The sequence below is a fragment of the Miniopterus schreibersii genome, assembly GCF_964146895.1.
Source record: "Miniopterus schreibersii genome assembly, chromosome: 3".
Taxonomy (NCBI): Eukaryota; Metazoa; Chordata; class Mammalia; order Chiroptera; family Miniopteridae; genus Miniopterus; species Miniopterus schreibersii.
The window spans coordinates 74,842,768-75,131,125 of NC_138103.1; the positions used below are offsets into that span (position 1 = coordinate 74,842,768).

At 40.6% G+C, this 288,358-nt stretch overlaps 1 protein-coding gene and 1 pseudogene across 2 annotated transcripts; one reads left to right on the plus strand and one right to left on the minus strand.

Annotated features, from left to right (window-relative positions):
- Positions 1–38,086: 38,086 nt before the first annotated feature.
- Positions 38,087–213,560, minus strand: ZSWIM6 (zinc finger SWIM-type containing 6). Its single transcript, XM_081131842.1, has 14 exons — positions 212,906–213,560; positions 99,811–100,167; positions 85,207–85,355; positions 82,031–82,181; positions 60,516–60,695; positions 56,033–56,209; positions 55,610–55,756; positions 53,065–53,211; positions 51,826–52,086; positions 48,023–48,158; positions 44,989–45,146; positions 44,207–44,370; positions 42,422–42,503; positions 38,087–40,790 (listed from the first exon to the last, which is right to left on the minus strand). The coding sequence occupies exons 1-14, from the start codon at positions 213,543–213,545 to the stop codon at positions 39,928–39,930; spliced, it is 3,612 nt and encodes a 1,203-aa protein (XP_080987968.1). The 5' UTR covers positions 213,546–213,560; the 3' UTR covers positions 38,087–39,927.
- Positions 213,561–253,601: 40,041 nt separating this feature from the next.
- LOC308555257 (large ribosomal subunit protein uL18 pseudogene) lies at positions 253,602–254,451 on the plus strand (annotated as a pseudogene). Its single transcript has one exon. The product of its transcript is annotated as a large ribosomal subunit protein uL18 pseudogene (transcript).
- Positions 254,452–288,358: the final 33,907 nt, after the last annotated feature.

A 288,358-nucleotide genomic window follows, 5' to 3' on the forward strand; every position in this document is an offset into this window, starting at 1 on the left:
TCATTCCCATGAAATAAAAGTGTCTTGAGAAATGCAGGGGTGTGCTTGTTGAAGCAGGTCCAGGGGTGACGTCCAGGGGTGGCACTCACAAGTCCTGTCCCACACACGTGGGAGCTCCCAGTGGCCAGGGGAAGCCAGCCTGGATGGACTTGAGTCTTAGCTGGAGAGGGAAGGGCAGGCTCGGCTGTGCTCAACAGCTGGAACCAGGCAGGTAGATGCGGGGGGCCACGCAGCCAGGGACTCAGTGGTTTTCCATGTCTAGCAAGCATCTGGAGAGCTAGTCAAAAACAGATGCCTGGACCCCATCCCCAGAGATTCTGACTCAGCAGGTCTGGAGCACGGCCCATGAGTTTGCATTTCTAGCAAGTTCTCAGGGCTGCTGCCGCCTCTGCAGGTGTGAGCTGCACAGTTTGAAGAGCGCCGCTTAATGCTACACTCCGTGTCTCGCCCAGAACTACGGGAGCCTGAGGGGATTAAGACCTGCTAAAGGCCCACCTCGTGCGGGCACACAGTGTGTGCACTGCCCAAAGGCGCCTGGATGAGGGGTGAGGGGCATGTTAATTGAGTTCATGCTCCACTAGCCCAGCCATGTGCTCTGCCAAGGGGCTCATGTGTCCAGAGAGGGCAACTTTTTCTAATTCACCTACTCAAAGGAAGTACCTTTTCCTAATTTGCACAAAAGCACACATAGGCAGCAATGGCCCTAAAAAAAAAATGCCCTTGCCTAGCCAGGCGTGTCTCAGCAGTTGAGCATCAACCTAGGATCCAGGAGATCATGGTTTGATTCCTGCTGGGGGCACATGCCCGGGTTGCGAGCTCAATCCCCAGTCAGGGGTGTGCAGGAGGCAGCCGATCAATGACTCTCATCATTGATGTTTCTCTCTCTCTCTCTCCCTCTCCCTTCTTCTCTCCGAAATCAATAAAGATATATTTTTTTTAAAAAATGCACTTTACCCATCAGAACACATAACAGGACATCAAATGAGTACCCACTATGAGACTCCTGAGAGGGTCACAGTTCTCAGGTGATCCTGGAGTTTGGTGCGAGGGAGGGGTTGGTTTCCCCACCCTGAGTTCTTGCCTCACTTTGAAGGTATCCAATCACATTTAAGACAAGTCATCTCCACCACCTTAAGGATGATCAAAGCACGTGGTTCTGTCACTTCCTGCACAAGCTCAGGCCACTGGGCAGGAGCTGCTGCCACAGGAGCATTCTGCAGCTAATCCCGTCCCGCCCAGCGCGCAAACACCTTCCACAGCCCTCTAGGCGCCTACAGAGACCTGCTCTCAAGCAGCCTCCCCTCAGCCCCCAGCTGGTCAGCGCTCCCCTCCTCTCTGTGAACCTTCCTCCGCTACCCACAGCAGGCTGACCACCCCTCTGGAACGCCGAACCATCTCTGCCAGCTGAGCTGCGTGCCAACCGAGAGTCTGCCACGTGTGTCCCCAACCCTACGGACGCCAGCTGCGTGTGGCACCGTGATCAAGTCATCTAATTAACTATCCTGTAAACGTGAAACGTAAAACGAAAGAGAACCTTTGTTTCCATGAAAATTAAGTTGATTGCTTTGCAAAAACTCAATGAAGGCAAGTTTCCAGAAAAGATTACTGTCAAATAAGCCACGGAGGAGACAAATCTAAAAGAATACTGTTGTTAGATTGCTTACCAAGCGGTTTGAGCTCTCAGCCTCTCTGCCTGAAGACACTGAAGTTAGAGCCAGAGACAAGGCATTGTGGGAATGGTCTCCGGGAGAAAGATGAGGGGTTCTGGAATCAGCAGGGCCCACACCTGAAAACAAGGGTTGGCCCTAAATCAAAATAGTGGGGAATGAATGTAAGTCCATACATTTTAGGTAAAAATACATTTAAGTCAGTATCAGTAAATAGTGTTAAAAACAACTAAATCAGGGTGCCCAGGTCACACTGTCCCTTTCCAGCTGAGTGACCTTGGATGAATAATTGTTCTGAGCCTCAAGATCTTCCCTATAAGTGGGAAGAGAACCTTGTGTGAGGAAACATGCAATAAATGAATATTGGTGGCTCCTGTTGTGATGGCAACCAGCGTCCATTCACCATCCCCACTCAGTGATGGGCCTCCCATGTCTATGTGAGGAACCTGTCCCATTCTCACTCTCAGCCTGAGAGCTTTGGGGCAGAACCCCTTACTCAGGATGGGGATCCCCACACACCACCTACCTGGCCATCAACATTGCTTCAAGGACAGCATATGGCTCAAGTGTGGGGAATTGGGACTAGTATGACTCAATTATCTCCAGGACTTTAAGTTGCCAGGGAATTGACCTCTCTCCTCCCCTGGCTGGGGTACTGTGATGACGTGAGCCTGAGGGGCAGTTAGAAAAACTAGAGGCCAGAGACAAAGCAGAGGAGACAGATCCAAGAGCAGGGTTGGCGGCTGGACATCATTTGAACCCTGAATCAAACCAATCCTGAAGCCAGACTTTCAACCACATGAGCTAATACATTTCTCTTCCCCCTTTGTTGATTTTCACCAGAAGCAGATGCTAAGACAAAGACTCACCTGCAAGTCGTTTATGTGGAAGATGATTGTAAGAAACACTGGAAGGGGAGTTGGGAGAGAAGCAGAGAAGGGAAGAAAGCCAGTAAAGGGGACGTAATCTAGCAAGTTTCACTGTGGGCAGCTGGAGCATAATCCCATGGAGAAGCTCTGGGAAACAGTGCAAAACACACCTCCTCAGAGTTATCCCAGCGAGTGGCAGGGGGACAGGGTAAATTTACCCACTGGCTCCCATCTGTCACTGGTTGAAGCCTGCTCTGGGACAGCAATAATGGGCATTACATCCCGAGACGGCTGACCTGATCTGGGCACAGGCAGAGTGAACCGCTGCTTCCAGAAAAGGCTCTCAGCAGAGTTACAGGAGCTGGCAGCCGGCTTGGTGCTAATGAGAATGATGGGGCTGGGGTATGCTCAGGTGTCGGCGGTGTCGGCAATAGCCGGGCCCTCTGTCACTTGCTGAAGGAAGACCTCACTGATACTTCGAAGTGCTTCACACCATGCTTGCAACGTAGTAAGCGCTCCAAAATTACAGTGGTCACCAATATTATTATTATACGGGTGGAGAAGGCATATACAAAGAGACCTTTTGGGGTTTTTTTTCCAATCTTGGTTGTAGTTCCTGCTCTTCTTCTTAAAGCCTGGATGAAGAAACTGATAAAATGTTGAAGATTATGGTTCATTAATAATTAATTAATTGATTGGGAAAAAGTTCTTAAATGTTCCAAGGGTTTGGCCCAAAAGGTTTCCCTAACAGTCCAAACACCTGTCAGGAAGAAAGATTTGGCCTTATTGAGGCCACCCCCCATTAATCTATTTGTGTCATGAGTAGGTTTGGGGCCTGGAGCCAGAGGAGGGTTTGGGCAGCTCCCACCGGTCCCCAAGCTGGCCAGAGAGGCTGCCCTCTTCCTGCATTCCAGCGACTCCCGAGTCCCAGGGTCAGGTGGGCCAGGCACTCTGGGAAGCACTTTATGCCCTGGGAGGCTGGAGCTTTTATTATCCCCATTTTACAGATGAAGCAACTGAGGTACTAAAAGGGCACACAGTAAACAGTGAAGCTGAAGTTTTACTGAGCATTCTGAAACTGAGCATTCTGGTCCCAGAGGCCACTGAGCAATATCGTTTAGAATATCATGCTTTGAACACGCAGCTTTAGGCACAAGCCTTCTCCACCCACCCGGGAGACTGGGGATGCCTTCTCACAGTCTTCCTCTGCCTGCTCACACACTGTCACATGCAACCTGAATCAGGTCAGGGGCGAACCTTGGCTTACCGGTTGTGTCCTTTTTAGTGTCCTTTCCGTGTGGGATGTCTTCAGGGAGCCGCCGCCTGTCTCCACCAGCCCCGCATGAGTGGGGGCGGGCTATTCCGTAAGCCTCGAGCACTGTGCTTGCTGCAGGCGGCTGTGCGTCTCAGTTTTGAAGAATCACGAGGAAACTGTTGATAGGAGGTGAGGGAGGAAGGGCACTAGCAGGGACTCCAGAGTAACAGAGGCGCTTGTGGCGTTGAACGTATGTAGGATCAGCCTGACATGATTTCAAATGGCAGCTCTGCTTGGTGACATGGGAAACTTGACTGTATTTCCAGAGTCTCGTTTTCCCCCCCCTGTAAATGCAGACAACAGTGCCCATTGGACAGGGTTGTTCCAAGATTTAAATGAGAGTCCAGGCAAGACTGTGCAAGCACAGGTATACAGTAGGCTTCCAATAAATGCTCGTTGCCCTCCTTGCCTCTTGGAGGAGGAAGGAAACAAGGCATGTGGAAGGTTAATCACCCTCCAGTTCCAGGAATCATAGGAACGGTTTTGCTGATGTCATGGGAAGGAGAGCCCACTGGGAAGGGTGCTGTCTGGGGAAGAAAACCCAGCTCAGCGACTGTACATTGTGTGTGGGTGACTTACCTCAGGTTTCCTGCAAGTCATGGCTGTGACATTATGGCAGCTGTTTATTTGGCCAGAGAGAGGGGAGAGGAGAGGATTCTTTGCTCGGGTCCCCATGTCCTCAGCCCCCACGTGCACCTCCTGGGACTGTATTTGGACTGACCGTGAACCCTGCAGTTTGTGAGTTTGTTTGCTTTGGGCAAATAATGACTTCCTGTTTCTTAGAAGACAGAGCAAAGCTTCCCAAGGCTTCTCTGCTAGGCAGCAGTTCTTACCAAATGACAGGAATGCTTGTGGGGTAAACAGAACCGAGTCAGGAGAATGGGGCCCGCCCACTAAGCAGCCCCAAGAAGTAGAACTGGGGTTTGAGAATAGGCAGGATGTTTCAGCTTCCCCAAGCTCCCATGTTTTAATGGAATCTCAGGAGCAGTTTCTAAGACTCAAGGCCCTTGCCCCCACACACTGCATCTGTACTGTGACATTCTCAATGGACCCCTGGAGTTGGCACAATTCCCCTGCCCCCTGTCCCACTTGGCAGCTCTTCCTACCCACTGCGCAGTTTGAATTCCTCTCTCTCTAAAAAGCATACATATTTCATTCTCCAAACCCCAATAAATTGTCCCATTTACCTTTCTCTCCTCAAATGCTCTGCTCATATCTCACTTCTTACAGGAAGTCCTCCCAGATTGCTTCTCTGATCTTCCTGTTTACAGCCCTTACTACTCAGTCCTGCTCACTAAAGTTAGTCTCATTTCCACATCCCCAAATTGTAAATTGCCTGAGGTCAGGGAGTCAGAAAATAGCTAATGTGTGCTGAGAGCTTTATAAGCTTGATTACATTTAAACCTTCACAACCATTGTGAGGTAGGCACTTTCATTACCCTACTTTACAAATGAAATGAAGGCCCAGGATACACAAACAACATATTTAAGATCACAAGGTTGTGGCAGAATTTGGCAACGACTCAGCTCTGATTCTAATGCCTAGTCTTGAGAGCACAATGGGATGTTGCCTCCTAGATAAATGTTTGTTAATTGCTTGTTGACCAGACCAGTGGTTCTCAAAGGGTGGTTCCCAGACTAGCAACACCAGCAGCATTTGGGAATTTGTTAGAAATGCAAATTATTGGCCCCTACCCTAGACTTACTGAATCAGAAATTCCAGGGTTGGGGCCTAAAATCTGTACTTTTAGAAGTCCTGAAGGTTCTTCTGATGTTTTAGACTATCTGACTAGAACAAGGATGGGCAAACTCTCTGCTAAGGGCTAGATAATAAAGAGTTTAGACTTTGCAGGCCTAGAGGTAAAATGGAGGCTGTAACATAGGCACATCCTATGTATCAAGGCAGAAAACAAATGTCCAGAAATTCTTATTGATGAAATTCAAAATAGATAATAATTGTTGAGTAGGATTTTTTTTTTTTTTTTTTTAATAATACAGGTCTAATAATGAGAACATGAAATTCCTTTTGGAAGGGTTAGCATTTTTTTTATGTGAGGCTCCAAAGTTCCCTACCATGAACTCAACTGCAAATGTTCATTTGGAAAGACCATCCTTAGCTCCCTGAACAAGGCAGGCAGTGGGCTGGATCTAGCCTGCAGGCTGCACTAAGCCCATCCTGGAGCAGACCATCCTGACTGAGTTGGTAACTGAGGGTGCACCTGGGTCAATTCATGCCTAAACCGAGCAGTCACTATAAACAGCCAGTTTGGTGCTTTTGCACCCCAACCCCAGTCCTCCACCCCCCAAAACAGTTGCTCAACAGAATTGACAGATCTCACCAGGCATTTTGGCATCCTGTAACTCTCTGAGAGGCTGCGATAAGCCAGGCAGGCCTCGCCTCGCATAGCTCCCCGATAGGGAGAACAGCTGCCCAGCCAGGTGGCCGAGCAGCTGCAGGAGGCCCTTAGCCCGGCTCCTGCCGCCACCTGTGGCTTCCCTCCCTACCTCAGCTGGCCCCTCCTGGGCTCCCCTGCTTGCTCCAGGGAAGGTGGGTGTCCAGAGAGAACAGAAACTGACCCATTTGCCCCATTTTTATCCTTGGCCTGGCTTCCTCAGCACCTGTCTGAACTCATGGCAAAAGGGAGACTCTAGGGAGCTGAGACCTGGGAGTAGCAAGAAGCACAAAACCTTTACTGGTCCCCTAAAGAGGTAGATGGAAGTAACAAATGACTGAGGTTCTTGGTTGCATTGTGTCCTCCAAAACAATATGTTCAAGTCCTGACCCTCTGTACCTGTGATGTGACCTTATTTAGGAATAGCTCATTGCACATATAATCAAGTTAGGATGAGGTCATACTGGATTGGGGTGGACCTTATAGAAAGAGGGAGATTTGGATACAGTGACACACAGGGACACAGAGAGAAAAGCATGTGAACATGGAGACAGATATTAGAGTGATGCTCTACAAGCCAAGGGACCCAGAACTGGGGGCCCCGCCCAGAAGCCTCAAGGGCAGCTCCTCCCTCAGAGCCTCCAGCAGGAACCAGCCATGCATGCACCTTGGCTTTGGACTTCAAACCTCTAGGACTGTGAGAAAATGGATTTCTGTTGTTTTAAACCACCCAGCCTGTGCATTTTGTCCTGCAGCCCTAGGAAGCCAGTACAGAAATACAATAAGATACAACAGAATGATGGGTGAGAAAAAATCATTATACTTTCAAAAATCCCTAGCATTCAAGACTGTGCTTATGACATAGAGTTAACCAAAAAAAGCAGATTTAAAAACTAATTTTGCAATTCTAAAACTTATGTTTATATACACACCGCATGTAGACAAAAGGTTGGATGAAAATATAATACAATATTTGTATTATTCATCCCTGGGTGGAACAAAATGAACATGGGTTCTTAAAATTAGGAAAAGTGGTAATTAGAAAAATAAAAACAATTAAATAGAAGTAATAATCCATGTTTATCCTGAACAAGAATACCAAGAAGTGTGATAGCAAGCCTGAAGACCAGGCTGCTGAGAGAGGTGCCTGGGGAGCTCCTACGAGAGCAGATGAAACAAAATCAGACACCAAGACGGCTCCTCAGCCTGGGTTGCACATTAAAATCATTGGGAGCTTTCCAGACATACCAGTGCCCTGGTCCCACCCAGGCCAACTGAATGAACCAGGAGAGGTCACCTGGGACAGTACAAAATTTAGATTTCATTTTAATCAGTCTTTGCTTTGAGAAAATTCTCTCTGAGAAAACCTGAATTTGGCCTCATAAGTGAGTTGAGAAGACAAAATTAATAAGAAACATTTTAAACATCTGTTACATGGCTGGCACAACCCTAAATTCTTTACATTAACTCCCTTAAACATCATAATAGCATTATAATTGCCATGATTATACCCATCTTAGAGATGAGAGGACTGAGACTAAATGATGTTAAGTTTTGTGGCCAGGGCCACACAGTGGCAGACCTACAATCCAAAATAAGGAAGCTTAACTTTTCCTCATCACACTGGACTCCATCCATGCAGCTTGAGACATGATTGTCCAAGCTGGGAACTTGGTGAGGAAGGCTAGTGTCGCTCAAATCCAGGTCGTTATCCTTAGCCCTGCTTTCCCTAGCGTTGCACAGCATGGTCAACATCTCTGGGCTCAGTGTGTCTCAACTCACATCCCGAATGAGTCCTATGTGTGCAGTAATTTTAAAACTCAGCCAATCAGGCACCTGTAGAAATGAAGATGGTGGGCTTCCATCCTTGAGGATCTTTGCTGAACTGCACAGAAACCACTGTTCCTGGTGAACCACCAGAGAAACTTCTCAGGAGTCTCCGGACTGGGAATTATGGGCCCTTCTGGAGAATGTGGACCTGAAATCCTAATGGTATTACCTCACTCCTGGCTTCCACTTCTCTCTCCTGCCCGCGTTTCCTCACTGTCCTAATTTCCGCATCCATTTATTGCTCATCTCTCTTGCCTTTTTGCACTGGCTCTGTTTCTATGCATCACTTAAGTTGGTGGCCTTTAAACTTAGCTGCACTTCAGAATCACCTGAGGGGCTCTTAAAATCCCGATGTCCAGGCCGCACCCCGGACGAATGGCATTAAGACCTCAGAGTGGGACCAGGCATGGGTTCTTTAAAGTCCCTCAGCAAGTGATAAGCAGCTAAATGAGCTCCCAAATTCTTCCTGCAAAAATATGGGCCATTAAATAAATAATAATCTCGCCCTAGACTATTTCAGGTTTCAAACAGCTAACCTACAATCATTACAAGCATGGATCTTTGTGGTTTGTTTAATGCTCCCCCTGCCCTATGACCTCAAAGCCCTTGTGTTAACAGGGGCAGCCACAGAAATCTGCTTCGCTGAGTGTCTCTTCCTCTGCCCTCCCCCCAGTCAAGCCAACTCCCTCTTCTCATTCAGAAACCTCCTCCCACCCTCTGTGTTCAGGGGCCCCCACTTCCACCGAGCTCCAATGCCCGTGCCTCCACCAGGGACTTGAAGAGAAAACCCAAACCGCAGCAAACCACTCTTCTGTAATTTGCTGAGCTGCCAACCTAGAAAGAGACTAAATATTCCCCTTTTTGTTGTTTAAATGAACTTTGAAACAAACCAAAATTGTGGTTTTTGTTTCCAGAAGCAATTTAGTAAACTAGCTTAATGCAGAAGCAAAAACAATATATTCCTGAAACTACTGAATGCAAAAAAAAAAATAAAAATCTCCAAAGACACTTAATATATTCACTTTGAGGGAATCAGATACACACATATATGAATAAAATGGGCAGCGGTGAGGGGTGGCAAACCCACTATCAGAAGGGTTGATCTTTGAAAAGCACATAACAGGGGACCCCCTGAAGACACAGTGCAAACATTATCTGCAGAGTCAGGGCAACAATATAGTGAAAAACTTTATAACTATTAAGCTGCAGTCTGCCTTCATTGGAAACCCTTGCCATCCTTCATGCCCCTGGCCTTCTCTCTATGTTTCCTACACCTGGGACTGTGGCCAGAATGTCAAGAAGAAATGGAGATGGAAAGGGTGCCCTGAGGTTCAGAGGCCCCACTGCTGTGCTCCTCAAAAGGGCAGTCAGGGTGGATTGTAGCTGGGGATCAGACCCCAACCGGTCTCATCTCTGACTGAGCTGTGGACCCCGAGGCAACTCTCTTCCGGTGTCTGGCTCTCTGTTTTCTGCTGAGTGAGATGCAGAGTCCTCTAAGGCCCCCTCCAGGTCTGGTATTTAAAGCACAGGCTCTAAGAGCAAAGTCAGGTAGCTGGCTCGGGATCCTGGAGGACTCGACTCTAACTCTTAGGGTATGAGGAAGGGCTGCCCACCTTTTGCATCTGGGAGGTAGAATGGCTGACCTCTGGTTTGTATAAAGGGATGGCTCTGCCTTGAGTAGGGTCATGGGAAATCATTGCAACAAAAGAAAGACAGCCAGAAGAGGAACCAGCTCATTCAGAGGATTCTACACTTTCCACATCACCATGAAGTCATGAGGTGTTGGCACAAATAATTGGCTTAAATATATATAAGCACATATATGTACAATTTTTATAAGAATATTAGATTTAGAGTCAGCAAACCTATGTTCTAATTCAATTCAGTTCTGGCACTTACTCATTAGATCACTACTAGCAAGTTAATTTAAAAATATATATATGTCTTTATTGATTTCAGAGGGAGAGAGAGAGATAGAAACATCAATGATGAGATGGTCATTGATCGGCTGCCTCCTGAACATTCCCCCCTGGCGATCGAGCCCACAACCCAGGCATGTGCCCTGACTAGGAATCGAACCTCAGTCTTCTGGATCATAGATCGATGCTCAACCACTGAGCCACACCGGCTGGGCCAGCAAGTTAATTTTGTGTAAAAAAGTGTCAAATGAGGTTCATAATACTTACTGTAGTAGATTAAAGATAACCCCAAATTCTCTGCTACTCCTCCCACTGGGAGGTGCAGTCTAATTTTCCTCCCCTCGAATCCAAGTCAGCCTCAGTGACTCGCTTGACCAATAGGATGCAAAGGAAGAGGCTGGATCACATGGAGTCTTGGCCTCCCACAGTGGACTTTTGAAGATCTCACTTTCAGGATGCTCCAACTTGAGACCCAGCCACCATGTTCAGAGAAATCCAAGCCGCATAGAGAGGCCACTGGTAGTCATCTGGGCAACCAACTTTTGATCCAGCCAACAATCAGCATTGACTGCCAGCCATGTGAATGGGCCGTTCTAGATGTACAGACATTAAGTTTGACGGAGTTTGTTATGCAGCAATGGATTATGGAAACACCTGACTTGAAAACCAGTGACTACTATGTCACATTAACTGTCAAGAATACAGAAAAGCACCCTGTAAATCATAAAGTGCTCCACAAATGTAAAGGGTCGTTGTTAATATTATGATATTATGAGTTCCTCCCTTGCCCTTCCTGTCCTGTCCCAAAGAGCAACTCTGAGCCCTTGTTCCAGGCCACAGCAATTTTCTGCCTTGGCTCTGTGCCTGCCTCTCAGATTTTCCAGTTCAGCTTTTAAAGAAGGCTGAGATCAGAGAGAGGAACCCCTGGGATTGCTCACTTGAAGTTCCTGACCTATATGCCTATACTCATCCCTACATCCCTGGGTTTCCCAGTACCTAAAAATAGGTGAACTTGGGGCTACAGACTCCTCTGTCCACTCATTACCTTAGAACTATCCCCGGAGTTAATGTGTCTCCAGCCAGAATCTGTGCACATCCCTCCTATGGATAAATCACTATCACGGTGAAGCACAGAGTCCTACATTCAAACAGAGGATCATAACTGACATTAGAGTGGAAACGCAACCATAACCAGCGTGCTGTTCTCTTCTCCCAGGGCCTGATCAAGCCCATTACTAGGGAATTGTGGGACTAGTCTTGAACAGAGTTTGTTCATTGACAAATCTTTGGCCTGAACCATCTTCAGGAGAGGTCCTTATTCTTTTCTGTACTCTCAAATGACATCAAACATGAGATAGTGTCCAAAGAAGACATTTTTAAAACCCGTTCAAGTATAATTTGCTGGTCATCTAGAGCAGAACGAAATGAACGAATCTTTGATCTAGAAGCTAGTTCTTTGGACATACATTTAATAGATTTATTTCTGAACTTCCCACTACATTAGTGTTCGAAGTTGGGTTATTCTTGTCACCTGTCCCTCCATTTCCTCAACCAGTCACTGCAGACAGAGGACAGTGCACACCCATGCTGCCTCACATACCTGACGGCATCAACCCCCACCTCTTCACACCCTCACTGGGGGGGGAGGGGCGGGTAAAGTGTGTGTCATTTGTCTCATGACATTCTGGCCATCTGTGTTCCTCTCTATATCACAGGGGGTAGGAGGCCTGCAAACAACATTTCCCAGGTAAGTTCCCACACCAGCGGGCTTCCAGTTAGGTTCTGCCAATGGAAGGAAGGAAGAAGGGAGAAGGTATTTGTTCTTTTGCTACTGGTATCATCAGCGAGGTAACAGTAGTGGCAAGGGAGCACTCATTCCTGGGATCCCGGGCAATAGTGGCAGCAGCTTTGGCAGCTTAGTGCTCATGGGCTCCGGCCCTGCAGCAACACTGCCAGGGTGGTGGTGTTCAGGTTCCTGGACTCCTGCAGTGTCAATAAGAGCAGAGGCTTAAGGCTTCCTACAAGGTAGCAGCAGCAGGTATACCAGTAGGCCAGGAGTCCAGCATTCCTGAATTTGGGGTAATACCATATTCTTGTCTACAGCCACAGCCTAGGGGTGGTAATTACTTCTGATAATTCCTAATGCCTGGTTACCCTTATTTTCCTCTTTTTTCCCTCTTGGCCCTTCTGACCTTTCTTGTCCAGCACCCAAATCCCTGCATTGAATTCCCTCTGTTTGACATACCTGGAGTGTTTTTTATTTTCCTTACTAGACTCTGCTGCTACTCAGTAGTCTAAGTACTTACAGGAGACACTGGCCATTGCCTACCCACTGTCCATTCCCCTAATCTTTCCTAAAAATGGAACTCCAGTTTTTATCAGATCAGCAAGGCTCGCAAATAAATACCCACTTTCCCAGTCTCCTTTGGAACAAGGGGTGACCATGTGACCATTTGGCCAATGCAATATAAGGAGTCTTCTGGGAAGGTTTTGCTTTTCTGATTAAGATGAAATAGACAGGACCGTGCCACCTCCCCACCCTTCTTTTTGCCTTAAGTGTAGATGTGATGTTTGGACCTGCAGCGACCCTCCTGCATCCATGAGTCAACAAGCGTGAAGACAAAAGTCAACACTGTAGGGACGACATAGTGGAAAGATAGGAAGAGCCTGAGCCTCTGATGGTGTTGTGAGCAGCTAACCCAACCTTAGCCCTAGGTCCATGCTTTAGTCCCATCCTATGAAAGTCTTGAGTTCTGGAACTTTCCTTGCAAATTCCAGTTCTTCTCAGTAACTTCTGCCTTCATTCACAACATAAGAACACTGGGAAATAGTTTCCAGCTTCTGCTTAGCTCAGTTTACATATACACTCATACGGAGCTTCTTCAAAGACGGACTGAGGGGTAAATTCAGAAAATGAACAAAAGGAGCATTCCCAGAAGTAGGGAGCAGGCGAGAGGGTGTGTCTGGGCAGAAATCTGACCAGAGCAGCCCACACAGTATTTGACCTCCCTGTTCTCATTTTGAACTGTCCTTTATAAAAGCTCACCACACAATTCTCCTGAGACCCTCTGAGATAAGCTGGAGTAGGTCAGAGGTAGATGACTTGGGTCACGGCCAATGATACATTATCACAAATCCTTTCCTCTCACCCTACTTTTTTTCTTTTCTTTTTTACCTAAATTGGCTTTGGAGCTCCATCTTCCTGGAGAGGCAAGCTGGTGATCCCTGCTGACCGCTGTTTCTCTTGGCAGCAGAACTAGTTTGATCAGTACCCAGTATTGCTGAGTCTCTCTTGCTGGGAGACACCCGCCGCCTGGCCATGCTTTAATTAAGTGGACATCTTGTTCCCACAGAGGTTGTGCAGCTGCTGTGCTTTGCTGGTATCTTGAAGCCAAATTAGAATTTTTTTAATCCTTAGCTTTTATTTGCTGAGTTCCCTGGAAATTGCATCCCTCGTCCCTCCGTTTCATCTCCCCACTAGCCATAGGTCTTTAGGAGGGATGGGCAAGGGACAAGGGGTCCCTCCCTTGAACTGGTCACTGGTCACTTGCATGTGTCATGTTAATGAGTGAAGAAAGGGAGGTAATGAGGAGAAACCGTATGTCTCTTCTTCAATTTGTTTTTTAATCCAATCAGATTCTTAATTACATTTAGTTGTAATGAAATTATGCCTCTGAAGAGCTTCCAGGTGGAACTAGGAAAGTGACTTCAGCTGAACTCTGCAGCCATTTGGTCAGTATAAATTATTTGCTACCGAAGGGGCTGCCAGCCTGGTGGTTTTGCCCTGCGGGACAAAGGGTACTTCTGCCCCACCTCTCCCTCCAAATGTGTCTTAGGGATGTTTCACCTGGCTGGGCTAAGGGACTTCTACATTTAGGGTTTCCTAACAAGCCAGCAGGATGGGGACTCTAAAAGGCTGTTCAGTGAAGAGCTTGTGGGATTTATCATCAGACGGGCAGGGACCATGCTGACCTGCCCCTCACCAGCTGTGTGATGCTAAATGGTACCTCACTTCTCTGAGCTTCAGTGTCCTCAGTCAATTTTTCTTACATTACACGATTATTGTAAAGATTACATCATAAAGTTTGTGCTTAGCATTCAATGCCTTCTCTTCCCTTCTTGTTCATCTGTTTCCTCAGAGAGAGGCTGCCCAACACAATTGGAATGGAATCTAAGATGCTGGTGTAGGTTAAGAACCTCTGGTTTATTAGCTGCCGTTTTCAGGACTTCATAAGATGGGCAGGCAAACCAGGATGCCAGTTACCTTAGATTCAGCTCTTCATCTCCAACCTGGTCCCAAGTCCTGAAGTTCTGTTCTGCTCAGCCTCATGGTGGGACTTACACTGCCTGAGCATTCTCTCTCCGCTCTATCCAACATCATCTCCTAGAATTTCATTATTTTCATTAAGCAAAAGGAAGACAGCTGGTAGCACAGCCTTTGGGACACAGGAATGATGCTCAGGAATTCCTCCTGGCTCATCCAGGGCCCACTGGGCAGGTGGGGGAGGCAGGGGAAGAGCAGATGTGGTTATGTGGGGCAGAAGAAGCTCATATTTTAACCATTTGTTCCCTGGATGCGGGACTTAACCATCGAACCCCAAAGGGAGGCTGTGCTGCCAGCCACACGATCAGGTACCCGCAGCACGCAGTGCAGGCCGGCAGGCAGGGAACCGCACTGTTGCTGAAACCTTCAGAGCAGGGCAGCAAACGCCTTCACACTCCAGTTGGTCATTCTGTCTCCATGGCACTGGCCACCAGGAGCATACTTTTTTCAAGGGCTTATGTCAAACCACCCTGAAGAGGCTCCTCTGCATCTCTCAGCCCAGGGTCATCACCAGGAGGAGCTCCATATTCTCAGAAGAAAGAGTTTCTGCTCTTTCACTTTTCCCACCACCTTCGCTCTCTAGCCCTGAGTCGAGCTGAAACATTATGAAATATGCTTCTTAATCAAACATTATGAAAATTCCTATTGAGATACCACTGTACGCAGAGCACAGCCGCCCCTGGGTCAGCTATTCATCTTTGGGTTTAATTCCTGGGCTTATTAAAAACCGTGTGTATGTCTGAGCTCTTCACTTCAAAAGCTCCAGACTGGCTTCCAGAGCCTGGGCGATCATACCACACTCGATTCCCAATCACAGCCACCTTTTCCTCGCCTTTCTCTAACCTAGAGCCTGAAAGTGAAACACTCCAGGTTCCCGGCCTCCTGCCAGTCAGGAGCGGCCTTGTTCTGGGCAAGGAGAAACACATGGAAGCCACAGGGGGGCACGTCCCTTTAGGAATGAAAAGATAAGGCCTCTCCAGGAGACCTTGGCATTTTCCTTCTTCCTGCCTGGAAGCGGCCTCGCAAACAGGAAGCACAGAGCCACGTGCTAAGAGTGATGTGATGGGACCAAAAGATACAAAGGGACCCACAGCACCCCCGGAGCAGCTGTCCCAGGACCCCCACCCCAGCCTCCTTGTTATGTGAGGAAAATCCAGCCCAACTCAGTGGTTTAAGACTCTTCTAGTTGAGTTTTCTGTTACTTGTAATGAAGTTATTCTTCAGTTATACAAGTATGATCCCAAAGAGATACAGAAGGTTCTGCATATTTCTCTCCTTCTGACCCTAAGATATCACAAATTAAAGTGTTAGCACTTGTTTTGATGGGACAGGGGAAGGAGCAAAGCGGGAGGGTCCAAAATTACACCCCCACCCCACCCCCCCACCCCTGGTCTCCAGAACTGCGCTTGAAGCTTGGTTACCGACTTCCTGTTCCTTCATCCAGGGAATTTTTGAAATTTGATATTTAGAAGGCTGGATGGGACTCAAGTCTCCTGATATCAAAACATGAATGGTTTCATTTCTCAGGCATTTCATTTGAATGTTTGCCAAAGTTTTTATCTCAGGGAAACTATTTGCTGAGGTTCTAATATTATGTAAAATACTGAAGTGAGCTTGCCCCCCCGGGATGATATTACTATTTAGTTTTATATTTCTTCTGATGCCTCCAATAAATCAGGAACATCTTCAGAGATGTCAGAAGGCAGCCTGTCTCTCAGGCTGCAAACGATGAGCCATGAATAATGCACGCAGGTCTCGCAGAAAGGCCCCCAACCCGCAGCCCTTGGGCTCTGGGCTGCCCTCAGACTACCCGCTTCCTCGGAGCCTGGCTTCTGCCTGGGATCAGGTGATCCCAGTACTGGCCAATTCCCAGGAATCTCCAGCCCTAGTCTGAGCTCAGAGTCATGGCTCCTGGGGTCAGGCACACCACCAGGGAATCTGGAGACAAAGAGGAGGTTGCACCTCCTAAAAGAAAAAAGGAGAAAACTCCAGAGAACACAGCCAGTGTGTCCTAATCTTCGCAACGAGGCAAACAGCTCCTTGAGGGCAGTCCTGGTTCCCTAGAATTCCTAAAACAGTGCCTGTGCCTTAATGGTGGCCCAGTAAGTATTTACTGATTGGAAGGATTGACATATGGATGTATAAAGACAGATGGATAGATGGACTTCCATAGGAAAACTGGCAAAAACAGGACAAGTACATAAAATCATAAATAGTATAAACAATGATGAATAAAAACTTGTTTTTCAAATATCAAGTCAGGACAAACTTCATTCAATCAACTCTCATGAGCCAGTAACTCCTGGCTCCAGCACCCCACCAGAAGTCTCGACCTTCCTGCCTCTTAGCACACCCTGGAACTGAGAGCTTCAATCCACCCAGATTAGAGCCCTTTGCAATGAGAAGATCCTTACTTCAACCAAAAAACTGACCGTGGGGTCTTTCTATTAGTTTAAAAGAAAACACAACACCCTATTTCAGATCAAACATCTCTCCAATCTTGCCATAAATCAATTTGTAATCTAGTATATATATTATAAGAAATGTACAAGACAGACTTGAAAAGGACTTGTGAACAGAGGAAAGGAAATCCCTATCGGCATGGAAGAGCGGGATTTTGATCTGAATTTGGTAGACAGGTGGTACAAGAGAGAAGGGGCAATTCTAGGCAGCAGGGCCAGGTTGAGGCCCTGAGGGGACAGTAAAGTCCAGTGGCAGGAGTGTAGGCAGGTATGGATGGGTACAGGGGTGAGCTCAGAGAAAGTCACTCAGAGATGGGTACAGGGGTGAGCTCAGCTGGCCAGCCTGGGGTGGGCCACTCACACTTTGTGGCCTTCTCTAGCTACAAAGGGACTTTGTCAGAGCTGCGCTTGATGGATATTACTAGGGAAGCAGTGTAGTCTTTGGATGGGGTGGCAGGACTGTGTGTGTGTGTGTGTGTGTGTGTGTGTGTGTGCTTAACCTGTTGGGGAAATGGTGAGGGTGAAAGTGAGAATGTTGGCAAAGACACACAAAGAAACGTGAGCCTTTGCATTTGAGGGAGGTGGCGGATGGACCGGGAGGAAAGCAATAGATAGAGACTTCAGTCAAATAAAGAGATAAGTGATCGAGAGTATAGCAGGGGATAAAAAACTGCAAACATTCAGAGTACATGACTGTGCGGGGAGAGGTAGGAACTCGACAGATACGGGGCAGAGGGGGGAGTGGAATATTTACCACATCGCTTTTCATATTGTTGGATTTTGAACACTATAAGTGTACATCCAATTTTAAAAATTGAATTAGAAATTTTAAAATAAATTTGTAAAGATAGAGTGTGAGCAGGAATAGCCAATCGAGTTTCAGGTTTGGTATCTGAAGTATCTCCAGATATGAAATTTCTCCACTCCCAAGGCCCAGGCTGGCCTCTTCGTAGGTTGTGATGACTATGAAATGTGTGTGTGTGGGGGGGGGGTCAGGGAAGGGGCAGGGGAAGAAGCAATGCGGGTGTGCACCCATGTCACTTCTCGACTCGGAATTCAGTGTCCAAGAGAACTTACTCCTTAACCCGTCTCCCAAAGTACTTGCACCTGTAGAAATAACATTTACCCCTTTATTTAACCATAAGATCTTGAGTCTGGTGCTTCCTTCTAACTCTCCCTGACACATCCCTTCAATCCTTAACCTCATTGCAACATTTTTTTTTTTTTTATAATCTGACAAAATAAGAGAGCTAGAGATAATAGACCCCTTTGTAGCTAGAGAAGCCTGCCAAGTGTGAGTGTCCCACCCGAGCCTGGCCTGGCTGACTTTCTCTGAGCTCACCCTTTTACCCATCCACACCTGCCTGCACTCCTGCCCCTCGACTCCACTGCTCCCAGACACACCAGCCCCCTCCCCACCAGGGTCTCCATCCAGCCCTGCGGCCTGAAATTGCCTGTCCACCTGAATTCCCTCTGTTTCATGCCAGTAGGGATTTCCTTTCCTCTACTCTCTTCCCTCTACCCTTCATTTCAAAGGCTGCCTTGCACTTTTCTCATAAAGTATACAGATTGCAGGGCCTTTAAATTAAACATCTGTTGCGAGTGGACCCATCTTCCTTCTCCTGACTCAGCACCTGCTTAGCACCTTGACCACCCAGCACATAAGACCGACTGCTAACTGCCCTCCGCCATCCATCTCTGCTTCTCTCTTCCAGTAACGGAAGGGCTGCTTTTTAATTGCACACATGTCTGCCTAGAAGGAAGATTACATTTTGTAGCCTCCTCTGTGTTAGCTGTGCCCAAGTTCTGGTCAAAGGGAAGTGCACCAAAGGCACGCGCAGTTTCGGCGTTTGTCCTTAACAGGAGGGGGCGCGCCCTCCTCTTCCTCTGCGCGTGTCTCTGTGGCTGGAACGCAGACGTGCGGGGCCAGCCACGTTGGTCCAAGCAGATGTGAGCAAAGCACCCAGCAGCGGGAGAGAAAAAAGAGCTCGAACCGGAGTGCACAGGCCATCTTCCTAGCTAACTGAGCGCCTTGTGCACAGGCGGTTACACACGAGAGGAACACTTTTCACTGCATTTAAACCACTGTTATTTGGGTTCTCCTGAAAACAGCCTCGTTCATAATCTATACAAGGTGCTTAATGCATGTTGACTGGATTAAATTATTGGATGATGGATTCTACAGGAAATAAGAAAATTGAGGGGCTCTTGCTTCACGTGTCTAGATTGAAGTTTTAAGCAAGCCGACCTTGCAGGACCCATCCCGAGATGCCTCTGTCAACCAGAACATTCATGAGAAACCGAACTAACCCTGTACTTACTTTATCAATTAAAGGCACTTATCCCAAGATCAAACACACCCCAATTGTGCCAAGAATCACTTGGTAGGAGGCCTGGCTGAGCGTGGCGATTCTGTTTGCCTGGGAGGTTTTGCCACGTTGGGAAAGTCAAAATAAATAACAGCCAGTCACCAGAATAGTGTGATCCAGTGTGGCTGCTTATCAAGGCCCCGACAAGCAGTCTTGCCACAACTCCTAAAATGCAGAGAGTCCTCGGACTTTCTTCTGTGGGCAATCTTCCAGTTTTCCAAGTGACAGTACCCCCAAAAGTCAGAGCTTCATGCTGATGAAGAGACTTTCCCTCATCTATTCATCTGCCACTGTTAACCCACCCCATGCTGGAGCCAGTCCTCCAAGGTGCTCACAGGTGAGCTCCCATCCCATCCTGGGCACGGGCTAGGGCGCCACAGGAGGGAATGTGTCCCGTCATTTAGTGGAAGTCACCTAGGCCTCCCTGAACCGCCACCTCCCCTAACCACTAGGCTTGCATCATGCTGCTTACAGGAATCGCACACCACATGTCGAGTGAAATAGGAGATACAGGAAATGAGCCGGATTCCTGGGCTCGAGGGAGGGCTCACTGTTAGCCAGAAGGGGACAGAACAAGAGCAGCCACACATGGCATTCCAAGCGCTTGGCAAACTGCACAAAGGGAGGCAGTGCCCGCCCATTCCAGACGGTTCAGGGCTTGGATTCTGGACTTCTTTCCATTTTCCCAAGACAAGGGAATTGAAAATTCCAAGTTGTTTCCATGTGTGTGTGTGTGTGCGTGCACTGGCGTGTGCATTTTAAACATGGTCGTGGATCAGACAGACTGAAGGTTCCGTAGACATTTAAGAGACAAAGTGGCTCCCAGCAGACAGAGCCACTTCTGGAAAGATGTCCAAGCGGGAGGGCCGGGAGGGCCCTTGACTCAGCGAAGCAAACCACGCACCCAGCCCAGCCCTTTCAGAGCCTGTTTGTGGCATTTGAAATTGGGGAGACAGGGTCCCCACGGAGTCTGAGCATCCAGGCTGGGGGCTTCCCACATAACCTCACCCTCTGCTTCCGCCTCCTCAAGCCTGAATCACTGCCCCCTGGGTCCAACTGCCTTCAAGCTCTTCTTTCCTCCAGTGGTTTCTTTATGACTCTCCGAGCTCTTTCATCTTCCTTTTCCCCAAAACCATGTGCTTGTGGAGCCTCAGCTCCTCCACCAGGGACGGGAGTCCTCTGGGGCAGGACCTTCGCTGTCTCTTTCATTTCTCCCTCCGTGTTGCGTCGCATGAGGCCTGACTCGGGCAACTCAAAGATCTGATCAGTTGGTTTGATTTTCTGTGAAAGGGTCCCCTTCCTTTGACCTTCACAAGATATGGTGATAACAGCGTCCAGTCACCCCACTATCATACCCAGGAGGCACTGGCTGAGTATTGGCTTCTTGTCCTTGATTGTGGGACCAGGAGGCAGGGAAGCCCCCACACTGAGGTCCCCTCTGTGTGGCCTGAAGCAACCTGCCTCCCCCTCCTTCTCTCCAAATCCCCTGCTCCTGGGAGAATGCCAGGGAACCACCCAGTGAGTACTACGGAGTATTGTAACAATTAGAAGGGAAATTGAATGAAAATCACTTCTTCCGCACCTCTGGTGAGGCTCACACGGGGAACTCCATCCTGACCCAAGGGCAGCGGGCAGAGATGGGTTCCTGGCACGGAGGGAGCCAGGCCCGCTGTCTCCCAGAGAGGCCTGGCGCGGCCCGAGCGCCCCCATCTTCCCTGGTCAGGATAGAGGGGGACCCGTGGGGACAGGGACTTTTTCCTGCAGAGAGGAAGCCTAGCTCTATACCAAATGGCTTCCTATCAGAGCCAGAGGCCTAGGAGCCTCTTGCCAGGTGACACCGGAGTAACCCTGACCTGTTTACTTTCCCCCAGTGGGCAGTGAATCCATCATCAGGCCCCAGATATCTCCTGAATGTCCAGCCACATGTCCAGCATGTGAGAGGTGAGCAGCCTGCTTCCTCGGCACTAGTGGGAAGAGGGGAGGCGGGGGCTCGCCGCGTAGGCAGGGAACGCACATTTCCATCACCCCCCTCTACCCTCTTCCTGCTCACTGCGCTGAGGTCACCCCAGGACCCCATGGGTCCACCACAAGCCAGGCTTGCCCCAGCCTCGGGGCCTTTGCCCTTGCCCTCTGCCTGACCGCTCTGTCCTCGGACCTTCCCACCGCACTCCCCCACCTCACACGGTTTTGCTTAAACGTCACCTTAGAGAGCTCCCTCCTGCAAACCGCCCCGGCCCTGCAGCAAGCCTGGCTCCCCCTTCTCGCTGTCTTTCTTGCTGTTACACGTACATTGCCCGACATGCTGTCCCTCGCACACGGGTGCCACCTCCTTCCCCCTCTGGAGCCTAAGTTCCCTGACGGCTGTTTTGGTCTCTGTTGTAGCCTCAGCCGCTAGAACAGTGCCAGGTAGACAGTGGACGCTCCAATGTACTTAAAAAATACTTATTAACTAACTGGAGGAATTCTCACTGTCATTGTTCCTGGTTCAGGGTACCCTTGGCATCAGTAGGGCCGGCCGATAATCCACCGGGAGCTCGCCTCCTAGGCAGGATGCTGTGTGACACACCGGGTCGCTTTGCCAGCAGGCCGCGGCTGCCATAACACAGGACCGCGCACGGTGGCTTCGACAACGGAAACTCCTTGTCCCACAGTTCTGAAAGCTGGGAGCCTAAGATGGAAGTGCCGGCGGAGTGGGTTCCTTCTGAGAACTGGGGGGGAGAACCTGTCCCCCAGCTTCCAGGGGTTTGCTGCCACCCCTGGTGACCCTTGGCTTGTAGGAGCAACCTCAGTCTCTGCCTGTGTTCACACGCTCCTCCCTGTCTGCACGTCCGTGTCCAGGTTTCTCCTTCTTGTAAGGACACCTGGCATTCTGGACTAGGGCGCACCCTAATGACCTCATCTTAACTAATGACACCTGCAACACCCTCTTTCCAAATAAGGCCACATGATGGGGTACTGGGAGTTAGGGATTCAGGATATGAATTTGGAGGGGGGCACACAATTCAATCCAGGACGCTCCCCATCTTGTCTAGAGACAGAAAGTTTGCCTTCTGGGCAGCATCCTCTCTTCACGCCCCTCTCACTACTTCTCACGGGAAGGAACATGGGTGTCAGATGGCTTCGGCTCAAGACCAGCCTGCAGCCTGTGTCCACCCTCCCAGGGCCTTCCCTTTAGATGACCTTTGTCCAGGCAGTGTAGGCCTCCTGGGCCTCTACTCTCTGCAGCCCAGAGAGAGGCCACTCCCCTCCGGACCCCTGCAGCCCCGATTGCTCAGCCCTCAGCTGAACCAAACTGATTCCCCAGGAAAGACAACTGGAGGCCTCTTCATGCCCAGCTCCAGCCCCTCCCTGATGGGACATGTCAGCACCCCGTGTAGACTTTGCTCACCCTGTGTCGACTTTGCTCACACAGTGCTCCTGGGTGAAAGCATCCACCTGGAAAAGCCAGATGTAGGAAATAAACTCATTCCTCTGGCCAGTGGGGGCTCCCTGAAGGTGGGTTGAATAACTTGGGCCCCCACCTGCAGCTGGGGATGGGCCAGGGGGATGTTCCCAGAGCCTGCAAGAGGTAGAGCTGCCAGGGCCTAACTAGGGTCCCTTGCACACAGTGCCTGATACAAACACTTTGAGAAATAAAAGTGACAAGATTTATCCCAAGCACCAGCCACAGGGCACACAGATCTTTGCAAGCCATGTGTGTGTGTGTGGGGGGGGGGGGGTATTCTGAGCTGCTCATTAGCACCCGCACACCGAAGCTGGTACCAGTGTCTCCGCCACAGCCCAGAGCTTGGTGTTTTACAACCCGTGGTCCACTGGTGGGACAGGCCCTCTGAGAGCCTCACTCAGGTTTTAATTCAGGTGCATTTGCTCCCAGAAAGGGAACTAAAGAGGATGCTTTAGTTTAGACAGCCCACGACATTCTGATTTACCAGAACTAAAATGGAATAATTACAACGCAATGACGTGAGCCTGGATGTGTGATCTCAAATAAAGCCTAAGCCTCAATTTCCAAATCATACCTCCTTCGCAGCTGTGGCCGGGATTAGGTGAGATCACTTCTGTGCCATGCGAGTAGTAGGTACTCAGTAAATGCAAAGAGAGTCTTCGCTGAAGAAGAAAAATCTTCCAGCCTTGGGCAGGAGCAGCAAGAAGCCTGTGCACCAAGGGATGATTCCCCTCCGTGGCTGAGGGTGCCAGCTGCAGCCAGCGGCAAGAGACCAGGGAGAGTTGGGGGACACCAGCACTCCCAGGTGGCACGTACTTCTGTGGTAACTTTCCTCCTGCCCAGATTTAAATTAAAGTACAAAATTTGCATTCAGTCCCCCCAGGGCCTGGCTCAGTGACCTAAGCCTCGGGTTTGAAATACCTCTGCTCCGGGGAACTGCAGGTTCAAATCCCAGAGGGTTTCTGCGAGGCCTGGCATCCTTCTGAGACAGATCATTTGAATAAATGCAATTTAGTGAAGGCATGTCTTTCATAGACAGCCTCTGGAAAGGGGGGATGGAGGCCCTGTGGGAGGGCATGGAGGCTCGGAGTTTTGTCCGGGTTTTCCCCGTGTCCTTGCCAGATGTCAAGCATGTACTTAAAACTTCGGGGAAGCCAGGGAGAGCTCACAGAGGATCCCTGTGCCAAAGCCTAGCCCCTAATTGCCTTTATTGCAAATCCTCTGTGACGTACTTTCTTCTCACCTCTCACTCCCCTGCAAGTGGGTGTTTTTAAGAAAATGGGTGCTTCTCCCCAAGCTCTTTCCCTGATCCGGGGACCAGTCTATCCCCCTCCAAGCCAGAGCCAGTGGGAGGGGTGGGGAGGGGTGGTTCTGAAAGATCACTCATACCTCACAAGAAAAATCCCTCATTCATAGATCATCCTTCAGCTATTTGAAGACAAATACTCTGTATCTTTCCATGGGCGCCCACCATGGGCTTCTGGAACATTGGTTCATGGATTTGACGCACACAGTCACCTTTGTGCCTTCTGCCAAGACCTTTCCTGGACATCGAGTTACACAGTCTTCATGAGAGTCTCACAAGGATAACAATGGTAGACGTTATTGCCCTTGGTCCTTGCCCTGGGAAATTAGGGGAGGTTGCACAGAAAAAGGAGGCATTGGGTTAGATCTGGAAGTCTCTCTTCCTGGGGCGGGGTAGGCCGGGGGGAGGAGGCATTCAGGCTGGGAGAGTAGGACTTACGAGGACCTGGAATGTCAGAGAACTTGGCATATTTGGAAAAAGCTTGTCATGTGGCTAAAGTTATGATTCTTAACTGAGGACAGTTGCTCCCCAGGGGACATTTGGCAATGTCTAAAGACATTATGTCACAAGTAGCAGCAGGTACTACTAGCTGCTACACAGGACAACCCCCACAACACACCATTATCTGGCCAAAATTTCTATAGTACTGAGGTTGAGAAACCCTGGGCCAGGACGTGGGTGAGGGCAGGGATGGTAAATGAGCCAACTGGAACTGTATTCTGAAGGGTTAGCTAAGAGGCGTCATATCTTCCTATTACCTGCTGGATTTTAGAGCTTAGATTTGGTAAGAAAATTGAAGAATGATCTAGAGTGAGCAGAATCTAAGATAGGGGAGATTGTCTGGAGACTCTTAGGATTGCCCGTTCATTCATTCTTTTATTTATTATTTATTAAAGACTTAATGAGCATCTATTATGTGCCAGGCTCTGTGTTAGCCACTGAGAGGTAATTATGAGTAAAACAGACCCAGTTCCTGCCCTGGGGGGTTATAGTCTAAGGGAAGGAGAGAGGTGCTATTTGATAACCCCGCCAATGTGTAAGCACCCACTAGTGGGTACAATGAAGCAAAAATAAGGGGGTTACCAGACAATGAAGATCAAACAGGGAAGGTTCCAGAAAGATGAAGAATCCAGGCAAGAAATGACATGAGACTTTCCTGGGCAAATCAAAAGAGAAGATGAGCTGATTCAAGATGAGTTTTGGAGGCAGAACCCATGGGACTTCGCGGGACTTGCTGTCATGGGTAAGCTGGGAGAAGTCAGGGTCCTGCCTAGATTCTGGAGCCCGGCGCTGCATCGGCGATGGTGGCCATGACCAATATGGGGATGCTGGGGATGAGCAGCTGGGAGCTAGGTAGTGACATCAGACCTGCTGAGAGACAACTGTCCAGTCCGTGTTGGTGACCAGCACCCTTTGGGCCCATGACACACTGAAGTAATTCAGTGATAAGCTGCATATCCCACTCCTGTCTATCTTGCTGCTGGAAGAGCCCTTGGACATGAGGCCCAACTCCATTTTACAGCGAAGCCCCTGAGGCCAGAGGGCCTCAGTGATTTTGCCAAGGTCCCCAGATGGTTAGTGGCTCAGCCAAAGCTAATCCCAAAAGTCCAGAACACAAGAGAGCAAAAGCAGAGCCTTACCTTCCATCTTCCTCCCAAAATTTCACATTCCCCAAACTGAGATGTCTTTGACAATCCTCTGGCGAGGGCAGGTTTGGTTAAATTGATGTGGAAGCATTTCAGCCCTTCAGCCCTACTTTGCCTCTTGTATCACAGTGAGGTCTCTTAGGGAGGCCAACCTCCATCCAGGAAGCAAAGACAAGCTCGGATGAAGCCTGGGAATTCCACCGGTGAGAGGCTCAGACAGCCTGCCAGCCCTTCAGATTGGGACTCGAAGGCTGACGTTGCAGGTGACACAGTCTCACTGGCTTTTGCATGTCTAACCAGCTGTTAAACAAGACTCTTTCTGTCTCTGAGTTCTGCCTGAGGCACCTCAAACTAGGAACAATAGATGCTCAACCCCACCCTCTGAGTGAGGATTTGGGTCATCCAGCCAGCACACTCCTCTTTTTCTAGCCTGGAGGTGGGGATGGGTTGACTGCTGGGAGAACTGGTTTGGAGTTCAGGAAGTTGACAGGTTGGTGGGAAGGATTTCTCTAGAGAGAGTGATTGGACTGTCAGACTGTGTCAGGAGCTTTCTGTTGGTGGCTGGAGGGCGAGTGAGAAGATTAGTGAGAGGGTCCTCAAGGAAACCTCTCTAAAGGGGAGCTCAGTTCGTGTCTCTTGGAAATAGGGTGGATGTAGGAAGGTAACTGAGTCGGGAGGCAACACTGTGGCTGGGAGAGGTGATGCCTACATCCAGATGGGCCCTAGGAATGGTTCCAGCTTGAGAAGGCAAGAAGGGAGGAGGAGGATGGGCTCCCCAAGAAAGGAGGAGGGGAAGCCTGCAGAGGGATGGAAACCAGGACATGGAAGGAAGCACACCCCAGAAGGCATTGCCCATGGCCAGTTGCTACAAATGGGAGATCCCTGGGGATGGGGTGAGTATCCCAAGAATCTGTAAAAGCACCCACATTTGGACTGAACCCAGCATGCCCTGCCTGCAGCTTGTGGCCTCATCATGCAGATTCCGTGTGTTTTTTCTTGTATACACCCTTTCCCTAGGCAAGACCCCGAAAGGGCCAAAGAACAGCGGCAGGGTGAGTAAGAGAGGAGGTAGAAGAAAGAAGGGAGACCTTCCCCACTTCAGGCTTCTAAGACCAAACCAGGCCAAGAAGGGGTGCGTGCGTGCGTGCGTGCGTGCGTGTGTGTAGTTATGGGGAGCAGGCGGGGCAAAGACTTGAAATATATGAGTGAGCAAAGCTTTGATTGATTGATTTATATATTTATTTATTAATTAAATTTATTGGGGTGATTGGTTAACAAGACCATATAGGTTTCAGAGCTTTGATTCAGAGCGACCAGATTTTTAATCTTTGTGGATAGTTAAACTAGTTTGGATAATGAAGCTAAGCCTGGGAAAAGTTAGGTGAGAATCCAGAGCTGCAAGAGGAAGAACCAGGCTGTAACACAGACTGACAGCTTATCAAGTCCAACCCAGTCAGTAAACTGATTACTTTTATTCAAAGGAGGCCAGAGCCTCCTTCTGGGCTGGCTGTGCCCTGGCCAGGTGCTGGAGCAGAGCAGAGAAAGGGCCGTGTCTTGGGACACATTGTAGCCCCTGGGTACCAGGGAGCCTGCCCAGAAACCAAGTCACTGGGCCTTTCAGTAATGATGTCTGGGATCTCCAGAAAGGAAACCAGGCCTCAGGGTGGAGCTAAAGGCCCTGTGGCTGCAGCCCAGCCCGCCACCAGGGACCCGCCCGGCCCCTCCTGGCCAGGATGTTTGCCTGTCCTCCCTTCCCACATGGGCAGCTGAGTGGAAATGGCCCTTCTTCCCCTGCTGCTGATGAGAATGTGTTGGCAGTGAGCCTTCTCTGCGTGTATTTCCTTCCCAGGGAAGCCGATGCCTTCACTAATGAATTTCTTGCCTTCACACCCAGAATAGCTACTGCTGTCTCCGCTCACTGAGGCCCTCTCCATTCAGATCCTGTGAGAGCCATGCCTGGGCCACTTTTGTCCCAACAAAGCAGGAACTGGCCAGCTTAGTGCTCGGAGAATGGCCTGAGTGGGAATCTCCCTCCATCCCTGCAGGGCCCAGGGAAGGGCTTGGACTGGGGAGGTTAGGGGCGTAGAGAGGAGGGACTAGGGAACAGCGATCAGATACATCCAGGCCAGCAGCTGTGGCCTCCACTGAAAGTCAAAAATGAGTCTAATCTGACCAGCAGTGTGACCGTGAAGAAGTGACTTCACATTTCTGAATCTCAATGTCTTCATCCATAAAGCGAGAATAATAAAGTTTCAATAATAAACTTTCAATAAGAAAGTTCGGAAATGACTGAGAGCCGCGCAGGCACACTCAAGGGACATGTAAGTGTTGCTAGCTTAAGAATCAAACCCCCACACGCCGCGGGCAGCCTTCCTTGGTTGGCCCACTTTATGCTGACGGGCCTGTCAGCTGATCATCCCACTGGCCATTCTCCAAAGGCCATGGGTGGGAGCTAGAAAGACGGCCTGTGACCAGACAGAGGGTGTTGTTAGGGCAGCTGCTGGCTGCCCCGTCACCAATAGGCCCACAGTCCAAGGGCTGGACGATGTCCTTACAGCGTTACAATCAATCTTCCCTCATAGCCTGTATCTCTCTCAGTGATGGTGACTTAGACTCAGTCTAGGCTCCTGTGGCCCATGGATAAGCCAGGCCGCCGATGTGGAAGAGGAAGGGACGGTCCCTTTCCAATGTCTGGATGCTCACACGCTCTGTCCAAGATGCTGATGTCCTGGCTCTGAGGCTCTCTCTCCTCTGGTCAGGGGAACCACACGGCCCATTCTTCTTCAGGACACCCGTTTTCTGAGTTCCCTTGCAGATCAGTCCCCCCTTGTGCCTTCATCAGATGTGTTCATATCACTGATTATGCCACTATGATGCTGCTACAGGCCTGGGGAGACCTCAGCATCCTCTCATTATGTGCTGATTTAATTAGTGTGGCTTCCCCAGCCTCCAACTGACTGAAGAGGAATCCTGGACCCAGTCCCAGTCTCCTGAGGCCTCCGATCATCCCAGCTGCCAGCCCCTCAGGAAGCCTTCGTGCGAAGGTGATCTCCACCCACCAGAAGGTGATCTCTGGCCTCTGAGTCAGAATGACTAGAGCACCATACCGATGTCTGAAAAAATGCACCTCTGGCTTCACCTGAGCCATTAATCCACAGGTGCCACAGCCAAGAGCACGACTCAGAGCAAGGATGTGGGGGAACAGGGAGTCACTGCCATGGAAGATGAAGTTGAGAGTTCAGATCAGAGGCTGTCAGGGTGGGAACTGGTGTGGGCTGTCAGATTGAACCCTGCTGCTGGAAATGGGGTGTGCATTTTGCCAAACTCCAGCAATAGTCAAACTCTGTGCCACGAGTTGTTTTCATTGTTAAATCTTGGGTCTGTGGGCTGGGATCCCCACTGGCCAGACCCCACTCCCCAGAGCTTCCCCCAGGTGGATAGAGGCTCTGATGCTGGGCTGGAGATGCAGCACGGGTCCAGGCTGCCTCGTCACAGCAGAACCCCAGCAGGTGTGGTGCCCCAGACCCAGTGGTGACAGAAGTGAGCGTGGTGACGCATGGCACTCCCAGACAGTTCACGAGCTCTAGAACTAACTCCTAAGCCGTTCCCAGTGAGTAAAACTGAGCCCACTAGGGCCACACACACTGGAGAGTCTCAGTGAAGGAGGAAGACCGAGGAAGCCCAGAGACTGTATTAGAGAGAAGGAAACTGGTCTAGGAGCTTCCTCAAGGTCTGACACCTCTGGGTGCAGTCCAGGTGGACGCCCACAATAAACACTTCTCTTCTGAGGTAACTAAGGTGTCTCTGCTTCTTGATATGGCAGGAACTCTCATTAAACCATCTTCAGCCAAAGAAATAACGGAAGACTGAGAACTTGGACACATGATAGCTTCTCATGGCTGTTACAATATGAGCTGTTGCCCTTTGTCCAGAATAGGCAAATCCATAGACACAGAAAGTAGATTAGTGGTTACCTGGGCAGAGGTGGAGAGAATTTAGAGTGACTGTTAATGGGTGTGGTATTTTTTTTTTGGAGTCATGAATATGTTCTAAATTAAGATTATGTTGATGGTTGCACAGCTGTGTAAAATACACTAAAACCATTGAATTGTACACTCTAAATGGATGAATTTTATGGCATGTAAATTATATCTCAATAAAATTGTTTTAAAAATAACATGGCTGGTTGAACCCTAATGATTTCTGTGCCTACAAAGTAACATTTGGACTTAATGTTCAAGACAGCTTTTTCAAGAGAAAAACCAGGTTTATTTATGTAGAAGGCACAGAGCTTTGATAACAGGTAGGTCTGGACCTGCATGACCTTGGGCATGCTACCTAGTCCTTCTGGGCCAAGTTCTAAGACTTATCTGAAGGTGAAATGGGATAATGTCTATAACCAGCTGTTGACCTGTGGTTGAGTATGTATGAATTATACCCTCCCATTTCCTAGCTGGGAGACTCAAAAGAACAAGCCAAGTTCCTGGCCTTGAACAGGGGTGAGGGTATGAGTCATGAGAATCTTAGGAATAAGAATGAAGCTGAAGCCTGTAATAACTTTTATGGCCCAATGTGAGAACTCGGGCTCAGCAACCACTTTAAAATTCAAGACTTGAGTCCAACCAACATCCAAACACTGAGCCTCAGGCTGGGGGACCTGGAGGTATGAACATTTCCTGGCCTTGGTCATGCTTAGTTCTGCAATTTATGAGGAGGGTGTGGAGGCTCCAGCTACAGGGAGTGAGGGACTTTGGAAGCAGTGCCATCTATTTGCCCATCCTTCACTCTGAAGCAAATAAAACTTAAAAGGCCCTGTCAACTTTATATTCTGTACTTAACAATGTATCTTGGAAACTATTCAATAGTCCTAATCACTTACAATTAAATACATTTATGTTATTGTCACTGACCTGCTTTAAAAATTATCATTTGACATCCAGCTCTAAAATGTTTGAAACTGTGTTCGTTTTCTTTTTTCCTTTCAGAACCTTGGTAAAATACATTATTTCTACATTAGAATTGTGTATGAAGCTTACATTCTGTATTACAACCACAATTTCTACAGATATTTTCATTCTTAGTCCTGCAGTCATATGGGCTCCATGCTCACCACTGTTCTTTTTGCCAGGGTTTCTCCACTGGTCTCTTTCTTGGTTGACCAAACTTTTCCTTCTTGTAGTTTCTTCCAAAGGTGGTCAACGGAGTTGCTGAAAATGTCTGTTTTCTGCTTTTCTGCTTGACCAACAGGTTTGCTGGGTATAAAACTTTTGGATTCCTCACATTTTCTTTCTGTGATTTGAAAAAGTGTCAACCGTTGCTGTGAAGCCTAAGATCAGGCTGTGGTTTTCCCCTATGTGGGCAACTTTTCCCATTGGGTAGAGCACTCACAGGATTCTTTACCTTTGAAGTCTAGGTACCTTACAATGATTTGATGCATAGTGCTTCGGTTTTTCTTGGGACACAGTATATGCCCTTTCATAGTAGAAATCCAAGTCTTTTTCATTTCTAGGAATATTCTTGAATGATATCTTTGAGTGTTTTTTTTTTTCTGTTTTCCTGGTTTCTTTTTAAAATGTATCTTTATTGATTTCAGAGAGGAAGGGAGAGGGGGAGAGAGAGAGAGTCATTGATCCGCTGCCTCCTGCATGCCCCCCTCTGGGGATCGAGCCCGCAACCCGGGCATGTGCCCTGACCGGGAATCAAACCGCGATCTCCTGTATCTTAGGTCGATGCTCAGCCCCTGAGCCATGGTGGCCGGGCGCCTGGTTTCTTTATGTGGCAACACTATTTGTGGATTTCACTTGACCAATGTCCCTCTTTGTTATTTTCACGTTATTCCTGTCAACTGTTCCTCATCCGATTCACTTTGCTGGCTTTTTAAACCTTTTCTTTGTGTTGCTCTTCTGTTTTCATCGGTTTGTTCCTTTTTGTTCTGATTCAATGCGGGTTTCGTTTCTCTGTCTCCTCCTGGATGCCCCAGCTCCCGGCTGTTCCTTATAGCGGTTAAAAGTGAGGGCTCTGCGGCCAGGGCTGAGTCCCCTGACCAAAGTTAAGCGCCTTTGGTCCTGTACCCATAAGCTCAGTAAAATGAGCGCACCTGCCTCACAGGGCTGCTGTGAGGGCTGAGGAGCTGATACATGAAACACCCTGAACCATCATGGGCACCTTCTGAGGTCTACTTGTGAATTCGAAAAAGGAGATGCTGCTGCTGATGATGGTGACTATAACGATAACAGTAACAGTAATCATAGCTGTTTCTCTCCCTGAGCTCTTATCTCTGCTTTGAGGTCTTAGATCAACTTAACATTTTTTAATTTTAATTTTTTTTTTGCATTCAGGGTGATAGAGTCATAACGTTCATCTCTTTGGTGGCCCCATTTTTCTAGTGTCTATTTCTTATCCTTTGTTTTTCGTACTCATTTCCTCCTGTTTTTCTTGTAGCAGGTTTGTATAGATCCTGTACTGATCTTTTTTTAAATTAGTACTTATCTTGCGATGAGGCTAGTTCTCCCGGGACCAGCCTTTTGCAGGAGATTCCCATGCTCAGGCCAGCCCGGGTTTCAGACCGGCAGAAGCAGTCCACATGCTCACAGAGCTGTGGGAGTGAATATGTTTAAATGCCTCCTTAATTAAAAAAGAAAAAGAAAAAAAGCCTCTGAGGGCTTGTCTGTTTCCTCTTTACCGCACTCGGTCAGACAGGGACTCCCTAGTCGCCAAGTCTGCAAGGGCACGTGCCGCCTGGTGTGGGATCGTGGCTGGTTGGAAACGCCTGGAAAATACAGGAAGCCACTTCCTCCACGGAGGTTCTCGTGCAGTGAGACCAAGTTCCACCAGGAAGGCCCTGGAGGGAACCGCTGCCTCAAAAACATCGCCTTTAGAAAGCATGTGGTGGAACTTCGGGGTGGTCAGACCAGCTGCCCAGGGAGGACGCACTGACAAGGTCGTCGAGATGAGCAGTGCGCTGGCCCCCCTCCACTTCCACCTGAACCACTGGCAGGATACCCATGGAAACCCTAGGGCCCCGAAGGAGACCTCGCGCGTGAATTCTCTGCCTAGCAATTTAAAGAAATGTTTTTCACACATTGTCATCAGTTTTGAGTCCCCCAAATCTCGTAGAGTGACAGCAATCAAAATTGATTTGGGGAATTTCATCCACAAATTAAATTTACTGGTTCCCAATATGGAAGCTCAATGGCTTTGTCTCGCTGCCAGTGAGGGGACCTGAGAGTTTGAGGCATGACATGTAAAAGACAAGCAGCATTTGATCACCTGGCATAATTGAATGGGTTAAAAGCAGCCACAGGTGCCATTTCAGCCTGGGAGCCAGAGTCGGCAGGGCTGCCTGAAACTGGACCGCTTACTTAGTGTGATTTTAGGAAGGCTCGTGTCTCCCAAGATTACTGCCTCATTTTCTCCAGGCTCACTGGTTTTTTTAGGTGCTGTGTGTATGGGCTGAAAATCTGTTGATTGCCATTGGAAGCTATCCCTCAAATCTTGTTCCAAGAGAGCTCTTTTGCTGAATGTTTTCTGGTCTCACGGTTTTCACCTAGAGGAGCTTACCCAGCATCTAGCCCGTAGGTATTCTCTTGTTATATGCCCCATCGCTGTGCGACAGCTCTCCCTGACCATGATGACAAACACAGTCTCTCTGGGTGACACATGGGAATCACAATGAGAGATGCTCTGTGAAGAGCTGGTACAGAGAAGACTGGGTTCCAATGTCTGGGGGATGGCCTGGCGTGGCTGGCAGTGCATCCTCCAAGTCACTCTTTTGAGCCTTTCTTGTTTCATAATCCACCCTTATGGGGACCTGGGAATGTTGGAGGTGAAGGCAAAAAATAATCTTTAAAGCTGAGCTTCCTTGTACAGATTCCTGTGTCCCTCGCTAAGAGGGTCAAAATCAGTGGGTGCGGGTTGAGGTCCAGGAGTTAGCACGTCTGACAGCCCCTCAGGTGGCCCTAACGTAAGTGGTCCATGGACCATGCTGCGAGAAACACAGCTACACAGGGTGATTCAAAGAATAAGGGGAATAAACTGTACTGATCACCATGAAGACAAAGGGCTTAAACTCCTTCCTCTATCTGCCTCTGACCCCTGACTGGTGATAAGCTCGCAGGGTCGCGATAGGCCACTTGGACCCAGAGATGGAAAGTGAGGACTATCAGGTGAGCAAATAAGCTCCAATCTTGTTCCCACACACTCTCACACACACACGTGCACACACATGCACACACGTGCACACACACATCACATGTACATAAAATTGCATTCCCTTGTCTCAAATGAAGACAGAATTGATCACGTCATGTTGCTCTATTGAGTGGAAATTCAAGATAGTTGCCGAAGAGTTCCACCCACCTGGCTCCATCTATTTAAAAATTCACTGTGGCATTTTTGCTTGAGGGCCAGAACTGTCTTGTATTTCTTTGGGCCTTCCACAGCGCCAAGAACGCAGCCCGGGCTCAGCAGGTACAATCGTTAATTCCCCGAGACGCGACCGCGACGCCTGCCTGTGAGCGGGCCGTCCCCCTGGAGCCAGCTGTTGGGCGCACCCCGGCTACTCTGAAGCGGAGGAGCGTGGCTACATGTTGTTACTTAAAGGGGCACATTCGCAAGGCAGCAGCCCACTCACAAACTCCGTGGAGAAAAAGCAAAATTCCTCTGGACATGCTCACGTCGGAAGGCCCCCTCCTGCACGTCAGGGGTTATCAGCAGAGCTGAACTTTTTTTAAAATGACTGTTCACACACACAGTGAAATAAAGCAATTGCTTTTGTAAAGCAGATCTCTTTCTTCTTCACACGCCCCCTGCCTGGGGCAGGAAGATGCTCCCCGTTGGGCACTGATGCAGAGTGAGAGGCACGGGGCTGTCCCCTCTGCTGCAGGCCTGGGCTCCCTGCGCCGGCGGGACTCCCGTCACGTCACACTGAGTCACGAGACCCACGAACGTGAGTTGCCAAAACGTGCTTCGACTTTACCGGCTCATGTGGACATTTAGGAGGTAACATTTTCCACGACTGTTTCTACTTTTTTGCACGTTTGAAACTTGAAGAATAAAATGTTGGGGAAAGAAAACAAGAAAAACAAAAATGAAAGCAGAGGGGAAGAGGGACCAATATTGCCTTGTGTGACATTTAAGCAAGCCATGATGGGGTCCTCCTGGGCGTGTTCCAAACTGAACCAAGGGAATAGTCTTTCTCTGGCAGAGAACCAGAGAATCAGAAGCTTGTTTTCTATCTGTGGCGAAACAATTTCGAGAGAATAGAGTCAATCTGGAGACAGAAAGAGCAGCATCGCTCAGAGGGCTGAGTGTAGAAGCAGCCGCCACGTAGAGGTGGCGCTTGAGGAAAGACGCCAAGGTCTGCGTCACGGCAACAGTCCCATCGGGGAAATGGTCATTTTCGGGATCTACTTTGGATCAAATTACCTTCATTTACTCCTTGTTTCATGGTTCCAGCCAACATTGTAAAACTGAAGGCTCCCAGATTTTTATGTCAAGCCCTGTTATGTCTCCCGAACTAATTCCTACTTGAAAACTCCACTTGGGTGTCCTAGAGGCATCTCAAATTTGATGCGTTCAGAACTTGTTCCCTGGCATCGCCTCCATTCCTGTTGCTGGAACTCCTTCCTTCCAGTTGCTCACGTTTAAAATTCTGGCCTTTTGATGCCTCTCTTTCTCACTGGTCACATGTATAACCTCAGGAAATGCCTCAGTCTTGCCAGGTATGAGGACTCTAACCACTTGTCACCATCTCACTGACCCGCAGGGTCCAAGCTCCGTTGTTTCTTGCCTAGATCATGCTAATAGCCTATTTGTCTCCTCGCATCCCCCTTGCCCTCCCAGTCACGCAGCAGCCAGTAAATGGCCTCTCATCTCACTTCTAAGTCAGATCATGACTCTTCTATTTTGGATCCTTCAAATACAGAGTAAAAATCTTTACCATTCCCTATAGGAATAAAAATAAATTTTCATTCAACTGAACTCCCCTCCTCTTTAGCCTTTCCTCCTCCTACCCCACCATCCCCCACCCCATTCTGCCCCAGCCACAGTCCCTTTCCTTTGCTGACCTGAGACAAGCCAGCACACGGCCACACTTCTCCCTCGGGGCTCTTTGCACTTGCTGTTCCTTCTGCCTCAAACATACCCCTGCCGACAGCAACAGGGCCAGCTCCCTCCTCCGTTTCACATCGGAGGAGTCTTCCCTAAGCACCTGAAAGAGCACCCCTCCCCCTGCTTTTCCTTAGAACACCTAGTATTTATGTTTTCCTCCCACTTAGCACATACACGCCATGAGAATAGGCATTTCTCCACCTACTTGTCTTCTTAGCACCTGGAACAATGCCCATCCTGCAGTAGGCACACAAAAAGTTTGCAGAACAAAATGTTCAGAATCCTTCCCATATATCTCACATTTCAACCTATTTTACTGACACTGGCGTGAATCGGTCCTCATACTGGTGTAAAACAGTTCATCTGAAATTTTACCTCAGTCACATTTCTTAACTCTCAGATTACTGAATGATGTTTCTCTCTATATCTTCTTCTCGCTGGCCATTTATTAATTCCTGAAACAGCTGCCATTTAACAATCTTTTCAGCATTTAGAAAAAGCTCGGTTCTCCTTTGCTACTATATCATATTATTATAATATTCTGACTATAATGACTTGAGTTAATAATTTTTATTCAAATGACTTAATATTTGAGTCATGAAACATTCATTTCCACCCTGAAACTATAACCTCTATGCTCAAATGAAATCCCAAGTCAAGAGCAGGGAAATGCAGAATTCTACAGTCCAGTCCCCAATTAGGAACAATTTCTCTTGTCTTCGAATTACCCAAGTTTGTCACTTCTTCCATTTCTCCTATCTGCTGTTTGAATTTTAACCACCTCAGGATTTTTGCTAGCACGTCCATTGGAAGGTAAGAAAACACGTACACATCAATTAGTTTATGTACTTGACCACAGTCATACCCAAAAAACAGATCCTGGTGGTCCAAGCATGTTGGCTAAAACGGGGATGGGAAGGAATGAGCTCACTTGTAATCCTTGGTCTCGTCTATGCTAAAGGTCCACACAACTATGAGGTCTCTGCAAAGACAGTCAATGGACACAGACCAATTTTCCATCTGGAAAAATCTGACTCTTAGCCACTACAAGTCACCTTTGTTCCTCATTTCATGCCACCCCTCCAGACTTCTTAGCAGTCTACTTCATTACAAAAATGTCCTGGTGGCTTCAATGGATCCACATAAGAATTAATATTTACCCTTAGGCAGCACTGACTTTCAAAAAACTAAGAATAAACTTCCAAAAAACAATCAATCCTCATACCATTTATAGTTTTTATTTCTACTTGGCGTTAATGGGATTTTAAAATGTCACCACAGACTCATTTATTTCAACTTCTACCTACTGACTTAACCTCTTGACATCTGCAATCTACTGTTAAGACTAGATGTCAAAGGTAATTTTAAAAATATTTCAAGGGAGTAAATATTCTGAAAACTCTAGCTTTGAAAAACATCTGTCAATATTACTTCTGGGTATGTATCTACGAGAACTGAAAGGAGAGTAACAAAGAGGTATCTGCACACTCATGTTCACAGCAGCACTATTCACAATAGCCTAGAGGTTGAGGCAACCAAATGTCCACCGAAGGATGAATGGATAAACAAAATATGATACACGCGTACAGTGGAATACTATGAGTCTTTACAAAAGAAAGGAAATCCCATCACATGCTACAACATGAATAAGCTTTGAGGACATATGCTAAGTGAAATAAGTCAGTCACAAAAGGACAAATGCTGTGACTTGTATGAGGTCTCTAAAGTAATTCACAGAACTTCAAATTCAAATCAAATTCATAGAAATAGAAAGTGGAATGGTGGTTTCCAGGCCTGGGGGAAGAGCAAGACGGCAGCTGTTTAATGGATATTGAGTTTAGTTCTGCAAGAGAAGGAAGCTTTGGAGCTCTGCTTCACAACAGTATCAGTATACTTAACACTACTGAAATGTGTACTAAAAAATGGTTAAGATGGTCAATTTTATGGTGTTACTCTACACACAAAAAGCAAAACACATCTGCATTGTGAGTAGAGTTTTGACAGAGATGAGGCAGGACAGATGCTTATAATGTATACGTAGCATTTACCCTTATAATGTAAATTCCTTTTAAACTGCACATTAAAACCTTTCATAAACTTAGCATTTATTAATTATATCAAGTACTGAGTGTTCTAAATTATAGTTTATTAATTAGGAGGGAATGACTAAGTATACAGGTTGAAGGAAAATTGGCTCTTCTGCCTTATAGTTTATCTTTGTTGTTATCTGACCTATGTCTGTCTTCTCCACTAAGCAGACAGTAAGCTACTGCAGTGCTTAGTTTTGTTCACCTCTGTATCTTCAGGGCCTACAAAATAAGACGTATTTATTAGATGAATGAATATAGTGTTAAACATTTGGAGATGTAGTACAATCCAGATCTATAATCAAGTGTAGTAAGAGATATACCATAAAGGAGGCAGAATCAACTTTCAAAAAACTAATTTTAATCAAAACAAAAATTGTTGATCATTAACAAGTTTATAAAACAGTGATTTAGTTACATAAATAAATTGATATCAGTGTATCAAATCTTAATTACTTTCAACTTCATGAGCATGTTTACATGGGTGATGAAGTACAACCTTTTTTTTTTCTTTTTACCTATTATAATAAATAAAATGGAGCGCATGAAATAGTTCTTCTAAACAAAAATACCTACAAACATACCTCTAGCATGTTCTCTAATGAAGGGAACAAGAGACACTGGACAACTTTTGCACCAAAACATAAAAATTGCTTTAAAAAGCACAAGGTTACAGAACCATCAGCTAAAGTAAAGACACTATACTGTAACCAAAGTTGGTATTTAATAATATAATGGACAGTTTGGTAGTTAGATCTCCAGTTTGGTTATTTTAAAGCATTAAGACAAGGCAAGATAGAAGGCTGCTTTTGTTTTGAGTAATTCTAGAGAAAATAAAATATATTTTAAAAAAAAGAAAGAAAACTGAAAAGTAGAACAGTCATACCTACACAACTTTCTGTCCTGCACAAAGTCAAAATACCTGTGCAGAACAGACATATAATATATATAATGCTATCTGTGCACAAAGGTTAGCTCATTAGCTCACTGCAAAGGCGTTATGTATCATAAGTCAATTGTTTTGGAAAACATTTTGCGTTTGTGTCAAAAGGATACTTCTTTTAAGTTTCCTAGGCTAGGAGGCACGAACCCCAGTTCCGGCACACTGTATATTCTTAATGCTAAGGCTTGCTGCTCTGGCTGTGTATTTGTTGTCTCTCTTTCTTCTAGTGCCTGTTACAAGCATGTGTGGTGTAGTGGTTGTTGGTGGTATGTATGTGTCTTGTGTCTGTGTGACTACATATATATATATGTATACATAAGTTGTATAAATATATATACATATATAATTTCTCCCAATAGATCTCAGTCCAACCATGCAATCCAGAAGGTGGCTCTGCATAGATGCCCAGCATGAAGTTCACCGCCTGAGCCAACCCTGAAGCAAGGCGCACTTTTAGTCCTTCTGATAGGTTTTCTCTCAGTTTTTTTGTTTTTGTTTAAAACCAAGCTACTGCAGCTTCAAGTATTTTGCATTACATAGAATATTTTTTATAAATTAGTTAATGTTATATTTTCAATATTCAGACATATACTATAATATATATACAGTACAATAAATGCTCTCATTCTTTTTTAATTTTTGATAAATCCCTGAGAATGTATGTTGACAGTCGCTAAGTTTCCACATGCACAAGCGTTGTGTGCCATGCTTCTGGACGAACAGCACTGCAAAGCCACGTGGGTCAGCCTTTAACTACAAGTATTTCATTTTGTTGGTTTGTTTAAATATGCTGAAAATGTAAAGATGAGTTACAAAGGAGTAAAGCTGAATCCATTCGAGGTACTTATCACAGGATGGAGGTGTTTTGTTTGGTTTTTAAAGCCATTTCAATTATTTTTTGTGAGGCTGTGAACGTATACAGAAAACAGGAGAGCTATGTGGACTTTTGCCACTTGACAACATATACTCAGTGTAAACCAAACCTTTTTAACCTCTCTCTCATACAAAACAAAAAAGAATTAAAAAAATATAATAAAATAAAAGAAAGAAAGAGAAAGGGAAGAAAATTAAGAACACACAAACTTTCACATGACAATTTAGTCTGCAAACGCAATATAACTATACACATATAATACCGGTGTGGCTCTGTTCTTTAAGTTAAAAAGGGTACAAAGGCAGGCTCAAGTAAAAACAAACCATCCCTCCCGCCCCCACCCCCCACCCCCATTCATACAAGTTCTATCAACCAAACCTCTCCCGAACCAACATCATCAGTTTCTTTTTGCCTTTGTAGATTTGTTTCAGGTTGTCAATAAACTGTGTAAACTGAATGTGTCCGTCATGCGCCATCAGGAAGGTCTCTCGGGCCTTGCTGAGGAACTCAATGAACTCACTATAGTGCCGAGGACTGATGTGGGTGAGTCGTGAGTGCGTGGTGTTGATGTAGGCCCCGATCGTGGCGTCCAGGAGCTGCCTCAGGGGGGCTTTGTCCAGTGACATGAGCTTACCGGAGTTCCTCCTCCCATGAAGTCCCACCATGCCGGGAGTGGTCAGAGTGCATCTGCGCAAAATGTCTGACAGTACCGTTGCGCACTTGACACTCTTGACCACCAGAGGTATTATAGCTGCAAGCTCGTTTTTGCCGAGGGAGTGGCTGAGCGCACAGGCCCACAAAACGTCATTAATGGCAGGGTGTGTGTCCTGATTGTAGCTCAGGTTGAGATGGGTCATGGCCAGGGTGGCCAGCTTGTAGGCCCTCATAGGGTACCCACGGTGCTCCATGTACCGTGCTATCGTAAAGAGCTGGGTGTAGCTCATGCCGGTGGTAGCAGCGTCGAGGACAATTTGGTACGCCGTCTCAAAGGCTATGTGATCCTTTTCACACAGGGTCAGCGCAGACAGGGCACAGTTCTGAGGGTCCTTCATGGCGCACTGCAACGCGAGTGTCCGGGCACTGCTGGCCAGCTTTTCCTGCTGATGGCAGTCCAGGTGCAGGCGGACGATGGTGCTGTTGGACATCACGGTGGTTGCAACTATACTCGTGGCCTCAGTGGGAGTAAAAAGCGTAAACCAGCTCTGCATGATGCTGTCCAGGGCATAAACACCTGCAAGGAACACAGAGAAGCCCTATTACTTACTGACAAGGATGCTGCCTAGAGGTCTGGCCTTATTTCCACTTTATAATCAATGCTTACATTGTTAACCATCATAGGACATGAGCTAGGCCAGAAAATCCTGTAAGATAACGTGCCTGGGAGCAACCTTTTAGAATAAGGTTATTATGGATTGTTATTCAGTGAAATGCCTGAAAGGAACATGAACTTCCTGTAACACAGAACCGATCCTCTCGGTAGCCGGTGTTTGCACTGTGCCGCTTGCCATTTCAGACAATGGCTTTTTGCGAATGAGTTCCAGTTCACTGGGGCCTCCTGTCAGTTACCCACTACAGAATTTGAGTCAGAAAAACTACAACCCTCACCAAAATAGGTAGTTTTTATGTGTGTGTGTGTGTATAAGTTTAAAATACATACGATATAAAATGATTAGGACACATACAGAAACAGGAAAATGTGACCCATAATCAAGAGAAGAAAGTCAACAGAAGCAGACCTACAGATGACTCAGATGCTGGAAACAGCTGATGAGGACTTTAAAATAACCATTTTAAGTACACAGACCCAATGTGCCTCAGCTGTAGGAAAGTCCTAAATGTGAGTGATTTAAAGAGAAGGTACTAAATTGCAGAGAGAAATTAGGCATTACACTTGGTACAGGAGAAGGGGAGCTGTGTGGCAGTTCTTTAGCTGGTATTATCTTTATATTGTTTCACTAAAGCATTACATCAATAAGCTAAAAATAATTTTTATATTGAAGCCAATTTCCCTTTTTCCAAAATAACAAACCATCACAGATTAATGAAAGAATAATAAGAATGATTTTACAGTATCTGCTGTGTCAGTTATCTAAATACTGAGGTGGCAGTGTCTTCTCAGCAAAGGTAAGTGTCCTTTTCTGATGGAAACAGGAAGAAAGAAAGACAGTTGAACCAACATTTATTTTCAACAGCCTCCATTCTCTTGGTGTCTGCGCTCCTGCTGGGAATGTAGTTTTCTTAGCACTGATTTACTGCTGCAGAGGGCAAGGAGGTGGCTAAAGGGTCTCACAAATTGCAGCTTAAGGGCGATCAGGGGATCTTAGGGCCAGCTATAATTTCTCACGCATCTGAAAGCTCACCTGAACCACACCCACTGGTCATTTCCCTGCTGGATACCGTGACATATGCCCTGAGATGATGAAGGAAACAGAACAACTAGGTAACTTTATGCCATTTTCATTGAAATGCACTGAGCCACTAATCCAGTCTCAAGTTAGTTTCAAAGGTGGGCTCCAATCTACCAAGGTTTCACTCTAGAACCCTTTAATATAAAATGATAAACTTGACTATCACAAAAAGTTATTAAAAGCACCTTAATAGAGACAGAACAACTGGATAAAAAGTGTTTTTGCTTACTGACCTACTCCATTTTAATAAGAGTCTGGAGCCCCACATACTTGACAGTTTGGAAGAGGAGCAATGGAACCGAAGGCTGGAGGGAAGGGAGCCCTGTGGGTTGCTGGAGGGGCAAGACCCTTGGAGAAGTCAAGGTGGGAGAGTGAACATGTTCTTGTATCTGTAACCAAGGAGTTAAATCTAACACGAGGTGCTGGGAAAGCTCCTCCTCCAGAGTTTACCTACCCACTTCAGTAGCACATGTTACCAGCCATCTGACCATCTCCCGCCGTCGCCAATTTAAGGTTGACAGTGTCATTCGCATAACCTATAAAGAAAGATAGGAAAACAAAACACTTTGGAAGATTATCCCAAATTGGTGGAAATATAAAACAGTTCATTCCAAGGCATAACTACAAGGCACACTCCCTACTGGCAGGAGGATGAGAGCCACATTTAGAGCAAGCTCTGCGTATGAATTTGGATTTGTCCATGGCTCCCCAGCCTTGACCTAGCCAGAGTGGGAGGTCCACACACTACTCCTAGGGGGGCAACAGACCAGGTGTGGCATCCTGGGCAAGTCACTCAATCACTTTTCTCATCTGCAAAATCAGAGGCGTGGGCTGAAGCATTAAAAGCCCATGCCCTCTTCTCCTTCTCAGCTTTAACATCCCACAGTTTTAGATTTCTGAGGCTCCTCTGAACTAATCCTGATTAGAAACTCTCAGATGGCAAAGAGGTATTTTAAAATAATTGTTTTATGCCTTCTTTCAGTCCCTGGGTGCTCTTGTCTGGAAATTATGAAGATTACCCCAGGTCTATGGAAAGAAATCATCTGATTTTGTTTTTCACTTTCTAATAAGAGATGCCCAAGATAAAATATCCCCCTGTTCCTGCTTTCACCATTCTTTAAGATTCAGAAAATCTAGGGACGCAACTCCTAAGGCCTTAGAAAGGCCTTGTGGGAATTCTTGCTGGGTCACAGAAGGAATGAGTCAGGGAGTAAGCTCTCAGTAATCTCCCATTTATCCAAAAAATCTGCCAGAATTCCAAATAACTAGAAAACTTGTATTCATGTTTTTCCCCCCTGCATCATACCTTTAAGAGGCAAAAGAAATAAAAATAAGCCAAATAACCAGAATTTTTAAAAAGAAACTTCTAAAATGTCATTTTATTGCTTAAATGCAATCAGTCTCCTATACCCTCAGCTTGTACAGTACTATATACAGTAAGTCCATTTTCTTGTAATCCAATTCTTTAAACTTTACTAATAACTGTAAGTAGAATCCATAACAAGAAAACCAGATTAATCACCTAATCAGGGCATTCTATTCCCCATACTTTAGGTAACTAGAGGATAAGAATTTCTTTCACTGTTTTTCATGGGTAGGGTTGGGGGAATGAGGGGAGCAAATATAGAGATTCCCCGAGAAAAGTAGAAATATAAACTTTTCAGTTCCTGGTTATACACTAATCTTTTCAGACACTATAAGGAAGCAAACATCTATCTGCATAAGTCACTGAAAATGTCCTCGGTAATGTGTCTAAGCGGGCAAACTGAACGCTGAAACTGGACCCTGGCCCATCACTCCTCCTTTACCCAATTCCTCAGGGTTATAAAAAGAGCTAGAACTGCCCATCTACTGTGAAAATGCAAACATCAATAAAAACTCGTACTTCCTCTAACAATTTACCCCTAACAGCTTTATTTAAGTTTCTTATGAGCAGTACTTCTCCATTCATTGAAGGAGAAAAGGTGACGTTAGGTTATAACTAAGAAAATGATTTTTTTATTTTGAAAGACACAAGTCAGGCTTCTAAATGTAAATGCAGACCCTGCACCTCAGGCAGCAGCTGGTTCAGCTGGGAATGACTTCAGCTCTGAAGCACAGTACTCTCCTGGATGTCTAACAGATTTGTGCACCAAATTCATTCACCTGCACTAAAAAAATCCACATAAACAGGAACAACCTTAAGACACTGCCTTTATTTAGCAGTCTTTGGTACCCCAGGAAAGACCACGTCACATACCTGTAGGCCCAGCTCCAGAGACACTTTCAAAAGAGTGATGTCTGGCAAAGTGTCCATGAGAGTTGCTATTTTAAATGCATCTTGGGCAAGCTTGAAGATGTGGGATGAGGAGTGAATGTTTTTCTGGATGGATTCTAATACTGTTTCCAGCCTCCGAACATCGCCTGCAATGAACAAGGAAAAACCAAACCAGATCAAAGCAAAGCAAAGCAAAACAAAACAAAAAAAATCATACCAAACGCACACACACAGGGAGATAAAAAGGAAAGAAAATAAACATTAAGCACAAGTTAATTTACCTGAAATGTTCACAGATGGCACAGATGTTACAACTAAGTTTCCCAGAGTTACTGCAATGTCTATGAATCTCGGTGTCACAAAAAAGACACACCCTCAATGATTAAACTCACATGTGACCCAGGACTAACTCGAAATAGCAAATAGCTCTCCTAGTTTCTACTTATGTACGTTCCGTGAATATCTCAGGGAAGAAAAAAAATGCAACGGAACTTTTTAATCTCCTTCTGAATCTCAACCACCACTCACACGGCATGGCAACTGAACCTGAACTCTGCCAGCAGCCAGTTTAATGATGCAGTTAAATGAGGAAAATGCCAGGCTCAAATGAGCAACACCTGTTTTCCCTCATAAGCTAACATCTAATGAAAAGTATCCCCTACAACCCAACATTAGCACCACTACTGAGAATTTGATAGCAAACATGACCCTTAAAAAAAGGCAAGCTAACAAAATAATCATGAGGCCTCGGGACAATCCAGTACCTTTGGCTGCAGTGAGCATGGTGGATGCCAGCTCACACTGCTGGGACTCTACGTGGCTTAGAGTGAACCAACGAGGGTATCGGTTGGGAACAACTGATGCAATGTGGTGTGGGCGGGGGAGGTCTCCTGCTGGAGCAGCAGATTCCAATACTAGTAACCTGTAACGAGAAGAGACAGGGCAGGTGGCTCCTAGTTATCACTTGTCTATCACCTTGGCCGCAGGGACTGGCCCGTAGCGAGGAGTGGGCAGATGCTGGGAGAAATGTGCAGGTCCTTGTGCAGGAAGAGCTGGTACAGCTACACTCTGCGGTCTGGATGCCAAAGTCACCTTATTAATTGCTCATTACCCAAACCTAAGAGATTTCCTTCCTTTAACATCATTCATAAAATTGCACAATTCAAGGAAATTAAGATATGTAATAATGAAGAAGTTTGGAACTCAGCCTTGATGTTTACCACTCACTAAAAAAATAAAAATCAACAGAAAAGTGACAGTGAAGTGAATATTAAGACTGAGATTACAAAAGTCAGGGATCAAGTGGATAGCTGAGATGCACAAGCTTAACTTACTAAGACACAAAATAAGAGGGAAGTAAAACAAAAATGACTCCGTTTCCATTACTCATACTTTCTAAAAAATTAGTTCCTCATTCCTTCAGGCATTCATAGCTAGAATATGTTCTATCATACATATCAGAAGATGATGTATGCAAATGATTCAAGTATTTGTCCCTTGACAGTCATATAAATTCTGTGTGATTTCTCATTTCCATCAATCTTTGATTAAGACTATGTTGACAAATAAAGAATAATTATAAAAACAAAGCACATGTTTAGTGATCTTCTCCAAATATAAATACCAAAGAAATTAGTAAAGTAGCTACAACTGCAACGATTCCTTTACAATCATCAAAGCAGTGACCTTCACTCAAGGACACCAGTGTTAGAAACTATGGAATAAGAGCTGAGGATCAGGAGTTAGCACGGTCAGGGTGTGAGGCTGGCCCTGGGGCCCCATCCAAGAGCAGTTACTGCTCTGGTAAGCCAAATGCCTCACTCTCTTTTCCTTTTTTTTAGGGACAGAGATGTTAGCATCAGAGGGTGGCAAGGTAGGCAATTAAGTAATAAGCATTTTGGTGGGGTTGTTTAGTTTTTTAAAAAAATCCAGAATGTCCCTGTAATTAATAGGCAGATCTTTCCGGAGTTGTTGTAGAAGAAACTAGTCAACACCCCTGGAAAGAAGAGAAAAAGAGTGCTAAAAGCACCCCTCTCCAGCCCGCCACCCCTACTTCCAGAAGGACTAAGATGCAAGAAGCCACATGTCTTTTTTCCTTCCTCTTCCCCTGGCTGCCATGAGATGCTCTGCGAGGTCACACTACCTCCCTTCCCTGGCGGTCCTTTGGCTGGGGGATGGCGGCAGATGGAAGAGGTGGAAAAACAATTCCCTTGTGCCCTGCTAGTGCCCCATGAACAAACTGCCTGGGCAGCAACCAAGGGCAATCCTAAATGAGGCTCTGAATGTTAGCTTAAGCATAGGCCAGACCCATTGAGGATCCTTATGCTACTTTCCTCTTAAATTCACAGTGGTCACAGCAAAAGCATCTGGCGCATCATAACATTAGCATCCTCCCTTTTCCCCAGGAGAACTCCCAGATTTGAACAGGTATAGAACTGAGCACCTGTCTTCATCTGACAACTTCCACTCCAGCCTCCAAAAGTGGGAACAGGAACTTACTAATAACTGTGCTTTAAAATACAAACCAAGTGGTATGAAATAATCTGGTGGGGAACTTTGGCTTATGTTAGTTTTTAATGTATATTTTGGTATTTTAAAAATAGACAAGGGAGAATTTTTAAGGCTTCTTTGATAGGTAAATGAGATTTCACATTGCCAAGGAAAGCATGTCAGCCTCAGAACACACTGACACACAGGTATGTATACACACACACACACACACACACACACACACACACACACACCTATCACTGCACCAAAAAAAGGCCTTCAGAGACGAGCTACACACATAAAAAGACAAGGACTTGTTTCTGAGTCCACTGTACTGGTTGCAGACATAGAATCTTTGATGAAAAGATTCTATGGGATCAAACTATTCTCCAGCACACCTCAAGCTTTTAGGTTATGTTCATGGTTTGTCTTTAGGTGACTATAATGAGGTCAAACCTGCACTTTAACACAGAAGTGTTTTAATTTTTTTTAAAAAAAGGAAAAAGCTCACGCTTTAAGGAAGGTGGATATTCCTTTCAGGCCCTTAAAGTTTAATAGGCTACAAAAATAAGACTGACAAATACAATCTTGAATTCACTAAAAAATATTCACCAGAACTGATTCAAGATAAAAATAATTATTTGGTGAACTGACTTTTAAAAGGAAAGTGAAAATAGAAAGGTCAGTGGCAGAGAACAACACAGTCTAATTGTCCTCACTGAAAGGAGGGACTGAAGAGGAAACGGAAGCAGCCAGCGCTGAGGCGAGCAGATCGGCAGACCCTAACAGTGATGCTATAGTCCCATCTTTGTCACCCTCCACTGGAGCACAAAGGTGTGTGGTGATACAATGGCCTTCCTGCACTACTGATGAAATGTGAAATTACTGCAGGTGGGAAGGGCTCCCTCAATTATTATATGCAGTCAACTATACTTATTAGTTACCACTGTTTCAAAAATCGAATTTTTTCAAAACAATTCATGATTTAGGAAGGTTTCCACTGTTGTTCCCATGTGGTTAAAGTTGGTCTGGAATTGTTCTCTATTCCCAAATTCTAGCTTTAGGAAAAAGCCACCGTGAGCATGACTAAGACAGCATTCAAGGACACCATCCTTCCTTTCCTTTTAAACAGAAGCCAAACAAGCCCACGAACAAACCACTACACAATCTGAGAAGCACATAAATAAATATGTTCTTTAGATTTTCTGCTGCCTACAAGAAACATGAATGAATGAGAAGTCAGTGACCAGCCATTCCTCCCGGGGGGGATTTGGGCTGTGCCTGCCCGGCTGGGCTGTGAATACGTACCGCATTGCTCTCAGTGCAATTTTGTATGCCAATTCAGCATCGTGAGGTAGGAGAGAGGTGAAGAGATACTTGGCAAATGTGTGCATTGGAACGCTCTCCCGATGGATTATTTCGCCTAAACCACTATATGGTCCGGCTGTGGGAAGAGAGCATACACATTTTACATTCCTAAAAAAGGAACTAAGACTTCTTGTAAAGTTTATCTTAAAATTGTTATGTAAAGTTATAACATATACAAGCTAATCTAGTTAAGAATGCCATCTAAGTGACACAGTAGAAGGAATACAGATTCTTAGTCAAAAATGATTCTACAGGCTACAGTATCCAGCATCAAACTTACTTAAGGAACAATCCCCCAACTGCACCACGGCTGAAATGAGAATCACACAACTATGGGCAGAGCTCTTCCCCGTTAAAACTGCTTCAGAGAAAGAAACCTTTCGATGCATAAAACCTCACAGGATTCAAGAAACATCCTCTGTCAATGTGTATGTCCGAGCATCCAGATTTTCAAATGCAGAGATGACTCTGCAGCTTAACTTTGGGATCTGCTCCTGGACCCTCATCTCAGGGGCACAGACAAGCCGGATTTCCAGAACAGGTGCTCTAATGGGGTGGGGAGGATTCTGAACCACAAATCCCAACACAAAGACTTTAAGCATTGCTGCTTCTAATAAGCAGGAATAAATGCGGATTGTCAGAAAGTGATTAATAATAAAAGGATAGCTACCCATTTGATACTCACCGTAGGCAAAAGAAAATAATTAAGGTAACTGAAAATTTACCATTTTGGGGGGCTCCGAAGGACCAATTTTAAAAGCAAAATTACATTTAAGCAGTCAAATTCATTTCTTAGTAAGTTATGACAGGGATGGTGGCAGAGCTGACTCTCCCTGTGCTCTCTGAACGCTGCCCTAGGAAGGGCGCTAGGCTTTTAAAATAACTTTTGAAAGGAAACCACAGTGGTTAATTCAACTACTTTCCACTTACGTACCTTGAGGTTTAGTTACTGTAAAGTGTCTAATAAATTAGTTTCCATGTCACGTTTGGGTAAAAACTGTTTCATGATTTCTACAATTATGAACCATGACGCTACTGCTCAAAGGACATAATGCATTTGTTTTCCCTGAGAAAAATCTGTCTGTTGGAGAGTTTAGAATGCAAGAAAGGCAGTTCAGAAGAAACGGCGAGAGTTACTGAACCGAGCATGGGGCAGAGGCATCATGTATTATATATCATCTTAAGAGAGGTTATTTTAAATTTCATTAATATCTTTGAATTCTCCATCATTTAAGTATTTGGAAAATCATATAGTAAACAACTTTTTTTTACCTAGGCAAACTAAAATCCATTCTAGATTTCTAATTTTACCAAACCTATTAATCTTTTTCTTGTGTTCAAAATATTTAAAAATGTTTTAGTGATCTGATATTTTTCAAAAGTTGATATTCCATTATAGTTCCACCTTTAGTTCATATAATGAGAGGCCAAATTATCTGAATGTTTATATCTTCTACCTCAATTTACTATGTTGAAACCCCAACTCCCAATGTATTTGGAGAAAGGGCTTCATGAAGATAACGAAGGTTGAATAAGGTTAGAGGTGGGGGCCCTGATCCAATACGATTAGTGTCCTTATAGGAAGAGACGTCAGGGAGCGAGGGCTCTCATGCAGGCACTCGCTTTCTCTAAGGCAGCTATCTACAAGCCAGGAAGAGGGACAGCACTAGAAACTGAACTGGCCAGCACCTGACCTTGGACTTTTCAGCCTCCAGAACTATGAACAATAAATTTCTACTGTTTAAGCCACCTAGTCTGTGGTATTTTGTTATGGCTGCCTCAACAGACTAAGACACTAACTCTATTTGATGTAAGGATTAAATAGAGTAAATTTGTAGATGATATTCTTCATTTCTCTTCCATTTCATTCCGATGTTTCTCTTAAACTGTCAAGCTACCTGTTTTCATTATGCAGGAAAAGCCAGGAGCCATCATCAACACTTTTTTATGACACCTCCCAACAAGCAAAACATTCAGGTATCACGGAATTACTTGTAGTTTAATCATCAGTGTAATACCTGAACTCTAGTGTACTGAATAATGAAAGACTGAAATTTGGTACCAAGTTCCCCAGAAGTGCTTTTCCAATATGCCAATTGATCCAATTTGCCAAGATTGTGGCTGTAAGTGATCAACACGCAGCAACAATATAGGGTTATTGCTTCCTCTTTTTCAGATACCTGAGTCTGCTAACATTTTTGCCCCTGAAATTCCAAGAGTATAAATGCATGAACTTGGTGCCCCAGTGCAGTCAACTCAACCATGAAGTGCTTATCTTCTGGAGTTGACAAGAAATGGTCCCTTGGCTTCCCCTATTGGACTGTATGCTGCACCACCCACTCTTTGTGGTCAGAAAAGAGGAGAGAGCTAGGATGAGTCAACAACACTCTTTATCAGGCACAGTTCTTATAAAAATGTTTAACGGGGGGGGGGGGTATGAACTAATCAAAGACTAAGACAACTAAAAATTATTCATGAGTAATGAACATGGAGAACATTTAAAAAGGTCAATGATAAACAGGTATCAGACACCATGAACACTGAAAAGCACACACCCTCTTCCTATCCTTCAATATACTGGAAACCAAAAGTCAGTTACTAAGAGCCAGTGACAGCACAAAAAAAGCTTTGTGGCTAGTGATTTTGCTTATCTGCAAAGAAATTATAAGAGGAAAGTGAAAGAAAACAGTAATGAAGGAATCAAGATCACCTGAAATTCGCCAAGATAGGCTTTTATGTTTAGAAGAAAAAAAAACTTTAGGAGAGTGCTTTTACTAAAATTAAGCATGCTATTAAAAACATTTTCCCTTTAAAATGCATTTCTAAAACACATAAATATATAATGTATTTGGTGAAAATATTTTCTTTCAAATAGATCTTTAGCTTTGGACAAGTAAAAGAGGTTTTGAAATGCTATTTTCTCTAACTCCCTTCCCCACATGCGACAGTTCTAAAGATGAAGATACCACACCTTATGAGCCTATCAATCACAGAGAATCCCACAAGAACAAACATGTACTTGAGAGATCCAAGTAATTTTATCAATTAGACATCACCTAAATTTACACAAAAGATGAGGCTACCATGCTAATTACACTTAGTCTTTTCAAGAGAAAAAAATGTTTTAAAATAATGCCAGCCAGAATTTGTTAGGCTCTTTAGCTCTTAACCTTATGAAAAGAAGAAAATTAGGCCTTGCCTTAGAGAGTCTATGAAACTTTAACTTGCTGAATCTAATCCTAATGAATTCTCTGAATTACTCAGCACAGTGGAAATTCACTCCTGCAGCTTTCAGTCCTTTGTTAGGATGTGCAAATGACATAGTCAAAACTCAAGACGTCACGTAACAGCCAATAATTCAGGGAATGACAATCAACTTCCATTTTATTATTTAATTGATCAAGCAAAGAGGAAGATGGCTATCAGCAACAGCTCACTAAATATCAAGCTCGCATTTATCTCAGGAACAACATGCCAAAATAAAAACAGTCCTTTTCAGAACTTGCGGCATTAAATGGGACTCATTTCTAACAGGCTATCCTATGTGAACACCTAAATCAAGTAATATAAATATAAACATTTGTATTTTTTTATTAAGTGATACTGTATTTGGTTAAGAAACAAGCCTATGACACTCACTGACAATACCAACCAGGATAACTACCATATTAAATACATTTAAACAGTACTCCCAACATAAATAAAATTGGCTAAACAAGTGGAAAACCTCTTTATTAAACTACCTTCTAACAGGAAGACTGCTTGCTTGCGAAAAATTTTCACCAGTGTGTCATCCAATTCAATTTCCTGAAGCTTGGAAATGAGCTGCTCCTCATTCCGGCAAACCTTCTCTTGTGTGTACAGCCCGTCGGGCATGATCCGCTGCTGTCCCAGCCCTATTAGGGCTACTTCCACAGCTAGTGTTAAGTAGGATTCCCCTTCTTCTAAGAATTTGTGAGCAGGTAGATGCTGGTATTCCAGAGATTTGCACTGTCCCATATGCTCTGTAAAATGTTACAAAAGCAATCGGAGTTCAGAAACTACTACTACTAGTACTCATAAATAAGTTACTGACTTAATTTCAAGAATAACAAAAACCAAGTGCCTAGTTTTCCAGTATCGTTTTTAAAATGCCCATGAATGAGTGAATGTGTATGTTCTGGGGGACAGAACATCACAAATATTTTTCTCCCACTGAAAATGAGTCACGAAAGAAAACTATGAATCTAAGAAGAGATACCAAGAATACTTGAGTGGAGAAAATTTTTAATTAAACAAGTGTAAAATTATATGATGACTGCAATAGTTACCAATTCTTCAGAGCCTGGCATTAAAAAACGTTTGCATACTTTTATCACAATGAAAAATTTATAATGAAAACAGTAGAGAACACAACACATGTAACCCAATTTCAAAGTCCCGTTTTGTTATCAAAGAGGTCATCAGTTATCACAAGATAAATGATTCTTTGAGCATTCTCTTATCTCTGTTGTTTCCATTAGAAACTTGAACAAACTTCAACTACTGAACTCTATAGTCATACCTTTCACCCTCCCGATAGTTTTGGATCACCCATAATCCACGAAGGTAACCACCACAGGAGAAAATGCGGAGGGGAAGATAATTAACCCTGAGCTCACCCAGCCATGGGAGCAGCAAAGGGACAATCCTCCCTCCCTCCCTCCCTCCCACATGAAACAAATCCTTATTTTATGTCTTTATGCTGGCAAACAGTCCTAAGTGCAAATAAATTCTTAGATGCACAATCACTGACTAGAAGAGAATAAATATTCTTAAGGTTCTTTACACACGCTGTCGCTGTCGAGTCTGTCTGCCTGAAAGCTGAGTGCCCATTTCCTTGCTCTCTTGCTAGCTATAGGTACTGTTAACTGTATGGATTCATAAAACAAACTGTGAAGAAAAATGATCGCCATTCAGAGTTTAGAAAAAAAGGCACACGAGACAAACGTCAAAGGTGTTACCTGTGAAACTGGAGAACCCAGGGAAGCTTTCATCATCCATGCGGCAGGCTTCCATTAGGCTGCTGAAGAGAGTGCCCACAGGGTCCAGAGGGTGTCCAACCCAGCCCTCCAGATTGGTTATCGAGGTTATGCTTTTATGGGGTAGCTCTGTGAAAGAAGAGGGAATTGAGAGATGGAAAGAAGCAAAGGGAAGAGAGGCTTTACCATTTAATAGCAGCATCCTGACAAATTAATACTGAATTGAATTAAAAAACAAAGGTACATATAAACCCCAACTTGTGAACTATTTTGAAATCTGAAGATTCATCTGTAAATCAATATAAATGGTAGTAACCTCCTGGGACAGCTCCCAAACATCTATTTAATTCATGTGTCCAAGGTACTGGGTTAACATTACAATTTACACTTTAAATTATGATTCATAAGGAAAAGTCAGTTCCAAATTTTCCCCTAAGCAGCTAGGGACAATTCCGCTCACTTCCTAGGAGTGACGTTAGAGAGGACTAAAGAGTCCCCCCCGAATTCCCACTGGACAACTCTACAACTCTGTTAAGAAGATACTCTCAGAGTCTGTGCTCACTGGATCATCTAAATTGGAGACTAGAGGGTGGCCGCAGCCTGGGTCAGACTTAGACTCCCTCATGAATATTATTAACTCACTTCCCTATCACTGTATGAAAGTGTCCTTATCATGGATCAGTGAGCCACAAAAAGCAACTACAGCAGAAGATAACATATCATTTGGATGAAACATATCCTTTCTCTTTTTCCACAGAATGCTAGCACTTTCCTGAAGTTAAATTACAGAGTGCTGGAAAAAAGCTGCAACTATTTTAAAAGACATATTCCATTGTTGTAAAAAATGCAACATTTTACACCTCAGTGTTTACTAAAGAAGTAAGTAATGGCAGCTCCTTCTTAAAGGAAAACACAATAAAATCTATGTACAGTATAAAGTAGACAAGAAAAAACTAACTTGTAAATTGCTAAAGAGCCACTCCATGACTCGAATATTCCTTTAGAAGTTTTCTGGTTTGGGGCTATCAAATATATATGGTGAAGGGAATTGTTGTGCTTATAAAATAACTCTATTGTCAAGTGATAGAAACTGAGGATAAAACTTTACAACGTATTTCCTCTATGTCCTTTCTTTTCACACAAAAATTAGTGAAAAAACAGAGAAGTGGGAGAAGTAAAATTTAAAAAGAAGTTTTTTAAAATTGAGATGATGAACTAAGTGAAATAAGTCAGACAGAGAAAGACAAATATGTATGATCTCACTTATATGTGAAGTATTTAAAAAAAAACCCTGAGTTCCCACATACAGAGAACAGATTGACAGTTGCTAAAGGTGGGGGGATGGGTGAAATAGGTGAAGGTGGTCAAAAGGCACAGAACCTCAGGTATCAATAAGTAAGTCATGGGGATGTGATGTACAGCATAGTGACTACAGTTAATAATACTGAATTGCATATTTGAAAGTTGCTAAGAGGACAGATCTTAAAACTTCCTCATCACAAGAAAAAAGCATTTTTGTAACTATACGTTGTGAAGGATGTTAATTAGACTTATTGTGGTGATTATTTTGAAATATATAGATATTCAATCATTATGTTGTCTACTTGAACTAATATAATGTTGTATGTAACTTATATCTCAATTAAAAAATAGAGGTTGACATATCATGCCATATGGTATTAAAAATGTACAAGATAATTCGTTTACCAATCTTGTCTGTGTAACAAGTATCTGTTATTGCAATGTGGAAGTGTTAACAGCTATGAAAAACATGTTCTTTAAATATGGAAAGACAAAAAAACACGGAAAGATATAGGTATAAATATATAATCCCAGTTATATTTAAGAATAGTCTGAAATAAAGGTTTTCATTGCTCCCAGGATAAAAGAGAAATCCAAGGAGCTCTCTGTTGTGATCACTTTAAATAAATATCATGTCCTTATGTACAAATTATTACAAGTAAAAAGCTTTGGAGTGATTACATACTATGCCAGGCCCCGCTTTAAGTGCTTTACAGGATTAATAATCTTCTCAAGAACTCTAAGAAATAGGTCCTCAACTGAGCCCCATTCCACAGATGAGGAATCTAAATCACAGAGAGGTCCAGTCATTGCCCAAGGACTCCCAGTTGGGATCGATTGCTAGGATTCAAACATAGGTGTCTACCCCCAGAATCCTACTGTTAGAATTAAAATGTACTGTCATGGAATAAGATATTTGGCTCACTTACATTTTAGATAATTCAGACATACTAGTTACTCAAACAATAGTTTTAAAAATGCTCCCCCTTAAAAAATTAACTAGCCTAAGATACTTTTAAAAAATCTTACTTTTTACAATATTAAACTAGGGGAAAAAATACCTAAAATTTCTCACGATCAGCTATTAACTATTTTGCATGAGTGGTGAGTATAGCGATCCCCGTCACTCTAATATTAAAAGCCATCTTTCCCAAAAGAGCACAAAATCAAGCGATGTCATTCCCAAAAATCTCATTCCAATAGAAACAAACTCCTTCGCATTCACCTTTTTTTTGAGTTCGGAACATCTCCAACTGTTTCTGTTGTTGTCGCCTTAATGTGTTAACAATAGCTATTGCCAGTCTCAGTGCTTCTCTGGGGTACCCATGAGAACGCAGCGCATCCACTCTCGCACACGCTGTAGGAACATGTTCTGAAACACAAAGTTAAGGGAGGAAAGTTGCCACTGTCAAATATATCCATAAAAACGAGATTTAATAATAATATGTTTTCCCCCAAAATACTATTAAAAAGACACAAGAAACCATTTCTGAACTTGGATTTGAATGAAAAACTCAGCTCCTATTGCCAAGCATTCATTCATCTCCCATTGAAGCCCCCTCAGCTCTCCTCCTCCCACTCCAATAATGCTATAGAAACTAAACAAAGAAGTAAGTCATGGAAATGTCTTTCCGGTTTGGGCACTTACCATGCCAGAGGGGCCACCCACGGGAGTCAAAGAGGGAGTTTTCAGTGTCGTCATGGTAACAGTAGTTGGTGTATAGGTCACTGCTGATAATGTGCTGCAAGTGGCTATCCTGCCAGTGGAGATCGCATGCCTCGATGGCTCGGGTGAACACTGTCCGATGTGGCCTGTTCGACGAATCTGTTTTTTCCACAATTCAGAAAGCCGTGTCAGCTATTATTCACATGTGAATAAATCAGTCATACCACTCTGTGGCCAGATGTTCATGAGCAAACCCACACACATTGTCCTCACCCCCTAAGCAGAAGGATGGACGGTGAATATTCTCATGTCCTAAGTACTAGGAGGAAAGTCAGCCCAAAGAGCCACCATTCACTCACTTGTTTTATCCAACACAAACACTCTGCAGCCATCAAGCTAAGGTTAAAGGCATCCTGCAAAAAGAACTGTCAAGTCTAGTTTCCATGCCAAATACACTCAAAAGAGGCACTCGGCACAAAAACCACATGAAGACTCACTGCTCCCCACTTCTGAGGTGCTGTGGTGGGCTGCCCTGATGGGATCCACAGCTCTCACAAACACTATGCAAGAGATGTGACACCAGCCATGGAACCTTTCAGGAAGATGCAATCAGCCTTTAAAGATATGCATAAGGGTTGTGCTTTTGGTTGTATTTTTTAACTATATTGTGCGGTTTTGCACAATTAAAACTATTATGCTTCTTGGGATATAATGATAAAATGACACTTTATATCCCAAAGGGCATAATTGCATATATTTAACAGTTCACAAAGCCACACAACATAGCTACAAAACAAACCAGCGCACTTACCTTGCCCCTACAGGCTGCCTCCTGACTCCTGTGCAGGTTCCATGACTGGTGTGATGTCCCCAGCATAGTGCATGCTGGGCATCACAAGAGAGCAGTGTATGACACTCCGAAGAGGGTTCAAGTTTCAGGACCTGACGGAGAAAAGAAATGTTTGGGGAATAAAGGATATTCTCACCCCAACTCCTGGGAATATTCAGTTCCTCTGGATAACACGGTTCAAATTCTACCTGCACTCCCACCCTGTGTCCCCACTCCAACTTACCTTCAACTATGGCACAAACCTTAGTGAGCCTTGACTGCACACCAGGGGAACAAGCTACTTTATTTATGTTTACTTTACTTAGCTCAAGCATCACCCTCACTGTTCTGAGGCTTAATTAAATGAGAAACAATATCTGGAGCTTCCTTAGCTGATAATGTTTCATCTTCCTGTCACTGGAGCTTTGGCTAAGCACAGACATAAAGGAAATCATAAAAATCAAAGAAGAGCAGAATCAAGAAGAGCTCCAAGAACTCATCTAGTCTAGCTCCTTTATTCTGCTAACAGAACTGAAAATGGAGAGAAGGAAAGTGACTTGCCAAGGTCACGGTGCTGGGCAATAGCAATCAAGATTAAAACACAGATATCCTCACTCCAAATGCACCTATTTTAGCTGTGGTGAAAGGCTTCTGAGAGGCCTTTAACAGAGAAAGACACTACTTCAGCTTGGTCTCAGGTCAACTTAGATATCTGTATTTACATAGCAGACACATCAAAATGCACAAATGACATAATTTGAGAGGCATAAATACTGATGCATGTGTTATGGCCCTTGCCCAGGCTTCTTGCCAGCAGTAGTTTTAGTTGTACACCTTACAAATGGGAAGAGAGGGCCTTATATTTAAGGGACTTTTGAACCTATCAGGGTTTTTGCTGAGCAGAACAAATATACTCCTACCCAATAAGGAACTGGTTCCATTACCTCTAATAGTCAATCGATCAAATATTCCAAAGCCCAAAACTTACACTTTTTAAGGGGCTTTGTCATTTCATTTATTTTGTTAGGCTCAAATCAAAGAAATAGAATTTAAAACTAAAAGGTGATATTAAAAGAGCAACTTAATGTTGTGAGTGTATTGAAAGAATTAGAGTTCTACCTGTCAATTTGGCTCACTGTGGTATCAATAATACAAGCAAGCTATAGAGTAGGATTCCATTAGAAAAAAATAAAAACCTTAACTTTTCATGTGATCAAACTAACTGAGCATAGAGAAACATATAGTGCACACACCAGGCTTTTAACAGCTGTTAGTCTAAGAGAATAAAACCAATTGTAACAAAAAAGGCTAAAGATTAATAATATTTAAATGAAAATGTAAGACAGAAAGCTCAATAATAATATGGGAAACACAAAAAATTGATAATATATGCAGACAATGACAAAAAAACCACACCTGTCCATGGGAAGATGGAAATCATGGCAGTGAATTACCCAACTTAACCAATGCTCTGCCTCAGGATATAAAATTATGGTCAATTTTTATCTTAGATGTCCGTGGTTTTCTGATTTTTACAATTAAGATGGAAAAAAGAAAAGCAGGTAACCAAATTTTTAGTGAAGTGTATGAATATTAATACATACTGATTAAAGAAAACGTGGGAAATTCAGAAAGGTAAAAAGGGAGAAATTAGTTCTTTTATAAAAAAAAATTGGCTATCACTGTGGTACATTTTAAAAAGTCAAAGAAATTACTCTTTCAAAGAGTGTGGATTCTAATATTGTTATTGCTGTTGTTAATTAATTCTAACAATCTCAGCAAAGACAGGACCCGATCTGCCCTTCACATTCACTTCAGTATGCCAACATATGCAGTCCTGCCCACTGTCTGTACCAAGTACACACTCCACAGCCAGCTGCAATGGCACTGCTGGGTTCTGCTGGCCATGCAGGCTCTCCCGAGCAGCCTGCTCAGTTCCCTTCTGACAGCCCCTCTGCAGGATGTGAGTATTATGATAAAAGCAGGAGCTCTGGTGCCTTTAGGCACAACAGCTATAAATACTGCCCTCAGAAACTAGGTCTTGACTTCATACCCCTAGGCCAAACCATAAATAAAATGAACTGTTTCATCTGGAGGCTGGACCACTGTTAAGGGCGTACTAAAGCCAATGGAATATTCCTATTTAACCAAGGGGAAAGTAACCAAACAGAAAGGAAAAGTAAAGTGTAAAATGTGAGGATGGTGCTCCCAAAAAGCAGGTAGGGAGCGAAACACAGAGAAACCCCCAAATATGAAAAATAAAAGATTAAACATACTGCCTATATAGATGTAGGCATACCCTTTCCTAGCAATGGAAGGGAATAAATGTTGAATTGCTAAACTTGAAAATTCTGAGCTTCTGGAAAAGAATTTGGGGTATAAGGGGTACATTTATTTTCTTCATTTATTAAATAATATCATAAGCAATAAAGATATGACAGATTTCAAAAACTGAATTCCCAAGGCAAATATCTCTAGACAAAGAAGAGCCAGCCAATCATCTTTATGAAGTCCCAAAACTTCAATCTTTTTCATTGGACAAATCCCTATGGAGTAATACATGTAATCTCTTTCTTTATAGAGACTGAGAACACTATACTAACTCACAATCACACTCAGAACACTGTCCAGCTCTTTCCAGGAGCACCAACTCCATATGGGTTCAGCACATACAGAATGATAGTCTTGATTCTGGATCTTTCTGATGCCATTTTAACTCTCACCTTGCATCTAATACAACTTTAAAGTCAAGTTTTCTCAAAAACGAAAAAGGGCAGCAACAGCACAAAATCACACAAAAATAGGGACATGAATTAGGGCATGAAGTTTTATTTGCAAGCATTAACTACTTTAAGGATTTGGTTCTGAAAAAGACGAGAAAATGCTGCGGAGGGGGGTGAGGCCAAGGAAAGATTTAAAAAAAAAAAAAAAAAAAAGAGGGACTTGAACTAAATGGGTGGAACCAATAGAGAGAGAAGCTGGAAAAAAAGACACACAGAATGGAAATGAGAGGCAGAAGTTCTTCAGAGGACATTTGAAAATGTTTGTGTGCATTTCTTAGTTGTCCCAAAGTGGAGGGCACCTATTAGCCTACAGTAGGTAGAAATAAGTATGCTAGACAATCCTTCACAATAAAGTATTTTCCTAGTCCTAATGCCAATAGCACCCATGTCCTTCCAGCCCCATCATAAAATGCTTACTTGGAACATTCTAAAACTAAGAATTTTTAATTGATTAAATGACACAGGAGCCCAAATATGAATTGATCAAGAGATAAAAACACAGCTGCTCAAGCTTCTCAATATTACCAACCTATACCATGGTTTATTAAATTTAAAATATTCAAATTAAATAGTTAATAAGCAATTTTATATTAATTTTATATAATCGTAACTAACCCCTACTAATATCTATAAGGATTATATCCATCTGTATTCTGAGAATATGAAGAAAAGCACACAATGGTCTCAGGTAAAAATTAAAATACATATTCAGAGTCAAAACATTAAAATCCTGGAGTTATGGTAAGTTCTTAAGTGGGGAAATTATTTTCCCACATATATTTTAGTTACTGTTATAAATGTATGTGCACAATCAGGTAGATACCAAGTGAGCAGAATATTACCATGGACTCACCTTGGTTGGCGTTTGCACCCTGAGGCAGAGCGTTAGTTAAGTTGGGTAATTCACTGCCATGATTTCCATCTTCCCATGGACAGACATCAACACTGTTCCACTTTTTCAGTTGTTTTAGCCAACTGGCCTTCTGCTCCAGCTTACAGTGGGGATTTAAAACTATACACATCCACAGAGCACCTAATTTAAAAAGAGAGGGGAAAGTAAATTTAAAAAATTATCAAAATATCCAATTCTAACAGCTAATGATAAATTTTAAACCATTTCAAAATGGATCCAAATCTGTCATTTTTATAACACAATTCTTTTTCATTCAAGCCACAAATCTCATGTAGAGTTAACGGAAGGAAAACAGGGTCTGAATTTGAACCAAAGATCCAAAAACTCTGTTATAAATAAAGATGAAAGATATTTCAAATGTTTATTAATTACCTTCCTACTTGTGTGACATTTTGGATAAAAGTCAATAAAAAATACAACCCTTAGGTCCAATTTGCCACTTTAATTAACACACAGGTTTTATATATGGATTCTGCAACAAACCACTTTAAATAATTCTTTTGTGCAAAAATGAAATTTCCTTCTAAGATTACCATTATACAATAAAAGTATAAAGGCACAAGATGAACACAAATAAACAACTTTCTTAGTTTCCTTACAGGCATTTCAAACTTTATTATATTTATTAACTAGTATGCATATCTATTATACCAATAATCTTTTAAAAATAAAATTTACTTAAACACACTTCCCTAAATGATTTAACCAGGAACAAATCTTTATATAAATGAAATCACTAAATTTATGCCTTTATGTGAATGAAATGACTAAACATAAATTAAAATTTTACTTGTTTTTCAAAGTAAAAGCCAAAATAAATTTAGAAGACATAACTCATAATTTGTATTAATCCTTTCTACATTCTTCAGAGAGAGGTAGCTAACTCAAGCAGATATTTCACAAGTTTTAAAAGTTCACGTTTTTCTTTACTAATTTCAAAACAAGATAGATACCAATACCTCAAAGCCATTCACAACACTTTTTCTTTAAAAAGGTATGTGTATGTCTGTGCGTATTTTAATCAGTTGTGTTACATGAATAATAAAGATAGGAATGATCATTATGTTTATTTTATTCAAAAGAGATGCTTTATATTCTTCCACATTTAATATTAGCAAGCTTCTTCGACTAGGAAATCTGATATTTTAATTATCAAATAACTTTTACCACCAGAAAATAAAAGTGGCCACAATCTATCTAAGCCACAGATATTTACAATTAACATTTCTATATTTTTAAATGCCAACTGAAAAACAAAATGTGATCAAACTAGGGTAAGCCCACTATAGTTTATCTCTCCTCATGATTATAAACAAAAACTCGGAACAAAATACAAAAAGCAGCAATCTGAGAACTCTGAAAAGTAAACAACAGCAAGCAGATTAGAGAAACAAACCATGAAGAAACAAGCCATATGGGGGCGATTTACTGTTATTTTTTTCCTCTTTTCTCTCCTGGCTTGCACATAAGAGTAGCCCCATTAGAGGAACTTTGTAGAGGGCATATTCAGCAATAACTTGAGAGAAATCTCATCTACCTGGTGAGAGAACTAGGAAAAGGGAACCCTGCCCTCCACTCAGGAGCTGGAGCAAGGGGATCCTGTGTACTGTGTACAAAGAAGCATAAGTCCTGGTAACATCTCATGTGCATGAAACAGACTCCAGGAAGCACAGCCAAGGCCTTGAAGACTTTACTAACACTATCACCCAAAGAAGGTGAAAGAGACAAATGTTCTGAATCTACCCTGGTTGATTGTATGCTTTAAAAAAACCCCACAGTTATCCAGAGGATTTTAATAGGACCCAGACTCTCATAACAATATTCAAAATGTCCAGGATCCAAAATTACTTGGCTTACAAAGAAACAGGAAAATGTGATCAATTCTCAAGGGAAAAAACAATCAACAGATGCCAACCAAGAAGAACCAGATGTTAGAATTATCAGTCAGAGACTTTATAGCAACTATTACAACTGTACTCCATGAAATGAAGGTAAACACTATTGAAAGAAGTGAAATAAAAACTATAAAAACAAACTAAATAGAAATTTTAGAACTGAAAAAAAATCTGGAAAAAAAAAATCACTGTAGGGGATCAAGAGCAGAATGGACAGAAGGAAAAGTCAGTGAACTTGAAGATAGAAATAATGTCGACTGAAGAACAGAGAGAAAAAGTCTGAAAATGAACAGAGCCTTAAAGACAAGTGGAAAAATAATAAAAGGTCTAACATTTGTGTCACTGGAGTCCCAGAAGAAGAGACATAAATACAGAAAACTTTGGAAAAATAATGACTCAAAACTTTCCAAATTTGGAGAAAGATATGAATTTACAGATCCAAGAAGTTCAGCTAACCACAAAAAGGGTAAACTCAAGGAAAACCATGACCAAACATATCATAATAAAATCACCACAAACCAAAGATTAAAAAACCTAAAAGCAGAGATAAATGATATACCATATATAGAAAAAGACTCAAATAATAAGAGATTTCTCATCAGAAACCACAAAGGGTAGCAGTGTGGTTCAGCTTGTTGGGCACCATCCCACGCATCAAGAGGTTGATGGTTTGATTTCCAGTCAGGGCACATGCCCAGGTTCTGGGCTCAATCCCCAGTGGGGTGCAAGAGGCAATCAATTAATGGTTCTCTCTCATTGATGCTTCTTTCCCTCTCCCTTTCTGTATCTCTCTAAAATCAATAAAACGTATTATTTTTTACTTTTTTTTTTATAACATTGTATTAAATTTATTGGGGTGACAATGGTTAACATGAACATATAGATTTCAGGTGTGGGTTTCTATGTTACAAGATCTGTATATTGCTTTATGTGCCCACCATAAAAACGTATTTTAAAAAAAGAAATCATAAAGGGCAAAAGACAGTGGAACATTATCTTTAAAGTGTTAAAAGAAACTGAAGTGCCAGCCCACAATTCTATATCCAGCAAAAATATCCTTTAGAAATGTTAAAATAAAGGCATTCTCTGATCAGGGAAAACTAACAGCATTCGTTGCCAAGAGACCTGGTATAGAAGAAAGCTAAAGGAAATTTCTTCAGGCTGAACAGAAATAATACCAGAGGGAAACTTGGAACTACAGGAATAAAGAACTATAGAAATAATAAATACCTGAATAAATGTAACAGACTATTTTTGTCCTTTTAAGTTCTTTAAAATAAGTATGACTATTGAAATTAAAAATTTGAACATTGGCTTGTGGCATTTTAAATGTATGTAACATTAAGGAGGGAGAGTAAAGGGACCTAAAAGGCCGTTAAGACTCTACATTCTATTAAAGTGACAAAATATTAACACAAAGTAGACTGTTTAAGGTTAGATATGTTTATTGTAATACTGAAAACATTAAAAAATACAAGGAGATACAAATAAAAAGACAAATAAATTACAATAAAATACTAAAAAAAATAATTCAAAGAAGGAAAAGGCAGGAGAAAGAGAATAGAGGATTTAAAACAGAGAAAACAAACAGAAAATAAATGATTAGATGGTAGACCTAAAAAACTCAACCATATCAGTGATTCTATTAAATATAAATGGTCTAAACATACCAATTAAGAAATGGTAAATAAGATTTGAAAACAAGATCTAACTGTATGCTGTGTATAGGAAATACACTTTAAATACAATGGCATAGATTAAAGGGGGGAAAATGAAAAAAGATATACAATGCAAACTGAAAATGAAAATGAAAAAAGATATACCATTTCAAATACTTTGAAAATATTGCTTGAATGGCCATATTAGTATCAGACAAAGTAGACATCATAACAAGAAATACTACACCAGGGATAAAGTGAGACATAACATAATAAAAGGATCAGTTTTCCAAAAAGACGTAAGAATCCTAAAAGAGAATGCTTCACCTAATGTCAAGACTTCAAAATACATGAAGCAAAAACTGACATTTGAAAAGAAAAATAGACAAATCCACAATTATATTTGGAGAGTTGAGTACTCCTCTCTCAATAACTGACAGAACAAGTAGGTAGAACATTAGCAAGGATGAAGAATACCTAAACACCGCCATAAACCAACTTAACCAAAATAACGTTTGTAGAACACTCTACCTGACATTAGTAGAAAACAAAACAAAATAAAAATTCTACTCTCTTAAAAATGCACAAAGAACAATCACTAAGATAGTCCATATTCTGGGCCATAAAGCAAAACTTTGACAAATCTGAAAGAAGTGAAATCATTCAAAGTGACAAGAAGATATTTGAAAAATTCCCAAATATCTGGGGGTTAAACAACAAACAGTAGTGCATTCATATAACAGAATACTACTTAGCAATAAAAAATTAATATTACAAATAATGTGATATAGATTTATTTTCAATGTGTCCACTTCATAATTCAGAATTCTGTATTTCAGTCCCTACCTGTATGAACTATAATTTATTTTGAAAATTAGCTTAAAAGCACCACCATGACAACTAAAAGCTAAGCTAGTTGGCAAAGAGCTAATTAAAAGTAGAAATTACATACCCTAAAATATGTATCTCAAATCCATTGTTTTTACATTTAATTTCTTCTTTTTAAAGATGCAAATGCAATACAAGTTTTTAAAAACAGGATAACCAAATTTATACTAAGCACTAGCTGTTTTGAAGTAACTCAAAAGATAAAATTAGGAAAATATTAATCAATATATGTAGTGCTATGGACTGATCACAGGAAGGAACTGACAATGTGACAATGAATTGAGTTTCACCACTACCAGGAAAAAATTCAAGCGTCTGTAAGAAGGTTAAACTACTGACAATATAATTCTACTTTTTAAAAAAGTTATTTTGAAGAAGTAAACACTAAGAAAACCTTAATTAAATAATCATTATCACTAATAGTCACTATTTCTTGGGTGCCTACTATACGCTACAGGCATATTTAGGGTTTTACAAACATCTCATTAACTCATCACAATAATCCTCCACGGTCAGAATTAATATTTCTACTTTAAAGATGAGGAAACTAAATCTCAGAGATTATGGTCCTTAAAAGCAAGATCCTTAATATTATTGTAAACTTTAAACAATGGTTTCTATGACTTGACAAAAGAAGAAATTTTTTCCCTCAAACTCACCTTAGATTTTCATGTTTACATTCCTCTAATTAGAAATTTTCCACTTTACAGAATCAGGATATATTTAAAAACCCAACCTTTATTAAATTGCCTGTAACATTCTTTTACCGCTCACCTTCCTAAAAGAGAGGTTTCATCTTGAAAGGATGTTCTTAATGTTAGATTCAAGTTCAGAGCTATAATAGATATGGTCTTTCATCTTAACAGTCACCAATACAAAAAGCTGTAATTAGCGTTAATAACCAAGTTAACCAAATTGAGTAAGTCATTCTCCAAATTTTATTAATTCAGAGTCCCACTTTGGGTATTGATTTCCTTCCCCTCCAACACATGCCTGAAACGTTTGCAGCTTTAAAAATAAAACTCTTTGATGATCAAACGCTTCATTCTGCTGTTCCTTGGAAATATTAACCCTTTTAAAGACTCAACCAAAAATAGGAGAACTCGGTGAGGACATTGTATTTCCAGCACCTAGCAGAGGCTCTGGCATCTAAATGGTATTACTGGTCTTTCACAAAGGACGCTTAATTATTTGCTATGAGTTACAACAAAAACAAATTCAATAGTTTTAAATTGCTTTCCTAGCTTCAATGCCTCAAAGTATATAAAGGCAATTATCAAATCACTGGTGTGTGCAGCATTCAGTTTCTGAATTATCCATGGCACTTTCAGCTCTCATCTACCTTTTCTTCACCATGCAGCACACTTTTCCTCTCCTTTCCACTCCTCTACCTAATGTGCACTCAGTGATTTCAGCAAAAAGATGCATTGTAACATATATATAAGCCAAGGTAAAACGAAACTAGGAAAGCAACTTCCCTGGGAAGAAGGGGTGGTCGGGGGAGGCATTCTTTGCACATGGTGAATGGTTCTAATACACTGGGTGGTCTCAAGCTTGTCCCCACCCTATACCTGACCAAAATAGTCAGGGAATGTGAACAGAATCACACTGAGGCAGAAGGCAAATCATCACAAAGGCCTCTGGTTACTTCTGCATTGCCCTAATACCAATGCCAGTGGACAACCACCTGCACCCATGCTACCTGGCAAAGGTAGGCAACAAAAATCAATGAATTCCCATGCCCTGAAGGCCAGTCTTTCTGGCAAACATTTACACGGACAAAGCACCACCATTTAACCCCACCTCACATACCTATGTCTTACATTTCCAACTAGAATAAACATCTGACCAACAAGCTCTGAAAGGGCAAGATACCAAGAACTAGGGCAAGCCCACTCAGTCTCTCAGTAGCAGCAGTTCCTGATTTAAACAACAGAGATAATAATTCCTACCTACCTCATAGGGCTGTTTAGACTTAACTAAGATAATACAGGCAGAAAGTGTTTTGAAACGGTAGAGTTCACCCAACTCCAAAACGTGCACTCTTGCAAGCCCCTGTGGAGGAGACTTTGGTGTTGAGGAATTTGAGGCTCTAAGGTTAAAACTTGCAAGTGATTCTGATTTTAACTAGAAATATCTTTTAGTCTCCCCTCCCCTTTCCCTTGGTCTCAATGATAAGCTTTAAATGTTTTGTTTTCCAACAGAACATATTTGTTCTCTCTAGCCTCCCAGGCCCCACCCAGGCTCACAGTCACTTAGAGGAGCAAGACGCTTTGGGTAATTTTACCCTTACCTACTCCCACGGAGGAGTCACGTCTTGAACTCATCCCCAACCCTGCAGGGTTACATAACATTTTCTCTGTTCACTCCAAAGGATGGACAGAGTGCGGTGCCGAAGCCACGCAGCCTCTTCCTGCAGCCTCCTCCCCCACCCCCTGAGCATCCCTGTCAAAACTTCTGCTCTACCATCCACTTTGCCTCCCTTTGTAGATGCAATGCCCAGAGTTCGACAGTCTTCTATAGAAACTCAAAAGTTATCAGAACCTAAATTCTTATTATTGGAGGAGGGAAAGCCAGGAGTCAACCGAGTGAAATTTGGTATAAAGAGAATACGAAGGCGAGGAAGAGTCACTGCTGAAAGAAAATTATTAGAAATTGAGGCCCGGCTGGGCGTGGCTCAGCTGTTGAGCATCGACCTAGGATCCAGGTGATCAGGGTTCAATTCCCGGTCAGGACACATGCCCTGGTTGTGGGCTCGATCCCCAGTCGGGGGCGTCTAAGAGGCGGCCGATCAATGACTCTCTCATCATTGATGTTTCTATCTCTCTCTCCCTCTCCTTTCCTCTCTCTGAAATCAATAAAGATACATTTTTAAAAAAAGAAAAGAAATTGAGGTGTAGACTACTCTAGGACCGTGCTGTGCCATTTCCTAGTAACATAGATTCAATTCAGACAATGTTATCCCCTTGTCCAACATAAGTGATAAAGTTAACTGAAACAACAGAACTTCATTTTCATACATTATTATATTCTACACTGCTAGAGACATTTGGCATTTGGAAAATAACCATTAGAAGCATGAAATACTGTCAGGAGTCATAACCACTGTCCTGGTGATCTATTACCATGTACAAAACTACCCTGACTTCCTGGCTTACCACAACAATGTACCACTGTATCTCATGCTTCTGTAGCTCAAAACTCTCTCTCTCCTCCTTACCCTCCCCTTCCCCCAAATGGCCTCTTCATGCAGACACCATCGGCTTTCTCAGAGCATGTCCTTTAGCTAGAAACATCTTTTCAGTCTGCCTCAGGACAGCTAGGCTTCTGACCTGGAAAGTCAGCTCCCGAGGACAGAACCCTCTAAGAGACAGGAAGTGGATGCTGCCAGTCACTTAAAGGCTTGCACCCAGAAACTGGCCCAGCTCCTACTCTGCCCTATTCTGTTGGTCAAACATTTATAAAAACTGCCCAGATACAAGAGAAGAAAACACAGACACCACATCTCCAAGAGAGCAGCAAAGAATCTGTGGGCATTTTAAATCTATCCAAATTACTAGAAAAAGTATAAACTGTTATAAAGTTTATAACCTTTAAAAAAGATTATAAAATGTTTGTTAGGTTAGAAAATGGAAAACTGAGGTAGACACCAATGAGTACAAGAATGTTAAAGTAATCAAACCTAAATAAACCACAACATATGAGAAGAGCTGCAAATCAAGCAAAAAACAAACAAGTCATTATGAAAACTTAACAGCATAAAAGGTACCCCAACACATGCTGCAATATTAAGTGCTAGTGTATATGTTAATTTTTCACCCCTTCAAGGAAATTCCTAACAATGTCAGCTTATACATGTTAGGTTTCTAATTAGAGTCTACATTTAAAGTTCTAAAATGTCTGTCTTTAGGGCATGAAGATCATTCCATCTAGTTCAACTAACACATTTCTAAAAGTGAATGGCATCTTTACTTATCCACCTGACAATAATAGCTGCCATTTATTGAATATTTACCTCACACTAACCCTGTGCCAAGTATTTAAATTCATTATATTTCACCCTCACAAAAAGACTGACTTCACAGATAAGGAAACTGAAGTTCAGAAGAGGAGAGGCTATGCTGCTATTAAAAGATGGGAGCCAGATTGTTATCACACCCATGTTCCCCCCAAACCAATACTCTTAAACACTATGGTATTTAGCCTTCTGCCAGGATATGTGGTCAGAAAGTACTCCTGTAAGTTAGGATCTGTATATGCAGCTATGCAAAAATGATTTCCAAGATGAATAATTTTAGTCTCTGACAGAACCATCATTCCCTTCCTCACATTTTAGCAGTATAATACAAATGGTACACTGCTGTCTAAAATTATGAAGTAGCCTTAAATGTACAATCAATACGCCCTGTACTTTAACCATATATTCATATGTACAGAGAATATGTCTTCTGCATGTATAGAAAGCATATCCAACAAAACCCTACACAGGTCTACCTAAAAAGAACCTAATCAAACAAAAGAAAACTCTGCATTTTTTCAGGACTGACAGGCATAGCAAATAAGTAATTTCACTGTAGATTAAAACAGCAGATAAACAATCCAAAGGCTCAATTTACAATCCAAGATTGATTATTCAAGTCAGAAGAAATCTATTTTCTTTGAAAATATGATAATGTCCTATAAGGTCTGTTAGAGGGGAGTTGCATCAGCATTTCTGGGATAACACACTCGTGTGTGACTGAGTGTGCTCTTTGCCTGCTGGGTGGGTGTTATGATCTGTGACTGAAGAATCAGCAGGCCATTCCCTACCTATTGCTACCTACCCACAGTTAATAAAACTTGCTTTAAAGTTCCTTCTCCTCCATGGTGTTTTTGTTAATATGCAAATCAGTCCAGTGTTTAAAATAAAAGCCACACATTTTATATTAAAACCACTTTGGAATTTTGATAAATGTTGCCCTTTTCCCTGTTTTCCAGAAGGTACAATGTGTATAATAAGCGCTGCTGGAGGGAGCAAGGGGAATTAGGGAGCAGAGGAAGGGGGCAACCAGCATCACCTTGTTTACTTTTTATTTAAAAAAATTTTTCAATTACAGTTGACATTCAATATTATTCTGTATTAGTTTCAGATGTACAGCATAGTGATTAGACAATAATGTACTTTCACCTTCCTTAAAGGTGAGTATAAGAAAGGTCAGTGAGTCCCTTTCATCTGTTTCAAAGGTGGAGAATGAAGACTGGTTAATTTCTACTTTTTAATATCATGTTTATTTTTATGAACTAGCAGCAGGCAAAGTAAAACAATCACTTCTGATATTTCCCAGGGTTCCACAAATATAAAACAATTCATAATATTTATCATATTTATTTTTGTTCTCAGAGGCTATTGTAAGAGGCTAGAATTTCATGCATGATCCAATTAACTAATTATACTTATTTAGAGGCCATGAAATGCCTAATTGCAGTCACAAATAGAAGATCACTGGCATAATTAGTTGTGCTAGCAAAACTGTAGTTACAAAATTTCTTGGGTCAGACCACACAAAAACTGTGACCCTAATTATAGTATTGTTCTTAGTACAATTTAGTCTTAATATGCTAGTCACTCATGTTTGGAAAGTAAGTTTAACTGGTAAAAACATTCTCCTTACTTTAAATTTGGTATGCTAGCTTCTAATTCATTAAAACATCTCTGGGAAATTTTCAAAATAAAACCTTGGGGACACTGTAAAGAAGAGTTTTTAAGACCACTTAGGTCAAGCAGGGCTAAACCCTCAGCAAAAGGGCATACAATCAGTTACTTAGCCAGGCTCTGAGAAAAGACTGAAGTAAAAATAACCATCTTTTTGTTGTCAAGAAAGAAAATAAACCACATATATTCCAAAGCCATTGACTGGTATCCTGGATAATGTTCCTTTTGGGAAAACCTATGGCCCTCGAGTAATATGCAATCTTCCCATCCCGCTCGATTTGTCAGGGCTGTCGGGTCAACAAGCAAGATTCATCAAAAACAGCCTGGCCTCATTAGGAACCTGGTTCTACAGGAAACGATCAGAGTCAGCCCCTCCACCACTCACCTCCCTTTTCATTTTCAAGGGAGGGAGGAAAGGAAAAGACAGAAGATGAAACAGCAACAGACGATGTCTTATTTTGAAATACAAAAAGGGCAGTCCAGCCCGGCCAGGTGTGGCTCAGCGGTTGAGCTTCGACCTAGGACCCAGGCGATGGGGGTTCGATTCCTGGTCAGGGCACATGCCCGGTTGCGGGCTTGATCAATGACTCTCTCATCATTGATGTTTCTATCTCTCTCTCCCTCTCCTTTCCTCTCTCTGAAATCAATAAAGATATATTTTAACAAAAAGGGCAGTCCAGTTAGTGAGGAGAAGGAAAGTGAACTGTGGTCATCTCCCAAAACATTCTCCATGTGCTCTACACTGGCTGCTTCACTAAGATGTCTACATAAACAGTTCCATGATTCATCCAACAGTCCTGCCTTCATATCTATGTATATGCATACATATATATATGTGTGTGTGTGTATGTATATATGTATGTGTGTGTGTGTGTATATATATATGTACACACACTCCATTTCTGCAAATACTCTTTAGGTCTTCAGGACGCCTCTTCTCCTCCACTGGATCCACTATCCCCACACAAACAAGACTCTTGGAATGAGAAAGTGGTGTGCATTATTTAAATTACCTTATTTTAGGCCTCAAGAATCAATATCATGCTCATTTTACAGATAAGAAAACTGAGGTTCTATCTAAACTAAGGGACCTGTCCAGGGCTACACAGTAAATGAGAATCAGAACCTGTACTTAAAAGAGTGGCCAGCTCCAATAACCCTGTTCTTTATATTCCAGTTGAAGGCTTTGAAAACTAAACAGTCCTAGCGAGCTTATATCCATTTGCCCCTTTGAAAAAAATATGCTTGGTTAAGTGTGATAAGGAATTACTTTTGAATATATATTACAAAATGATACAGAAAAATGACTTGTACTATGAAATGTATTAGATCCTCAGAATTTTCTGAAGGACCCTACCTTATATAACCTCACCTCCGGGGTTGTTTTAGTCTGTTCTGGCTGCTTTTTACCTCTCACTCATTCTGTTTCCTAACTAGACTGAAAGTTCCTCAATGGCTGTGTAAACAATAGGTCCTTGTTCATTCACCTGCTGTTCTGGTGGGGCGCTCTGCCGTCCACCAACCATATTTATGGGAACTGCTTCCCTGAACCACTGTACAACTCTCCTTTCACTTACCATGGAGAACCAATATAGGACAAAAATTAATCAGGAGCCCTACCAAAAATAATCAAATTTACCAGTGGTTACCATTATAGGTTATTTTAGCACTATGGTTGTATAAGAATAGCAAGGAAAAGCGTTTACAGTATCCTGTCATATTGGAACTGCAATTTTATTCATAAAAACAATTTCTAACACACCGACTTTTCTATGGAGTTCAGAAAGAACCTGTGATGGGTGCTGAGTTTCTTGGAGAACAGAATGTTTCATTTTGCTCTAATTCATTCTATTACTGAATTAAACTTTGATGTATTGGTCTTGACAAGTGCTTCATGCTGACTGTATTGTGTATGATAGTATAATCACTCCCCATGCATTTCCCACTGGCTGGCTGATTAATGCAATAGATTACCTGCAGCATTGATGGCAAGGGGGAAATCATTGCCCTTCTGTTCTCTAAACTATTTGTATTTTCAGTATGTGTGTGTTTGCATGCGCACGTGTGTGTGTTTTCACACATTCACAGGCATCCATAAAGATCCAACTGTACACAGGCGGAGAAGGCAGGATAAACCAGAAAAGAAGGAAAAGAAAACTGAGGACACAGTGAAGATTAACGCCTTTCAATCACTGTTTTCAGTAAGATAGAAATACTCGCTTCTCAATGCTTCCTAATAGGTGTCTAGCATTACACTTCAATTATTCATTCATCTTTTTTTTTCATAAATATTTACTGAGCACCAACTCTAGTCAGGCACAATTTTTTCTCACCTTTACAGAAAAATTATCTTAAAAAATGTGCCATGTTCAGTGTTTGAATTAGTGGGCAAGACGGGAAAAGGGGGGGAGGGATTATCAAATGGACACTAATACAGGGATGAAAAGAATATGGCTACAAAATTAATTTAAATGTCCTAATAAAGACAAAGTATACAGTGAGTAGTTTAGTGGGTTAAAAAATACAGAAAAATCTCTCAGATGACTTGGTCTTGGAGATCAGACTCTTGTGCTCTTGGCAGCATTTTGAAAGCATTCCTCCTAATGGGATTTCCTCCCAGTTCCAAGCTTATATCTGACCCAAGTGCCCTGCTGGGCTCCTCCCATCCGAACCGAACCCCTCAGCCCTTGCTCATCCACAAAGACTGTGGCTTCCAATCTAAGGCATTTCAAGACTGCTGACGGCTTAAATCTACCTAATTTATGAATGATTTTCACTCTCTCTTTCAAGTTTGCTGACTCCAAATTTTGAAATTTACTAGAGTAACCAAAAATGAAAAGGGCTGGAAAGCATCGCCTAGAGTCAATAAGGTCTAGCTGGTCATAGCTCAAAATCACAGAGATTTAGATTTCTAATTCAAAGGTTATCTTCGCAACAGAAGCATAGAGTTGAGTTAGCCACATTTTGGACAACTACTCTCACTACTACTGGCTATTTTACCTTTAGATCAGAGTCTGAGAAAATAGCCTTAAAATCAGTTACTAACTCATTCAAGGAATTTAATATTGGAAGGCACCTGTATTTTGCTAAAGTCCTATTCTTATTCCAATTTGGAAGCTTTTTGTTTTTGTTTTTTTTTAATATATCTTTATTGCTTTCAGAGAGAGGAAAGGAGAGGGAGAGAGATGGAAATATCAATGATGAGAGAGTCACTGATTGAGCCCACAACTAGGGCATGTGCCCTGACCGGGAATCGAACCCCAATCGCCTGGATGTTCAATGGCTGAGCCACGCCCGGCTGGGCCCAATTTGGAAGTTTTAAACGAAACACTAAAACAATGTTATACAATTGCCAGACAAGCTTACAGCAGCCTCACAAAAATTCATCTGCTGCAAATCATTTACCAGCCTGTCTTCCCCCTAAAATATGTAAGAGAAAATTATTTATGTGAATAAAAAAGTTACTCTTTGGTATATCTCTAAGAAGAGCAGCTATTTAAAAGTCTCTGAAGACTACTATCAAGCATGCATTTTAAATCTCAGAATCCTTTGTTCTACAGAAATCTTAGTGGAAAGCACACTGTGAAATGGTGAAAGTCACTTTGCTAGAATTGAGAAGGACTTGTCCCCCTCCCATCTGTACTCTTTTCCTTTCCCTCCCACCCCAAGGGCTCTGTGAGGCAGTGTCTGAACACCCCCCCTAAGGGACAAACATTATTAATCACATCCCTGGGTTTTCCTCCCCCCTATTAATCTACCTAAGCTTAAGTGAACTATGGTAACATTTGTAAAGCACCTTGCTGCTTGGTGCCAGCACACAGAGAACACCGTACGTATGTGGCTGCTTCAGTCCTGGGCTTCCACTTCTTTCATTTCATGGCATCCCTGGTTCCCTGTGAAGCCCTTGGGAATCTCAGATGGCTTAAAATGAGGCTTCTCTTTGTTAATTTTTGTATGCTGCCACTTCAGGGTAAGAAATGGTGCAAGGAAATTATCCCCAGCCTGTCTCCCTTCATTTTCACTCTCACACGCCCCCTGCACTCTACCATGATGGTTCCCTCTTGTGATCCACAATCTAGCACAGACTCCTCCAGCCTGATTTCCCTTTGGTGGCAGTTTCTTGACAAGAGCAACACTAACTCTTAGGAAGCAGGGAAAAGGAGAGAACTTTTCTTAAACTGTTGTGAGGAAGAAAAGGACACATTTTACCCACTGGCATTCCTAGTAGCCACTAATGTGAGAACAGTATCTACTACCAATGGACTCATGTTATAAATAAAAAAACAGCATAAAAAAGTAACTGGAAGCCATTCTTAGGGCAAATATTGCTACTAGCACACCACCTATGTGATACACAACACTAAAGTATACAATGAATCATAAGGCATCTGAACTCCTAATTAAATCACCATGGTTTTTAGAATAGTTTTATAACAATATTCAGGGGGGTGACCTCAATTGTTGTTACAAATTATCCAAATACACACCTAAATACCTTAGATGACTATCATTTAGAATCTCCAACTGGTTAGATAATAAGATCAAAAGTTTTCTAAAGATCTCTTTTAATCCTGAGAACCTACTATTTTCTATTAATATGTATTTAAACTGTTTTCTCTTTATTTCCACTCTTTCTCATATAGAGTACTGAATGGATATTAGAGTACTGAATGGATATTAAACCTTAGCAGCTGCAGTCAAAAGAAGCATGGTTGATAGCATTACACAGGAAGTAATTATCATAGGTTTGCTCGCTGTACAGAAATACGCCTTCTCTTTTGGTTAACTTCTGACCCAAACTAGAAATTACCCTGCTTACTTAAAGCAGCACAGAATAAAGCCCCACTTCCCATCCCCACACAAGAGCAGAATCCAGAGCTCTCTGACCCAAGAACACAGAGGTCTCAGTTTTAAGAGACAGAAAGCAGTAAGACCATATAATAGAGAAAAAAACCAGGCCCCAATAATGAGGACCCAGCAGCAGATATGCATTCTGAGAACAGTGCTGGAGGGAAGCAAAGCCCCCTGAGCAATACAATTGACAAAGCCTCTGTGTTTAGAGGGAGCTCTGAATAATAAGGGGGAAAGCAGAGACTGAGACAGGAACACACAATCCCATCCCAGAGCAGGACAGCCCAGCCCATGTGCAGGAAGGGTCTGAAGAACCTACAGACCACATGAGGTAAACAAGTGTTGACAACTGTGTTATCATCAGGGCCCTGAATAGGCTAGGACAAGGACAGCGGCCTAAGGGTCTTCCCTGGTTCCTTAGCAAAGGGGACTGAAAAATGAGATTGAAACTTCACTATATTTCATCTGCAGTGTGTAATATCTGTATTTTATGATAAGCTTGTTTACTATATAATACAGTTCTCAATCAATGGCATATGTTTGGCTATTGTACATTAATGTGTTTGTTTTTTCAGTCTGAGATTAGAGTCTGGAAACACAGATGGGCAACTAGACTAGGTGAGCTCTGCTGACTATTGCACTCAGGACTGAGAGAATGGTGAGGCAGACCAGGCCAGGCAGCTTTTATAGCGTGGCTTTTACAGTGTGGTTTACGGCCATCTAGGTGAGCTTCACTTGGTCCCTGCTCTGCACTTAGCAGAGAGACTGCCTGACAGGGAGGCATTTTATAGTCTTTTAAAAAAGGCTGAGGACAGTGTCTACTTTAGTAGTAAAATCTTTGAAGTCACTGACACCTGGGATAAAATTCCTGCTCTGCTGTGACCTCAGGCAGGTTATGTAGTTTCTTTAGGCCTCAGTTTTTCTCAGCTGTAAAATTAGGGCTAATAACGGTTTAAGAATTAAATAAAATAATGCATGAATTAAGTGCTCAGCATAGTGTCTGATGAATAAGTGTTGGCATTTGTTTTATTTTTAGTGGCTGGACCGAAATGGGAAATAAAACAAAGCAAAAATCCGGATCCTCTCTCTCTTCCCTTTGAAGTTAACAGGGAAGAACAAGGTTGGGTTGAAGGCAACATTTTTGATAACGAACATGAACCCTTTATACCCTCCCTCAATCGAGCCATCCCTATCTTTATTCATGTTATTTCTTCTTTCTGGAGTATTCTCACTACCTCTTCCCTACAACTCACCTCCATGAACATCTTGTAAAACCATGTTAAGTTCAATGCGCACAGATCTGTACTAATACAGGAAAAATTACCCTACCAAAGTGCTCCTTGGTTCATTTATGCCTGTTCTAATCTCTCATGTCTCCTGATCGCTGCAGCTCTCTAATCCCACCTTACTACCATACCAGTACCATCGTCACAATAAAATCAAATATTTCATACGCCTATTCCTCTGGACATAGTAAGTGCTTAATACATACTGACAGAGTAACCGCAATACGAATTCTGGAAAGGCACTGCAGTGGTGTATGTGGGAAAGCTGCATTCTCCTTGTACCCAGGGAAGACAAGCTGGTAGCTGACAAGCAATCCCTGATAATGCGGCTCATTAGGATTCCATTCTGCAGTCACAGCTACATGGAAGTTTCTAAGTCTGTACTGACATCTTTTTGCTGCAAGGGGACTCTGGGAATTGCTGTTTTCTCCACAGCACTAGCAAGGAGGTAACTACTGTAAGGCCAACCACACTGGAATGCTTTCTAGTTCTCAATGAGAAGCAGTTACTCCTTAGTCATTCACTAACCACCATCAACTTCAAAATGTAGAAAGTTTGAGTTTGAATTTACCATAGAAACTGAGTAAGGGGCTCAAAACAGTGTGTGTGTGTTTGCGCAGGGGGGATTACTAGGCCTACTGCTTTCAGAGATGTAAGTTGGCATTTTCCAGAAATTTCTCCATGATTACCACTGAAGCAGAGCCTTTAGAATCTTATTCCTGGCTGTGTACACAAAGGGTCTCTGAATTACTTAGCATACCCTTCAGAATGTGTGACTTAAGTCTATGTTTTCTTCCTTATTCAAGAACAGTGTGGGTAGTCCTGGCCAGGTGGCTCCATTGGCTGGAGCGTCGTCCTGTCTGTACACCAAAAGGCTGAGGGTTCGATCCCTGTCAAGGTCTCTCTCTCATCAATAAACATATCCTCAAGTGAGGATTTAAAAAAAAAGAACGTGGGCTGGTGGAGAATAAGCCCAGGGATGACTACTTCTATCTGGAAATGTACAAGGAACAACACTTTCTAGGTTCACGGAGTAGGTAATTTTTAATATTTTAAATAAATGTGGTCCCGATGAGTGAACTAAGTTCTCTACCGCTGAACAGATTTATGCTGATTCCCAGTGCTCTGAATCTGTAACCCACTCAATCTATCCAGCAATATTTAGCTGTTGCTTAATAACAGTGGTAAAACTAACCTTATAATGAAATTTGAACTAAAAACGCAACATCTAACTATGGCCATTTCTGCTCACACAGAGTTAGGCATCCAGATAAAAAGCTTTCAAAAGAACTCTGAGAGGTACCATCTTTTTCATGTGACCTGAGCACAGCTCAGAGCCCCAAGGCTCTCACAATGACATCTCCCCAAGAAACAGGGTTTACGTGCTAAAGAGCAAAACACATGACTCAGCTTAGAGAGAAAGCTTTTTAAATATTATGTAATACTTGAAAATGAAAATTTAAGAATTTTTCCCTGTGATAAAACTGTGATTAAATCTTATTTAACTGTTTCCTCTAATGACATCACTTTAATTAGGTTTTAATAGACTGGCAGCCACAACCTATAGTTTTGAAAAGCAAAGTAAAATTACAGTCTAGGAAAACATTTAAGGAAAGAGACCCATCAACACAGATGAGAGGTTATCCCCTCATCCCTAAAGACCCCCATGGCAATTATGTGCACTGAACAAACAGCCATTAGGGCTAACAGTAGGTGTGTTCCCCACCAATCGGCAATGGGTTGTTCTTTGAAATCCCTAATCTGTGATCTGCTTTCCAGAAAAGTTGCATGTTACAGAATAAGAAAAGCATTTGAAGAGGTGTGTGTTCTACAGCTCTACTAACTGTGTAGCCTCTATCAAATGTGCAGCCTCTACCACTGCACGGGGCTTTCTGTTTTAAGAGTTTAATACATACATTTTCTTATAGATGATCATGACACAACACTCATCTTAAGAAGATTGCCGTATGTTTAAGAAAATGATTGTCAAGTAGAGAAAGTAAAATTAATATATGAAAATCCGATTCACATACAAAAAAAACGTATCTGCAAATGAGATGCACTAAACAGGAGCTTAACAGTATGCATTTATATTTATTTCATACTACATTATGGAAATCAGGGAGTAAATCACAAAAATTAACTCTGAAAAAATGAATATCATAGGCACTTATTTTAGAAAAGAAGAGCTGAGCATAATTAGTTCCTTTGTTAGCCACTGGATGGGGAAAGAAATTGGGCCTGTTGCTACCTCAAAATAAGTTTACATATATTTATCTGAAAGAGAGAAAAAGTTGAATGTTATTTTATAGAACTAATTGTGAATAAACAACACTTAAATTTTAATAAATCACATATACTCAGAATATTGTAAATCTTGGGGAGGGGGCATATCTGATCCTATGAAAAACTAAAATTTTGTAATCTGGCCAACAATCTGATGCCTCCAAACCCCTCTGCCAAGAAGCAGAGTTACTTAGCCAAGATACTCTTACTTGCACACTTTCATCAGCCTAAAGCTTTCATGCCAAGAAATCTTTTTTTTTCCTGGTGTATTGGCCACTGCCAGAAATGGACCCATCGAATCCACCGGTGCTAAGGAGTTAAGCATCTGAGATTTAATTTAACAGTTTCAGCTTTATTAAGCTGTCACAGAGCGGCCCCACTTTGATAACAGTAGCTGCTCCAATTATGGCTTGGTTTAGGGTTGACAAGTATAATGATTCATTCGTGGCACATGAGAAGCAATAAAAGGTTGTTTTGCATTACAGCTTTAAAAATGTGGGCACTTTTTTCATTTAATTTGTCACTTAGCTTTTGCTAAGAGGACATTTAAATTGCAGTAAAAGGCAAATGGGGCTTTTAGTTTAAATGTAATCCCCATATTTAAATGATCTGTAATGGCGCAGTGTTGGAGTGGGAACACTATTGTCTCACAGTGGGTCCTGATGGTGACATGTGACATTTGTATTCAGGTCCTGTATTATCCATGTGGCTAAAGGGCTTCCAATTTCATTTCACAGCCAGAAGCCTGCAGAAAACACCAATTAACTTGCAGATCCCATTTGCCGACAAAACTCAGCCTCTTCTCAATGTCTGGCATCTGGCAGTGCTCAGCATTTAATTCCAAAGCAGAGCCTTGAAGCAATGTGAGCCCAGTGCAGGGGCACAAAGTCAAATTCCCCCATTTTACTAAGAACCAAAATCCTTTCCTTTTGTAGTCCAGAAGCAACTTTTAGTTAATTTTTTGGTGAATGAATATTAATATGGGATAGCTATTGTTACTTCTAAGTGGGATTCTTCACAGAACTTAGACCCCATTAAGCCAGCAGGTGACCTCTGCTCGCCATCAGAATATATAGGAGAATTTATAGCAGCCTAGTAATTATTTGGGGGAGGGGGTGTAAAAAAAGAAAACACAGGGCAAGAAGATGTATTCTTCATCCTGGACTGATATCAAACTTGAATAGAGCCTGGTCCATAATTAGAAAGTTATCAGAGGGTATAACTAGAATCAGCTGGTAGAAACTTCCACTTAATGAGAATTTATATCTTTGATTAAGGGTTGAGGTACATGATTTTCAAAACCAACTTGGAAAAGATGTGGCTAATGAATTAAATGTGAACTATACAAATTTTGACTATATCACTTGTATTTCTTTTATAACCAAAAAATTTAGTTGATATTTTCTTAATTCGTTATTTGCAATTCTAAGCTTCTCTAAGTACCAAAGTTCTTTAAATTTTATTCATCTAATATTAATCCAATAATTTTTCCTTAATGCATTCCCTTCATTATATATTTTTAAGTGCTAATCTTTTTTACTGTCATAAACCAACTACTCAAGTCAACATTTACTGTAACAAAACTGAGGACAGTTTACTTGGAAAAGTAAAACACTCAGTATTTTCAAAAAATAGGTGTTTAAACCATGTGTTATACCTATGTTTTTCAACCACCACAGGATGCTCCCTCACATCTCCCTCCAATACACTGAAACTACCTACTGATGTTACAGATTAATTGGGGTTTGGAAAAGCCATCACCATTACTATTTCAGGTGACTCAAGGAAAATACCAAGATTAAATTGGCAGATATATACATACAACAAGAGTTGTCATCCACAGCCAAGTTCCTGACCACACATCTTATTACTGGGAAAAAGAAAACTTGGATGTCAAATTCTTTACTAACTTGCTGCATAACCCTAAGTCATACAATGTCATCTTGTGGAAGTCTCTTAACCTCCCCAGACTTTAGTTTCATTATCTATAAAAAAGTTCATCTCAAAGGTCCCTTCCAATTATTATGACCATGTGGTATCTTCACAAGCAAGCTTCACTTGGTCTAGAACAGACATGGGATCAACTAGCATGATGTGTTCCATCATTAGTCAAGAGAAGGACAGACAATGAATGTATATAAAGAGTTCTATTACTCAATTGCATTGAGACTAGGATCTTCTAGTAAATATACCCAGAACATAAAATTAATACAAGCACTGATAAAGTATTTGTTAAAAATTCCATTTGTCACATAGATTTCTTAATAGAATGACAAAATAACAAGTACATTATTAATTCCTTAGCAATGAGCATTAGGTAATAAGAGTCATCCCCCCAAATTTTCCAGTGAAAATGACTAGTCAATTTCTCATTGTTTCCAACCACCTGCTATATCAGTATTGTTACCACCAAGGATTTGAAAAGCAATAAAAATTAAGAGTTTGCTGTATATTTCATTCTTATGATCAACAGTTCATTTAAATCTGTAATAGTCAAAATATAAAATGAATGTTGAAACTACTTTTGATACTTTTAATGTAGGCAAAAGGGAAAAACAGCCAAATTTTAGCTGAATTGTTCACAGTATTACTCTAGAAACAAGTAACCAGCTCTTTTATACAAAATACTTATTTAAAAATAATACAGCTTTTTTCAAATATTTAAGGGCCGAATCCTGTGCTCTCTTTCCTTAAGATCAGACAATTCCCTCCAAACCCTGCCGAGACTGTTTCCTGCAAAGTCCTTATTCTTCCTATTCTTATAACCAGTATATAAGGGCAACAAGTTCATATATGAGCAGCTCTCTCTTCAGCAATACTCTGATCATGCTCTTTAAACATTCAACATGGTCTTCATCCATATAACTCAATGGCAATCTGTCAGGAAACTTATATTTACCCAGCTCATCCCAGAGCTGCCTATATTTGTCAGTCATCGCAGTGCCTTGTTGCCTCCAAAGTGACAGACGAGGGTCAGCCATGAATTGCTCTGTTATCAAGGTCAACATGCGGGCCCCATTAGAGTCCCTCATCTTCAACATCTCCCGAACCTAGTGGGGAAAAAACAGACTTTTAGAAAAATGTTCAAAAACAGACAGCAATACAGAGACCAATTTTCTTGGGAGGGGGGCAGTTAAATCTCGACACCAGTTCTCTTAAGCAAACAAAAATTGTTAAAACTAGTTTCTACCCTAAATGGTAACTGAATCAAAGAACTGACCCTTAGTTTTTTTTATATTATGTTTTAGAATCCACACGAGGAAAGAAATTTTGCTAACCTCCCAATTCAAAAAATTGCCAGCCTATAGAAAAACAGTACCAAAACCAATAAGACAAATCATATGGCCCCTTCCTGACTCTCCAACTGACTGTACTTCCCACAGAATGAGCGGAGCCTAAAAAGCAGTCTACTGAGAACTCTTTAGGGATCTTCTAAATTGATCCGATGATGTTTATAACAGCATCTGTCCTTCAGTTTTTAAAAAACAGCCTTATTGAGGCAAAATTCACATGCCATATTCACCAATTTAAACTGTGCAGTTCAATGGCTTTTAGTATACTGAGAAAGTTGTGAAACACTTGTTTTTAACGTAAATTAATAATTTCAGTCAGTTCTCGCTCAAGTTTTCTGACATAAAGAGCAGCAGCATATTCACTCTGATGAACTGTTTTTGCAATGGTAAAAGGAAATGAACAGGGCTGTAGGTTCATGAGCTCTTTTTGGCTCTAAATGAGCAATCCACGAAGCAGAATCATGAGCAGTGACCTAGGAAGTTAACTCAGCCTCTCATGCTGGAACCTCAAGCTCTGTCCATTACTCTTGTGCTACATTTCCCAAATAAGAGAAAAGAAGAAAAGAAAAGCAAGGCTAACAGGAAACCCTAAATGAATCCATCCATTCCAAAAGTGCATAGCTATGTGTCCAACAAATAAGAATCCCAGCTGAACATCAGTTCTCCCTATAGGAAATTACTGGAGCAAGGTTATGAGCAGTGGAAAAGGAGAGGTGCGTCCTTTAATTCAAGATTCTCTCATTGTGAAAGGTGAATGAAGGACGAAATGGCAGGTCTTCAACAAAGCATCTCAGACCTCCAGACCAACAGACCCTGCCTCAGGCTTGTACCCTGACAAGTGCTGGAGCCCCCTCATAGGCCTTAGAATTTGAGCCTTGTGAAGAACTCAAAAGCACTTCTATAGGAAATCATAAGGATTGTGCTTCCAGGAAGGCTATTTCAGTAATCTTAAAAAGGAATTTATTACCAATATGAAGCACTAAAAAGTCGTGAAAAGATGAAGACTGAGAGAGAGAGACTTGCCATTTATTATCATACGTCGTGCTTAAGAGTTTTGCATTTATACTTAGCATTTAAGCTTGATAACAACCACATAAAGTAGGCCAGATTATAACCTCCATTTTATGAATTATAAAATCATGCCTCAGAAGTTAATTAACTTGCCCAAAGGACAAGAGTAGTAAGGGATAAAAGGGGTCAAATATATGGTCGCAAAAGGAGATTTGAAGGAATCAGAACCCAGATCTGTCTTAACTCGACTTAACACTAAAAGTTATGCCATTCCCAAAATTAGAAGTTGATGTTACTTCATAGGGCATATATAATATATACATCATGTAGAGATAAAAATGGCAAATGCAGGTCACTCTAACACCTTTCACATTGCTTCTACTAGGCCAGTGTACTCTGCTGACACGAGACTGAAATACTATGTGTCTAAATATGCCAAACCTTTAATAGATAATATATCAAATTTGATTTAATGTTTACTTTCCTGATAAATTTCTAACCTATTACTGAGCTAGAAATTGCAATGAAAATAAGTACTATCAAGTATATAAACCAGAACTATTACCCAACACTCAAGTACGACATCTACAGTCTAACAGTATTTAACTTTTATACTGTTGACACTCAGGCATTACAGCAGTTTGAAGGGCCTATGAGTTACTAAAAGAATAATTAAATCATGTGTAAAGTAGTTTTAGAGTTAAATGTGTTTTATTGTAAATCTAATTATCAGAAAATTGGCAATCTATATATGGTATATGGAATAAATCTTTATTAAGAGAGTATGATGAATCAGAATACACTATTTTTTGGCCATAACCAGTAACAGAGTTTACTCTAATTCTTCTGAACTAAAAAAACACCTTTTAATTATTATGAATACTAGGTCATTTAACGAAATTATCAATGAACACAGTTAATCTGAATATATTAAAACCAACCTGAATATATTACCCACAATGATGGCTGTAGCCCCAATGAAAAGACAATGATTTAATATGATTATAAAAGCATTTTATCCAGTATTTAGATTTATGTTTATGGTACTAAAACTCTGTATAAAGCAATAGATACAGTTTTTGTTCACACAGAACTTATAACAAAGATAACTTTGTTTCTTAGGTCATCAAATTTTGGTGATGAAAACTAACATTTACCAAGGCCCAAATACATGTTAGAACCATTATAATTTAACACCATGATCACAACTTGAGGCGATATGCCATTATTAGCTAATTTTATAGATGAGGAAACTGGTTTAAAGAGCTTTCCAAGGTTCATACGCTTAATAAGATTTAGAATTTAGATTTAAACCCAGGTCTGTATGACTGCAAAGTCTATGCTTTTAAAACAAATTTAAAGATACTGACATTATTAAACTAAAAACATAAAGCACATTTTAAGGGCTGTATTCAAGTTACTGGGGAAATTAGAAAATGAAAAAACTTGAATAGATGGCATTTTAAATAACATTAAGTTATTTATTTTGGCGTAAGTATGGGAAGGTTTTTCAAAATTGTATAAATTGTCACCATTTATTAATAGAAACTGAGAGAGAGAAAAAGGTTCCATGTCTTGTCTAAGGACACCTAAGCAAATTAATACTTGCATTACAACACAGAAGTTTCTAATTGATTAACTTAGACTGTATTCTTTAAAAAATAATTAATTAAAAAGAGAAGTCTTCGCACTATTGTAAACATGATCATGTAAAGATACTTTCTATATATGTATATATTTAGAATATTTCTTTAAAAATAAACAATCATACCTTTGCAAAGAGCAAATTAAGCTGCTTCCCTGATCCATGGTACCCGCCCTGGGAAAGAAACAGTTTAACCTGTTCTTGAACCTGCTCTTCATCTAAGTGCCAGCAGTTTTCATCATCTATACTAGCACCTGCTGTCGGATCAGGAGCACCTAGAAATAAAAAGAAAAGATAACACATATGCTAGATAAAAACTGTGCTAAAAGGGCTCTGATAATAAGCTTAAAAAGAATTAAGATTATGTACTTTTTGCCTAAACACTTTTTAATTCAATCTCAATTCAATTATACATACAAATTTATAACTTAAAATAAATACAAGAGGCATTCTTGTATTTCTAAGATTTTCCTAATTTGTTCTAAGTCCAAATGCGGATTACCTGAGAACTGAAATTTCCCATTTTTTAAGATCAGAGACTCTATCTTTGGAGATGAGTTTACAAGTTCTTTAAAGAACAAAAGTCACAGAAGTGTCTCATTGTAAATATGTGATGTTTATAAAGCTCTACTATGTAGGACATGTTAAGAAAATGTTTCTCAAAGACTTTAGAAAAATATGAAACCAAGTACATTCAGCAGAGTATTTCTCCCTGCACCATGTTAGTTCAAGAAGCCTTCACCATTATCTGCTGCTGTATAAACTACATGCTGACAAAAGTGAAGATTAAAAAGGGAATCAGGCCACATGGGAACAGGCAGTGCAGCTGCTGTACTAAACCAGGTTGTAGTATCACCTTGCCAAACTGCATAAATATTTTATTGCTGAAGTACACACAAAAGACAACAGCTATGTAATAAGCCCTATGTGTAGACTACCTTAGAAATTAAAAATCACCCACATATGCAGGCAGGTAAAAATTATGTTTCATTATTTATTAATGAAATAAAATGGTATTCAAGGCCTAAGACTCATAAGTAATACAAAATAACTTAAATCTAAAAACCTTTCATCGGTAATGGTTCATACCTTAAAAAGATACATTTGTAGGTATTGCTTCATATTACTTTCCTTTTCTTTTAATGATCTAATGCAGACTCAATTGGCCAAGGAAATAATCACGAACATCCACTTAGAATCAGGGTCCATTAGTCCCAAGGAGTGAGACAGTGGGTCTGTGAACCTCCCTGAAGAGGTGTGCTTTCATTTACTCAGTAAGCCAGCATATACTGAGTGCCCTCTGCTAGATTTGGGGATGGAATGAATAGTTTACAAAATATACAGAATTCCTATCCTCACAGAATTTATCATCTAGTTCAATGGCTTTCAAACTTCTTTTGACTAAGACCCATAATAAATACAATTTACATCATGCCCAATACACCTATGTATCTGGGTGCTTATGTGATCACATCTGTCTATTAATCTGAAGCACAGTATGATGAAAAAATATCCTTACTATACGTAAAGAGGTCTGATGTTTTCTATTCTAGTTCCTTTTTTTAAGGGTTTGTCATAATTTTTAAAACTGATTTCATAACCCATAATGGGTTGCACCCCACTATATAAGAAACACTTTATAGTGGATGAGATAAATATCAACCTAATAATCACATATAGTATATAACAATAGGTGGCAATAACTGCCCAAAGGAGAGGTCAAGGTGCCAGGGGAGGCTATATCAGAGAGCGCTGGCCTGGCCTTGGAATGCCAGGGTAGGCAAACCTTGAGGAAATGGAATTTGAGCTGAGATTTGCCTTAAGTAGATTAAAAATTAACCAAAGGCAGGAAAAGGAAGGAATGGGTCTGCATGTGAGACTAAGAGCTTGCACAAAGGTCTCCGGTGGGAAGGGGCGTGGTATGTGGATGAAATAAAAGGCAGTTCGTGTCCATGCACAAACAAAGTACATGAGGAGAAAGGCAATACAAGCCAACCCTGGAGAAGAGAAGGGCAGGCCCTGTGCATGCTGGCTAGTGAGCTTGGTTTTCCCCCTGAGGATGATGAATGGGGATCATGATAAGGTATCCAAACTGGAAGAACAGACTCCTCTAGACAGTGAACAATGTTTTGTCTTGATGTACAACAATTTCAACATTCCTACCATGAAATATTAAGCAGCCGTAAAAATAAATGTGAAGATTCTCTATGTACCACAACGGAAAGTACCCAGGATATGTTGATCCCCACTCCCACCCCCAAAAACCGAGGTGAAGGAAAGTATACATAGTGTGCCACTTTTTCCATAAATAATGTTTTAAAAAGAGCTTATGCGTTAGTATTTCTTTACATATGCATAAAATATTTTGAAAGAATGAGGGAAGTAGGCTCCTCACTGAGTACCTTTTCATACTTTTAAAATTCTGGAACTACATGAATGTATTTATGTATCTAAAAAATCTCTCTCTAAAGTGTGGATGATGGATTGGGGAGCAAAAATATATGGGAACAGTGAGGATGGCATTTTGATGGTCTGTACAAAGGATGAAGTAGGAGCTTGGAAAACAGCAGTGAGAACAGAAATGGAGAACCTGAAAGGAAGGTAGGACATAATCAACTGGACTTGAAGAAGTGGGTATGTGAGGCGTGGGAGATAAAGGGTTGAGAGACACACAGGTTTCTAGATTAAAGATATTGGAAACTCACTGACACACAGACCATCAGAGCAGGACCAGGTTTGGGGGTGCGAGGAGCAGTGTTTAGGTCATGAGTTCAGATTTATTAGATGTGGTGCATGTGAAGTACATCTGAGACAGCTAAGAGAAAGGACAGGATATCAAGCAGGGAGCTGAATATACTGTGGTAGGCAGTGTGGGGTAAAAAGAGCATCTAAGACGGAGCCCTAAGGAAGGCCAACATTTAAAGGCTGGGGAATACAATGAGCAAGGACAGCAATGAGAATGCCTGGCCTATTAAAAAGAGCACGAGGGACCAGCTCTTTTGGAAGTAAGGCAGAGAAAGCTGTTCCAAGTAGGGCCTAGACAACTAGGTAGATATTTAAGCTCCCAGAGTGCAAGGATTTTATCTGCCCTGCTCACCACTGCTTCCTAAAACCCAGCCAGTGCTTGTCACTGTCAGGCAGTCAAGTATTGGGAAGAAGCAGGGAAAGAGGGAGGGAGAAAGGGATGCATACAACCCCCACCCTCAAAAATGATTCCTATCAAAAAGGAACCACTGCTAAAGCGTCCTCACACACATTATCTCATTAACTCATTTTCTCCTCTCAGTGAGGAGTGGAGATCATGATCCCATTCTACAGAGGAGAAATGGGTTGAGTTGGGTTATGACTTATCCACAGCCACACTGCCAAATCCAGTCTCCTCATTCTCTCCCCTGCAGAAGAATATATCCCAGAACCTTAGAGCTAAAGTTTGAATCCTGGAGGCATCAAGGCAAGCGTTATGAACCCTAAATCAAAGATAGATTTAAGGAACAACACTGGTATGTATATAGGTATTTGTTGGCACGGTTCTCTTGTACAGGAAGATTTAAGGATGCAACAATGATGTAAAGAGTTTACTGGGGGCTACATCTGTATCCCACAGGGATTCAGAATCCCTAATCCAGCCAATTGCCTTGATCCTAGGAAAAGACGGACACAGACACGCAGAGAGACAGAAAGACACATGGACACATGCACGCATCAGAAGAGGCTTCACAAATAACTGCAGGGTCCCAACTTTTGTAGTTCTTCCCATGATCTTTCTAAAATTCTCCTGGGAAATCTGACATGTCCCTCCCTATCCTCTTCTTAGGGAACACTGACAAGGTACTGATTGTGCATTCCTCACTGTACCCTCTGATTCTATCCTCAGAGTGGTTATTTCCCCTAATTTTTATTAAAGTTGTTTTCTGTTGGGTACTGAAGGCTAAGACCTACAAGGAGTCCTGCCCCAGAAGGACACAGATAAGGGGCTGACAGTCCTGTGGTGTAACAGAGGCAGTCAGAGCTCTGTGAGGCTTGGAATTTGTCTGTCACATAAATATCCAGATATTTTAAGTAGATTTGAATTTCGTTTGGAGAAAATTCTGGGCTTCTCCTTGGCCTGAATTGGCAAAGGGGTCAACATTCAGATACTCTCCAAAACTTCACGATATACTCAATTCTTGTATTTTTTATACTAAGAAAGAAGTGCTAGGAAGAATAATCAGGAATCATTTTTATTTGACTTGAATTATACAATGAATTTTCCCTTACAATCTAATAGGTTTTAAACACTATCATATTTTAAAAATATATGAGACTTAAAATGCCTTTCATGAATCATTTAATTTACATGCATATTTTTATTCTTGTCCAGCTTGAAAGATATCCAATAGCAAATGTCTAAATACATGAATTATGTTTCTCAAGGTTTTTTTTTAAAGTATGTTCTTATTGATTTTAGAGAGAGAAGGAGAGGGAGAGGGAGAGAGAGAAACATTGATCGGCTGCCTCCTGCATGTCCCCTGCTGAAGAATAGAGCACAAAACCCAGGCATATGCCCTGGCCAGGAATCAACTCAAGACTTCTTGGTGCATAGGACTGACAACCAACCAACCGAGCCACACCAGCCAGGGCAATGTTTCTCAAGTTTTTAAGAAAATCAAGTTGTGTTTTTTATGGGGGGGGGGGTGAACTAGTATTAGAATTAACATTTCTTGAGCATATGGGAGAGGTAGGAGGCAAGGTAGAGGGACAATGGCCCATAGACAAAATTTTACTGCAAGTAAGCTAATAAAGTCTCCACACAACTTGAGAGGATATGTGCAGTTCCTAATCCTGGATTAGAATTCAGAAGTCTTCAGTTCTAGGCACAGTTTAGAAAAACTGTGTCCTCCAGCAAATCACTTAAGCTCCTTAGGCCTCCCATTTCCTCAACCCGAAAATTAGATAATGTAGGAATAAAAATTAACTAGATAATAAAAATTAGAAATCTCATGTGGCTCTGTAGAAACATCCTCACTTAGTCATAGCAATACAGGCAAAGATAACCAGTTGATAAATAAACTTACTCTAAATATAACTCAACATTTTAGGAGTAAAACATATATACTATATATTACAGAGCAGAAAATTAAATGTCTATAATGATAATCCCCCTAAAATAGCAAATTCATTTATTAAACTTTAATGCTAGAGTTTAACTAATCAAATCCTAATGTCTTGATTACATGCATTAAAGTGTTGCCTAAGACTTCTATAAAATGCAAATTTGCAAAATTTATTTCTACTTGTTAATGGGTGTCTATAATCAAGACAAATCTCTCCGCATTTAGCTTTGAGAAAGGTATGCAGAGAGAAACATCGTTCATGTACTTATACATTTGCTATTAGATATTCCCCCAGTTGGGCAGGAACCAGAATCTGTGTATGTAAATTAAATGGTCCATTGAAAGTATTTTAAAACCTATCATATTTTTACTCTTATTTATAATTATAAATGCTATAACTTTTTATAACTGTATAATTAATCTTTGTGAGCATTTTATTACCAAAGCTTAATTCTTCAAAGTTTCAAGCCTTCAGGGAAAGTGAAATCATCTGTTGAAAAAAGTGCAACAGTTTCTCTCTCATTCTCAGCCAGGGAGTGTGGATCTGATTTACCCGCCTGCCTAAGTAATGTAATACCATAGGAGGTGAGCAAAGGGGTAATCATAGACATGAAGAACCACTGTCAAATCTTTGCTTTCCCCTTTTCCCGTCTGCTACTTGATTTAGTTTGACTTATCCCAATATCAAAACTCCCTCACCCCAGCGGGTCTCAAAATTAAGAGCATATCAAAATTCCTGAGACACATTATGAAAAAGAAATACTCAGGCACCACCTCAGACCTACTGAATCCAAATCTTTGCCAGGATAAAAATAGGGGAGTAAGGGTGGAGGGACCATTCTGTATTTGGAGAGAATGTTAGACATGGTGGCACAATCCGGATCCTCATGTTGAAAAGTATTTGCGGTCTTAAAACATCAGAGGCCCCTCCAGTGAACTAAATGAAGCACATTTGAGACACACTGAATGAGGTATCTGTCTCATGTCAAGGAAATAGTTGGTTCTAAGCACTAGGAAACACCAAATCATTCTGCAATTTTTAAACTGAGATATTAAGACATGTTCACAACAGGCTTGTGCTATGTTTGATATGTGGAACTATCCACAGCTCTGGGTTCTAATAGGGAACTTAATGCTTTCTCTTCTCTTACTCTGCTGAGAAACAAATTCAAAGAAAGAAGCGAAAGGCTTTTAGTTTGCATCTTCATCTTAACTGTGACCTAACTGCTTTAGTAACTCTATTGTCCAAATAAAGCTTGAACTATTTATATGTATGTAGCAGTGTTCTTTTGTGTTAAAATTAAATTGTCTAATTCAGTCTATATAGGCAGATACAGACAGCAAATGTCTACACTGTAGAGGTGATGAATTAAGCCTCTTTTGGGGGACCTATAGAACAATGCCATTTCCTACAGTTTTTGCCTGCTGTTAAAAGTAGGAAACATAAGAGTCTGTGGCTTACAAAGGCACCACTATACCTATCTTACAAGCTGAAGGCAAAATCCTGACATCAACCATTGGCACCAAGAGGGAAGCAAGGCAGCAAACTTCTGTGATTCAGTCTCGAAAAAGGTTTTCTTTAGAGAGGATAAGAGCTAGAAGACAGCTAAAAAAATAATGTGTACTGAATAAATAAGAACACCTGAGAAAAGATTTATATTTTATTCTTCATTAAAGCCTCATTTCAAAGTAGTGACTAATTTCAATTTACAATTTTGCGGTAGCTGAAACAGACAGATCCTGCATTACCTATTCTCAATGGTCAGTCCATGTAATTCTACTGCCATGGTAAGTGTGGTATCCTCTGCAAGAGTCATTAGAGGACAACCTGTTTTCTTTATCATGGAGGCTAATGACATAGCCTCCATGTGCCAGACTCTCCTCCCTAAACAAGCCACCTTCCCTTCAGCTAAATGCCAAGGAAGTAAATAAGTAGCACTGTAATCAGCATATATCTCAGGGAACTCAAATAGGCCTGTCAGGGTTTATAGTTCCTCCTCTATTATTTTCCTCTCATCTGACTTTATTACTCATCTTTTATTATCATTTAATTTACTTCAGAAGTTCAATAATATACTTATTCACATACAGAAATAATCATGTATTTTATGCAGACAAAAAGCAATAAAGTATTTGTACATTCTCCAATGCTCATTTTAAAATGCTGAGTATAAACACAGAGTACTTAACAGGTAAGTCATTTTCCATTAATTAGCTAACACATGTATTAACAATTACTTGGTACACAAATATAAATATTTAAAAGGAATGTTCTCAGAAGGTCTCAATTTTACATAACCCAACTCTTCAAATTTAATGAAAGAGATCTATAATGTTTGCAATCTTCAAAAATGGGTTGTTCAGATTTTAAAAAGTGTTTTTAAAAACTGGTTCACAAATGTTTTCCTTAACTATCTATCACTGCCTATGAAGACACATGCCAATTACCACATCACAATAATGCTGTAACAGCTACTCATATTTACTCCTTTAACCCTCCTGATCTTATGAAACAGGCACTCTTTACTGTCCACATTTTACAAATAAAAACAGAGACCTGAAGAGATTTCTAGTTACTTGTCCCCTGTATTCTAACTTAGGCTGTCTAATTTCTAAGCTCTTAAACACTCTGAAGAGTCCTCCAGTGGGAGGCATGAGAAACCCATGTGGGGAAGATAGGAATAATATGCTCATCTAGCCAACATGGAGAGACAGGGTCAGTCAAAGGAGAGGGATGCTGAGGAAGCTGATCGAAGCTGGCAGCAATCCCTTGTAAATTATGAAAGTTGGGGCATTGTCAGAGATGACTATAGGGTGTAAGGAAAGGCGAATTTGGAGGTGAAAAGAAAAGGAAGAGGAGTAAGGGACTAAAAGTAACTTGGCTGTCTCTACATTACCTAGCAAATTCTTTTGAGTTAGAGATGTGATTCCTCCAAATTAAGAGATATAAGTTATAAGATGATTTCCCCTTTGGGAAATATTTTTTCACGTGAAAGAAAAAAAAAAAATCACCTGTACATGATCGTATATTCCATCAATTTAAAAAAACACATTTAAATGATATTATGAAATCATCAACTTTTAATTAAAACTTAAGAGTAAAACTGGTAATTTTTGGAGAAAAACTGGGCAGTATAAGTACAAAATTCAAAATGCATACACCACTTGCTCTGGCATTTTTACTACTAAGAAATGTCTACTATTAATATTATTCAAAATTACTTGAAAAAATACACACACACACACACACATACACAAAGGATGGTCTCAGCAGCACTGCATATAGTAGGAAAAAAATGGAAACAACTTCAAAATCATTCCGTAAGTTAATGGTTAAATATATTCATACTACAGAATATTACACAAAATTTAATACAGTAATAGACCTATTGTACTAACATAAAAAGATATTCACAATATACCTTGCTGACCAGCTATTTTGAGCGAGAACTCGCCTGATTTGGTCAGCAAGGTGTTTAAAATTACTTAAATTAATGTAAGTGCAGACATGAGTTATCTTGTGGACTGGTCAGCAAGGGAAGAAAGAAAAAGCAAACTGCAGAAAAATGTTTTTTAAACTGTATTTTAAAGTTACATACATGTGTGCATGAAAACTGCCTCAAGGAATATAAAGCACACTATCAACAGTTGCCTTGGGTGAGTAGGGAGCTACCGGAAACTAAGGGAGGAAGCTCCTGGAAGCGGGAAGCCAAGGAGGACTTGTCTTTTTATGGTCACACATTTCTATCCTACTATACAGTTCCCCAACATGGAGTCTTATTTTTCAAAATTTTAAGTTTCACACTACTGCACTTTGAGATCACATATTTAAGGCAGCTTTTACCTTCTCCTACAGAATACACTTGCTAATTATATCAACCACCAGTTGATCATATCTTTGTTTCATCAACTGTCAATGCCAGAACGTTCTACAACAGAACATATATGCTTGCAATAACCAAATTATCTCCCTAGGATACTTGCAAAAACTGACTGCTAATGCAAGCCCAATGACAATGAATGTGCTCATCCGCAGGAAGACAAAAGGAAGAAAGAAGTGACATGAAGCCTCCGTCAAACGACTGCAGCTGCTTCTCACTGCTAGATTCGGAACATGTATGCAGTATAAGAATACATCTCCAGGTTCTGACTAAGAACAAAATGAAATGAAAAAAACAACAGCGTGACCTTTTTGCTTAACAAATTGCTTGTGCCTATTACTTTATTTATTGATTGATTGATTTTAGAGAGAGGAAGAGGGACGGAGGGAGGAAGAGAGAGATCAATTTGTTGTTCCACTTATTTATCCCTTCACTGGTTGATTCTTGTAGGTGCCCTGACTGGTGACCAAACCCACAACCTTGGCATATTGGGATGATGCTCTAACCATCTGAGATACCCAGCCAGGGCCCTATTACTTCTTAAGTATTGTTCTTAGAAAGATACACAGGCCATAGTTTTGGCCCTCGTGGAGCTTACAATCAAGTACACATAAGCTACACGATGAACATGGGATTGCTGAATAGGTTTGCTTGGTAATACCTGGAGGAGCCTGAATGGACTGATATATAAGACATGGAGGGACACAGAGGCATTCAGAGGCTAAGTTTAGCTGGACAGGCAGGCATGAATGGAATTTATGGTGTTGGTTTAATAAGAACTATGCTCAAACAAATTGAAATGTCTGATCTAAGAAAAATATACAAGCACACCTGGGTAGAAGAACAAGAGGTACACCTTTGCAGTATGGATCCTAGGTGCCTCCTGGATTTCTGCAGAAATACCACCACCAAAGAGTCACAGGATCAGAAGTGGAAGAGATCTTAGATGTCATGTATCAATCTCATGGGCATGGAAATACATCCCTTCTACATCTGGCTGACTGAGATGGTATCTCTGGGCACATGGCAGCAAGTGAGGGATGAGTCTAGCCTACTTTTAGGATTAGTCGTCTCTGGGAGTAAAAGGGCCACTGAAATCAACCCCCTTTCCCACTGTTCCAATGTCATAGCTTCCCCTCAGTCTGTCCCGCTTTGTTGTAGTCTGCCCAGTATAGTCTAGCCCATAAAGAGGTCACTAAAAGAAGAGCACAAGAGAGAAAGTATAAGAAGAGGAAATATGTGCCACAAAGTCAGAGAAAAGCAAGCTGACTTTCAATTCTAATATCATCCATCCCCCAATTGGTTTTTCTCTCTTCTTGACTATGAGTACTTATAGAAATCCCAACAGGAGGTAAACTCAGTTATCTTATTTTTATTATTATACATGCATGCATATGTTATATCATTAAAATTCTTACAACACCATTAGAGAAAATAATGAGTATTCTAAATATGAGAAAAAATTAGTCTCACCCAAAGTCACATAGCGAAGACAATACTAAACTTCTGGGCCTCCAGATTTCAAGTTCAATGTTCTGTCCTTATACTACAATTTACCAATCTATAATTTATCTTCTTTAATAGGAAGCATAAAGGACCAGAAAAGGTTGAGTTGAAGTAACTAAAAAAGTGGGTTAGCACTTAGAAATCAGTACATTTCTAAGTAAGTACTTAGCAAAGACACCAGCCTCTTTTTTAACAGTATGGGAGCTAGAAAGTTTTATTAGAATATAAAACCAAACGCAAACAATTTTGCTTTAAAAAAATGCAAAATTGCCAAGCTTTGGAAGCAGCCCACGCGTCATCACTAGATGAGTGGATAAATCAGCTGTGGTACACATTAAGATACTACTTAGTTGTAAAAAAAAAAACAAAAAAAACAAGAAAATGTTACCCTCTGGGACAGTATGGAGGGACCTGGAGAGCATTCTGCCAAGTGAAATAAGCCAGTCAGAGGAAGACAAGTACCATGTGATTGCACTCATATGTGAAATCTAATAAACTGAACTAACAAGCAAACAGAGACAGACTCAGAGATAAGAGAGCAGGCTGACAGCTGGGGGTGGGAGTGGGAGTGGCCGGGAGTAGGGGCTGAGGTGGGGTGGATGGAGTGATTGAGCAAAAAAGAAAAAAAGATAAAGAACTCATAGATAAGGAAAACAGTGTAGTGACCTGGATGGGGGTGGGTATGGGTGGAGGTGGAGAAGGGTGTAGGGGTGATAAATGGTGATGGAAAGAAACAAAATAAAAAATATATACTTAAGAAAACACAAAACTGTAACTAGCAATCTCTCTGGAGGGCCATTAACTACCTTACAGCCATTATTTAGCATACAGTGTTTAATTTTGTAATCTAATCGAAGTTACATGGAAAATTTTATAGAAACACAATGAAATGTACAAAAGCCTACTGACAAGGACTGGACTATTACGGTATCTAAATCTACACTCCAACTGCCTTTGTTGAATCTGTGACTTTGGATAAGTCACTAACCAATTCTCCTTGGTTTTTCATCTACAAACTACTGCAATTACAATTCCCAATGTCTAGCTTACAAGGAAAATGTGAGGAACAATGTGCCTGAAATAGGCTTGAAGAACCTATTAATTCTTCAAGACAAAATTCTTTAAAAAATAGTCAAAATAATGAAAACCAACTAATAGAATTTTAAGAAGCATCAGGATAAAGTTAACTAGGAAAAGGAAAGACCTACAACCAACACTGTATTTACCTCTATTTCTATTAAGACTTTTTCTAAAAAATAATAATAATAATTTTGGATAAGCTAAACCTCATTGTCTTTAAGATACCTACTAAAACAATCAAATCTAAATCCTATCCTAATTATATTTATCTAGCAAAGTAAAAGTGATCTTTTCCTTAGAGAAAAATTAACTCTTCCCAGTGTTCTTTTTAAATATATCTTTATTGATTTCAGAGAGGAAGAGAGAGGGAGAAAGAGAGAGAAACATCAATGAGAGAGTCATTGATTGGCTGCCTCCTGCACGCCCCCAACTGTGGATCGAGCCCGAAACCTGAGCATGTGCCCTGACCGGGAACTGAACCTCCATCTCCTGGATCCTAGGTTGATGCTCAACTGCTGAGCCATGCCTGGCCAGGCAACTCTTCCCAGTATTCTTACTTAAGACATATTTCTTAAAGAAAAAATGCACCCACAAAACCATATAAAAAAGTACTGCTTTTAAAAACAGGTTAAAGAATGCTTTATGTACAGCTGTTTGGAGACAGGTGGGACCATGTAGTCAAATAACCAAAAAACATTTTTAATCCCCCCCTACTAAGTCATTAATCAAACAGTTAAAATAAGACCCTCGAGGGAACAGATTTCCCATTTCATCATTTAAGGTCATGGCCTGCTTTCTACCTCTCTTCTTTTTTACCACTTGTCACTAGGATGGAAGTCAGGAAGGAAGGCAGCTCATGTAATTGGCCCATTTCCGGGCTGGGAGCAAATCTGATGATAAATTAAGTGAAGAGAAAGCTGGTGGGAGAAACTGCTCAAGTTCACTGCTCTTGTGAAGCTGTTCTCATACAAGTTATATGAAAATTACATTGAGTCCAAAGCTAACCTGCATTCTGCCCTTGATATTTCCTTAGATATTTTCTTCCAATTTTAGACACTTTGAAAGAAACATATTATGTGAATACTTCTGCACCCAACTTTAGTTTACACTGTTTCATTAGTCTCATTATTTCAACATAGGAATGGATTTTAAAAGCTTTAAGAAAGGACACTTTGGGAGCTGCTATCCTTTAAAACAAGGAAGACAAACAGAACAAACAGCTGACTGTTGCTATGGACTTCTGGTTAAACTAAAACTCAGAACAGAGTGACCCTACTGAATTAAGAAATAGAAGGAAAAAAAGAGAATGCACAGAAGTTTGAAGAAATGGTATATCCTATTCTTCTGCCTCCACTGAACAATTTAGTAAGAAGCCACAAAAGGGTTCATGAGAATTCCCTGAAATGATTGTTAGCTGGCCTGAATTTTCACAAGGCAACGAGACTGAGACAGATGATAGGACAGAACAAAAGCCTACTTGCAAAAGTCCTTGAATGCATGTGCTTTGGGTGGGTCCAAGGTACTTCTGTGGCAGAGTTGTTTACAATCCTGTTATTCAACATTGGCGGACTCTACCAAGTAAAATACTTTACACCCCTTAAGATAGCTACTTGAATAAAGCTGAGCCTGATATGGGGAGAACTAGAAGAAATATGGCTATGAGAATTTTCTTGACATAAAAACCATGTTAAAAATATCTTACAGCACCAAGAGACTTGTAAAAGAATGCTCACAGCAGCTCTATTCAAAACCAGGTCCATTAACAGTGGAATGGACAAATAAATAGTGCTGTTCTCATACCTAGAATACTCTAGAGTTGTGCTGTCCAATAAGGTAGTCACTACCGCATGTGGCTATTGAGAACTTGCAATGTGACTTAGTGTGATTTGAGATCTGCTGAAAGTGTAAAACAGACACCAGATTTCAAAGACTTAATATGAAAAAAAAGGGTAAAATATATCACTATTTATGTTGAATTGATATTTATAAATATTGTGATATTAATATGAACATGTTGAATCAATATTTTTGGATATACTGAGATAAATAAAACCTGTATTAAAATTAATTTTACTTATTTCTTTTTAAATGACACTACTAGAATAGATTAAATTATACTGTGGTTCTTGTATTTCTATTGGATTGTGCTGAGAATGGTCTACTTGTTGGCCTGGGTGTTGGTGTGTTTTGTTAATCTGCACATTTATATTCTATGAACTTTTCTGTATGTTATATCTCACAATTTAAAATGTTTTTAAGAAATGATCTCCAACTGCTTGCCTTAAACACTTATATTTGCTATATCAAGTAATGACTTAGAAGAAAACCTTAAACAATAGGGTTGAATGACTGACTGGCCCTCTTTATCAATACAATTAAAGAAATGTAAAAATGCTAGGCTCCTGAGCTGCTTAGTCAAGACTGTCACAGTCTTCAACATATTTTTAAAATTTTAAAAATTATGTCTAAATATTTTAAAAGCACGGCAACCTATAATTTAACATTATTTATCCTATACTAATGTACTATATATGAAACAGGTGATGTGTTTATTTCTGAAAAGCTGCACATATATTCTTGTGAGTCAACATATTTGCAATGCACAGAATAAAAAGTTGATATATTTGTTTACAAATAAATGAGATTACATGTTTAATATATGAAAGATTTAAAAGAAAACCTTTTGGGGATTTCTTACACACAATAGCCATATCCTAATCTCTCTAAAAAAAGTTGTATTATTTTTCTAAGAATAATTTATTTTCTTTATTTGAGACATTCTATCACAAACTTTCTGCCTTGAAAAATAAATTTAAAAAAATAAAAAAAATTCTGAGTGCGCAAGTCAGTTTACTGATAACAGCTGACATGGGTAAATTAAATGACTAAATAAGTATTTTCAACAACTAATATCTAGTATTTGATGAAATTTTACCAAATATGAAAGTATAAGAGCCAAGCTTTAACAAATGAGAGATTTTTCTAAGCATGAAAGGTGTGGTAGCGAGCATAATGCACAAAACACCTAGAAAAAGATGTTTTAGAACACAAAACTCAGAATTCTCTCAGCTACCTAGGAACAATGCTGATGACCTAACTCACGTTTAATTCTTTTTATGAAGGGTTGAACTTGTAAACAGAAGAAATCTACAGAATGAACGAATACTCACCATGAACTTGGTTAATTTCTGAATTCTGGGATAGAATTTCATCTGCTAATTTTTGAGCAGTTGGCAAAACTTCTGTGTGGTGCACTGTGATCAAATACTGTACAAACTTTTGTAGCTGGTCTCTATTCATTTGAAAGAGAGTCTCTGAAATGGGAAGATGCAATTTGACCTGATCTGGCTTGCGGATACGGTATAAAGACAATGCCACAACATGGGCACAATAAAATATGTCCTTGTTTCCACAGCTGCAGGTCACTGAGGTAATCTTGCAACGATCAAAGCTGATGGCCACATTGCAAACAGTTTCTGGCTCCGATTGTATTGCAGGTTCGGTCACTGTGCCGCTCAAGTGGAAACCTAAATGAAAGAAAGGGAGGAGAGAATTTAGCTTCTACATTCAGATGCTATGAAATACTCTAATTCTTTGAAATGTGTAGTACTTGAGGGCAGCAAGAAAAAAACATGACAGCTTTTATTTTCAAGTAAAAACATTCAAGCCACTCAAACCTCACCCCACTCATTCCCACACCTTAAAGGTAAAAAATAAATGGTATTCAACAGACATCTGAAGTATTTTACACAGCCATATGAAAACACTTATCACATATACCACCACCATTCCTATAGGAAATTGTCAGATCAAAGCACTAATAAGCCATCATTACTCTACTCTGAATCTGTGGTATACGTGATAAAAATTCCCTAGATTAGTGGTTTTCTTCCTTTTTTTAAAACTTTTTTAAGAGTAGGCCAGCTCAGCTTTCTTCTCAACAAACTCCTCCCTCCCATCTTTATTTCAGGTGGTCATTAGTCTCCTTCAGCCAAGTCTGTAACTCTGAGGGGGCTCCTTTTCACAAGCATTGACCAGGAAGAAAGTTTTAATCCTTTCTGTAGCATGCATACCATATCCCCCAATATAGCGATGTGTCTGCTAAAGCCCACCAACTCTCATGCATACCACATCTAAGTAGCTAACAATGATTATTTTCTTCCACATACAGAATTAAAGCTGGTACAGGAGTAGGTTCAATCAATATTCTCGCTTGAGGACAGGTGCGTGCACACACACAGGCACATAAAATCACCAAGTGGCAAGGGGCCTTAGAGGCCTTGGACCTTAAACTTAGAGCCACACAGGAATCCTCCACAATCTCCCAGACCAACAGCCACATGGGCACTGCTAACAGTGTTCCAGAGATGAAACAGTCACCCCACACAGACAACAACTCTCTTTCAGAAAGCCCTAGCTACAGCATACAGCCAACTGAAAATTGCCTTCCACCACCACTGTCACCAGTCAGTCCTGGCATGTTTGGGCAGGAGGCAAATCCTCCTCACACCTCTTCCCTAAATGTGTTTGGAAGGTTATCCTGAATTCTTTTGAGCACACCCATTCAGTTCCATCTTCCCTCCCTGAAAGCCACAGTCAGAGGCCAGGGGTAAACCTTAAGGGGATCCCTTAGGGAACCTCCAGGACACATTGATTACCTAAGGATTTCAAGTGCCTGACAGAAACTTGAAGCTACAAAATAAAGACCTTGGCTTGCTCTCAGCCTTCCACTATCTATATGACTTGAATAAAATTCACCAGGCCTGCCACCATTTCTTCAGATTCCCAAAGGTTCTTCACCATGTGGGAACTGTGGCAGGCTGCAGAGACGTGACATAAGAATGATGGTCAGCTGACACCTAGAGTTCAATGTGGGCATCTGAACCCCACTTATTGTCTTCTTCTTTGGGGGAGGGTAATCAGGCCAGAGAGGTGGAAGAAACACTGAATATTCAACTTAAAGAAATCTTCCAGAATAATATAATTTGATTTTGATCATTCATATACAGCAACACTTGGTGGAAAGAGAAACGTGCCATAATAATTTTTACCAAATTAGTTCATTTTAAAAGAATTTCCTAAAAACAAGTTACTATTATTGTTTCGCAGTAAGAAATTTCAAGAACTGTAATAAGATGGATAGCCTTTGGTTTTCTTCTATAGAGATTACCCATTTTGGTTTTCTTCCAGAATTTCAGAATAGATATTCCAGTCTCCTTTATCTCTTTTAGTTAAGAAGGTTTTTGGAAAACCACAATTAAAGAAAAGATACATAGTAAATGTAATCACATTTAAAAATTTTAGATCTATTTTCCCATGAGGAAAAAGTCTCTAAAAAGCAAATACCAGGAATCTTTCAAAATGAAGAATAAGGGCAGCCCTGCCTTCTTATAGAAGAGAAGCACTATAAGCCCACAATAACTAGAACTTCTGGACAGGCACAGATTAGGACAAAAACAAAAAGCAATGGATCATAAGAGTCCAGAAAGTTCCCAAGAATATACTGTATGTTTAGTGCAAGAAATCTGTTTTGCATCTGTCACATATATATGTGTACAAAGAAAGCAGTTATTACTACAAGAAAATAGTTGTCATAAACTACCTATTTATAAAATTGATCTCTCCCAAGTTAACACTACCATGTCTCTTCTTGACCACCAAAGCAACGTCTTTGACTCTCCATAAAAGTGATACTGGAGAACTTCTATCACACACAAGCAAAGAAAGCCAAGACAATTGAGGACCCAAGAGTTAGACTAGTTAGTATTTAAATAGTCATTAAGGCTATAACTGAACAAGTACTTCAAGAGACTGACTGAACTATCAAAGAAGAGGCCCTTAGGAAAACTGATGAAGTCCTCAGAAAGTTTAGCAAAAGACTCTTCATTCATGTAATCTGTGCAAGTCGGAAGGAAGTACATTGAATCCTGATATCACATACAATTTATTCTCCAATTTCATTAAATTAAACATTAACTACTCTCGTAAAAATTTTTCAAAAAGCAAAGCAAACTATAAAATATTGTGACCGCCAAACAATTTACAAAACATGTGAGGACACAAACATATACATGACTCACAGAGTTAACACTTCATTAATCTGATATCATCAAAGATTAAGGCATTTCATGAATATTCATTTTCCAAGTAATTCTAGATTATCTTTCATGTACCCAAACTCCTTTAAGAATTCCAACCATTTTGGGGGAGATATTTCTATGTTGTAAATTCTACTCTGCCTGCCGCCCCAATCAGCTGACCATTTAGGGTGTTACCAAGTGAGCAGGGCAGCACTCCCTATAAAAGACTACTGCAAATGGCAGTACTCTTTTTTTGTGGGCCTTTTGTTACTTTTCTCCATTATTAGCTATCACAATGACTCCTCTTCTATACTGCTAGCCTTTTTCATAGAAAATTCTTTGCCCCCAGGTTAGCTGCACCTCTGATTTGACTACCTTTGTGGCAGAGATTTAATGCTTAGAGACCTACTTGGGTTTGTGTGTTTTTTGTTGGGGGGGAGGACATCCCCCTTACTTTTAAGTTGGGATGGTTGATGTTGCTAGAAATGAGCAGCTTTACTTTAAATACAGGAAAATTAAATACACGTAAAGGACAGCTGATATATTACTTTTTAAGACTATGCAATATTGATTCAATATATAGGAATTCCATTAAGCCTTACTTCAGGGCAGTATAGTCATGTATTTTGGCTTCTCCAATTTGAAAATCCTTCTTTGAAATTCCACCAACGCACTCTCTGTGGTCCTAAATCATACCAGAGCACACACAAAAGCAAGGAGAATATTCCTCTCAACAATCCCTAAAGGCCTGTAAGACATCTTTCCCCGAAACCCTCCTCTCTACCCACAACCAGTCTTATCTCTTAGGTACTGAGTGACCTAAAACATAATAATGTTCCTGAGCATGGATTTTGCCTTTCTAGAGTTCTGACAAACCCTCACAACCAGCTGTTTTAGGCAAAATTTCCTCTGGGATAGTTGGCTGTTCTAGATGACAAAACTGAGGGCACAAAAAGAAGCAATCTTCCACTCTATGATAAAACATGGATAATTAACTGTTTTCAAAGAACTAAACCCGAAGAAATTATCTAAACCTTTTCTTACAAATATATTTGACTTTACAAAATATAATCTGTCAAAGATAGTTAATCCCATGAGAGCAAACCTCACTGGGCAGCCAAATTTGTTTTGTCATGTCACCACTGAGCCCAATAAAACATTAATATTCATATTATCAATCTGCAGGAACGGAAGAAAAACAACAGAAACCAAGGCACAGTATTGTATAGGCCGTGGTAATAAAGAGACTTTGACTTGATTCAGGTTCTGTCACTTAAACGCTGAGCGCTCTGACACGCTATTTAACATCTCCGAGTCTGGCTCTATTTGTGTGCAATATGTGGCTAGAAATACCTCCTAGGGTTGTTTTGGGATTAAAATGAAATAACATATGTAAAGCACCTGGCACATAGTAAAAGTGCTCATTAAATTTTATTTCCCTTTCCTTCCCTTCCCAGCTGGAGAAGTAGAGGAGGGGTGCTGGATACATTCCCTTCATCTGTAACACTTTTTCTGTGCTACTGGAATTTGGGGAGGAGGAGGTGTCACTCATGACGTGTCTTGGAAAATAAGCTTGTTGGCCACTGAGAATGTTTGAGGTGAACAGGAAGACACTAGAAGGATAATTGCTGTTTGACGACAAAACCAAAACCCTTCAGTTATACTTCTGCTCAATGCAGCACTCTTTCCCCATTTTCCTATTAAGTTCTGCCCACATACAAATAGCTAATATTTCAGAGTGCTACTTTCATACACAGATAAACCAGAAAATATAAGAGAGTAATCAAAGTGTGGTCCAGGGACCAAGAAATCTCTGAGACCCTTTCAGAGTGTCCACAAGATCAAACTTTTTTTCATAATTATACCTAGACATTACTGATCTTTTAAACTTTCTCTCATCAGTGTATATTTATTTTGCACTTGGATACTACAGGTGAGTAGTTAATAAGACTCAGCAGAGAAACATGTAAGGGACAAATTTCTCACACATGAGAATACACTCAAATCATCTACATTAATTTCACATTAATGAGAATTAAGGTCTCTCGAAAGCAAATATTTATTTCTTTGCTGATATTCTAAAATAAGCTTTCCTTGAGAGCTGACTTTCCATATCTAAGGTTAGATTTTAGTTGCATTTTAAAGAAGGCCCAAATTAGACTGTAAAGACAACTGTTTTAAAATACATAAAGAATTTCTAAAGGTTGGCCATTTTGTGTATGTATATGTGTTCAGTTAACTGAAAAATGGTTACAAACGCAAAGCATTAGAAAACTTTTAAGCTAAACTAAACTGTAGACATAAAATATACACTAAAAACTGCTTTTAGAGCATATTCTTTTCAGAAAAATACGCACCCTGTACATGAAGCGCTCAAGTAACATCTTCTTTGTAGAAAAAGAATTTAACAGAAACACTGGTGTAGTACCTACACAAATACATCTTTAACCCATTTCCTAAATAAATAAAAAACCCAGGGAAATTAAAGGCAGAAACCAAGGCAATGTGATGTTATTGCTGAAAGGGTGGCAAAGGTTATGAGGGGTTTTTTGTATTTTTTTTTTAAAGCTAAGTCTAAACAATGCAAAAGTGTTAACATTTAACACTCTCATAACAGAGTATATTCATTGGTTAACTAAACTCACTACACTGGCTTAATGTACAGTAACTAATACCTGATTATGTGTTTCTGGTAAAATAGATGAGTTAATCATTGCCCCCCAAAACCTAACTTTCACCTTTCCTAACTCTGAGAACTAGAGAACAAAAAATCCAACTCACCATGTTGCAATCATCAATTTAAAAAACAAAATGTTTTAATTTAAATTGTGCTTAATTTCCAGATCAGCAGTACTGACACATTAAGGGCCCAAGATGGAGGCAATAAACTCAACTCAAAAACCAACCTGTCTAAAATATGATATTCCTTCTCAACTACATAATTCTCTCAAAGGGAAATCCCAAATTAAAGAGACTACATCCTGTGAGCTGGTTAATTAAATCCTCTAGCCCTAATTTCTAATACTAAGCTTAAAGAGCTTATAGAAAGACATTAGGAGATTTTGCTGGCAATCACTAATGAAGTGGTTTCCATCTTTCAGAAAATTATTTTTTAAAGGAAAAGCTTTATTTTGAAGTCTACCTAGAATCACTCCTACACTTCATTAATATCTGAGAGAAAGACAATGGCAAATTAATGCAAAGCCCAGACTGTAAACCACAGCACACCATATAAACAACATAAAAATTTACGGAGCATGCATTGGATGGGCTCAACCAAGAGTTCCCAGTGGCATTCTGTTCACTATCGGTTTTGTTCTTGTTAATGTAGATTCTTGCACCATTTCATACAAGGATCCGTATGCTCTGAGTTAGTTAGATATGAATGGCATTAGACAGTTATTTACAATTATTTCTGAAAAAAGACATTTATCCACTAATTTAGCTATCTACAATGGGCACCTAGAAGGAGTATTAGTTTAAGGGGGATATGCTAGATTTTGTTTGTAATCACATCTCTCCACTTCATCCCAAATCTTGAAGCCGTAAGGGTTCCCCACCACCACCATTACCATCAAGTAATTTTTCAGAGCTGAGGGAAACAACCATTGCCCAGCCTCAGATTCTAGGTGGGTAGACAGGGAGGTAATAAACAAGTTAGATAGAATCTGAGTTACTTTAACAACTGTAAAGTCACAAGGTACTTAAGAATTTAAATTATTTGCCCCAATCTTTTAAATTCCACTTTATTCCACTTTCTCTGATGCCAACATTTTCTAATACAAGCAAAGCAGCTCTGGCCCTTCTGCCCTTTTAAAAGGCCAGATCAACCAGGCTCCCTTGCTATCAGAATAGCCCCAATGCTGCCCCTTCAGTTCAGTGCTCCCTCTTCCTCCCCTCCCAGACTTGCCCTTTCACCTGGGTGCCCAACTTCTGAAGTGCAAATTAAGTTTATTAGACCCCTATGGTGCCCAAATTCCAATTCTTAGCACCTCTACACACCTCTGTCTTATTTCCCAGGGCCCAGGTCTAAATAAGAGAGGGGAAGGAAAATCCCTTTACCAGTTTATTTCCTGTGTTGTTGCTTACAGAACAACCTTCAGAAATGCTTGGCTGTTTGCTTTAGGAGTGGGGGTGAAGGAGAAACTCTGGAGACTGATTCTGTTTACCAGAGCCACAAGGTAAGGAAAAAAGTGTGCTCAGACTGGGGAGGGGAAAACGCAGGCCTCAGCAGTCAAATTCTGTCACTCACACTCTAGAACTCCAGCCTGCCCCCTCAACCCCAACAGGAGCCCACACATTTTGGCCCAAATAAATTCCTAATGCTTTCCCCCATTCCCAAGCTCTAACAGACTTAATTCCGCGAAGTAGGCACCACCCTCCCCTTTTTACAGGTGTTCTCAGAGAGGTGAGAGAACACACTCTGTATTAAGCAGGTCTGGTAGAAATGTGGGTTTTCTAAAAGCTGAATGATAGAAACTTGTACAAATAAATCTTTCCCCACCAACACATAAATGACTTAAAAGGATGAGGCAAATTAACAGATCCAGACACTTGAGTAAACATTGCTAAGTTTTAGGACCCTTAGAGGCAGAGCACCATGTTTCATTTCTGAAACCCAAGGATCCAGCACAGCCCTTGGAACAATAGGCCAGGCCCTTGTAACTATGTCAAATGAAGAAGGAACTCATGGGTTCTTCCAAGCAATGCCACCCTGTACTGCAGAAGTCACAAGTGACTAAATGCTTTAGCTCTAAACCCAGGATACTTTAAGCTTAAGTAGGACTATTTCTAAGTGTACACTCCTCTCTTATGAGTTAAGCTGGAAGTAGAGGTCTATGACACCATAGGAGAGAGATGTCTGTGGCATCATTGTCACAGAGGACTGTCCTGAAGGAAACATTCAAGAAGCATTTATTAGATGAAAGAACACACAAATCCTTTTATGCTCTTGATATTGGAACAGACTGGTGCTTCTCAAACTGGAATATGCATCAGAATCACCTGGAGGGATTGTTATAACACAGATTGCTGGTTATAACAAATGATGCTGCTGTGGCTGCTGGCCCAGGGACCACTGGCCTAGATGATTAGAACTACTGCCTAAACAAGGTTTTTCTAGTCAGAATATACTCAATTAAACACAGTAAACAGAATACTAAAGAATATATAACTTGTGGTATAAAGAATGTATACAATTTCTAGCTTATTAAATAACCTAAATGTCCCCCATTCCAAGAAGTCAGGAATGGTATGTTAAACTTGTCTGAGCATTAAGAAGAAAAAAAAAATTAAAAATAAAATTTTTACCCAAGGACACGGACAATGGTAGGGAGAGGGGCTGGGGAGAAGGATGGGACAGGGTGGAATGGGTCATTGGGGAGAAAAAGGGTATCTGTAATATTTTAAACAAAAATAAAATTTTAAAAATAAATAAAAATAAAATTTTTAGCCTGGCTGGGCGTGGCTCAGCAATTGAGCGTCAACCTAGGATCCAGGCGATCAGGGATCGATTCCCAGTCAGGGCACATGCCCAGGTTGCGGGCTCGATCTCAAGTCGGGGGCACGCAGGAGGCAGCCGATCAATGACTCTCTCATCATTGATGTTTCTATCTCTCTCTCTCTCCCTTCCTCTCTGTGAAATCAATAAAGATATATTTAAAAGAATAAATAAATAATAAAATAAAATAAAATTTTTACAGTAACAAAAATGTAGCTAAAGAACATATATGCATACCCCATGGACACAGACAATAGTCTGGTGAAGGCCAAAGGAGGGGGAAGCGGGGGTGGGTGGAGGTGGGCAAAGAGGGACACCTGCAATAATGGCAACATTAAAATTTTAAAATTAAAAATAAAAATAATTTTTAAAAATTCTAAATTAAACTATAAAAAGTTTAAAATGATTAATCAGAGTATGTACCTTTACAAAGAAATTGGTTTACAAGTCTCATAGGATTCCTCATAACTGAGATCCTTTGTGTATTCAAAACAATCCAATTAATGGGAAAAACAAATATATATATATATATATATATGCAACAATTTTAATTTTAGTAATATGTTTTTTGCCTAAAGCAAAGTATATCCTATATGAGAAAGTCAGAGGCAACAGAATATATAGGATAACACAAGGTGAGGTTGTTTTTTTTTTTTTTTAATGTATCTTTATTGATATCAGAGAGAGGAAGGGAGAGAAAGAGAGAGAGATAGAAACATCAATGATGAGAGTCATTGATCGGCTGCCTTCTGCACGCCCCGGACTGGGGATCCAGTCCACAACCTGGGCATGTGCCCTGACCGGGAATTGATCACAATCTCCTAGATCCTAGGTGAATGCTCAACTGCTGAGCCAAGCCCGGCTGGGTGAGGTTGCATTTTAAAGAGAATTAAAACCTTCTAAAACAAAATCAGTTTTCCTTCTAACTCCAACACATCTCAGTTAAATGACCTTAGGCAAGTAACTTAGCCTCAATTTTCACTCTATAAAAAGGAAAAAATAATACCTATCTTGCAGGACTGCTGTAGGATTAAAATTGACAATGTATGAGAAACCACAAGGATTTCTTTTATGGAATGCCTGCTATCATCATTACTGTGTGAGAAATGTCACATGCTCTTAGAAGCTTGGCATTTCCAACTAGTGCACTAGCATAAGTGCGCACACTGTTGGAAATGCCAAAGCTCCCAAAAGCATTATTAATGGACAAGGGTTTGTTGTTGCGATTATATTCTAATATATTCATACTTCCAAATTAATGGAGCTACTATAATTTTATTTATTTGTTCCTAATTTACATAGCACACTCTTAAAATGTGGTTTGATTTGAAACAGAAAAGACAGGATCTTAGAAAACTTAATTTTGTCTCAAAATATCTTCTAGTTTCAGTAAGTAACAATTTTTTTACTCCTAGCTTTGATGATTTCTCTACTAAAATGTAAAACACCTTTTTTATCCCTGATGTTTGCCTTCTGTGACAATGTATGTAGAATTATTTTTACAGCCTCAGTCCATCTCGGTGAGGGGCTGGAGACTAACTGAAAGTTGGATGCAACAGGAAGAAAACTCAGTTCTTGTGAAAGAAGAAGTGCCCATAGCTTTTCATTTTCAGTTTATTGCCTGACAGGTAGAGTGAAGTGAGAATTCCTGCTCCCCTCGGAGAATGCCAAAGATGCCAAGGAACACTGGCTGTAGGGCTGCAGGTATCACTATTTCCTGTCTGTGACATCCAGCTGAGAAGAAAATCCTCTCTGCTCTGTGTGTACGTCTTTAAGAACAGTGAGGTAGATGTATATACATTGGCTATGTGGTACATTTTTTTTTGTAAGTATATGGTGATAAAAGAGAAGCAGACAGGTCATCTATTCAAAATATGGATGAAACTTAGTAAGACATTCCTCACCCATATCTTGGAGCAGTGTAATTACAGGTGACTTTTTATTTTCCTTGTTTTGGTTGGTGTGGGGAGGAGTGTTTTTTCTAAAATTTCTATGATGAACACAAATTGCTTAAAGAAAAAAAGTGATTTTGCTAAAATATGAAAAGTGCTCAAAGTGTTCCTGAGTTAAGAATTTGCCACATAAATGATGTCCAGCACATGTTCTGGGAGCCTGGTAATGATCACACACCAAGTGCTACAATGACAGTCATCAATGTGGTCATCGCACTCCTGAGTCGCCCAGCCTGCTCTGACAAAGGACACTTCCAGGCTCTCCTTAACCCATGGATGCTCAACCCTCTTTATGGCTCAACTACCCTCCAGAGAAAAAGAGGAAGTACAGCACTCAAGGTAAGGCAAGGCAGAGAGAGGCTGGGCAACTTCTTCTCCTTTCAGCCATTAGTACCTATTTCCTGTTTCCTCTACTTTTTTCATTTATTACATAAGGAGAACAGATTATATTGCATGATTTCTAAAAAGTTATGAGGTAGGCAGCAATAATGGAGAGCTCCCAGGACAAATGAAGGATGGTAGTTGCCAAACTCACTCACACAAGACCTTTGACCTGCCATGGCTGTTACAAAGTTGAAGGAATGATCATTTCAAAGAACTTGGAAATGATGTGGTAATGATACAGGTATTGATCCAGGGCTCTAACCACAATTTTTCTTTCAATATAAAATAACTGTTAAATAAAGCTGTTTATTAAGAATGATGATCCAATGTTATCAAACCTCAGGATTAAAAAATTTTTTAAAATAAAGTAAAAATTAGAGAACTTCTGTGCAAAAATATTTACTACTGTTCATTTTAAAAAAGAAACGTAAACCCAAATGGCTTCAAATGTGAAAGTGCTAATTAAGTAGCAATTATGCACATAGTGGCTTAATGTGTGTTTCGGAATCAAAATCTGTCTGAGGATTGTCAGTGTAATGAAATGAGAACTGACCTGGGAAAGAGACATGTTTTAAGCCCAGCTCTGCTACTAATTAACTGTTTGGCCCTGAGTCTTTGACCTCATTTTCATATCTAGTACCTTACCTTTCTTTTTGGGGGGAGTGGGGGGTGTTATAAATCCCTTGAGAATCTGAAAAAGGGCACCCCCCCAAACATGCAAAAAAGTATGCAGAGTACCTCAGAGTTTAAGGTCTGTAATCTATTTACTTATTTAGGCTAAGGATTTCTTCATAAATTTCTTCACAGACCTTCAAGCTCCAAACTTTTTAGATTCTAAAGAAGTCTTAAAAGCAACATAAATATTTTGGTCAAAATACATGATGAAAACCTAGATTTTTGCCTCAAATTATTTTTTTCCTTTGGTTTATAATGAACTTTCAAGGACTTTTTAAAAGAACTAATTTAATTGGTTTCTAAGACATTCAGAGGCAAGTGAAGTATCTACCCAAATATCCACATACATGGGGGCAACCATATTTATCCAAGCTCAAGAAACTCTATTGCCAATTCTTGAGAATAGGGAACTTATTTAAATATAGCCCACATAATCGTGGGCATCGAATGATGAAACAGAACAATTCTAGAACAGGTTTTTTAATGGAAATTAAAGGAGAAAAATGATGAGAAATAATTGGCATCATGTATATGATCCAATGACTGATTAGTATTCTATTTCATTATAAAATTAAAATAACATACATATTAAATGCAGTCAAAAATACAGCACTTCAATAACATAAGAAACTAGTCCAAAGACAGGTGGTTTGCGTCTTTAATCAGTTATGTTTATAAAAGCTGCCTTAATTGCCTAAAATATAAATATATTGTATATATATAGTCAAGGAAAATTCCACCATTTAAAACAAAACCAAACAAAAACCTGAGACATACACTATGCAGCTGGTTTTCAGGCTCTGAAATTTTGAAGAAAAGGCAAATAGCCATACATTATAAATCAAGCACATTAGCTTAACAAATGTTTCATCATAGTTCAAACTAATTTCTCCAACAGACTATGAACCCTGCTACGTCAGGTTAAAATAAATTTGCAGCTTTTACATAGAAAAGTGGTCAGAAATTGAAAAAGGTCTCATCTCCAACAGAAATTTATTTCCCTGCTTTAGACACCTACAAACGTTAGAATTGTAAAATATAGCAGAGAGAAGTAAGGACACGATAAATGACAGCCACAGCAGTATCTCTTACTGGTCTAACTGGTCCTTCTCTTTTATTTCTCTTCCTTGCCTAGTATTACTTCTTTCGAATTCTTTCTGCACTTTCAACCTTTGCTAAACACATTTGTACCATGCCTCATTCCCTCATCCTTCACTCCATTTTGGAAAGACTAAGAGAATCTTTTCTGTGGCAGCTATATTCCCCAGCAACCCCAAACTCCACCTGGACCATTTATAAACTGTGGATATCTATAGTTACTCTTGAGCCAAGAATAACATTTTTTTTCCTCTGGGGGAAGCTCTACAGGTTTACCAGGATCACAAGTCTACGTTTACAATTTTTTATTTTTTTACATGCCAAAAATCAGCATTTTGTTAAACAAAGTAAAAAACCTGGGCAGGCCAGAGAAATATTAGCCTTAGAATATTTTCTAAAATGCTAAGGAATCCCCACTTCATTCACTTTGATGATTCTCCCTCAAACAAATTTTGTTTTTTTTCTAAATATATGAAAATTATATTTAAACATTCTTTTTGAGGAGGCTCTGATACATTAAATCTTTCTGTGAAACTGAATTCTCCTGGTGTTACAATGACATCCATACTAATGATATAATTTTTAAAGGAGAAAATCAGAAATGAAAGGTTAACACCTTAAGGGAAGACTAAGGTAGCAATAATCAGATTAAATGAGGATCTGATTTTCAAGATATGACCTTACTAAAAACAGTTGTACCATATGCTCACAAACTTTATCTCTTAGCAATTTTTTTTAATATGTCTTTATTGATTTCAGAGAGAAGAAGGGAGGGAGAGGGGGGGGGGAGAGAGAGAGATAGAAACATCAATGATGAGTCATTGATCGGCTGCCTCCAGCACGCCCCCTACTAGGGATGGAGTCCGGGCATGCACCCTGACCTGGAATCGAACCGAGATCTCCTGGATCATAGGTCGATGCTCAACCGCTGAGCAATGGTGGCCAGGCTCTTAGTAATTCTTAAGAACAAATGGTTCTGCCTGAAAAACTGAGGAAAGGTTTATTTCTGAAACCAGCATATTCATTTTACCAGGTTTGTGAAAATCTTTCAGAAATGTATCAAAACTTCCCTACCTTCCTAAACAGTATCAACAAATCTAATTTAACACTTGCTTGATGGCTCAAGGTTATCATTAAGAACAACATTTACTGTACTATGTCCTCCCAGCAATGCCCTCACGGCCTCCCTCAGCTGGGTTGTTTGGCCCTTTAGCTAAAGAGCTCTGCACTGCCCTGCTGGCCCAGTGCCCTGTCTACTCTTTTTCTCCCACCTTCCTTGCAGAAGTCAGGGCCCCCCTTCTGAGGCTGACATTTTGCTTAGTAGTTGCATCCCCTCTAGTTCTTTTAAAATGCTAGTTTACATCTTCTAGGAGTTTGGAAACTAGATGACTATTGTTAAGGCTGTATATAAATAAGAATAAATGAGGTCTGAGTTTAGGCCTGAAGTTTTCTTCTATGAATGAAGTACTTAAGATTGAGTCTGGAGATATTGGTGGATTTAGCTTGGCATCTTCAATGGCCCTCCTTCTGTTGTTGCTTCATTGCTTTCAATTATATCCCAGATAGAAAATAATAACTTGAGAAAATGAATATACTTTTCAAGTTTTTCACAAAAGTTCCATGAACTCGAAAAGGTAAATTCTGAAATTAATTCTCATTATTAGAAATGTGATGTAGTAACATGCCTAATTAATCACTACTCCTAAAATTAACAAGAAAGTTAACTTTTCTACCTGTCACCATATGAATCTCACTTTTCTCTCAGGGAAAAAAAAAATTGACTTTCAGGATAAACATGTAAATCTAACATAAGAAGGTTCTCAGCTTTTTCAAGACAAACACCTGTGTAAAATACAACAACAACAACAACAAAACACAAGGCTCACCCAGATCTTGGTTTCTAAATACCATTCTCTAATTAAAAAATCCAAACTTATTGAATAAATGGCTGACTCTTCATCTGGGATGAAGAAAAGACTGGTAGTGCCAGAAAGAAAGTGCTTACAGGGAGTGCTTTAAACATTTTGAAGGAATTGTCGCAACCCTCAAAGTTGCAGGATGCAACTATTTGAGCAACAAAATAAACATTAGTATTGGATTATAACTCAAAGAATAAAATAAGTATTTATGAGCCAATAAATAAATAAATAAATAAATAAATAAATAAACGGAGAAGGAACACCTATTTCTTACAGAACAATGTCTTATAACAAATGTTGAAGCGATGAGGGTAAAAATCATCATAACAACAGCCACAGTAATATCTGCTGCTGGCCAGATACACTGACAAATGATAAAAATAGTGGGTGAAGCTTTAAGACTCAATTCTTCGAGTCTGTAACTGTGGCAGTTCTAGCACATACCCACAGATCCTCTGACAGTCTCCCTGCAGTGGGTGGAATTTCATTCTCCTCCCCTGGAGTATGGGCTGGACTTTAGTGACTCCATTCTAATGAAAAGCAAAAAACAGTAGTGGAGATACCTTCTAGTAGAGATACCTGTCAGATGCCACCTTAGGCACATGATCAAGGTTAGAATAATCAATAAGAAGTCATGTTCATACCACGGAGCGCCCCTAAAATGATGCAAGCAGCACACAACATTATTACTTCTGTGACATTCTTACAAAAAATGCACCACCTCAATCTAATCATGAGAAAAGCACCACACAACTCAAGTTGAGGAACATTTACAAAAATACCTGCCCAGTGCCCTGGCTGGTATGGCTCAGTTGGTTGGGCGTTGCCCCCGCCCCAAAAGATTGCTGGTTCATTCCCGGTCTGGGCACATGCCTGGGTTTCGGGTTAGATCCCTGGTAGAGGGTGTGCAGGAAGCAGCCAGTTGACATTTAGCTCTCACATCGATGTTTCCTTATCCCTCTCCCTCCCTCTCTCTAAAAATCAATAAAAATCTTTAAAAGAAAAATACCTGTCCAGTATTCTTCACAAGAGTCAAGGTCATGAAAGACAAGAAAATACCAATAAACTGCCACTGATCAGAGGACAATAAGGAAGCATGACAACTAAATGTAATATGGTATCCTGGAGTGGATCCTCACAGAGGAAAAGAACATTAGTAGAAACACTGGGGAAATCCAAATAAAGTCTATAGTTTAGTTAATAGTAGTGTAACAATATTAATTTCTTAGTTCTGATAACAGTAACATCATGTAAGATGTTAACATGAAGGGAGGTTGGGTAAAGGTTATATAGGACTCTGTACTACCTTTGCGACTTTTCTGTAACTCTAAAATTATTTCAAAATAATTTTATTTATTTTTTTTAAAAAAAACCTGATATAGTTTCTTAGTATGGTTAATTAGACCTTAGCACAGGTTATAAATATCTAAGCCACAAAGATTCTCTGGGTCACATTAAGGTAAATTCCTAACAAGGAGGGGTAGGAGGACCCTAGAGAAATATTTGCACATATGCATCATCAGACACATGAAATAGCATTCAAAGCAGCTTTGTAATATAAAATTGGCAGCCAAAATATCCACCAGCAGCAAACTGAGTAAGTTGTGACATTCTCATATGACAGAATACAGCTGTAAAAATGGATTACAATCACTTTTTTTTAATTGAGGTACAATTGGCATGTAAGTATATTAACTTCAGGTGTACAACATGATTTGACATTTGTATACATTGTGAAATGATCACCACAATAAATCCAGTTAATATCTGTTACCATATACAGTTAACAAATTTTTCTTGATGAGAGCTCTTTATTTAAAAAATTTGTTAAATGTTTTTTATTGATTTTAGAGAGAGGAAGGGAAAGGGAGAAGAACATCGATATGAGAGAGAAACATTGATCAACTGCCTCCTGCACGTTCCCTGACCAGGGATCAAACCCACAACCTGGGCAGGTGTCGTGACTGGGAATCGAACCCACAACCCTTCAGTGTACAGGATGACACTCCAACCAACTGAGCTACACCAGCCAGGGCTTGATGGGAATTCTTAAGATCCATTCTCCTAGCAACTCTCAAATATGCTACAGTATTATTAACCATAGCACCATGCTGTGCATTATATCCCCATTACTTATTTTATAAATGAAGTTTGTAACTTTCCTCCATTTTACCCAACCCAAATCCCCACTTCTGGCAACCACTAATCTATTCTCTGTATCTATGAGCTTGGGTTCTATTTGTTTGTTTCTTCGATTCCACATTTAAGTAAAATTATACAGTATTTGTCTTTCTCTGACTTATTTCACTTAACATAATGCCTTCAAAGTCCATCCATGTTGTTGCAAATGGCAAGATTCCATTTTTATGGCTGAGTGATATTCTATTGTGCTCACATATACAGCCCCATTTTCTTTATCCATTCATCTATCGATGGACTCTTAGGTAGTTTCCTTATCTTCGCAGTTGTAAACAATGTTACAATGAACATGGAAGTGTATATATTTTTTCAAGTTAGTGCTTCCACTTTCTTTGGATAAACACCCAGTAGTAGAATTGCTGGGTCATATGGTAGTTCTTTAATTTTTTAGAGAAAGAGAGAGAGAGAGACACACGGAGGGAGGGAGAGAGGGGAGGGGAAGAGAAGGAAGGAAGGAGAGAGGGATAGAGGGGGAGAGAGGGAGAGGGAGGGAGGGGGAGGGAGGGAGGGAGGAAGAGAGAGAGAGAAATATTGTTTTGTTGTTCCGCTTATTTATGCATTCATTGGTTGCTTCTTGTATGTGCCCTGACCGAAGATAGAATCTGCAACCTTGGCATATCGGGACAATGCTCTAACCTACTGAGTTACTGAGCTGCCCAGCCAGGGCCAGTAGTTCTATTTTTAATTTTTTTAAGACCATCCACACTCTTTTTTCCATTGTGGCTGCACCAATTTATATTTCCACCAACAGTGCATGAGAGTTCCCTTTTAGCCATATCCTCACCAACACTTGTCTTTTTTATAACAGTCATTCTAAAAGGAGTGAGGTATTATCTCATGGTTTTGATTTGCATTTCTCTGATAATGATGTTGAACATCTTTTCATGTACCTGTTGGCTATTGTATGTCTTCTTTGGGGAAAATGTTCAGATCTTCTGCCCTTTTTAAAAATGTGTTTTTGCTATTGCGTTGAATAACTTCTTTATATAACTTAAATATTAACCCCTTATCAGATAAATGATTTGCAAATATTTTCTCCTATTCAGTAGGCTGCCTTTTCATTTTGTTGATTTCTTCTGCTGTGTGCAGAAGTTTTCATTTTACTTTACCAGTAACCCCACTTGTTTATTTCTGCCTTTGTTGCCTTTTCTTTTGGTGTCAGATTCAAACAATCATCACAAAAACCAATGTCAAGCTTACCGCCTATGTTTTCTTCTAGGAGTTTTATAGTTTCAGTTCTTACCTTTAAGTTTTTGACTCATTTTGAGTTAATTTTTATGTATGGCGTATGATAGTGGTCCAGTTTCATTATTTAGCATGTACCTATCCAGTTTTCCCAATACCATTTATTAAAGAGACTGTCCTTTCCCTCACTGCATATTCTTGGCTCCTTTGTCATAAATTAATTGACCCATATATGTGTGGGTTTATTTCTAGGCTTTCTATTCTGTTCTATTATTCTGTGTGTCTGTTTTTATGCCAATACCATATTGTTTTGATTACTACAGTCTTGTAATATAGTTTGAAATCAAAGAGCATGATACTTCCATCTTTGTTTTCCTTTCTCAAGATTGTTTGGCTATCTGGGGTTCTTTGTGGTTCCATACATATTTTAGGACTGTTTGTTCTATTTCTGTGAAAAATGCAATTACCTCTGTTTTGATGAATCTCAAAATACATTACCTAAATGGGGAAAAACTGAAAAAAAGCAAGTTACAGTATATAAAAGAGTAGGCAGAATATAAATGGAAAAAATTCTTTTAAAGGTAAGTAAGTAATTAATACAGTAATCAGGGTGTTTTTGAATTCTGCAGGGAGTGATAAGGAGGAAGTGAAGTATGGAAACGGCACATAAAGGGCTCCAAAGGTACCGGTAATGTTATATTTTTAAGGTGAATAGTGGGTATACAAGTGTACAGTTTTGCTTTATAACTCATACAACTATTATTATATTTTATATGTATTATACATTTATTTTTAACTATTCAAGTTGTGAGGAAGTTTACCTTTTAACAGATACCAGATCTTGTCAGCTAAACATAATTTATTAGGTACTGAAATTTTTCAATCTCTATCAAATCCAGACTTTTACATTCATCTTTTTTGAAGTAGACAACAGCCATTCCTAAAAGCTACTGCAAAAAGTATGTCACCCATTCAGAGCCTACAATATAAAGCCAGTTTAGTTAATGAAGTCCAATGTTACACTGAGAAATACACCTTCTTCCATTTAAAAGGAAAGAAACTTTCCCATATCTCTATTGCCATCATGGGAGAAAGTATTTTCCCTCCAAAAAACAAGAATCTTGTGTATGCTGAAAAAGATAAGAAGAAACCCACATAAGCTGTCATTTCAAAATTCTGAATATACTCTTGTTTCCCTTACAATCAGACCAAAGTTAACTCAGTACTCTGATTAAAATGTCTTAGATTTTGAAGTATTTTATTTTTCAAAAGCCACAAGTTATTTGTAAAACATCCTCAAAATTAAACATTAGGATTTCTTGTTTTTAGATTCCTAGAGTAACTGCCACAGGTTATCACACTTGGGTATAAAACACAGTATTTAAAAAAAGTGAAAGCAGCCCTGGCTGGTTTGGCTCAGTGGTTAGAGTATTGGTCTGTGGACTGAAAGGTCCCAGGTTCAATTCCAGTCAAGGGCATATACCTCAGTTGCAGGCTCCATCCCCAGCCCCGGTAGAGGGGGCTTCGGGAGGCAACCAATCAATGTGTCTCTCTCACATTGATGTTTCTCTTTCCCCGCTCCCCACTCTCTCTGAAAAGGCAATGAAAAAATACCTTTGGGTGATGATTAAATTTTTTTAAAAAAAGTAAAGGTACTTGCTTAAACTTTTGAATTATTTCCATGGTTGATAATAATAAAAACAGTGAGTTTCTTCTAAATACAAAACACTAAAATGGCCCTAGGCTCAATATCCACACCTAAAAACAGTATTCCCAAGAGAGAAGATTGGCCCGAATCCATCATTATGACAAGAATGAGCTATAGGATATCAAAAGTATGCTTATAAACTGCTCGCTTTGGTCAGCATTAAACTATTTTTTAATTTAAGTTAACTTACCCTAAATTTATCATATCCTTACTCAGTGAGAAATACTTAAAGCCACATGAAAATAATCATTTACTTAATGATGCTTTATATCCCCAAACACCCAGAAGGAACAAAAGTAAGCAAGGTAAAGCTTAAAGATTACATTTTCCTTTAGGGGTAGGGGAGATTTATTGCAATGTAAAATTCTGATTTTGAAAAACTATAAAATTGAGGAATTAAGGTACTAGAGAAATAAAAATAAAAACTTACAGGTTTTACTTCCAACAAGTCTCTTAAATAATGTATTTAATAGGATTATAATTTAAGGCCCAGTTTGGATATTTAAAAAATAAAACCAATAATCTAGTTAGTCTGTGAATCTAAATTACTCTGACATCTGTACCCTGACTTCCTGAATATAACTAAAACATTCCTGCCATGATGCCAGCCTCCTAGCCAAGCTTTTTGAAAGAACTAAGGAAGCTCAAGTTACCCCAGCTGAACAGGAGCCAAAACATGAACCACTGCCTCTTCCATGCAGTTGTAAGCAGTTAGCGCAAAGGTAAATCACTCCAAAATCAGTCTTTATTGATCACAATGACAACAGCCACACTAGCCAGATGGTCAGTCTTCAGGAGTCAGGACATACTTTTAAGGTAACAGGAGCTTCAAACTATAGTCCCTGGAAACAGACTTCTTGGAACCACATTATCCTTAAATAAATAAACCTCAATTGAATGAAGGAAAATTACAGATAGCCCTAAGAAATACAATTGACTACTTAAGTGTTGTGTTCTCAAAATGACCAGTGGCAAATGTTCCTGAGGTTCCTCCTCCCTGCCCTCATTTATTTCTCGCTTGAGTGCAGACTTATTCCTGCCCCAAGCTTCACCTTCATGAATCATTTTGCTTAGTTCATGGAGTAAGGGTATTATATTTGCTTTGTATACTATTTACTACTTTGAAGTCCTGTAAATACTTACTAACAACAATAATAATCAACTGATTATGCAGGTCAAGCATTCATAGTTCAGAGAAGTATAACCATTAGAGCACCAGGAAGTGATAAAATCTCTAACAGTGGCCTCTAAGTGCCAGAGGACTTTATTAACCCACTTCAGGAAAAATGTGTTAAGGTAGCAATTCAGTAGAGTACATACTTTTTAGCAGCCCTTATTTGGTTAACAATTTTTAAAAATAAATCATACAAATGAGAAATCATTTAAAGCAAGAGTGCATGAGTTTCTGGGATGCATATTCATTTAGTCCCACCCCTTCCCCTGGCAGAATGGGAAGGCTGATGGGTCCAAATCAAACCATCTATAGCCATCCATTTTTACTGCCTTCAGCAATACCCATTTCATATGTGGGGCAAAAAACCCTTTGAATACATCTAGTGATTTATTCAAAGAATAGTTCTTTCTCCCACATTTCCCTGCTTACTACCAGACTGATGGAGGGGAAAAGTGAATAGAAAAGATAACCCAGGAAGAAGGGCAGAAAGGAGGGATGAGGATATCAGAAGACAGAGGCTTCTGGGTGGCTACTAGGTTCAGAGTTTCTAAGAAGCAGTAGGGGTATATCAATTTGGAACACGTTTCTAAAAAGGAAGCTGTTCTTTCACTGCACTGAAGTATTTCGCAGAGACAGTCCAAACTGTTCAGCACCCCAGGCCATTTCTGTGTGCCTTTCTGGTTAAGCTGGCAGTGAGGTGACAGACTATTCATACTTCCAGTCAAACTTCCTTTTTAGTTACTGCCTGAATCATACCTGGAGATCAAACAGGGGACAGGTGTTTCACTGAGACTGCCCTCCCATCTGCTTCACACCTGTTTTGGTCCTAAAATAGCCACACTTACAAGCAGAGAGGGGAAACATATGAAAGGGATGGAGTGGGTCCCACACGGAGCTTTGTACAGTCAGCATCGCTGTCCATCCCAGCTATGCTGGGAATGTAACTCTTGAAACTATGACAACAAAATCCCAGTACAAGTAATAAACACCTTTTGAGGTACAGACTGGCATAATTTAATTAGAGGAGAGTTGTGAGATAGTATATAGGGCCTTGTTCAAACCTAGGCTATTAAAAACAATCAAATTCTTACAGGATGGCCAAAGGCATTCAAGGGGGAAAGAAGATACTCTATTTGCAAGGACCGCCAGGGTGACAGTGTTAGCATTTTATGATGTTTCCCAGCATATTCCCCTTGTAGGTGACATTCAAATAGATAATATCAAAATATCCTGCATATACCTATTACTCTCTGTTACTATTGGCACTGTGATTTTCTCAGACTATTTCAATCTCTCTAGTTAAGGCTAGTCTCACTCAACCTCCATTCCCAACTATGGCCTTATCCTTTCTCTTTATTTCTAAAATATGCTAACTTTTGACTTCCACATGTAAAAAAAAAATCATCTCACCATATCCCCATATACTTCTTGGTTCAATGTTTTTATTTTACTGTCTCTCTACATGCATTAGATCAGGGACAGTATGTCTCTGAGGTTGCAACTTCCTTGAAGTTTCTTTCAGAATACCTACCAACACCTCTATCACCTCTCCTCTCCCAAACAAAACATGCACTATCTCATCCACTAGAGAACCACGGAATTTAGTAAAACAAATATTAAGTTCTCTAACCATTTTAATAAAGTAATATTGCCATTCAACAAACTAGTTATGGAGGAGAGAATGAAACAATGAAGAGAAGGAAACTAATTGAATTGGTGACCAGCTACTTCAAGCCAGAATTTGCCTGTGCGCCCACCTAACTTTTCCATCATGACAGGTCAGCAAGGTGTTTAAAATTACTTAATGTAAGTGCAGACACGAGTTTATCTTATGACCGGTCAGCAATGTTCAGACATGGAAACACATGTATACTTGTGACTGGTCAGCAAGGTGTTTTAATAGACTTGTTCATTTGTATATAATGTGAAACTTTCAAAAGTGATTTCTATTCTATGATCTCATTTGATCTACATACCTACATATATAAAAAAAAGACACTGGTGACAATTGAGAGCTAAACACTGTAAAGAATTTTTACATTTAAAAGTTTTACCACTCAATAAAACATATATTACTTTCCCCCTTGCTACAGATAGGGAGAAGGAAACTCAGAGAAGGAAGCTATGATTATGATGTTAATGTTCTACTACTAAGTGGCAGTTCACCTGATTCTGGCCATATACCATGATGCCTTCAATCTAGCTTAATCAGATTAAGTTTTCTAAACCATAATTGCAGTAAATAGGAGAAGAATGAGCTATGACCTACTGAAACACTGGGCATACCAAAACTATGAATCTTAACCCCATGAAAAAGCCTAGGCCTAGGCAGACAGAGAACCTGATCCTTACACATCCCCATCACCTCATCTAGACCCAGTCTACAGATGGGCAATATAATTGGACAGGTCATTTAACCAATTATGGCCTCAGTTTCCTACACATAAAATGTAAGGGGTAGATTAGATAATTTTTAAGGTTATGTCCATCACTATTTTATTTTTCTCTGATAATAATATTCAACCCTTTAGAATTTTTTAAACAAATGTTTGAAATGTAGGGAGAGGTTTGAAAATCTCCACCCTATAAAGCAAGGAATAAGTTTATTAAGCTTTCCTTATATTCTCCTGAACAAAGATGATTTGCATTTAATAAGTAGCTCTGAATGATAAAAGGTAAAGTAACTAAAGTCTACCTATGAAGCTATCTTTATATCCAGGAGGAGTCCAAGATAAGTTTGCCTAATTTCTAAACTATGACTGAGAAAATGTTATGAATATGTGTATTTTAGTGATAAGTAGGAAAAGCTAACAATGTCAAACTTGGAATCACTGCTTATACTGTCGTGAATTTTAATTTTTACTCATAATCTCATGTAGATTATCCATAATCTAGATTAATAAACCCATTAGCTCATTCAATTTCCTCTGCTAAATATGTCCTTTCTCTCCTTTTTCTAGTCACCTGTGTGACCTATTTAATTTTTTTATATACAGAGATGTTTATTAGATCACTACTTATACTGTCAAGATTCAAAAACCATCTAAATAGCCAATTATGGTATGAGTGTTTGGTATCTATGATCTATTTTAAATCCATTCATCCATACAGTGAAAGACCACTACTACCTAGAACCTGACCACCCATCACACACACACAGTTTTTGTTCTCTCTTTTATGCACCAAAGTACTTTCTGCAGATTGTTATTACAGTCCCTTAGCGCACAACACTATAGTGAATTGTTTATATGCCTGTTTCCCTCAGTGGACTGCAAGTTGTTTCATTCATCTTTGTGTCCCCAGTACCTACCAGGAACAGACACATGGTTGGCATACATGCAATGTTCACTAACTGGAACAGAAAAGGAAATTTCCCACTCAACCAACATGGCTTTGGGCCTAAACATCCCAAACATTCATACTCAGACATGTTTTTGCTGTTCTGGATGGCAAAAGCAAACTCCAAGCATCCTGTAAATTCAGTTCTCAGAGAGAACCGTGGTGAAAGGTATTTTAACCTGTGGAGCAGAGACAAAAGCTTTCTTGATCTTGAATTTTAGTGTGAAAGTGGGGCCTCACAATTTAGGAGGGGGAAAAACAAGTCTTCATATTTCTTATAGATTTGGAGGCCAAAAAAAGTAAGTTGAATATTCCCAGTATCTTTAAAGTAATGCTCTTCTAATTGTTCTTTTATTTATGACATTCTTTCTCCTTTCTGGGAAGGTAAGAGAAGTTGATTATGTGAAATATCCACTATCCCCTATTATCTAATCTCCTACTATATTAAGAGGTAGCACCCCCATCCCCATTTCCCCCACCCTCTACCCCCAATTCCATGAATAGTACCTAAGAGGCTGCCATTTTTCTATTTCACACCAAATTTGAAGAGAGATCTGGGCCTCATGCCAAACAACTGTCAATTTTTCAAACAAGATCACCCTACCAAATCAGTCATCTTTCTTCTTCCATTAGAAAACAGATTAAAATAGAATTACACTTCAAAATGTGAGCTCAACATTTTAAAACCACTAAACTTTTTGTATCCTTAATTTACTCTAGTTTTTCTTCGTAGCATTAAACAAAACTGTGACATGCTTTTCAGTCTCAAAGATCTTTCTCACCTTCCCCAATTTGTCACAGACTATTCCAATTACCAGAGTAAAATACAAAGTCATAACTTGGCATTTCAAGCATATTCCTGCAATCCAGGTGAGGTAGAAAGGACAACTAAGCTATATGTTAGGTGCATATAACTTTCCCCACCATATTCTCATGAAAAAGTCAAATTCTGTAAGAAAATATTTGTCTTTTTAATAACCACCAATTTCAAAAGTCCATCAAAAGTCTTTTTACATTGGAACAAAGCATTTGGAAATAACAGTTTGTCCTTATCTGGTAAAGTTACAACTACACACACTAAGCAAGTATGTGTACACATACACCAAGACGCAGAATCCAGGACACTCTTAGCATCACTCTCAATGATACCCCAAAACTGGAAGCAATCCAAGTGTCCAACAGCAGAATGGATAAACAGTATTTGGAGATAAAAAAATGTATTACTATACAGCAATGAGAATGCTACAAGTAACCACACAGACGAATCACAAAATGTTGAATAAAAGAAGCAAGCACAAATACATAAAGTGTAATTCTGCAACTATCTGTTCAACTGCAGGCACAGTTTTCTGTACTGTTTAATATGTATTTTATACTTCACAATAAAAAAGCAGTCTTTTAGCTTAAAAAGTCTAGTCTTCACACATAAAATCCTTATTTTCATTTCGGCTATAGCATTTATAAGTCTGTGTTCCACCAGACTAAACACTGCTTGAGGGTGGAGACTGATTTTATTCATTTTGGGGGTCCCGGAACATCATGGTACACAGCAGATACATCATGGTACACAATAAATATTGACTGGATACATGGATGAATGAATTATGAACGCAGGGAAATCTCAAATGGCAAGGAAATCTCCATGAAGCAGAATATAAGTCACTTCCTTTTTCCTGTATACAGGGATCAGCCCCAAATTTCAACTAGTTAAATACATTCTCAAATGCCTATTTCTAATAAGCGGCTCCATTTGAACACAAGATAGTTTTAGTATGTATTTTATTAAAAGTGTAAGATATTTCTGAGCTCAAAGTTTAGTTGCCAAATTCTGATTTTCCCTTTTGCAATACAGCTGCCAGATTCCTGGTTGTCTAACTGTATTAATAATTCCTTCATTTAAATACAAAACACATGCACAACGCTCTTTATGAATTTACCCCCAAGAGTTCTAAATGTTTCTCCATTAAAAAGCACATCTCAGCACATCCTGCTGTTCTTAAAGTTGGAATGCTTTCCTCCTCCCAGTTCCCCAGTCAGTCTCCCATGGACCATAGGACTGAAATTAGCTATTCATTATATGTGAAGGAGCGGTGGCTGGAGTGGAGCCCTGCAGAGAAAGACTGCTATTTTACATGTCAATTTCAGAACCAAAGCATCTGCTACCTTACTAATATGTATATTTAATGTCTCTGCATAATGTGCAGAATTAGATGCTGTTCATTGCCTGTTTGTTCTAATATTAGGTACTCTTAAGTAGCATTATTCTAAACTGTTCTCTTTGAAAAACATGGAACTTTTTATTAGGTCTCTTCCCTGATGTTGTCTGTAACAGAGGACACAAATGAACAGCATGCGGAGTACTGAAGACCAAAATATCATGACCCAGAGTAAGGTAACCAAATATGACAAGTTTTTGGCCTGTAATTACTAATAATTTACTTTGTATCCTAGGCTCCTTATTACTGGATATAGTTTTACATTAAGTTGCTGGGGGTGGGGGGAGGAGAAGATTAGACTTTTAACAGCTATTGGTAAACAAAGAATACTGGAATCATTCTTTTTCTAGAAAATGGATACACTTATGTTAAAAGTTGTATTTCTAGCATGTCTCTGTTATCAACAATTCATTCCAGAAAAATGCAATTTTTTCCCTATAAATTGTGGCGATACATGTCCAGAAAAAGCCTCAGAATGGGGTGGGAATGGGGAGAGTAGATTTAAGCTATACCTCATCTATAGATTATAATTGCTTTTGTTCATTAACCTTCATGCTGAGAATATTCAATATTTAAGAACCAGCCTGAATATCAGTATTACACTAGTCAAATCCAAGTGATACTAGATGTACAAGAAAGAACTAATGCATGTATTAACAGAAATAGAAGTGCCACGATTGCCAATAATCTAGATTGCTTTACTACAGTTAGTATTGCTGTGATTAATGACTTGCTCGGTTAATAAATAACCAATCACATTTGTTGGTGAATATTCCCTTTGGTTACAAAAGGCAACTAGTAGATCTTGTTTTGTATGTAATTGAATGCTAGATATAGGCTTGTGAGTTTGGCCTAAAAATGTGGCAATAAACTTTAAAAGATTAATCTCTTAGACACAAGTTCAGAGTCCAGTACTCCAAGAAAGAAATATCTACGAGTGTATGTCAATTGTGACCCACCTCACACTCTTTTACAAGCTGCCTAGCAGTCCTGTGGCTGCTGAAGCAACCCTAGTGCCTGCATCCACTTTCCCTCTTATGTTGTAGTGTCTTTTTTGCTTGGTTTTAGTGGCACTTTACATCAGCTAATGTAATTGGGAGTGTGCATTTGATGTGCATACTCTCAGCTGGAGGAGGTAGGCTGCACAAGATCTAAGAGTGGTTACTGGCAAAACGCATGTTAGAAGATGGACAGTTGAAATGAGTGCCAGCTGCTATAATTGCAACCATCAAGAATGTTTCAGGCTGGAAATCATTATAACCTGGAAAGATGGGCTAGTTACTCTGTTTTTATATTGATAAAAAGAACTAGCTCTACTTATAAGGAGCAAGAACCATTAATTAAGGTAACTCTACTTTCTGGCATTTCATCACAATTGCAATTTTATATTTGTTATATACTTAACAAGTATCTTCCCACTAGAAGGCATGCTCCAGAAAACTAGAGTTGCCAATTTGTCCCAGTACAATGGCTAATACTTAGCAATGATAACTCAATAAATATTTGTTGTGAATGCATGTGAGCATGAATGCCAGAAATAAGTAATCTGCGAATTAGTAAGAACTATCATACAAACCCACTGAACAGACAGAACCTGCCATCAAACCAGAAGAGAGTAGACAGTGACCAGGGCTTCCATGATTAAGCTAGTTAGTTCACAGTCTGATTAATGTCAGGATCTGAGGCTATAGAAGCTTTATGTATTTAATGAATAGTATGGCACTGACCTAGCAAAGATTTTAACAAATAAACCATAACAACAACATACACGCAGGAGGAAAAACTAAAACTGGAAGAAATATTTTCCAACACTATTAACCTGAAAATTTAAGATTAAGATTATTACTGCTGTATTGTTTAGTTAAAGCATGGGTCAGCTGATGTCCAAATTATTACCAACATCTCTTCTGGTGATAATTAGATAGTGACTAAAGTTTTTTATATAAAATATATAATTGCTCACCTTAGTTATATATTCTAGACTAAAGATCAGAAAAAAAAAAAATTTAAATCCTTACCCAAAGAGATGTTTTTATTGATTTTAAGGAGAGAGGAAGGGAGGGAGACAGAGAGGAAAACAGGGAAGGAGGAAGGGAGGGACAAAGGGAGGAGTTGGGAAGACAGCGATTGGTTGCCTCCCATACACGATCGGACTTGGGATCAAACCCGAAACCTAGATATGTGCCCTGACCAAAAATCAAACCCAAAACCTTTTGGTGAAGGGATGACGCTCAACCAACTGAGCCACCTTGACAAGCCAGAAAATAATTAACTGATGATATCCCATCTTTAATCAGAATTTAAAAAAAACACCACAAATTAGGTTCTTTGTCATCTAAAACCACCACTACAAACCAACAACCTTAGAAAACATAATAAATCAGCTTCTTATTTAATCAAAGATTTAAAAATGTAATCCTTAACAGTTGTTTAAAATATGCATAACTAGGTTTGCAATAGTTATCCTGATTTAAAGCAAAGCACATCTGTTTATGAGTAAGTAAATAAAGTCTGACAGCAATTTGGAACATCTATCAGAAGGAATCAACTGCAAGCTTAATAAGCATTATTTGTATTCCACATAATACTCTATTTGTTCTTTCTAGCCACTGCAGTAATAAAACACACTCAAACTCATTTAGTGTGTACTAAATCCAATGTACCTAGGCAAAACACTGAAAATTCCATTTGGATGGTTCCCAGCCCATACAGCCCAACTTTTTAAAGTATTACTACCATCTGGTTACTAGTCTGTGTTTACCAAAACAGTAGCTGTGCACACATTTCTGTAGCAGCTGTGGTCAAAAATTTTAAATCAATCCATTTGGCTAAATGAAAACTCTTCAAGGAAAAAACAAATACAGTATTTTGAATATATACTTAAAATAGTTCCATTACATTTAATAACATTCCCCAAGGACAAAAATAGTAAGATTTTAAGTGGTATTTGAGACATCTTATTTATATTTTCAATCATTAATCAAGTGACAGAAGGTCCACAGAAGTGAATTACCCAAGGTCAAACAACTAGTAAGTAGCTGGACTCTTTCTGGAATATCAGTATCTCCTGGTTTCCCAAAATTATTCCAACCAAATACTGGGGTCCTAGGAGTAGAGCTGTGTCAAGGGAATATACCATTTAATAAAAGCAGGTTAAAATTATTTTAAATGCATAGCATTTTCATAAAATATGAGCTAATTATTATTTATAAAAACTGACTTGTATTTGTTTCATAACTGTGGTAAGAGCTTAAAGTATCCTGTGAAATTTATAAGGCTTAATTTCACAAACTTTTCCCTTTCTTTTTCACATCCCCCTCCCATAAAAATTATGGCGTGGCTCAACAGCTGAGCATGTGCCTATGATCCAGAAGATAGTGGTTCGATTCCTGGTCAGGGAACATGCACAGGTTGTGGGTTTGATCCCCAGTGGGGGACGTGCAGGAGGCAGCTGATCAATGACTCTCTCAACACTGATGTTTCTCTCTCTCCCTCTCCTTTCCTCTCTCTGAAATCAATAAACACATATATATATATTTTTTAAATTAAGTCTACAAACCAATCCTATTACCCTGGTCAAGAGGCTAAGTTATTACTTTAGATTCAAAGATAATTTCTTAGCTCCTAAATACACCCTAGTGTTTCCCTTTCTACTATAACTATATGCCACACTGCATGCTTTTTTGTAATCAGAATATCTTTTTCTAATTAAAACTATCAAACTTCCAAATGACCCCTTTCCTCCTAAGAAACAAACCCAAACCCCAAATATTTCATATAGAAATTTTCTATGCCTTGCTTGGAGGGAGAATTAAAGGCAATAAGCCAAATGTACTCTAAATCTTCTGTTGTTATAGTACTAACAATTTCTCTTAAAAAAAATTTAAGAAAAACAAATTTTCAGGACATATTGGGGACTATTTTAAACCTATTTGGGTTAATGAGACCCTAACCTTGCTTTGACAAAAATTGTGTCCTTCTTTCTTCCTTTTTCATGATAATTAAGGAGAAAAATATAAGCTAACAACCCACCAAAACAAAGCATGTGTTCCGCTCTTCTATGTGTAGTGTTAAACTTTCAGAGGAAGTAATTGGACATTAAATTATTTGGTTTGTATTTGTAGGTGGACTGTCTTTTGTTTTGTTGGCTTCCTGACTCCTGGTCACTTATTTCAGAACTTGAGAACCCAATGAAAAACCCAAACTCAAAACTTTTATTCCCTTCTCTATATTGTATCATGTCCAGGAAAAGGAAAGTTGGTGTTGGTGGACAACATCTAGAACAGAATGAGGATAAGTTAACATCACGATTATTGAGACAAATGTACATCCATCATATTATAGGTACCTCTCATCAAATATCCTGTATATTTTAATGAAACAGGATAAGCAGTATTATTTCCATTTGACAGATAAAGCAGTGTAATTTACAATAGCCAAGATCTGGAAGCTGCCCAAGAGCCCATCAGTATATGAGTAGATAAAAAAGCTGTGGTACATTTAGATAATGGAATACTTCTTGGCCATAAAAAAGAAGGAAATCTTACCCTTTGCAACAGTATGGATGGACCTTTAGAGTATTATGCTAAGTGAAATAAGACATAGAAAGACAAGTACCATATGATTTTACTTATACGTGGAATCTAATGAACAAGATAAACAAAATAGAAACAGACTCATAGATACACAGAACAGACTGACAGCTGTCAGAGGGGTAGGAAGGTTGAGGGGCTGAGTGGAAAAAGGTGAAGGAATTAAGCAAAGAAAAAAAAACCCATACACATGGACAACAGCATGGTGACGGCCAGAGGGAAAAGGGGGGTGGGGGGAACAAAAGAGGGTAAAGGGGGGATAAATGGTGATGGAAGGAGACTTGACTTGGGGTGGTGAACACACAATACAATATACAGATGATGTATTATAGAATTTTACACCTGAAAACAATTTAAATTTATTTACCAATGTCACCCCAATAAATTCAATTAAAAAAAGAAACTCACGGAGGTTGGATGACTGCATCAGGGTCAAAGGCTAGTAAGTTAGCTCTGATTGAACCTGATCAAAACCAAGCCCTGTAGTGCCAAGAGCAGCAGTCATTCTACAACACTGCCTCAGTTCATTTCACTAGTTTCAATTAATTTGCAACAAGAACAATACAAAGCTATGTACAATGCCTCACTCTGCTTACTTACTGTCTTTTGGTCTTCCTTCCTCTCTTCCAATACTCTGTGAACTCAGTGGCTCAGTTCTGTTTGAGCCCAACATCGGGCTGAGAAGCCAGGCATGCACTTCCTACACACACTGGAGACCCTACAAGCTGAAGCCTATGCTTCATTTTGCACAGGTGGTCAGTGTTCCATTTAACCACTTGGGTGTACACAATTCTTTCTAAATTCTAACCTAGCACAGGCTGAAGTTTAATTTAATGTTTTGGAGAAGAGGGAAGCAAAACTGTTTTGAAATTCTCTGTGAAAAACAGCCTGTTGTATTAGAACAAACAGCAGCTTGTTCCTATCATTCCTTTGTTTGACAAGTCTGGGCTGGCTAGAAAGGTCATTTATGCCTGAAAGCATCAAATTAACATTTGAAGACATGAATTTTAAAAATGGCTATTTGCTTCTGTTCTGTGAATGGCTAATGTCGTTTAAAAAAACACACAAAAAACAGGAGAAAAAAACCACTGCAGTCTTAGCCAAGTCCCAAAAAAGACTAAAAAACAATAACAAAAACAGAAAAAGGAAACCCCAAACTTTCCTTGGGCAAACAGCATTGAATTTATGCTCATGACAACACATGCTGACTATGTCTTAATTAAGTAAAACTTTTAAGCAACTGGGGGAGGGGGATCACTCATTATAATAAGATAACTTTTTGATAAATCACAAGGTTCTTTTCTCTCATCCATAACCCTCTGCCTCAACACCAGTAATGACTGTATAGAATAAACTCCCAATTTATTTAGTACTGTCTTGGTTCAAACACATCTTTTTCCTTAAGTGCCTATTTCCAACACAAGTCTATGTTCCTGTATATTTGAAATATAAGCAAGCGATCATTACTAACTATAACCTTTATAACTATTCCCTCAAGATGAGAAAATACTTTGGGTTCATTAGAAGGATCAAGGATGTGATGTTTGAAATTCACTGTACAGGCTTACAAAAGTACTTCATTTTTATTATAACTCATTTACTATAAATGTGTAACAGGAATACCACAAACCAGCTTCTGTAATATTCTGGGAAATATAAGATTTAATACAATATTTAAAATTATGATTTAATGAGATAATATAAACATTATGGTAATTAAACTTGAGAATCTTATTAATTTCCCAAAATATTATAGAAAACTATGACAAAAATTTGACATGAAGACAAAGAACACTACACTTCAAAATAATTTCTAAAACGCAAGATTATTCTTAAAGTAATTACCTCAACTAGAAATATTCTATTGTTATGAAGTTAGTTCAGAAAATCATCTCAATGGTGCTGCTTCCTCAAGCCACTTCTGCCCCCCTTTTCACTGCTTAACCCCTTCTAATCTGGGCTTCCATTTCAAATATCCCATGGTCAAGGTTTTCTTGAGAGTAATTAATGATCTCATAAATGCAGAGCTAAAGGTCTCTTCTCAGGCCTCATGCTCCTTGACCTCTCTACATCTGACATTACTCTGGAAAACCCTTTGACTTGGCTTCTGTAACATTGCATTGGCATGGTTCTCCATCAACCTCTCAGAGCACCCCTTCTCAAATGACCATTCATTCTGGATCTAAATTACCCTAAATTTGAATGCCCTTTGTGCAGATCTGCCCCATTGCAGAAATTCTGGGGCTCCATGTGACTGATACCCCCTGGAGCTGAGCAATGGAGTGGCCCTGTCCTCTGATTGTCCTCAGGACTTACCACAGATATGCATTCTCTTCCTGGACAACAGCATCCATTTCTACACCTTCCACCACAAAACACAACACAGCGTGTGTCAACACGCACACACACACACAGACACAAGATGCACACAGACACCCCTGGCTCCCAAGTCTGTACCTTCACTTCTATTTTCTTCTGATGACCAGTCCTCCCTGCCTGAATGTTTGCTAGCTATCTCCATGTGGACAATACATACTGACATCCACCAGTACCTCACTCAATTTATCTCCTAACAAAACCAGCACCACTTCCAGGCCATGTCAGATTCCTTCATTTCCCTCATCTTGTCAAGATCTTGCCAAGGCTTTCCTCTATATTCTCTCTCAGATATACTGCCTCACCTTCAGTCCCAATGCCCTTCTATAAATCAGGTTTCACCTCTCACCTTACGGATGAGCCCCTATCTCTGCAACGTGACACTCAAATCTAGTTTAAAACACAGTTAGATGCTATGCCAGAACTGTTACTATATTCTGTAGGAAAATTAAGGGCTTTGGAATTGTGTACCCATCTCTCTTCCACTCTCCTTCTTCTTTACATTTTCCACCTCAAGTTCTACTCCCCCTATTTTGTAATTGTTGTCATTGTCTATAATAAGCCTAGAAACCTCATTTTTTCCTCGATTGAACCCCCACATGAAAAATTATTATAACATGGTCATGTGAAACAGGTCAACTCTGATGTATATGATTAATCACATCAATGTAGTCAATGTACCCATTCCCAATCAAAACTGGCTGATTAGTGCAACTGTTTATATTTCTAGGTTTCCTTCTAAAAATAAATTTCAATTTAAAAAAAGGCAAGATAATCATGTCTCCCGATTAAGGCTAGTACATCATCAATCTCTTGGTAACAAACCCTACCCCTTGCATGAGTGGTGCTTCATGCAAAGCAGGCACTCAATACGTGTCTCAGAATCTGAACCTCAAATTTGTGGCAGGCAACACTTGACTGTCCCTCTCACACACAAATGGGTTGTTTTTAACTGAAGTTTCCCTCCTATCTTAAAATATAAAATGATAAAGGTGTAACAAAACCAAAAAATGAAGTAGCTTTTTCTTCAAATTACTGAGAATTGGTTTTATAACTGTAGAAACGGACCTGTAATAAACCACTCACAGTGTTTCTTTTTCCCCTCCTCCTAACTAAGAATAACACTGTCAACCAAAGGGAGAGGCACAGGTCAAAATCATCAAAAAGCACAAAGCTACCCAAAAGGAAACATGTGAAGACCATCACTGACACTAGATCAAAAAGAAAGAAAATATTTTTAATTCAGACTTTTTAAAAAATCCTCACCAGAGGATGGATATGAGGAGAGAGAGGAATGTAGGAAGGTAGGGAGGGAGGCAGGTAGGGAAGGAAGGAAGGAAGGAGGCAAGGAGGGAGGGAGAGAGGGAGGGAGGGACATCAATGTGAGAGAGAAACATCCTAGGTATGTGTCCTGACAGGGAATTGAACCCGAAACATTTTGGTGTATACAACAATGTTCCAACCAACTAACTAAGCCACCCGGCTAGGGCAGAATGAAAAATTTTTTAAAAAGCAGAAAACCTAAAATCTAGAGCAAGAGGTATCAACATGAAGATAACTAATGAAATATGACCGTGTTCTCCTTCCCTTCAAATATTTCTGGCATCCCTGTAATTTTGAAAAATAAAATAGCCTAAAAGAACTACCAAAATGGCTTTTACAAGTTGGAAAATGACTAGAGCACTAATTTCAGTTAGGAGAACCAAATTAGGTCAAGTGCCTTAGTTCACTATAGTAGTAATGCCTATGTATTACTTCTTTTAAATGCCTTGCCAGAATCTAAAAGATTAAGAAAGTTCTATATAAATTAAAACTCCTTAGATATATGTCCTTTAAATGTAAAGTCTCCGGCAGCCCCCTCCAATAATATTATTAAATTATATCCTACCTAACTTGTCCAGGGGCCATCATAAAGGTACATAGAAACTAAGAAAGCCATCTTCAATAGCTGGAAAAAGAAGTCTTAATATGGCAGAAGTATGGTATGAACAATAAAATCTCATTGTTATGAACTGAGTTAGAAAAAAATAATTGTAAATATAAGAAACCTGACAATTTAAGATAAGAATTTTATTAAAAATAGCTATTTAATTACTATTAGAAAAAAACATATACCCTGGAATATATATAAACACCAAACTTAGAAAATATAGATGGTTTAAACATTTTGCAACCATTGTAGTAAAGGTGGCTTTAAGCATGAATCATCAATAGATGTCATGTATAGGGAGAAATTCTGATGTGGAACTGGATATTTTGTCTTCAAGTGTCTCCCCATAGATTGTTTATTAGTTCCTAGGGGGGAAAAAAGTAACTACTATATATAGTGAAGAAACCGGAATACACTTTGACAGAGTGATGAACACAAGTAACACTACCAAGGAGGGACAGATGGATTTCATATGCTTCCAGATGTGATGCCCTGAGGACACATTACTTTTGTAGCATTCTGGCAGGGAATACATAATCCAAGTCTAATCATGAAAAAACATCAAAAAACCCCAAATAATAACTGTTACCATTAGAGAAAAATGGAAACTCTATTCTTTAAAAACATCTATTAGTCATAAAGGATAGTCTTTGGAAAGATTCCAAATTAAAGGAAGATAAAAGAGACATGAGAATGAAATGAATGCTGGAATACTACACAGCCAGAAAAAAGAATAAACTCTCTTCATTTGTAACAACATGATGGACTGTGAGGGTATGGTATGAAGCTAAGTAAAACAAGTCAGATAGAGAAAGACAAATATCGGAAGATGACAGCTGTACTGTCTCTACTGTGGTTTTTGTAAGAGAACATGCCCATGGAACTCATTCTCAAATGGTTCAGAAAAACGTTAGACCCATGTGTGAGTGGGTGTGCATGCACTCATGCAGAGGGATGAAAGAAGAGTGGGGAGGAGAGGAGGAGGAGAAAAGGGGGAAGAAAAGGGAGAAAGGAAGGGGAGATAGAGGGAGGGCGAGAGGGAGCACGCTTAATGATAAAGCAAATGGGCTAAAATGTTAACAAGGGGATAGAGGCCAAAAGCTTATAGATATTCTTTGATTATTATTTTCATACCTTTTCTGTAAGTTTAAAATTATGAACAAGTAAAAATTTCAAATATAAAAAGTTTACATGCATCACTCCAGTATTTTGCCACTGAATTTGGTAAATATAGTGTTTATATTTAAATAGTATTGTGAAAATAGGACTTCATATTATTATTACCTTATAAATTACACAACAGCCTGAACAGACTGTGCCAAAGAAAAGGTACCAGTGTCAAAGGTTAAGTTAAAGCAGCCTCCACACGTCCATAGCTTGTAGAGCAGATCCTGCTTCCACAAGGCATAACTGTATAATAACAAAACAGAAAGAAAGAAGAGCTATTCTGCTCACATCACCCCACTGTTTAAAACCTCCAGTTATCTGCCTATTTCTTACTGGACAGAATGTAAAGAAGTTCAAATTCCCTAACTGGACATACAGACCCTTCACAATCTGGGGAAGCTTACTTCTTCAGATTTAGCAGCTGCCACCAACTCAACCCTGCCATACACACCCTCAACATTGCAGCCAGGGTGGTAAGTCCTGTACCTTTGTACAGGCTGTTACCTCTGCCTGGAACATCCTTCTCTAGTGCCCTTCTGTTTCTAATGAGCCCTTTCTCATGCTTCCTAAGCTGAAATACCACCTCTGTAAGGCCTTTTCTGACTCTCCCAACAAAAGTTAGTCTTACCTCCTTCTGTTCTCCCAAAGAAATATTCCCTATTTCTGGGTTGTATGAGGATTTATCTACTTCTGTGAGTTTCTCCATAACTAAGACATGAGGGCTCTCAAAGCAGGAATTGTGGTCTAGAGCCACACTGTCTTCCAAGCAGGGTGCCTCATAAACACTGACAAGATGACATTAACTGCTCTAGAACAGATTCAACAGTAAAGAACAGCTAACACCTAATAAACTTATTTTGTATCAGATACTAGTGTAAGTACTTTTCAAATACCAGCTTAGAGTTGTCCGTTGGTATCTGCAGGGGATTGGTTCCAAGACCTTGCCCCTAGATACCAAAATCCAAGGATGCTGAAGTCCCTGTATGAAATGGCATAGTATTTGCATATAACCTACACACATCCTCCCATATACTTTAAATAATCTCTACATTACTTATAGTACCTAATATAACGTAAATGCTATATAAATAGTTGTTATACTGTATTGTTTAGGGAATGACAAGGAAAAAGTCTGAAAAACATGTTCCCTGCAGATGCAACCATTGTAGGCCTGACTACATAGATGCACATCAGCAGCAACACAGCTTTTTTTTTTTTTTCTCAAATACTTTCAATCCACGGTTGGTTGAATCCATGGACACAGAACCCATGTATATGGAGGGCCACAACAATCCCAAGAGGTAGGTTTTTCTCTATTTTAACCTCTCTGAAACTGGACCACACCAATAAAACAAAGTACCGTAGTTAGATGAACAGTCTATTTTTCTTTCTTAGTGGTAAAGCAATGATACATCTTATAATCAATGGTCTTCGTTTTGACAAAATACAGTAATTATTCCCAGGTAGTATTCCTTCATATTTACAGATGAGAAAACTGAGGCACAATTGAGAGAATTTAAGTAACTTGCTGAAAGTTGCATAGAAGAGTCAAGATTCAATCCCAGGCAGAATGACTACAGAATCCATGACGTTATATTACCTCCCCAACAAAAGTGACCCCAATACATAAATGGACTATTGGCACCAGAGCTGGAACAAATATAAAAGCGAGGTTTGCTCTTTGAGGTTATCAAGATCCTTGGAAATGGCAGGATGAAGGTCACTTTTAGAGGCAGTGAATTAAAATGGACCTTACAGTACCTGAGGAGAAAGCCATGAGTCCCTGTCAGAACCTGTTCTTTCTGGGGAGAGGCCTGGGCCCGATCCTGGCTCCTTGTCTATTCCCCACCTCAGGAGACATTATTAACATCTTTATTTTCTCCCTTAGGTTTACCCTGAAGTTCCCAATAAATATAATTATAATTCTCTCAGAGCTAGTAATTACCAAAAAATGACCTAACCAAGCTTTCTGCCTTATATTTTAATCCCTTTAACATCATCTCTGCTAAGGAGTTATCTAGCCTCAACTCAAACACTTAAGCATTTCCTTTTATTTTTAGAAAGATGGAAAAAGATAGTCCTTATATTAAAGTTCACCTCTTTGTAATTTCTACGTCTTCCCTCAAAGCATGCACAGATTTTAATTCCTCTTCCCTCATGGCCTTGTTCTCCTTCACAAACTGTATTCTTGAGATAATGGATAGGTACCCTGCTTTCTTCAAACACTTGCCAGTAATGGAGGCAGAAACAGCTAGTGGCATAAGTTAGCAACGTGCTAAGGAAACACAGTAAGGGCAGCTCATTTGTGGGGGACAGAGTTGGGGACAGGGAGGGAGCAAAGGCTGGTGGCTTTTGAGGGACAAAATGTTGTCAACCAGTGTCGAAATTCAGTATTACACTGGGGGAAATTTTTATGAAAACAAAAAGCTGACCTTTAAAACATAAAATATTTTTGTTTCCTAATATTCTTGCTTTCATTTTATACTGCTGGGCAGAAGTCTCATTGGCTTGTACAGTGCTGAATGCACAGATATAACCATCCTACTGACAGAGGAATGTAGCAGTGGAATAAACAGTGAAACATCATCTGGGTGGTGCCATCAAATTTGCAGCAATATCATTTGCTGAAGAATTGACTTGTATTCTTCAGTAACAAAAGGCTGCCTTGGGTACTTCTATTTATAAGGTAAGAAACTAGCACAAATGCAATCTGTAACTGCTTCTTAATAACCAGTGACCAAGTCAGACTGCTCCAATGCATGCCTCCCCACACACCACCCACCCCATTACCAGTAGCCTCTGTTTCACTACAACTTATAACACGGATAATATCTAATGTCATACCCCAACTCTCTGTGAGACCAGACAAAATTGTGTATTTTGGTAAAAATACTAGAAACTTCAGTATAGAAAACATTTTAAAACTTAATTATGAGTGATCTTAAATGAGTTTAATGAGTCACTTACTGCTCCAGAAAGCAAGTGAAAGGTCTATAAATCGTATTGTCAGAACTTTTGGATTTTCTGTAAAAAGCTGAGGCACTAGTATCATTTTGTCTTTAACATGGTCCATAACCTAGTATTATATTGTCACTAGACAATCTGCTGATCTATAAAGCACATGCTGGCTTCCTTGTATGGTTATTTTCTAGTTCTTTATCAATTAGTTCAGTGTAATACCTTCCAAGCAAAGATGACAAAATTTAAAGATTACTACTGCAAATTAACACTACAAGTGTATGTAGTTCTTACATACCATAAAAATAATTATACAGACTTTACAGCTTATGAAGTACCTTCCATTCATTTGACACAACCTGTTATCTGTTGCAGATCCTCTTCTGTGATGAATGTAACCGTACTATATACTACCATCGTCCTGAGGGGCTTGCAGAGAGGCTTTGTTGTATAGATGCAGAATGAAACTCTAGACCAATGCAGTAAAACAGAACTTTCTACAGTGATGGAAACTTTCTACAGTAGGCTGTTCAATACAGTAGCCACTAGTCGCATGTGTTTATTGAGCACCTGAAATGCATAAGTGAGGAACTGAACCTCTAATGTTATTTAATTTTAATTAACTTAAATGTAAATAGCCATGTGTGTTGTAACCTAAAGCACAAATGAAATAGAAAATCAACAATAGTGAGCCAGGGAACAGCACTGGTTCACAGAAGGAGAAATGGATGTGATTACCATCGAAAATAGTACAACCAAAAGATAATCATAGAATAATCTGTCAATCTTTGCAAACTCTGCGGTCACTTAAATCTAATGAGTAATTGTAGATGTCCATGCCTGCTGATAGTATCAACCACGAAGGGCAAGGAACTCAACTCTGTTCTATGGGCACACTGGCTTTTCCTGGGGGCAGGGATAGTTTATCACTCTGCTTGGATAACCCAACTAAATCATAAACAGGAGCAAACGGATGTGAAAAGCAAAGTGCCTTGGGAAATTAACCATTATTTCTCTAATAACAACACTATATCCATGCACTGAAGAATTTAAAGGAGCATTTTAAAGGCCACCCCCTTGTCTCTGTCCTTACAGTACTGCATCCGTACCACTATCATCACTCATACCACTTCCCTCATTCACCAAGCTAGATGCTAGGTTTCATTTAAATAAAAGTAACAGACCAATCTGGCATCAAATCCTTCTTTGTATTAAAATTACTGAGACTTTCAAAACCCCTAGATAGGTTTTATGAATCCCATGAAAAAAAGCAGTTGTCATTTCTTATTCCTTTAGTTTCATCCATATTTAAGGTGCCTTACTAGTGCTGATAATAGAACTGAACTGCAAGTCAAGAGCCTGGGGTTCTGGTTCTGGTTCTTTGAATACTAGATATGTAGCCCTCTGCAAACCACTTAATTCCTCATTTGTAAATTGATAGAATGATCAGATCACCCTTAAAGTAACTTCCAACTGTAAAAAGCTACCTTTCTGTAAGATCCTAAATGGTTTTTAGTTGGATTCAAATGTCTTTCTTAATGCTTCCTCTAAGGAAGAGGGGTTTTTTGGGGGGTGGGGATCACATAATTTGCTTATGTAGAAAAACTACATTAAAAACTACATGTGTATAATCTGATTCAAAATTTCTGATCAGCAAGCTATCCATTCTCCAAAACTCTGAGTATGCTAGTTCTTTAAGTACAGAAAAGATATTAATAACTAGTATTTCAAAACACAAATTCTTAACTGTGCAAATTAAAAAGTACATTTTTAAGTACGGGCCTAATTACTTATACTGTTAACAACCTAGAGCACTAGGAAGAGCACATGCTAACATGGACCTTTTTTGGTTAGTTTTTGCTTTTTGTTTATCTTCAAACTATTCACACACTGTAGCCACAGCCTCTTGGACAATCTTTCCAGCTCTTGTGTTCTACAATTATGAATCTGTGTCCTCTAACAACATTTGAAAAAGATCTCTTTAAGAAAGAAGAAACCACTTTTCTAGCTATGTGAATGCTTCTTTGGGAACTTGTGTTTATTTACACTCAAAAAATGCACTTTTAAAACTGAACTTGAGTAACTTTTGTTAGCATTTAGTGAGGCAGAGCCCTCTAGTAGAGACAGGAAGTATGCACCTTGTGAATTGAATCCCTTTCATTTCTAGAACTGCAATACTGACCTAATTTCACTTAATCCACGATCAGATGCTAACAAAGGTAGGTACACACTGACTCTTTCTGCCCGTCCTCATTCATTCTCTTCACATGTGCTCACTTCGCTCAACTTGTTTTTTCACATGGGTTTTGTGTTTTTGTAGTCTTCGTAATAACTTATTTTTGTTAATTCAACTTTTCAAGTAATTGTCTTGCAATCTAAAGGTGATAACTGGCAAGTTAGTAGGTTAGGGCTAGTGGACTACATGAAGCCAAAGGAGATGGCATAGCTAAACTAAATCACTCCCATAGGGATGGACTACAGGCATCAAACCCTTGATTAATGTCATTGGCATGAGGTCCTAATCACCTGGCTAAACCTTCTGGTCACTCATCACTTCTGAGACAATCTAGAAGCAGGATGCTACAAACCCCCAGGAAACCAAAGGTGTTTAAGCTCTGACAGGTATATAATTAGCTAGAAGGAAGATCAAAAGCAGCAGGTTATCCGAGGCTGTGGCTCCCGGAAATTACTACTGGAGTATCTAAAATTCTTATTAAAATTTTCAATAGTTTGTTGGGGACGGGGTATAAAGCTCTATGAAGACAAGTTTCGCAAGTAGGGAAATCCCAAAGGTAACCAGAATTGACTCTCTTAAGAAGAACTCCATGAGGTATCATCACGTAACGCTGGAAACCAAGCCCTTCTGCTTCCTTTCTATTCCTTCCCAGCACTTGGACTCACTGAGCAACAAAGGAACACCTTTTGTTCTACATCTCATGCGTAGAGAGCCCACTTCCATCTGCCCTCTTTGGTCCCAGTGATTCCTAGGATCTGCATACTTCTCTACCCAACCCACATGTAAGAAGGTTAGACTTAAGATTATGATCTGTGCTTTTGGTTTTACAGTAAAATCAGACTGCTGGTATTCCAAGCCCCGATAAGCTTATCTTGAATAACTTAATCTCCAATTACCTTTCATTGGTAAATTTTTTATAAAGGCTTTTGTCCTTAAAGTTCTCAGTTGTAGAGATACGGGGCTCAGAACCTTTATGTGGCCAATTCGAGTTCTCATCTCACATGTATTCCAACACAAACATATCTGTATATAAAAATAAGCATTTCTATGCTAAATGTTTCTGTACCACACACTAAAATACTCCCTTCATAACATATTAAGTACCTCTAAATTACCTTATAGACTACAACTTCATACATCTAAGCTTCTAAACTATCAAGCAAAAGCCTATTTGAGCTCCACCACACCAACTACTCTGTGACTCCAGAATGGCCTGGGGGTACACAGAACGTGTTCCAGCCACGGAGAACCGTGACAGAGCATTGGCTTTGGAGCCAGCCAAACCTAGGTTCAAGTCCCAACTCATTTGTTAGCTCTATATCCTGGAGCAAGTAGTAACCTCCTGCAACCTAGTTTCTTCATCTATAAAGTAATGATTCAAACACCATCTACTTCATAGCCTTTTTGTAAGGATTAAAGACTGGATAAATAAAATAAGGCAGAGAAAGGGATCAGCATAGTGTAAGGCACAGAATATGTTCAATTTTTGTTGTACTTTCTATTATCTGAGTCACTTGTCTCCACTACTAGAGGTCTCTGGTTCTATTATCCTATGACCCTATCTGGCATATACCCAGCTTTGAGAAACTTATCTTGATTGGATTAAACCCATCATTTCCTATCCAATTTCCATTAGACTATAAGCTCTATAAAGCAAGAGAGCTGTTTTTATTCAGCAATATGTACCTAGCCCCTGACATTTTAAAGTCTGGCACATAATAGGTGTTCAAAAAATATCTGAGAAAAGGATGAATGCATGAATAAATAAATGAATGAATAAAATAGATTTTAATGATAAATGCCTTCAACCATAAAATAAAAAGCAATACAAGAAATCAGCCTCCATGAGAGGAAGTTCACAATACACCATATCAAATTAATATTCAAGATGAACAATCCTAAGAAAACAGATTCTTCAGCAATGGTCTTAGGAACCAAAACAGAAATTAACAGAAGAGTTTGAAAACTGAGTACAATTTGCCTCTTTTCTGGTTTTGACAATCTGTTTTCACTGCTGAACTTGCTCTCTTTAATTTCTTCTCAATAGAAGCCAAGAAGTAGCCCATAAAAGGAAATATGCAAATAGTTAAAACACTAATCAGAACTAAGACACAAACTTGCCGCCAGCTGCTCCAAATAACATAAACAATAAATGCCTTCACATAACTAATTTCTGATATGCAAGGAAATAGAAGGAGAAAGTCTAAATTAAAGCTCTGAAATATACTAAAATTATGTATTATTATGCCTATGCCTGAGCTGTCAGCTTCACAGGATCAAACCAAGGACACTGCTTTTCCTCCCACCCCATTCAAAATAAACAAGATGTGGGATCTAAAGTATGATAGTTGCAATTCTGAACTACCCAAGATTTCTATCATGGCATGAAAAGTAGCTCAACTTTCTTTTGTGAGGTTTTTCTCTTTTAATCACAAGGTCTCAGTATAGGGACCCCAGTCTCAAAATCCCCTATGGTTCACTGGAAACATAAAAGTATCTACAGCTTTGCCCAAAATTTCAAATCATCTAATAGAAATTAAAGATGTACTGGGGTAAGCTACAGGGCTAACATAAATTTTTTTTCTTGTGGGCCTGTAATTAAATAAATTCAGTGTTATTTGAGGTTATTCAGTATTGCATGCTATATCATCTTCAGTTAATTTTTTTTGAATACATAATAATTACAAATGGAAATGTATTTGCAGATATATCTTTTAAAACATGGATTAACTAGATAAAAGAAAATTTTAAAGCGTTCTTATTAAAGACAAGGTTGAAACTCCCTGAAATATATCACAGTATTACTGGACAGCAAAAACACTGCAATTTGGGGCAAAAGCTTCCAATTAAAGGGTCCCTTTTTCAGTAACAATCAAGAATTGTTGGGAGGCAATTTTTGCCATGTTTCCATCCTTTATAACCCAAATTGTGTTCACCTTAGTTGATATTAAATACTTCTAAAAGCAGTTGATTAAGTAGGTCTTACTTTTTTCCTACAAAGTTCAAATATAGACTCATCCAACAAAACATAAGCATTTACTTTGTATTTTGAAGGGGCTGTTTTCTTAGAAGGAATGACAATTATTTTTGCAAAAACAAAGAAGAAACTGTAATTCTAAATCCAAACTCAAAGCACACAGAACACATGGCAGGCCAATAAGGACTCCACAACAAAACTGTTGGGTGCTTTAGACAGCAGGGGGATGGAGAAACCAATATGCATTCAAACCAGGTTTTCATTTCTTCTGCTGCCTTATTCCTAGGGAGCCCAATCTATTGACTTATTGCTCAGAATATTTTTATGTTTTGATAATGGCCTTTCTTGGCTTGAGTCCTATTAAGGGGGAACTAATTAAAAGCATTTTCTCAGGAGAAACCAAGACACTGCAAAATCCAAAGTGATTGGACAGTAACATAATTGGTGACTAAGCAAGAATTGATAACCTCTTTCCTAACTCAATGTTCAATATGTCAAATATTCCTGTTGGATAGTCCATGTGTTAAATGAAATAACCTTAGTATCTGTATCCAATGTAACAGAAGTTTATAGTTCTTTATGCTTTTAATATTATTCTGCATGAAGTGTATTATCACCAAAAGTAAGTAAAAAGCACAAAATTAAAGTCTAGCCTCATGTTTTAAAAAGAAAATAAATCAATTATTATACTATTCACAACCTCAGAACATGATTAAATTCTGTGGAACTGTCAATTTAGGGTTGAGCACTTGAGCAATTGAGTAATTTAGAGCTGAGGGAGCATGTTGTCTTTTACCCAAGAAGGTCCCGTTTTTTTGCTTTATTTCTTTCTGGTCTGTAGGCTGACTTCACTTTAGCTGGGCTGCTGCACATTAAGTGAAATTACAGTGACTGACTCCAGATGGTAAATCCCATCAATGCCTAAAAAAATGATGGAGATCATGCAGAAACAGCTTCTCAATAAGGACAAAGGTTTCCTTTCACGAAAGGCTAACCCTCCTCTATCAAAAGTCAATAACACACTTTGATAAATTTGGGGTCCCTGAAACAGTTACTCAAAGGGAGTCAATTAAATTAACTATACCAGATAACTTCAGTAGCCACTGGAAAAGGTCTTCATTTATTGGGCTGGTCAGGTAACAAAGTTTTCCATGAAATTTAATGGCTCCTTTTAGATTCTTGTTTATAAACTCCATGCTAACCACCCACACCTCTCATCGCTCCTTGTAGCCCCCTCCACAAAAAGCTAATAAACTTGCATTCCTACTCTGACTCACATTAACTAAGAAGATGATTAACAAAAATCTTGGATCTGACCAAGCAAATTGATTTAATTAACAGGCGAGAAAACAATTGTTTTGAAAAGTAAAATTAACCACATGAAAACAGGATATAAGGGGGTGGGAGTACAGTTCTAATCATGATGTTTCGAAGATGTCTCCAGGAAAAAACCCACATTTTTCTTTAAGGGCTGAAGAATCAGCAGCAATAACCCAAAGTCGTCATGCCCAAAGGTGTTTTTAATAGCTGCATAAATTTTGGCAGTTTTCCACATGGTACTTCTTCTTTTTGATCTTTAGTTTTACAGAACTGTATTTGAGAGCGTTTACTACTACTTTCTGGTACCAATTTTGAAACGAAATGGGCTTTAAGTTAAAAAAAATAAAATCAAGAAATCATCTCTCTAGCCCCTTCACCAGCAAAAATCACCAGAGTTTTTGTTTTTCCCTTCTCAGAAACAAAAATAAATAATAAAGTGGCCCATGAAATTTGACAATTTGATGTGTAAGTTATGTTTAATTTTATGTTTATACTTACTAAACTGAAGCAATACAGAGCCCTGGCTTTCGAAAATGGGTTAAAAAGTCTTTCACCTTACTGCAGGGAAAATCTATCATCAGAATGAAATTTAAAGAACTGCAACACCCACTTGCCGCGCCGCCCAGCCTCGCCCAGCCTCCGCTCCGTCAGTCTCACACACGCCACCCCGCCCCCGCGCTGTCAGTCACGCGCAGGCCCCGCCTCCCGGCGGCGGCAGAACCGGCCTCTGGCCCGCGGCTGAACTGGAGGCGCTGACGTCAGCTGGCGACCGCGGCCGCATTCCTGAACAGTGCAGACAAACCCGCTGGTGGGAAGCTTCGAAAGCCCTCAGCTGTAGTGAAGAAAGCAAAGGCTTGGCTGGCAGCCAGACTCCTGAGCTCAGCATTTTGTAATGCACTTCCTTTTTACTTAACAGCTTGCATAATGCCCTTAACCCTTCTTTTACCTGCACCACACCTTTAACCCCTTCTTTTCCCGGTGGAACTTCAAAGCAGCCTTAGGAACTCAGTCTCCCATAGGGTTTTAATATATTCCACACCAAATCACAACTGACTGATTTTTAATATTGCCGAAGAGGCAATTTAATTAAACACACATGCTCCCCCTAAACAGCCCACTTTCCCCCCTTAATTCTGCTTTTCAAGCAAGGAAACTAAAACGTTTTATTAAAACAATATATTTTAATACTCAATTTTTTCAAGACCCTGTCTTCATAATTTATCTCTTTGAACTTACTTTTTTCAAGAGCTAGTTCCTTCAAATGGTCCAAACACAGAAGGAATAAAAAGGTGTACACTGACAAAAATCTTCCTCCAGCCCTATTGCCCTAGTCACCCAGTTCTCACTCCATGAAAACGAATGTAATTTATTTTCCTTGCATTCACCCAGTTTAAATAAATACATTCTATTTTCTCCTTTTAAACACCACAATGCTTTTCTCCCCTTTGTTTCCTTCTTTTTTAAAACTATACGGAATTCTACAAATTGTTTACCAGTCCCCTGTTCATGAGCACTTAGATAATATCCAATCTTTTTGCCATTACACAGTGAAAATCTTGTATGACTATATCTCTAGAATTCCTAGATGGAGAATTGCTGGGGAAAAAAGAAAAAGAAAGAGAATGGCTGAGTTAAAGCAAACATGTATTTGTAATTTTAGAGGTGTCTGCAAACTGCCCTCCATTGAAGTTATACCTCATACCTTCCCAACCAGCAGAGCCATAAGGCTCCCATTTCCCTCCTGCAGCTCAGACTGTCTCCTGAATTAAGATTCTCTCCTTTATTTCACAGAGGTCTCAGATCCTTTGCCAGTCCACTGTCACCAAACCTTTTTTTTTGGAAAACAGAACTGTTAAAAAACGGCATCCCAGTGTAGGTTTTTGGGTTTTTAAAAAAATATTTTTATTGATTTCCAAAAGAGAGGGAGAGAGAGATACAAACATCAATGATGACAGTCACTGATTGGCTGACTCCTGCACACCCCTACTGGGATGAAGCTACAACAGGGCCTGCGCCCTGACTAACCACTGAGCCAGGGGCAGCTCAGTGTAGTCTTAATTTACATTTCTCATATAACAAAGTTTTCTCTTCACAGATTTGAAAGTCATTTATTTGTATTTCCTTGTGAACTTTTTTATTTATTTAGCATCATCACTTTTGACCATTTTTCTATTGGACTGTTCATCATCTTTATACTGCTTTGTAGGAGCTTCTTCTTATTTTGCCTTTTGTCTGTGATAAGAGTTTGAAGAAGCTTTTTATACAGTAAGGAAATTAACCCCTTTTTCTATTATATGAGCTGCAAAAATTATTTTCCAGTTTGGTGAATTATTTTGCTGGTTTCTGCCATGTAGAAATTTAGGGCCTGGCCGGGCGTGGTTCTGCGGTTGAGCGTCAACCTAGGATCCAGGCGATCAGGGTTCCATTCCTGGTCAGGGCACATGCCCAGGTTGTGGGCTCGATCAATGACTCTCTCATCATTGATGTTCCTATCTCTCTCTCCCTCTCCTTTCCTCTCTGAAGTCAATAAAGATATATTTTAGAGAAAAAAAATGAAATGTAGGGATCGTATACAGCTCAATTGTTATCAAATCTATTCTTTCATAGTTTCTGGTTATTGTATCAGACAAAAACTAGCATTTCCCATGCAGTTTATAAAAGAATTCTCCTGTGGTTTCTTCTAATACTTATGGTTTCAGTTCCACATTTCAATCTTTGGAGTTTGTATTTTGTTTTTTCCTATATGGGTATCCACTATTCCCAACATAATCTATTGAATAATCTATCTTTCCTCACTGATTTGAAATGCTACCTTTATTATATTTATTAGTATTTTTATAAGTGTGGTTCATGGATTTTAATGCTGCATTTATCATCAGTGATCATTTTTAAATCTAGTAGAAAGCAAGGTATGTTTTCCATAGACAACAAGATCTAGTTTCCATAAATATGTTTCAAATGGGGTGTTTTATTTATTTCTAAACCAAACTAAATCCTTTTCAGTAATTCTGGAATAAATTAAAGCATAAAAAATCATTAGCTTACAGTTAAAGACTTACAGTGAAGTAGTGTCTAATGCGACTTCAACGTAACTAGCTTTTTGAAAATAAATTTCCATTCAGAAACATTACTACTGATCAATTATGGCAAGTACTTTTAGTCTTTATAAAGATTTCAGATAAACGCTGGATGGGTAGCTCAGCTGATTGGAGCATCATCCCAATACACCAAGGTTACAGGTTCCATCTCCAATCAGCGCACATACAAGAATCAACCAATGAATACATAAATAAATGAAACAACAAATTAATCTCTCTCTCTCTCCTTTCCTCACTCTCTAAAAATTAATAAATTTAAATAAATTTAAATCATATGCTTATTTTTAAAAATAATAAACAAAAACTTCAGATAATTACAAGATTTCAAATGGTGAAAACATTGTTAAAGCAAAATTCTGATATTTTAGAAAATTTTACCTTTTAATATATCCTTTGAAGAATATTCTTTAAAGAAAAATGAGTAAGGAATGAGGAAGAACTAGTTCTTTCACTAGTGTTTTGCCCTTCTTTCCATATCTGTTAGAGATTATTACACCATGTCTCTATGAAATTTGCAGGTTTTACATTGTAAACCATCATATTGATAAATACTTATTCTATTAAGTATACGAAGTATTAAGCATACAAATGGTTTCAACTTTAAGGAGATGTTAAAAGAGAGCAATATGCAACATTCACCAGTTGCTAAAAACACAGCAGAATCCACTGTTCTGACCAGGATCTCATAAGGTTAGGCAGGTGGTTCCCTAAAGGGACAGCAGGATGACAGACTTTAACACACAGGGTTCAAAGTTCTAGTATGTTAATGTATTAGGGAAGGGCAGGGGGCAGGGAGGAGAAGAATACAGAACTGCCTAAACAGCAGAAGCCGGGAACCCTGAGAAGCAGAATTTCCAGGTGCAGCTCAGGCTGTCCTCTACATGATGAGGCTATCATTTATTTCACAGTAGTCCCAAGTCCCAGTCCTTTCAGGACAGGCCTGCAACAGACTCACAGGACCACAAATTGTGGGTCAAGAAAAAGCCTTTAAAGGTATATTTTCCTTGTGTGATACAGCTATCTGCACATACGCAGTTTTTCAAGTTCTGAAATATAGCTCAAATAAAAGACTATCCTTCTAAGATGTGGTGCTACAATTGTATTTATGTAGTTACCATTTTAAACTCTGAGCCCATTTCCCTATAAAAATTATTACACACAGAATAAAGTCCAAAGAGAAATTGCTTTAAAGCTCCTGACACTCTGCCCCTAATCTACTCTTCTACTCTTTTCTTTCAAGGAGCCTACACTTTGGCACCATGGGAGCAGGGCCTGCTGTTTCTCAAACATGCCTGTTGACTTTGATCACATTTTTCTATATCTGGAATATCCACCCAACAACAGAGAATACCAATCTCTAAACTCACATCTCCTTTTAAAGGCTCAGTTCAAATGCTACCTCCTCCAAAATTTATTGCCCTTCTGAGGAGTCAGTCCCTCATAAACTCCATTAACCTCTCTAATGATGATAATGGTGACAAAGAATATTAAAGAGAAATGCCATCAAAATATGTTTAAAATTCTTTATTAAGATGAAAGAAATTAGGGAAAGATTACACTGTATTTATGAAAAAAGATGAATTGTTATGTAGAAAAATTATAAAGATCCTATTTATTTAAAAAAAATCTACTTAGAACTCTAGCCAGTTTGGCTCCAAGGTTAGAGTGTTGGCCCTTGGACTGAAAGGGTCCCAGGTTCAATTCTAGCCAAGGGCATGTACCTTGGTTGCAGCTCCATCCCTGGGAGCATATGCGGGAAGCAACCAATCAATGCGCCTCTCTCACATCGATGTTTCATGCTCTCTCTCTCCCCCCTTCCACTCTCTGAAAAGCAATGGAAAAAAACATCCTCAGTTGAAGATTTAAAAAAAAGAAAGAAAAAAGAATAAATAAATAATCAAAAATCTACTTAGGTATCTCATTCATATGAACAAAGTATACATATTTTATTAGCCCTATCTTTTCTTGGGTGGAGCTTATCATTCCATCAACTTACAAATTAAAAGGAATATAAAAGCAGACAAAGCTAATATACTTTAAATATGGTACTACAGAAACCAACCTCCACAACAGGATGACTACTGATAAGTTCAACTACTCTTTCACTCCTTAAAGCTCTGGCTGTCAGTTTATAGACTGCTGGTACCTTTGGCCCTATTTGTCATGTAAGTCCCACTGGTATTGACTTCTATGACTTAAAACTCAGAACTCCTAAGCCTAGGATGAGGTACCCAACAGTTCTCAAATCTAACTGGGTATCAAAAGCACCTGCATAACTCAAGAAATATACAGATTCTCAAACTCAAGCCCCAGATTTCCTGAAGTATAACAGCTAATGGTGGGTCACAGGAGTCTATTTTGTAAAAAAAGCTCCCTAGCCGTGGTCGATGTGGCTCAGTTGGCTGGAGCATTGTCCCATACACCAAGAGGTAGCTGGTTCAATTACCAGCAGAGCCGGGGCATATACCCAGGTTGCCAGTTAGATCCCTGGGCGATGTTTCTCTTTCTCTGTCTCTCTAAAAAAATCAAAAAAATTAACAAAATACAAAAAGAAAGGATCTCTGAGACACACCCTTAAATTCCTAAGAGGTTCACAAAACAAAAACTCCCTAGGTGACTGACTGATCTGTAAACAAGTAGTATGGAGAATGAGAAAGTGGGGCACAGCTATGGAGGGAGCAAGAGGTCTAGAGGAAGCAGTGAGAATCCCTTACCTCTTGGATTTACTTCTCTCTCATATGTCTCCCCCTCAAAAAGAAGAGGCAGGTACTGGGGAAAAAGAACAGCAGCAGCACAAGTTGCTGGAAAAGTGGCTATAGGAGTCTCCTCTTTAAAACCCATCTGCCCTTGTCTACCTTAAGGTCCTCTGCCCAAGAACTAATGTGAACCAAAGAGAGCAAACAGGGAAGGGAGTTCCTCTTGCAGGGTGGGTGGTAGCCAGGGCTTAGAGGTGGAGACAATATGAGTTTCAGGAGGGTGAGGGAAGCTCTTTGAAGTTTTCCATCTGCCTTAATGCCATTCTTTGCCTGAAGACTGGGCAGTAAAAAAATTTTTTTTAGTCATAGGGAACAAGAACAAAAGCAATCATTTTAAGAATTCAACTGATAAATGAAAAAACTGTGGGGGAGGGGAGGTTTCCTGTAGTATAAAAAATACTTTTTTAAACCTCCCAGGATGGTTATTAAAAAGACTTTATGAGGTCACCTAATTCACCTCTTAGCAGACAAGACTACAGCTAATACTATCCAGGAAAAGACATTGGAAAATACACTTCCGGGGCTGAATTTCCACATAATTTAAATGTCTTATCAAAAATATTACTTAAACCCTGGCTGGATGGCTCAGTTGGTTGGAGCATTGTCCCATCATCCCCTGAACCAAAAGAGGCTGCAGGTTCAATTTCCAGTCCAGGAGTATACAGGAGGCAACCTGATCAATGTTTCTCTCTCACATCAATGTTTCCCTTCCCCTCTCTTCTCTCTCTAAAAATTAATAAAAAGTGTGTCCTCAGGTGAGGATATATACATATATATGTATATGTGTGTGTGTGTGTGTATAAACTTAAATACCAGGAAGCTCACGAGATTGGAAACTGAGAACTGAGTATTAAAACCTGCTTTCTTTTATGACAAAAATTAACACTGGACAAAAACAGTGTTCAACTCCCAGCAAAGAGTCTGAGTACGCATTGTTTTTATACAATTCCAGAATCTTGTTTGCGTGTGTTTTCCCTTCTGATTTTATTCAGAAGATTCTCTTTTCCAAGTATACTTTCTAAGTCTGGAGACAAAGTACTCCTTTTGCCTGGCACCTCCTTCCCTGGCCTCCATGTGACCATGTACCCACGCGGGAACTAAAGGAGCTTTGAGGCTCACAGTGGGCTTACTTGTTAGTCTGTGAAAGGCTGAAGCCTCCAGCTGCATATGGATTAGAATAGTCCTGTTTACAATGGCTTTCTATTTGCCTGGCCGGGTGTGGCTCAGCGGCTGAGCTGAGACCTAGGATCCAGGCGATCAGGGTTCGATTCCCGGTCAGGGCACATGCCTGGGTTGTGGGCTCAGTCCCCAGTGGGGGGCGTGCAGGAGGCACCCGATCAATGACTCTCTCATCATTTATGTTTCTACCTCTCTCTCCCCCTCTCCTTTCCTCTCTCTGAAATCAATACAGATATATTTTTTAAAAAAAACTAAAAACAATGGCTTTCTGCTCTATAACAGGAATAGGACTGACCACATGTCACATGGCCTAGAAACCCTAGGCCATTTTTTTATTTGTTTTGTTTTTCTAAACAGTAACATAGTTTTAACAGCCTAAAAGGAGGTCTGAACCCAAAAAGCTGAATTTTTGGTCAGATGAAATCTGTGTCCCAGTGTATAGTCACTCAATCTTAAACTACTGCCTCAATTGGAGGTTTTTAAATAAATCCTGCTGATGGTTTCAATAGTGTCTTCAAGGACTACAAAGAGTTGCCTCAAGAAAGATACCAAAGACATTAAGTTTGAAATCTTTGTTTTTTTCTAAATCAGACATGTAAACAGCAAATGACCTCTTTTGTAAACAGGACATTATTCCTAGTGCAATGCACAATTGTTCCCTTAATTTTATCATGGGATCACAGTTTCCTATGATATCCCAGATATCCCATTTCCATATCCCCAGGGCCTATCTCATAGTACATGTTCAAATCATTATTAATGAGTGCTGCCTAATTAAAGTATATACAAAAATGGTTAATATCTCTCATTCATTTAGATGTAAGACTCAAGTATTATGTAAAAATTAGACATTATGCCCAACAATGTAAATTCTAAATCTGCCCATGGGGACAAAGTAACAGTTACTGTGAGAATAATAACTCTGAATTTCCTAACTTGGGTGCAACTGGATACTTAACCTTTATGGTACAAAACCCTATGTATTTTAATAAAATTAAATCCCATTAGAGTTCCAATTTCCACATGTTCTCCTAGAGCACTATAATCTAGAAACCATACAGTATCTTGTTCTCTGCAGAAAGTTAATCATTAAAAACACCTTCATTTGCTATGGAAAGCAGTTTGGAGTTTCCTCAAAAGATTAAAAATTGACCTGCCACTTGACCTAGTGATCCCACTTCTAGGAAAATATCCTAAGGAACCTGAAACACCAATCACAAAGAACTTATGCACCCCTATGTTCATAGCAGTGCAATTTACAATAGCTAAGATCTGGAAACAGCCCAAGTGCCCATCAGTAGATGAGTGGATAAAAAAGCTGTGGCACATTTACACCATGGAATACTATGCAGCTATAAAAAAGAAGGATCTTTTATCTTTTGTCACAGCATGGAGGGAACTAAAAAGTATTATGCTAGGCGAAATAAGCCAGTCAGAGAAGGACAAATACTACATGATCTCACTTATATGGGAATATAATAAACAAAATAAACTAATGAACAAAATGGATCCAGAGACATAGATGCATGGAACAGACTGAGGGATCTCAGAGGGAAGGTGGGAGGGGGGAGTAAGTGGGGAGAGATTAATCAAAGAACTTATATGTTTATAAGCATAACCCATGGACACAGACATTGGTATAGGGAAAGCCTGGGGGTGGGATGAATGTAGGGGGGGGCGGAGATCAATTAAAAAAGAAAAAAACAAACAAAAAACCTTCATTTGGAGAGCTTCTGGTGGTCAAAGCATTTCCTATATTAACAATGGAATCACTGGAGATTTCATCTCTATTTTGTACTGGAATCCATGATGCAAAAGTTTAAGTTTACATTTTAGGTGATTATGGCTTTATATAGATTAGGAGCCAAATCTAACTAAAGCAAAATTCCAATGATGAGTGATACAAGAACAGAAGTCTACTGTAGGTTTAAAAGTTCTATTTTAACTAATAATTGTACTAAAATTTCAAACATTTATAGATACACCTCCAAAGTCAATTTTGCCAGTGAATCCTCCATTTCTCCAGAAGTACTGTTATTTGTTACAGTCATCTTTTCTAGTCCTCAAAAATAAGGTCCTTTAATTCTACAGAGTGAGTGCTCTATTGCTGCTAAATACTTTCTACTAAAGAGCATCTCCAACACAGAAATATCTATTAACTGCTACCATAACTCAGATGTGCATGTGCCATAAAGGATATTTCAAAAGGGACGAATGATAGGAGATAGTTCCTTGAATTTTGTCTCTCCTTTAAAAGACTTCTGGGATGTTTTTTCCAATCTCTCCTTTTGCCCATGGAGCTGGGATGGGTATGAGAGTGAGTACTCACTTAAGCATACAGAAATGTACTTAGCTGGGAAGGGGGAAGGAAGAAGACAAAAGAATTAGCAGCAGGACAGATGGGTCTTGCTGAATTCACAAAATGCTTGGCTTAATGGGACATTTGGGCAGTGATATTCTTCTGGAAACATCTATGCTAAAGTTTCTTTTATCAAAATAAAGGTCATATAAATTGATACAACTAAGGAAATTCTATTACAAAGTATAAGTTACAAAATAAGAAATATGCAGATGTGGCCTACTCTATGTAACTAGCTCCCTGTCAAACTTACACTTCTCTTTAGATAGACCAGGGGTGGGGAATGTACAGCCTGTGAAATCATCTGGACTGGCTCTGCCAAGGCAAACCACAGGAGGGACTCAAAATTCAATAAATCTAGGAGCTTTTTCATAGCTAATTTTTAAGTTGATAATTTTGTATGGCCCGCAAATGTTATAAATATCCAAATGGCCCCTGGCAGGAAAAAAGATCCCCACCCCTGAGATAGACCAACAGAGAGAAATTATGTCTTTTTTTTTTTATGTAGCAATATCCCATTTATACTCATATAATGTTTTTACCAGCTCTTTGCCAGGTAAATTTCATTCATATTTTTAACCTATCTCATCATTATCTATACATCCTTTATTTTCTAAAAAGTACTCTTTTAAAAAATTATTTTTATTGATTTCAGAGAGAAGGGAGAGAGGGAGAGAGAGACATCAATGATGAGAGAGTCGCCACTGATCGGCTGCCTTCTGCACACTCCCGACTGGGGATCAAGCACGCAACCCGGGCATGGGCCCTGACTGGGAATTGAACCGCGATCTCCTGGATGCTAGGTCAACTGCTAAGCCATGCCCGAACAGGCTAAAAAGTACTTTTTAACATACAGCATCACTCAAAATACCTGGAATAAGACTTTAGTATATTTATTCTCTTTGTGAACTGCATTTTAAACTTTCTCCACAGAATATTCAGGGTAGTGGAAAAGTAGGTTTACAGTTGTGAGTATGTGAAACAGTTTATTCTTATATTATTTATTAATGTATTATTTTCCATACAAACAACTGTAAATCAACTTTTGCCCCATCCTGTATTTGAACTGTCTAAATAAAGTTACAATCTTTTGAAAAAAACCTTGGTGTGTACTTGTAGTAGTACCTGTGGGAAAACACTGCAACTCTTAAAGAGATTTCCTCCTCCTGTTGTTCCACTAGCCTCCCTTTGTTTATTTACACTCAGTACTCAGCACTCCAGAGGTCAGAAACCACGGGAAGACTGTGAATGCAAAGAAAAGAAAAGGTGGGGTCTATGTGGTAATATTACTGGAGATCACTACAGCAAAAGCTAAATAAAACACAATCATTGTGAAAAAAGCTAGCAATCATAATCAAAATGTTTACAAAAATAAAAACTTACAAATACAGATTTTGAGACAGACAATGGTAATTTATTAAGCTGTATGAATTCAAAGCTTTAGGTCAAGACAAATTACATCCAACCATGATCTAAAACATTGTAAACAAAAGCCTGGAACCACTGTCAGGGATTCCCACAAGTCAAATGTAAAGAGAGTAGAAAGACCCTAGCATTCTGCCACAACAACCTCTACTTGATTGACCTGGTCGACATTTTCTTCAACTACTCTGAATGGACTCAGAGGCAGGATCAGTGAGAATGAGGAAACAGCCACCTGTCCCTATTACCCAGGGCAGACACAGATTCAAAGAGATTCAGCAGTCCATAACAAGGAACAGACATAAAATAACTCACAAAAAGAAAGAAAAATATAAAGTACTGCCCTGGAGCTAAAAATATAAGATGCTCATCCATAACATAAGGCCTTACTATGATCAGTTCATGTGAAAAGCACCACCAAGGATGACAATTACTTGCGCAACAGAGCACATGGTTGTCTATAAAAGAAACCAACAAAAACATCAACTTGCGCTATACTAGTGAAATTACAGTTTTTAAACCTTAGAATGCCCTGTGCTGGTCAAATCCTATCTTGAAGTACCATATGTTTTTCTGAGGACCATATTATGAAAAGTGGCAATGAAAAACTGGAGCACTTCAGGGAAGCTAGAATGATTATGAAGGATCTGAAACTACACCAAAAAGGGATAGTAGACAAAGCTTTGGTAGCATAACCTGAGGGGTGGGAGGGAACAACATAACTCTTGCTCAATATCTGCAGATCTGTCACGTAAAAGATGAAAAAGATAGAATTAGAACTATTTAAGGGTTAGGAATCCACATGTGAAAAGCTACCTAAAATATTGTTATTCAAAACTGCCTTGGAAACCAAGGGTTCCCCATCTCCAGAAGGAAAGCCAAGCCCATGCTGAATGAAACAGCCAAGCAGAAATGGAATGATGAACTGCCCAGGATGCTTCAAGGATACCTATCCATGCTTTTAAGAAAGGCTGCACAAAGCTACTTTCCAACCCTAACGCAGAGATCATCTACCATCCCTGACTATCCACCAGGTGAAAAAACTGAAGTCTGACCAGGGAACTGCCTTCCTCAGGTATCACAATCATAGCAAGGCCAGGATCAGAGACCAGCTTTCCGGACTCCCAAATCCACATTCTTCATTCTGTTCTATCTTCTCGCTCCCAGTATCAGGCCACATTGACCCTCACCCACAGAGGAAGAAACAGTCTCTTCCTAAGAATTCATTCAGACTTGGAAGTAGGGGTTGGAAGGACCAATCACCTTGTTCTGGACAGTGATTTTGTTTGTTTTTTCACTTCTGTAATGTTCAAAGTTACTCAAGTAGCCCAAGAAACACCAACCCTTAACGTACATGGATACCACACATGCTTTCCCACTAAGAATTCGGCTCCGAGGGCTTTGCAATCAGAGGATTCAGGTCCTTCAGGTACTTCTGGCCCACAAAGAAGAATGCCTCACTGCTCAAACCTTTCACCCAATTCAGTACATGTTGATAGATTCTAGAAAAGGCAAAAGAGGATCTTAATTTTTACTTCAGTCAAAAAGACAGATGGAATCTGCACTGGCAAAGAAAGAGTAAGTTTCAGTGTTTAAGAGAATCTGACATGCCAGTGTCAGTAATTTTCTCAATCCAGTCACATATAAGGATTTAAGTCACAATCAGACAAACTCAATATTTTCAAAAAACATATATTTTCAAGTATTAGGCATTGATTGTCTTTTTAGAGCCATGCAACTCCCTCCCTGTCAGCCTCCTGAACTGCTGTTCAGCCATACAGCCCAAGGTCATCCTTCCTTTTCTCACTAACAAGAAAAGCACCCTAATGATACCAGTATACAAGTTCAGTTTGCTCCCTAACTCAGACAAAATTATTCTCTGAACTTAAATCATACAATACCTGATTTAATCATAAAAATCACAATCTTAACAAGCCTGGCTGACCAGGTACCAGATGCTGTGCTAAACTTTATAGTATGTTGATCAAATAAATTATTCCCAAAATATAAATGAAGAAAACAAGATTCTAAGAGATTAAGTTACTTGCCCAAAGTTAAGAGCTATGACCAGGCTTCAAACTCCAAACTCCAGGTCCACATAACCTTAACTACTATTCAATAATGCCTGCCTCCTTGCTCAAGGAGAGTGATGTTTTGGGATCCAAGGCAAGGGAGCAGGGCCCAAATTCATTCAAGAGTTTCACAGATACCTGATGGCACGAAGTGCCATTCTCTGAAATACTTCTGAGATGCTATTTGGTAACCAGAGGCTTAAATGGCAGCAGGAGAGACTAAGTGCAGACATGAAAATGAACTTCCTTTGTCTTAAAGGTAAACTGAAAAGCCTCCAATAGTTATATTAATAATGGTTAAATTTTTATTGTTCTCTGTGCTAGGCACTGAGATCAAACTCCTTCTCTTTTCCCTCTCAATGTGGATTAAATAGATTTGGACCATACAGCCCATTCTCTACTCTTGTAGTTAGTGAGCAAAACAGGCAATAAGAACTCTGTGCCCTTCTGTAGTCACCTCACAAAAGCTTGGCCGTCACTGATGGGCTGCAAGTGCCATAGTTCTGGGAGGGCCCCCTATAGGGCTGAGGATTCACAGCACGTGTAAATCAACAAAACAAACTGCTACTTTTCTCCTAAAATGTGGATTTAGTCACAACTGTCATTCCCTAGAGCACTTCACTGATTCCCTAATATGAAAATCAAGGTGAATTTGATTAAGACCATATCTGTTATTTGTAAATCCAATGCATTTAATTTTTTTGAGTTAAGAAAACTCACTTTGATTCTTGTTCTACACAAACACATTTTTGTAGGATATTTTAAGAAATATATTACATACAATTAGGATAATGTTCCATTTTCAGGGGGAAGAATACACTCCGAACTAATTTAATTTTTTATAGATGGAATCTAAATCAATGTCCAAACTAAATAACCTGCTTATTTTGTACCACAAACAAACTCAGAAAGATCTTGACAATAAGGCAACAAGTCAAAAGATGTGTTTTAATTCTAGGTGCCCTCAAACTACTTACTACTGGGATAATCATGAGTAAGTCATTAACTTCTCTGAGAAGCAGTTCCCTAAACTATAAGCAATAACTTTTTAAGCTATAAAGGATAAATAAATTTATAGGTATTACATTTATAATACTCCTAAGAAATTAACTATCTTCAGTTCAAAAATTTAATAAGGAATATTTGGAAGACATTAGAAGGATAACTCATTTAAACCCTCCCCCTTTAAAAAAACACACAACAACAATAAAAGTGTTTTCTGAATATTTTTATTCAGCAGCAGGTAAAAATTTTAACCAAAAAGTTAAATTTAAAAATGTCTCATTAGCTTACTTGTAAATGTAGGGTGTGGTTTTTTTTTCCTTTTCTTTAAACTATTTAAACCAGGCTAATGTGACTGAAGTTAAAATATGCTATGTCACTAAAAAAAAGCTGACACCTAACACTGCCACATGCCATCATAGATTAGTATAGCATTTTACAACCTAAATAAAATGCTTCATTCAAATTTGAATGAAAACATTCAATTTTCACAATAAACCTGTAAGGTCAGGAGGATTAAATGTTATTGTGATAATTCTGCAAAAGAAGATCAAAGTGACAGAGATAAATAAGACATCGGGGTGGAAGCCCAAGTGGAAGCTCAGCCCTCAGGTCCACTCTGCCTAAGATCCTGTATGTGGCAGACTTGTAAAGCACAAACATTCCAGATTTGTTTCCAAGCAACACACTGATTTAAAATGCCTTAAACCAACACCTATCCTTCAAAAAAAACCCCCAAAAACCCATAAATCTTAGTAAGACACTAGACAACTCACTGACTCCCACTGAATAAAACCATTTTCTTTACCCCATCTAAATAATTTATAGAGAAATAGATGATCAGAGAAAACTTTAATTCTAAATCTTAAGCTCTCCAAAAACATTTTAAAAATACAGAATTTTTTAACCAAGTGTTTTTCAATTTTTTTTTTAAATATATCTTTTTGATTTCAGAGAGAGGAAGAGAGAGGGAGAGAGAGACAGAATCATCAATGATGAGAGTCATTGATTGGCTGCAGCCCGCAACCCAGGCATGTGCCCTGACTGGGAATCGAACCCCGATCTCCTGGATCCTAGGTCGCCGTTCAACTGGTGAGCCACACCCGGCTGGGCTGTTTTTCAATTTTTGAAATCCGTTTTGTTTTAAAGTTGTGTGTTTTTAAAAATATATATATATATTTACTGAGTTATCACCACGTGTCTAGCCCATGTAATTACACAATTGATTTTTATCTTAACTCTGATATTGCCGACTCCGTATTCAAAGATGATACCCTGACATAGCCATATCGGTGGACATATATGAATGGGGGTGGGGGGGAGTCAATGCACAGCACACAGTCTTTTTTTGCCCTCTACAATGACTGCTCTTACTCTTTGCATATTCTACCATATGTCCTGTGTGGCACTGTCAGGCAAAAGCGCAAAGCCACACCCTATGTGACCCCCTACACCTGTATCCCTTAACCTGGTGGGGCTGCCTGCACAGAAGTTTCCTCAACACTAAGCAGTTACACCACCTGTCTGAAATGGTGTCCCCTTTATAAAAGGAGTCTTTCTGTTCATCTGACAGGCCATAAGAGTCTTGATGAAGGGATGAGTCACATTATAAATGTACCTCCTCTGGTACTAATTTTTAGCACATCCCTAAATCATAAATGGGATTTTATCACTCCATGAAAGGAGCACAATCGGCTTTCATTTGGCTCCTCATGGTTGTGTCTGTGAATCAAAGCACAAGGCTAATTAAAGCCTTATGACGGTGAGGAGGAGGAGGAGGATGCCCCACTATCACTAGAAGGTCAAGTCCAGCTCCTCATCATGGCACACAAGGTCCACTATGGTCTGGCCTGCCTCTCCTATCTCCTCTCCTAACACCACCCTCCTCCAACACTTAGTGCCAGCCATGGAAGATGTGGATAATCTGAATCACAAAAGGGAGGTAACTGTTTCCTACCTTCACACTTACACTTTCGCAGGAGCTTTATGCTGCCTAGAATAAACTTCCACAGCCACTCATCAACCATCTCTCCCCCTCCTAACAGTATTTGCCTGGCGAGCTCCTATCATTTCCCACCACTGGTCCCAAGTTTCCTCTTCTCTTCTGGAAGACTTCATGGGTCCCCAGAAAAAACTGGTAACTTCCCCTCAGAGAATACTTAGTGCACTTTCAAGTTATATGTCTTAAGGCTCTCTTACTTTTCTTTTCCTTCAGGTGAGCTCCAAAAAGATCGGAAAGTGGGGTCTGATTCAGCTTTTCATACACAGTATTTAGGCAGTGCTGGCACAAATCAAACAGTCAATAACGGAGGGAGGGCCAGTAATGCTCAGGAGGCCTGGACTTAGTTGTTATCCCAGGGAACTTTTCCCATGCAAGGACTGCCAGGGCACAAGCAGGCAGCCACTGGCTGACTCCTTCGAAGAAATGGCCATGGAGAAGACACTGAGTGAGCTGGCACCCCATGGAGTATGCCCAGAGACAAGGACACACTTCCACAAGAAGTGGGCTATACCAGGCAGAGAAGGGGTAGAGAGGCAGACACTCTACCGGCAATTCCACCAACCTGAAGGAGAAGAATTTTTTAATCATAAAAACTGCACTTTATCTCAATTTATATAGTCTTCTCTCCTATATTTATATAGTCTTCTCTCCTATATTTAGACAGTCTTCTCTCCTATATTCAGCAGTAAGCTGCTGCTTTGTAGTAGAAATAATTAATCCAGCAGAACATGGACATAAAATTATAGCCACCAAACTAAACAAAAAGGTCCTTACCTATACTAAATTCAACAACCCAACAACTTCTCTATCCTATCCTTATAACTAGAACACTCCACAAATTTTTACTCCGGGGCTGCTTGCTTTTATTTTATACATCATATAACAAAGATGGTTATCTTGTTTCCAAGCTCCCCACAGATTAAAAAGCAGCATGTTTAAGAGTTTTCTATAAGGAAGAAGACAAAAAAGCTATTAAAAAGCAGACCCAAGAACCCCAAGATCCAACCTAGTACACTGCTGGTGGGAATGCAGACTGTGGAAAACAGTATAGAGTTTCTGCCATTTGATCCAGCAATCCCACTTTTGGGAATATATCCTAAGATTCCCAAAACACCAATCAGAAAGAATATATGCACCCCATCAGTAGATGAGTAGATTAAAAAACTGTGGTACATTTACACCATGGAATACTATGCAGCTGTAAAGAAGGATTTCTTACTCTTTGTGACAGTATGGACGAGCCAGGAGATTATGCTAAGCGAAATAAGCCAGTCAGAGAAAGACAAATATCACATGATCTCCCTTATATGTGGAATCTAATGAACAAAATAAACTGACAAACAAAATAGGTCCAGAGACATGTATGTATGGAACAGGCTGACAGATCTCAAAAGGGAAGGGAGGTGGGAGTAGGGGTGAGGGGCAGAAAGAGATTAAACCAAAGAACTTATATGCATATATACATAGCCAGTGGACACAGACAATAGTGTGGTGAAGGCTTCGGGTGGGGTGGGGGCTGGGAGAAGGGGAGGGGATGGAGGACATCTGTAATACTGTCAACAATAAAAAGTAAATTTAAAAAAACACCACCAGAGTGATATGTCAACCAATGGGAAAAAAAATACAATATTTAAGAAAAATATATGCAAATTGGAGGTAGCCCTATAAAAAGCCCGCTGGGCTGCAAAAGGAGTCTTGGCCCAAGCAGTTTTGAAAATACTATTTTTGAAATTGCTACCCAACTGACAATGCTCATTCACAAAAATGTCATCATGGATGGGCTCTCCAAAACAAGGGGCAAAAACAAAGGAGGCATAAGAAGCACAAGGAAATAGGAATTCACATTTCACTTAGAAAACTATTTTGAAAAACCAAAAGATATTAACTTTGTAATAAGTTTAGGTTAATGGGGGGGGGGGGTGAAATAAAGTATCTGAAGGTATTTGAGCTAAAAAAATTGTGATTTGGGTACAATGCTAGTCACATTATTTCTGAATTCTAATAATTTCCTCCTTATAAAATAACGCATAAAAAGATGAGAAACATGTTAATTATAATAACCTTCTTTAATCATAATGTTTTTTTAAACGTAGCTGTATTTTTAAAAAAGTTTTAAAAGGAAATATGGTAAAACTAATTTAAAATGTCATACTATCTTCATTATGGCAGACTAGGTGCCCTTGAATTTTTTGAGAACAAAGGACATATTACAGGTAGGCAGGGAGACTGGCAGGCAGACTAGTCAACAGAGAGTCAAGGAACAGGGATAGGAAATGAAGAAGAAAGGGGGCCTGGTAGCAAATAAGAAAGGGAAGGAGGGGAAGAGGGAGGGAGGGAAGGAGGGAGGGAAGGAGGGAGGAAAGGAGGGAGGAAAGGAGGGAGGGAGGGATGAATTCTGCCTCATGCTGCAGATACCCACAAGAAATGTCATTAATAGCACATTCTTATTACAGAAATTCTGCTTTTTTGGTTTCCAGATCAAAAACCACAGGCACCTTTTGTACATCAAGGTTAGTGCATGTATGGCACATGGCTAAGAATTACTGTCAGCCCAGCATGTCCTCATGAAGATATACCTGTGGCCTGCTATAACTTCTAATGACAACTGCACAGAAGACCAACACAGACACAGAGCAGACAGAAAATAGATTTAAATCTGTCAAAACTGTATTCTAAAACCCTTAAACTGGGTTTTTTCCCTCCACAAGATAGTTTCCAAATGCATTTAGTCTTTGAATCACCACAAACTTTTTCATTTCCCTATCTTCTCCGTTAAGCTGCAGAGTTCTTAAAACTGTAAGAAAAGTACATTTCCACTTCAGTATACAAATGTGGTACAAGTTCCGGGTGAGGAGGGCCTTCCTAAAGGGGTAAGCTAGACTAGGTGGGAGAAGCTCTCCAGAGCAGGAGCCACAGAGAGTGCCTCAAGAGCAGGAGAGCAGACCTTCACCTTCATTCAGTTCACAGACAGTGACTCTTTTTTGTCTCTTCTCTCATTTCTCCTCCTTAAATGAGTTTGGGGACAAATGTCCCAGTATGCCAAAATGCATTTATGAATCTTTACGTGACAAAGAATAAAGAAGCACTGATCTAAATTATTCGAAAGATAAGTTAAAGGCAGTCTTTCTGCTGACTAAAGAACCAAATTCAGAATTTCCCAATTTCAATTGTGAAATTGTCAACTTCACAATCATTCCTACTTCCATGTAATAAGTACAGATTTCCATTTTAAGATTTTCTAGTAGCAAAATACCCAAAGTCACAGTTCTAACCCAAGAAAACTTAAAGCCTCTTAGTCACTAGAGTGTGGCGTGGTTTTGAGCACGGATTTTTTTGCCAGCGTGGGCTCAAATTCCAGCTCTGCCATTTACCAGCTGTGTGACTATAGGCGAGTTAGTTAATGTCATGTATGGGCTTTCATCTGTACCTCAGTTCCTATGTATCTCCTAATTTAAATTAATATAGGTAAAGCTCTCAGAACATTATGTAGCACTTACTGGAATAGTAATGACTATTACTATTATTACATGATCACTATCATCTACATCATCACCATCCAGCAGGTTTGCCAGGAATATTTCAACTGAACCTGTCCTAGAACAGGAGTGCCACCTCTAAAGCATTCCAAATATTTCCCAATTTGAAAAGACAGTATAAGTCCAAAATGTTTCCTACATCTTAAAAAACCATTGTGGTATGTTGGGATCTTTCACCAAACAGTGGTTTTTCAAGAAGTTATGCTCATCAAGCAAAGTTTTGAAATGTAAAGTGTTCCCTCTTCCATCTTTCAAGAGAAAAAGGAAAAGGAGGCGATGATTTAGGTGTTTTTGTTGTTTTTCAGAGTAGCTTTCACAGGCCATTACTCAAACTAGTCTTAAATACAACTGCAGGGTATTCAACATGTGAAGTGCTCTTGCCTTACAATTCTAGAGTATAGACTGTTACAAGCACCCAATTAATTAAAAAGTACTTTCCTATTATGTAACTTCTATATTTGAATCTCAAAAGTGTTACCCTTTTCTCTATTTCCTACATTTAAAATATTCCATTACTTTTTAATAACACAGTAATATTTTAAAGTACAGTGGAGCCTCGGTTTTCGAATGTCTCCGTGGACGAGCACTTCGGGTTAGGAACGCCATAAACCCGGAAGGAAATGCTTCGGTTTTCCAACACGCCTCGGAAGTCGAACATGCCACACGGCTTCTGCTGAGGGCAAGATCCTGACGCCTAGCTGTTCGCTGTTGATCCCTCAGTTTTCGAACGTTTCAGAACTCAAACTGTCTTCCAGAATGGATCACATCCGAAAACCCAGGTACCGCTGCAATTACAAGTTTCTCCAGCATGAGGCATGGAGGAGGACATGAAATGGGACACAATCCTGGTTTTCAGGCAACTTGTGTAAACACTTTTTTGGAGGTAGCAGATTTACTGTACCTTATTACTGATATTATCCATTTGTTGACTTGGGGAAAGTATGTATTTCTCCCAAAAGCAGATGACCAATCTACTGTAGAAAGCTTCTTTTCAGACACAAGCAACTACCAGCAGAGAAGTTCTCAGAAGTCAGAGCAAGCCCTTTTGAACTCATGTAGTGCTCATTATCAATGTCATAAATAAAACAATAAAAGCAAATGATCCCTTGAAAAGTCTTAGCAACTAAAGATAAAGGGATCTGCCATAATAACTGAGTTGGTTATGGATAGAGGGCATTTGGCAAGAGCAAATGGGTAAAGAGCCTCAAAAGTAAATAATTTTGTCGGGATGCAAAAATATAATAAAAAATGAGAGTTGATAATGTTCTTTGAGCAAGTAAGATAATCAAAGATATTAAAAACATTTTTTTAAATCCACACAAAGGGATTTTAAAACAGGAAAATCTATTAACCCACAGTTGTGGGATTATTTTGCTTATGTATACATGTTTGGGGAACTTCAGAATGACGAAATATATTCCTGATTAGCAACACTCAAGTTCCCAGCTGCCTTTACATTTGTTCACTTTGTCAAAGCCCTAATTCTATACCAAAGCCCTTTGTACTACTCAAACACCAGCTCAGCTCACCTTACTGGAAAGGCTCTTCTGGTTTTGTCAGCTGTGCCCATGACAAGCAGCTGGGAAATATGGAAAAACCATTAACAATTGACTGAAAAAAGAGTAGTGACATGGAGTTTCACCATTTGTTGAAGAAGAGGTTATAAGAAATGTAAATCAAAAATGAAATTAAAAGGACTATTCATTGCTCCACACCTGCTGAGAAAAAGCTTTACAATCACCAATCCATGTAAAAAAAGCTCAGCTGAAGAAAATATTAATTCTTGTTTAAACAAAAACGAAAAGACTTGCCAAGGCACAAAGACAAATGCAAGATCACTCAGAAGCAGGAAGAGAAATGTCCACTGATGCACTGGGGACAAGCCAAAGGTCTCTTAAGAGGTCTGTGTTTCCGTGATGTAGTACTTTAAACAAACAGCAAGCTCAGGGAAGATAGACATCAATCTGGAATGTAGGCAGGAGAGCTTTTCACAACTTCAAAGCAGAAAAATGTGTTCTCAATTACTATGCAATTTATAAAAGGCAAATGCAGACGAGGCCACAAATATTCCCCATCTTCAGCTTAAGATTTTCCCATCTTTAGCAGCATTCAATTGCTGGGCAACAGTGTCACTGTTCCCATTATGTTCTACTCCTACCATGCCCACCACTCCAAGTGGTGTGGTTATCAGGAGGGATCTACTGAATGCGAGTGCAAACCCCCATCTCTGGAACTGGCAATAAATTATATATGACCAGGCACCAGCAGTCTGGGGTATCTGCTACTATTCAAAAGACAGACAGCCAGGTTAGCTGCTCCATAAAACCCAGGTAACTGGGCATGATAACCATGGCTAGCAGGGTTATGCACACCCCTCTGACCCTGGGGCACAAGGGCTGAGAGTGGCTTCCCAAAAGAACCGAGATCAGGTAGATTGGTGGAGCCAACTAAACTACTCTACCTGGTTATGTGAGACAGTATGTGCTGTACATATTATGTGCATTCCACTATGAAACAATGAAGGAGAAAAAGAGCCTTAACACAGATAAAGCGCTATGCACTGGCCTTGACACTAGACATAAATTATCTCAATATTTTTCACTGTTAAAAATATGAAAAGAAAGCATTTACATGTGGCTCAGTGGATCTAATATTCATTTATGCAGCTTTCAGGACACAAAGGTTTCAGCAAATAAATAATGCCTGCCATACCAGCCATCTGTCAATCTTTTTCTAAACTGTAATCTTGTAAATTCAGGGTCAAAGGTAAAATATTAAAACAACTATTCCTGAGGTTTTGTGAGGGCACTCTTTTTTTACCTTTTGTGAGCCTTCCTTCCTCCTGCCTAGACTCACAAGAGCTATGTGCACTTTCACTACTACACTTGTTCTAAAAATGTGTCATCAATTTGGAAGGTAACAATAAAGATCAGAGACTCTAAGCTTTAGCAAAGAGAGCAACATTTTAACACTGCAACCCTGATTTTTAAGTGTCATTAAAGTAGTGTTTTCCTCAGAAATATTACTGACTCTAGCATCATTTTTTCATTTTTCTAACTAAGGTGATGTATTACTTAAACCAATCCCAAAAGGTATTAGCATGTATAAGAAAAAAATTTTTCTTATACATTTCTGGTACACCATTAGGTACCAGATTCAAATAAGGATGGTTAAAATAATACTGTTATGCTAGAGTCATCAACCTTTCCAGCCTTCATTCACTCTAAACAAGATCAAGATTTCAGTTATGACTACAGCCAGGTGCTGGAGTGAAAAGAAAGCCAGGCAAGCCACACCATCCTCCACTGCCATCATCTGCCTTTCATTCTTCTCCCACCCCTCAGAAGGGGAAGGTGTAGCTCCACACTACCCAGATCTTTGGCCTAATGGGGAAGAAACTACTGCTTGTCAGCTGCCTAGTCTTTCTGATGACTGTAGTTATTTTAGCACTATGCCTAAAACTTAAAAGAAAAAGAGATTCTAAACAGAAACAAAACACAGGGTGTATGAAACTTAAAAAAAAAAAATCCACAGGATAAACTTATTTTTCAATAGTGTATTAAGTTGCACTTTCAAATAATATGCTCAATCAATAGGCACATTATTTTCCCTGTGCCCAGACTTTTTGGACACACTATATTTACTGTACACTTCCTACTGTACTTCCTTCAGATTAAGAACTAGATACATTGCTTTGAATTTAGAGTAACTTCACCTGGAAAGATGTTTGGAGGTTAAATAAAATTACAGTGAGCATGTTATTTTAAAGCAGGGGTGGGGAATGTCCAGCCCAAGGGAAGTATACGGCCCTCTAAATGATTTGGTCTGGCCCTGCCAAGGCAACTGTAGGCGGGACTCGAAATTCAGTAAATCTAGGAGTTTTTTTCATACCTAATTTTTAAGTTGATAATTTTGTATGGCCTGAGAATGATGTTATAAATATCCAAATGGCCCTTGGCAGAAAAAAGGTTCCCCACCCCTGTTTAAGTAAAACTAACATGCTTCTTAAAAATAAGTCTATCTTACATTTCCTGATGTTTTAGATATCCTATCTTTGGATTCACTGCAAATTAGCTCCCTTAATTTCCTACACACTTCCTCACTCACCCCAATCACCAAATTTCTTTCTACAATGAAGGCATCAGGACTTGACTGCTTATGGTATAGCACTTTGGGGAAATTGAAAAAAACTACTAAAGAAAGAGAATTGGCTCCACCAGAGTCCGGTTAATTTTGTCACTGACTGCTATGTAACTACATGCAAATACCTAATCATAAATGCATCTCTTGAAATTATGAATGTTGATGGGAGTGCCAAAAGCAAGGGCAGTAGGGTACTCACATAATTCCTTTGCAAAAATATCAGAGAAAAGTTGAACTGGAAAGGATTATCTCTTTCTGCTCCAAAATAGAAAAGATGTGTGTTCTGGCTATTTTATCACCAAATGACTGATAGCTATGTGTAGAGAGAGGGGGAATGTGCATACGAGAACACAGAGGACCAACCACCAGCAGCCACACTTGTCTATCAGATGAACATGATGCTACTTAGTCTTGGTTGCATTCATCTCGAACAGACAATCTTTTGGCCTGCATTCCAATTCTCATTTTCCTAACATATCCGTATCACTCCACTTTCTATCCCTCAACAAAGAACAAAAAGTTTAGCAGGTGGACCTTTACTAGTATAACATGTTAGCTATAACCAACTTCATCTGTTATATCAAGAAAGATATCTACATTCCATTATTACACGAAAAGTCCTAGTAAAATTTTACACTTGTTTTGAATGGATTGTATTACATTTAACCACACAGTAAACTACATAATGCACTGTAATGGAGGGATCTATTCACTCCACACTGCAGAAATGTCTCAATCACTAAAGAGAAAAAATAGCCCTTCTCATGGCATGCAAAAGTTAACTATATGGAATGCCAGCTGAACAACAGGGAAAAACGTATCACTCCAATGATCAAAGAGGTAATACACTGCATGCTAGTTTTCCACAGGCAAGAGGCCACATGTCACAGACTAGAACAGAATAAACTACAGACAACTGCTCACCACCGAGGCGTGTGTGCCTTCCCTCATGCTTTAAAACGAAGCCATGACATGCACCACGTTAGTTACTTTGAGCTCTTTGTGCAGGATACATGTACCTTTAAGTAAGTTCAATTTTGTCATATACAAAAGAAAAATTAGAAGATAATTTTCACTTTGTTTTCCCCCTTAATTTATTAGCCACTTGGATATCTTTTTTGTTACGTGACTAAGTTCCTTAGGTATTTTTTCTTGGTATGTTTGTATTGATTTCAGAGAGAAAAAGGGAAAGGGAGAGAGAGAAACATCAATGATGAGAGAGTCATTGATCGGCTCCTGCACGGCCCCGACTGGGGATCGCAACCTGGACATGTGCCCTGACCGGGAATCAATCCATAATCTCCTGGTTCATGGGTCGATGTTCAACCACTGAGCCATACCAGCCAGGCGATAATTTTCACTTTTTTTAAAAAAATTGCAATGGTATTCTTTAAAAATGAGCCCTAGAATGATTCCTTCTACAAGTATATCTACTACATGCTATAAGGAACAGTAAGTGTTTACGAACACATGAAGGAGTTCAGGCTTGGAATGACCATTCAGAACTAGGGGTTGGTAATTGCTGGCACAAAAACCAGAGAGCAAAAGTCATCGCTGAAGAAGATTCAATGGTCAGTGCACAGGAGTATAATCTCCCTAGACTCCACTCAGCATTTTCCAATAAACAAACATTTCTTGAATACCTACTGTGTGCAAAACAATCCTCCCTGGCTCAGCATTTCCTGCACTTCCACCCAGAAAGGACTCCCGACTATACAGAGGATGCTGACCCTGGTGCAAATATACACTCAGTACCATCTGTTTCATCAAGATTTGAAGTTCTAAAAACTGTGAATGGTCATTACAGTACTAGTAGTTTCAAAAACTAGAATTTAACTATGGTGAGAAAACCGTTCTATAAATGCTAATTGTTAGGAACATTTTCTAGAGCTCTACTACAAAAGAGTACTTAAATACTGCTGACTGTCCAAATTCTGAGAATTATTTAAAGCTATAAAAAATGAAGATAGTGATAAACAGAACAAAATAGTTCCAAGGTTATTCAAAGTCATAAAGAATAAGCAAAGCCATCTTCCCATCTTAAGTATCACACAAACAGGCTTTACATTTTGTTTACTGTCTATTAGATGTGACTTGGCATTTGCATTGCTAACAGTCCTCTTTAGTTCCTCTTGAATAGCAATAACTAGATCTCCTACCTACACTAGGATTTGGACATGATAATAATGTCAAGCTACAGATAAGCATGCTTTCATGTTTAGTATATCACCGGAGTAGAAATTTTTCTGTAGGGGGCTATTTATTGTCTTGGGAAGGCACTGTATACAGGAAGATTCATCCTGCTTTGTTTTCCCTTGATATTCTATAAAAGGTGGGTCCAAATATAATTTATCCCTCATGAAAGACATCCCTCACAAGGCAAAAACCAATGGGAAAAAAAAAAAAAAAATCACTAAAAAAGCTGGTTTTCTGATATGCACTAGAAAAAATGGGCTTCAGTTGTGTGAGGTATCAAATTATTTGTCTTCATACAGTTATCAACTCAAAACTAGTCAAAGGACCCTCTGGAAAAATGAAACTGTAAAAGGCAATGGATTGCTCGACCACAAGTAAATTCCTACAATTTTAAGATGACAGTCTACTTCTGTGCAGTCGTTCAGACAATAAAGATTTAAAAGGAAAGAGAAGCAATAAAACACACTTCACAAATCCAAAAGATTGTTCCCAAGATAGAAAAAGAATTCCCTTCACAATGTCTAGCCCAAGAAATTGCAGTAAGAAATAAAAACACTTCTGAATTGATAAATTGAATATACAGACTTTGTTAACTTCCAAACTGTTCTTTATTTACCTATTTTTTATTTAATTTTCATGATGGTTTAAAACTCCAAAAAATTTGAAAGGAAATGCCTACCCCCACCTCTCTCAAGGCAACTTAAGGTTATCATTTTCTTGTGAATCCTTCCCAAAGATGTTATATGAGTATACAAGCAGCATATAAATGCTTGTATATTTATTTATTCTCCTTTCTACTCAAATGGCAGCACAACACACTATTCTACATCTTTTTTTTCATTTAACAAATATCCACATCATTCCATATCAGTACAGTTTCCTCATTCTTTTTTTTTACAACTGTGCAGTATTCTATTATGAGAATGGGCCATAATTTTTTAACCAGTCCTCCATAATGAACATTTAGGTTGTTTCCAGTGTTTTGCTACTATATACAATGCTTCAACAAGCTACTTCATTTCAATTTGGCATAAGATAAACTCCTGGATGTGGAACTGTTGGGTCAAAGAGGTCTGTGCAATTATACTTCTAATGGATGCTGTCAAATTACCCTCCATAAAGACTGTCCCACTTTATATTCCCACCAGCAATGTATGAGTGCCTATCTCCACGCCAAGGCTAACAATGTCTTAAATTTTTATTTTATTTTTACCAAAGTGATAGGTTTTTAAAAAATGGCATCTAGTGTGGTTTCAACTTGCATTTATCTTACAAAGTGAGCACCCTTTAGATATAAAGGCAGTTATATATCATTTCTGTGAAATCTCCATACATATCCTTTGTCCATATTCCTACTGAATTGTTGGGTTTTTTCCTTGATTTGCAGAATATTTTTATACATTAAGGAAATTTGCCCATTATGTTTGATGAGTTCTAAATGGGTTTTTAACTTGTCTTTTGACTTTGCTTATTTTTCTTGTATGCAGAAACTTTTTTTTTATAAAGTCTAATTTATAAATCCTTCTTTAATTGCTTCAGAGTTTTATATCAAACTTGGAAAAACCTCCATTCTAAATTATAAAAAATTTCTCCCTGATTTAGTTCTATTACTGTTATGACTTTGCTTTTTAAATTTAAAGCTGATTCACTTAAAATTCATTCTGGTAGAAGTATAAATTATAGATTCAACTGAATTTTTTTCAGATGGCTCTCCAGTTATTCCAACACCATTTACTAAGTAAATTTCACTGATTTGAGATGCCAATTTTATTATGTCCTACGTGTTTTGGGGTTGCTTTCCAATCTTCATATTTTTTTCACTTAACTGTAAATCTGTACACATACCTTCATCACAGAGTTTTAATTAATGCAGTTCAACAATATCTTTCAATATCTTATAAGGCTTGGTCCCACCTTAGAAAAGTAAGAAAAATTCCTTACTTTTCTTTTTCAGAATGTTCCTGGACCAGCAATTTTGTTACACTGAGTATGAATGGTGTTGATTCAAGATTTAGCTAGAGCATTCAAATTTCATATTAGATGTTTCCAATCACAAGATAATGGTCTTCCTCACAGGTTATAGTGGTGTTTGGCATTAACTTTGCTCCTACAGACAAAAGGGTTGTATGAAAAATGTATAAATGCCAGAAGTACTGTTAAAACAGCGTATTCCGAGTTTATCCATAAATTAAATATAAATAGGAAATAATTCCACTGTCACCATATGCCTTCTTAAAATGGAAGCTAAAAACATAGGAATAAAGAAGTGAAAAAGACAGATGATCCAAAAGACAGAAAAGGTTCTGAGCAACCTTTTCTTCTGACTATATCACTCCTATAGCAATGGTTTATTTATGTTCCTTAAATTCCTACTCAAATGACACTCCAAAATGGAAAATCGTGTCCATTCTACTCCAGAATTCCTACAGAATTGTTACCACATGTATAGTATCTTTTATCATCATGTAGATGGAAACAAAAGAAACAATGGATGGGAGCAAAAAGTAGAAACAATATTTTATATTAATATTTACAATTTACAAACACATTAACATATACTGTCTCACTGAGTATGTATGCATAAAATGGGTTGCCTACATATAAAAAATACATAAAATGAAGAACAATAATTTTTATGTGATATTTATAAACCAAAATATTCACTTCTACTACATCCTGTATTTAAATGCTACAAATCTTAGATATCAAAAGAGAAACATCCTCTCTGCTGAAGGATGAGAGAGCAAGATATGAGATAAAGATGTAGATAGGGCCGGATCATGAAGAGTCTTGCAGACAATTAAGTAAAAATTGTAGAATTTGGTCTTAAAAGGAATTTTCAATAGGGAATGAACATGGTCATAACTGCTTTTTAAAAATCATTTGTTTACAGTACAGAGGATGGGTTAGTTGTAGTGTGGCAAGGAGAGATAGCAAAAAGTTACTGCAATGAACCAGGCCAAAGATGGTTGGACTTAAGGTAGTAGCAGCAGTGATGAAGAAAGGATTTAAGAGATATTGAGGTGGTAGAAATGGTAACTCACTAATGATTTTCTGGCTTTAACAACTCAGTAGGCAGTGCCACCTGGGTTACAGGCAGGTTTGGAAGGAAAATAGTAAGTCTGAGGCACAAGTGTGACAAGCAAATAAAGATATCCAGTGAACTACAGGAGTCTGGAGCTCAGGAGAAGGAAAGATTTGAAGCTTATATGTGGAGTTTTGAGAGTAGATTAAATTAAGAAAAGGGCCCAGAAAAGTGGGTAGAAGAAGGTGACCCCACAAAAAAGACTGGAGTTACCAGATAGGTAAGAGAAAAACCGAGAGAGCTTGGATTTATGGAAGCCAATAAAGCTTGTGTTACCAGGAAACGTGGTCTGATTTGCTGACTGTTGTTGAGCTGTCAAATAAGATGAAGCCTAAGAAGAGCCTACTGCAGTCAGTAACACTGGTGTCCTTAACAGGTTCAGCTTCAAAGAGTGATAGGACAGAGACCAGGGTGCAGAAGGCTGAAGAGTGAAGTGAGAGGTGAAAAAATATCTGTAGCGCACTCTCTCAAGAAACTTGGTTATGAAAAAGAAAAACAAAAACAGGTCACTGAGAGAAGGAATAGAATGGGAAGACTCAGTGTCAAAGAAGGATTTTTTTTTAAGGTGGAAAAGATTTCCCTATGTTTAAACGGTATTTATGAACAATAGTAGTAAAAAAAAAATTCCTTCCTTTCAATAATGCCCCAAAATTAATATAAGAAACACACTGAATGCTGCTCATTTATGGCAGTGAGAAATCTCTGCCATCCATAAATGGAATTTATTTGCTCCTCATCTATAAATTAACCAAAAAATCAATAATAAATCTCTTTTTAAAAATTATTTTATGCAGACACAAAGAAGTTCATAAGAGAGATCTGTTTACATTTAAATCATAACAAAACTTCAGGATGTTCACATCAAAATGGAAAATGAAATTCAAATTTAACCAGTAATTTGTAAATTCTGAAATATTCTTTCTCAAAATAATCAGATTAGGAGAATAATCTGTGGATCCAATAGGTCAAATTCCTCCGATTCTTCTAGAGATTAAAGGTTTCACAGATGCCTTGAAATGAAAGGAAACTGATGATTACATGAATGGTTTGGTTATTTACACCCCTTGAGGCTCCTACACAGCACACCTAATGGTTTTGCCTTGAGGCAAAAGATTTAACAGATTGCCCTCCTAATTGCTCCCTAGACACTCTGTACACAAGGCCATGTGATTCTGAGGTACAGATTCCTATATAAAACTCACCTTTAGAAAAAGAAAATAAAAAGTAAACGTCTCACCAACTACTTCTGAACAAATAAAATTGTTTATAATATCCAAAACCTAACAAATCACCATGCCAAACACTAATAATTATCATTAGCTAATAATACCTCATAAATTCTGACCCAATTCTAAAATAAAAGCAATTTAGGTAAAGACATTAACAAATTATTTAAATATCATTATCCCAATACACTTCTGGACATTTAGTTGTACTACAAATATAGTGCCAATTTTAAAATTCCAAACATGAGGAGTTTCATTCCTGAAGAATGTCTGTTATGTCTTCATAATAAGCACAGACAACAGGAAAAGTCATCAATTTTGAAAGATCTTAAAATGTAAAATAAAATCCAGGTAGAGTTTAAAAATTAAATAATTTTTAAACCAGAAAAAACAGAACTGAGTATTAAATCTCTGAAAAGGTGAGGCAAATTCTCTAAATTAGAAAAGAAATCATGGAAAAAAAATTTGAATTCCTAAAAATAAAAAAAGTCTTGCAAATGTCTCAAAATGGCAACTAAAATCTCAGCAAGGTGACAGCACCTGCCCACACTCCCCACTCCTGGAGGCAGGTGCGAGGTGTGGACTGGGCCATCTGTCTCCAGAGCTGCTCCCCATCACTGTGCCCCCTTTTCTTTCCCACCAGGTGAAGAGAAGGATAAGAATAAATCAATGAATCAGGAAATGTGATGCATAAGCAAACATAAGGGGAAAATAGTTCATTTCCTGAGTAACCCAAAATTTTCACATTATAACAAGGTAACTTGTTTTTGGCAAACCCTTGGGAACTTGTTAATTTGGCAAAAATATAAAACCATGGTAGTATCTAGAGCTGGTAACTGGTGTGTGAAACTGGAAGGCAATTTGGCAGTATGTATAGAGAGCCATAAAAATATCCTTTAGCCCTCATTTCCTCTTCTGGGAGCCTATACTAAAGAGAAATAATTAAAATATGGGCAGAGTAGAGGGCGGATGCTCAACAGACAATCATTCCTAAAATAAAAACTTAGAAACAACCTCTACGTCCAAAATAGGAGAATGGTCATGTGAAATATGATAAATCCATTGGTTTATATACATGGTTATTAAAAATAATTCTAAAATATAGCCCAGCCAGGTGTGGCTTAGCAGTTGAGCAGCGACCTAGGTAGGATCCAGGCAATCGGGGTTCGATTCCAGTCAGGGCACATGCCCGGGTTGCAGGCTCGATCCCCAGTTGGGGGAGTGCAGGAGGCAGCCAATCAACGACTCTCTCTCATCATTGATGTTTCTATCTCTCTATCCCCTCCTTTCCTCTCTCTGAAATCAATAAAGATATATTTAAAAAATAATAATAAAAAAATAAAAATAAAACTTACAAAATATATATAACATGAAAATGCTTTTCATACAATGACAAACCAAAAAGAGCTAGATATAAGAATGTGCAGACAAGGAAAACCCTTTTTTAATGAACAGGAATATACAAAAAGAGGAAAAACACTAAAATTGTGACTATGGTTAGTTAACATGATGATATAAAATTATTTTTTTCACACTTTCTTGCAAATGTTTCATAATGTGGTTTAATTACTTCTATTATTTTAATAAAGCTTTGAAAATAAGTGGTTCAGAGCATTTGCAAACTTAAAATATAAGAACAGAAATCTGAGAGTTCTCTGATATTTTCCCAAAAGTGAAAATTAACAGTACAACAATAAGGATGCCTCAGATAATGTGCTATATGATCCAAGTTCTATTGTACAGAGATTGCTAAACAAAAATGTGAGCTTACTTAGAGTCTTAGAAGTTATTTCAGCCTGGCCAGCGTGGCTCAGTGGCTGAGCATCAGGAGATCCCAGTTCGATTCCGAATCAGGGCACATGCCCGGCTTGTGGGCTCAACCCACAGGAGGGGATGTGCAGGAGGCAGTCAATCAATGATTCTCTCATCATGGATGTTTCTCTCTCTCTCCCTCTCCCTTCCTCTCTCTGAAATCAATAAAGACATACTAAAAAAATAATAAGTTATTTCATTAGTCATTTTATTTTAAAAGCAATTGGAAAGCCATCTGAGTTTTATTATGGGATGTTTCATTATCTGATTCATTCTACAGCCTCCATTTTCTAGTTTGTTTTTGGTAAACTTAAACGTGTAGCAAAATCCTTGCTGTTAAAGGAAGAACTGCTTACACTATTTGACTCTAGCTTAATCTAAAAACTAACTTCATTAAATATAAATCATATTTAACACTATTCTAAATCTTAATAATGTCTCCCCTACTAGACTGACAGTCCCTCAGAGAAGACAAGAATTGTATGCTATTTAGCACAGTGGTTGGTTCCTGCACAAACATACACAGTTGTGCTTGAGGAGAAATAAAAAGGGGAAAAACTAATGTCTGGTAAGTCAGGATAATCACAAACTGCCACTCAAGTAAGTAGACATAGGACTGTAAGATATTACAATATTTCTGAAAAAAATTAGGTGGGTTACTCCAAGGACCAAACCAACAAAGTCCAGTCAAACCTCCAAGTCACCTAAGCTTGATGCCAGGAAGACTCAATTCTGGCCAACCATTAAGCATACATTTATTACAACAGACTTTGAGAATTTTTTTCTCTTTTGGTTATTACATAAAATGATGGTTAGCACAGAATGTTCACTTATTAGCACATCTTAAAAGAATGTACTTCAGTTTAATCCAATGATGCAAATACTTCATTCTGCACTAGTAACTTGGGCTTTCACTCACATAAGCTCCAAGACCTCTTTAATTGAACCTTTTTTGATTGTTATATGAGATAAATTCTATAGCAGGGAATGAGAGATTTAGCTGATCATGGCTGCCACATTTGTTACTAAAGCCACTGACCATGTCTTCAGGTCTTGTAACAACATAAGAATCTATAGCCAGTACCCAAGGAAATGATGTTATATCATTAAAACAACCAACAAACATTTGAATAGCACTTTATGGTTTTAAAAGGGCATCATATATAAAATATTATTTGATAACTAAAATATATCTAGACCTTTCTTTATAGCTCTCAAGGTGCTTCCTTCACACATCATATGCCACCTCACATTCAAACCAGCCTTAAGTTAAGCAAGGCAGGTGTTGTTATGCCATGATGGATGATGAAACTGAGGCTCAGAAATCTCAAGTGATTTGACTAAGTTTGCACAGCTATTAAACAGCACAGCAGAAACTACACTTTGGGGTGAAGGATGCTCTCGTGGGCCTCTCCTCCCCCTGTAAGATCTCCATCAGAGAGCTGACTGACCTGCATCTTATGCAGGCAATGTGATCAAAGGGAAATTATATGATGGCATCCAAAACCTAGGTCCTTTCTTGGGAGTCCACCAACAATAAGAGTTGTTTCATCTACTGACACCCATATAGAAAGCCCACAATTCTTTACCCAAAAGGCAAACTGATAATTAAAAAGATAAGCTTCCCATTGAGCCAAAGCCCAGACTTTTAAGAAATTATTTAAAAGTTCAGGGGAATACCATAAAGGAAAATCAAGAGCAGACATCTCAAGGGTTTTGTTTCCCTTTCTTTTCCACTGTTTACATCAAGCACAACATCATCTCCATATCTAAAATGACAACGACAATTATCCTGACTTATTTTAATAAATGATGACCCCTTTTAAGCATTAATACTTTTTAAATATTTCAACTGAGTAAAACTTTTCTAGAATTTATTAAACATACAGAATTACTGGTGTGTCTACTATGAATTATTCCTAATCATCTTTTATATAAATTATAGTAGTGCCCGGCCGGTGTGACTCAGTTAGTTGAGCATTGTCCCATGCACTAGAAGGTCGAGGCTCCATTCCTAGTCAGGGCATATGCCCAGGGTTTCAGACTCAATCCCAGTAGGAGGTGTGCAGGAGGCAGTTGATCGATGTTTCTCTCTCTCCCCCTGCTTCCTCTCTAAAAAAAAAAAAAAAAAGATTTAAATAAATAAATAAATATATAGAGAGTAGCTAATGTGTTTTGAGCTCGTAACCATGTGCTGTTCACTGGGCTATTTACATCAAAGTCTTGCTGAATCCTCACAACCACCCTATCATGGAAGTACAAACAACTTTAAGATCTATTTTATAAATGTGGAAATGGAGGAACTAAACATTAGTTAACAAATCAGATTGTAACAGAACTGGGATCTGAAGCTAAGTAAAACTAACCACTACATCACTGCCTCCCTGTGCTCTGCCCATTCTCTTTATTGGAGATAACAAAAAAGGCACGAATTCTGGGATCTGACTACCTGCATTCAAATCCTAGCTCCCATTCTTACTGATGAATCTTGGAAAAGTTAAGAGAAAATCTGTCTCTCACTTTTCTTACTATAAAAAGAATCTAAGAGTTGATTTAACCATTCTTGAGAAAACATACTTAGTAAACAGTAAGTGGCTCACACTGAGGACTCAAACATGTCAGTAAGCAGTACACAGTGATCCTTCAAGGATATAGAGGTGTTTGGGGCTTTGGTCCCACACCAAATGGTCTCAAACTGCTACTTCTGAGTTCTGATATTTTTTTCTTGTTTAAGGTTTTACTTTCTCAAGCTATCACCTTCTCAAGCTGGCACTCTTGGCTGCTGATGTGCCTGATACGGGACATCCTTTCCCCTCTTCTATGCCTCTTTCGAATAAGCTCAATAGCCAAACTTCCTAAAATGATTTTTAAGTAAGAAAATCCAGGCTCTGAGAAAGGATGTGGGGGTCTCCCAAGTTAGTTAAGAGAAAAACCAGTGCATGGACTTTGTAACACTGTTTTGGCTTTTTAGGGTTTTGTTCTGTTTTTTGCTTATTTGGCTCCTATGTGGGTTTTCAGGAGTGTTGAGGATACCATACATCTTAGACCCACACATAAACATGGGTTTGCTGGAGTGCACTAGAATGTGGCACTGTTACTATTCTGTCAAATCAGATATACAAAGATAAAGTGAGGGAAGGCAGCTGCAGGCTAGTACACTGGACTGCTCAAATAATCCATAAAAGCATAAACAACCCTTTTTCCTCTGGCTCACTAAGTGCTAGTGGAGGTTAGAAGTGACAACTAATACAAGATAGGGCTTTGGTTTGAGGCACTGCACAGAAGAGGAACTAAATATCGCATAGACGTCCTCATTTTAGACATTTTTGCCCAACTTACTACCAAATATGGTGGTTCGAGAACTTTTCTCCAACCCAGAGCTGTCTGCACATGCTCTCTAGCAAGGCAGCAAAGAACTGACTCCAACTTTCAGTCATGAGCCCATTAGATAAACTTAAGTACCAAAAACCACTAAGTGTTAGAAGAGAACATAATCACACTGTTTACTGTGAAAAAAGTCTTTACTGGATTAAAATAAAAGCACACTAGGGAGGGTGAAATGGAAGTGATTGTACAAAATGTATTTGAGATACTTCAAAAATAGAAGAAAGCTGTCAAGTCTGAAACAAAGTTTAGAATGTTCCACTCTTATTACAGCAACTCTATCAAGCACAGCTGTATCTCTGTGTCACACCACTGTAACTGCCACTTTCAAACATTTTTCAAACTTCAGCAAGCAATTCATTTCCCTAGTCAAGAGGCTGGTCTACAAACTATATATATACATATATATATATATATATATATATATAGAGAGAGAGAGAGAGAGAGAGAGAGACAAATTCAGGTTTTTAATCCAAACCCTTCTTATTACCTATGTTTATGAACATGGTATTCCACATTAAGAATTAATTAACCTCACTGATATAATAAAATGTTACATTCCAAAAGGCTACAAAATATATAGGCCTTATTAACAAATGTCACCCAAAAAAACTTAAAAAGATATATATATAGGCCAGGGTGAGCAAAGTGTTTCTGTAAAGGGTTTTTTCTATTTTAGGCTTTGCAGGCCATAAAGTCTCTATCACGACTACTCAGCTCTGCTACATACCACAAAAACAGCCACAGACAATATGTAAACTAATAAGCGTGAATGTAGTCCAGTAAAACTTTACTTATGAACTCTGAAATTTGAGTATCATACAATTTTCACATGTCACAAAACATTCTTCTTCTTTTAATTTTCTTCCCAGATAGTAACATAATGTAAAAACTATTCTTAATTTGCAGGATATAGAAGAATTGGTAGCAGGCCAGATTTGGCCCAATGGACCATAATTTTCTGATCCCTCATATAAGTTGCCCTAATATTCAAAAATGGAAATGCAAAAAAACCCACCAACTATAATGTTGAGATCAGGTTCCCTTCAGATCTGGAGGGAGTGGTGTGAGATAGTCCATAGATTAAATAAATGTAATATTATGCTTTTGAAATAGAAAATATGCTATGCTAACTACTTTTAAAATCCTGGCCTCTAAAGTTAATGCCAAAATATTAAATAAGAGAATGTGTCTTTTTAATAACCTTTAAAGATCTTTTAGCTTCCCTCAGGAATGACTTAAAACTCTGCAGTGTTCATATTATTAACATAGTATTTTTAGGTCCATCATAGCATAGCTAGAGCACCCCCCCCCCACAAGTCAACTAACCATTGAGTCACTGTGCCAATTATAAATTTCTATAGCATGATAAAAGCTATTTCCTGAAGCTTCACTAGAATAAATGCTGTGTTGGGTCTAAAATATGAGAATGAGAATATGCTGGGATTAAGGGGAGGCTTCTGAGAACATTGGATTAGTTAACCTTCTGTGAGCTTAGCAGAAGCATGCAAGGTAAGTACCTATAAAATCTCATTATAAAGTTCTGCTACAGATATATTCAAACCTGGTCCTCTATATAATCTGACAATTTCCACGTATCAGCAGACTACTGAAAGTATCCCTACCAATTCTAAATAATAAATAATTCTGAATAACCAAAAGCTTTGCTTGCTGTGATTCTATAGTCACTCTCCAATAATGAACCTTTCCATTTGGGCTCTTTCCAGTGGGCTCTGATCAACCACCTTCTCTGCGTGCAGTGCCCCCTGTAGGGTAGGGAGAGGAGGAAACCAGTGGAAATAAGTTTCCTCATTTTAGCAACTTTGCTCTAGCAGGTGACAGAGATCTGCTAAGTGAACAAGTGGTAAAGAAATCAGAGTTTTTCATCTTGAACCTCAGGGAAGAAAAAGAGACAAACTAAAACCAGACTGACTTTACCTTAGGCATTTTAAAATCAGTGATTCACCTGGAACATACATATTTGTTTTGGGAAACCAAAATCTCTTAAGTTAGCCTCATTTGGAGAAAAAAAATATATACGTAGGATGGACATTTGTTTGGACTTGAGACTTCTGATTGGTTTCATTTCACAACTTTTTAAAATCATTAGTAATTCCATTTATCCAGATCTTGCTCAGAGAGAAAAGGGGAAAAATGCAATTTCTTAGGATCATCCAGCTAGTGGTTAGATTATCAATGATTAAGATAAAAGCAGATACAGTCCAAGAAATTTTGGCTTTCTGATACAGGGGAAAAAGCAAAGAATCTGTTTATGCCTCTTTCATTTTATAATTATTTACTGCACTCTAAAATATTTATGGTCTCAAATACACGGGCAGGCTCCCCACAACCTGAAATATCTCTAAAACATCTACAATGGCTCAAGAACAGTATTTTTCAAATAGTGGGTTACAATCCACTAATAGGAAAATGACCAATGTTGTGGGTCATAAAGAACATTTTTTAATGAAACAAAACAGAGTACTTTTGAAAACATCAGCAAGCATGGCATGCATGTTTTAGGGATAATAATTTTCTTACGAAATTTTGTTTATGTTCTTTATGGTAATGTATATGTGTACTGGGTTGTGACGTAAAGTTTTTAGTTTGAAGAGAGGGTAGCAGTCTAAAAAATGGCTTGAAATACCTGCCAGACCTAAGTAGACATAAGAGATAAGTAATCAGGACAGAAGTCAGGCCTGGAAACAGAAATTGGGGAGCCATCATCACTTGATGGCATAAAATGCTTAGGGAGTGGTTGGCATCATCTAGAAAAAGGGCATGAGAAAGGAGAAAAGAACCCAGCCTCAAACTCTAAGGGCACCACCATTTTAGAGGCTGGTTAAAGGATGAACCACCAAAACCAAATGAAGAGAGGTAGTAGGAAAAACAAAGAGCCAATGTTTCCTGTGCTGGTTTCCTCTAATGCAAGGAAAGCCAATAAAATGGAAAGTTCAGCAAGAGGCATATCCCCTTCAATTCTCCATTTTTAAAAAATAAGGTGTAAATGAGGAAGGGCTGGAGGATGTTCATGAGTGAAGAAGTATAAAACAGATGCTACAGAGCCTGGAAATGTACTTACTCTGCTTATGTATACATACCTAGGAATGCTTGCTTGATATTTTATGGTGGGTACTGTATACCAAAAGAGGATGCTGGTATCCACTTAAACCATCTATTTGCATGTCTGAAGACAACATGGTAGTTAAACATTTTAGGGCTGTCCATTGGCTTTCTAAAGATGTCAAAAGATATTACAGTGAATCTTGTCCTTAAAATATATTTTTCATTATCTTCTTGCAAATCTCACACTAAATTCCCTGCAAGGAAAGAAAGGATTCTTAATAATCAAGAAGCAAATGCTCTCAACAGAAAGTATAATGGAATAACAGGGTTGCCCTTTGTTTAGACTGGAGTTGTTCCAAAGCTATTATCCTGAGCCCCTGTCAATAAAAGCCACAGCAGCCTCTAATGTTCTGGGCAGCAGCCTCATTTGGAGGTAATGGGGCTCTCTTGAAACTTATATGAAGATCTATCATCGTGACCACTTTAAATGCCTTTGCCCTACTTCATAACTTCTACAAATAACATGTTGGTACTCTTGGTCTTAATAAAACAGGACGTTTCCTAGAGTGGGATAGCAACTTCCTTTTTCAATAGTAGAAGCAACTACTGTTCAAGACAATCAGTATGTGACAGCATCATAATAATGTTATGAAACTGGCTTTAAATAGTATCTTGCCCAGGTCCTTCATTTAACAGATAAGAAATTGGGGGCTTTATGAGTCAGGTTTTTTATATGTAAAATTAGGGTAACAACCACCAATCCCACGGGAGAAATTTAAATGAAACAATGCATTTAAAGTACTCAGCACTGGCACATAGCAAGTGCCCAAGGTGAGCCCCTCTCCTTAAGTATCCATTCTCTTTCCCTTCTTGCCCAAGGCAGAGTACAAACTGAGACCCTGCTCTGACTGCTCTATGACTTCACAAAACCAAAGGAAAAAGGACACATGAACTGTGTCCTTGATGTTTTTATTGGTCCTGATTCCAACATGAAATTAACATTAAATAGCTTCTTATATAACCCACTGCAATCCAAACTCAGACCAAGAGATGGCAATGGGAAGAGAATGAAGAAAACCAAAGAGGCTCAGTGAGGTAAGGAGAAAACCAGCATCACAGAAGTCAAGGCTGGAATTCCATATAAATGAGTATCAGCATCAAAAGCTAGAAATAGATCAAAGAGAAACAGAAACTGAAAAATATCAGTGGTGACCATGAAGAGAGAGATTCCAGGGGTAGAGGTAAAAAGCTGAAGCCAATAAGAGATATCAAAAGAAAAATAAGTGCAGGATAAGCAAAATCAATGCAAACAGCTGCTCATCTGAAGTACTCAGCAATAAGGAAAAATCAAATAACCATGTGTGGAAGCAAGATCAAAGTGTAGAAGCTAAGAGCACAGTCTCTGAAATCAGACTACCTAGATTCACATCTCAACTCTGCCAAGTTCTAACTGTGTGACCTTGAGAATTACCCTCTCTGTGCCTCAGTTTCAACATCTGTAAAGTAAGGAAAAAAATAGAACCCACTGTGCCAATTATTTTTTGTTGGTTCTGATCTCTTTTTTGTATTACAAGGGGCTGGAAAACTATAAACTACATTTTCCAAACTCCCCTGCCAACTAGCTTTCAGTTGGGTACTGCCCAATGGAAACCACGGCAGGAGATTGCAAGGTAAAAGAAAAGAAAAATGTCTTTTTTTATTTCCTGTTTCTGGTGGTACCTCCATAAGCAGCAGCAGACAACCGCAGGCTCCAGCAGCATCTGTGGTGGTTCCAAAGCAGCAGAACCAATGAAGATCTTCAGCAAATCTGTAGAGCATACAGTTTATGCAGCAGCTGTCTGATATCTGAGTAACATCCCCTTCTCCTTCTTGTTCCTTACACACACACACACACACACACACACACACACACACACACACACTCTACTTTTTTGCTCCAACATCTACTACCCAACACCCACTTTTTTCTTTTTGTTTCTCCAGCTCTTCCAATGCTGCTGTAATCAATTTCCTACATTAAATTCTTCTGTGCTTAAAATATCTGGTGCTTTTTAGTTTACTGATTGGACACTAACTGATAACATCTACTTCTTTGGTTGTGAGAATAAAATTAGTTTTAAAAACTCAGATCAGTACCTGGCCCCTAGAAGGCACTTCATAAATGTTGACAACTGTTATTCAGCAAGCACCTTAAAATCCACATGTCTAAAATCAAGCTTTGTCCCCCATACAGACTCTAATTCTGACAATGGTCCCATCATCCTTTTCTTCACCCAGGATGCAAATGAGTCACCTTTCTTCAGATCAATAAGCAAAATCTGTGGGTTCCCACTTCAGATAGCCCTCCCAATCTCCATTCACCAGGTACAAGGCTTCATTATTCCTTATCTAACCAGCAAGGTGTCTTCCCCTGCCTAGGGATTTATGTTTGCAGGTTCCAGTTCATTCTACCTTGCCCCCAGTGTTTTCCTAAAGGGAGGAAGAGGTGTCCGATCATGTCACTCACTGCCAGTAGTGCCCAAGGTCATGAGCCCATTCAATCACATAAAGGCTTTCCTGAAGTCAACCCCTGCGTACTTTCTTAGCAGTAGCTCCCACTATATTGTTTCCTATTGGCATCCCCAAATCTTATATCCGAAACACATTAGAAATCCTTGGCATGCCCCAAACTCTCTCTACCCTTTGGTCCCGCTATACCTCTGCACAAGAAAATCCTCTAAATGAAATGCCTTCCCTGCCCCACACCCAGAGCCTTTGCTCAATCCCTTCCACCTCAAACAGAACTAACCTCTCCTATTCTTCCCTAGCATTTCCGCTATTATAACATGGTGCTAAGTGTTGAGTTCCTCAGGAGACTAAAATTCATTACCCCTTGAATGCCCTCCAAACAGCACAGCTTCCAGTATGAGAGCTGAAAGTTTTCAGATATTTGATACCTCAGCTCTCTGGGCTACCAGCCCCTAGACCAGTAGTCTTTACCCACCAGCCCGCTGGCAGCTTTTCTACAGTTAGAAATCTCCTATCCCAGTGTATTGTATAAATATGTTATTTTCTGTGTTTTATGAAGTAAAAAGATGTTCTAATCACTACTCTACAGCATCCAGCTCAGCACCTTGCACATAAAGCAATACCTCCCATCTTCCCCAGAACTCATGAAACAGAACTTCTTCATATCCAAGCTTTTACTGGCAGCATTTCCTATTATAAAAACTTACAAGTGAAATGAAAACTATACCAGTTCCTCACTTATCGACAACTTTTTTCTTAACTTTTGAAATGTGAATACAAGAAAGAGAATGAAGGCATAGATTTTTCAAATTTAATAATATATATTCCATACTCACTTGTATTAGTATTAGATTTTATTTTGGACCATTCAACACATAGTTGGATTTTGAGACAGTTAAATGGAATTTAGAATACAGTCTCCCTCAAGTGGGAAAATCGTGGTAAGATTCTTAGGCTTCATTTATAATAAATAGTATAAAACAATACTCTTTCAAATAATAGCAGTTAAATACTGGTATCCAGAAAAACATTTTAAAGGATGAGGAATACATGACTTTTTGCAGAGGGGATCTTTATACCCTACCCTTTCAAGGGCTTAAAAGTTCCAGGACACTATTTCTAACTTTACTTTGAAAATCTACAACTTGTTTTTTCCTTGTTATAAGCCTATTACTGTAATTACCCTTCTGCTATCAGCCAGTTTAAATCACAACTGAAACAGCAAAGGAGAAAGGGAAAGAACAATGGAAAACTAAGGGGGAAATGTAAATATCGAAGGTAACAAATACATACAAAAAGGGAGATCAAGCTTTAAGCAATGAAAGGGGAAATATGAAAAAGAACATCCAGGTTGTTCCAGGGAAGTTGTCAGAGAAATTAAGGAAAAAAGTTTTCAAAATCTACCACAAGGTAGAGCTAACAATAGAGAACAGCTTGGTAAAGCCTCAACTAGAAAGAGGGTTAAAAAAGGTCCATGGACAACAGTATGGTGATGGGGGGGATGCATAGAGGTGCAAGATGGCATAAATGGTGATGGAAAAAATAAAATAAAGTCCTGGAGTAGACAGGAAATAGACTCCTTCAATTGTATAGTCAGTTTCCCAAACTCACAGATGCCAGTCCCTGAAAAAGATTTTCGTGGCCCACAGTGAAATTATAAAAGGAAAATTTAGTTTTTATAAAGCTAAATTTATTCTATTAAGGTTGTCCTCTATTCTGAGATTATTTGGGGGTATTAAAATGACTTTTATATTTTTAATTACATCACAATATTGTTTTGTTTTAAAGTGTAGCAATCCTGGACCTGTTCCCAGAGATATATTCGTTGAGAGCTTTGTCTTAGGGGAGTTGACCACTGCAGACATTTCTCAGAATCCTAGGTCAGCTGGCTTTTCCCAGGGTTCAGTCTATGGGAAGCACTGATGGAGAACTGGCAGGTGGGAGGAAAGGAAGAGCCAGGGTATTTCTCCCCTCCTCTCTACCTCAGGCAGCATTCCCAGCATTGGCTGGATTTCTTCCATGACCCCAGCTCCTTCCAGGAGATTCCCATTTCCTCAGAATAACCTGGCTCCTGAGCTCCCATAAGCCTACCAACAGTAGTACTGTATTATTCTCCTCCTGCTGCCATTAATCTCTAGGTTGCTTATCTCCTCCATTGCTATGTAAGCAACCCCCTGGCACTGCATTCCTATTTTAAAAACTTAAGAGTGGTTTCCTTTTTTCCAGGAGGGCTTAACGAGTATATTAAGCCAGTGTGTCTGCGTGTATTAGAATCACTTGGTGGGCTTACTATAACCCAGGTACTGGGCCCACCCTCCAGAGTTTTCCAGTCAGTATATGGGGAGTGGAACCAGGAATGTGTATTTCTAAGAAATTCCCAGGCAATTGCTGACACTACTAAGCCAGAGGTGACATTTTGAAAACTATTACAACTGACAAAACAAAGTACTGGCCATTCTATGTTCGTCTGTCCACCCTCTTTTTTTCATTGGACAATAAAATCCCAAAAAAACACTTCAAAACTCAAGGAAGCCACACCCTTCTGTTGTCATATGGAGAGAAAAAAAATTCAAACCTCTAAGACAGTTTCCTTACATTATTACTAGGCTAATAGGCTTCTAAGAAATGATTTTTTAAAGAAAATATAACTTTAGCACTCGTTGTATACCTTACCTAGAAATAAAGTATTGATTTTAAATGTCATACCCAATCCATTGAACTTTTTTATAAAGATAAAATGGATTTAGACTCTAGGGTTATTAGAAATAACTTAACCAATGAAATCTCAAACCTAAAAATCAGTTGGCAGATGGTCTGCTATCTTAGAAATTTAAGATTGAAAAAACAGTGCTAAATAATTTAAAGAGCAATTCAAGAAGTGTCTTGAAACCAAGGTTTAAGAAGCACTGAAGGGTGTTTGGATTTATGTTGGCAAAAAGTTAAAAATCAAGTATGTAATCAAATCATAGCTGAACTGTGTACATAAATAAAAAGAATTTACTATGAGACCAAAAGGTCTACAGACCAGCAATAGAAAAATGTGAGCCCCATAATTTTAAATTTTCTAGTAGCCACATTTAAAAAGATAACAAGAAACAGGTGAAATTAATTTAATTAATATATTTCATTTAACCCCAATTACCCCAAATAGTATCATTTTAACAAATTATTAATAGTATATTTACTTTCTTTTTATTGCACTAAGTCTACAAAATCTGATGCATGCGCTACACTTCCAGCACATCTCAAGTCAGGCTAGCCTCATTTCCAATGTTCATTAAGCACACGTGGCTGGTGGCTACCACAGCAGACAGCACAAACATAAGACAAATTCACCAGTCTTTTATTGAAGATATTGATACTAAGTACAGTGGTAGTGTCCTAACTGTGCTGTTTTCACAAATTAATCATTAATTACATTTTTAAGAATTTTGAGCTTTAAATGTTTGTACTGTTCTCAGACAGTAAGTTAACATTTGGCTCCTGCCATCTAATACTGTGTTGAAAAGCATCTATACATAAGTCTCTCAAGAGAATCACATTGTAAACAGGTAAGCTACCATTACCACTATTTTACAGAGTCCCAAAGCCAGTGGTATCTCAACTCGCCTTTCTCTAGCCCAAGGGAAGACCTAGCAGCCACTTTGGGCCTCCACTGTTCCCCAGGTTAAGGAATTCTCATCTCCTGGGCTTGTGAACAGGGAGCTAAGTCGTAACTACAAACCAAATCCCCGAACTGAAGTACGGATCTGTCCTTTGACAGGGGGAAACTGATGTAACCTGATAACTTTACAGTATTCAAAAGCAACACATTTAACTCACTTAATTGGTACAACTGTGATTAAAAAAAAAAATCAGTCACATCTTTTTTAATATGACTAAAATGTTATTTTAATACTGAATTAAAAGTAGGAAGGACAAATGAGCTTAAGGTACTACCTTTAATTCCTCATGCTCTATAAAATGACACCAGACAGAAAACTGTATATAAAATAAAAAATTTAAGTAGACTACAAAAGTTTTTATTTTCAATAGGAAGGCAAAGTACATTTACTGCCTTTAATTAATACAACTGATGATCAAAATAGAGTCCAAGAATGATGTGTATAAATCACTGAGTACAGGGGCAGACTATAAATCATAAACATGGTGCTTTGAGAAACTTCCTAAATTATTCTTAATATTTGAAAGCCAGAGTTCGGTGCTGGCTTACTCTAGAATCCAGTGATGTATGAATTTAAATGATACCCTAAAGAAATGCACAGGTATTGAAATGATACCTGTAACAACAAACAACATCTGAGCCCCTCAAAAATAATGAACTGTTCCTCCTTTATCAGAAAATGAGTTTTCTTTTGCACATAAAACTCTTGCCATAAGCATAAATGTACTTGTGTATATGTGCAAGAGTAGTAAGATAATTACATACCTTTGGGGCTTAAATACATCTGGTGTCACATCACACCTTAAGCATATAGTTATTTCACTCTGAACCATTCACTCTAGAGAGTAATTACTCATCACATAACTTGGTCATAAAAAGCAGAGCATACTCAGTACTTCAGCGATTATACAGCACAGGTGGATTTTTTATATGACACTTTTGTAAATCAGATCATCAAAACAGGTACCTTAATAAGTTAAAGTGCTAAAATTATGGCAAGTTATATAGACTTCCTAAGCTTTAACTTGTGGCAAGTGTACATAGTAAATAAGCTTCCACTGCTGCAGAGACCCCAGCTATGGAATAAAAGTTGAACCCACAAGAAGCTCAATGGCGAGGAGAGGGTATGACAGCAGCAGGAATGAGAGCACAGGGCAAATCTAATAGTACACGTATTATAAGGAAGGAGAGTGCTGACTTTATTTATTATCTTATATTAGCCAATCAGACTGCACACCCTTACACTGCCTACTCCCAACTGAAAAAATAAAGATCTTGGCATCTTAAACTAGTGTATTAAACAGCCTTCAGAAATATTCCTTTATACAGTCTCATGACGACACACAGTAAAGAATAAAGAGACCCTGGATGTGGCCTGGAAAGACATCTAATCTTTCCTCACCTGCAAACAGAGGAGTTTCCAAAAAACAAAAGAGGTAAAGAAAATGTTAAGGTTTTCTCTATAAGTTAGAAAGGTCTTTAGGCTATAATTTAGTAGTAAAAGAATGTCCATAGCACTTCAGCAAATTGCTAAATTTCTACATTAATAGGGCTGTTAACACAACCCACCAGCACCCATAGCTGCCTTCCAGTAACAGTGCAGTGTGCTCCTCAATTGCCTCTCAAAGCTTCTATTATACTAATCTTCTCTTTGAAGTATCTCCTACATACACTGCCCCCAAGTCTCCCACTAAAATTAAGGAACCGATGAAAGAGAGAAAGGTAATTCTTTCAAGTCAAACTACTAATGTCACCAAATGCTGTGAATAAAACTATTTTTAAAAAAGCTCAGCAAAGAAAAATGTCATACTCAACTGAGTATAGTATCAGCTCTGCAACAAGAAGGTACTATGGGTCATACATCCATTACCTATCATGGAGAAAAGACTAAAATGTAGCCCATTCCAGAAATTGTGGAACACTGTTCAAAGGTCAGGCAGCTGATTTTGAGTGGTGTCAGATAAAGCAGGTATCTGAATAGTTTCCTTCATGCACATACAGGAACACAAGCTGCCCCTAGCAATGCTTAAAAAAGAAGGTGGTACACTAAAAAGGTCCTGAGAGCTAAGGGGTCTGGGTGCTACTGGACAAGTGACTTAGCATCTCATGTCTCAGTTTCCTCAGCCACAGTATTTCCATGAGTGGAGATCATGCTTTTAAAGCATGTACTCAAAGCATGTAAGAACTAGTACTCAAAAAGTGGTAGATATGAGCTGCAACTATATAACATAGTAAATGAATACAAGTGTCAAATTAGAGTTGACCCCAACCCCCCCCACACACATACCCCAGAGAAGATATTGAAAAAAGTTATAGTTCAGTTTTGTCCAAGATTGCTTTAATGAGATAGAGATAACTTTATGTGGCAGATACTTTATTATTATTTCTTACGTGCATCATCCTAGCCTGCTACTTTTGAGTTCAATTAACATAAGGAATCAAAGGTTAACATGATTAAAAAAAAAAGACTGAAAAAGAAAAGCTCACACACAAACAAAAAGGCACAAAGTAACAAAGATAAAAAAATGATGCACACAGGCCCTCTGTTTGGCCCACAGTAAGCCTGCACACAAGCTATGTCCAAGGCCAATGCCCTGCCCACCATCACTCAACACAACTGCTCATCCATGAGAAGTGAGAAAAACGAAAGAGAACTGACCTATACAAGTGGGCAAGTTCTAACTACACACTCTACCATCTTCTCAAAATCTTTGTCTATTTGGGTTTTCCCAGGTAATACACAACAAACCTAAATTTCTCAGACCATGTCCTACAAACTACACGCCAATACAATTGACCTTGATAAGGGAGCTTCTCAAACTCTTCTAAGGAGGTCCCTCTAACAGCAGAGATGCATGAAAATGTACCTTTGGGGAATCTGGGAGTGGCCCAAAGCAGCCTCACACACAAAACTGGGCTCTTTTTCAAATGGACACATTCTTTGTGGGATGGGGGTAGATGAAACCACTGAGTAAAAAGCAGTGCCTCTTCCTGGAGAGTTAGGAAAATATTTCCAAAAATAACCATGTCCTTCATCTATTTGTTCAACAAGCTTTTTCCGAGAGTTAACTATGTGCAAAAGGTTGCTTACAACTAGGAGCTGTGGATACAAAAGTGTATACACACACACACACACACACACACAAAATCTAATGGAAGAGACAATCAAAAATCACATAAGAAACTATGATTAGGGTTACAAAGGAGAGAACTCTTTGACAGATTTCTCTGAGCCAAGTTGATAATTAAGTTATGAACTAGGCAGAGAAGAGCATTCCAAGCAGAAAAAAGAACATGGGCACAGGCAGCTAGCAGGGCAGCTTGGAGGCAGCTGAAGGGCAAGTGAAAAGATGTACAAGAGGCAGATGGGGGTCCCGGCCAGACCATGCCAGGCCTTGCACACGCATGGCTTTAGTCCTCTAACGAAAGAGGAAGCCGCCAAAGATTCTGTACGGGGAGAGTACAGCTAACATCAGCCTGGCTACAATATGGATTTTGCAGAGCTGATCCCTGCCTGCCCCAAATTTACGAGATAATTATTACAACTCTTACAAATATATGAAAGTCTACTTACTCACGTGTGTGTACATACATAGAAAAAGGAAACATAATTGGAAAATAAACACCTCTATGGTACATAGTAGAAGTACAGAAAGCCCATTAATAGACCTTTAACTGGAGAGCTAGAAAAGAGTGTGGAATGGGTAGGTAGTCAGGTCACATCAGCACAGCTTTCAAGGGTAAGGACTTAGGAGATTACCCAAAAATAGAATTGGGGGGAAAAAATTACACAACCAAGATTTCAGTTCATAGTAAGCTCTAAAAATTTCACTTGAAACCATTTTTCTGAATACTTTATTTGTAAATCTTTAAATCAGGGGAAATGGGTTAGTCAACCCTTTTTATTGATTCAAGTCCCCAAGAGAAAAGAAATGTAGATCTTAATAAACAGTAATATGACTTGAGAAATTCAGGAAATGTATCTGCAACTGAGTGTTTTGTCTCTGATTCCATCTTCTACTTGGCCATGGTAAATATCCAGGGAAGCCCAGACACTAAACTCCAAGTGACTAAGTTAATCCACAAACTGTCCATTCTATTCCTGAATGTCACTAAATTGATCTTAGCCAGGCCCCTTTCCATTGGGCCGCTTCCCACTTTATAAGGAGAATAATTCTAGAGTTCCAAGCGAAGACAAAACTCATCAACCATTAGGGTCAAAAGACAAGGGAGGCATTAAGACATTAATACTATAACATATTTTATTGAATAATATATGTTCTGTTTAGCTGTACTAGATCAGGCAACAATTATCATACATAAAATATTAACAGATTAACCTATAGATGGGGAAATTTAATGTTTTAATGATAATAAGACAGACTTTTCTGAAACAGTGTGTCCCTTCTGATTACAAAATAAATACATGATAATTGCAGGGTTTGGGGAAAATATAGAAAACTAGAATAATAAATGAATTAAATTAGGTAAAACTGGAACATTGCATAACAATAATATATTTCCCCTTTGTGTAACTGTTTAGAATTCAAGTATTTTCATGTATTCCCATGTGAGTTTCTTAACAGCCTCATGATAGAGGTGACAGAGGTATAATTATTCCCATTTTATAAGGACTCAAGGCAGCCCAGAGCCAGTAAGTGGTCTGGCAACAAGTACACAGGTAGTAAGACAAGACGCAATGAAGGAGACTCTACTCTCCTGATGGGCTAGGCATCTTCTCCTAGCTCATGGCCATGTGATTAGCAAATGACACTCACTGAAGTGGCTAACTGCAAGTACCTAAAAAGAGCAGTACCTGTGAACATCAACCATTTTTTGAACAAAAAATGTGCAAACAGAATTGTATCATCAATGCAAGCATATGCTAAAAAACAAACAAAAAAAACCCCTTAACATTAAATAAGGATAAAAAAAATGTATGTCTTTAAACTGTAAAAAAAAAGGGGGGGGTGGGGCAAAGGGGTGGAGGAGCATGATGGGACACATCACAATCAAACCGATGGATACTGAGAATCTTTAATTAATTGCTTCCTTTTGTTGTGAACAAGAACCAAGACAGAAATATATTTCCTATCTAAAAGAGATTGAATGAAGCCACCTGATGAAGGCCAGAGATTAAGCCATCTCCTTTCAGCCTCAAACAAGTCTTCCTTCCCTCCCTTCCTCTAGCTCTCTCCCTACACACAGGTTGGAGTGTGTGTGCATGCAAACACAAGAATATAATGTTAAATGATTTATTAACTGCCCTCTTCTTTCTTAAAAATAAGATAAAAACCTTATAGTTTATCATCTGAACTGGAATACTTCTAAGAGTAAAAGAGGTGACTTATTCATAATTATGACAGAAAAAGAGACGTAAAGCAAGACTGACTAGGCAAATGGGAACAAGTGGGTATCCAGTACCTGAATAACCCATCCCTGTCATGAACCAAACATTAGGAATACACCCTTATGGTTAAATTACTGTTCAAAAAACTGGTTGGTATATCCCATTTTATGAAAAACTGAGTCTTAAGAGAAGCCTACCTCAAGGGAAAGTCATCAGTATTTTGTAGACCAGTTTAATAAACCATTCCTATTAATTAGCCAATGTCTTTTCACAATGTGTGAGATCTGTGGGATACTTTGAAATTACATGTGCTTTGCAAATCTGGGGTGGGAAAGGGCTAAAAAAACCTAATTAAATTTATTTTTGCCCGTTCCTTTAAAAAGTGAAATATCAGATAAAAGGAAAAGCAATCTCTTTAACCCTCAAAGGTATTTACAATTCAAAGTTATTTTCTTGAGCAACCCAAAGTACTGCTGTTCTACACAGGAATGTCCAAGTTATTTTCTTAGAAGTTAAAATTATCTAATTTAAAAAATTGTTTTCGGTGGCTCAGTTGATTGGAGCACTGTCCTGTACACCAGAAGGTTTCGGGTTTGATTCCCCATCAGGGCACATACCCAGCTTGTGTGTTCAATCCCCAGTTGGGATGTGCGTGGGAGGCAACGGATCAACGTCTCTCTCTCTCTAAAATCAACAGAAATGTGTTCTCGGGTGAGGATTAAAAAAAACTGTTTTCAGCACAGCTTTTTGGCCAATACTGTTAGCAAGTTAACAAGCTTGAAGAAAAAGTCCCCTCAATAGGGACTGCATTGAATCCATAGATTGCTTTGGGTAACATAAACACTTTAATGATGTTAATTCTTCTGATCCATAAACACGGTATATGCTTCCACTTGTTTGTATCTTCCTCTATTTCTTTTTTCAATGTCCTATCGTTTCCCAAGTACAGGTCCCTTAGCTCCTTCGTTAAGTTTATACCTAGGTATCTTTTTTGTTGTTGTTGCAATGGTAAAGGGGATTGTTTTTATTTTCTCTTTCTGAGAGTTCATTACTGGTATAGTAAAATGCCATCAATTTCTGGATATTAATTTTGTATCCTGCTACTTTGCCGAATTCTTTCATTAAATCTAGTAGGTTTTTAGTGGAGTCCTTAGAGTTTTCTATGTACAATATTATGTCATCTTCGAATAATGAGTTTTACTACCTCCTTTCCAATTTGGATACCTTTTATGTTTTCTTCTTTCCTGATAGCTGTGGCTAGGACTTCCAGTGCTGTGTTGAGTAAGAGTAGTGAAAGTGGACATCCCTGTCTTATTCCTCTTCTCAAGGGAAACACTTTTAGAGGTTTTTTATTGTTTGTTGTTGCTTTTTAAAATATATTTTATTGATTTCAGAAAGAAGGGAGAGGAAGAGAGAGAGAGAACATTAATGATGAGAGAGAGTCATTGATTGGCTGCCTCCTGCACGTCCCCCACTAGGGATCAAGCCCACAACCCAGGCATGTGCCCTGACCGGGAAATCAAACTGCGATCTCTTGGATGATAGGTCTACACTCAACTACCAAGCCACACTGGCTGGGCAATTCTTTTAGTTTTTGCTCATTGAGTATTATGTTGGCTGTAGGTATGTCATATATGGCCTTTATTATGCTGAGGTATGATCCCTCCATTCCCACTTTGCTAAGAGTTTTTATCATAAATGGGTGCTGAATTTTATCAAATGATTTTTCTGTGTCTATTGATATGACATGTGATTTTTATCCTTCATTTTACTTATGTGATGTATCACATTTATTGATTTGTGAATACTGTACCAGCCTTGCAACCCCAGAATAAATCCCACTTGGTCATCGTGTATGATCATTTGAATGTATTGCTGGATCCAATTTGCTAATATTTTGTTGTGGATTTTAGCATCTACGTTCATCAGGGATAAAAACAGTATGGGGTTTCCTCAAAAAATTAAAAATGGAAATGCCATTTGACCAAGCGATCCCACTTCTGGCAATATATCCTAAGAATCCTGAAACACCAATCAGAAAGAATATATGCACCCCTATGTTCATAGCAGTGTTATTTACAATAGCTAAGATCTGGAAACAGTCCAAGTGACCATCAGTAGATGAATGGATAAAAAAGCTGTGGTACATTTACACCATGGAATACTATGCAGCTGTAAAGAAGGATCTCTTACCCTTTGCGACAGTATGGACGGACCAGGAGGTTATGCTAAGCGAAATAAGCCAGTCAGAGAAAGAAAAATATCACATGATCTCACTTATATGTGGAATCTAATGAACAAAATAAATTGACGAACAAAATAGGTCGAGAGATATGTATGCATGGAACAGACTGACAGATCTCAGAGGGAAGGGGGGGGGCAGGCAAGAAGAGATTAACCAAAGAACTTATATGAATATATATAGTCCACGGACACAGACAATAGTGTGGGGAAGGCCTGGGGTGGGGTAGAGGCTGGGTGGAGGGGGGGAAATGCCGGATATCTGTAATACTGTCAACAATAAAAAAATAAGTTTTTTTAAAAAACCCCTCAAGTAAGTTAGAAATAAACCTCACATGGTATCTGTAGAAATGTATTGATGATGATAATAAACCAAATCCTAAAAACTAACCTGCTTATCTTGTGGTCATTTTCCATTCAAAATACCTTTTAGGAGACTAAGTTATGCAACTTGGATTCAGAAAATCAAACAGAAATTAGAACTTGGAGCTACTATTTTCAACCAACAGAATTTCATCAGCACCCACAAAGATTGGCATATAACCTAAGTCTATCATTCATTCAAGTGACATTTCAATGTCCACTATATACACACTACATAATTAATACTATTATAGTTGGCTGGCCTGGATTTAAAACTTGCCAGTATTTTTTTATTCAATCTATCAGATTCACTTCCACTCCAAAAAGGAACTTTGTACTTATCTTAAATACTCTGATTCTCATCCCAAAAAAACAAAACTAGACATTTGGGAAACTCAAAATGACTCTAACAGTATGTGGCAGAATATTCTTACATTTATTTTATACCACTTCATGTTTTGAATTCTTTTATAGCCAACTATTGCTCCCTCTATCAAAGATGCTTAGAAACCTGCAATCCTACAAAGAATTTGATTTTCTGATTTCTCATAAGAAACTGTCCCTCATTTCCTACAATTTTTACATTAAAGATGAGCTCTGCCCTAGCCGGTTTGGCTCAGTGGTCAGAGCGTCGGCCTGAGGACTGAAACGTCCCGGGTTCCGTTCCAGCCAAGGACACGTATCTCGGTTGCAGACTCAATCCCTGGCCTCAGTCAGGGCAAATGCAGGAGGCAACCAATCAATGTCTCTCTGTTGCATCGATGTTTCTTTCTCTCTGTCTTTCTCCCCCCCCAACCCCCCCCACCCACTCTCTCTGAAAAGCAATGGGGAAAAAAATATTCTCAGGTGAGGATTAAAAATAATAATAATAAAAGATGAGTTCCACATTTGTGCTCTTGAGTTTAGAAAAGGCCATAATCAGACAGGCAGTGTCAGTCTCTGCAACAAACCCTACCTACTTTTACTGGAAAAAAACTTGATTATCTAAATGTACCTGGTTTACCATTATATCTTTTTTTAAAACAGTATGATGGTTCTAGATTTCTCAAGTAAGGCTTCTTGAAATAGTCAGAGCATAGATTTCTCTAGATTTATTAAATAAGGCTTCTTGAAAGAGTTGGGTTCAAAGCTTAATTTTAAGTGTTTAAAAAGGCAAACCTGCCCGGCCAGGCATGGCTCAGCGGTTGAGCATCGACCTAGGATCCAGGCAATCGGGGTTCGATTCCCGGTCAGGGCACAAGCTCGGGATGCGGGCTTGATCCCCAGTCGGGGGCGTGCAAGGAGCGGTCGATCAATGACTCTCTTACATTGATGTTTCTATCTCTCTCTCCCTCTCCCTTCCTCTCTCTGAAATCAATAAAGATATATTTAAAAAATAAAATAAAATAAAAGCAAACCAAAAAGGAGAAAACTAGCTGTTCCACAATTCTAAAGGATCAAAGATGGAAACATCAATTCAAGAAGTGAATTTTTGAAATTAGCCTTTTAGAGATACAATATTCAACACCTCCCAATACTACCATAAAATAGAATGTCATGCAGTGAACTTTCACAGATTACATTCCGAACTGTCACTATCTTTAACAGGAAGAATGGAGGGGAAGGGAGTAAGTAAAAAAAAATAAGTTGTTATATAACGACATTAAATAAGCAGCCCAATGAAATAATAAATTCCTAAAATGAAAGACGGGGAGGAAAGGAACCCTCTATATTTAAACATGACTACTTGAATTTGTGCTTTCCTGAGTTTAACCCACCACCACTTAGCTCATCACTACCACATTCCTTTCCCAGACCCAAACATATACACACACAGGTTAAAAAATACAAACCATATCATTATGTGTCAAAAGATAAATGTTACAGAAGAGCACAGAAGTCTCATGACTTACCAAAATCAAAAGACAAGCCACTGCTAAGCAATGAGCGACTCATACCAATTCAAACCTAATACATACACTGAATTTTTAATAAACTTAGTCACTGATCTGATATCACCAGCTTTTTTCCTAACAAACCTAATATTATAAACTCTACAAACAAATTATAAAAAATAAGCATGAAAAATCATGGATGAAACTTAAATTACTGTTCAAACAAGAATGTTTTAAAAAAATCTGTCCATTTTAAAATAAAAGTACTTTGCCATAAATTGTTAAAATACATAGTTTTTAAAAAACTTTTTCCCACTGCAATAGTCGTTTTTAAAAGCAAAATGCAATACTATCCAGTACTTTGGAATTTCCTGCTATTTATGAAACAGCTTAGACAAAATACCTTTTTAATACATTGCTAAGGAAGACCCATGAAAACCGCAAAGAAACTGCTCTGGTAAGTTCCAATAAGAAACATCATTTGAGCACTTTGCTTATAAAGGTTCTAAACAGCACTAGTCAAACTACCTTCTGGGCTTTGGTTTTAATCAAGCTTGTTAGTTAAGCTGGAGCTGACATCTTTTACATGACTCACCTAAATAAAATCTATATTAAGGATCCAAAAGATAGTCACTTACCTACTACCATCCAGTAGATTACAATGTTCTATGCATCATACTAAATTTTATACCACACACACCTATCTGCAGAAACATACATACATAGATCAATGGATCTATCTCCAAGCCACTTTTGGAATACCTACCATAACCTCTAACTACAGAAAGCTACCATATGGTATAATTACTACACTATGATGTAATTCAATACACTTGATACTCTAGCAATACTCTTTCACTAAGACATTCTGATTACATTTCCTAATTAAATTTTTATTTTCACCCTAAGAAATAGTCTTAGATCAGTAATAGCAAGCTGCTCAACTTGCTCTTATCTGCAAAGTAAGCATCTCATTTTAAGATGTAAAAATGTAAACTCTAACATCTGCCTCCTGTAAGCGATTAGACCAGCAATTCACCTTCCACTAATCTCTCACCTTACATTTTCTAAAATTTTCTTTTCAATTAGAGCTGACATTCAATATTATATTAGTTTCAGGTGTCAGCATAGCGGTTAGACATTTATATAACTTACAAAGTGATCCCCCTGACAAGTCCCGTACCCACCTGACACCATACATAGTTATTACAATATTATTGACTATATTCCCTATGTTGTACTTTATATCCTCACAACTAATTTGTAACTACCAATTTGCACTTCTTAATCCCTTCACCTTTTTCACCCAGCCTCCCAACCTCCTCCCATCTGGTAACCATCAAAATATTCTCTGTATTTATAAGTCTGTTTCTGTTCTGTTTGTTCCTTTATTTTGTTCCTTAGATTTTACATATAAGTGAGACCATACAGTATTTGTCTTTCTCTGACTTATTTCACTGAGCATAACACCCTCTAGGTCCACCCATGTTGTTGCAAATGGCAAGATTTCATTCTTTTTTATGGCTGAGTAATATTCCATTATATATATGTACCACATCTTTATCCAATCATGTATCAATGGATACTTAAATAACTTCATATCTTGGCTACTGTAAATAATGCTGCAATGAACATAGGGTGCAAAATTAGTATTTTGGTTATTCTTGGATAAATATCCAGAAGTGGAATTGCTGGGTCATGTGGCAGTTAAATTTTTAATTATTTGTTTTTGATAGGGCTGCACCAATTTGGAATCCCACCAACAAAGCACAAGGGTTCCCTTTTCTCCACATCCTCGTCAATACTTGTTGTTTGTTGATTTATTGATGAGGTGTGAGGTGATATCTCATTGTGGTTTTAATTTGCATTTCTCTACTTAGTAATGTTGAGCATCTTTTCATATGGCTATTGGCCATCTGTAAGTCCTCTTTAGAGAAATGTTTACTTGGGTCTTCTTCCCATTTTTTAATTGTATTGTGTTTTCTTCACCTTATGCTTTCTTATTTCACAGACGTGAACTCAGTAGAATTCACCCAATAGCTACCTTAAAGACAAAGTGAGAGGGGAAAAAATCAATTTGATTCTATTTCTAGTTATTTTGGCCAATTATTTTGTTCTATCTTAAGAAGGACATCAGATCAATGCACTAACTAAATGTTGCCCTGCAACCCAACAGATCTAAGTACATTACACCACTATTCATTGACTACCATCCTTATTTCTATTCATATTTAGTGTGGTCCATGGTACACCAAAAATCATCCCTAACCTACCCTCAGCTTTTCTGTGTACCACTATGGAAAGAATATAAATATTGTTATTCCTACCAGAGTCCCTTCCAAAGATACATATTCACAGTTTACTTCTTTCCAAAATTACTCAAGAACAAATAAAACATGTTCTTCTTTGTGAATACAACTGATAATCAAGTAAGTCCTTAAGTTTACACATGCATCTAAAAGTTTGAAACTCAATTTGCAAATATAACCCACATAATACCGGCTCTAAGGTATACTAAATCCAGACCCAGGTACTGACATTTCAACCAAAACTTAGCTGCTTCCTACAAGAATAAATAGAGGGCTTTTTTATTTGTTAAGTATATTCCTATAGCACTAACTAAACCTAAACACAGACAACTTTGTTAGCAAAGGGAACACTGACAACTGCAGGAAAATCAGTATGTGTTTTTTTCTTTAACTGATGACACATATAATTATATAAACCAATTCAGACTCCACACTTCAACAGCAATGGCAATTTTAAAGATGCCCAAGGAATATTAAATTAATCGGGCAAATTTCACACCTCTTGGTGCTGCCACAAAACCAAAATTACTGAGCTGCATGTAAGTCTTTCTCCCATCTAAAATAGTTATAGCAGTATGACTACTATCAAAAATGAATCCCTTCTTTAAAAAAGCAAAAAACAAACAAAACAACACGTACATGCATTTTAAAAAAGGAGAGGTAAGTAGAATATCACAGCACAGAATATGTCTGAAAATTAGTTTCGTTTGATACCTGAAAAGTTAGGTTTTGACACTTGCCAGCAGTCCCACAACGTGCTGGCTATGTGCCATCATGGCCTGGTGCCAGCCTGATATAGAGCCAGGCTAAAAATAGTAGCCAAGCAGCAGAACACACTGGTCCTTGTGACCTCAGTTTTATTTCCCTAAATCAAGGGAGGTTGGAGGGGAGGGGGCAACTGCAGGGAAAGAGAGGAATGGAATACATTCTCTCTGTTGGTACGTCTACCTCTTCCAATTTCTTGCCTTTTTTCCTACTTTCCTTTTACATCTCTCTCCCCCCATTCTATTCTCCCATTCCAAAAATGAAAGGGAGAGAGGAAGAGCAGGGAGGGAGGGAACTGAAGCTCTCAGGCTACTCCTTCTCCTGCCCTCAAGTCTCACTTGATTCCACCATCATCATAAAGCAGCCATTGTTCATTTTCAGTCCTCAGCTTTACAGGTCTAAAGAAAGTATAAAACAAAAGTTAAACAGATGATAACTGAGGGAGAGAGATAATTGAAGGAAGAGAGAACTAGTAAATGATGGCAAGAGTACAAAATCTTAAGTGCTAAAGAAGCTTAAAGAATGCTAAGGGAAAAAATGAAGCTTAAAGAATGCTAAAAAACAAAACAAAAAGAAACAGGGTAAACATGTAAAAAGAAGTCCTTACTCATATACAACAATCAATTATAAACTTCGGACTTGAGTTTTAAAGGTTTATTTTATGAAAAACACTTATAAAATTCATGACCACCTTCTCTGTAGAAATGAGTTAACATAAAACAGTAGCAGGGATGCAAAGGTTCAGCAATAACAAACACAGTGTCCTACCTTTGGACTTCTGCAGGCCTTTACCAAGAAAGACCAATAGCAACACTGGAAGAAGCTCCAGTCTCTGCCCTTTATACTGAAATTATAAAATACCTATAATTCACGTATAAAAATGCTCATCACTGTCAGCAAGTATTTAATAGGTACAGTACAACGTGGCACATACAGCACTCTAAATTGTACTGGTGTAATTAAATTAAGTACAAAAATTCAAACCTTGCTTCTGTAAACTCATGCTATCCTCTTATGCGTATTTTCTGTATAACACCTTCCAATATTATGGATCTGACACCATTTAACAATGAAAAATGCTTTCAGTAAACAAACTGTTAAATAAACCAGGACCAGGCAGTATGTCACCTGAATTTTAAGCACATTAATTCACTAAATGAGCTTCCAATTTATCTGATTAGCTTATTCAGTTAGTAAGAGTTTCAATGTACTGGCAGGTTCTACTGCATCCTTCCAATTAACATCCTTTCAATAAACTCTCTTTTTCAAAGAATTTAAATCTTTTTACCAGCAATAAGAAATAGTGTAATTTTTAATCATAACATTTAAAAAGGTGCTTAAATGAGATAAAGATGTAATTTCTTTAATATACTTTGAAAAATTACCTTCACTGCATATATACCACAATTAGACCTAGCCTACATGTTATTCCTCTTTCAAAGTTAAAAATGTCTGACGGAAGATGATCAAAATCACCCCACACAACCATCCTCCAAAGCTGAAATTCACTCATAAGAGGCATTTTTAAAATACAGGTTTTCAAGTCAAATTTTAAAAATACATGCTAAAAATCATAGCTATGAATACAATTTAAAATTCTGGCCACAGTGAAAGACATTCTAGAAAGGAGCAAGAGACTATAAACTTAAAGGCGAACCTTCTTTAGGTTCATCTTCTCTAACGATGATGCATCACAGGCAGTATTAGACAATAGGAGTATACAAGACAGGCCGTGTCTGGCTGCATAATTTACCAGCCTGTGTGACCTTGAGCAAAAAGTTACTTGCACTTTTTTCCTATGCTTCAATCCCCTCATCAGTAAGAGATTAATAAAAGTACCTCATAGGGCTGTTAAGAAATATAAAATGCTTGGAACAGTATCGGGCACATGGTTAAGTATGATGAAAGTGTTAACTGCAATTATTACTATTAGTAAAAGTTGTTGCAGTAGTATTAGGAGGCTCACGGTAAATCATGTTCACTCAGTGAAAAAAAAGCCCCAAATCAAAGAGGACTTTAGAGAGGTTACTAAGTTTTGAGGCTACCTCAATTATTTGAATGAAGTGCATCTAACAGGTTATGTGTATACCATTTACTGGCGATGAGGGTGGGGGGACACACAACACTGAAAAACATACAAAAACAGCTCAAATACAGACACTACTGGATAAGTTTTCATAAACACTCAATTCAGAGCAGTCTAATTTCTTACTGGGTGTTCACTTCTGTTGTTCTGCAAAAGCACTTTAAACTTTCAGTAAATTCTTTATTACATGGGTGCATGCATACTTTCATGTATAATCACATAGCTGTAATACAGTTTCACACAGTTAGCAATCATAACTAACTTTTCCTGAACTTTAATCTCATTTTAGAACATCTTTCCAATTTCCAAAAATGTCTACAAATGTTTTACATTACCATGTATTTAGTATGCTAGAATCATTGCTTAACTGAAGCCATCAGAATGTGATCTAAAAATTAAAATACTGTCTAGAAATACTTTTATAAAATTCAAAAAAATGTTAGCGAAACAGTCCAGTCAATTTACATTCAAGAATATTGTTCACCCAGCCAGAGTGGCTCGGCAGTTGATCATCGACCTATGCTCCAGGAGATTGAGGTTCGATTCCCAGTCAGGGCACATGCCCGGGTTGTGGGTTCAACCCCCAGCAGGGGACGTGCAGCAGGCAGATCAATGACTCTCTCATCATTGATGTTTCTCTCTCTCTCTCCCTTCTTCTCTCTGAAATCAATAAAAAATATATTTTAAATGTGTTTAAAACAAAAAATAAATATATTGTTCTTCTACCCTGGCCAATGTGCTCAGTGGTTAGAGCATCTGCCCATGCACCAAAGGGTCCTGGGTTCAATTTCAGGTCAAGGGCACATACCTGGGTTGTAGGTTCGATCCCCAGACCCTGGTTGGGGTGCATGTGGGAGGCAACCAATTGATGAGTCTCTCTCATATCAATGCTTCTCTCTCTCTTTCTCTCCCCCACTTCTACTCTCTCTAAAGATCAATGGGAAAAAAATATCTTTGGGTGCAGATTAACAAAACAAAAAATATTGTTCTGATTTCTAAGATTTTTCTGAGTTACCAAACATTCCCACGAAATTAAGAGGCAGTCGAGTAGTGAAAAAAGAGACACAAAATTTAACTTTGCAAATTACTCAACATGTCTGTGCATCAATTTTCTCATCAGCAAAATAGAAGCTGAAATTGATGTCACCTTTTCATCTCTAAAATCTACATAGCTCTACAAGTGGATAACAGCTATCATGCAGGATATTTTATAGAAACGGCTTCTCATCTGTTAGCATATTTTGTTTTAAGAAGAAATGGAACAATGCATCTGTACACTGGAATATGTTTGAGATAACTATAATCAAATGACAACTGCGTTCATTTATTCCTTTTCTGCTCACTTTTGACCATTGAATTAGTTACAAATACATAAATATATGTAAATGTATGTTAGCTGACACAAAAATAATTCTCACTTAAGAATTCCACAAATAAAAAAACCGCATACCCTTAGCAACAGAATTCACTTACTATCAGGTAAAAGTCAATCTTTAAGTTCAAAATGAAAAGCAGTTTGTACTGCAGTCTCTCCAAAGCTTGCATGAGCTACCTTTTTCAGATGAACAAATAAAGGAACCATCCTATTTTTTAAAGAACTAAAAACCATGTACAAAGCGTATTCTCAGCAGAACACAAGGCACTGAAAGCAAAAACTGGAAAGATACTCAGATTTTTTAAACAAATATAACCAACACACTTTATTTTTGAGACTCTGGCTAGGACTGAGAACAAGACTCACTTCTCATGGGACAAGACTATGTAACATTTTTCTCCAAATTATCATTTGATACTGGTTTCTCAGAAAGAGCTGGAGAGTCTTCCCATCCATTTGAAGGAGAAAACAGCTCATGTTTCCTAATTTACAATAATCCCTAAACATTGAGTTACGATACATCAAAAAATTAACAAACCAAGAAAATTAAGTTAGGTGTTTTTTATTTAAGAAAGTACTGTTCTTAAAATTGTATCATAGTTATTTGAAAGGTAACTAAAAATGGTTTTGTAGGTTCCATGCAGTTTAATACCATTTTTAAAACAGTTGCCAATAATCTGTTCTGCTTCTAAGATGTTTTACTTATAACCTGCTTTCTTTTCTAGGATATCTGTCCTCAAAACAGTTGAAGGTCAACAGCAGTTCAAGTTTAACGACTGCCCTATAAAAATTTCTAACGTGACATGAGTTTGTTTTATCATACGTATATGTAAGCAAGTTTCCTAAAGTAAACAAACTCATTTTGCATCATTGAAGAAAATTGATCTTCTAACACAAAAATATAAAGCACGTAAGCATGTTGAATTAATATAGATCCAATCGTGTAAATTTTTTTGTTTAAGAATAGTTTATTGACTTTTAGAGAGAGAGGAAGGGTGAGAGAAACATGTGAGAGCTCAAACCCATTGCCTCCTGCACGCCCCCTACCAGAGATGGAGCCTGCAACCCAGGCAGCACATGCCCACACCAGGAGTCAACTGGCAACCTCCTGGTGCACAAGACAACACCCAACCAACTGAGCCACAACAACCAGAGCCAATCATGTAATTTTTTAAAGGGATAGCTTTCTTAAAAGAAAACATCAGTTATTCCTCCACTGCCATTCTGTTCACTGAACATATTACTAGCTGAAATCACACATTCTTAAGAAAATCAAAATACTCAAAGGCCAATAAATTAACCTTAAATAAATTAGCTGATTAAAATTTTTATCCATCTTAATTCTAGTAATGATCACCCCTTTTACTACCTTGCCAACCCTAAAATATAAAATTTTAAGTTATGAATCTTAAAAGACCGTAAGAATGTGTTTACCAAAATGAAAAAGTAATCAGCAAAAAAAAAAAAAAAAGCTACTCATTTTAAAACTTATCTATTTCCTTCTTATATAAAACCTGTTTTGTTTTGATTTTTTTTAAATTATTATTTAGTCACAAATAAGGAAACTGTGTTTCAAAGCCAAAAATAATTGAACTACACCAGGTCTTCAGAAAGAGGGGGGGACACACCCCAAAACAAAAAGTAGAGCCCGGCCGGTGTGACTCGGTGGTTGAGTGTCAGCCCATGCACCAGGAGGTCACCGGTTCAATTCCCTGCCAGGGCACATGCCCAGGTTGTGGGCTCAATTCCCAGCAGGGGGTGTGCAGGAGGCAGCTGGTGGATGTTGATGTTTCTCTCTCATCAACATTTCTATTTCTCTCTTCCTCTAAATATCAATAAAAATATGTTCTAAAAAAATACGTGTGTGTGTGTGTGTGTGTATATATATATATATATATCCCTAGTTGGCTCAGTGGTTAGAGCATCGGCCCATGGACTGAAGAGTCTCGGGTTTGATTCCGACCAAGGGAACGTACCTTGGTCGCAGGCTCAATCCACGGCCCTGGTAGGGACATGTGAGGGAAGCAACCAACCAATCAATGTGTCTCTCTCACATCTCTCTCTCTCTCTCTCTCTCTCCCCGCCCTCCACTCTCTCTGAAAAGCAATGGAAAAAATATTCTCAGGTGAGAATTAAAGAAAAATATATATATATACACACACATATACACATATGAACTAAAAACACAAGAATAATTTTTCTAAGATTTTTATTACAAAAATATATTTTTAGTTTTAAGAAAAATCCAACCATAAGACAGGCATAAAATGAAAAGTAAAATTCCTCACAAAACCTTGTCCATTCACTTAACTGCCTTTCTCCAAAGATACCCACTATTCAATGATTGCTCACGTAGCTTTTCAAGACATTTTTATGCATCAATATGCAAGTCTTTTTTGTTTTAAACAGAAATTGACCATATTATATGAACAAATGGCATGTTTTTAAATGAAATATTCAGGTCACCTTTTCTCGTCAGTATATGTAAATCTACTTCACTTTTTCATGGTTGCATAGTATTCCACAAATACTTTTTTTAAAATTTAGTTTAATATGTCTTTATTGATTTCTGAGAAGAAGAGAGAAGGAGAGAGAGAGACTGAAACATCAATGATGAGACAGTCATTGATTGGCTGCTTCCTGCATGCCCCCTGCTGGAGATCAAGCCTGTAACCCCAGCATGTGCCCTGACAGGGAATCCAACCTCCATCTCCTGGATCATAGGTTAATGCTCAAAAGCTAAGCCATGCCCTGTCCCGCTCTGAGTACTTCTTAATCAGCTCCCTTCTGACAGAAGCGTAGACTGTTTCACCTTTCAGTATTGCAAACCAAATAGCAATGAGCATTGCTCACTCAAGGAAGCAGCATCCTCTTCTCACACCTCCCCAACCCATTCCAAGTACTGCCTACCCATCTTGCTAGTTTTCGGCAACGTGGTAAGATTAAGATAGCATATTATTTTTACTTGTGAGTCTATAAAAGAGTGAAGATGAGTTAAGTTTAATCATGTGCATTTCTTTGTGAAATGTGTTACCCACTTTTCTACTGGGTTATTCATCTTTTTTTAACCAATTATTTGGACTTCTCTGTTATCCTTTAGTCAAACATGTTACAAATATTTGCCCCAGTTAGCTGTTTAACTTGGTTTATTATGTTTTCAGTCCTACAGGAATTTTTAGATATGTTTATGCAATTCCATTTATTTTCCTTTGTAATTAAAATTTTAGGTCATATTAGGTAAGTTCTTTCCCAGGCAAAATTTTGGGGAAATTTTTTTAATGTGACTTCTAAATCATTGCTTAAATGATATCAACAGTATTTACATACAAGCACCTTCAACGATAACATATCATTATTTAACAAAAATAAGTAAACTACTCTTTCTTCTAAAACTTCCTAAAATCAGCCGATAGGGAACTCTGCAACAATTAAACACTGCTTATAACTACACCACACCAAAAGTCTATTTTTTTTTTACTCTGAATATCTCCTTAAAATCTAGGAGCTGAAAAATAACTAACAAGTATGTTCAATTTCTGCAATGTCTCAATTCTCTGTCCCTCAATCCTTCAATAATCTTCAACAGTGTAAATGTAAAAAGTAAAGTCCAACAACTAGATTTTCCCTATTGTAGTTACAATTTAGTCATCTCTACAAAAGTCAATAAATACTCCTTATACAAACAACTTGTAATTTTGCAATACCAGAAAATTGCTTATGATGCTATCAACACCGTACTCTGTTCTGTTTCATTTCAGGTCCTAAAGTGAAAGAGTTCTACCTCAAATCACAAAATTGTAAAATAAGCCTCCTGACTTAGTATACCAATTCAAACCACCACTTAGAGCTAGATGGTTAATCTAACTACTCTCTCCATTCTCCATAAAAAAAAAATAAAAAAATTCTGGTCATAAGTTTTCTATCTCAGTGCCAGCTGCCAGGCATTTAACAGCCTTCTATCTCTAAGCTGACTGGCACAACAAGTAATACGACTTAGAATTTAAGAAAACTGGCAGAACTGGGGGGGGGGGGTATTTTCCACAATTTCTGCAACACTTGTTTAGCAAGTATGTGTTTCCAAAGGGGTGGTCAAATCTTCAAAACTGTAAGAAGCATCATACTACTTCACATGAACCAATGCCAGGCACTCCATTCAGTGGTCTCCTTCCCCTTTGGGGACTATTCAAAAAGTTAGCATTTTCTTTTACAACTCACCCAGGCCTCTTCACTGATGAAAGCAGGCAAAGCCCACGCTGTGTGTCTGTCTCCTAGAGAAGATTGCATCTTTTATTTATCACTCCTTGGCTTTATTTTCACAGTGAATTCCTGGCTTAAATGCAATCAGCCAAGAAACCCTCCCTATGTGCTCTCCTGTCATTCCTCATTGCTTGCAAGCAGAATCAAGCACAGAAGGGGAAAAAAAACCCCCAAAACTCAACGCTGCCAGCCAAGCCATAAAAATTCACAAACTCTAGTTTGTTATACTGAGAACCCATAGACACCTTCAATCCGTTTCAACCGGCAGCAGGAAATAAGAAAAAAGGCACAAAAAACAAAAAACACAAACAAAAAAAACTTGAAGGATTGTTAATTAGATTTTTTTAAAAAGGATGGATGGGTAGCCTCAAAAGTTGAACACCCTCTAAGACAGAAGGAAAAGGTGCCCAGACTAGAAAAGGCAACACTAGGGGATGCCTTTGGAAATAAATGATCATGCAGAAAAATCACATTTGCAGATTGCATTAGAATTCAAATTAACCAGACAGGATTAAAACAAATCTGAATTCTCTCTTGGAGCCCCTATCCAGACTCCCACCAAACCCCCAAAGATAAGAATAAAAGGAACTGACTACGGAAAAAAGAATTAAAAAGCAGAGACTGTGATGCTTCCAAGCCTCTCCCCCATGCATTAGGTACCCGGTTCACCACAGCAATCTGGGAGGGGGTAGAAAATATGCCATTTGCAATCAGGAGAAAAATCCGGGGAGGGGGAGTTTCACTATAGCATTGTTCTTTTCAGTCAGCTCAAACATCCCCCATCGCTATGGCTGAAAAGGATATCTGGCCAGAAAAAAGCACACACACACGCACACACAAACAAAAATTAAAAAAAAAAAAAAAAACACGGGGGGGGCAGGGAAAGCTTTTAGACTCCGTATCTGAGAAAACTCTCATGGTCTAACAGAGAAAGGAGGGCTGTACGGCTTTAAATCACAAGTCCTTCTCTTGCCTTTGTCAAATATCTTCTACTTTGCAAGCCCTGAAAAGAAATAGAGACTCTTTTGTTTGGTTTCTCCTTTTCGGAGGGTGACAGAAAACTGAAAGGGGCACAAATAAACCTGAAAATGGGAACAAAGTGCGGGGTCGTGCCCGGCTGCCAGGCGGCCGCGCCGGGAGGGACGCGGGAGCCGCCGCGGAGCCCCTCAGCCTCGCGCCCCGGCAGCCGCCGGCTGCGAGCGCAGAGCCCGCAACTGCCCCCGGCTCGCACCGAGCACGGCCGCCGGCCACCCGGCGCACACGGAACTCAGGCGCAAGAGCCCCCGGCCCCGCCGCTGCCCCGAAGAAAAGGGAAGCGCAAGCCGCTCCTTCGCGGGCTCGCGCCATTTGATTCGGGGTGTCCTGAGGGCGAGAGATCCCTCAGGAGAGGGTCCAGCCCGCCGCCCCTCCCGCCGGCGTCGCTCTGAGACGGGGGAGACGCGGAAGGGAAAAGACACGTAAATCCCCGGGCGGCCACGGAGCTCGCCCGGGCCAGACCAGACGCCGCGGCGGCCCCGGAGCGGCGCGGCCGCCAGCCCGTCGAAGCCCTAAGAGGAGCGACCGCGGAGTGGCCTTAAAATGTATTCGCCTCCCCTCAAAACGAAGGGGCGGGAGGGGAAAGACGAGAAAGAAAGAGGAGCGAACGACAGACAAGAGGAGAGAGGAGGGAGAGCCCAGAGTGCGGCGGGGCAGCCCGTTCGGCCCCGGCCGGCATTGTCTGTGGGGCCCGCGCCCCCTCCCCCGCCCCGCACGGCCCCGCCACACACTCTCCGCCGGAGCCCGGCCGTCAGCCCGCGCCTTTGTCCACATCCACCCCTCAAAAAAGGCGAGCAGCCCTCCAGGACGTGCTCCCCGGGAGGAGGGCGGGGAGCGGAACGGGTCCCGAGCACCCGACACCGACCCCGCCGCGGGGCGCGTCCTGCTGATTCATTTCCCACTCGCGCTGGCCCGTCCGGGGAGACAGGGGGCGGGGAGGGGCGGGGAGGAAATGGGCGCTCCGCTCGGGAGGACCGTCCGGGCCAGTGAGGGCACCGAGCGGGGGTGCGGGCGCACGCCGCGCTGAGGGGCTGCTCCGCGGAGAAGGGGCAGGCGCCCCGCCCCCGAGGGACTGACGGACGGACACACGGCCCCGCGGCAGCTCCGTGACTCACCGACTTGCAGGACGTTGTCGACGCAGCCGCTCTCCAACAGCGCGATGCCCCGGCGGAAGGGCAGCCGTGTCTCGTCGCCGCCGTCCGCCGTACCGGCGGCCCCCACCGACGGGCTCCCGGCCCCGGCGGCGGCGGTGGCGGCCGAGGTGGCGGCCGGCGAAGACGAGGAGCTGCCGCTGCCCGCGCCGCCTGCGCCGCCGCCCGCGCCGGCGGGGCCGCCGCTGTCGTCGCCGGGGCCGCCCGCGGCGCCGCTGCCGGTGTTGAAGGACGAGTACATGCAGATCTCCCGCTCGCTGCGGGGAAAGGACCAGTAGACGATGCGGCGCTGCACCGGCTCGGGGATGCGCTCAAAGCGCTCCTCCACGCGCTGAAACGGCCACTTCTCCGCCACCTTGCGCGCCGCGATGTCCAGGAGCGACTCGGGGCTCTGGGTCTTGCCCGGCGGCAGCAACCCCAGCGCCGCGCCGCCCCCGCACGCCGCTGCAGCCGCACCGCCCGCCCGCGGGCCCGGCCGACAGGCAGAGCTGTAGCCGCCACCCGCGCCGCCGCCGCCGCTGCTGCCCCCGCCGCCACCTCCGCCGCCGCCCGGCCGGCAGCACAGCCGTTTCGCGGGAGGAGGCTGCTGTCCGCGCTCCGCCATGACCGCGCCGCTTCTAACCCGACAGCGGAAGTGCCGGGACCCTATAAACGGCACAAGGAAGCGCGACACGCACACGCTGTCGCGACGCCACGCTGCCATTTAGGGCCCGCCGCTCCTTGTATGGGCACAAGAGGTGGTGCCTCCATCGTGACGTCAGGGCTGAGGCGGGGCACTGATAGGGGGACCTAGGGCGAGGGGCTGGGCCTATGCAAATCGCTAGGCTCAAACATAAATAGAGCACTCGGCCGACACCGGGGTAGCGGGGGTGGCGGGGTTGGGTGCACGCTGGGCTGTGGGAATGTCAGGCTGCTGTGATGCGGGGGGCGGGGCTCAGGTGGGGTTCCCGCGGGAGGGGGCGGGTCTCCAGACTTGGCCCCAGGTGGGTGGGTCTCTGCGAGCCCTGCTAGTAACTTCCCCTTAACAATTCCCTAGCTCCTTTTGATGTCTGGCAAGTGAGGACGCGCCTCGTGGGTCGCAGCGGGGAGGAAAGGGGAAATGGAGGCTGAACCCCGGGTGGGGTCCGGGCTAAGTGGGGGGCGGGGCCTGCAGGCAGAGGCCCCACCCCCCCGTCAGAGCCTGCCCGCCGGGGGAAAAGCCTCTGGGCGGAGGAGGCGCTTTCAAAACAAAGAAATGCGGCGTGGAGCCCAGGGGACGGGGGTGGAGAGGAAGGCGGAGGAGGTGCGGCTGCTGCAGCCCGGCTACCCGCTTCCCCTCCAGCTAGCCCGGGGGAACTCCCCCCACCCCCAGCCGGGGTTGCGGCGGCGCCGGGGAAGAGGGAGGAGGCTGCGCTCGGCGGCTGTTTTCCAGTTCACTTTTGCAGACTCCGGTAGGGAAAGCGAGCGCCCGCTCCGCTGCCCCGCCTCGCTGCACCGCACGCAGCTCCGAGCCCTACGTCCGCTCTGTCCCTGTGGCTGGGCTGGGGGGCGAGCCAGCCAAAGTGTCCGAAAACGCGCAGAGCGCTCGGAACCTACCCCGCAGCTGGGAGACCGGCGTTCCGAGCGGGCCGCAGCCGCCCCGCCCTTGCGCTCCCTCTTCCCAGCCTGAAGCTGGGGAACTTGAACCGGCTCTCGTCGCCCCCGCGGCCTGGCCGCCAAGACACCGCTCCGGGCCCAGGGTGCTCCGCACTCCGGTTGGAGGGTACACCCGGGCAGTGGATTTAGCAAACACACCTTTGTGAGAACACATACCAGGGGAGCGCCCGCACAGCCCAGCCGGCTGCAGACAGCGCGCCCGGGACGCTCGGCGGCGGAGGGCGGCTGCGCACTCAGTGGGCACTTAGACCTGCGTGGCGGCTCGGCACCCGGTGCCCGGCTTCGGGGAGCCAGCGTGCTCGGGATGCGCGCCGCGCTCTCTGCGGTCCTGGCGGCGCCCGAACGGCCCGTTCTCCCCGGGATAGGCAGCTTGGGGAACAGGCGATCGAGAGCGACTGAAGAGCGCAGCTTGCTGGTGCGAGTGAGCCGGGGAAGGAGAAGCGAGTACCGGGCTGAACCGGGAACCCTGCGGACATTGTTCTTCGCACTCGGCAGAGCTCGGTCAAATCTGGGTCCAAGCCACGGACCTACTTAGCACGTTAGAGACATCTTTACTCTTTGCTCACCTATTTTTACTGAAAACCGTGTTACTGATACTATCGCTCTTGTAGAAGACGAACCGCGTCTCCTTTGGCACTTTCTCATCTTCTAAGGTTATTGGCTGACACCTGCCTGTCTCGTTGCCTGAATTTAAAGGAATAGAGCGCCTCCGAGTTTTAAAGAAAATCGCCCACTCAGGGCCAAGGCCCTGGAGACCTCGAGCTCCAGCTCTTGGCTCTTCCCCTTTTAGGCCTTACCAAGCCTCAGGCTGCAGGTCCCAGAGGGACGGGACGCTGGCAGACTTTCCACAGCAGCCTTACTTGTTAGGAAAATTTTGGTGACATGTTTTTGTATATCCCTCTGGTATTTTTCTGGGCACCTCCTCAGTGCTTAGGAAAAGGCCTGGGCAGGAAACTGGAAGAATATCTTTATGGCACATGACTGAGGGAAGGCTTTTTCTTCCAGTTGTACCATTTCTGGACCTCTTAAAAATAATTTTTTAATTTTTAAAAAAATATACGTGATAGGAGTGCAAAGTCGAAAAGTAAAATACAATTTGGGCTCTATTCTGTCCTCTAATGCGTCATGATAGGACTTAGGCTTGTATACTCTTGTGTAGATTTCTAAGCATTTTCATATATATACACATGGACTCACTGAACTGGAAAGTTAAAGATGACAAAACTGGTGCCCCCAGACAGGGTGACTCATTCAGGGTCATAGGAAGTGTTAGTGGAAGAAATTAATTCATACTGAACAGGAAAATAGACATCTTTGGAAATGCCTAACGTTTAGAGACCTCGATTTTGTAATGAACCAAAGAGACTGGATTTAAGTAAGATATTGTCCGACTATGGAGGGATTTAGTTTAACTCTAATTTAAAGACAAATCAAGAGCCACCAGCTCAGCCTGACCCAATTTTCCCCCTCTGTAGTCTCTTCCACTAAGACCACTCTCTCCCTCTTAAACTGTACTCCTCCCTCTAGTTTCCCTGACACTCCTATCTCTCTAACATCTCCAACCTTTCTCTGTCTTGTTTTGGGGTTTCTCTTCCTCCAAACTGTTCACCCTGCGCTACAACCTATCAGAGCCCTCTTCTCAATTTTTGGTGATCCTCCCCTGGGAGAGTTTCCCCCATTTTCAACTCCCAACCACGGTCTCTGCTTCAGCTCACTTATTTCTCCCTTTTCTGTTGCCATGAGGGTGCTCATGGCCACCTCAAACCCAAAGTACCACCTTTCCCTGGAAACCAGGTTCTCTTCCTTCCCTTAGACTGTTAGTACTCTTGCCACCTATTTATAGGCACGCAAGCTTTATTCCTCTTTGCCTTTGCCTGCAACTCCCACATAGGTTTATTCGCTGTGTCGTCCGTCCCAGCCCCTCTCACTGCTCTGGTATTCCTCGCCTCACTCTGCAGAGCCTCCTCACTAGCATGTCTGTATAACCCTTCCTCCTTCATACCCTCCTCCACCCAGCTGCTGTGCTTCCTAAAGTGGGATGGTGTCACCCTTTTGCTCAAGTGCCTTTAAATGGCTCCCTGCTGCCTACTGGAAAATGTCCAAACTCAAATGTAATCTTGACCAAACCCAAAATTCTAGCCTCATCTCTCACTAAAACCCAACAGAACTCCCAGTTCCCCAACAGGAATTTTATTAGTCCCAACCAGACTTCTCCCAGTACCCCAGAAGTCATTCCCATTTTCCCACTGCACATTTGCTCAAGATATTCCTGCTGCCTGTAATGTCTCTTCCCTCACAACTTGTCAAATTCCTACCCTTCCTTCAAGGACTTGCTCAAATGCCACTTCCTCTGAGAAAACCCACCTGGATGTGTGATCTCTCTCTCCTCGAGCCCCTCTGACACTTTGGATCTTTCTTGTGACATTTATACCATTCTGCCTAGCATCACAGTTATGTTTACACTTGCCTGAGCCATTCTCTCTCTTCCCTGGTTAGTTATTCTCTGAGGGTTGGGATTATGCCTCAACCATCTTCTAGTCCCAAGTACCCCCCACTGCACGCAAGGTTTCTGTCTCCCCAGAGTTCAGCTACACCCATGAGCCAAGCTAGAATAAATGACAGTATGTCATTGTTGGCTGATACTTGTGCCATCTCTCACTTTTGGGGTATTTACTGTGGGTTTTTTCCTGATGTTCGTAGAAATCATTACTAAATTACATATAATTGCTCTTTTCAAACAGGCCCCTACTCCAGAGACCAAATCAAGTCCAAAGGCCTCTGGTTATGCTCCCATGTTTACCATTAGGCAATGGTAGGAAATCAAAGTGCAGAAAGTCTACAGCTTCCCAAATTCAGTGACTCATCATATCACACCACACCACACCACACTACCCAGTGTGGTGAAGAGCTAGGCTCTCAGGCAGACTTCATAAACAGGACTTCCAGGACTCCATAAACATGGCTGCAAGGAAGAGAGACACCCCTCCCCTAGCACCTGGCCTGTTGCAGTCGGATGCATGGATAGATGGCAAAGGAATTCATTCACAAGTCCTATTCTGAGATCTATTATGGCTCCTCTACTTGCCTTTAATTTAAAAGTGAAAATATGAATTAAATTCAATAGATGATATCAAATTCCTGGAGCAATAGTTTTCAAAGAGAAACCCTTAGAGTCACCCAGAGCATAATGCACACAATTTTGGAACTGGGAACCGGAAATTGACACTCACTCCCCACGTGAATCTTCTTTACACTCAAGTTTGAAAAGTATGCTTTGGTGGCAAGAACTTCACAGAGTCACAGCACTTAGGAGGATACCTGCAAAAATAAAAAACGACATTGCCTCATCATTATTGCTAGTCATCTCAGCTAATAAAGAGAATGCTTTGCCGTTAGTAAGAAGATTCCAATACATGAGAATTGTTATTGGATCTAAAGAACCTCAAGTCATTAGAAGATGGAAACAAAGTTATGCCCATTTCCATGTTCTTCCTCATACTGGGACATACTTTTAATATTATAACCAAAGCTAATTATGTTTTCTGAACTATAATTAATTGTTTAGAGAGTAGGAAAAGCCTAAAACAGCATAGCCTATTAGAAAGGAATTATTCTCACCACCAGTCGAACAACAGAGAATTCTACTCTGTGGCTAAAAAACAAGTGAAAATTATAGATGACACTTCATCAAGGTAAAATGTCCAATAACAGTAAAAAGTACCATGAGAATCTATGTGGTCAATCATTTCCACCAAATAGATTCTTGGGCAAAATAGGAAGTGGACAGTGAATGATCAACCTAGAATTGATTGATCTAAAACAATTGCTCCATCTTTGAAGAGGGGGAAATTTTTTATTCATTTCAACTTTAAGTTCTAGAGAGTCAAACCACTAACATTTTGCTATTGATACTTTTTAGAGAGGGGGGTACAGACAGCGTTAGATCCTTTACGAACAGTAACTCATTTGGTGTCCCAGTAACCCCCAACAAGAAACAAATGAAGAAACTGAGACTCAGAGAAGTTTGCCACGGGTTTTCCAGCTCTAATCTGGCCAAGCAGGGATTCAAGTTTAGCCTCTCTGACAATAAAGGGAGAATTTTCTCCATTATCATTATTTCCAAAACTTGCCAGATCATAAAAATTGCCCTGAGTGCTTGTTAAAATATATAGATTTATTTTATCTCTCTTCTCCAGAAGGCTTCAGAATGGGAAAATTAGGAAACATCATAATTCGATGACACGTTATTACTAACCTACTCTTATTCCTTAAAACATACCCTTCTAGAATTTGCTGTAATTATAAGAAGTATATTCAGCTACTGATCAGCCAACCAGTCTTTTCCATCCTTCTAAGAACAGTGTATTCCATTAAGATGGAAGCCTTTAAAATTACAATCTAAATTTTGGAAAATAAATCTTATATCTCAAAATATACAAAAAGATTAGGTTGGCAATTTGCTTCCAAATAAAGTTGCTTCAAATAATGTACTTTGGAGAAGTAAAGGGTGTTTGTTTTTGTTAAATATCAGATAACCTACTCTTGTTAATTTTTAGCAAAAATATTTTAGTGTAAATATAGTCTGTGTACAATTTCAGTATTGTGAAAACTAACCAGACTATTATCATCCTGCTATTCATTTCAATCCAGGTGCAGGGTGAAGGTCTCATTAAATGAAAGCCATGTCAGAACCAAAATGTTAACAGGCCTCCAAATAGGCTTAGAACCTAGTAATGCTAAAAGAAAAGGGAAATGTTTTTAGCTTTTAGTTCTTTCCCCTTTTTAATAACTAACTTCTAAGTATTTTGGTAAGTTTGCCACAAAATAGACACAAGAATACTAAATACTATTTAATTGGACAATGTGAAAATGTTTATTTCCATATTATTTACCTCTGACAACTGGGAGGGAAAAAACCTTCTACTTTTAAACATTGAAAAAGTAGCACTATGGAAGAATCATTATTTAGAAAATGAATGATTTCCCCAAAATAACATCTGATAGGTGAGATGGCACGTGAAAAACACAAGACAAATATTACAGCATGAACATATTCTCTGGTGAAACAAAAAGTGCTCTGTCATATGCGGAGGATACATTTGCAGAAACTGTCCTCCTCCAAATCATTTCATAAGAATTTTCCAAAGGGATCAAACAATATTCTGTTTATTCTGATCCCCATCTGGAGGAAGTAAAGACGTGCAAGTCAGACAACCCCATCACTTTGGGGGACACCTTATCCTAGATCAAGATAACTTGCGTTTAAGAGACAAGCATGAAAATTAAAGTTAGAAATGTGAAAGCCAAACTCTAAAATGTATTTATTAAGTGCATTTTATCACCTACTATATTTTTAAATATTCAAGAACTCATTCCTTATCAAGAATAGCATTATGACAATTCAGATATGAAAGTGTCACTTCCAATGACTTCATTCAAATCCAGAATTAGATAACTTGTGAAAATGAAGCCGTCTCAGCAAAATCTGGTGTGTCGGGTATTTTTTCAACCTGAAAATCTGTATTAGCACCTCCACAGGACCGCACTACAATAAAACTATGGTTATGCAGAAACTCTGCAAGAACCATCCTGAATAGATAATTTTCCCCCAAAATTGATCTACTTTTTAAACTACCAAACCCCTTTTAAAAAGCTTAACCCTGTAGGCTAGAAATCTTTCTAAAACATGACACGCTTCCTTGACTTCTTAAGCATAAGGTCTCATTATAGACAAAATGATGCCCTGAAGATGTGCTAAGGCATGTAAGATGGTTGTCCATAACTAAAAGCCCCAAATTGTTTTCATTCTTTTCTTCCTTCATTTTTTATGTAGTTTTTTGGTTTTATGTCTTTTTTCTTTATTTGGATCTCTTCTAGAGTTGTGCCCGTCCCGTTACTTTCGATTATTGCCGTATACCACCCATCCCTTCTCCCTTTCTGAATTATTGCTCCCCATCTGCTGCAGCCTTGGAACCCAGAAAACACACTTGTTAAAATTTTGTGTAAGATAAAAAATCAACTAAGTTCTTAATGAGGACCTCCCATCTGGTTACAATCTGCAAAGTCATCATCACATTTATTTTGACTTCTTGCAGACTTTCTGCATCCCAGCTAGGTCCTAGATAAAGGGGAGATTATTAGATGGTCAAACTCCGGCTTCTGAGGGGTGAATATAGGATGACAATTAAAATTCACGATGATGATTCTGAGGTGCCTACTGAATCATCATACATGAAATAATATATCTTGAATATTAAGATTAAAAGTATTTCATACAATTGTAATCCTTTGAAAGTTGGTGGTTCACATCTGGAATTTGTGGCAATTTTCCGATGGATTTCAGACAAACCAGAAGCTGCCATTCCCAGATCACGCACAAGAAAAGCCTGTCGTGCCTTCCTATTATAGCTTGAGTGAGGAGGAATGGAGACCAAAATCCTTAACAAACCCACCCTGTTAGACTCGAAGCTGTGCATTGGCAATGATCTAGCTCCTGCTCGCCTCCCCACCTGGCTTTGCCTGGCGTTCATTGCCCTCACTCTCTGGGGTTAGGCCAATGCAGGCTGCTCAGGCCTGCTTTCAGTTCTTTGAACACTTGAACACTTCCTCCATAGGGCTTTTGTCCAAGAGTTCCCACTGCCTGGAATGCTCTCCTTCCCTGAGCCCTGCAATCACAGCCTGGTTTCCTCCTACTCAGCTTAAACATACTTCCTTAGGAAGGACGGGCTGCTCTGACCAGTCAGCTCTGCCTATTATACCTCTAGTAGTTACATGTAGGTCTCCTAGGAGCCCTTATCAGAGTTGTAATTTTTCATTTAGTTGTGTGTAGGACAGATTACCTTGAAAATAGTAGGTGCTCAATAAATATTAGTTCACTTCATGGAAGGGGGGCAGCAAGGGTACTTCAGCCAGACTGGCCTCCTCATTGTGGTTAACATCAAGGCTTGCCAGGAGAGCAATTTCCAACATCTTACCTTCACTTGATAGCTTCCAAGGCCCGTGGGTCTCTCCTTTCCTTTCAAGAAAAGAATAAAATCTATTCACTAAACATTCAGTAGTGTGGTGTGAAGCTATTATTGCTACATTCTGGAAATCATTGCATTATTCCAAGCAAAGAAATAAGAAAATCTTCCCAAATTTCAAAAACTTTGTCCTACTGTTCTACATGCTGCCTGTAACATTTGTCTTTTGCTAATTTTTTTTTCTGGCTTTCATCTCAAGTGCCTCTCAAGTTTTGGCAATTTTGAGTCTTGTAGTTACCATGGAAATAGGAAGTAATGCTATCTTAGAGATTAAGAGGGGGAAATATCCACTATATTGGGGTTCTAGAGTTTTCCTCCTTTGATAGTATTTGCGAATTCTGTGTCATCAGTAAATGTTTATTTTTGTGCCTATAATGTGTCAGGCATTGTTCTATGCCAGGAATGCCTCCACCTCCAAATTACTACATTAAAGAAAGATATACCCCCTCCCAGATGAGGGCTCTCAGGCTTACCCTTAAGTCCAGTTCAAATTGTTGAGAGTAAACTATTAGCTCTAAGTGAGAACCTTTACCTCTTCCCTCTAGACACCTTTGTAACACCAGATATTTTATGCTGCTCTTGCTGACACACTGGAAACTTGGCTTACAAAGAACCCTACTGTGTACACTGTCAATTTTATTTTTTCTTCCTCTATTTCACAGGTAGATAAAAATTCCTTAACTTTCAGAGCAAAAAATAAACCTATGATATTGCTTTTTTTTTTTTGGTTCCATAGTCTTAATAGTTGATTGTTGCTCATACCTACAGAAAACTTGACCAATAATAACTGAAAACTTTTTTAAAACTGGAAAAGGAAGAAAACAGTTTACTTGTCTCCTTAATAAGCAAATGTCCACAATTTTAGAACCTCAATTTTAGAACCTATGTGCTTGTGTATGGTTATATAAGACTTGGCTTTTAACACATTATATAATATCCCAAATTGTAATTTTCCACATCTCATGTCACCAGAAAGTTTCCAAGTTCCCTGAAGGACAGATATGGAAGATTCTAACACCAACTGCTAGTTTGTTTCTGCGTGGAAGTCTGGCCTGCTGCCTCTCTCTCTCCATGTAAGGCATCAGAGATGCTGATGGACTGCTCCCCACTACACTTCCCCACCCCACCTCCATTACTTTTTCTTGCCTATAATTCTGGCTTCAGGAATATTCAGAGGAGGCTTCTACATTAAAAGTGTGTTTGAACAAGGCCAAGTCTCTAGACTAAAGATATTTCTCTCAATTTATAATTCAGCCATTAGCGATTTAGTTCTTTTGTACCTCCAGAGTCCCTTTGGAAAAAAATATCAATATCCCCTGAAGGGCTAAAACTTGAAGTCATTATCAATTTATAATCCCAAGGGATTAGTTAAACTGACTGAGTGCCAACGGCTCCCCCACCCCCATGGAAAATTAAATTCAGGACAGACCCTGTAGTGTGGTGTTAATAAGGAGCAGCATGCTGGCATGGGGGTGGGAAGTGCTGAATGAACTTCACTAATTTCACAATGTTATCTTGGGTTTCACTCTCCTCAGCTCACGTGGCTGTCCATGAAGTTGTCTCTTTTCCCCCCACCTTGTTCTACCTTTGTTCCTCTTGCCTAGGTTTATCTGTGTGTGTGACTGTGTGTGTGCATTATATCTGTGTGCAAATATCTGCACATATCCCCAGGTCTTTCCTTGTCATGACACCACTTGTCTCACAGTGTAACCATAAAAAATTAATTCAGACGACTTGCTGGGTGATTTAGGTATTTTCAGCTTCATTAACAGCTAATCACCACACAATGGATTATTCAACCAGGGTTTAAAATATGCCTTCAAGGTGGCTAGACTAACTGGAATGATCAAGTCCGGGGACTTCAGGAGGGTATCACATACACACAACTATTTTGTCTTTGTGGGAACATGAGTTTGCCTATGAATTGTCTGTGCATGTTTTTGGCAGGTCCCCTTTCTTATTCTCCATTCCCTGCCCCACCCCCAGCCCAGCTTCTGCCAGGTCTCCTTACAGATCCCTCAATCATGAAACCTCCCAGAGAGAGGTGGGAGCTCCTTTAATTCTAGCAGCATCCTGAGAGGAGTGTACCAAGATGAGGCACACAGGCCAACTGCACCCCAGGGTTCAGAGTCAGGTGGGAAGGTGATGTATATCCAGAAGGCTTCGAAAGGTACCACTGGCGAGACAGCCAGCTATCTCGCCACCACAGAAGATGCTCCTCTTTCCTTGACCTAAGGAAAAAATTAGCATCAGAGACAGTAGTGTGAACCTAGAGCCACACTTTATGGGGACTCCTCCAAAAAAATATTCAAGTGGGTATGGAGGTTTGGTTGGTGTGGGAGATGAGACCCCCACCTCCCACCCCACAGATCCCTAGCTCCAACACTGACTTTGATTAAGAGAAAAGTCAGTTTAGCCAAAGTGGCAGCAGATTGGGGTAATGCCCTGGGTGCAATCTTAGGCATTGACTTGCAGGTTCAGTTTTTTGCAGGTGTGACACAAACCACTAACACCTCTCCCCACACAAAGTGCTCTGTGGGTAGGACTAGCCCCATTTGCCCTTTGCAGGGACCACTCTCATAGCTGGTTGAATTTGTCAGGGGTTTTCTCTTAACATTTGTCAATGACCATTGTCAGGTGTTGCTAGGGTTGCAAGAGAAAGGTTTCACTTGATTGGCTAAGCAACTGTATTCTGTAACCAATCCAAATGCTGTGCCTGGGGGAGGGGGGACTCAACCTGATAGAACAATATCAAGCTCAGGCAGACACATTCTGGGTACTAATAAGGCGTCTGGAAAATTGGAATTACAGTGTGCAGGAATCCTATGCCCTTCTCCAGCTCCAGCCCTCCCATAGTTGCTGTTCAAAATGTTACAGCCTAAGTTAAAGCCATTCTCACTGATTGAAGGATATCAAGATTTCAAAACAGGGGAAGAGCAATTGTAAGGAGGAAGTAAAACTCCTTGCTCATTGTGTTTTACAGCCTTCCTTAGTAAAACTGCTGAATTGTAATTTAAAATATTCCACCCTTTCAAATAAATTAAGTGCAGTCCTTAGAAACAGGAAATGAGAGAGGCACACACGTATTGTCAACTAAACAGTCGCAGACCTTGTACCACAAAGCAAAGTTGAAAATCATAGAGCAGTCCTATGAGTTCACTTTAGAAGGATGACAAGGGCCACCACCAAGGGAGACGTTATGCCTCTGGCAGTGCACTTTCGGGCTAAAACCTGAATGCTAATTAGGAAACAAGTGAAAGACAAACATTAGCTCAAAGGGAAATTTGGGTCTTGCAAGATCATAGATATTCTGAGATTCAGATAAACCTTATGGTTCTAAGGAAAGTTAGAGCAAACTCGACTGTAGCAATGGCTGAACCTTCCCTTCAGAGAACATAAACTGCCAGGCAGCCAGATGTTCCTACAAAACTTTGATAATATATCACAAGCAAGCAGCATTATCTTGCTTAAAAATGAGTTAAGCTTCCATACAGTACTGATTTCACATTTAGTTATCAATATAATCACCAAACTTTAGCACTTTTATTGTCAGTTTTTATTCAGTCACAAGAAAACTTTCTTTAGTCTTCTTGCCCTGTCTCTGCCTTTCTTTCAGACCTGTTCCTTAGAAGATGGAGCTGCCACCCAAAAATACCAGTGGAAGAAAGGAAGGGAGGGAGGGAGGAAGGAAGAGAGATGCAGCAATGTCTGTTTCTCGTAGGTCCGCTCCCCTGTTATCCACTTCTCCTATCCAAACCAGGCTCTTCTGCTCGTGAAGGACCCCAAATCAAGCCAAGTTGCTTGAGCTTAGTTTCAGGCTGAAATGGGGTTTCAGGGTTTTGCATTTGATTTATATACACTTTGAAGTAGCTCAAAATGAGTAAAAAGAATAAAAGATTCCAGGCTGAGTTGAAGACAATTTCACCTCCCACTCTCATTCATATAAAAAAGAAGATGCATGAGCAGAACATGATCTTGAGGAGGGTTGGCAGCAGCTCCGCCTTAAGAGTTGCATGGTAAGTGCGGCTTCATGACCCTCCGGGACACACTCACGTGCGGTGCCCACTTAACTCTGCCTGCACTGCGGGCCAGTGGGACCCACCTAGCTCAGACCTTGCCCAAGATCCTCAAGCACCTGACAGAGACACTGTAACTGCAGGAATCACTATTCCAAAGGGAAAGAAACTTGGAAAACATTCTTGGTTCACTTTTTATTGCATGCAATGCTAAATGCAGATATCTGTGCTGTTGGCAATGTCTTAGGAAGTGATTTAACCCACGTGCATAGCCAGACATACTTTGTCATGTGGTCCTATGACTTGAATCCCATGCATTCCTCCCTCCTGATGACTTCAGTCATGTTTGTGTATTAATCATTTAGGGCTTATCTTTATTTCAGAGGCCCCGAAGACCTACTTGGTTTATCTAACACAGAATCTAGCTGTCTTTCATCCTGACCTTATCTGCTCTCTTCAGGAACAGATCCAGGAGGCCAGAAAAACTTACCACCCACATCTAATCTTTGTACTCAAGGAATTGGACGAGGACTGGTGGGTTAGGAAACTTCTTGTTATCCTGGATCCTTTCCTGGCCTAGCAGGCACACCCACATAGTCACTGGTGAGTATTCTCAGAATTAGAACTGCCCAGGGCTCTGGAGATTGGTGCTCTCTCTCCATAGTTCATATTTCAAAATAACTTCCAATGAGAATCTTACGGTCAGCAACCAAAATAGTAGGTTATAAAAACCTACTGGATCAATGAAAAAACAAAAATTCAACTGCTAATTTCAACCTGCAATCAAACAGTAAAGATGATCCATTTAAGTTTCACCCTTTTTCTTTCCTGAATCACAGTCTCTACTAAAGAAGAAAGAAAATTTGATGACAAAATGTAGAGAACTGAACAAGCAGAAGGCCTGGGATAACCCACAACTAAATTAGCAATTGCAGAACATGAATGATCACAGGAGATGGAATCAGAGAGGGAAAGACACTCAAGGGGGTTGCATGAAAGTTTGAAAGACTACATTCAGTCTGCACCCTCAAGAAAGTGCCTAAGAAAAAGTAGGCCGGACTAACAATGAAGTTAGAGTGAAAAAGATGTGAGTGTAGTTTTCAAAATGTCATGTCCGTATTGAGTGTCCCTTTGGTCCAAACAAGAAACAAAAGGAGAAATCGAACAGCTTTGCTGACGAGCGGAACAGTTGGCAAGGAGTCTGGAGTAAAATCTTGGGGAAAGTTTCAATGTGCAGCCCAAGAACAGGTTGGAAGAATCACGACATCCCTTTAGCTCATCTCTTTATTTCCAGGTTCTGCTTTTCTCATTGCTAACTATTCCCCTTTTCAATCTGTTCTTCATTTTGCCCCATGCCATCACTGACAGCTGGGTCTCTCTGTGAAGTTTTTTCTTTTAGTTTAATTTTTTAAAGCCTTTATGGGGAAGACTTTACATTCATTCACATCAAACCATTTAAAATACGATCTCTTAATAACATATGATTTATAAAAATCTATGATGCTCATAAGAAGGGCTGACTTGATACCATAACAAGACCATGACCAGGTGGTTTTATTGGTGGTGACTCTTTCTACAAATAAAACAGAAGGCTTGTTATTATAAAGTAAAGTGGAAGGGAGGTCTAGAACTTGCTTCATTCTCTGGGAGGCTCTTGAGCATGAGTGTTTATGTCAGTTGTTTCCAATATGCACATAAATGGATGTTTCTTTAGACAAACACATCTATCACAATGAACCCAGTGAAACTTTGAGTTTTCTTGAGCCTACAGTAGATTTGGGGAACATCATTTATTAAGACCAATGTGCTTTGTTTAGGTCACTGGAAGCAATAACCGTAAAAGAAAAATTGATAAGTCAGACTTTATAAAAATAAAAAACATCTCATTAAAAGAGAGTCCATTAATAAAATGAGTAGGCCAGCCATAGACTGGAAGAAAATATTTGTGAAACATAAACTCGACAGAGGACCGATGTCTAGGATGTATAAAGAACTCTTACTCAATAATAAGACAAAAAAATGTTTTTCAATGGACAGAAGACTTAGACACTTTACAAAAGAGGATATATGAAATGCAAATAATCACATGACAACATGTTCAATGTCCTTAGTCATTAGAAAAATGCAAATTAAAACCACAATGAGGTATTAACACACACTCATTCAGAGGGTTTAAAATAAAAAGGCTGACAACACTAAAATGTCATCAAGGATGTTAAGCTACTGGAACTCTTGTACATTGTTGGTGGAATATAAAAGGGAGTGCCCACTTTAGAAAAAGGAATAGCAGTTTCTTAAAAACTAAACACACACCTATCCTGTGATTTAGCAATTAAACAAGTAGGTCTTTTCCCAAAGGAAACAAAAATATATGTCTATAAAAAGACTTGTATACCAAAGACCCCAACAGCTTTATCCACAATAGCCAAAACTGGTTATAGCCCAGGTGCCTATGAGCAGGTGAATGGTTATACAAAACTGTGATGTAGTCATACAATGGAGCACTATTCAGCGATACAAAGGAGTGAACCATTGTCACCCACACTGACATTACTAAACCTCAAAAACTGTATGCTGCATGAAAGAAGTCTTATATAAAAGAGTTCTTTTTACTTGATTTCATTTATATGAAATTCTAGAATAGGCAAAACTAATCTGTAAAAACAAAACAAAACAGTGGTTGCCTCTGGAAAGGGGTGGAGGGGCAAGAATTGACAAGAAAGGCATGGGGGAACTTTCTGGGGTGATGGTAATGTCCTTTATCTTTATAGGCATTTAGGTACACAGGTAAACTCAGAAAATATACACTGAAGATTTTATGTTTCATTGTATGTAAATTTTACATCAAAAGATAAAAGTAAATATTGAACTGAAATTTTTAGATGGAAATTGGTTGATGCCTACAATTTACTTTTAAAGACATGAAAAAAAAAAGATGGATTAATAATTAATAAAGATGGGTTATATAGATAGATATATGATACAGCAAGAATAGTAAAATGTTAATGGTAGAATCTACAAGGTGGTGGGTATATGGGTGCTCACTGTAAAATTCTTTCCACTTTGTGTATATTTGGACACACTTATAATAAAGTACTGGGGAAAAATCAATGTGCTAGTCTGACCTGTGGACCCTTTTCAGTTGTTAGATCTGAATGCTCTCTCTTTTAATATTCATATTAGATTATAAATAGGGAAGATGAAGGCTTGGATTTGGAAGAATCTCATATCTGACTTCTTTTTCTTTTCATATCTAGTCTTTCATACTTTTTTATTTTAGCAAACAAAAGAAGGCAGGAAATGGTTATTATGAGAGGAAGGGAGGAGGAGAGACCTGTGACCCTAAAAACAAAAAAACCTCCTACTGTAAAATATTGAATATCAAGAGCAGGCAGGCACTCCAGACTTGTAGAATCAAGAAATTAATGAAAGCACCGAGACTGCCTCATCCTCAGAACCACTGAGGAATGATAATTACAGACAGTATTTCTGGAGCAGACACATAACCTTGGTTCCCAGGATACCCCCTAAAGCACTCTAATAGTATGCGATTTGTGGAAGGCTTTTCCACCTTTAATAACAGAGAAATAATGTTAGAAGGAAAGAAATCCCTTATTTAGCCACTGGGGTGTCATTATAAAGCCCCAGCTGAAGGGCCCCTTAAAAGCATCCATATGGTAAAAGAACATGTTTCCCCACAAAATCAAAACTGAGTACATTTGAGACTCCTGAACATCTTTTTTCTTGGATCTTAAAATGGATTTGTGCATATTTGTGAAAAAAAATTTTACGATGTGCGATCTTCCAAAGTGAATGGTTATTTATAATTCATAAAAGACCTGAGCACAGGAAAAGTCTTCCCTTTATTAGCCCTGTAAAGTTAGCCCAGCTGATATTTTAGTACATATTACAGACATCAAATTCTCCGTATTGGGTGAAGTTTCTCTCCGGGAACTAAATGCAAAGAGGCAGTGCTACTGAAGCTGTTGTTCAGAAGCTGCTGGAGTCCAAATCTCTTTGGATTAAATGTTAAATAAGCCAAAAATCACTCTCAGAGCACGCTTCTAAACACACAGAAGGTAAAATACTTGGAATGCTAAACGTGCTTTTGCAATCTTCCACGGCCTTTTGTAAAATACAATGGCATATTTTTAAATGAATTTTCTTTTATGTTTCCAATGTTTAACCATCGTCTTTGGACACAGTTGCCACATCATTTCCTCTCAGCTGCTGCTGGCCGCTTGTGAGTCAGAGCACAGGTTCATGAGCACAAGTGACTTAAGTCGAGGAATATGGGTACCAGGCACTTGGACCCGTCACAGGGAGCGTCGGTGCCAAGGGCTCCCACCCAGCTGCACCTGCACATCCCTCATGATATCACAGAAAGTGTCCTTAAAAGAATCCAGCTTTATTAGCTCACCCTGCCAGGGTGGCATCCACCCTCATGACCGGCATGCCAGCGGCCCACGTTAGAGAGTTTCACAGAATTTTGAGAGCTCTAAATTCGATCTGAAAATAACACACGGTTTTGCTTTCTTTAATGTTCTCTGCCCTCTAATATTCCAGATGAGCCTTTTGAGCTCCATCATAGAACTATCTGGAGATAGACACTCTTCCTGTACCCTGACTTTTAAATATCTTGACTTAAAATATAGATTGCTAACTGCCAAACACAAAAAGCCAGCTCACCTATAGAACAAGATTCTTGGTCAAAAAGGATTGCCTCACCTTGCAGGGATAAGGGACGAAGGATTCAGATGCTTTTTGAGCAAGTTTTTCTCCACCTGCGCTGCCTGACTCGGAAGATAAGGATGAGATCACAGCCCCTGAACGATATGCCAGCTGCGCTGCGTGGTACCAGCAGTGGGAACGCAAAAGGCAATATTTATTCTGAGGGCCCTGACAACATCATCATTAAGTCATTTGCCCACTCCTAAGTGGTTTGCATTTTACAAGATCCAGAAAGACAGAGGCCCATGAGCTGTAATTCTAGGCATTTTTCCCCTTTCCACCCTCAGTCTCATTCAACAAATCCAAGCACTGTTTGGAAAAAGCAAGAGAGACGACAAAACCAGAAGTGCTATCACACTTGCTTTAGTTCAACACTATCAGGATTTATTTCCCTATCACGTAAATGAAATCTTTCAGGCCCTTCCTCCTCATCATCTACCACCCAAAATATCAAATCATTACATAACACAAATGTTAATTATCTACTGTGTCATATTCCTCTATCCACCCACCCACCCATCCACCCATGCTACAAATATTCCTTGAGCATTTACCATGTGCCAGGTCCTAATGTGGAGATACAAGCATGAATAATTTATATAATCCTTGCTCTTCAGGAGCTACCAGTCACACAGAAGATGTATGCATCTGTGTCTCCTATGTGTTTACTGAACACAGTTAACTTTCTGTCATTGCTTCATCAGGGCAGGAAAGCAGGAGTGCTTACTTTGCTCAGACAATACTTCTAGGTTCATGAACTTTGCCTACTCCATCTCTTTGCTTGCCACCTGCCCTGTCCACTGAAACCTGATACACAGTCATGAGAAAAACTAATGTTTACTGCAGTGGGAGCAAATATCAGGACATTACTCAGACAAGACAAAAAATGGTGTCAAATACTCACTCTGCATGTATAAAGCTTAAACAGCCACTGCCAAGCACAGTGTATTTGATTTTCTCTCCCCTCCTCCAGAACTCGGTAGCCACATTTTAAAAAGTTTAAAATGAAGAGATTGAATTATTTTTGTATTCAAATGTAATTATTTTAAACAGCTTTGCTAAAATATGATTCACATACCATCAAATTCACCCATTTAAAGTATACAATCGAATATATTCACAGAGTTGTGCAATCGGCACCACAATCAATTTTAGAACATTTTCATCAGCCCATAAAGGAACTCCCTACCCATTAGCACTCACTTCCCTTTTCCCTAGCCCTGAGCAACTACTCATCTACCTTCTGTCTCTATGGCTTTGACTCTTGGCTATTTCATATAAGTGGAATCATACAATGTGTGGTCTTTTGTGTCTGGCTTCTTTCACTTAGCATAGTGTTTTCAAGGTTCATCTATGTTATAACATTCATTTTAATAGTATCTTTTGTTTAGCCCAGTCCATCCAAAATATTATCATTTCAACATGTAGTCTGTCTTAACAATGATTAATAATGTTTTTGCATTCTTTTTTTTCATACTAACTCTGTGACCTTTGGTGTGTATTTTCCACTTACAGCACATTTCAGTTGGACCAGCCACATTGCCAGGGCTCAATAGCCACATGTGGCTAGTGGCCATTGTGTTGGACAGCACAGCCCTAGCCAGGGTTTCTTCCGTTACTCTAAAAACAACAGCTCTCTCTGTTCACTACCACACACCCATGCATCTTTTCCACCCCTTGAGCACCTGCACTTTGGTTCACAGGGGACTTTAGGATTTTAAAAGGCATGTACTTTGCTACTTCTTTCTTGGAGAGCCCTGAGCCCATGCTCCCACCTGGGTAGTGGCCCCTCAGACCAGAGCCTGGTTGAAGATAAGCAGAGCTCACACTACCTATTCACTCTCCTGACCCAGGCACCATGGTTGGATGATGTATCCCGCTAAAGTGAAACTTTCTGCTTGGAAAACCTTAACAAAAGCAGCTTTCCTCTTACTTTTAAAAAACAAGTCTGTCATTTCTTAATTTTCTCCCTGGTACATTTTCCAGCCATTGTTTTGCTAATAATATCTCTAAACACACAAAGCTCACTGGTAGTTGTAGATTGGGGAAATTGCTACGAGCTTCCTCACAGCTTTCTCCTGCTCCTCTCAGCCATTTCCGCCACAAAATGGGCATTTAATCGGCGCAAGCCTGCAGCTTCTTAGTCCAGCTAATCAGCTATCGCCTCCTTCCAGGCTCAAGAGAGAAGATAGAAACCTACAGTGCTGCCACCCGCTGCCCAGGATGCAGGGATTTCAACAGGAGCAGCACCTTAATGAACAGAGAACATTATTTATCTCAGTGTGGCTATGTCTATACGGTAATATGCAAGTTATTTCAAAACATTCATGATTCTTAAGTTTGGAACATGGAAATGTTTGTGAAATTACCTTTTTGAAGGAAAAGCTTACAAAATTGGTGTTTAGTCCCCAAAAATGGAAGATTGGGGGCAAGTTGAAGATGTACAAATTTAATAGAGATGTAAGAACAGCAATGTCAGCGTCTTTCCTGGTTCTCCGCCAAGCAGGAAGGGAGAGAATGAGCTGAAGTTGCTGGAGAAAGGATTTGGGGGTTGACCGTAGGAAGAACGTCCTGTTGATAGCGCTGCTGTGAAGGAGAATCTCACAGAAGGAGCTTCAGGGCTTTGGTCAATATTCATTCTACCAGCATTCACTGAGCACCTTCTGGGGATTTCTTGTTTTGTGTCTAATTCTGTCCCAGAGCTAACTCAGAAAGATTTCACCCAAATGCTTTTCTGGACTCTGGTTTTCCTAATTTAAAGTATTTGTGTTCCCCCCCACACACACACACACACTTTTCATCTTTTTCTCAGCTACCTATGAAGGTTCACAGGGCCCAAGTAGTCCTGGAACCTGCCCCTCCCACCCCACGCCTAAAAAAAAGGCCTTTAAAAATGAAGAATTATTCTAAAAGTAGGAAAGCAGACCCACTACACTAGTCAAGACTTTGGCCTCTTGACCAACAGGTACTCACAAGGCAATGACATTCTGGGAAAATCAGGCAGCAGTGGCAGTCAGCTCTGGGGTCTAGGGACTTGCTGTGAGTTACTTACCTCGTTTTACTCGACTGAAACTTTCTTTTGGGCAGAAAGTGGCAGCACCATTACCACTCTAGGGTTCCTTGTATTAGGCCTCACCCGACAACTGCTTGGCTGTCTGTCTAGAACAGTTAAAACACCCAGTGCCCCAGGGAATGTCATAAAACTTCACCGTATTCAGCGACGCCCTGCTTAACGAAGTGCAGCGAACCAAGTCTTCTTGTGGGCACCTGGCTATGAATCACTGACTCAGGGGCCTCCATTTGGAATCTGCTTTCCCGTTGCGATTGATTTATCCTTCATGAAATGGAGGTGCCCAACCTTTCTTAGGGATGCATGCCTAATTCCTCATAACTCTGAAATGACTTCAGTTGTTTACATGGCAATTTTGTGTGATCCCAGGAACTCTTACTAGTTACTGCTGTCATTTTAAGACCATTTGAAACATCTTAATAGTCCCTTTTTTTTTTTTCCCTCTTGCTCATTTCCAAATGGAAGGAATTCTTATGAGGTAATAGGGTGGTAGGGAGACTGTTTGCTTGAGCTCCTGCTAGTTATTCTGAGTTATACTTGAGTGGGTTGTTTGCATCTGGTCCCTATTTGTTGACATCAATGGGCTATGTTTGCATAACTAGATTGAATTATAAAAGGACTTCCATTCTGAATAGTTAACTCTCACCAAAACCCCCCAAACAAACAAGCTTTAGAGATACCAGCCTTGGGGAACCTGTGCTGGGGAAAAAAGAATCTCTAAAGTTCCTCACACAGCCTTCCTGGTTTCAATTTCCCCTCTCCTTGTGAAATAAGATCCAGTACCCCCAGCCCTCCACCTAGAGTAAAGTAGCTGGGACTCCGCAGGAAGTGGAGTGGCAGACCACCCAGGAATTAGGGGTGTCTGATGTGGGAGGGAAAAGTTAAATGAAAACCTGAAGATGACATCGAGTGGATGGGAATGAGTCGATACTCCGGCTCCCATTTCCGTCCTTACAGTAAAGATGCCTGTGCTGGGCGCTCAGTCAATCATCCAGCTAGAAAGGGCTGGGCCACATCACTTTCCAGCTCATACCTCAGCTTCCAGGAAGGGTACACAACAGGTCCTTCTGAAAGAGCTCCAATGCTTCCAAGTTTCTGTTCTCTAAACTCCCCAGTCTTTCTGTCAACACATTTCTCTTTCCCTTTTACTCACAAACATTTCCTTATCACCACTTGCTGTGTTTTGTCCCTCCCAATGAACTGTGAAGTTCTTGAAGTCAAACAGCAGGTATTGCTGCACCTGAGTGTGCCCTGCACCTCCATGCCAATACCTGAGACAGGGAGTTACTCAGCCCACATCACCGGGCTTGAATTACTTAACCTGCTCATTAGCACTCTGGACCAGAGTTCCCTCTTTTAGATTGCAAGATTTGGAGGGCAGTACCTCAATCAGTGAAGTGCAAGTGACTCCCTTGCCAAAGTCAGCTTCACCGGTAGATGGATGAAGCAACCACATCTGGGGTGTGATCTGAGGGCTGTAGGAACATCCTTTTACCCCTGCCTTCTGCAATTTCACCAAGTCACACCTTTTCGCTTATGGTCAATCCTTGTTAAAATACACGTTCCCCAGGAAGCAGTAAGTTATCTATGGTTTCGAGTAGATGAGGGAAAGATACGGAGCCTGGGGAAAGGAGGAGGAGCGATCATGGGAAATGTGGGATGGGAAGCTTGTGTTTCAATCGGCTGATTCACAACACACTCTTTCCAAGAATGTGTGATGGTGCTAAGTATTCTACCTTCCAAAGGCCCAGCCCGGACTCTCCCATATAGACTACCATATTAATGACGATGGGGGACACTTAGAGAGCACTTATGTGCCAGACAGTGCTCTAAACACCTAACAAATAGTAACCCTCTATACCTCACAACTTGCAGAGTTTAGCTCTATTATTATCCCAATTTTATAGCTGAGGCACAGAGGGCCCAAAAGTTGCACAGCAGAAGGTGGCAGACCCAGGAAAAGAGTAAGAATTATTGACATTTTTAAACAATTAAGCTTGTCTTCCTCACCCCTTTCCCACATTCAGCCCATGATTTTCATTCTCCTGCCACGCTTGTCCAATGACTTACCTTGGATAATCCTAAGGCATCCTAAATGCGAAAAGAAAAACACATCTGAGAAAGCAGGAGCAGAGTTCTAGACATTCACGGCTATTTTCAAGAAATGGCAACCAACACACTGTCGTTGATGACACTTTAAAAAAAAGTGCATTGTGATCCAATGCTTTAAAAGTACCCAGGAATTTCCCTAAATTGCAATATGCCCATTTGGGGTGCTTTTTCACCCCCCACATTAACAATAAAACAGAGGTGATAACCATGGCAACCTTTATACCACTTGACACACATCCATGGAGCACAGCATGCCTGTGTATGTATATGCTGTTTGTAAGATGCATAAATGTACAAACAGGACTCATCCAACAACTTCTTTTCCTTGAAGAGGGTGAGTTGAGAAAGTTCATCTGTGCATCGGGCTAGAGAAAATAAACTCCTTATTGATCTTTAGATTGGAAAAATAAAGTAAGCATTGGCTTCTGGAATTGGAGGTGATTGCCCAGTAATTAGAAGGAGACCAAGCAAAAGAAAAAAGCAGATAAATAGTAGAGTGGGAGACAGGATGGCACCATGCTTTGTTCCCGATAGGCTCTCATGGTTTATAGAGTTTCATTAAATGGAAGGGTATGGGATTGGAAATTGAATTGCTTTGAGGAAACCATCACAGTGCTGCTCATAGGGCAACATGACTGGGAGATGACCTTGGGCACCCACGTCCCTGTCTACCTCAGAAGAGGAATTCCAGGGACAAGCCTGCCTGCAGGGGAAGCCAGTACTTCAGCCAGGCACCACTCCATCCTCAGGGGCCCACAAGGGCAGCACTGCTCTGAGGTTCTGCTTTGTCCTTCCTGGGAAGGGCTCCTAACCCGCCAGATCAGAGATCAGCAGCAGTGGCCAAACATCTGGGCTTTCATTCTAAACTCTACAACCTTTTTTGCAAGCCTGAGGTGTTCTTACATATTGTGTGAATTTAAAACTTTAAAATGACCTTCACATTGTTCATATTAAAGAAATAGCTCTTCGAAAACATCTCTTAAAACTTCAAAAATTACCTTTATGATTTGAAGGCTTTGGGTTGATTAATTTCTATGATGAACTATGCAGAGAATTCCCAAATTTATTCTTTCCTTTCATTATTATCTCTGGCGGCCATATTTTATGTTCTTGGACATAGGTAGTGTAGGTTCAACTTGTTGAGATTTGGATGGACTTATAACTATCAAAAAAGCATTAATAACTACTGTGCTTTACTCTTGCATTCTAAGAGACAAATAGTCTATTTTTTACTTTGTTGGAAGTTTTACTTTCATACTGACCTTGACTCACAGGTATATATTTAGTGCTACAAAAAGTATTAATAGCTGCTTAGGTTGGGCATCTTCTGCTTTTTGTGATCCATGGTTAAAATTAGAGGCACAGTAAGATTCTCCCAAGCCCAAACATACCTACAGATAACAAAAGTTAGAGGGGTTCTCTTTCATTCTGGAAGGAAAAGGGTTTGTTTTGTTTTTTGAGAATGACAGAACTTACACTTGGTAATAAGCACATTTAATTAATAATGGGTTCAGATATCAGCCTTCAGTTTCTCCTTATGAAGATGTACAGATTGCCAGTTATAAAAATAGTCACGGGGATATAAGTACAGCATAGGGAATATAGTCAATAATATTGTAATTATGTATGGTGTCAGATGGGTACTACTAGACTTACTGGGGTGATCACTTCATAAATTATATAAATGTCTAACCACTATGTTGTACACCTGAAATGAATTTAATATTGTTTGTCAGCTGTAAGTAAAAAATTTAAAAATAATAAAAAATAAAACAACATAAATTAGAAAAATAAATACATAGAAGAAAAAAGAAAAAAAAAGAACTGGTGGTAACTCTTAACTGATGGGGCAAGGGAAATCTAATTGTTCACGCCTACCCTAGAGAACTGTTGAAGATCCCATGAGGTGTTTTTACTAGGTCTGTGTTGGAATCTCAGCTTCTTTCTTCAGGATCTTTAATTACTGATTCATCTCTCTTTTTAAAGTACTGTGTTTAAATACTGAGTCCCTATCAACTTATTCCTGGAGAAGGCTTCGGTCTCTAATCTAGCTATTGCTGGGTATCTCTCTCCTGGGCACTCTATGTTCGCAGCCACATTCTCCCGGTGTGATCAGAGCTCTCAGAGCACTGTAGCATGAGCAGGGGCATTTTAAAAGCCCTATCTCATGGGAACAATTTCTTCTCACTTGGAGTTTGAATATAAATGGTTATAGACACAATCATTGATTAGCCTTTGTCTCTCACCCAAGGTATTGCTGTTTAAACACTTCATGTTCAATATCACCTTGAGTACACAACCACCCAAGGCCTTGAGGAAACTCTGACATACACTGAGGCAGTACTGATGAGCTGGGTGGGCCAGCCAGGTCATTTGGCCTTGGCCTCCAGCTTAAGGGGACCCCAGATGGTGGCTGCCATTCTGTAGCAAATCTGTGTGGGATAGCAGAGATCATATCATGTGGATCCTAAGTTAAATCCATCAAACTCAGTTCTCACGATATCTGCAGGAGGACGACCAGATCCAAAAGTAAGGGGCCTTAAAATTTGTAAGCTTCTCTGGCCTTTTGAGGCTCCTGGACAGTCCAAATACCTGTTGATACAGTAATACTTTGACAATTACTACAGCCAGGACTGGATAGAATTTTGTTATGTCAGCAGTTGGCAGTCAACAGGCCTCTCTCTTGTTGATAGGGTGCATCGAAAATCATGACAATACCAAGAATGACTATTAAGTGTTCCAACAGCAAAGGAGGCAGTCATCACCCACATTGTTGGCCTCCTGGTAAGAAGCAGGGCGACAGAGAAGTAGTGCTGGCCTGAGCGAGGCATGCAGACAGATGAGACAGCTGATCCCTGGCAGAGTTCGGCATTACTTTGAGGGGAGAGCCAAGCTCTGGCCCTTGGAAGAACTGCTCTCTGCACTTGCAAGCAGAGGCAGGAAACACAGGAGGGGCCCTGGGAAGCTGGGACTAGGCTCGGGCAAACGTGAAACTCAAGCTCTAAAAGCTAAGCCCCAAATCCAAATATGCTGTTACGCAAAGCGTTCAAAGATTGGCCCACGTTTGATTACCGTATGAGGTTACTTGCTGGCATGCGCTGAGTAATTCCCTGGCATGCCCATCGCTTGTCATTGGCATTCCTTCCTGAGTCACCACCACTGGCCCGAGGAGCAGAGGCCAGCGTGGTCCAAGAGGCTATCTTTCTGATGAAACCTAAAGTCCAGGTTTGCTGATGTCACCAAGCATGCTTTCACATCTTCAAAGATGAGCTGGTAGGCATCTCCAGTGAGTGTTTGACAGGCTGGGGGAAACATTTTGGGGGCCGCACATAACTGTTGCAGTGAGGAATATTTATCTGTCATCAGCTTGATGAGAAGGGTTAAACCCTCTGCCAGAACTCTGGAGGCTGAAGGAGGTGGCATCTCTCACGGGAGCAACATTAGGCCAATTACAATGCTCAGCGTTTTCCTAACACTCTAGGTTTAGAGCTCTTTGCGATCAGTTTGTTTCTTTAGCTGAGTTTCTTAAACACACACCACCCCTTGTGGAGCTCTCTGGGCCTCCACCCAAAAGCTAAAGGATACAAAGAGGAGGAAGAAAAGACAGAGCAGCCGGCTCTACCCAAAGAGAGAAACCAAGCCAAACATGTCAGCGTTTCATTACTCTCCAACAGCCTGTCAATGGGAAAACCAAGAACAGCCCAAATGTGCAGCAATAGAAGGTTGGCCACATACAATATGGAAAAATAAGCAGTCGTTAAAATCATGCCGTAGATTGTAGTAGAAAGTTCATCAACAGGGAAACACATAAACAATATATTGTTAAGTGAGGCTAATTATAAGACAGCATGTACAATATGGTTACCTTTCGTAAATAAATATGTATATTTCTCTGTGATATACACATATAGAAAAAAGACTGAAAGAATATAAATGAAAATATTAATAGCAATATTTCTAGGTTTGGCTAAATAACAAGGGATTTTCTTTTTTTTCCCCTCCAAACTCTCTACAATGAACATATTTGAATTTTGTTTACATCTTTACTATTATTATTTTCATTATCAAATAAAACATGCTCACAGTATAAGGTTCAATCAATACAGAAATGTGTAAAGTTTAAAGTGAAATTTTTCTTAATCCTGCCCAAGAGATAATCCCTGCAATATACAAATCAATATATCTAAAATTATTCTAGACTGGTTAAACAATAGAATTACACAAAATTCTTCCATTTGCCTTTTTTCACTTAAAGTATGTGGGACATCTTCCCCGGTATGTGTGACTGCTGGGGTTTTTTCTTTTTTAAGTTGGTCAAATAGGGCCCTGGCAGGCCAACAGGGAGTGAGAGTCACCGGAGTGAGGGACTCTGCCTTCCTGCTGCAGATGAGCAGGAGAATGAAAGGGCACTGGAGCCCCAGAATATCAGAGCTAAAAGAGAGGTTAAAGGGGATTTCATTAACCCACTGCTTAGGTGATAAACAGATGAAGATCGCAGACCAGAATCCAGGTCTTCTAACTCCATGTCCAATGTTGGTTTTGCTATACCACATTGCACAGTATAAAATGGGTAAGTACTTTTCAGAGCTCTCATCTTGCTAACCTTTTGTATCAGTCTTAGCATTCCTTGAGGGAACTGGGGAGGTTATCTGTCTCATTTTATAGATGATAATACTAGCTAACATTTGCTAGGCACTTATGCGCCTAGTTTTAAGCTAAGCTATTTGCCTGCATTATCTTATACAGTTCTCACATGAACTCTCTGATGTTGGTCTTATTATTACGCCCATTATACAGATGAAAAACATTAAGGCTCAGAGAGACTGAGTAATTTGTTACGGTCCCACAGCTAAGAATAATGGAGCCAAGGCTTGAATCTATCTATGTCTAGCCCCAGAGTCCCTTCTTTTTTATGTTTTTAATCCTCACTTGAGGTTATGTTTTTCTTTAGGGAGAGGGGGCGAGAAAAACATCTATGTGAGAGAGAAACATCTATCAGTTGCTTACTGATCATACCTGCAACCTGGGTATGTGCCCTGACTGGGAATTGAACCCATGACCTTTTGATGTATGGGATGACACTCCAACCAACTGAGCCACAATGGCCAGGGCCAGAGGCCCTTCTTTTAAACATTGCACTCTATTTCTTGCAGGCTTAGCACATAAAGTTTTCACATAAAACAAATTTTAATTACTCTGTCCCTTTCCCCTTTGTTGTTACCCAGTCCTTCTCAAAGTAAAACAGGAATGACATTAGAGAAAGCAATTTGGTGTCAGGCGGGGTTCAGGGGCCCCACTCAGTGTTCAGGACTCCGTGCCAAACACTGGGGTAAAAACAAAACAAAACACCCAGTCCAACCACAGCTATTCTCACAGTTGGCGAAGGAGTCACCTGGCACTTCTCCTCTCAGGATTCTGCATGTCCCATGCAAGGTGGTAAACTGCTTGCTCCCCAGGTATTTTCATTTCTTATGTAACTGGGCACTCGTTTCAGCTCAGCCAACACGTTAGCACTTGCAGGTAAAGCCAATCTTTTTTTCAATCAGACATACAATACACACTGAGTCATACATAGAAGGCCCATACAATGTTTTATTGTGAGCGAAGCCCCGAGGGCCTTGTCTTACAATCCTCACGTGTGAGTCTCCCGGTGGAGAAAGGGCCTGCAGATGCTGCCTGTGGCCATGTGCACAGAGCAGCAGGAGGCTGGGTGTGCGGGAGCTGCCACTTCACGCACCCAGCGCCGGCCTCCCCTCCGCAGGCTGGTGGTTCCCAGCTTCCCAGGACGTTTGCGCTGCAGCCTTTTGTATACCTTGTTCGCCTTCTCTTTCTTTACAGTTTTAGTGTCCCCCTTTCTCTGGCCCCTGTGCTTCTGTGAACTCTCTCTGCCTTACCCATTTTCTGATTTGTTTCTGTGTCCTGGAAAGCTGCACTAGTGCCACTATTGCTCTGTAAAGCACAGAGCGGGTCCCCTTTCTCTTTCTCCCATACTCCCCAGAGCCTCTTCTGCACCCCTCCCCCGCCTTTCTCTGCTCCCCAGCCTCTCTTTGACACTATTATATCCATTCTCAAAAAACAGGCTGGAGCGCCGCCCTGACCATGGACACACTGCCTCTGCTGAAATGATCTCGGTGTGTTGGCTACGGGGCCCAGTTCGCTTGGGTAAACTTCTCGTCACTGCTAATTACTAACTAGGTAAGCTTGAGGAAGTCACCTGGCCTCTCTAAATCTCATGTTCTCAGCAAGTCAAATACAGGCAATGGAAGTCCCTACTGCTTAGAATTGTTTCAAGCCTTATCGTAGGCTCTGTAGCTTCCAGTTTGTGTTTCAGACCTATATTCCTTACTGGTTGGGTGATCTTGGGACCGAGCTTTCTTTACCTCAGTGTCCTTGCTTATAACATGACTGATAATAGTAGGACCTGCCCCATTGATGTGTTGGGAAGGTTAGTTAATAAACACAAAAACACTGCAGTAATGCCTGGCACAGGAGCCTACCCTCACATTGTCCATCATGAGACATTTGTTCATGGATGTAGGATGCTTAGAATGACTGCCTAGAACAGCTGGAGACACTCAGGAGGTGGTAGTTGTCCATTTGCTAGACATATTTGTTCCTCTTGCTCTCTGCTCTTCCGCTGCCCATCGCCTGGGGAGCCTGGTCATGACCATTCTACCCAGAGCCTGTTCTCATAGGAATTCTTCTCTGCCCTCAGCACCAAGTCAACACCAAACCATGGGGAAGCCCAGCCTATGAACGTACAACTAAAGAACTGAACAGGAAGAGAATAATATGGTAGCTTTTTAATTATAGCTGACTTTGCTTTTGTGCTGATTTTATAGGTGAAACAATGTCTTCCTCAATAGTCCTGTAAAACGACTTTTGCAAATCACATCGCATTTAATTTTTTTCCTTGAATGAAAAAATGCGTATGAAAAGCTTAGGGTAGAGCTTGGGGCTCCATAAATTGTAACTCTTGTTTGTTTTATTCTTGTAAGACTAATATAGCCACATTATTTTTAAAAACTTAGAAGAAAAAGAAAAGAAAAGCCCATTCCTTAAATTCACCACCTATGGTCATTTTGTACTCTCATATTTTAATGCACCACGAGAACTCACATTTTAAAGGAATTCCACTGAGAATAATTTCAGAAAGTAAAGGTTCTTTCTTACATTAGTTTGGTTCTTTAAGACCGCAAGAAACGGATGTGCCTGGATTCTCCTTAGTAATGTGAGGAAGGCCCGAGTATTGTCTCCTGAGTGATCGCCAGGTCAGAACACTCTCAGCATCCCTTGGAAGATATTCTGGGCATCAGTGTCCCCTGAGTTTATATTTTCCAAGAGAGAAACTGATAGATTCATTTATCATCGACCAACTCAAAGGACAGAATATAGCACCAGCTGACTTCAGAAGTACCTTAGTTCGCTTTCCTCAACCATGAGCCATGGTTGTAGGGTAGTGAACTTTCATTATATGAAGGTTAAAGCTCATGGGTTTCTTTTTTGTAAAAATAACAGTCATTCAGGTCCCCCTTCCTTAGGAACTCAGCTTTTTGTCCAATGGGTTCACTTCAGGTGTGGTGTATGCGCCGGGTCTGTAAGTGGTGAGTACACCCGGACAGCTCTTCTGACTAGTGGAGGCTTTATGTTCTGTGCTTTCACTGCCCCCTCCCCATCGCACTACAATGTTCTTTACATGAAGCCACTCAAAGCTTTTATATCATAGGGATAAAGAATAGGAATATGACTAAAATAGCTTTCAATTCGGAAAAATAATTTAAACTCCTTAGAGGCGAATGTCCTAAAGGGCAGGAGAACTCTACACAGCAATAAAACTGTCAGCTTTTAATAATAAGCTATATTTTCATGGTCCTATGTCATTTGCAAAGCATTTTTTAATAGTCATTCCATATTTATTCACTTGTTTAACTATTCTTTCAACACCAGGACCACTTTTTCAGGCCCTAGGCACCTTTCTCCATTAAAAAACAAACAAATGAACATTAAGACAACTGAATAGATTTTAGGGCCCTAAAAATTTCATTTTTTTTTTTCTGATTTGAGGAAAAATTAAAACATATTCTTCTACTCTAACAGTTCCTTTTTTTCTTCTGATTTTAAGAGGGATTTAAAATTTTTCATGGACTCCCAAAAAAATTTGTGGGTCCTGGGCATGGTGCATACTGTGCCTACTGGATAACTCAGGCCTGCTCCCTACCCTGTGCTAGAAGTTAGCTGGGGTTAGAGATACAAAGGTGAATATACGTGGCTCTGCCCTAAGGAGTTCAGCAGTCTCAGGAAACAGACCTGCCAACAAGCCATTGTGATGCTCTGCAATCCGGGCTAAGGCTGAGGACTGTCAGCAGTTTGGCAAGAGCATGGAGCGGACAGCTTCTAACTGTAGGGAGAGCGGAAGGATGGTTTTGTGGAGGAAGCACTACATTTTTCAGCACTTTTGTGTTTGAGGCCCAGTTTCAAATTTTAGGATTCCTGACAGGCCATGTGAGGTATTGAGAAGTGAACATTGGGGCAAAGAAGCAAGTTTCAGAGAACCGAAGAAACTTACCATTAATCTCAGCTTATGAAGAGAGACACAATTCTCTATTCTGATCAATATGCAAGATTTATTTCTGCTATAACCATGGCTACATCTAGTTACTTCAGGGTCAGGAGACAGTGTCAACTGAGCAGGTCCTGTGGTGCTGGATGGAGGGAGATACAACGGGCTGAGAGTGAGGGGTGGGAAGCTCAGGGCATCTAGCTGGGTTCGCAGGAAGACCATGGGTTCAGCAGGGCACAAAAGGCCTTTCCCTCCGGATTCTATAAAAGGCTGGAATTGAGGCAGATAATAATTCTTCTGAGTGCTGGAGAACAACCAAATGAACCACGTGATGATAACATTTAGCCTCACTTATAAAAAAATATTTTGGACATCGATCAAAATTTGGCAACAGGTTTAGTTGCAAGGTTAGTTAGTTACCAGCTGCTGAGCTACGGCTGTTGAAATCTACCACTCTCAGGATAATAGCAAACACTCAGGATGTCCCAAGGACCACTCTAAGAACTTTATATTTGTTTTTAATCTTTATAACAATTCTACTTAGTGAGTATTATTATCGCCATTTTTAACATGAGGAACCCGAGACATGGAAACTTTATGCACAGCTGCTGTGTGGCTCGGTTGAGCACTGGCCCAGGCACCAAGCGGGCGCCGGTCTGATTCCTGGTCAGGGCACATGCCAGGTTGCAGGCTTGATCCCCAACAGGGGACACGCAGGAGGCAGCCGATGGGTGTTTCTTGCTCATTGATGTTTCTATCTCTTTCTCCCTCTCCTTTCCTCTCTCTCTCTCTAAAAAAAAAAAAAAAAATCAGTTAAAAAAAATGAAAAGAAACTTTACATAACCTCCCTTAGTAAGTGGCAGAACTGAAATTCAAACACAGGCCTTTGCTCCAAGATTTGTGCTCCAAATCCCTACACTTCACCATCTGTATGGACACCTCTTGCACACCTTTCTCTGTCACATATCTAGCCACTGCTGCCTCTGATCAGCCTCACACAGGACCAAGTTGACAGCACCTCACCTTCGGCTTCTGACCTGACACTGCAGAGTGTAATGGGAACACACTCAGCCCCACATGAGTAACGCAGAAGAGCTTTGAGAAGACCTATGGGGAACATTAACTGACCAATGGGGAAAGGGAACAAAAGGCTCAATCTCAAGACAGATTTCATACGACTTCTCAGTCCCAGAGGATCAAGCACCTATTGCAGATAAAATACAGGACTCCCAGTTAACTTTGAATTCCAGATAAACAACAAAGAATGTTTTACTATAAGTATGTCCCAAATATTACATGGTATGCACTTAAAGTAAAAAATTCTTTGTCGTTTATTTGAAATTCAAAGAAACTGGGTGTTTAGTATTTTGATTTGCTAAAAATGACAACCCTAAGCAGTAGCCACCTTGACAATGCCTGTTTCTTTCCCTGCATGGCTCCTCTATCTCTCATCCAGTTCCCTGGAGTCTCGTGCACAATAAAGAACTTGCATGGGAGCCTTTGTCTCAGCCCAGCTTTCTGGGACCCAGATTACAACCCAATTAGGCAAGGATTTTGCCAGGCAGATGTGGCAGCCATAATGCTCACAGCCATCCTGGGAGACAGGCACTGCTATCATCATCGTGGCATTCAAATTATAAATAAGGGAACTGAGACCAGAGGAGGTCTATCCATTGGCAGGACTCACAGTCTGCTGCTCTAGCCCCACCGATCTCTCACTAGAGAAGAGTTCTTCCAGCTGCCCTTGAGAGACTTTGAAGCATTATTGGAACAAGCATTAATTGGTTGAGATAATCATTGACTCATTTAATAATAACCTCCACTTGTTGAAAGAACTTCTCCCGTCCTCACATAGTTAAAGGGATATAGTGACATATGCACTGAGAAAATCAGCCTCAAAGCAGCCATAACATCAAGATGCCCAGTTTCTCCTGTTCCACGCTAGTTGGAATGATCAAAATTAAAACATGAAGTTTTCATCCTCGGCTCTTCACAGTAATACCAACAGCACATTATTATTTTTATAACTAATTATAATGTGTTCACTTTAAAAGTGATGATTTATTGCAAAGAAATACATTCAGAAAGCTCCTTGGCAGCAAATAAGCCTAAAATGAGAAAGAAGTTCTTTTTTTCATAAACTGAAACAAAACCTCTTTTCTGTTCCTCTTTGTCTGCTGGAATCTTCATTATGAAAGGAAGGAAGCGACAAGGAATGAACTATCTCGTAGAGGTGAGAAAATCTTCCTCTGCAGTGTTGCTGGATGCACTGCTGGAATCAGCCACCTCTGTAGCTCTCTCTCCAATGACACTTTTTCTTACAGCAGCCCAGGGAAGCAGATGGATTGGGTGGCTGGCTCCGGTTACCTATGGCTGCCTGCCCAGTCCCCTGGGCATTCCAAGGCCCCACCTTCCACCTGGCTCATGACCTCTGACCCTGGCCTTGTGGCCAACACTGGAGTGGGGGAGTTAGGGGGGTTGTAGGTATCAGGCTGCCTGGGCCCAGGCCACAAATGAAAGAGTCAGTTGTTTTTATTCCTCGTGCTCACTTGTGAGGTCCTGGGAGCTGCAGAACTGGTATTTCTCCAAATCCTGGCTACTCACGTGGCTGTGTAGACAAGCTGTACTTACAGTTGTACATGTGTATGTGTGTTGCACGGGAGGCAGCAGTCTGGCTCCCAGTCCCAGCTCTGCCACTGACTTGCTCTGGGGCTTCAGCGAGCCCCTTTGTCCCTCAGGAGCCTCAGTTTTCTTATCTGTGGAATAGGACAGTTGGATCCCTGCAGGTGCCTGGGCAGGTGTGGGGAGTGCGCTGCAGGACAGAGGGCTGCTGGGTAGGCAGTGCAGGCCATCTTCTATAATCCTCCTCACCACCATCCCAGAGTCAGCGAAAATAAGTCCACTTTTATCTGTCTTACATTATGTGCTCTCACATAAGATTTTCTTTGAAAAAAGGTTCCCATTGTTTCTAAGAACCAATGACGTAGGCTATCTCTAAGTTACCTCCCAAATTTATTATTCTATAATTCCATGATTCCAAAACAAAAGCTAGACTTGGCCTTTTTAAAGGATCGCATGCTGTTTGGGAGGGTGAGAAAATTATAAGATATGTGATGATATGTTTCTGATACTGAAGGTTCTCTTATATGGCCTCCCCTAGGGGACATATAAAGTTTCCAGAGCCCAAGCCCCCTCCTTTGTTACTCCTGATAAAGGCTCACATGTTAATTATTTAGCCACTGGTGCAAACTGGAACATAGTTACATAATGAAACTGCCTTTAAAACATTTCCATGTGAAACATAAGGCTCTTGCAATTTAAATATATTTTTCCTTCTTTCGTATGAGCAGTTATTTTATGGACTGGGCTTAGCCAGCTTAGCAACAAAGGGCACTGGATCGGTGTGAATTATTCATGTAATCTACATTTCCTGGCTGCTGTGGGTAATTGACAGGTGTCATGTCACCTTTTACAAACGTCCCACAATTAGGGACTATACATCAGTGCTTGACTTCGATGTAATGCTCCCTTTCTAAGCCAGTTTCATATTTTATTTACAGCGTGGTGGCGTTTTTGACTTGGCTGCCTATTTCTCTCACTTCTGATTCTAAGCCTTTTGCTCCACTTAATATAACCAGGAACATTTAAATAATAAGCCTCCCTCTCCGTTTGCTAAAGGCAGTCACTCATTGCTGCCGTGTTTTATCATTCAGCCATTATGATAGTCAATTCCTTGATTTAAGAAACCTGGGATGAAATGCAGCTGTAAGGAAACCATGATATAAATCTATTTTTATGACTTGTTTGGTTCACAGGGAAAAAACTAAAAGCAAATCTTCCTGTGCTCTGACACAAGTTGTAAACTGTGGAGAAAGTTAGCTGAAGAATATGACTGACTTAACAGAAGCAATGGAACGTTTCAGATCTCCGCCAGCGTTAGAAGGCTTCTAGCATTAGGAACAAAGCCAAGGTGAGGTCTAGTCAACCCCAGTGAGAAAAATCAGGTAAGAAAATAAACCTGGAGTCGATAACTCTGAAGACTGATGAGAAAACACAGCCACAACTTAAACACGTAGAGCAAAACGGAACCTTTGAAATACTCTAGTCCTACCTTCCCACTTTACCTAACAATAACAGGCAACTGAGGCCTAAGGCATGCAAGGGCTTGCCCACCACTCCAACACTAGTTAGTGGAAAAGCTAAAAGCCGGGTCAGCTGATTCCTGCTCCAGTACTTACACTGCTCTGCAACGTCTCCAATCATTCTCGTCACCTCTCCAGTACCCACTCACCTCTTCTGTGCCCACAGCTGCTGTTGTTCCTCGGTGAGTTCACCCACCCACATTCTCAGTTGCATGATTTGTGCGGAATTATCTTATGCTTACTCCAGGTGCAAACATGACTGCCTAAGCCCACCAGGGAATCCATGTTCCTAAATGGGTGCTTCAGGAATGGCCGTGTGACCTACATCAGATCAGTGAGAGACAGTGAGCCCCAGCACCTATCCAGGCGCTGTTGGAAGCGATTTTCTGTCCCACTAGATTGAGCAGTGTCAGGGTGTGAGGCCTGCAGCTGCCGTAGATATTTTGCTGCCCATATGGAAGAGGCAGGAGCTACAGCGAGTGGGGAAGATATATCATGTGATACTGGAGGGTGAATTCTGCAGCACAGAAAGTGAGCAGAGAGAGCAAACTTGATTAAGTAAACATATCATTTATCTTGTAAACAGGACAACTTTGAGAATGAAGCGAATGCCAAGCCAGACAGCATGAATAAGCTGGGCTATCCTGGGCAAACAGGGACACATGGTCATCCTGCTCTGTGGTGATGTCATGTGAGCTGCTGGGTTAGGCCTTGTCTCTGGATTGAGCTAGCTGAATTAAGCTGGCCTTCTTAGTCTGGGTGACAATGAACTTACTTCATTGTTGAGTTAGAGTTTTGTAACTTGCACATAATAGTTTTAACTGAGTCTAATATGTTCCTTCCTAAATGTTGTGCTTTCTGAAATCTCGTCCTATTTCATATTTTAAGCTAAAAAAAGGTGATCATAATATGCTTAAACTTTAATGTCAAAACTTTATATTTAACATTTTACTTCAAAAAATGAAAACTATCACTTGTAGAACCTTTACAATTTACAGAGAACTTCCAAGTTAATTGTCTAATTTATACCAATATGCTTGTGAAATAGGTATCACTCAAGGTTTGGAGAAGTTACAAAATTTACCCAGGTTCAAATGGCTAATGTGGCAGATATGCAGTGGTGACTTTCTGCAAGGGATGGGGGGAATCCTACAACACTGAGTTTTACTGTTTGCCAATTTCTGTGGTGTAAATATTCCAATAATGGCTTGTTTCAAGGCAGCAACCTGACATCACTGAACATGAATTCAAGATTTCTGACTCTGTTTTTAAAACTTTATCATAGTTTTCTGTTTCAGGTGTTTGGTGTAAGACAATCCACTCTCAATTGCCATTTAACAATGGCATATGTGCCCCAGGGCCAGTGGTGCTACAAGTCTTCAAAAAGAGATTTCCCCAGAGCAGAGCTACAATGGCCAATCCAGTTCAGACCTTGTGTTTCCCACCTCTGGGTCTTTAGCATTTGCTCTGCTCCCCACTTGGATGTGGCTACTTCCCTGCCCCTTCTGTCCCCTGCTCTGCTTCTGCTCATCCTGCAACTGGTTTAGGTGGCTTGTCCAGGCCCTCTGCTCTGCCTCCAAGGCCACTAAGTGGAATAAGGGCAGTAATATAGAAAGGTACTGTCTGTCTTCCTTTCCTCAGTGAGACGCTGAAGCTTTGGAATGTCATTTGTTCTAGAGTCCAATGGGCTGGCTCAGTGACAGCAACTGTCTATTTTATTCTCTGATCACTGCTATTAGACCCAAGCTCCCACTGGGAAGGGGACACTTATAAAGCCCGTTCACATTCATAATCTCATTTGAAGGTATTGACTGGATTGTGTGCTAAATGCTTTGCTTCTACAGAGAGAGCTTGGAGAGGAGTTGAGTCATGTGAAAACCCTGGTAGCAGTAACCCAATTTCCAGCCCTGGGGCCTAGGGGAAATTAGCCAGCTTTATAGGACTTGCTTTCCTAACTCAAACCTACTGATTCTGAGCAAATGCCAGAGTAACGTTAATTGTCAAAACTCATGGAGCCAGCCCAGTCGGTGTGGCTCAGTAGTTGAGCATCAACCTATGATCCAGGACATCGAGGTTCAACTCCCAGTTAAGGCACATGCTCAGGTTGTGGGCTCAATGCACAGCAGGGGGCATGCAGGAGGCAGCCGATCAATGATTCTCTCTCATCATTGATATTTCTCTCTCTCTCTCTTCCTTTTTCTCTCTGAAATCAATAAAAAATATATTTTTTAAAAAATCATGGAGCCATTGAAGAGTATGGTAAAAGTAATTTTGCATCATTGACATCCAGAGTATGTAAAAATTGAGAATAAGAAGGTCTTCTGGTAACAGTTCAACTCAAATATTTATAGACCACTTTCTAATTGGGACAGCTATTTCCTCCCTGTGACATAGGGAGGAGGGGAGTGATGATGACACCATGGTATTGACAATGGCTGATTCTAGTATGGCTAGTGCTCAATTATCCACTCTGAGAAGGATAATTTAAACTATCATTTAAGTTTCACTTTTGAATGGGTTTTTATGCTTATGCTTCATTATGGGCATGTCAGAGCATCTGAGCATTCCCTTAGAACAACTTAATGAAGCAAGTTTATGAAGAATTGCCCTCTCTCTTCAGCTTGCCCTCCTGCAATGGCAGTTCTTAGGGAAATAAAAGTCCTTTTCCAGTCAAAGGTTTGTGCCCCTCTAGCTTTTCCTGCAGAAGAAGTGATGGTGGCTGTACTTCATATTGCTTTTCTGCATGCAAAGAACATAGAGTTGATGTGGATCAACCAAAACATAGTTTTTTGGTATCAGGATGAATGCTTAGGCAAGATGCATGCAGCAGAAAGTCATGGTAAAGGCCATGATCCCAGTTCCATTTCAAGTCTGTGATTTGGCTCAGGGACTGACATGCTAAACAGAAGGAAGCTATCCATTATAGTTTATACTAAAAAATTAAGCTGGTATGAATGGCTAGGATTGTAAAGGTTCAGAACAACTGGAGACCAGAGAGAACTGGAAAAGTCAGAAGAATGCAGTAAAAAAAGGAGAGACTTAATCTGGGCCATGGGAGCTGGACAGGAAAGGAGGACATTCAGCTAGTAGAATGAGAGCATTATGGGACACAAAGAGGCGTGAATGTCTGGGAAGGGGGGAGGGGTGTCTACGCATGAGTAACATTAAGCAGCCAAGGTTCTCCCATAGAAAGTAAGTGAGATGTTTACAAAGCAAGGTTCTCAATAGAGGAGGTGGTGAAGTGCATGAAGTCAGGAATAAGCAGGCCCTGCCATGAAAGAGAATGTGGCAATTCCAGCCACAATGAGCAGGGAACCCACCACAGTCAACACGTATCAGACCGTGACTCAGAATTAGTCTTCTTAGAATATCCGGCATCCACGCATAAGCAGATGGGAAAGTCCTTTTGATATTTTCAGCTGATGAGCAAACTGGATTATGCACACAACTGATATGACTTCCTGTATAGTCAATGTTGTCAGTAAGAAGCCCCCAAAGAACCTAGACATTGAAAAATTCATGAATTCCTTAAAGTTATGGACTGTATGTGGCAGGTATTCTAGGCCCAAAGAACGAGCATTACATATTTCTAGCAGCTTACATGTGTGCATCTTTCTTAAAGTTTGAGGTGGCTCTGATGAGTGAAGGACAATGGCTAACATGGCAGAACCCCTATGGGATCTACATTTCTATCAAGCTAATCACCACTCTTCCCTTGTAGAAGGTGGAACGACCAAAAGTTCTAGATCTTTCTATAGCACTGCATGTCAGTTTGACCATGTTTAAAGTTTTAAAAGGTTCAGCTTCCTCACATATAGGAACAGGTTCATAGGACACTCCCGTTCCCCCCCAGACAAACAGGCCTGTGGTGTAGGGAACTGGGCCACAGAGGAGGAAATAACTCTCCCAAGAATGGATTGAGTGGAACCAGGGTGTGTGTCTCAGAAAGAAGTCAAGTAAAAAACTCAGATATTCTACCCAGAGCAACTAGAAAGAGACGAGAAAACCCCAGTATGTGCAAATATCAGACAGTGGGGCCACATGGCAGATGAGTTCTGTCTACTATTTGTGAGAAAATTAAGCAAGCCATTGGAGGAAGTTAGGGAATCTTCTTCCATAAATATTTAGGATTTTTAAATACAGTATTTATTTGAAGACAAGTAAATGGGTATAATTAGCTCTTTCTGTTTGGATTCTGTTAGAGTTCTGTTCTCAAATATCTTTCTATGAGACAGTAATTTTTAAATCTTACTGGAAAAATGGAAAAGCCCAAAGTAATCAAGTATAAACTTTGTAACTGAGTGAAAACAGGAAGAAAAGAAATGCTTTGACACATGTTGAGACTCTTGGCTGCAAATGACAAAGGCTCTGTCAAGTTTTCTTGGAAAAACAGGAGGTTTACCAGGAGAATGTGTGTGGACTGGAAGCAGATGCGGAAACTTCTAGGAAGAGCAGCAGCTCTGGCTCCAGCTGTTCTCCCAGCTGTGGTTGTGGGCCACCCTGACCCATCCTCTCTCTCTCCTGACCAGTTTCTTGACTTCATCATAGTTTCTGCTCCCTCACAGCTAGCTTGGTTATGGCATTATGGCCTCTCAGGCTCCTCTCTAATCAAAACTCTTAAGTTTCAGTGTCCTCATACTAAATAGGGCCTTCTAGCTGCATTTGAACTTCTCAGGAGACTGAATCTGATTGGCCTAGGTCACCTGCTGGTGCCAGGTCACACTATAGGCCATCATCTGGCCAGTGCAATGGTTGCCCTGAGGTCAGGTGCCCACCACTGGTCAGTTCGTCAGAGCAAATGAGGGGTGGGAGGTAAAAGGATGTGGTCAGGGTATTTCTCATCAGAAAGGTCTGGGGCATGGGCAGCCTCTGCTGTCTCTATTAAAATGCAATGGTAACTGTCCATTCTTCTGAACTAGCCGAAGTTTTCTTCAACTGCAGCTTGAGGACATGCTGTGTTATTTTATTTATTCAACCATATACTCATTCTGACCTATCTCATCACAAAACATCTGAGGTGACTTACAATCTATATCCAATACAAAGGGATTAAATAGTTGAGAAAAGTAGGCAAATCACCATGTAGTATATAACATGCAACACTGGAATACTGTTAAAGTTAGGCCTTGAATTTTGTCTCTAAATCTGAAACCAAGTGGCTAGATGCAAGGGAAAAAATCCTGGCGGAAAATGTCATTTATATTTGAACAGATTACTAGCCAAGCCTGTGGAGGCCTGTACCTCCAAATAAACAGATTCTCTTCCTTTTTAAAATATTTTATGGGCCACCTTGCTCCCCCACCCCCACCCTGGAGCTGTGCTGGGCCTGCAGGTCTATGGCAAGCCATGGACACAGGTCTCTCTTCTGCAGGATGTGGTCTGTTAAAGTTGTCAAGAATAAGGCCTACTTCAAGAGGTACCAAGTAAAATGTAGAAAATGATGAGAGGGTAAATTTGATTACTATGCCCAGAAACACTTGGTAATCCAGGCTCAGAATACATATAACACACCTGAACACAGGATGATAGTTTGTGTAACCAATGAAAATATCATTTGTCAGAGTCCTTATGCCCATATAGAAGGAGATATAATAGTTTCTTCAGCTTATGCTCATGGACCCTAAGTATGGTGTGAAGGTTGGCTTGACAAACTTGGCTGTAGCACATTGTACTGGCCTGCTGCTTCTCAATAGGTTTGGCATGGACAAGATCTATGAAGGCCAAGTGGAGGTGACTAAAGATGAATGCAATGTGGAAAGCATTGATGGTCAACCTGGTGCCTTTGCCTGCTATTAGGTTGCAGGGTTTGCCAGAACTACTACTGGAAATAAAGTTTTGGGGGCCCTGAAAGGAGCTATAGAAAGAGGCTTGTCTACCCTTCACAGTGCCAAATAATTCTCTGATTATGATTCATAAAGCAAGGAATTCAATGCAGAAGTACATGGGAAACACATCATGGATCAGAACATCGCAGATCACCTGCATTACCTAATGGAATAAGAAGCATCTCAATACACACATGAAGATCCCGGCAGGATGGAGGAGACGTACAAGAAAGCTCATGCTGCTATACGAGAGAAGTTAGTCTATAGGAAGCCTAAGAAAGAAGTTAAAAAGAAGAGGTGGAACCATCCCAAAATGTCTCTTGCCCAGAAGAAAGATTGGATAACTCAGAAGAAGGCAAGCTTCCTCAGAGCTCAGGAACAGGCTTCTGAGAGCTAATAAACAAAACCACAAGTTTCTATGAAGATTTTTTCATATAAAGACAATAATAAACTTGACCATTCAGCTAAAAAAAATAATCATCTATGGGTCACCTTGATGAGAAAGGAGACTCTAGATTATGCCTCAAAGCTTCATTGGTCCTGATTTCATAATAATGGTTGAGATTTCATTGATCAAGCCAGAGAAGTAATTAAGAAGGCAAGATTACGTAGCTGCAACCAACTTCCAACACAACTTCATTTTATTGAAGCCTTAGCCCCAGTCCCCTCAAAATTGGAGACAAAGTTTGAAAGTTGAAAAAAAAATAATAAATTTCTCATTTTTTTTTTCTTGTGCATTATAAGGCAAGAAGTATATAGGAAGGCTGTCTCAGTGATTTTTCCACTCTCCAGTTTTTTTGCCTGTAGCACTTCTAACATTCTCAGATCTTCTAGGGCTCTTTATTTACTATTTTTTCTTCTTTTGACTAGAGAATAGCAAAAAGTCCTAGAAAGCTTGGTCCGGTTCCTGACAATGGGAGAGCTCCACCCCAGAGTACCAGGCCTGCCGCACTAGATGAGCAGCACTGTGGGAGCTCTGGAAATGAAATGGGATGCTCCCTCAGACTAGAACTGGGAATCATTCTATTTAAAAGACAGCTGTCGTTTAATATTCATTGAGCAGCCGCCATGTTCCCAGTGCCATATGAAGTATGTATGTGATGTGACATTTAAAAAAGAAGAGACTGGTTTTAATAGGAGTCAGTTACTGCTGATACTTGATTTGATGACTGTATAGAAAAGGGTAGAAGGGATTCTTGGTGCTTTTAACTTTTGCTAACTGAGAAAAACGCTAGGTGAATTGCCAAGATGGTGATCCTCAAAAACCATTTACAATATTCAATTAACAATAATTAAGGCACTCAGTGGGAAGCTCCTCACTGACTTGCTAAATAGCAAAAATTGGTACTTGGCATTCCCAGTGGATCAGTGAAAAGATAATAAGTGCCCCAAATGTAAAGACAATCGAAACGAAACCAATTATGATCAAATTATGTTACTCAAATAGAAACACAAGTTGAATCAGGAATATTTAAGTTTTTGACAAGAAATATTAAAAAGAGATATAATAACATTTTAGCCATTAATTGATCATCTAATCTACTTTAGTTCTGGGAAGAGAATGGTTTATAAGCCTTCAAGTTTTACATATGTTGATAAGGGACCACAGTCTATTATAACAACCTCATTTTTTAGGAGCTAGTAAAGGCTAATTTTCTGTTAATATAGTTAATAATGAACCATAATTGATTCTATTACCAATAGTCTTAAAAGACAGTTAGCTAGTCATTGAGTCCATCTTTTCACAATCACATACTCACAAATATCAATGCTAACTTGATTTAATTATTCAACTCCAGCAATTTTAAACTATGCTCCCCCAACTAATTTTCTATGGCATTAAAACAAAGGTTCTTTTTTTCCTTAACTTCTTTATACAGCAGTTCCCCTTATCCTCTGGGGATGCACCTAAGACCCCTGGTGGATGCCTGAAACCACAGAGAGCACCGAACCTTAAATACACACTGTTTTTTTCCCCTCATACATACACACCTATGACCAAGTCTAATTTAGAAATTAGTCACAGTAAGAGATTAACAACAATACTACTAATAAAATAGAACAGTTATAACAATATTCTGTAATAAAAGTTAGGTAAACGTGGTCTCAAAATATCTTATTGCACTGCACTCGCCCTTCTTGGGACCATGCGCCACGTGAAACGCCCTGTGATGAGGAGAAGGGGGGTGAGTGATATGGGCACTGTGACCCGGCGACAAGCCACTACTGACCTCTGACATGGGTAGCAAGCGCTTACAGCCCCCCTTTGGCCCATGGAATTGTCCGCATCACTACTCTCACGCTGTGGGGCAGTTATTAAGCCAAACAAGGGTTCCTTGAACACAAGCCCCGCGACAGGGCAACGATCTGACAACTCAGACGGCTGCTCAGTGACCAGCGGGCAAGGAGTGGGCACAACGTGCAGACGCGTGTGTCCCCGGCGGGCCAGAGCAGGTTTCACCATGCCGCCCGGAGCGGCACGCAATTTAAAACTACGGGGTTGTTCATTTCTGGATTTTTCCATTTAATATTTTCAGGCTGCGGGTAACTGAAGCCGAGGGAAGGAAAACAGCGGATCAGGGGGCGCGACTGCAGTTTTCCCTCGTGGACTTATTGCCCTTCGCCTCCCCTCCAACCTCCCCTCACCCGTGTGTTTGAAGTGGGGGTGCGAAGGATGAAACAGGTGAGAAAAAACTGCAGTGGCGCCCCCTTCTCCATTTTGGAGACTGAGAAGGATTTTGTCAGTTTTTGAAGGCGGTTCATAGACGGCTGTGATTTCCAGGGTGGGCTCTGGAGTGTAGACGCTCCGTCTGCGGTCCTGCCACTGGCCGAGGGCCTCCCGTGACGGCGCGGAGCTCGCCGCTGTGGGCCTACTAAGGTGTTCACCCCACCCCGTCCTCATGCCTGTGCACCAACAAATGGGACAGCTACATAGTTGAATTCGAGTGAACGTAAGAGGACAGAATAGCCCCGGCTTTGGGGTTCAGAGTTTGAACAAATGGGTGTTGAGTGGAGCGTGTGGGGAGATGCGAACCTGTTGGTGAGCCAGTTGGTTTGCTTCGGTGGCGTGATGGCTTTAATTTGGGGATTAGCCGAGCGTGCCACCTTCAGTTACATCCTGCGTCTCCTTCAGGATCTTTATCTATTCTGATGCAGTAATGAACTCTCATTTGGAGCAGAGTCCCGACTTGGTCCTATTAATTCTGGCCATCAGGATATTTTTTTCATTCAAATAAAAGCAATGACCTGATCTCACGTACTTTACTAGGGAGAACGTCTGCCGACCTCTAAGATTTCCATCAAAATCATAGTTTGCCAAGGTGTAAGCCGACCACATCCTTTATAGGCGTGTGGATCAGCCAGCTGGCAAGCCCTGGCCACCACTCTCCCCAGGCAATCAGCCAACAACCCAGCACTCCGAGCAAGATTCATTCCCACTGCAACATTCATTTTATTTTGTGTGTGTGTGGTGTTAGCTGCATTCTGTTAATTGGGACCTTTTGCAAAGACTTTCAGGCACTTTGCAGTGCCCGTTCTCCCATCAATTTCTGGTGAAAATTTATAGTCCTGTCACATGTGTTTTCAGCAAGAAATCTGTAAAAAGACTGAAGTTGATTTTTTTATTTTATTTTACCTAACTCAGTGTTGCAGAAATGAGGCAGAGGGACTGTCAGTCATTTCTAAGGATGACAATTTTCACTGCTTGAAAATCTTAAATATAAAATTCCAGCTATTTGATGATGTGCTTGTGTATGGCCCATCCCCCAGATCCAATGATAAGTGCTGAACAGCAGGTTTAGGGCCCCTTGCTTAGGCATGATAATTTAGGGAAATAGTTAGCTCATCAAAATTGGCTGGGCGCCCTGTTTTCATATTATCCAGACAGAAGTCACTGAACCACAACTTTGCTGCTTAGAAACAGGCACTAAAAGGGAGGGAGGGAGAGAACTATGAATAGTTAGCCAGTTACGGTATTCAATCTTGAAGTGTACTTTACACTCAAGGATAAACTGATACATGTTAAATTATGCCTGAAGAAATGTCTGGAGGAGCCCTCAAGAGATCTGCTGGCTGAACTCTGGTCTTCCCAAGCCAGGTGACCTTACACAAGACACTAAGACTCCCTGAACCCGAGGTTCTTCACATGCGAAAGACAGTCTGAATTGATGGTCTCTAAATTCTAAAGCTCCATGCTTTAGGGGCTTGAATGAAGAGCAACATTAATCATCTCTATGTTCAGGTATACCCTACTTTTAAAAAGTCATTCTTTAAACCATAAAGTTACCATTCAGTAAGCAAGTACTATCTTCTACTACACATACTTGGTTTAGCAGAGTATACCGCCTCACCGTAAGATGTTCACATGCTCAGAATGGGTAAATAAAGTCAAGGCATACATACTCACCAGATAAGATAGCACAAGCCCAGGGTACTGTGGGGTTTGGAAAGCCAGGTATGATCCTTTCCAGATCCTCTGTGCTAAGACTCTGACTCCAGGATATCTGGTTGGAGACTGCAAGCTGGGTTTCAAGGAATAATTGGCATTTGATGAGAACCTTGAATGAACGCAAGATTTCCAAAGAGAGCCGAAGTGGAGGAAATTCTAGGCAGAGAAAACAGAATCAATACAGAAGCAGATACAAGATAGTTCACACAATATTTAAAGAATTCCTGAACCCAAACACCTAAAGAAAACAAATTCAATTTGTGTGCAATCCAAATTAAGGTATTAAAATATCTTCCACAAATACTTATTGAACACCCATTCTGTAGGGCACACCATTCTTGCTGCTCTAGGACATCCAAAGATGACTCTAGAAGTCCAAATACAGGCTTAAACTAGGTTTTTAAAAAAGAAAAGAAATATATGTATATTTTGCACAAAATATGGAAGCTAGAAGAGGACAGGAGCTAAATTAAAAATCTCCTGCCTTATTTACATTTATAGACCTTGAAGGCAATGCCTCATCTAGCACACAGAATCAAAGATATGAATCTAGATAAATACAGAAGCAATCACTGATTAGCTCAAAGCAACATTTAAACTGATCTTTCAGGGAAAAGGCATTAGAAAAAGCAACCTCAAGAGCACCTGTTTCGATGCACTAGAATCAACAATTAGGTTCCTCAGGGAATGAGGAGTTTTCAGCTGCCTTCACTCCAATGAGAAGCAATAGAGCTTAGCACTTTTATTACTGTAATCAAGAACATTTAAGGGGGCCACAGGAAAATATTCACACCCACTTCTTAACCTTGAAGAGGAGGCAAGTCCCTTAAACCACTCACTTAATTAGCCTGGGCTGGGGCTGGAGGAGGGGAAGTCTGTAGGATTCCCTCCTTGACACTACTCTAACAAATCTGCGCTCTAGACTTTCGAGTAAAAAGAAGAAAGAAAAATCCATCTCAAACATGTGACCCAAGAAGACCCAGGCAATGGATCTGATTGGTTCAGAACTGGAAAAGGCCAGCTTGGTACCGCCACAGGGCCTCTATTCCAGAGTGGCTGGTGCTGTTCCCAAAGGGTCAGCTTGGAGCCCATAAAGCTGACTCTGCACAACTCCAGGAAGTGTCATTCACAGAGACCGTGAAGGAATGTCAAATGGGAACCCTAAGCTTTGCTGCTTGTTGCCCCCTCGGCAGCCGCCTTCCTAATGCTAATAACAGGAAGAGCTAACATCCACTGAGTGCTTATTATGTGCCAGATGCCTTAATCTTAGGTGCAAAATCCCATTGATTCCTTGCCACCACACCGTGAGCAGGTAATACTAATATCCTTACTTTTAGATAGTAGAGTGACCATACAACAAATTTATATCCCAACTGGGGCACTTCTGAGAGAGAAAGAGGAGCTATTACTAATGACACTGGATCAACAGGTGCAGACCTGGAGTGACTCCGGTGAACCAGAGCATGTGGTCACCCTACAGATATGGGTGCTCAGGTGCAGAGCACTGGCTTGCACAAGATCAAGGATACTTGGTAGTGTCAGCCTCGGAACGTTTCCATTGCACAGCTTTCATCTTTGTGCCAGGCCTTTCTGAACCTCTGTGTTTTTACCTGTAATATAGGGGAAATGAAACCTACTTCATATAGTCATGGAAGCCCCTTCACTTCTCTGGCCCTCAGTTGCCTCATTCATACAAGAATAGGATTGAATGAAAGGCAAAACATCCCTTTGACATTCTTTCTTCTCTGGTTCTTTGGGAATTCACCCACATTCACGCACATACAGCAAGAGGAATGGCCCTCTCCTGGGCCTATAGTTTGGAGGAATGGCTCCTTTAGGTTTACTTTCATTTTCCAGTGCCTTCTCTAGGAGGTTGAAAAGGGTGGATGTGGGAAGACTTTTCTCTACCCTATTCCAGTCTTTCCATTGTCTTTTGCTTGTGCTGGAGCTTCTTATGTGGATCACTCCTCAATTGGGGGCATAAGTACCAGGGAACAAGCTGACGCAATGCAGGAGGAATCTTACTTGGATCTGGCTGGAATTTTTTCCCTAGCAACATCACACCTGTCATCTTGTTTCTTCTTGGGACCACAAAATGCCTGTACAAGGAAAAATATGCCACAAACCACATTCAGAGGTCACGCTACAATACCAATGTAAGTATCAGTTTCCCCAAGAAACAACACTGGAATTGAGTTGAGAATTAAATGCCTTAATGAATCAAAGGCAGCGGGAGATGGGAGAAGCACATAAGGCTTGTGGTCTGAGATGGTTCTTTGTGATCACAAATTTTCATGGCAGCATGGCAGCCAGAACAGGCAAGGACACCCTGGCATTTCTCTTCTTTCCTTCCACCCTCCCTCTCTCCCTTCCTTATTTCAAAGATGTTGAGTGCCAACCATGTTATATATCAGGAAATATACTAGGCTCTAAGGGTTGGAATAAATAAAAAACATTGTCTCTGCCTTCATAGAACTTCTCACTTTGTGTAGCAGTAAGATGCCAATCTAATGCCCACAGAGGGTAGGACTCTGAGGAGCGCTGTGGCAGAGACTGCACGGTGCCATGGACAAGTTTGACCTAGTTAGGGAGGCTGGGCAAGGTGTCCCTGAGGAAATGATGGGGCTCAGGGCCCAGACGGAAAGGATGAGTCGGCATTCCAGACAGAGGAAGCAGCTTGTGAAAAAGCCCTGAGGTGAGAGGAAGCTCAGTGGGTTTGAAGAACTGAAAGAAGGTCAGAGTGTCTGGAGCCCTGAGAACAAGGGGGGGAGGGTGCAGGATGGGGCTGGAGATGGAGGAGAGCCCAGGCCAAGCCTGGCCCTCTAGGCCTTCGTAAGCATTTAGGCTTCTCCTAAAAGCCATAGAAAACTTCTGCAAGTATTTTCAGCAGGAAGGGAAAGGATCAGAGTACAGTAAAAATGATCACTCCAGGAAAATGGATTCAGATGAGGCAAGAAAGGATGGAAGGAAGAAATCAGGGATGACAGTACCTCATGTTTATGGAGCGCGTTACTGTGGACCAAGTGTTGTGCTATGAACCTCATCTTGTTTGATCCTCCTATCGCCCGATGGGCCAAAATGCTATTGTCCCCCTTTGCACAGAAAGGAGATTGAGTCACAGAATAACTGGGCCAACATTGGCTGGCTAGTAAGTGCTGGAACCAGGCTGTGAGCCGGACAGTCCATCTCTAGAGCCCTCTGCTTACAGCGCAGAGGCTTCTTCCTGACCGTGGACCAGCCAGGAGATGGGGTGGGGGCTTGCTCCAGGCTAGTGGCTGGGGACAGAACCAACAAGAGGTAAGAACTGACAAGACAGACCAGCAGCTGGGGTGAGGGAGAGTCCCACGGTTTCTACGTGGGCAAGAAGCTGGCAGGGAGCGCAGCTCAGGATGCTAGAGGGCCAGGGAGGGGCCAGGTTTGTGCTGCAGAAAACCAGTTTGGCTGTGGGTACTTCTTTACAGCTCTGGATCTAAGGAAAAGAAAACAGCTTTGATAATCCAGTGTGAGAACTCATGTTTTTTTGCTTTCTTGTCTTCTTTCTGGGAATTCTTTGAGATCTGCTAAGAACTAACAGGTTTAGCTCTCTTCTTTCAAAAACTAGACCTATGCTATTTATTTTCCTGCTTTATTTATTTATACAACATGATGTTTAATTTTTAGTTTCTTAAAATTTTTCTTTCACTCTGACTGCATTCCTAGAAATTCTGTCTGAAGGTTGCCTAGACTCACTGCTCATTGATTTTTTCCCCCCTTCTCAGTAATCTGAGCAAAGAGCTCTCTTTTCCAGCTTCCAAACACTTTGTCTTCTGCCAACAACTGACATTCTTAATTCTGACATTGGTCAGCTTTGAGCCTTGGAAAGTATATATTGCTCTATTTCAACAATGCAAGTTAGGCATCTACATGTTAAAATTTCTTAAGCAATACAGACTGTACTTGTCTATAGCAGCCACTAAAATACATTTTAAAATACACAGTTACTACATTCTTGCCTCAAAATAACTTTTGGAAAACTTGCTAAAGGACAATCTTCTCACAAATTTCTAGTTCAAACCACTGAACTTGAAAGACCAATCTAGCAGAGCTGTTCTCTGATACACATATGTGCACACACACACACAGTTTTAAAAAGGAAGATGAAGGCATGTACTACTGCAAAATTTATTTAAATTCTAAAACATATCACCAGAGGGACAGCTCTAACAAATTAGTCAGAATTATAATTCTAACTCTGTAGAGTGCCTTGGCTAAGCTATTTCCCCCTAGTGATCCCACAAAAGCAGCAAAGACTCCGTGTATGCATCTTTGTCAAATGCATTTTGAAACGGGGCTTGGCCATGCCTTCATCAATTTGTGCCGTGATTATCTGGCCTTTACTCTGTGCCGGGGGCTGTGGCAGGGGCACAGCGATGTTCTAGGAGGGAATGCGCTCTATCTTAAATGTCAATCTTGGGGAGGAATCAAAACTAAAGAAGCAATTACATGACAGAGTTTCTGGAGCAAGAGAGCATAAAGCTGAGATGTGAGGGATGAGGAGAAGTTATGCAGGAGAAGAGAGGAAGATAAGAGAGTTCCAGGCAGAAGGGGCAGCATATTTAACGACTCGGAGGTGAGCGTTTAAAAACTGCAAGTTGCGTGGGGCTGGATCTTAGACTACAAGGGGTGGCTGGTGAATAGACGGTCCTGAAGGGTCTTGTCACCATGGTAAGGAATCTGAAGTTTACCCTGAGGGGAAAGCCACTGACAGGGTTAGTGCAGGAAGTCTGGAGAAGTGATTGAGGAGAAGCTGATCTAAGGACAGGGAAAATGGTGCCTGAGCTAAGAGTAGCTTAGGGGGCGTATCGGAAGGATAACTGGAAGGCTGGCCAGAGGAGAGCAGGGAAGGGAAGATGACGAAACTTCCAAGTCTCCTGCTTGGCCAACTAGATGAATGGCAGAACCATCCACTGGGAGAGAGAAAACTGCCTGTTCAGGTTTTGAACTGGAATGGTACATTTTATGGGTCAACTTGATGGGCCACAGGCGCCCAGATTAAATATTATTCTAGGTGTGTCTGTGAGGGTGTTTCTAGATGAGACTAGCATTTGAGTCGGTGGACTCAGCGAAGTGGATGGCTTCCCGCATGAGGGTGGGCAGCATCTAATTCATTGAGGGCTTGACTAGAACAAACGGCAGAGCAAGGAGGAATTTGCCTTTTTCTTGCCTCACTGCTTGATCTGAGCCATCTCACCTCATCTCCTGCCCTGGGACTGAGATTTACACCATCACTCCCCTGGTTCTCAGGCCTTCAGATTTGGACTGAACTATATCACCAGCTTCCCTTCATCTCCAGCATGCACATGACAGATCGAGTGACTTCTCCATCTCCATAATCACCTGAGTCAATCCCTCATAATGAATCTCTTCCTATATATCCATATATATGGTACTGGTTCTGTTTCTCTGGAGAAGCATGACTGATACAATGTCCTTGTCCATTTTTCTGTGGGTTGTTGGTCTTTTTCCTATTGATTTTTAAGAATGGAGAAGATCTGAAGTGGGCTCCATGGAAAAGAGGGACGGGCTGAAGAAGGCTGGTGCTGGGGAAGCTGCCAGGCTCTCCCTCTGCAGCGGGAGCTAAGAACAGAGCTCTGCAGCATTCCTTGAATTGAGTGGATTTTTCCTGAATTGTCTGTTTGCAGCCATGGCCTGTGATTTCTTTCTCCAAAAGGTTTATATCCCTGAATCCATTGCTGACCATCGGGTCCGCAGTTAAAGAAGGAAGGAAGGAAGCCCCATTCTTTGAGTTCCCATTGTGGTCTGTGAGGGGGTGGGGGAGACGCCGCCCAAATCCCTGAGTCAGCCCTGGGAAGGGACTAGGGGCCTCCTTGCTGGGTCCTGGTGTTTACTCTGGGCACCGGTTCCTGTACTTGAGCTAAAGGGTGTGGCCTTTCAGACCTGGAGCGACCAGCACACTTCAGCTGTGCCGGACACTGTTCTTTTGGAGGCAACTCTTGAAGCTGCCCATCCTCAGCTGGGTGCCTTCATGCAGACTGTCACCACAGCCGCCAGCCGCTCTCCTGGTCCACACCTGGCCCTAGGCCTGAGAGCCAGAGGGCAGGGGACTGAGGAGGCTGAAGATGCAGGCTGGGGCTGGGGCTTCCTTGCCCTCAGCAGGTAGCTGGCTCCCCTCCCACAGATGAGACGCAGGGCCTGGACGGTGTGAGAGGCCAAGTTATCCCCTAAACTCCTCAGTGGGAAACCAAAAATATCACCTTTTCCCAGGGCAGAATTTGGAACTGCCTGCTACCCATGAAACCTCAAAGTAGTGTGAGTTGTTTTGTGAACTGTCTTAACACAACATACAAATCACGCAGTTAAAAATGACCTAAGTAGTAAAAGTAATTGTGTTCAGCTTGAAAGGACCTGTGTGCCAGAGGGGCACATCTTGGGGCAGCCTGCCCTGAACCTCGTCCTATATGTCAATCATTTTTTAGCACATGCGATGTGCCAGGAGCTCAGCTAAAGGCTTTACATGCTTTGGCCCTCACAACAACCCTATACGGAAGCAACAAAAAAGTGAAGCTCAGGGAGGTTAAGTAATTTTCTCTAAATCACAGGACAAGTGGCAAGGCAGGCATTGGAACTTAGCGCTGTGTCATGCAGAAATCTGTAAGCACACTGCTTTGTGTGTCCCCTGTGGGCCCCCTCCAATGAAGCTGTGGCCAGGGAGGTCCTTACTGACTCGCAAGTACTTCACATTTCTCAATGCTCTTCAGGTTCCACTTTCCCTAAAGAAGAGGCCTGCCTAGGAGTTCTGCCCCAGGGGACTTAGATCCATCACGGGTTGTCAAAAACAGACCCTCTTTATCAAACAGACAGTGAATTTGAGTCCAGCTGAGCCTCTCTGTCTAGTGGCTGGACGAAGGACTTGTGACGCATGGACGATCGCTTCAACTACTGAACTAATAATGAAAAGGAGCCTTCACATTGCAACTCCTACTTTTCAAGTGCATTGGGCCATCTAGCATTTTGCAGCTACACTTTCACAACCATTTCTTTTAGCTTCCACTTCTTTCACTAAAAACAATTTCTTGCCCTCACCTCCTATCCAACCCTTTCGCTTGCGAGTAGAGTTTAGCTTGGAAGCCTGGCATCATGGAGCTTTGACTTTGAGTTAAAGGTGCTAGGGTACAGACCCATAACCAGAACCCACGGGGCAGATTCTTTTCTTTTTCCACTCTCCTGATGGCTGAAGGTGCTAAACGTGTCACTCTGTAACAGCTGAAAAGGAAATTGAATGCAAAGAAAAAATGACGCATCCCTTAACCCACTATTTAAAAAGGCATTCAAAACACGTGGACTGTGGAAGTCCTTTTTTTAAAAAACTTTTTACTTTATAAAGGTTATTAATGAGAGGTCTCACTGAAATAAAAAAAGTTTTAACTTATTGTTTAGGTCGATGCTGACCTGAAAGCACTGCCTTTCTTTTTAACATATGCTCTTACCAGAGACGTTTATGGGGAGAAAACAACATGGAAATGAGAACATGCTCCTATAGTAGAAATTACTATAGCCTGCTGAAACCCTCCAAAAAATAAGCAATTTTTGTAAAATTGTTCCAATATCTATTTTCCCTTTGTCTCTAGAACCCAACATTAAGAGAACTCTTTCAAAGTTTCTCAAGCTACAAGTAAGTAGTACATGGCTTCTGAGATGCAAAAAAAAATAAATAAATTAAAAAGCCATTGATATTCAGTGCTCTTTCTCTACAGTCAGTTCCTAAGTCACTACCATGAAGGTCTTTGATGTAGAGAGAAATGACGCTTTTTTCACAGGCAGTGGGTGACCACAATTATAATTTTTAGTTCCTAATAAAGAGAAGTACAGCCAATGGAAATGGCCCCAAATAAATTAGTATTGAAATCAGCTTTTTAAATTGGTGTAGTTGGAATCTAAAAGGCTGAGTACTAATTTACAAATGGCAAGTCATAGAGGAAGTTAAAATAAGCCTAACTTACAGGCTGTCATCGAGGAGCACAGAGTGGCACTCCTTGGGGGGGTCCCTCTTTGAGCAAGACATCAGTGACTGCCCATGTGGGGTTCCTAAGTTTGAGAAATAGACTTCCTAATGCCCTCAATTTTTTTTCTCTTAAAGGGGTTAGGTATATAGGGGCAAACTAGGAAGGGGTTGAAGAGGGAGGAAAATTCATTTCCAAGTTAGAGAAACTTCAGGTGTAATATCCCAGGGGATATAAACTAAATTTCACTGGCAACTGCACCCACAGCAGAGCAACTAAAGAAGGTCACTTCCAGAGGAAAATTCCAATTTCTGGAGTGCCAGGATTAGAGACCAATGGCAACTCCCTTGAAGTTCTAAGAGTTGCTCTTGAGTTCTCTCCTTTCCCCCATTTCTTCCACCCCTAGCCTCACTCTTAGGCTATATTATACTGTGATAATTAAGAAAACCGTATCTGAAGACCATGTCTTCCACAAGAAAGGCCTTACGTTGTCTGTTACAGAGGAGCCAACAGGGTATTTGGAGACAGGCCCAGGTATGAATCCTGGCTCTCCCACTTAATAGCTGTGTGACACGTTAAGTTATATACCCTCCCTGAGTTTTAGGGTGCTCATCTGTGAAATGAGGATGATAGAAACTACTGTGTGTATTTTTGAGGGGACTGTAGAGAAGTACATAGATACAAGCCTTTGGAGCCACACTGCCCAGATTCTCATTTCTCCCTGACCACTTTCTAGCTGCACAAGCTCATGTAAATAACTAATTTATATGTGCCTTTTACCCCCATTATCCATGGTTTCACTTTCTCTGGTTTCACTTACCCAGTCAGCTATGGTCTGAAAATATTAAATGGGAAATTCCAGAAATAAACAATTCACAAGTTTTAAATTGCTAGTCATTCTGAGTAGAGTGATAAAATTTCACAATGTCCTGCTCTATCCTGCCCGGGATGTGAATCATCCCTTTGTCCAGCATATCCAAGCTGTATATGCTCCTGCCCGTTAGTCACTTAATAGCCATCTCAGTTATCAGATTAACTGTCATGGTGTCACAGTGCTTGTGTTCAAGGAACCCTTATTTTACTTAATAATGGCCCCAAAGTGCCAGAGTAGTGGTGCTTGCAATTCAGATATACCAAAGAGGTGCTGTGCTTCCTTTAAGTAAAAAGGTGAAAGTTCTGGCCTTAAGAAGGAAAGGAAAAAAATATATGTTGGAGTTGCTAAGATCTACAGAAAGAATAAAATCTTCTATTGTGAGTTTGTCTAATCTATAAATTAAACTTTATCATAGGCATGTATGTTGTGAACCCCAAGAAAAAAGATATTACTAAGAAGGGCTCCTGGTGGCCTACTGGGCTAAAATTTTTAAAAACCCAGCCTAACAGCCATTTCTACATAGAGGCCTCTCACACAAACTGCACTTCATAGAGAAGCCTGCACTGAACTGCCTGCACTGTTCCTGCCGGCTGAGCCAGCCTTATAAAGGAGTTCCTGGAATCCTGTTTCCACCAATAGGACAGAGGCTTTCCCTATCCAATAGGAGCTGCACAGCTCCAACCAACCAGAGCAGCTCTATTCCAATTAATCAGGACAGTGCCTTTTGGGCCAATCAAACTTGGATGATTTGGAGTCCTCATTTGCATGGATACAGGCCAACCAGGGGCCAGGGGTGGGGACTCCTGTTCATACACGCCAGCTCCCTCTGATTCTGGGAGCAAGCACGCTTTCCCTTTCCATGGAAGACTGGTTTCCTGTAGCTGAGTTTCAACAGACTGGAGCAGATCAGTGCAGTACAAAGCAAACTGCATAGAGCAGCGCAGAGCAGAGCTGTCTAGCTGGAGAGGGGCCTGGCCCGAGGGCTGCCTCACAGCATGCTGTTTCACAATTCAATAAAGTTTCCTTTTTTACCATACCCCTAAATTCCTGTTGGCATTAAGTTGGTGCCAAAGACCACCATTTGACAATGTGTAGGAAAAATGTTGTGTATATAGGGTTCAGTGCTATTGAGGTTTCAGGATCTACTGGGGGTCTTGGAACATATGTGCCATGGATAAGGCGGGGTCTACTGTATATGAATTTCTTCATTTTTAAAGACAATACCCACCTCTTATGGTTAGGGATAGCAATACCCACCTTGTAAGTTCTTTTAAAAATTAGATGAGGTAGTTGGTACACCCCTTGCAAGTACCTGGCATACAGTAAATGCTTAATAAGTGCTAGTTATTATTATTATTGAATAACAGGTGCAATGTACTAGGACTTAGCTGAGAAGGTATGTTCTATAAACGGTTACACTTACTAGTTCAAAAGCTGTAACTGGTTATATTTTGATAAACCTTCAATTATTCAAGCTAAATACATGGGCACATCTACCTGTAATTTTTCAATGTTTTATTGAGTTATACATACAGTAGAGTGCAGACATCTTAAGTGTAAATTTAATTACATTTAACCTTGTTTTAGGTGACTGAAAGCTAGAAGCTTTTTCTGCTGAATCTACCAATTAGAAGAAAGAAGATTAATTTATCTAATTAACAGATAGTTTTACTCAGAGAGCAAGAAAAAAAGAAATGCAACATTGAATACACACATTTTTAACCAACAAACAACATACATTTTTTCATATAATCACCCACCACCTTTATTCACATTCTAAAGATTCCTTGGATTCACTAGAGCACTGGCAGTTGTTGCCAAGCAGAGACGACACTCTCCTAACAGTGCCTGTGAGTTTGACCTCTGTAGCTCCCTGATTTAGAATCTTAAATTTTTTTCTTTTATACATCTTGTGGGAAGTTCAACGGCTTCTCTTAAAAGAGATTGACAGACAGATGTTTTGTACCTGAGTGAAGCATAAATACCAGTATCTCCTGGTTTTGAAAAGTCTGTATTCTGAAAGATTTACAGGCAAATGAGAATTCCTCTTAGCAACTCCTCTACCTAGCAGTTGACATGTTTACTTTGACAATAATTGTAAAGCTCATTTGGATTTTCCATAACATTCAAATGTGAAAAAGCAGGTGTCTTAGAATAGAGGAAACATTATTTTAAAACTTTGCAACATACATTTCACCAAAAGCAATATAAGTTATCTATGTGTGGAAAAACCTGTACAGGACACTGTGATTATGAATCATCTATTTAGCTTCATATTTTGGGAGCTAAGTTGTAATAGGAACCAGAGATTTGAAGTGGGGACTTTGAGTATTTTCTCCAATGAAAATATCACTTCAAGACAACTTACCTTCCATGTTAATAATAATCACCTTTGGAGTGCCTACTCTATGCTAGACACAGTGCTATGCACATTTTCTCTCTTAGTCTTCATAAAAAGTCCTATACAATGAATTATCTATTCTTACAGACAAGAAACTGGGGCTCAGATAGGTTGTTGTTTAGGTTAACTCATCTATGTGGAAGAGCCTAAATTTGAACCCAAGCCTGTCAGACTCCAATACCTAGACTCTTTCAAGTACACACAATAACTGTCTTCAATTGTGCCATGTTAAGTATATTTAGTGGACTCAGAATACCGTAAATGACTCCAAAGATCTGTTGGGATAGGCGGAGTGGAAAGATAGATAAATGTTTATACAAGGGTGGCAAAAGTAAGTTATTAATAATAAATAATACAATAATTACTAAATAATACAAGAAGAAACTGTTTCACGTACTCAACGATTGTAAACCTGCTTTTGCCCACCCATCTACCTATATGTGTGTATATATGTGTGTCACACACACACGCACCCTCCCCCCCCAATTTATTAGGGAATCTCCTTTCACTGAGGTTGGAGAACACGTAACAACCTCACTGGTGTAGAACATCGGAGAGAAAATCATATTGAATTAGTGAAAAGTCTGAATTTTAAATTCACTTTAAATAAGATAGATTTTACTTGTAACTTAGGAATTTCAAAATGGATTCCCACCCAATCTCTCATTTCATGTTCATAAAGACCCCTCGAATGAAGCAGAACTGGTATTATCGAACTAATTTTACAGGTAAGAAAAATAAAGGCCGAACGAGTTCAGTGCCTTGCTATTTGGCGATAAACCTGCGCCTTCCTGCTCTTCAGGGTGACCTAACAGATTCGTTCTGATAATCATTGAATAGGAATGATATGGATTCTTATATTAATTATTCATATATGAGATTGCCTGAAGTGCTCAAAGATGTATTTCAAGTGTTCCCCGTGTAATCTCATTTACATCATTCTCTGCACTACTTAGCAAGACAGGGTTTGCTAAATGAAGGAAAATTTCTGCCCCGCTCCCAATCAAGTTCTTACAAATTCCAAATTAATAGGGTCTAAATAAATAAGAGCTTATTATAAGGCTAAAAGCTTACAATGTTATTTGTTTTTATCTTTTTTCATTCGCTTCAGCCCCAGTTTGAGTATTTCATCTACTGCATTTCGCCCCCCCCCGCCATTTCCTCATTAGAGAAACAGGGCAATAGAGCCACACAAGAAAAGAATTTCTTGTATATGAATAAAATTAATAACCTGAAATTATAGAAGGGGTGGAGAGGCATCTTTTTGGTAATTTATCATAATGTTTAGTGACAGCAATTTGCAGTAATGAAATCACTAATCTTTACTTCTCCCGGGTATGTGTTGTGTTTATCGGTTTATGCTTTACTTACTTTTTTTTTTATTGCTCCATTTGTTAAATTATTTAAACTTACAAGGCAACCTCTAACTTATTAATAGTAAAGCAGCCTTCTGAAATGGGAGTCATGCAAATAATTATTTCATTTCTTTATCCATATTTTTAAGGATCCAAGATGTTTTTGTCATTTACCAGGGGATTGTAGGGGCTAAAAAGCTCAAGATCAATTCACCCCCGAGGACAGGTAACCCAGCTTGAACTCTAAGGGCTATGAGAACTTATCTCTCTAAAGTAAACTTGATATAAAAGCCATCTGGGTGGAAATGTGGTTTCCCTCATGCTGGCTTTCCTGACGCTTTTAGAAGAGTCCTAAGGGATTCAGACGAGTGAGAGACAGGCCGACTGCATGAAAGGCCCAGAGCTCTTAGAGGTATTTCTTCCATGATTAAAAAATAATGATTTTTTTGTTTGCCAGGTGCAAGGAATAAACACCCCTGGATTCCCTGGGTCCTGCCGTCTCCCTCTAATCTACAAACAGCCACAAAGGCCTCTCTGTTCCTCCCCTCAATCGCGCTTCTCATTCAGCGTCCTTCCTGTTTGGGGTTCTGTTTCTCACTTCCATTGGGCTCTTTCCTTTCCTGTGTCGGCCTCTGCGTTTGCTGGTTTGTTTTCAGGTTTCTCACATTTTTCTGCTCCTGAATTGTGTCTCTGCAGGAACCAGCCTCCACGCCTCGGCCCTTTTCCATTTCGCTCCCTGCCCGTGCGCCTGGCCTCACTCACCACCTCTGTCTCTATTTCTCCTCTCCCAGCTCTTCCTTCTTTATCTCGGGCCCTGTTTCCTCTCCTGGGTTCTCCGGTTTCCATCGCGATGCCCTTCGACCGAACATCCTCTCCTGCTCCGGCCCGAGGGCCGCTGCAGCCCCTTCCCAGCGGAGTGGAGCAGACAGGACGGGCCCACTGGGCCTGGAAGGGCGAGCGTGGCCCGGCCACTTCCCCCTCCTGCCTAGGTCCCCCGCAGGCTCCTCCAGGGCCTGCCTGTGTCCCAGCCTGAGAGCCAGGCGAACACAAAGGGAAGGAAGCCGAGGGGACCAAGGTGCAGCTGCGGAAGCTGTGTTTAAAGCCGTGGGGTCAGCAGCCACCAAGCAGGGCTGTATTTAAAGGACAGAGCCGCTCGGAGCAGCTTGTCCCCAGGCCCGGAGCCATGGCCCCTGCAGGCTGAGCCCAAGGCTGCGGGATGGGCAGAGTGTTCCCCTGGACCCTGAGTTCCTTTCCAACTACCTGCGGGAGGGAGCTGATGCCCACCTCCAGAGTCAACACCTCCCGTCTCATGACTTGGCTACGACCCAGCCCCACCCTTGGCATCTTTGATTTTAAAAATATTCCCAGATATGTTTATAAATAAGTCACGCCTTTTAGAACCGCCTTGCCACCACTCAATTGTACAGCGGAGGAAAAATCCGTGACAGTTAACACTGTGGAAAGTTTGCTTCTCTCTCAGCCTTCAGGGGAAAAAAAAGCTGCACGATATTTAACAGCCAGGGGACCGAGAAGCTCTCAGAAAAACAACTTCATCAGCCCAGTAGCAGTAAGACAACCAGAGGCACAAACAACTTGACCTTTCTTCCTTCCCCTCCCGGCACCGCGTGGGTCCTGGAGCATTGTGCCCGCCGTAGTTTGGGGACAGCAGGGACCAAGGAGACACTCCCCCCTTCCCTGCAGACGCTGCCGCTGAGGAAGGGTGATGACAGGGCTGACCCCATTTTTCCTTTTTCAGGCAGGTGACAGTTTGTTGATTTTGAAACTGAGTCCCAGGGAAAACACCTCGCTGTTCAAATTCTTCAAAACAACAACAAACTCTGCACTTTTCACATGCTCTTTATTTTGAAAGAACCTTTTTTTTTTTAATTTTTTTTTTTAGGGTGAGGCAAATAGGGGAAGTTACCCTAAATTTGTAACACTGTTTGCTAGATCCTCTGTGATGTCAGTCCCCCCTGTCCTCTCCCCCTGGCTGCCCTTCAGACAAAGGGAGAGGAGCTGGGTCTTAGGAGGAATGACAGGAAAGGCGCAGGGCCGGGGCTGTCTCCCAGCACAGGCCGAGGGAGGGTCTGAGCAGAGGGTGTCCCTGATGAGGCAGCTTCAGGCCGGAGGGCTGCCCACCCACGTGGGGAGAGGTAAGTAGGGGAAATAAATGCCTCCCATCACGGGGGACCTCTTGGGCCAGGGACTTCTCTTTAATAACGCCTGAGGATTTCTGTTCTTATTTCCTGACTTCAAAAAGATAACAAATGGATGAGCTGAGCACTGACTCCACATCATAGACCCACACACACAGAGGCTGTGTAGCCATGTTAATAACTTATGTATATACTCACAAATATACATACAAAAGCGATGCACTGGGGCTCCAATTTTAGTGTTGTATTTTCCCCTCTAAGGACATTTTAAAATAAAAAGAAACAAGAAACAAAAGTGAAACAAGAACAAAATCCTTGGCCAGATAGGGGCCGGTTCCTGGTGTTCTTAAGACTTTTCAGTTTGGTTTGGTTTGTGAACCCTCCTGATTCCTGTCTCCATGGTCAGTGTGAGAAGGAGGGCCACTGCCTGGTCTCAGGGATTTACCCCCTTTGGGGAGCCCTATCACTGTCTTTGTCTCCATTGGTAAAAGGCTGGGCTTAAAGCAGCTGTGTACATAGTGTTAGCTCCTGCACCGGGCCAAGCAGTGGTCCAAGTCAGGATGGTAGGGAGGCTGGGCTCTGCACCGCTCCTTTCTGTCCTGCCACAGAAGGAAGGCTTTGCTGGCTCTCTGCATTCCACAGGGGGAGAAGTACCTCCAGGCCCAGTGTTCCCAGAAAACCCAGCACCACAGTGGAAGAGCCATGAGCTCCTGTTACTTCTTTGTCCTGCTGGAATAGGCTGAAGGTTCACCCTTCATTTTTCTGACCCTTGTTAAGGACATGTGACTTGAGTAGATATATTTGTTTCTGCCATAACCAAGCATCACAAAGCAGAAAGATATCTATTTCATAAATAGAAACTTACTCTCTCACACTTCTGGAGGCCAGCATTCCAAAATCAAGGTCTGGGCAGGGCTATGCTCCGTCAGAAGGCTCTGGGGAAGGATCTGTTCCAGGCCTCTCTCCTAGCCTCTGGCAGCTTCGGGCGTTCCTTGGCTTATGGATGCATCACTCTAGTCCTCTGTCCTGTCACTGTTTCTCTCCATGCCTTCACATCTTTTCCTCCTGTGACTGTCTGTATCCAAATTTCCCCATTTTATAAGGACAATAGTCATATTGGATAAGGGCTCACCCTAATGGCTTCATTTTAACTTGATTAAACCTGCAAACACCCCATTTCTAAACAAGGTCAGATTCTGAGGTTTGGGGATTAGTACTTCAGCATATCAATTTGGAGGGACACAATCTAGCCAATAATCATGGATCTTGTTGTTTAAATATTTTCTCAACTTAAAAGAAAAACTACTGTCTCTTGTTTTGTGGGCAGCACATGTACTGTTCTGTAATAACTAGATTCAAACAAATGGCAAAGAAGAGCTTCTCCATAGGCTAGTGGCCTTGGCTCTAGAAACCTCCGCTTGGCCACTTCCCCTTGTGTGGGCCTGCTCAATCTCCTCTTCCGGTTTCCTGGAATGAAGTGGGAATCTGGTTTGTACTTTCAGCTGAGGTTTCTCTTTTCTAAGCTCTCCTCCAGGGCTGGGACACATCTGAGTTGCCTTTCCTTTCTGTAACAGTGCTCTCATCAGTAACAAACAACTTATTGATGGGAGTGGGAGGGTGCCGGAAAATGTGTCAACACAGGTGCTATTGGTTCCCAGTAGCAATTCTCACCATTAGTGTGCAGTCATGTTATAAGACTGTGACCCCTGAGAAAAAAGACACCAATAAGAAGGGCTTGTGGCTAACTGGGCTCCCAAACTTTTAAAAGACACAAAAAACTCCACCAAAACAAAACAAAAAACCAGAGCCTAGCTGCCATTTCTGCCCAGGGACCTCTCATGCAAACTGAACTTCATGGAGAAACCTGTGCTGAGCGGCCCTGCCTGCCTGGCACTGAACTGCCTGCCTGTGCTGTCTCGGCGGCTGAGCCAGGCCTTATAAAGGTTTCTTGGAATTCTGCGTCAACCAATAGACTTGAGGCTTTCCCCATCCAATCAGAGCTGTGCAGCTCTAATCAATCAGAGTGGCTCTATTCTGACCAATCAGGACAGTGCCTTTTGGACCAATCAAACTGCGACGATTTGGAGTTCTTATTTGCATGAAGATGGACCAATCAGGGACCAGAGGGAGGGACTCCTGTCCATATAAGCCAGCTCCCCTGTGACTCCAAAAGTGAAGTTCCCTTGCCTTGGAAGAGTGAGGGCTGCGTCTCTCTGACTGAGCTGAACCACCAAAGCCGTCTCACCAGAGCAGAGCGGAGCAGACCACCGGGAAGAAGGGCTGTGTAGCCAGAGAGGGGCCTGGTCCCAGGGCTGCCTGTCCCCAGAACTATGGTTCTACAGCTGTGCTGTTTCCACAGTCATGCTTTATCACTACTGTTTTGCACTGAATAGTTTTCTCCTTCACCACACCCCAAATTGGGGATTCTTGTTGGCATTGAATTGGCACCAATGACTATGACTATGAGTTGACAAGATTGAAAGCGATATTTAAGTCCTGAGATAAAAAGTATGTGATAAGAACAACTTTTGAGATTGGGTTGTCATAGCATTTTCTTAATAAAATCAAAGCATATTTGGTTAGTAAACATCTTGGGTTCTAATTTTCTAGGCAATATTCACAGCAAACCTTCAGGGCTTACACATTGGTATGGCTGATCACCTTTCATTTCCATAGCACTCCTGCTGCCCCACAAGATTCTCATATCAGCCTCCTACCTTAGGGCAACAGATATCAGGAGTGGGTGAGAGAAAATATAAGGTTCAAATAGTGGGGAGACCCTCCAGGTGGTCTCTGGGAGCACCAGAGCCTGCGTCTCCAGCCTATGGTTCCTTTCCTTTCAGCTGGATGCTAGCTCCTTGCACAAACCGGTGGTACATGAAAACATGCTGCTTTTGTTGACAGGTTGGGTTAGTTTTCAGTGTCTTGTTTGGACTTCTGTTTTTGATTTTGATTTTCCAGTTTTTCTAGTTGGGCAAGACTTGGGTAGATAAATTGGATCAGAGGAGAGATTTCTCACCTATCCCACTCTGACTACAAAAGCTTCCCTCTTAGGGGAAATTTAAAAGGGAAATAGGCGAGTGCAAGCTTAGTAGAGCCAGGTGAGAGGCCCAGCCAAACCCTTGTCTTTGCATAGAGCAGGCAGGAGTGATACATGCAAACATGACTAGGAGGAGTGGATATCCTTTCTTTTTTGTCACTTTTCCCCCAGTTGGATAAATTCATATTTTTCTTTCTGATAATTCATGAGCACTGTACAAAATTAAACAGTACAGAGAAAGTGAAGTTTTTTGTGATACCAACACTTCCCCACATTGTCTAGGGTGGCCACACTGATGATAGTTCAGAGTGTTTCCTTCCAGACTCTTTAATACAAACACTACATAGGTATACACCTAGATATCTATCTAAATAGAATCTTAACAGGACCATTTCATTCTGATTATTTTGTACCTGCTCTTTCTCTTCTTACAGTGCAGATATTTTTTGTATCAAACCATGAAAACGTAATCTATCTTTTTTTAAAAAAAAAAATACATTTTATGTTTTAAAATATAGGAATTCTTACACAGATTCAAACTATACAGAACAGTGTAAAGTGAAAAGTAAAAGTCTTCCATCCTTTAACTCTAGCCCTTTTCCCTGAATGTAACCATTATTATAACTACACGGTTTCCCATATATCCTTCCAGAAAATACAATTACTAATATTTCCATATATCTACATATAGAAAACTTTTATTCTGTTCAATACCTTGCTTTGTTTATGTAAAACATCTTAAAAATTTTAAAGAACCAATATATACAGATATATCTCATTCTTTTTAAGAGATGTATAGTAATCCATGGCATGAATATGGCATTATTTAATTAATCAGTTCTCTATTAATGGACATTTAAGTTGTTTAAGATTTTGTACTAAAAGAAACAGTGCTAGAATAAACATCTTTATACATACATCTCTGGGTACAGAATAAAATATTGGTGCTTATTTCACCACACTCCCACCAGCCCTGGGCACCTTATTGATTGTTTTATCTTTTTAGAAAAAATTTTGCCAATTTGATATCTTGCTTTAGCTTTCATTCCTTTGTTTATTAAGGAATCTAACCCTATTTCATATGATTTGTTGCCCTGAATTGCCTGATCACGACTTTTGCCTTGGTGTTACTGAAATGTTTATCTTTCTCTTATTGAATTATAAGAGGAGAATTGTATTTCAGATGAAAGCATGCCTATAGAACTCCAATAATGGGTCTTGAAGATTTTAAAAAGCACACATTCTTTACATATTCATAATTCTCTAATAAACTCATCAGAGCCCCAGGCTAAAATTTATATCTGTTAAAGCAATTTTTTTTTCTTAAAGTGTAAATTATGTAAAAACATAAAGTGTAAATCATATTTAAAAAAAAAAAAAAAGTCACAGGAGGAAAGAAGAGTTTGTTTTCCAGTTTCTCTTGCCATTGGAGGAGCACTTTTAGGGAGGCGGGGACTGTGCTAAGGAAATCCTCATCTATTCAACACACACTCCTCATAGGCAACTCTTTGTTATCCTATCTTAAGAAACACATTAGTAAAAGTACTGAAATAATTCTAAGTGACAGACTTCCACTCATTCTGACGGACTCCGCCTCAGTCCAAGTTACTAAACTTTTCTTATAATACTTAAAAGCAAGCCCACTTACAGAGCAGTGACATCATATGGTCAGCACTGCATTCATTTTCACTCCCTCACACATTTTCCTACTGGATGAGTGGCTTCCTTGTTTAAATATGGAATTCACTGATCATAAAATGGATTTCATCCAGATACAAAATATGAAAAAATGAACTCATGGGAAATGACCCTTGAAATGCACACCACCCTCGAGGCTTGAAAGGATTTTCTATTTCATCAATTTTAGATGAGCCACAATAATAAAACATAAAATATTATACAAAGGCTAGAAAATCAGGACTCGCATACCTCATCTTTCCCCCCAAGCCTCATTTTCTTAGCCCAACGTGTTCTTAGCATGGGTAGCCAGTCCATTTGGCCTCTCCCCAGGAACTTCAGCCTTTGGTTGAGCTAAGGGTTCCTTCTCTGTGCTTCTAGAACACTCTATTCATACTTCTCTCTTATCACTTACTGTACAATTTTGAAATTATACGGGAGTGTCTTCTCCCACCTTGATTGCCAGCTTCACAGGTAGAGGACCATGTGATGTTCATCTTTGCGTGCCTGCCCTGTCACAGTCGCAGTACCTGGCACTTGGTGGGTTCTCAGTCATTACTTGTTTGGTTATGTTGCTAATATTTTGAACTATAAGGAGTACAGTTTGCCCCCATTTTTTGCTCACCTGTGGCAAACAGCGGATTAATCCCCTAACAGCCATCGCTTCCCCCGCTCCCTTTATTCTTGCGGGCGGAGCCTGGATTTTGTTTCAAGATTCACTCTCCGCAAAGCTATGGGCTCAGGAACTGAGTCCTCTGGCTGGGCTGGGATGGGAGCATGAATGGCTGCTGGTCCGGGAACTTGGCCGTCCCCTTCCTCTGGCCTGTGGAGATCTGATCCTAGCCAGTGAGATCTGAGCGTAAGTCGTCAGGGAAGTTGGGCAAAGGCTTTTCTTATTGTATAGAGAAGCTCATGGGAGGAGACCCATCTTTTACTGGGCATTATATCACACGGGGTACCTGGAACTGTTGCAGACACCTTGCAACACGAGGACACCCCCGACCTGCTCAAGACTGTAGCCACGTCCTCCATGGTTGGCCTGCAGGGCCCTGCCTGCGGGCCCGCTGAGTGGGCCCTAACTGCATCAGCACGCTTAACGAAAATGGGGAGAAACCAGAGGATTTAGGAGCCCTCTCTTAGGGGAAACAGAGTCAAAATCAAAGTTTAAAAAGAATCGGGTTTTATCTTAGAAGCCTGTGGCTAAACCTGGTTGCTGTTTTCAAGTTTATAGAGGGTTTTGTGGATGAAATATCAAACAGTTATTCCCCATGACTTCTGAAGATGTAGCTGGAAGAGGAAACTGAATTAAAGCAGGAGAGACTCTGGCTGGGTTTAAGTGAGAATTTGCCTGCAGGGAAGATATACCCTGTCATGGGCTCCTAAGGATGGGAATCTGTTCCTTTGGAGAACAAGGATGGGAATCACGAGCCTCTAAGCAGTTTATTATTCACCTACTTAAGGCAATGAGGGTAAACATGACGCTACTTGGAGTTTGTAATTTTATGCTAATCTAGATTAGAGAAGCTACTGAAATTTAAATAAATGAGGAATCAGCTACAGACCTACAAAAGTATTCATTAGGCCATAACAGTGATACCTCATGGCACACATTAACTAATTACTAAAATTCTGCACTAGACCAAAAAGATACTTTTTTCCTAATCTGACAAGAAAAAAACAAAAAAGCAGGTATAATTTCGATTCATTCACACTGGACGGCTATGGTTGTGTTGGCTGTTGCCATTTTTTTTAATTTGAAAATCTAAGGGAAAAGAGGTCAGTGCCCCTGACTGAAGTCAGGTGTTGCATGTTTTAAAAATTCTTGCGGCACACCGGTTGAAAATCACTGGGCTGTAAGTCTGATCTGACAAAGCTGGAAATACCTGCTTCAGCACTATCAGGCCAAATGTCAGTCTGACATCCAGTTTATAATTTACATTGAATACACACGACTTATCAGAGCTTTGTGATTAGTCACATGCCCACAACGAGGACATTGCATGAGACATGTAGCCTCGGGGAAGGTGGCTGATTATTTCCGGGGTGTTTATTAGTAAGGCTGATGCTAATCTGAGTCCACTTTTCCATGGAAGAATGTAAAAATGAGTGTTGGATTTGGTGAGCATGTCAACACTCCAAAGTACACACAGTTTTCAAGTCACCTGGCAGCCAGGTGCAGAGCAGCTCTGCTTAGGGCCACCGGTTCCGGGTGGCCCTAAGGAACTCCTCAAACAAACGATAGTGCAAGTTGGTTTATTAGCTGTGAAATCAGGGCGTGGGTCATAGCGAACCTGGGACAATAAACTACCTCCTCTTACAATTCATTTCATATAAAAACTATTATTAGCAGGGCTCTCACATTAACCCCAGGAGCTAATGTCAATACAATAAAGGTATATCAAAACCAGTTTTTAAAGGTTTGCTCTTGCTGGTTTGATTATATGCCCATCACCACCTCATTTTACTGAGACTGCTGATGAGGCCTTTTAGACCTCGTAGGACAAATCTGAGAGCACAGATTCTGCGTCCTGAACATCCCTTCGCAAATCAGCGAGGCGGCTTTCGGTCCTACCAGGCCACCGAGGCTCTGACCGCCGGAGTCGGAGCTGACGCAGACATGGCCGTGAACGCGGGCTCCCCTCCCGGTCCCCCTTTTCCTCCGCCTGTGCCCCGATTTTCCAGTTTCTCTCCTTTCCCCTCGTTTTTGGGACGCCCTTCACGCCCGGCCTAGGTCTCCACTGCCCAGCGGCGCGCACCCCCTGCCGGCTCAGGGGCCCTGCAAGCGGCCTGTGGGTTCGCCAAGACCCGCGGATGACCCGCGGATGAGCCACGGATGAGCCGCGGGCCCCGGCCACTGCCCCGCACGTCTCTCCCCGGTGCGTGCGGCGGCCGGAGGGGCGTCTGCGACTTTAGTCAGTGGCAACCAGACTGTGCTGTCTGGGTCCTCGCTCTGTCTCTACAGCTCCAAGCAGGGAACAACCTCTTACCCAGGACCCCGGGCACCTTGCAGCTTGGCTTTGGAGTCAACACCCGGGTACGCCCCCTACTCTGCCACCTGCTTCCTGCAGAAAGCGGGTAATACCTACTTCCAACACCGTAAGCCTTAAGTAACAGACATTTTAAAAACATGTATTACTCAGGATCCTTACAGAGAAGCAGATGCCCCTCCTTAGAGCAGAGAGACCTCCAAACACCTGCGCTCAGAAGGCAGCGTCGACGGCATCGCCGCCCGCACGCCAGCCGTTCCTGGGAAAGAAAAGCCGGGCTCCGGCCCCACGACCAGCAAACAGCTGCAGAGCCCGAGGACCTCACGCCGGGCGCGGGGGGCTGGTTGGGAAGCGGCCGAGGCTGCAGCGGCGTCGCGTGGAGCCCAGGCCTGGCTGGGACGCGGGAAGGTTAACGAGATAACATCTGGGTGGAAAGTGCTGAGCGCGCTGAATGCTACGAGCTGTTGCAACCCCCGGGGGCGGGCCGCGCTCCTTCGTCCGGATTGTTCAGGAGCCAGCGGCCCAGGGAGCGGGGTCACCCCCGCCCCGTCCCGGGCACCCTGCTCAGGGCGCTGGGGGCCACCCGGGGGAGGGCCTCGGCCTGGCGGGGCTGCAGCTCACCTGTTTCGCTGTCTGGGTCTGAACGCCGTCCTGCCCCGTCCCGCCCGGCTCCCCAGCGGCGCTGACGGCACAGCCCTGGGGACCCGGGCGAGCCCTGCCCCTGCCTGGGCCTCGGTTTCCTTGCGTGGAAAATGGAGAAAATAATCCCCACCTGTTTCACACGGTTCTGGGGCTACAAAGCCTCATAAGGTGATGCACATTACTGTGAACTATCAGGTGCCACTTTCGCTTCTCTCATCTGGTGTGTGACCACCACCAGTGTGAAGAGCTGAAGGTCCCTGACTTGACCTGCCTGCGTCCCCCGTCACACATCACAGTCCCGCAGCGTCCCACAGGCCGAGCTAGGGACTAGGAGCACTGAGAAAGGAGGGCACCATGGGCTCTGTTTCTAAGGACCAGCTTACCCACGGCCCAGAGCTTATGGCCTGTGGCTCCAGGACGCCACACTGTTATATAGGAATAGTATTATCCTTTCTGTATGTAGCACTCAAATTTTTCAAAACCCTTTTACATGTATTATTTCATGGTGGCGTTTAGTGTCTCTCTGTAGGCCCCTGTCTCTCCCAGATAAATCTTTTGGGATGTCTGCTTTTCTCCTCGCTGTTTTCTGGCACTTTGCCCTGGAAGAGGCAGAAGCCCAGGGCTTCAAGGAGCCAGGGCGTGACCCCAGGAGTCCTACTGAATGTGGCCTTGGTAGCAGTGGCCACTAAGGAAATGAAGACAGCTCCAAGCTGCCCAGCGAGTCTCATGGACCAGACACAGACAGCCCTGTTCACAGGGAGACAAGCATCCCTCCGTGACCTGCGGGCTCCACGGCGGTTTTAGGAAAGGCTCCCCCATTCCCAGAGACTCAGCTGCTGCTGGCTGACAAACCAGCCCCTCAATAATCTTATTGTATGTTTTCAAAATAATTCTCTGTAATGCCCCAAGAATGTCTGAACTTCTGGGTGAACTCACTCGTTTGCATATTTTTCAGCTTATTAGTGGGAACTCTGATAGACGGGGCCCATGACCTTGCCTTTGCATGGAGGCTGGGAAGGGCAGTCTCTCATGCTGGTGAACTCAGAGAGCCCTCCCCCCCCTCCTGATTCCCTCACACTACTCCAACCTCTTTCTTCCCTTGCCCTCTCATAACCAACGTTAAGAAACAGCTTTGCTTTAATGACGGGCTCCTCGTTAGAGAATGCCACAAGATTCTGGTTCTGCATTTCATGCAGCTAGGTTCTGGAAAAAGAGAGAGCAGAGCGGGTGCTGCATTAGATGGACTGTTTACCTGGACGCCACACGGCTGGGGAGGGAGCAGTCAGCTTCTGATTTCAGGATGACTGCACATGACCCCAGTTCTAATATAGCTTGTCATTCATAAATCCCTGAGACATCACAGGCCCAGCCAGATGTGATGTGGCCTGGCCTAATCCTTCATGGAGATGCAAGGGAGAGTGGAAGTTAAGCCTTAATTAAAAACTAGATCTGATATTGGAACATTAAGGTTTTAAAATGCTTTGAATGGGCCTATTTGAGAGTGTACCCAAATGTATGGATACATCGATTTAGGAGATACTTTCTTATTTTTGCTAGATGCAGCTAATTCTATGGGATCATAAAGAAGATAAATACCAAATTTCATAGCTATAGGACAAAGTGCTTCCCTAAACCTCCACCTAGGCTTCAGCTACATGCAGCTGATATATTTTAAGCCACATATGGATTTCCAGTTAGAGGTATCTGTCACATAAAAAATGACCTGAGTTAGGGTTCTACAGAAGGATAAGGAACTAAAATGGTAAAGAAATTTTAAAAGTGATTCCTAATTTTTTGCTAAAGTCATCCATTCACTTATATATGTATTCTTTTTTTTTTTACAAGAAACTTTTATTCATACCTGACTTTACATACAGTACATTCTGTGTGTGCCATATACAATGAGAAGATGTAGGGAGCCATTCTGGTCATGAAACAACTAAAAATCATGCTCAGGCAATGAGAAACTTGCCTCTCAATTTAAATACCGTTACAAGAAACATCATTGCATGTATATTATTAATAACCAAAAGTCTGCTATGGAAAATGAGGCCTGGGAACTGAGAATGAAAGACTAGCTGCAGTAGTCCAGCAAAGACCGTGCTGAGCGGGGTCTTGAAGGATGGACAGCAAAGAATTTTGGTCATGCTTCCACCTTTCCTTCCCAACAAAAGGCAGAAGGAACTGCGCTCTTCTTCCATTACTCCTGACTATCCCCTGGTGGGCAGTCTAATGTGCGGTAAAAAGGCCAGAAGGCTGAGATTCAGAGGCAGAAACAGCAGGTTCGAGAATGCATAGGTCCAGTATCATCACACCCCAAAAAGTTAGAACTGACTTTAGCTTGGAGGGATGAGCCCTCTAAACTGTTAGCACCTGCTACAGAACAGGCGTTCAGTAATTATTATCTGAATGAATGAATGACCAAGATGATCCCCAGAACTTCCCCAGTCCCAACTTCCACTCTCTTCCAAGGTGCCCATGCCCCCTGGCTGAAGAGAAAAAGGCAGAACTTGTCCCCAGGCTCTGTAAATAACAAGGTTCTTGTTTTGCGCTCCTTTCCTGCAGAATGGGCTTTTGCAGGGATTTGCAAAAGGAAATGTAATAACTAGGCCGTTGCACACCTTTGCCAGCACAGGCAGTGTGATGATGAACACCCTTGTCTGTATTTTCTTGGGCACGTGAATGAGACTGTTTCTAGGGTCGGCACCTAGATACCTCCTCGGCTCTCCCAGATATTGCCAAATTGCCAAGTTGCTTTCCAAAGTGGTGATGCCAATTACACCGCACTAGCAATGCATGATAGCTCCGGTTTGTCCATATCCTTGCCAGCACCGGGTATTATGAATTTTACCAAGACAAGACAGGTAAAATGACATCTCATTGCTGTTTCACTTTGCATTTCCCTGATTACGATTGGAGTCTTTTCTCTGAAATTCTTATCAGATTTTTGTAAGAATTTATCTATTCTCTAAGTCTCTTAGCTAGCTTTTCATCTGTTTGTTTCACCTTATGAATAATATCTTTGAGCCCAATCTTCTGATTAACCAATTCATTGTACTTTTAATTTTCAATGATAATATTTTTTTATTTTTAGAAATTCTATTTCCTTTGCAGATTTTCAGGATCATTACTTTTGGTCTTTATTTCTTTATATATTTTAAATCCCCTTTATTTTTACTTTTTGCAAGTAAACATACACTCATTTTATGTAGGGCTCATAATTACATTATTCAGGGTCATCTGTGGCCTGATTCTTCTGTTATGTGTCTTGCATATTCCCTATGGTGTCTTGATTGCTTGTGTGTTTTGTGAGTTTTGATGGTCAGGCCAGATTCTCATGTTTCATCATGAGAACATGAGGGTGTGCTCCTCCAGAGAATATTGCTTTGTATCCAGACGCAACTAAAGCCTGAAACTACTTTAAAATAAAATTTTAGCTTGAGGCACTTTTATTTTTTTGGTTCTCACAGATAATGGAAATTTTGCATTCAAAAATATGCAACATACCACAAACCCTTCTGAGGGTTTGCTTTCTTATGAATTTCAAGGGGGATTTTTTTTCCTCTCCACTCAGCACAGCGGTCAAGATAAATGAGTTTCCCTGTTACGCCCAAATCTATAACTAATTTCCTCACATACTGAAGTTGTGGAGTCCTAACTTTCTGAGAGGGTCTCCTATTAGACTTTGGGCTATGGCCTTGGTGTCCACTATCCCATGCCACCATCAAGACCCAAGGTTAATGCCAGCAGGGCTCTACAGATGCCTCTATGGAGAAAGAGAAATTCTGTACATTTGTAGTATTTTGTATTTAAAAGAATGACAATACTAAGAAAAATTCCTGGAAGTTTTTAAAAAGTGTTAAGTTAGGATGGTGTGAGTAGTGATGAGGATGCCTTACCTTCATTTTTCTATGCTGTGCACACACCAAAAATGAAAGTTGGGAACCAAATGAAAGCCTTTAGGACCACATCATAAATAACAGTTCATTTCCATAAACTAAATTGCCAAATAATTCTTAACTTATTCTAATCAAATAAGTTTAGAGAGCAAGTATACCTCCCTCTGAAAAAGACCAAAGAAGCAGGTAACACTGAGTATTAGTAAATGCAGCAAAACCACCACCCAACTTTAATCATAAAATGATCTTCTCTAGAACTTCTTCTGAAAGAGCCAGATACATATTTGCCCCTTAAAAAACAGGAAGTGATGTTTCCAGTAAAAATATCTTAGGAAAATTAAACTTTAATACTTGCTCATGAAAGAGTATAATTCTTTAAAACATTTTTGGAATCTCTTAAATGTATAAAAATGGCTCTATAGTGTTTTTTAAGTAAATAATTCAAGTTTATGTCACACTAATTATAGCATTTCAGTCTGCTGAGCATTTGTGGACTGATGGCACTCAACCCTCTCGACGCTCCCAGTGAGGAAGTGTTTCAGGTCCTTGTCATGCCACTCTGACCTCCTCCTTACCCCACGCTCACCAACAGGAGGCTGACTCAAGCTGTTGCCTGCATGGTAGGCGAAAATGATATCTCACTGTGGTTCTTTTGCCCTTTTTGATGGCAGCACAAATATCACTGCATGTTAATAAAATAATCTGGTTTTATTTCAACAGTGTCTCTATTGATGGTGTTTTAGGTTCCTTTCAATTTTTTGTTTATTATAAACAATGCTACAGTCAACTTTTTGGTACATGTGTCTTTACACAATTATTTTCTTACATCCCTAGTATAAATTCAACATGTTGCTACATGTTTCCAGACTGCCTTACTTTGAGGTGGGCAAACATTCTTACATTAGATAAAAGTTTTAAATAAAAACTAAATTCCTAGATTAAATTTGTACAACTAAAAGTATTTTCATTTATATTTAAAATTTTTACATTTTATTTCTTGAAAGTCTTACTGCCTGCCATTATCTATAGATGTATCTTGCTTTAGGAAAAAAGATAAACACATTAGCCCAAACTTACAAAACAAATAAGTTAGGGAGTGATGATTTGCATTACAAAATTATTATTTGCTTTACAAAATGGGACCAATTTAAATTGAGAATATTTGAAATATGACCAAATTTGCAAAAATTCAATTTACACATAACTTTCCCAGACTATATCAAGCACACAAAGTGAGTTATTTTTATTTGAACGTGATTTTATGGATCTGTGGTCGATGGAATCTGCTGCTGCTTTTTCTAGAGGCAAATGGTATATGGTATGAGGGATCCATAAAAGATTAACAAAACTAATTATGTGATGTTTTTTCTCTAAAACTTGCTTTGTTTTGTTTTGAAGCCTGTGTTTTCGAAAGTAGAAAGAATATGCATTTGCCCTCCCTTGCCTTTCAGGCTTCCCACTGCATGCCAGCCAACAGGGTGGCATATGGCACATAACATGCATAGTCAACCTCCCACCAGCTTATTTGCAGAACCAACAGTACATATTGAACTAAACCACACCTCATGTCAAAGACTTAATCATCCTTTACTCTTTGGTGTCAGAACGGTGGTAGCTGGGGTGGAGGAGGGAAGAGCTGGTTGTTGGCAAGATCACCAAAGGAAATAGAAATATATCATTACCGAGCGGGGTGGTGGCCTTCTTAGTCATTGGCTCTAATTCCTGCGCCAGACAAATGAAATGACAATGCTGTAGGGCTTAGAAAAATTGGGGCAACTCTGGGGCAGTGGGCGGCTAAGAACGTATTAATGACAGCCTGCCTGGGCCTTTGAGTGGCAGATAAAACAGAGACACACACTCCTCACAGTTAACCAGCTCCAGTCCTGTCTAACAGACCTTCCCAGTCTTTTGTCCCAACTGCTCATCTTTTTTAGCCGGGTTCAGAAATATGCAGCATGCCATTTAAAACACTTTCGTTTTTGAAGGGAGGGTCTAACAGAGAAGCTCCAGGAGGGCGGTTGGCATTGTCCCAGCACATTCGGGAATCCCGGCCTGCACTCTGACCATAACCAGCGAGTGGCCTCCAGAGCAGGCCGAGGAGGAAGGAGGGAGACGGCGGGCGCAGGCCAGGCCCTCCCGGCACCTCCCTTCTTCCTTCCCTCACTCTGGCCCTGGCCTCCCACCGGGCAGTCCACCAGCAGCACCCGTTGGTCACCCCTGGGAGGCTGGATGAGATACTGTGCTCAGGGACCTTCAGCTTATGGCCTCTGGACTACGAAAGGAATGGCCCATTTTATTTTGAGGTGGGTGGGAAAGTAATTAGTGGGAAGAGAACTAGACTGGTTGTCAGAGACCTGGGTTTGCTTCCAGCTGGGACACTACTTAGCCTTGTGACCTTGGGCAAGAAACTCAATGCGACCAGACCCAATTATCTCAGCTGAAAAATAACGCCGAACCAAGCGATCTAGGGCTCAAACTCACTTGATTGAACTCATTGAATCGATGTTGTGTGTGTGGGTAGCTGTGCCCGTGCGACTGTGTAGGGCATGGAAAGAAAAACCCATCAAAGCAGCCACGTGTGAACAGTCAGAAGTGAAAGCAAGCAGCTGGAACCATGAGGTGTGTCAAAGGAGACAGCTCCCTCCCATTGGCACTGAATAGCAAATTACCCTTTAACTTAGGGTTGTAAACCAAACCAATTCAGTAAAAAAAAAATTTAATGATTCCGTGGGGTCTGAATTCAGGAAGGGCTGGGCTGTTTTGCTGTCACATGGGGTTTCTCATGAGGTTGCAGTTAGACATTGGTGGGGACTGCGACCATCTGAA

What these genes read in the sequence shown, in the direction of transcription:
- ZSWIM6 (XM_081131842.1), bottom strand. Translation starts at nt 213,545, where the DNA reads ATGGCGGAGCGCGGACAGCAGCCTCCTCCCGCGAAACGGCTGTGCTGC. An exon ending in CTCTGGAGCTGGGCCTACAG is followed by an intron (nt 42,504 to 44,206) that starts GTATGTGACGTG and finishes CTTTCTTTATAG; the next exon opens with GTTATGCGAATGACACTGTC. An exon ending in AACATGTGCTACTGAAGTGG is followed by an intron (nt 40,791 to 42,421) that starts GTAGGTAAACTC and finishes TGTTCCTTGCAG; the next exon opens with GTGTTTATGCCCTGGACAGC.